Here is a 255904-nt window from a genome sequence, read left to right as displayed (position 1 = left end):
ATCTTAACAGCGCTCATCGATGAATCTCATTTCTGTGCTATGTAAGAACACCGATGACTCACTGACGCCTTCATTTCCCTTCTTCCTAATGTGGTATGCTTCGCAAATTTCCCTTGCTCTATTACCTCGGCAGCGGCTCAATATCTTCACATCTTTCAGCATCGGTTCGCACTTGCACTCAGAGCAGTGGGTGGGTAGGTGTCCGTTTGTATTGTTTTTGACTGACAATTCATGTTCACGTATGCGCACGTTCACACATCTTCCGGTCTGTCCTACATAACTTTTTCCACATGACAAGGGGATTTCATAGACAACGCCAACATTGCACTCTGCATATGAATTTGCGTGCTTTTTCCCGCATCCTTGTAACCGGCTATGGCGGTCGCCTATGCGCGCGTACACCCCTTTAAGCTTCTTAGGAGCCGAAAACACGACTTGAACTCCATGTCGCTTCCCAACCTTCTTTAGGTGGTGCGACGTTTTGTGCACATAGGGCACAACTACGCACCTCCTATCGACCTTCGTCCTTTGAGAAGGAACATCTGAGTTTTCAGCCTTGATTTTCTTCAGCACTGCCTCCGCTACTGCAGTTAACACATATTGCGGGAAACCAGCCTCTTGCAACCTAACCATCTGTGCTGCAAAGCTTTGCTGTACGGAGTGTATGCAAGACTTCTTCAAGACCGACACGACACACTGGGACGCTGGCCCGCTTCATTTCTGTGCCCGCTATGGCACAGAAATGAGATTCATCGATGAGCGCTGTTCAGATGACGTCTTATGGTTGATAGGATTTTTGTGATGACACCTTTCGGAAAAGCGCATGCTCGGTATTGAATTCTGCGAAGTGTACTTATAGGAGGAATGTGTGTAATAAAATTCAGTTGCAAGTCTGCGCCTGTGTGTGTCTATGGTTGTTTCGTGTGTGTCAGGTAGCGCAGTTATCCCTTTTGTATTAAGATGCACCAACTCGCCCACCAACAAGTTCTTCTAAACTCAAACAATGTTGTTCAACAAATCTCCACCTAATATACACCTTGAAGTGGGCATGAAATACATGCCAACTTTTTCCGACACCGCAGTCGTTTCTTCGCATAATGTCGAAGAGCAATAAAGTACCGGAAAACAGTGGAAAACGAAATTAATGCTTCGACTAGCACTAGGAGGGTGTTGAGGTGGGAAAAAGAAGTTCAAATGGTTCCGTACGTCATCTGAGCAGGCTGCTTTTTGTGCTTCTTCGCTAGCGCAAAATGTACATGCTTTATTTGATGGCGACTGGTCGTTTGGGTCATTTTCGGCGGAGGGCGCGTATGCTGCGGTTCGACTTTTGTTGCTGCTGGTCGTTTGGTCACCTTGTCGCTTCCTTTGCTCCAGGGTTTGGAAGTCCTTTTGCTAAGGTACGCGAAGTAATTCGGAAGGATCGTCGGAACAGCCTCTGCCGACAGCGTTGGTCTACCACGAGGAATGCTATCTCTTTGCCCTCAATTATATGAATGTAGTCCCTGATTACTTAATGCAGCTCAAAATGTAATTCGCACACTGCACACGTTTCATCAAGCTTCTTATCCTCGCGGTGCAGGTTCCTCACCGCTGTATTCTTTCTTATACCCCTGTCACACGGGCACCCGTGAACTCCGTTTAACTCCCTCGTCTTTTCCTCGAGGGAGATGGGGTTCATGTCACACGGTCACCATTTCGCTGAGGAAGTTAAATGGAGCTTTTGGTGGAGGAAGTTCGGTTATGCCCATTTCGGCTCGATGGAGTACTCTCGTTCCCAGCCAGCTACTGCTACGCTGAAAACCGCACTAGAAAAATCGTCATAATGAGCTCAATTATAATTTTAAAAACTATGCTCTCTTTTGCGTAGCATTTCACGCCCCGTAGTGTAAGTTTTAGTTGTATTTTTTCGGACATCAGCGCTTGTACTCTCCACACCAACGCCTCGCCAAGCCGCCGCTGTGAAGCGTCGCGCGATATTTGTACGTGTGAGGCTGCACGTGTGAGGCGCACGCACAAGCACTGTGACAGCAATGGTGATTCCGAGCACTTCACCAACACACAAAAACACGTTTTTGTTGCTTTAAAGGCGACTGCACAGGCAAAACATTGGACGTTTCGACGAGCGCAGCAGCGCTGTTTCTGCCCCATGCGGCAACCGTCGAAAGCTTGCACCGAGCCGTGTAGCACGGCCACAACTCCATTCTCGTAATGCTCCATCAGGGAGTTAAATGCCGAACGGAGTGAAATGGAGTTCGGTGGTGGCCGTGTGACTGAGGTATTAGCCTTGAGGGACGTTGAAAAGGGACGCCTTCGGCGCACCCTTAACACGGCTGTAACCAGTTTGGCACCCAGGCACGTTACAGTGATTGTGCCACTAGTAGGCATACTTGCTTAGCATACCTTAGCGTGAACACGTCAGCGGAAAACGAATACCGCGGTTGTTGTTGATGCAAACCACTGAACCTCTCAATAGCTCCAAAAATCAATCGACTTGCCGCCTCGTTTAGCACGTGTGCAGCAAAAGAGCGGCCGCGGCAGCAGGATAGGAGCGCGAGAAACTTCAAGAGGAAACTGCTGCAGCGCCCCTAGCGGCTCCCAGTACCGGCGACATGAGCGGCTTCAGAGCGCCACCTGCGTAGCATAGGGCAGAGAGCACACTACCCCCTTCTAGTACACTGTAGTAAACATACCAGGCAACGAATTGCCTTGGCTTTCGCGCCGACCGCAAGGTGACTTCGCCAATAGTTGCGAGCACCGGCCTAAACTACTGCCAAACATTGTCAAAACACTTGATGAAATAAGCTCGGGGACTGCAGGTGTGAACTGGAAGTATTTATTTCAAAGGGAATACATTTTATTTGCCAGTATATTTACGAAACGCAGCTAAATCTTTATATTTTATTCGTGAAGTTGAGTGTCACGTGACCTGCTTCACGGCCGAAAATCAACGACAGATTTTCCCGTGTAACAGGTGCCAACTGCAGCTGGCGGTAACTGTAGTTTACTGAGGTTAACTGAGGTTCGTCGTAACTTAGGTTAGCGTGCCCGTGTAACTAGGGTATAAGAAAGAAGTTTCGCAGACAGGAGTCGAAAACACGACCTCTCGGTCAGTGCCGACACGAATGCTTTAACCAATGCGCCACGGTCAGACATGGAGAGGCTTCACGATCGCGCATTTTGTCTCTCACACTTTCCTCTCACCGCTCTCGGTTCGGGGGGTGGTGTCGCCGTCTGGGAGCGGTACAGCAGGCGCGCGTGCATCGCCAAGAGCGGGGCGACGACCTTTAAAGCGTGCCTTTCGCGCTCTACGCACCACCTCGCTGGTGACAACGATAACACGCTGAAGTGCCACTGAGCTCTGAGTACTGCCAGCGGTAAATGGTGCATATAAATAGCTCGCCGTTAGTGTGATGAAGAACGTACGCTTTGTGGCCGAATCGTTTAGCGTCGCGCACTGTGGAGCGAGGGGTCGTGGGCTCGATTCCCAGCAGCTGAACTTTTTAAAGTTTTTTCTTTGTCATCAGTTAGTGTACATTTTACAACGTCATATCCGTGACGGAAATACGTCAGTGAAGTCTTCGCGGACGCCGGCATAAAACACTTTCGTGTTACAAAAGAGAGATGCGCGAGACTTGGCTGGTAAAGCCGAAAATGGGAAAAGACGCCAACCCTAATTTGCGGGTCTGCAGCAAGCACTTTCGTGACGAGGATTTCCAGTACGCCGCCGCAGCTAAGATGTTCGTAACAGGTGACGTATGCTAACGAGCACTCCCGGCAGCTTTATCACGGGCGTTTGGCGATGAATTTGTTGATGCTGGAGAACGACAGGCTTACTGTAAATTAAAATAAGTAAAAAGAAAAGCGCCCGCGTCTTAAATATCTCTCACGGCGAGGTCCTTACCAAACGTAAACATTTTGTCATGTTTAAGATCGCATAGAAGGCGCTGAAAACTAACATCGATACGTTGCCAACCAGTGTAAGCCGCCACAAAAAGTAAACGCATCAGAAGTAAAACAAAAAAACAAAACGGTTGTGATCGTGAATCAAATCGGATCACAACTAAAAAGAGCAGTGGAGGGCAAATCAGCCCTTCGTTTTGTAGATACCACCAGCACTTACCGCTAAGACTGTGTGGCGATGCACTCCACTCACCACTACCACGTGTTCGTTGGGTAACAGTAGTGCATGTGCACCTTTTCCTCGTTGTTGCAAGTTCACTCGTTCGTTTTATACAAGGTCTGAGAATTCTTAAGGTGAAAGTATTTCATAATGTATTAGCAGTTTAGCTTTCGCGACATCACTTGCATCGTACTCCATGGCGTCAGCTGTGCCCGCTTTAAGTCACGGTTGTAGCATGCTAATTAGAGATGCGGGTTTCACCGGCAGCACCGAGTCGTGGTTTGCGTGCCCGGATTATCAAGTCATACAAGCACAATCCGGAACCCTATGAGTAATGTCACAACGTAGGTGGCGCCTCGCTATGTCCTCGAGGCCAATAGACACTGGATCTTGGCCTGCAATGTAGTGGCGGTGGGAGATTTCTCTTGTGCGTAGTTGAACAGTGAAGATTCGCAGTGTGCACGCTAACTAAAAGCGGACTGCGGGTCTCTAGGTCTAATTTTTCTTCTGTCTCTCATTGCCCATTAACAATGAATTTGCTGTGGAAACACCGGCGCACACTGCATGCTTGGTCCCTCCACACGTTTCATGTTAGTGGAGCTGAAACACCCTTCCCTACATGCTTCACCTCTCCCCAATTTCTTTTCAGTGAAAACAGTTTTATACTAACCCCTCTGTTGGCAACTATACATCGGCACACGACGTTTCAAGTGAAGACACCCACGAAAGTGACGTCATGTGGATAGACATTCTATAAACTGCGTCACTGATTGCTGCCGCACGTCTCTGTGTGCAAGCCGAGATCTCTTGTGCTTTGCTTACGTACAGTGTTGTTTGGTCTTTCAGATATACGCCGCCTCCTATTAAACAGCTCAAGTTTTTGACACTTCAGGAGATGTCTAGGACCATCGCCGAAGCTGTGAAAGGCAGAAAAAAGGTGGATATTGTAGAGGAGTTCGACAGAGCAAGATCATCGACTTTCTTAAATAAATATTGGTTGTGCGAAGTAACTTGACTGCGTATTTTACTATTTTCGCGACAATGACATTCTCACGGGAACGGACACGAATTGCTTCTCTGGCGATTTCGTTACTGAGAGGTTCGACTGAATAATCGAGGTACCGAAGTACGGGCCACCTTACGCACAATGCGCCGCTTGCCGTATGCGGATAGTAGAACCGGTAACGGTGGACCCGGTATACGTTACGTAAATTGTGTCCACGCGGTAAACTTCACGAATGTAAACTCTTTAACCAGGACGGTATTACCGTACTTTCCGTGCGGTCAACCGGCTCTGCTAATATCGAGAAAGCACTCTAATATCGAGACAAAGGGTAATCACTAGATGGGAGTGTTTCGTGGCTGTCGTGGTATTCATATGGGGAATCGTGTACCGCCCACAACGCAACACCACTTGCCACCCATTGCCCGCCCGCCCACAGGGAACTGAAAGTTGCGCATCAAACCGACGAAGCGCTGACCAAACACACACTATCGATGCTTCTGCACAGCAGACGCAGTGGCACCTCGGTTCCGTCACTCCTGTCGCTTTACCAGAAATCACGTACGTAGCACACACAATGTTGTGAATAACTGTGCGAAGCCAAGGTGGGCGCTTTGAGGCCATGGATAAAATTCATTTGTAACTAATGTGCGAATCTCTCTATCCTTTATTTGGCATAAATGACGGAAACGTGCGAAGCAACGCACCCAGTGAGTTTTATTGAGATCCGCCAATCTCGAAAAATCGTCGGAGCTGGCCTTCAAACAGCTCCGCAAAAACGACTCCAAAGTGCTGCTGGTTAGCAGGCAGCGAAATACGGCGGGTATTCATAATCGGCAGAGCGCACCGCAACGCCAATGCAGGGGTCTATAGGAATCGGGCGCAAAGAGAAAGCTTCTGGTCAGGTACGGTGACAACCTCCCAAACAATCTGGCATAGTTCAGTCACTCGTATGGATTATTCTGATCGCATAGCAGCGACTGCCACGACACCATACAAGTTTGAGCCAGTAGGCTAACAACCACCTAGCTAAATGCGAGCACGGCGAAGAGCACGGTAGTTGGAATAGAGCCCGCCGGATCCGAGGACCTGACTGCAAGATTCACCCGCATTGGAAGCATCGCATGGTACGAATTCCCAGCTATTTACATCGAAGCTGCTTAAGCTATACGTATAACCATGCTCGTTGATCGAAAACCTCGCATAACTATGATGTCACCTGGCACAGCCCACGGCCAGTCTGGAGCACCTGTTGACCCTGTTTGGGCTTCACTTTTAGAAGCTCATTCCGAGCACTCCGCTGTTGTAGTACACTCTAGCAGTGTCAAGGCAGGTGGGCGGAGCTTGGCCAAGGTCACGAGCGATGCGCAGTTGGCCTTGTCGCCATGCCTTGTCGCCATGGCACGGCCAGTCTGACGGCGCGCGCTCGCTCCCTTCCGAGCGAGAGCGCGCCTCCAGACCGGCCGTGCATATCCATGGCGACCAGGCCAACTGCGCATCGCTCGTAACCTTCGCCAAGCTCCGCCCACCTGCCTTGACACTGCTAGAGTGTACTACAACAGCGGAGTGCTCGGAATGAGCTTCTAAAAGTGAAGCCCAAACAGGGTCAATCCGCTTGTGGCGCTACGATCAGTAGTCTGCGATTTGTCGTCGTTTAAAGGGCTCATGAACCAATTTTGCAAGTAATGATCTAATGACCTCAGTATCGGAGTTTACTGCCTCCCGAATCGATTGCCGCAAAAATTTCTCGAATCCGTCAAGAATCAGCGGAGTTACGGGAGTTTGGCGCACGCTCTCAGCGCTCTCTCTCTTTTCTCGTGCCGACGAGCGCACTGGAAGCTAGGCAGGGAGGGATGGCACGGGGGAAAGAAGTTACGTCAGCGCGCGTCATGAAACGCGATCGCTCTCCCGCTGTGATTCGCTTGCGCTAGTTCGGCTACCGTGTACTGAGGAGTGCGGCGCCGGCAAGTGGCGGCACCCCGCGGCAAGAAGCGCATCTGATCCGAACGCCGCTCTCGATTTACGGCGGCTATCGGCCAATAAGTATGCTATGTCTCTTGCGGCGTAAACTGGCAGATCCGCGACGTCAACGTGCAGACGCCCTGCCCACCGACGAGAGTGAGAACCGGCCTCTGTTTGAAAAGAGGGCGCCTGAGGAAACTGCAACTTCGCGCTCCGCTTGTGGCCTTTACGCCGCGCGCACGACTGTAATATTTGGCAGAGCAGTTCATAGCCGTGTCAGCTTTCCGCAGGATGTGTTTTTTCAACAAGCCCAAGGGGTGCTTAATGACCCCTTTAAGTGTTGGGTGCGGCTCCGCCGAAGTGGTGCAGGGGTAGAATGTCCGTTTTCTCACTCAAAAGGCCCGGGTTCGAATCGCAGCTGTAGATGATGGGTTTTTATTCTTAGTGTGACCTTTTGAAGCTGTATTGGTTTTCCTTTTTTTCTTAAAACTAACTTTAGTTCCTACGTGTTGCTTCAAAAAGTAACGCAAAATGTGAAGTTAATAAAATAAATTTGACAGTGAGCGTAGTTATTTGCAGCGCCACCGCCCGGGATTCAACGAAAACGTAAAGTATGGCCTCTGAGATTTTTGCGAATACAAGACTCGAAACAAGATTTCACAGTTTACATTAGAGCACTTCACGGGCCCGGGCCGAATTGAAAGCACGGGCCCGGCCGGCCCGCGGGCCGGGACGTCCGAAGCGTTTTCCGGCGGGCCCGGGCTGGGCTCGGTCTTGAAAGTGCGGGCCCGGGCTTGAGGATGTGGGCCGGGCCGAACTCGGGCCCGCTCATTAAAATGCCTAAGTCGGGCCTTCGAGCACACGCGAACGCTATGCATTGCATGGTCTAAGGCACTCTGTGCCAAGCTCAAGTGAGACGTGCCAAGAGATGGCTCTTAGTAAAGCTTAGCAAAGAAAATAGAAAAACAGTTGAAGTTCTATTTTTTTTTCTTTTCCACAAAAACGAACATGGCTTCCGCGTGAGGAAAAAATGAATTATAAAAAACTGCTCTAAAAGCAATTTCCCCGTTACCATTTTTGCGATTACACACGATACTATTGATGAAAACTGAAGAGGACGATGCGCGGCAGAGCGCGTGGGCACGGACGTGGACAGCGCCGCGAGAAGAAAAAAAAGAAGTGAAGTTCGATCAATAAACCGTAACCGAAGGGGACGTCAGTCTCTCTGTCTTCTATATAGTTTGGTGCCGTGAAACCCGGGAGAAGACTGACGTCCAGTTCCGAAGATGGACCGCCTGCGACGCACCAGAGGAGTAATTCGAGCCGCTGCTACGAAGCTCATCACGTCCGCTACCGAAGCTTTGCAAGCGGAGAATCCTTCTCCGACCGATCTGCAAGTCATCTTGGATGACCCCCAGGACAAAGACACGACGCTTGCAGATCTCAACCAAAAGATTGCTGATATCACGACCGACGGCGCCGAGTATGAGGAGGAAGTGACAATGGCTCTCGACTATCACGACAAGATCCGCAACACTATGAGCCGTGTCCGCTACCTTCTCAAGTCAGCTGCAAGTCCCGCGGACGGTGCTGTGCCTGGCGTCGCTACCGAAACCAGGCCCCAGGAAGTCTCCGCTCAAGCAAGTAACCGATCACAGCTACGAGTTGCCTTGCCGAAATTACAGGTACCCGTTTTCTCCGGGGAACTTCGCGAGTGGCAGGGCTTCTGGGAACATTTTGAGGCCACGATCCACAACAACTGCGAGCTGTCGGACATTGAGAAGTTTTCTTATTTGCGATCCTACGTAACCGGAGCTGCGAAACGTGCGATCGAGGGTGTGCGCCTGGAGCAAGCGAATTACGCGGTGGCAGTCAAGGTGCTCAAAGAAAGGTTCGGCCGTCATACCGCTCTTGTAGACGAACACATTGATAGCCTGCTTGCAATCGCTACTGTGGATCATTCGTCCAATCTATCGCAGCTGCGGGAACTATACGAAGTACGATTTCACACCAGCTGCCTGGATAGCCTCGGAGTTCAAGCATCGGAGTACGCTGTTATTCTTCAGAGAGTGCTTATGCGAGCTCTCCCCGAAGACATCGCCATTCTCTACCGGCAACGCATGAAGGAGACCGAAGCGAACGACGGGGCTACTCCAAGGTCACGGCAAGAAGAGGTGCGTGACGTGATGAAGTTTCTGCAGATACAGATCGAGAGCAGAGAAGAGAGCTCTCGTTCGAGGTGCCTACGAAAATCCAGCCCCGTGGCACAGGAGCGAAGACATCCTCGCTTACAACCGCCGGTACCGTCAGCATTAGCGCTGGCCGCAGGATCTGCAAACAACAGCCATGCCTGCTGCGTACTGTGTGGCCACCGTGACCACACTGTGAAGGACTGTCAGACTATCATGTCAGCCGACGAAATTCGGCGGCGACTAATCGAGAAGAACTGCTGCTTCAGATGTGCCAGAGAAGGACACGTCGCACGAAAGTGCCGCAACGCAGCGTGGCTCAAGTGCAAGCATTGCGCAAACCATCATCTTACCGCACTTTGCGCAATATGGAAACCGTACAACCACCCGAATGCCGACAGAAGTGACACAACGAAAACCGACAGCGTGCCAGTGACTACCAGTGCTCCCGCAAGCAGTTCTATGTCGCCATCGCCAGCTGTTCTCATGCAAACGGCCACGGTATGGGCATCGGGAAGGCACAGTTCCGTGCTGGTTCGTATACTGCTTGACACCGGCAGCCAAAGAACATTTATAAGACGCGACTTGTCCACCAGACTCGACCTACCTCCCGTCGGCACAGAAGACCTGTCTCTGCTAACATTTGGCAGCTCCAAACGTTCCCGAACTTACAGATACCGAACCGTGCAACTCAAGCTGCAGAGTCGTTTCGATACGCACGGCATCACGGTGGATGCTCTTGAAGTGCCAGAAGTCTGCATAGTGAGGACGCCAGCTATCGGACAAGATCTTCTGGTGCAGCTGCGCGAGCGCAACATGCTTGTTGCCGATGAACAGCAGCTAGGAGACCGACCGACCCAAACCATCAGTGTCATCATTGGATCGGACAACTATTGGCGTATAGTAACGGGAAGAATCGAACGCCTGAGTAGTGACCTATGCGCCGTTGAGACGATCTTTGGTTGGCTGGTGCAAGGCATTTATCAAGTCGAAACCGCTAAAGAATTGCATCATGGGAACTACAGCACATCGGCTCTATTCCTTGCGTGTGAGCGCCATAGCCAAGCTACACCTTGTATGGTTGGCCCGACCGAGATGTGGCGACTCGATGCGATAGGAATCACCGACCCTTCGGAAGATGTCGGCACTTTGGATCAAGCATCATTGAATCTGTTCACACAGTGCGTGCACAAAGAAGCCGGTCGGTATGTGGTTCCTCTCATGATAAAGCACCAGGGACGATTGACTAGCACAAACCGAAGTGTCGCGGAAACCCGACTTAGACGCCAACTTCAGCGCTTCGAAGGACAGCGGGAGCTGTTGGAGGAGTATGACCGCACCATCCGAGAGTACTTCACAGAAGGTCACGCCAAACGTGTCGACACCTCTTCAGAGCCAGGAGCGACCGTTTACTACCTTCCTCACCATGCCATCGTCCGTCGAGATGCTATCACTACAAAGATCCGGGTAGTGGTCGACGCATCTTCACACGAACGCGGCGAGTCATCGCGCAATGATATCTTAGACAAGGGAGTCAAACTTGGTGCCGAGCTCTTGCAACTCCTGGTACAGTTCAGAATGAACCCAATTATTTTGACTGCGGACATCCGGAAGGCTTTCCTGCAAATTTCCATCCGTCAAGAAGACCGCGACGCTCTCCGCTTTTTATGGGTCAACCGAATCACTGACGAAGGAGGGAAACCACCTTCCATCGTCGAATGGCGAATGACTCGAGTGCCCTTTGGAGCGTCATCAAGCCCTTTCCTTCTGGCTGCTACTTTGCAGCATCACTTCGACACGTGGAAAAAGACTGAGCCAGTACTAGCTACACGCCTACAGAAAGCATTCTACGTAGACGACCTCGTCATAGGAGCTTCCACCGACGAAGAAGCTCTCGAACTCTACTGTGCTGCACTGAATATTTTAGCAGACGCAAGTATGGAGCTGAGAAAGTGGTGCTCCAATTCACGCGTTCTTGGTCGTCAATTTCTCCAGGACAACACTTCTATCGACAGCATTGGAGAAACCAGAGAAACAACAAACTTGCTCGGCTTAGTATGGGACCGCAAGAATGACGACATCGTGATCAGCCCGCAGGCCGTTTCCGCGTACGTCTCTGCGCACTCAGCCACGAAACGCACCATTCTGCAGTCATTCGCTAGACTTTACGATCCGTTAGGCCTCATTGCTCCGTTCGTCATCACAGCGAAATTGTTGTTCCAACAGCTGTGGCGAATGAACTCACCGTGCGACGATCCTTTACCGAAAGACATTGACAGGCAGTGGGAGAGTTGGACCTCTGAAGTACCAACGCTCGCCTCGCTGCGCATTCCACGCTGCACTGTTTGTTCAACTCCTCGGCAGGTTCCACCATTCGAACTTCACCTGTTCTGTGATGCAAGCCCACTGGCATACGGTGTAGCTGTCTACACGCGTCACAAGACCAAAGGGGGAACGTTCAAGGTTCAACTGCTCATGAGCAAGAGCAGGGTCGCACCGCTCAAGACTACCTCGCTGCCACGTCTAGAGCTGCTTGCGTGCTTGCTGGCTGCCAGGCTGTGGAACTACTTACTAGGAATTGCGGAAACAGCCAACTGTCAAGGTTTCTTTTGGAGCGACTCGTCGATAGCCATACAATGGATTGCGGCTGACGCTAAAGGATGGGAGACTTTCGTCAGAAACCGCACGTGTTCTCGAAATACAACGTCTTACCTCAGGATATTCTTGGAGACACTGTGCCAGCAACGATAATCTGGCGGATTTGCTCACCCGTGGAATCGCAGCCGAGGCACTGACGCGCAAGGCACTGTGGTGGACCGGTCCTTCGTGGTTGTCGCAGCATCATTTGCAATGGCCGTCGAAGATTTCGTCGACTCTTTCACCAGATGCTATTCATAGCGAGACCATTGAAGTGACATCAGTTTGCCCCACCACAGTAGTCGTACCCTCTGCACCACCCTGTGAGCCTCTGCTTGAAGTTGCTAACTACGAACGCCTATCTCGATTACTCCGAGTTACTGCTTGGATCATGAGGTTCCGCCGGAACGCTTCGTCGAAGAAGCCATCTTCAGCAGGACCACTGACGGCTTCAGAGTTGAACGAGGCAGATATGTATTGGTTGAGATTGGTCCAACGTACCGCATTCGCAAGCGAAATTATAGCCCTGGAAGCAGGACAACAAGTTCCCAAGATATCCAGTGTGCTGACCTTACAACCGTTTCTCGACAGTGACAAAGTACTTCGCCTAGGAGGCAGGCTACAGCAGCTTGACGACCAAGAGAAGCTGAAGCATCCGATCTTGCTTCCTGCTGATCACCGATTCACCCATCTCTTGGTTGACGCAACGCACAAACGGCTCCTGCATGGTGGACTTCGGCTCATCCTCCTAGACCTTCGGGAGCGCTTTTGGATCATCAAGGGGCGCCGTACAGTGAAACGCGTTCTAAAAGCGTGCTTACCATGCCGACGACGCTGCCTACTTCCCGAAGCTGCCCCGGTAGCACCCCTGCCAAAGGAAAGAATTCATGAGGCAACTCCGTTTGAGGTGGTGGGAATTGATTTCTGTGGGCCACTCTATTGCCGTGATGAATTAGCCTCGACGGAAAAGGTGTACATCGTTGTCTTTTCTTGCGCTGTGACAAGAGCAGTACACCTGGAGCTGACAACAGATTTGACAGCGCGAGCATTTTTACTCGCTTTCAAGCGCTTTGCTGCAAGACGTGGAATACCTGCGATCGTGTACTCTGACAATGCGAAAGCATTCCGCTGCAGTGCCAAGCAGTTGTGCTCGCTCTTCGAAGACGACGTTCAGGACTATGCCAGCTCTCACAGAATCAAGTGGCGCTTCATAGTTGAATGCGCACCGTGGTGGGGCGGCTTTTGGGAACGCGTCATTCGCACTATTAAAGGGACCGACAACTGCCCAGAACATGAAATGAGATGACTGCACTGATAGAAAGATTGTCCGTCGCATTGACTCAAACCAACCCTGTTTATCTCGTGAGACGCGGATTTATATTTTTATTTCTTCATTGAAAGTCGCGAAAAATGACCTTTGGCGCCTCTGGCGGCAAAATCATACACGGTCCGATGAAGCCGGTCACGTGACCATTGATTGGTGTATGCGTTCGATGACTTTTCTGTTAGTACTGAAATATTCTTCATTTCTTTATATTAACAGATATTACTCCATAAAAATGCACATATAGGCCTGCGTTAGTTGTATGCAACCAAGTGGCGCTGCCTTCGCTTGGCGTAATGATCCCATGCCGCGAAAAGCCATCCATGACACAGGCGCAGGCAACCTTGGTCGCAGGCGCGCACAACGCTGTACAAATACCGAGAAGGTGTATAAAGCCACATCATCTCATTCTAACAGCTTGCTATTTTCAAAAATGGCTGGAAAGCTCAAAATAAAGGTGGTTAAGCATAGCTACAGTAACTCCTGCGAAAGCAGAAGAACGACAGCTTTCACAAGGACTAGCGGCATTGCTATCAATTCTCAGCGTCGCTGGAGCAAGCCTTCATGCGTGTTTGGAGCCTTCAGATCGAAAAATACTGCTTATAAAATAACTACGTGCTTTTAGGATAAACCACTGCAGCTACAAACGCTACGAAGGTAAGCTTCCTGTCGCGCCGTAAAAAACTGGATCGAGAGAAATCAGTTGTCGGTCCCTTTAAGGAAGCACTCAAGCGTTGCATCGGACGAAGCAGCTTGCGGTACAACGAGCTACTCACCGTGCTAGCGGAAGTCGAAGCGGCAGTTAACTGTGGTCCGCTCACGTACCTAATAATATCTAGGGTTTAACGTCCCAAAACCACGATATGATTATGAGAGACGCCGTAGTGGAGGGCTCCGGAAATTTCGACCACCTGGGGTTCTTTAACGTGCACCTAAATCTAAGTACACGGGCCTCAAACATTTTCGCCTCCATCGAAAATGCAGCCGCCGCGGCCGGGATTCGATCCCGCGACCTTCGGCCGCTCACGTACCTAGAGGATGACGTCACGTCCACAGACGTACTGACACCATCGCACTTCTTAGTTGGCAAGCGTCTAGTCACTCTGCCAACAGAACGAGAAAACCTTGCCCTCAATGCCGCTGCGCCCGACCTTCGACGAAGAGCGCGGCATCAGGAACATCTACTCCAGAACCTATGGAAGCGGTGGAAGAGGGAATATCTTCTGTTCCTCCGCGCTGCTCACCACAGCAAGCCTACGCCTTCCCCCAGCGTAAAACCTGACGATCTTGTCCTGGTAGAGGATATAAATACACCGCCTCTCACATGGAAGACGGGTCGTGTCATTAAGGCATTTCCGGGAAAAGACGGTATTGCGCGTTCCTTCCTGATACTGCTGTCGAACGGTCACCAAGTCCGACGTCCCGTGCAGCGGCTCTACCTCCTGGAGGCGCACTCAGGCAACGCGGCCGGGGGAGTGTGATGAAAACTGAAGAGGACGATGCGCGGCAGAGCGCGTGGGCACGGACGTGGACAGCGCCGCGAGAAGAAAAAAAAGGAAGTGAGGTTCGATCAATAAACCGTAACCGAAGGGGACGTCAGTCTCTCTGTCTTCTATACTATTACATTGTTATAACGCTAATGCTAAGGGTATATATCTACAATGGTGCGTTTATGGAATAGCATCAAGTATGGTGTGTAGCATCTTGATTATATAATTATATTGTACATGGCGATTACTTTTCCGTAGCGACGTTAGAATATGAACTATTTATATTTGATCTGTGGCGCTAACCACTACGCCACAAAACTCAGATCCTTCAGGTAGCTAACGGCGAGCGTTATATCCACCCTTTACCGCTGGCAGTACTCAGAGACGGCAGGCGCTTATAAGCGTTTCTTCATTACCAGCGAGATGGCGCGAGGAGCGCAAGGGGCGCATTTAAATGTCGTCAACCAGCTCGCTCGCTTCTAATATTTGCGCATGGAGAACCTTGCCCTTCCGCTATCTGCTCGCCCGGTAGTTGCTGCCGGGGGGTAGATGTTTCTGCAGCATAGCAGCGCATTCATCACGGGCCGCTTTTCTTGCTATCGCATTCATTGCATCGCCCTTGCGGCGAAACTGTGACTTTTTTATCTTGCTGCAACAAATTATTAACCAGGAGCCTCGTTTAAAAAATTGTGTAATTAATGTTTCCAACGCGAGTGCGGAAAAGAGCATTAAAGGGACCGACGACTGATTTTTCTTGACCCAGTTTTTTACGGCGCGACAGGAAGCTCACCTTCGTAGCATTTGTAGCTGCAGTTGTTTATCCGAAAAGCACGTAGTTATTTTATAAGCAGTATTTTTCGATCTGAAAGGCTCCAAACACGCATGCAGGGTTGCTCCAGCAACGCTGAGAATTGAGAGCGATGCCGCTAGCCCTTGATAAAGCTCTCGTTGTTCTGCTTTCGCAGGAGTTACTGTAACTATGCTTAACCACCTTTATTTTGAGCTTTCCAACCATTTTTGAAAATAGCAAGCTGTTACAATGAGATGTGTGGCTTTATACACCTTCCCGGTATTTGTACAGCGTTGTGTGCGCCTGCGCCCAAGGTTGCCTGCGCCTTTGTCATAGATGGCTTGTCCCGGCGTCGTTACTCTCTCGATACACGAGCCAAGCCAAGTAATCGAAAGCGTAACTGTGCATATGCACAGCCGCACCGAGTAGCAGCGCCCGTCATTTCTGAGACGAAGTGTAGGTAGCAAAACTATGTCGCTCCAAAATCTTAGCGAGCTGGAAACTGCGTGCACGGTTGCATGAGCACGCTGAAAAGTTGCTCAAGACGCGCTGACGAGCATGGGATCATTACGTCACGCGAAGGCAGCGCCACTTTAATGCATACTACTAACGCAGGCCTATATGTACATTATTATGGAGTAATACCTTTTAATATAAAGAAACGAACAGTATTTCAATATTAACAAAAAAAAAATCGTCGACCGCGTACTGCAATCAACGGTTACATGACCGTCTTCATCGGATCATTCATGTTTTTGCCGCCAGAGGCGCCACAGGTCATTTTTCGCGACTTTCAATTAAGAAATAAAAATATAAATCCATCTCTCACGAAAAAAACAGGGTTGGTTTGAGTAAGTGCAACGGACAATCTTTACATCAGTGGAGACAACTCATTTCATATTCTGGGCAGTTGTCGGTCCCTTTAAAGAAAATGTCCCAGGTTTGCTTCTATCCGCTTTTTCATGTTAGTTGTACACTTCTTTTAAATAAATTTTATTGCTGTTTTATTTTTACTATACAGTTATTGAAATGGCTCGCCATGTGCCACCATATAGGCAACATTTCATTTATATTCCTTGCTATTACGTTTCAAAACCGCGATATGATTACGAGGCACGCCGTAGTTGGGACCAGATTAATTTCGACCTCCTGGAGTTCTTTAACGTGCACCTAAAGATAAGTGCACGGGTGTTCTTGCATTTCGCCCCCATCAAAATGCGGCCGCCGTGGCCGCGGGAATGGCACCCGCGTCCTAGAGACTTAACAGCGAAACAGATTAACCGTTGAGCTACCACTGCGGGCAAAGCAACATTTCGATGCATGTACACCCCGAATTTTCCTACGATCGCCCGCTACAAAGCGCAAGGCATCATTAATACTCATCATCAACAACTAATATCCTCTAGCGGGCCCCGGCCGGGCCTGGTCATGAACACGCGCGCCCCGGATGAGTTTAGTAATGAACGCCGGGCCCGGGCTTAGAACCACGGGCCCGGGCCGGGCTCGGGCTACGTTCGGTAATGTACGCCCGGGCCCGGCCTGGGCTCCGGCTTCATAAAGCGGGCCCGGGCCGAAAAATCAGGCCCGTGCAGTGCTGTATTTTACATTACTTTTTGTAGCAATTCGTAGCAACAGAAGCTAGTTTTAAGAAACAAAGGAAAACCAATACAGCTACAAAAGGTGACACTAAGGATAAAAGCCCCCGCACCTCCCCGAAGGGGATCGTGAGGAAATGCGAATGCATTTGGGTGCACCCGATGAGTGTGCGATTAATTAATGAAGAGAGACGAGAGTGTACACGTAGAGGCGTAATGCTCGAGTTGCATTGTGTTACACTTCGTCCTAGTGGTATCGTTGCCGCGAGAGATTCGACTTCACCGACTTCCATTGCTATCAAGACACCAAAGCGCGCGCTCCCTGCATGATATATATAGGGAACCCAAGCTCAAGTTTGCGGCGCGACGACAGCGCCGCGCCAGCCGCGCTGCGGCTCTGTCGGAAAACTCTGAACCGTCGCGCGGCCGACTAAGCCCCTTTCACGGTAGCGGTAGCGCACGTGCGCTCGCGTTCTTCTCTCGGTGCGGGTAACTGTGGGGCCGTCAGCTCGGCACGTTGAACCGAGAGGCTTGCTGTGCGAAGCTGCGCATTTCCACGATGGCAGAAGCGACCCCACGGAAGCGCAAGCGTGGTCCGAAGTATTGCGGTTTAGTGGCCAGCCACAACAGTGCAGACAAGGCACACGATTCACGTGTTAAACTGTATCGGTTCCCGGGCGTGTCGCACGAGAAATAAAGGCGGCAAGCGTGGATAGCTGACAGCGCTGTCTCGCCTTCTATTTTGGCTGTCTGAGATCATCGCTTTCGTTCGTTACGACTACCTAAATCGGTAAGTAACGGGACGCATGCACGCATCGACTACAGTAATGATTACTCGCTGTCTTCTCGCATTGTTAAAGTCCAGTTACGGTTGTAGGTGAAGCAACTTTGTGTTTTGATTCCCCGTGCTCGTGAGACCTACCCGTCGTTGTTGAACGTTCACATTCGCGTTTACCGTTAGCGTTGCGCGGTTGGTTGAATTCAGCTGAACTCCGCACATTGTCAGAAGTTCGGCGCCTGCATTTCGCGCGTCGGGAAGGCTGCTTTATCACGCCGGAACGGACGTCTGTGCATTTTCAGCAAGCTTTGACATCGTTCTGCAGGTTTGCTTTGTTTTTGTCACTTTATTGGGGTGATATATATTTAGGCCGCTAAATATAACTGGCACTTCATACATGCTTTGCAATTGCAACCTTGAATTAACCACCTTCTGACTTTGTGCGATTTTCTAGCCGCGTTCACGCAACAGGTTTTATACGCCTGTCAAGTCGGTATCATAAAAAGAGACTGCAAGCATGACGCGAGAGCCGAAAAAACGAGGCGAGCAGTTCATCTTGCTTCACAGTGGTTGAAGCTCAGCTAGCTGCCTCGCGTCTTAATCGGCGGGTGATTCTCCAGCGGCACGGAGGACTTGACTCTAACCTTCTCAGGAAGCAGTGCCATGGCCGTATAATCTTTTTTTCGCACGCCGCAAACGTTTGTTCACGAAAGTACACGGCTGCTACTGTAAGCATGCCATATCAAAACAACAATCATATGATTCGTAGTCCACGCCGCAGAACATCGATAGCGTGTACGGCTTCATTTCGGAGTGCATGTGGACCATTATTCATCTTTAACGTGACAGAATGAGACTTACCTCGAGGTATACGTCCTACACGGTGTAATCGCGACTTGGGAAATGCATTTCGCTTTGAGTCGGGCGTGGTTGTCGTCGATCGTCTGCTCTTCACCGTTAACGTGATTGACGAGCCTTCCTCATTTTATCAAGTTCGCTTTGCGGAAGTGCCAGTCAAGCTTGAAGATCCTTTTGAAGCCGCACTGCACGCGGTACATTGTGAGACGCCGCAAGTGCACCGCGAGAGCTCTGCACGTGCACGGAAGCGAGCGGCAACGCGGTGGCGGGAAGGGAAAACGCTCGCTGATCACGCCCCAGTTTCTCTTTTTCTGCCAGAGATGGCGCTGCCTGTCAAGAGCAGCAGCGCCGCTAAGCGTTGCTTGGGAAGCCTATAGGTCCGAGCGCGGAGAGGAGGAGCGCCCGAGCTCTCTCTCCGCCGAGCGAGCTCCGCGATGCGAGCGCCCTCACCGGGTACACTCCTCCTATCCCTTACCCTCCGCTGGATGGATGGATGGATGCTATGAGCGTCCCCTATATAACGGGGCGGTGACAAGTGTGCCACCAGGCTCGACAAAAAAAAAAAGCTTTACTCTTTTTTTTCTTAGCGTTGGCCTAGTGTCTTTACTTCAATTAAAACTATTTTACTCCAGAAGAAAAAAAAAACTAAGTTTTCAGCTCCGTTCTCTGCCCTTTACGGCAGAATGTCCTTATTTTTTTTCCAATATTTATTTTTGTCCTTTCTCTCTAGTTTTCTGCCACCAATACTCTAACCGTCTCTTACTTATTTCAATCGCGGGTGTGTTCAGCTTTCCATTGTCTCTAAAACCCAAGGCGTCATGTAGGCTCGTGCCCAAACGTACACCTGGGTGGATGTCTCCACATTCAATCAGAACATGCTCCGCCGTTTCCTGATCTTCCCCGCAGCACGTGCACGGTTCTTCTTTACTGAATCTCGCTTTATAACTACCCGTTCTAAGGCAACCCGATCTCGCTTCAAACAGTAAAGTGCTTCCCATTGAATTGTCGTAAAATGCCTCCCTCCTTATTTCATTTTTGCCCTTTCAGTAGTAACTCAAAGCCGATTTTTTCTCCATAGCTGCCATCCAGTAAATCCTCTCCGCCTCTCTGACTTTTCGCTTAACGCTCTTTGTTGACATACTGCTTACACTACCAGCCGTATATTTACTAAAGAGCCTCCTAGTTCTTTTTCTCCACTGTGTGTCCACGCTCTTCCTATACAAATAACGGAACACCTTCTCTGCCCATCTACTCTGCTTCATATTCCTTAGCCTTTCTTCGAACCTTATTTTGCTCTGAGCCTCCCTCGCCTCAAAACCTGCCCATCCCATATCGCCCTTTACAGCCTCATTTGTCGTCTTCCCGTGAGCACCCAACACGAGGCGTCCCACAGTCCTCTGATTTATATCCATTCCCGATTGCACCTCTGCCCTCATGCACACCACTGAGTTCCCAAAAGTAAGCCCCGGAACCATTACACCTTTCCACAGACCTCGAAGCACCTCTTACCAATTGTATCCCCACAATGCTCTGTGCTTCATTATTGCAGCATTCCTCTTTCCTTTTGCTGCCGAGGCTTTTTCCTGTACCTCCATGTACCTGTCACCCTCATTTATCCATACTCCGAGGTACTTGTATTCGCTGACCCTCGGCATTTCTTGGCCCTGTATTGACACCGCCTGATCACAAGGGTCATTGATACCATCAATCCACATTTTCTTACACTAAATCCTAGTCATAGAGCTTCCCCTTCCCTTCCGCATATATCCGCCAGCTGCTGTATATCCTCTCGACTGTCAGCAAATAAGACAATATCGTCAGCATAAAATGATCCTGGAAGCTTCTGCTCAATCATCGCGCTGCCCTGTTTGTGTGACAGATTAAAACTAAAGTTGCTACCTTCTAGCGCTCTTTCCATATTCACCATGTATAGCATGAATAACAGCGAGGACAAAGGACATCCCTGTCTCAGCCCCTTGCTAATCTCAACGTTCTCTTTGCTACTCATTCCTTCCCATTTTATGCAAACTGTATTTTCTGGGTATATCTCCCTCAAAAGCTGTATACAGTCGTCGCCTATGCCCGTTCCTTTCAATATATCCCACAAAATTTCCTGATTAACGTTGTCGTACGCCCCAGTGATGTCTAGAAAAGCCATGTACAAGGGCCTATTTTCTATTTTAGATATTTCTATACACTGAGTGAGAACAAACAGGTTATCGTCTAACCGCCTGTCGACTCGAAATCCATTCTGGAGTTGTCCCAAAATATCGTTGTGTTCTGCCCCCTTTTCTATTTTCATTTTTACTGCTTGCATCGCCAACCTGTATAGCACCGATGTAATGGTTAGTGGTCTGTATACGAGCGAATGTTCATTCTACCTTTTCGTCAACTATCCGGTATTTGCCTGTCCTTTAAAGGGATACTGAACAAAATTTTCGCCGCCTAGATAAATGGCCCAACTGAAAGATTGGGTGCTGAAATTTGTTGAAACAACCTTCATTTCAGCCAGAGACTAGCAGAAAATAATGAATTTAATGCATTTTTCGCAAATTGGCGCGTCTAGCGGCCGCGCCGCGAACTAGAGAGGAAGTGACGCGAAACTCCGCGGATACTGACTCGCCAACCGTGCTCGCTGCAAAATCGCTTACCAATCGACATCGCAAGCCGCCACCTGCTGCCGCGCGTCTCTCTCAAAACGTGTTTTCACGGTCGGGAAGGTGTTCTTGGGTGTTCTCCGTGCGTGTTCTCAACCGGCAGCCAACGACACTATTGCCGCGCTCTCGGTCGTATATTTGTTTTCTCAAGCGGAGCTTGCGCCCGCGTCTACGAATTTGCCGTCTGTGTTGTGTGCTGCTACGTAATGTGAACGGTGAAGCACCTGACACAACGCAGTATGCCTCAACGCTGTTCTGCGCTGGGGTGCGCGAAAAGTAGCGTCGAGAGCGACGAGCCCTGTCATACCTTTCCGACAGAGCCGAAGCTTCGAAGGATATGGATTCGCACTGCGCGCCCATCGCAGCCAACATGGGTACCTTTAAAGCGTGACTTTTTGTGCTCCGAACACTTCGAGGATAGTGATTATGAGTCACTGTGTAAAATGCTGGCCCCGGTTGCCGACCCACGTTGCTCGTCTGGCTCGTCGTCCTCGCTGTCGCTTGGTACAGCTTGAGGGTCACACGCATATGGTTGGTATTTGGCGCATCCGTTTTGGAGGCCTGTCGAACTCGGAGTCGCAATGACCGCTCGTGGAACCACTGTCACTCGCACCTTGCATCTTTGCGCGCTCGCTACACGCTCGGTAGTCGTAGTGGTTTTTGAGGAAGAAGCGCTATTTTTTCTCCTGTGTGGGGAAAAGAGGTGGTGGGTGGTTGTGGTTGAAGGAAAGGAATAAGGCACTATTTTCTGCAACCCTCACGGGAGCACGGCTCAGCGCCTTTTGGGGGAGGGTAAGGAGGGAATAAAAGGAAAGTCGAAGAAAAAGAGAAGTGATCGGACAGAGACAGGGGCGTCGAAGAGAAGAGAAGACAGGACAGATGGAGATGGTCACAGGAGTTCGAGGGACGGGACCACGATGCAGCTAGAGGCACGGTACACGTCGGTGACGAGGCGGCGAAGGCCCCGCCGATGAGAGGCGCACGGCATAGCGGTCGAGGCAACCGTCACAGGGCGCCGACGGCGAGAGGCACGAGGACTAGTCCTAAGGCATCGCGGGCAGCACGTCTGTTCTCCACGAAATCCAGCGAGCAACTCCGGGAAAAGAGGACAAGGCTCAGCGCAACACCAGCCACCCTCGGTTCTTGAGAGGAGAGGTGGAGAAAGGGAAGTGGCAGGGCAGGAGAGAGCGTGCCGGTTGCCCCCCTCTTGCTCGAGCATTCGACGTCACGGCCGCCGACAAGAGCGCTGGCATGCAGCCGCCGCGCTCTCACAATCCACTAAAAATACGACCAACTGCTCCAAATTACGTGAAATAAACACTGTTTATGGGAACAGTCGTGTCGTCCGAGTCGAATGTAAGTGTTTTCGTAGCTTTTTCACCTAACCCATTGAGTTCAGGTTAAAAAAAAAAAAATTAGCGTAGCTTGCAGGAAGTCGCGCAAGGCTGGTTCACCGTAGAGCTGCTCGACTAGAAGCAGAAGAGGAAGAAGAGGACGCAGATGAAGAAGATAACGAAGAGAGCGAGTGCCTATTCATCGCCAGGCCTGCGCGGTACACGCAGCACAGTCACAGCGAATGCTCGAAGAGCGGCCTTTCTAAAGCGCATTGTAAACTCTCTTGGGGCAACTATAATAGACGTACACACTGCACAGGCAAGGTGCACACTACGCCATAAATCATCGCAATTTTCATGAAGCTAACAGCTTTCGCTGTAAAAATCCTGCTTTCAGCGGCGCGAGCCCAATTCGTACCAAAACTCGAGTGGGCCGTTACCGGAGGCTGTGCAACAACGCTTGCAGAATGCTTCAGGCTGAGGGTAGGACGAACGATACAGTTGACTAAGGACGTTAAAGCAGTTTAATGAATGTCTCTCCAGAGCATAGGCTACTCTGGTCTACTTAGCATCGGCTAAAGGGGTTAAATTTTATTCCAGCGTCGCCGACATAATGTGCACCCGCCGTGGGGGCAATTGGCTGATACAGTGTGGCGCTGCTGAGCGCGAGGTCGCGGCTTCTATTCCCTGCCACACTCTAAGAAAAAAAAAAGAGTATGCGTGACTCTTTTCGGAGAGTTCTGACTTGACACGTATAGGATTCTCTTTAAATAGTCACGGTGACTCTCTTGGTGGGTCAGGGTGCGCTAGCTCTAGGAGAGTCCCCTGACCCTCTAGGAAGAGTAGAAAGACTCTGATCCGAAGGATCACGTTACCACTTATAGGGAGTCAGACGACTCTTGCCGGTAACACTCCTACGGGGGTCAGGTGACCCACACCGAAGCGTCAAACGACTCCACAAGTATTTTAAGCTACTCATTTGACCCTTGCTCTACTTTTGCGCGAGTACTGTTGAAAATAGTGGAGTATTCATTTTAAGCATGTCCAATAATACTTGCCGTTCTGCCCAACGACTGCAAAAAAAGAATAGTTCAGTTTTAGCATTATTTTAATAAAACTCGTCAAAACAACACATATTTTCCAGCAAAGTTATATAGAAAGCGCGAAAAGATGGTCTTTGATTTCCAATTCGGAAGTTTGGGCATTCCTCATTTACATGCCTCTGTGAGTATAGCCAACTAAAATGTGTGACTGATGTGCATAGTGTCATGTAGTGCAAAATAAACTGCAGAAATGGGCATCATGTTTCAATCTTTATTCCTTGCGATTAAGAATAAATCAAAAAGTGGTGACGGCTGGAGGCATCAGACTTGTGGCTTGATAGGCTGTCGCTCCTGTTCAGCGTGAGCACCACGAAAAACGGTATTTGAAAAGCAGAACGTGATATTATGATGAGAAAATGAAATTGCAGTAAAGGTTTGCAAAACCTACCAAATAAGTGGTTCACATAGACGCAATGAAGGCTCACAACAAAAAAACAACAAACGAAATTTAAACAACAAATTTTTTTAAACAACAAACGAAATTGGTTTAGGCTCCTTTGCGTGGGTGCCACTCACCTCTTTTCCTACGCCGTCTTGTCCAACCAAAGGAAATGTAGGAGCGACTGCCTCGTTGGCAGGGCGAACGCCGCTGTTGATTTTCCCATCACGAGCGGTGAGGCGCCAGACCAGAGCGGCACCTTCGTTTCCCCGAGTGTGGTTGTCAACTGGAGTGAAGAGGCGGGAGAAGTGATCCGGGATTCTGGGAATAACCAAAACACACACATTATTTGTATTTAAAACCACCCTTTGTTCAGCACACCGTTACTGTACACACATCTGCCACGAGTGTTTAGTTCAAATTTCGCAACGAAAACAAATTTTCACGTAAAAGGCAGCGGGAACCTCGTCTCGCAATAGGCACTGGCAATGCACGAATGAAAACACTTATTTTCTGAGAAATCGCTTCAAAATTTGGTTTCAGAATAAAAACGGTTTTGCGCCGGCTTACCCCGACACCCAAGCACATCCTCCGGCAGTCAGGGGCACGCCGTGAGCGGTTACTGACCGCATGTTTTACTAACGTAACCCATCCTTAAATACTCAGCAAACACATGCGAGTACGAGGGCCCGAACGACACCCAGCGCGTGCGGACGCCGTCTCCGTCGAGATCAGACATGTCATATGCTAGAATTAGCACACATAATTCCCACAATCACGTACACTCACTTGATTCTGTTATAGTGTCATCGCAGATGTTGGCAAACCATGAAAACAGCAAACAGAAACGAAGGAAAAAAGTGAAAAAGTGCACGGCGGCGGCAGCAACAACGGGCGCTGTCGAAAGTCTGTAGCTTTTTCGCCTTACCGGCGAGGCGTGTCCAACTTGAATGACTACCACGTACGTTCTGGAAGCCACCGTACTATATCTGCACCTCAAACTACCGTCTTTAAGCCAACAAAAACCATTATATATAGTGCGTCTGAGCGTTCTGTACACAGGCGTTTTTTTTTTTTTTTTTTTTCACGTTCCCACGCGCGGAAGCACGCAGCACACTCAAGATCGATGGAAATGTTATGAAGTAGACTAAAGTGCATCTCAAACCGACATCTTGCACCTTCAGTAGTGCAGACACAACGTGTCATCAGCAAGAAATGACCCTTGATAATTGTTTGCGTCGCTCACTTTATGGGAGCTTGTACAGCAACGCGCATAGCGGTGGCAACTCGTTAACTGACAGCTTTAATTGGGCATCCGCAACAGCCCTGCGGACGCAGGCTGCTGTTGGAAATGGCTGGCAGATAACTTCCGCAGAGCTGCTGCAGACGCCCAGCTAAAGCTGTATAATTAGTACCTACGAAAGCAGTACACTCAACGTTAACTGGCGCCCGTTGTCGTCACTTCGTGCACGGAGCCGGCGTCAACACTACCGAAGACACGCATGAACATGAAACTGATGAAACTTCAAGCCACCATCTCTATGAAGCCACGTCAGAGAATATCTACCACTTTAGAGAACGGAAACTGTACCTTTGACTGTAGTACGGAAATAAGGGTAGCGGCGGCGTACTGAACTGCAATAGAGCGAGGCGAGATGGCGCTGCAAGTACTATCATCATCATTAGAAAAACGCGTTTTTGCGGTTGGTTCGCCCTGGTCGCGCTACTGCGCTTTTTGTTCCCTGTGGTATTTTGTTCTTTGTCGTTGCTAAATCGCTGCTCGCGTGTGTAATATTTATCGCCAGGTGACCAAACTGGCCTCGACTGGCAAAAACAACGTCAATCAAGTAAGGTTTGCATCGTTTATTGTGAGTGCCCAAGCTGGTACAAGCAATGTATACAGTCAGGTCCAAGCAAAACAAGTCACTCATACGCGTCGAAAGCTTTCAACCCGTACGTGTGTAATCAGTCTGAAAGCTGACAAATATGTGCATTAAACTGAACACCGAGATCGCTGAAAGAACGTTGCTCTCGTTGTGTAGCAGCGTCCGAGTTTTAACAGCATAGCTTTAGGACAGGGGTCTTATCCTTCCGTTATTTATGCGGCGCTTGCCAGGTTGTGTTGATCTTTGAGTGCATGGTGTGGAGTCGGAAACGAAACGTGCGCTACGCCGACAGATAGTTGGCGCAGTGAGAGCAATGTAGTTTTGATTAATCTTTTACGTAAACAATCGCGGATGCGTACAGTTCTGCATCCTTCTCGCTCTGCGATGTCACCTTGAATGCGTTACAAATAAAGAATATCGCGTTGTGTCTACAGGACAGGCACGAATTTCTCGGCTAAATTCTCGGCCGTGAAGCCATACCATAGGTATTACGTATTCAGGTAATAGGTGGAAGAAAATATTTCAGGCTCGTTTTGTTCCTCGATATAGTTCAGTTACACAGTTTCTACAGCTAGAATTTCTTGGCGCTAGTAGTAATCGGACTGCTGAGCATGCAGCATAGATGAATGCTAAAGAAACAGAGATATAAGGCGAGTGCTTCCAGATTCTAGAAGCACAATTCTAAGAAAATAAGCTTTAGGCATGCAGTGTACATCTTTGTTGGTGTTCGCACAGAACACTAAACAACTGCTCAGCCGTAAGCACAATCTCTGTATCACATAGGCATGTCGATAGAACTTGAGCACTCTATTGCAAGCAGACTCACGAAATCAAGCTGTGGGGCATGATGTGAACCTGTGCCAATGCTGGATAAATAAAGGTCATATATATATTGCATACTTGTTATTGTGTTATTTACTTTTTCAATATATTTGGGCTTGGGAGCTCAAGTATGTATTCTCCCTGCTACTTTTAGAAGCTCCGGCTTGAAATACTGCCACATGCGCACCTTTCTTTCTATGTTTTATGTTATTGGCCAATTGCACGTGTAGTATACTGCGTTGCGCAAACCGTGCCAGAATGTCTGGGAACATTCCAGATTATTTTAGGATCTTCTGTTAGGCTGGAGCGTGCAACTGCAAACAGCTCAGTTTATTGTCGAACTAACGCAGCCACCAGTGATAATGCTCGAATGTTCGATGCCGCAGGTATAAATGCCGACGCGCCTTGCCACAGATCAGTTTATCGACGGCCGACGCCTGTTCGCCGCTATCAGTGTGCAGTGTGTATTGCTGTAGTTTGACTTTTCGTTTCCCGGCCACAAGTTCGGCCGAATAAAAAGTTTCATCTTGGACACACCGACTGCTGCTTTTGTCGACGTCACGACCCCGTGACAATACGTAAAATCTTGTAGTGTGGCTGTGGATAAGTCCAAGTTCATGTATGTTTTGAATTACCTCTTCGATTTCCTAGGTTTTTTTCGTGACAGTAGTTCACAGACTTTCCCTTCATAGTGGTAGGTGCTACAACTGTGACATGTTAATTTAATCAAACAGCAGAAGTAGGTGTGTTCAAACAAATTTGGGACGTTTCTCTGATATGTAAAAAAGAAAACACTACCATACTCAATGAACACAATCTCACTCATCACGACAACCAACGTAAACGTGCTTGGTGAAGCTGTGCTGGAAGAAGTGCTCGTCACACTTATAATTTGTTTATTAGCTGTAAATAATTTGAAGGAGCCCATTGAACATATGTGCAAAGGCTAATGTAATTGAGCACAGCCTTCTAAAGCTTTGTCGTATCTTTTTGTAAACTACTATGATCTAAACACAGTTAATTAAGGCAAAACAGTTTTGAGCATAGTTTGTAAACTGTCTCATAATGCACAACTAACTGTTCCATTTATGTTGCTCGGTGGCTGCATTTTCGATGGAGGCGAAAATGTTTGAGGCCCGTGTACTTAGATCCCAGGTGGTCGAAATTTCCTGAGCCCTCCACTACGGCGTCCCTCATAATCATATCGTCGTTTTGGGACGTTAAACCCCAGATATTATTAGATGTTGGAAAGACTGTTAATTCCCCTCACTGCCGTGATGTTCGTTTTGTAATGTGATTTATAATTTTAAAAAAAACTGACCCTACGTTTCGAGACTCGTTTGGTCTCTTAGTTTTTTAAATTAAGAAGACTAATAATTAAATATGGCTGGAGAGTCTTTATATTCTTATCATCTTGCCCAGCCAGACAGACTTCTATATATTTACCCTTAAATTTATAATTTCTGATGATTCACATGCAAGCCATGATATGATTATGAGTCATACATTAGTGGGCAACTCTAGATTGATTCTAACTGACTGGAGTTTAACAAACGCAGTTGTAGCCTTGAAAAAGACAAGACTGCTTGTCGAAACATTTGCTCCAGCGACACCTCTTGTTCACAAATTTTTCGTCTCTTCAAGCTTCCGTCTTTCCCTGAACTTCAGACGCAGATCTAAGCACACGAGTGTCTTTGCATTTCGCCCCCAATGAAACGCGACCACCGTGGCTGGGTATAAAACCTGCGTCGTTGAGCTCAGCAGTGCCAGGTAACGTAACTAACGCACGGAGCTAGTGCTCAATTTCAACGCTATTGCGGTGTAGATTGCATGACACAGTAGACAGCTTATACTTGTAGACGATTGTAGGCACAGCTCCATGAGATGCCTGGTAAACCATTCACAAATACAGCATTGCAAGCGTGAGGTTCAAGATGACCTGTTGTAGCAGCAGACGTTCACATGTTTCGCCGCACTTGCAGAGTGGAAATTCGGGGGTAGTCACCCTGTCGTTGCCTGGCAATCCTGGAAAAACAAGTAATGACATCACCAGATATTGATAAGCATAATCAATAAAATATTAAATTTTGCAACAGTAAACATATGAACATAGTGAACAAAAACAGCGGTTTGTTATACATATATGTAAACGTACCTCATAATGCATGTTGTATCACTCGGGCTAGCTTCTTTACAAGGCGTGTCATGTAACAGGTGCCTTGCTCATTGCACACAGCTGTTTCCTTGTCAGGCCAGGAGGCTACAGCAGAAAAAAAGATATTTCTGATTACAGTGACAGCTCTTTATCACACTAAAGTGAAAGTACACTCATAATTATGTGAAGCTTTTGTTACACTAAATGTGTAGTAAAGGTAACCTAAACTAACAGCAGGAGAAATGAGACCTCTAAACCTGGCTTCTCAAGTGCGATCCGGCAAACTATAACTCATATGTTTTTTGCACTGATATACGGGCTAGTTACGAAGATACATGCGAGGCGTTGGTGACGCAATTGCCTCCCTTTATTTATTGCAGTGGCCTGGTTAATGTTAACCGAACGATAAAACTCAGCAACCCGCTCCCACGTGAAGCCACGCCGCAAGGAACGCACGTTTTCTCAACGACAGAGTATGACCTTGAAAGATTGAATATTGCAGTGCGTCGCCTCCGTGTGACACCCACACAAAGCCATTGGTTAAAAAAAAACTGAAGCCATGGGTTTTTACTCACCGGTCCGTGTATTGTCGGGCTTGAAACGAGTGTCATCCGGTGAAAGCTTCAACGGTCCCTTCGTTCCCCTGAAGTCAGCTGAATGCACTTCGCGAAGGGATTTTAACGAGTCAAAACGAACAGAACAAAAGCGAGTGTGTCGGCCGGCAGTGGCTCGAAACATTTACAGCGAAACGAAACAGCGCGAGACCCATCCCAATGCACCGCGAACCGTTACCTGTCGTTGCGCCGCGGTATATTTTGAAATGAAGATAATGATGCCGATAGGCTGCTGACAACTACGAGTTTGTTGGTGCAAAAACTATTACAAAAGATTGATGACGTGGTACCTGGCAAGGCAAGGCCACTTCGTATAAACAGCAATTTGTTTATTGAAGTGTAACAGTAAGCAAACAACTAAACTTCCTTATTTCAAGAATATTTTAATTTGAAGTTTGGGCCCGACGAGGGCGCCCCTACATAAAAAGTCAAATAGCGCGAATGGCGGCCACCACAACGTCGCCATGTTATCCTAACGCAGAGGTTAGTAGATCCACTCCCGGTGTTTGAAGCTGGAACTCGCCGCGGTCGATTTTTTCGCCCTCTGCGGCGATCGCTGGAACTTGAGACTTTCCGGGGCCTGGCCACGTAACCAACGTAACCCGCGCTGAGACGACTGAGAGAGGAGAGCGGCGCGCCACCCCGGCGCCAACCCCGTCTCCGTCGGCAAGCAAGGCGCCACAACGGCGCCAAAGGGCAAGCGCGTGATACGTATGGCGTGTACGGCGGCTCTTTCATGACGGAAGCCAATCGAAACGCGCTTCAGGAGCGTCCAGTGACTTCTTCCGAAATGCTAACTCTTTTTCTCTGCCTGTACCTTCTCTGCCTGTGCCTTCTAAAAGGGGTCAAATGGACGGCCGAAGAGAGTCACGGTTCCATGACCCTCTTTTGACTCTTTTTTTTTCTTAGAGTGCACGGCGGCCGTATTCCGGTGGGGACGAAATGCGAGAACACACGCTTACATAGGTCTGTTAATTAGAAGCACGTTCTAGAACCTCAAGTATTTAAACCTATTACAGAATCCCCCACAGCGGCTTGGCGATAATGACAATTGTGGTTATGGCACGTAAATCCCCTTAAATTACTATTATTTACGTAGGAAAGAAAATGGCCTTTAAGGGCTCGTTTTTCTTTGTTAGACACAATATGAATGAGAACTAACAGACAATAATGCCAAGGAAAGTATAGGAGATGTTATGTGTAATAATTGGAATATGAATGTGAAGAAAGTAAAGTGGACGAAAAGATAACTTGCCGCCGGCAGGGACCGAACCTGCGACCTTCGAATAACGCGTCCGATGCTCTACACCACTGAGCTACGGAGGCGGTCATCCCCCCGTCCACTTTATAGGGTATATATGTGCATTTAAACCTAGGAGTGTTAGTCAGCGCCGATCGCAGCCATGGCGGCGAGTGTGGAACACTCTTTTTTCTGCCTTTTTGGCGTCACGTAGCACGTGATCTTTTGACGGGCTGGCGGCTGACCAATAATCCCACGCATACTACCTGAAGGCATCAAGTCTGCCAGAACGAGACCCTTGCTATAAATGAAGGAAAGAAAATGGCTTTTAAGGGCTCGTTTTTCTTTGTTAGACACAATATGAATGAGAACTAACAGACAATAATGCCAAGGAAAGTATAGGAGATGTTATGTGTAATAATTGGAATATAAATGTGAAGAAAGTAAAGTGGACGAAAAGATAACTTGCCGCACAACAAAAAGGGCACACAACGTAGGGCACAACAAAAATAATACGTGAAAAACAACCCCGTACACACGCGTCATCATTAATGCGGGAGTGTCACGCACCGAGTTTCGCCTAAATTAATATTCTGTATGTTGTATCACTAGCATCTGCTTATCAAAAAATTGGGGTACGCTTAAGCTTGGCCTTTAAGAGTTGAACGCGATAGCGATATCCTGCTCCTATATAGTGCGTACTTCGACCACTTAGTACATACTTCTTATTGTATGTTTTTACTCCAGAAGTTCAGATTGTGCATTACTTCAATGTAATTGACAAAGTACAATGTGGTCGCATAGCCGCAACACGCCGAGCTGTGGTGTCTGCCTTCTCTGCCTCCGTCTTGCGTGGCCGCCTTCGTTGTCGTGCGGCACTTGACACTGATGCCCCACCAAAACTCCCCGCGATGAGGAAGACACCGCAGATCGGTTGGCGCTTGTAGACAACACAGTATCCATCACAAGCGTGTCAAGAGCCCGGGGGCGTGAGAGAATGCCTGTGCGCGTGACATATTTTTTTTTTTCGAAGTATCATTGCACCCACCACGTGTGTGTAACAAAATAAGCGCACTAAGGTGTGTGTCTTATGTAATTGGTATTATGCTTTAAACCAGGAGCAATTATGCGCGAGAAATATTTACGAAGTTGCGATGCACCCACTACGTGGTCTTAAGGGAATACGCGCAGTAATGTGTGTGCCTTTCATAATGGGTGGCTGGCTTTCAACCACGAAGTCGCTATGATATTCACGTGGTGTGACACCCGATGGCAATGTACGCTTGTTCCACGCAATATTACTGCGATATTACATCTCCTACCGTGACACCTGTATACAGGACGCGTATGTTTGTGAAGCATGAAGGTACTTTCAGTGCAGTTCCAAGCTGAATCAGTGCGGTTTTTGACAGTAAGATCCTCTAATGAGTATTTATTCTCTAGTTCAAGAAAAGATCTATATAGGTAATGCCATATTATTTCCTGCACCTTTGTACCGCTCACTATATGTTGGATGCCTGGACACGAGGTGCTCGTGCGTGTGAAGAAAATGCCTATTTCACCAATATCCAAGACATTCTCGAACAAAGTGCATACACAGACGCTGCCTGTGAAGACCTGGTTAAGCAGCAAGAACACCTTTGTATCTTCAGTTAATTGCCGCCTCTGTGAAGTTCCGGAAACTTTATCAGCTTATTAGCTTGCTTTATCAGCTGTAAAGACGCCCTTTTGGGACGTTCTACAAAGGACTTTTAAAAATAACTCGATTAAAATTCGTATAGCATACGTTATCTCGTGCCACCCAAAAGTCATTATATGCCTGTTGACATGCTCTTACTAATGGGTATGCACAGTTTATGGAAAACTCGCATGTTAGACAGGCATGCGCAACCCATGCTATCATCGCGGTTGTATTTCATTCCAATGGCTCTTCAGCTAAAAGACTTTTATCAACAATTAGAATTTCGACCGGACTGGTATCCACTCTCCATGAAATATACCTTTCAGGACTTCTATGTAGCGATTGTACGCTGGTAGAGACCGCCTCGAGTATTTTGTTCGCTATGTATGCTAATTATGCACGCTTGTAATAAAGACCATGAATGAGACAAACGAAGCAGAGGCGTGGCTGTGTGGTAAAACACCTGCTTGCCACGCAGACGGCCTGGGTTCGATTCTCACTCGGACTCAACATTTTCATTATTTATTTTATTTGCAGCTTTCTTAATTTTTCGGTCATGGACCAGGAGATGATTTTTCGCTCACAACAAACGACGACGACGCCGACGGCGGAATTTCTGCCAAACGAGCTCTTTAACGCTATCGCGTTAAAAATCCATATATAAAGGGAGAAGGCTATGATATCCCTCTAGTCTTGCTTGCTTTGTTCACTAGGCCGTCTTCTGGCGCACCTGAAAAGCTACGGCGCAGTGTCTGTATTTTCGCGGGGTACAAGTCAAGAAATGGCTCCTCCTGGTCTCTCTCTGTGTGTGTGTGTGTGTGTGTGTGTATATATATATGTGTATGTATATATATATATATATATATATATATATATATATATATATATATATATATATATATATATATATATATATATATATTGTGAGCATTGTTTATGCGCTTCATCTTCTCATATGTACATACTCATCATCACAGCTTGGGTTTGGGTTGTGGGGCTCATACTCGACACAATAAAGAAGTGTCTTGAGCGTCCTAAACGTTGTCTCACAAGTGGTGGAGAGTGCTGTCCGGTCCCTGGATCCTCTCACGCTAACCGACCATCTCCAGCTTTACCTAGAACACATCCCTGGAGCTCCGTTCGGGACGCCGCTTACACCACCTGAGTTCGACGATGTCGCAACACGAGCAGCCCAGCACGGCAGCAACCTCAACGCACGCCCCGGCGGCAACCCCTTCTTGGCTGGTCACGAGCCCTCAAAAAGATCCACCAATGTTCGCTGGGCTTCGTGGCGAAGACGTTGAAGACTGGCTGGAGGAGTATGACCGCGTGAGTGCAATCAACCACTGGGATGAGCCTGGCAAACTCACCCACGTTGCGTTTTACCTAACCGGCGTCGCAAAGACATGGTTCTTCAACCATGCGACAGATTTTCCGAATTGGACCTCTTTTACGCTTCAGCTACGCCAGATATTTGCCAACCCGTCTGTGCGCTCAGATATCGCGAAGAAGAGGCTTGCTGGGCGTGTTCAACACACGGGAGAGTCATACACTTCTTACATAGAAGACGTACTCGCCCTCTGCCGTCGCGTCGACAGCTCAATGGCGGAGAACGACCGTGTGCGCCACCTGCTCAAAGGTATAGGGACTGTGGCTTTCAATGCGCTCGTAGTGCAGAACCCCACGACCGTAGCCGATATTGTCGCTACCTGTCAGCGCCTCGATGAGCTTCAGACCGCACGCTTGCAACCTGACATGTCAGACCTGAGGCCAAGCAATGACATAGAGCTGCGTGCATTGATCCGCTCGATCATCCGAGAGGAACTTCATGCACAAGCTTCGCCGTGCCATCTTGAGGTTCGCACGACGCCACCTGGTGCCAGTCTACGTGAAGTCGTGAGGGAGGAACTGGCTTCCATGACCGGCACGCAAGTCCCGAGCCCGCATCCTGTGCCAACGCCAACATATGCTCAGATTGCTGCTATGACACCACCGCCCCAGCAGACACCACTAGAGGCGCCTGGAGTGCATGGTTCGCTCAACTCCCTCACCCCACGAGCGCCGGTCCAGCCTTACAACGCCTGGCGCACTCCTCGGCCGATCTGCTTCTATTGCGGCATCCGTGGCCATATTGCAAGGTTTTGCCGACGCCGTCAGCAAGACGAAAGACGAGGCTACGAGGACTTTGAACGGGATGAGTTTTACACCACTGGACCGCAATATCGTCGCCCATACCAGAACAGCCCACGTCGATCACAGTCTCCGCAGAACTTCGGCTCAGTTGGTAGTTCCCGATTCCCGCGTCGTCGCTCGCCTTCACCGATGCGGCGCTCCTCTTCCCCACTTCGGCCTGCTACTTCGACTCCTGATCATCGACTGGAAAACTAAATAGTGCAGCTTCGGGAGGGAAAGCTGCATCGTTCGCACTATATGAAACTCCTCCGCACCGCCCGTCAAATATATTGTTGGTGTACGTTGAAGGTGTACGGACTGAGGCACTGGTGGACACAGGCGCATCGCTTTCTGTCATTAGTGCAGACTTGTGTTCCCGCTTGAGAAAAGTGAAGACGCCGTACAATGGCCCTCCCCTTCGCTGCGCTGACGGAGTTCTTATTCGGCCTTCCTGTGTTTGTACAGTGCGGGTTTCCATTGATGGCATCCTTCATCATATTCAGTTTCTTGTGCTGCCCTCGTGCACTCACGCGCTCATCTTGGGTTGGGACTTCCTCTCTTCGGCATCAGCTTTCATATCTTGTCGTCAGCGAGTCATTCATATGACAGACACAGAGTTTTCCGCCGATGACGTTCCTCACAGCTTGCGTTTCGTCACAGCCGCTGATTGTTGTATTTCGCCGGGAGACGAGAATATTATTACGCTGGCTTCTGATACCTTTGTTAATGGTGACGTGTTCATTGCACCATCTGGTCGCTGCAAACCTACGGGGCTTACTATCGCACCTGGTCTTGTGCGGTTTAACGACGGTAAAGCGTTGGTCGCCGCGCTTAACCCAACTTCCTCGCCAGTAATGCTGCCCCAAGGCACTGCTGTGAGTTGCTTCGCTGACACCGAGCCTTTTTCGCTGGTTTCTCTTCGCGCAGAACCACCACCTTTGTCTGCCTCAATTGATTCTAAGGCTGCGAGCGCTGCTTTAAATGCTACCATCAATCCCCACCTTACTGCTGACCAAAAGAGAGACCTTTTAGCCATTCTTCAGAAGCACAGCGTTTCGTTTGACGTACATTCCAAGGTCCTCGGCCGCACTACCGTCGCAGAGCACCGCATTGAAACGGACGGCAGCTCCATCGTACGCCGCCGCCCATACCGTGTGTCTTCGGCGGAACGGCAAATCATCGAGGACAACGTCGCGGACATGCTCAAACGCGACGTCATCCGCCCTTCGTCCAGCTCTTGGTCATCTCCTGTGGTGTTGGTCCGGAAAAAGGACGGCTCTGTACGATTTTGTGTCGATTACAGAGCCCTTAATAAGATCACGAAAAAAGACGTCTATCCGTTGCCACGAATCGACGATGCCCTCGATTCCCTTCAAGGCGCAGAGTATTTCTCCAGTCTCGACCTCCGGTCCGGGTATTGGCAGATACCTATGCACGAAGCAGACAAAGACAAAACAGCCTTTGCAACGCCGGATGGGCTTTATGAGTTCAACGTAATGCCCTTCGGATTATGCAACGCTCCTGCAACATTCGAGCGCATGATAGACACCGTTTTACGAGGCCTAAAGTGGAGGACCTGTTTATGTTATCTGGATGACATCGTTATTTTTTCCTCCACTTTTCCTCAACACCTTGAGCGTTTGGACGAAGTTTTAACATGTATTTCGAACGCTGGACTTCAGTTCAATACAAAGAAGTGCCACTTCGCCAGCAAAAGCATTAAAGTACTGGGCCACCTTGTCAGTAAAGATGGCGTTCGACCGGACCCGGACAAGATTGCTGCCGTGATTCGTTTCCCTCGTCCAGAAAATCAGAAACATTTGCGAAGTTTCCTTGGCCTGGCGTCTTACTTCCGCCGTTTCATCAGTCACTTTGCTGCCATTGCGGGGCCATTACACAAACTTCTGACGTCAGGAACAGCCTTCGCTTGGACCGATGACTGCGAGTGTGCATTCCAAGCCCTCAAACGTGCATTAACATCAGACCCCGTCCTCCGTCACTTCGACGAGAGTGCGCCTACTTTTCTGCACACAGACGCAAGCGGCCATGGAATCGGTGCTGTCCTTCTACAGCGCGACGACACTTCACAAGAGCGAGTTGTCGCTTATGCCAGTCGTGCACTAACACCTGCCGAGCAGAACTACTCGATAACAGAGCAGGAATGTCTCGCTGTAGTTTGGGCCATACAAAAATTCCGACCGTACCTTTATGGACGCCACTTCACTGTGATTACCGACCATCACGCTTTATGCTGGTTGTCCTCACTCAAAAATTTGTCTGGGCGCCTCGGTCGCTGGATACTTCGCTTGCAAGAGTACACTTTTGACGTTGTGTACAAGTCGGGCAAACAGCATCAGGATGCCGACGCCCTCTCTCGCTGCCCTCTGCCACTTTCATCTCCGGCCACGCACCCTCCAGGTGCTCATGAGGCGTCATCGTCACCCACGTTATCGCCGCTGGCAGTTGCTGAGTCGTTATCTTCTAACCGCTGCGCTCAGTTTGCCTTGTGTCAACGTGACGACCCCTATTGTAACCGCGTCATCGGATACCTAAGTGGCACGTCTTCTCCACCTAATGCCAGACTACGTCGTCAGCTGAGGCGGTTCAAGCTGGAAGACAACGTGCTGCATCGCTATATTTACAATACCGATGGACATCGGTGGGTGCCAGTACTTCCCCGTTCACTGCGTGCACAAGTTCTCGAAGCACTGCACGATGACCCATCTGCTGGCCACTTGGGGTTTCAGAAGACATACGACCGCGTTAGGAGCCGTTTCTTCTGGCCTGGCCTTTCTACCTTTGTGGCCAAGTATGTCGCTTCTTGCGCACTTTGTCAACGCCGGAAACGACAAACTTCACCTCCTGCTGGCCTGTTACAATCTATCCCATGTCCCGAAACACCATTTGCCATAATCGGAATAAACCTAGTCGGGCCACTTCCCGTAACGCCAGCAGGTCATCGGTGGATTGTGACAGCGGTCGACCACCTCACACGGTACGCAGAGACCGCCCCTCTACGCACTAGTTCTGCGTCAGACGTGGCCGCCTTCTTTTTGGAAGCCATTGTGTTGCGTCATGGTGCACCTCGCGTGCTGCTTAGTGATCGCGGGAAGACCTTTTTGTCCACAATTCTTCAGGAAGTGCTTAAAACTTGTGGGACAGTTCATAAGACGACATCAGCCTACCATCCTCAAACAAATGGTTTAACAGAGCGATTCCATCGGACTCTAACAGACATGATATCAATGTACATCGGACCAAACCACGATAATTGGGACACAATCTTACCCTTCGTGACGTTTGCGCATAACACCTCTGTCCAACGGACTACCGGATATTCACCTTTCTACCTCGTCTATGGTCGCGCGCCGACATTCACCATCGACGCCTCTTTCTTCAATGTAACGACGAAAACCCCTTCAACTACACCGGAACATTTCGTCGTTAGGCTGGATGAATGTAGACAGCGGGCTCGCCTCAACACACAGGCCAGTCAACAAGACCGCAAGCAGCGCTATGACAGCTTTCATCGCGACGTCACCTTCCGTCCTGGAGATGAAGTACTACTTTGGACGCCCGTTCGTACTCCCGGATTGTGTGCCAAGTTTCAATCGCACTTTCTTGGACCATACGTTGTCCGTGAACAAACATCCCCAGTTAACTACCTTGTCACTCCCATCGAGGTTTCTTCGGACTATCGCTACCGTGCATCTGAGGTAGTTCACGTTTCGCGCCTCAAGCCCTTCGTTCGCCGTACCGTTCCCGTCTGAATCGCGGCCGGGCCGGCCGCTCGCGGGCGCGGGGAAATTTAGTGTGAGCATTGTTTATGCGCTTCATCTTCTCATATGTACATACTCATCATCACAGCTTGGGTTTGGGTTGTGGGGCTCATACTCGACACAATAAAGAAGTGTCTTGAGCGTCCTAAACGTTGTCTCACAATATATATATATATATATATATATATATATATATATATATATATTGCAGTCAGATTGCAAGTTGTGAAATCCACAACCCGACTAGACGCTTGAGACGATCGAGTGCGGTTTAACCGATGCACTGTGAAGAAAACAATAAACCAGGTGGAATATAAATGCTTCAGGCTTTCATTTTTGATAATAATAATAATACTACTACTACTAATAATAATTATAATAATAATAATAATAATAATAATAATAATAATAATAATAATAATAATAATAATAATAATAATAATAATTATTATTATTATTATTATTATTTTTATTTTTATTATTATTATTATTATTATTATTATTATTAGAGGCCGGAATTTTAGGCCCTAAAAAAGCTCGTTTTAGGCGCCAGAAATAGGCAGGCAAAACAAAGTTTTAGGCTTCCAAAATAGTAAATATAGGCACAATAAATTTTCCCATAAATGCAAATAATTTGAAACGAAGACGTGCGCGAGCTCAATATATCTACGAAAGGAAAACAAAACTGTTATTGCTTAAGATGGCACAAAGGCGTTAAACAGTTGAACATAGCCGTGCAATGTGCTTTGTCCCGCACGGTCTCTCCCGTGTTCTGCACTGTGAGTCAAGATTCCACTGTCGAATCAACACACTCCTGGGTGTCTTCTCGGCATGACTGAGAAGGGCAGAGTACGAGCAGATAGCCAGATCGCTAAAACACCAGAAGGGAGGGATTCCTCCTATTGTCCGGGTCGAGTCGCGTAGAGCCAATTTCTCCCCTGCCAGTGAATCACTGGCGTAACCAGGGGGGAGAGGAGGTTAACCCCCCCCCCCCGAAACTTTTCAGTTTTGCATGCATATATATGCACGCATGCATACAAGCGCACTCACGAACATACATAGAGTATGGTTGAGACCCCCTCCCGAAAAAAACTTCTGGCTACGCTGATGCACTGAACACCTTACAAGTTAACTTACAAAAACAAAAGCCGCGTGAACATCATATTATCCTCTCTTTTTTTGCCCTTCACTCTCCTTTCTGCTGACGGCTCTCCACGGTCTCGCATTCGCGAACCGCGCACGCCATGTCTCTGCGGCGGCGAATGTGCGTGTCCCACTTCACGGCTGCTAGCATTTGTTTCTGGGAGTTGGTTCCGAACAGTCAGTGCTGCGCGGTAGCATGAATAACGGTCTCGAACTGCTCCCGGGAGCGCAACTTGAGGCTAAATAGTGTTAATACAAGCGGCAATTTTGAAAATAGGCATTTATAGGCATTTGTGAGCATTTAGGCACAAACGTCAAAAATAGGCATTTATAGGCACTATAAAAACACTATAAAAGCCTTTCTTAACCTCTAATTCATGCTCATATATCAATTAAAGGGGCACGATAGGAGCGCAAGGAACAAAATAGGCATTTGCCTAAAATCCGGTCTCTAATTATTATTATTATTATTATTATTATTATTATTATTATTATTATTATTATTATTATTATTATTATTATTATTATTATTATTATTATTGGGGTTTAGCGTCCCAAAACCACGATATGATTATGAGGGAGGCCGTAGTGGAGTGCTCCAGAATTATTGACCGCTTAGGGTTCTTTAACGTGCACCTAAATTAATATTTCTTCCAGAATTTTTATATATGGTTCGTTGACGCCCTGATTCCGTAGTGTGTGCATGACTGCTGATATCTCGACCGAATCAAATGCCTTCTCGTAATCTATGAAGGCTATATATAGGGGTTGGTTATATTCCGCGCATTTCTCTATCACCTGATTGATAGTGTGAATGTGGTTTATTGTCGAGTAGCCTGTACAGAATCCTGCTTGGTCCTTTGGTTCATTGAATGGTAAGGTGGCCTTCATTACGTTAATTATATTTGTAAAGAGCGTGTACACAACGGACAGTACGCTGATCGGCCTGTAATGTTTAAAGTCCTTGACCTCCCCTTTCTTATGGATTAAGGTGATGTTAGCATTCTTCCAAGATTCTCGTACCCTCACCGTCAAAAGACACTGTGGCCAGTTTTTCTACACAATCTGTCCACCGTCTTTCAACAGATCTGATGTTACCTGATCCTCACCAGCGGCAGTTGCCTCTTTGAATTTCCTCTTTGACAAATCCTCAAAGGATTTCTTTACTTCCCATGTCGTTACTGGTGGGATGTCCGATTCATCTTGCCTACTAATGCTTCTTCCGTTATCGTCCTGGTTGTCCCGGCTACTGTACAGATATTTGTAAATCTCCTCAGGTATGTTAACTATTCTAGCCATATTGATAGTGACTTTGCCTTCCTTATCCCTAAGTGCATACATCCGGTTTTTTCCTGCGCGCAGTTTCCTCTTCACCCCTTTGAGGCTGCGTACGTTCTAAAGATGACTAATAAAAACATGGGACGAAGTCAGTCACGTGCGAGCCGGGCCGCGTGCTTGAGACTCCTGCCTTGTAGCAGCAATTAAATAAAACGATACAACTCGGCTTCCTCGATGAAGTCCAGGAGCGGTCTATGCAATTCGCGGATACATTTGGAATCCATCGACACTGTCGACGAGCGCAAGGCGAGGTTGTGATAGAGCATAGTCAGCGTTTACTAAAATAAGGTATACATTGATTAGACTGCGTGCGCGTCGCTCGCATCATATATATAACAAATAATAAGATTATGTCGCCCTTCGTTGATACTAACTGCAGTTGTTGCATTTTGGAAACGCTGCATGGTCGCGCTTTCACGTGCTGGCTCGCAGGTGCATGCATACCGTAGATATGTGTAGTCGTGCGCAAGATGAGTCTCGAAAACTGAAATTACCTTTCAAATACGCCATAGCGGCTAAACGCAGTGAGCAAGCGCAAAAGTGTTCATGGCACCAAACGCTGAGGCGGAAAATTGTCTATGACAATTCAGTACGGCACATTCGCGTAAGTACGTAAGTATTCATACACTAAACATGAATTCGGTGTTCCGCTCATATTATTGACAACAGAACGCCGTGACCGCATCGGCACGCGATAACGCACATACCGATTTACTGCTACGTCCGTTATACATACGCTCGGCAATACCTACACTGACTTCGTTATTCCTTTGACATTTGATGCGTAGAGATACATGCAGATGCGTTTGGATATGTGATGTGTTTTACGATGTAGGAATATTCAACAACCGGCGATGTGTACGTTCCTTTCGTTTCGTGCTCCCTCGGCGCGAACGACCAGCGGGCGACCGAATGGCCGTCTCGCTCGATGTACACACTTTTCCCGTAGTGCGTCACGCTCCCGCGGGCGTTCTGGGATTGCTTGAAAAGGTTTATTAGGAAGAATCTCCCAAAACATTCACCCTCTCTCTTCAGGCTATCCTATGATGCTTTGATATCCCTCAATTTATTTTTATCATATATCTGCACTTAATTATTCATTGCCTATAACGTAAGTACATTTATTTATTCCTTTCAATTGCAGAAGGGTGTCTTGAAGGGTCAGTTCGTACAGTGTTGTGCCAGAGCACCTGACCGAACGGGGAAGCAGGGATTAACCCCTGCATGCTTTTGTCTGCAATACCGGAAAACGGCGTCTTCGCCCAGCCGGCCCCGTCAACTGACGCCAGTCGTTCTTCCAAGCTACCCACCCAGCTATGGAAAGGCTGCTCAACTCCTGCGTTGTAAAGGAGGGTCAACACCTGCGTCCTAAAAGAGCGTCAACACCTGCGACCTAAAGGAGCGTCACCACCTGCGACCTAAAAGAGCGTCAACACCTGCCACCTAAAGGAGCGTCAACACCTGCGACCTAAAAGAGCGTCAACACCTGCGACCTAAAGGAGGGTCAACACCTGCGACCTATAGGAGGGTCAACACCTGCGGCCTAAAGGAGGGTCACAACGCCCCAGCCGACTTGGTCGAGCTGGCAGGCTCCGTACCGCTATAAACTGCGATAACCTGCTGTACCTGCTATAAACGTTGTTACTGTTTTATAAACGTCCAGCCTTCCGGCTTTCATCGTCACGCAACTACCTACTTCCTAACAGTGGTTGGCAGCGCTGGGACACGCTACCCTCATCTCATCATTGGACCAGCTGGGATACGCTACCTCAACGTTTGGCTGCACGGGGATATGCTACCCTGATCTCTACGGTTGGCAAGCCGGATCGGATCCCTGCAGGCCCGAGGAGCGAGGACGCTCACGACACCGCTCGACGGCAGCCACGAGTTCGACCGGAGTCAGCTACTTTGGTTGGGTGAGTGCCCAACGTTTACTGGTCATTTCGCCAGACCTCTCTAGCACAGGTAGATGTTAGGAGAGAGTCTTGTGTTCTTGTTTGATTCATTTTACTCACTTTAACCACGATATTAGTTTTAAAGTAAGAGTAAAGTTTGTAGAAAGGCATCACGAGGGACGAGATCGCGATGGAGAAGTACCTAGTACAGGACCTCCTTGAAATTTGTGAGGATTTGGGCATTTACGCCAGTTCCGCAAAAACAAAGCAAGCGATTCTTGAGGTGATGCGGGAGGAGAACGTGACCGTCGGGGCAGCTGACGAGACTTGGGAAGAGATTTGCGAGAAAAAGCGGAAGGCGGAGGAACGCGAAATGCGCGAAAAGCGGAAGGCAGAGGAACGCGAAAGGCGCGAAGCGAGGCAGGCTAAGAGGCGTCGCGCAGAGCACGAACATGCTCTTAAAATGAAAGAGCTTGATCGTAAGATTCAGGCGCTGAGGTGGCAGCGAGAACAAGGCCAACTCAGGATCTTCGAGATAGGCGATGATATTGTGTTTTTTCTCGTTAAGTTTGAAAAGGTCTGCGAGGAGGTTGGTGTTAGCCAAGACCTTTTGGTGGAGAGGCTTCTCGCGTTGCTCCCGTGCCGAGTCGCATCTGTTTTGGAGCGCTTATCCTCTGAGGAAGCGTAAGACTTTTATAAGGCCAAGGGTGCCTTGTTACGACACTTCGCAACTCCAGGTCCTGTTGACTGCGAAAGTCGAGAAAGTAAAGACAGCGCTGAAGCGCGTCGTAAAGCGCTAGAGGCTGAGGCCCATCGCGAAGCGCTGCAGGCTGAGGCGCGCCGCAGGGCGATAGAAGACGAAGCACTTCGTGATGCGCTCGAGGATGACGCGCGTTGTGGGGCACTAGAAGCTGAGACCAGCCGCGAAGCGCTAGAGGCCGAGGCCCGTCGCGAGGCGCGTGAGGACGAAGCGCGTCGAAAAGCGCAACAGGATGAGGCGCGTCGTAGAGACCAAGAGGTCGAGAAGCGTCGCCAAGGGCGAGAGGCTGAGGCACTTCGAAGGGCGAAAGCGGACGAGGCGCTTCGAAAAACGAAAGAGGCGCGACAACGAGATGCGCTTCGCGTGGCGCGAGAGGCTGAGGCGCTCCACAAAGAGAGTGAGGATGACTCGCGTCGCATGGCGCTAGAAGCTGAAACGCGTCACGAGACGCTAGAGGCCGAAGCCCGTCGTGAGGCGCTTGAGGACGCCGAGGCGTGTCGCAAGGCGCTAGAGGACAAGGCGACTCGCAAGGCGAAGGAGAAAGAGGCGGTTCTTAAAGCGTTTGAGGATGACGCGAGCCGCAAGGCACTAGAGATTGAGGCCCATCGCGCGGCGCTACAGGCCGAGGCGCGCCGCGAAGACCAAGAAGTCGAGAAACGTCGCGACGTGCTAGAGGCTGAAGCTCCTCGCGAGGCACAGGACGCCGAAGTGCATCATAGTGAAGAGGAGGCCGACTTCGAAGGCGAAAGAAAGGGTTGTTCCCGCGACATTAGTACACCGCCACGAATTGAGACGTCTCAAGGCGAGCCGGCTAGCTTAGAAACCGTAGGGACTATCGTTCTGCCAGAAGCGCAGACACCTAGCAGCAAGCCCGAGAATCAATTAGTTGAGCCGTCTCAAGCCTCGGCAAAGCAAATCGAATGCAGCGTACTTGCGAGTACGAGTGCCGATGCTGCGAGCATTCCGAGCAGTACCGAAAAGAAAAGGCGTCGGCGAAAACGCGTGAAGGCGAACGCGAGGGCGACGAGTGGCGTTAAGCGCACTAAAGTGGCTAGGCGCGATGACGTCATCTCTCGAGACGCCACGTTAAAGGCAAGGCCTCAGAAATCGAAAAGGCTCGTTAAGAAAAGATTGAAGTTTCGGCCGCTGCTGAGATCTAGATTAGGTGTGAAGCGCGTCGCGAAGACTCGAATTTCAAGTACATTCAAGCGCCGTAGTCAACGCCTAATCTCTTCTCATTCTATGCGGAGTAGCGCCAGGAGCGCAGTGAGGTGTCGCGTACACCTGAACAGCGACAAAGGAAGTCCCCCACCGTGGCGAAAGGGTAACGGCTTAGCCCAGAGGGGTACCATGGGCAGACAAAACCGCGGGTACGCCGGTTTGTCTGAAAGTTTGTCGGCGTTTGTGGTGTCCTCACTTCTTTCTTGTGTCCGTGTTTGCACGCCCTGTCTTTTTAGAATGAATACTTACCAACTAGCTCAGCTCTCTGTTATTCTAAGGTTTGTCTGAGCTCGGCGGCCACGGTACAAAGGTCGCCACTACTCAGTGTTTCGGACAGGTGTGTTCCCTGTCCCTTTGTCGAGGTCGGACCCCTCGAAAAGGGTGGAATGCGCGGTTCCCCAGAGCTCGTCTAAAAGGGTGCGTTTGTAGAGACCCTGGGATAACCGCTGCATAAAGATGGATTGACATCGTGAAAGAATTTAGTGTGTTAATGTGTACTAACGAATTGAGGAGTGAAATTTTGTAATTTGTCACTTTCCTCCTCATTGTAGCAGACATTGAGATGTTTGTTTGGTTATTTGTTTGTTTTAGTGTTTAGAAACATAACTGTCAGCACTCGAGTAGAGGAGAGCTGTTCGTAGTAGTTACAGAGACGAAGGCTAAATGATAAAAGCCTCTGTTTAACGTACTACTGATTTCTTTTGCGTTACGTGTTAGTATGCGCGTCAGTGTAATTTTGGTTTCTCCTTGTTTTGTGTTAAACGTGTGAGTTTGATTTTCAGTTTTACTACGTATTTAGTTTAAAGCGCTTTGTTTTCTTAGTGTAATACTCATTTGCCAAGTGCAATGAGCGAGAGCGTTTTAGCGAAAGGCTAGTGTTGTTTATCCTGAGAAGTTTTGTTGATAAGCATTCAGAACACTTGCGAGTGGTGCCAAGGCGCACGATTTAGGGAGCACTTAGTGAAGTGTTTGTAGTTTTGGGGCAAAATTGAGTCTTCCCCAGCTGCTTCGATCGTCCCCAATCTGCCGATGTCACCATTGAGAATCGCTCGCGAAGACATTCTGATTGATTTTAGCAGTGTCACGTAATGACCCTTAGCTGTAGAGGCACGTCCTCACTTTGGTATTCTTCCTGAGATACGTTGCTCGTGATGTTTTAATTTTAGTTTAGCGTAATCTCTAGGAAATGTTTTGTTCTTTTATGCTGGTCTGGAGATTTGATCAGCATTTGGAGGGCACTTGATTTGGCCCGAGTGGTTTGGCTTTGTGTTGAATCTTGGCAGTTCCAGTGGACCGCTGCTGTGCCGTCGAGGTCACTCCTCGAGGAAAGAGCGGTACGACCACAGTTGACAACGGTCAACCAGCATCGCATCATCCGAGCTGCGTTTGACAGCTCGAACTCTGGATGCATTGTCTTGTGGCGGGGGTGCTGTTGTGCCAGAGCACCTGACCGAACGGGGAAGCAGGGATTAACCCCTGCATGCTTTGTCCGCAATCCCGGAAAACGGCGTCTTCGCCCAGCCGGCCCCTTCAACTGAGGCCAGTCGTTCTTCCAAGCTACCCAGCTATGGAAAGGCTGCTCAACTCCTGCGGTGTAAAGGAGGGTCAACATCTGCGTCCTAAAAGAGCGTCAACACCTGCGACCTAAAGGAGCGTCAACACCTGCGACCTAAAAGAGCGTCAACAGCTGCGACCTAAAGGAGCGTCAACACCTGCGACCTAAAGGAGCGTCAACACCTGCGACCTAAAGGAGGGTCAACACCTGCGACCTAAAGGAGGGTCAACACCTGCGGCCTAAAGGAGGCTCGCATCACAATTGACCGGGACCTTATTTAAGACCGGCCTGGTCCGTTGTTGAGGGGAGACGCCCCAGCCGACTTGGTCGAGCTGGCAGGCTCTGTACCGCTATAAACTGCGATAACCTGCTATACCTGCTATAAACGTTGTTACTGTTTTATAAACGTTTTTCCTCCCTGCTCTGCTCCTCAGCGATAAGTCCGATTTTCGGCTACATCGGCTCGCCAGCCTTCCGGCTTTCATCGTCACGCAACTACCTACTTCCTAACAGGTTACCGCGTTGTAAACAGCGAAAAAACTAGACGATGGTTAAAAAAAATTCGGCAGATCCCACGTACCGTGGGAGTCGATGTTATGCGAAGCGTGCGGCGGGTAGGTGACTGTGGCGTAACTTTTTTTACTGAGCGACACGTTACAAAATGACGCTGAAGATTTGTATATATTTTATACGCACACATATATATGTTGAAGAGCTGCATATGTGTTATATAAGCAATTGTTTACGGTTGGGTAACGCTGCCATTGACAACGTGGGTATTACCAACACCAGAAGCGGTAAGCTGATATGTAGTGCTTATGCGTGTCCCGAGAACGCACGCGCGTTTCACGAACCCGTGTGCATGTGTGCAAGAAGTTTTTGACAGTTCTTGAACAAGGGCATCATCACCGTGATCAGTGAGCACCAGCAGCTGGTCATGACTTGTTATAGGCCTGACTGGCTGCCCAGGCGGCGCTGCGAAAACGGTGCTAAAAAGCGCCCCCTACGACAAGTTCTTTGGTTTCGAGTAGTCAGACAGGCGGCCGCATGCAGCACTAAGCTCAGATGCGCAATGGAGCCGCCGCTGTCGGTTGTGCTGCGCTTTGGATTTCGGCCAGTTTCTGGCGTGGCTGAGTTCTTCAGGCCTAGCAATCTGCGTAAACGCAAGAAGCTCGTCAACGTCAAGTATGTTTACGACGTGCAGGAGATTGAAGGAACCATTTCCGCGCGCTGCAACTCGCAAGTGCAGCGAATCTCATACGACGTTGAACTCGAGTTAAGTTTTACGAGGCATGCTCGCGCGATTAACGACAGTGCATAAACGAAAATATTGCTGTTAAGAAAGCCGACATGATTTGCATTACACGACGACATTACACGACGAAACGGAATCAAGAAAGGTCCAGTGACGAAGGCTAGCCGTCGGGGACCCGAATGAGCGCATTCGCGTCGTATGCCGTTTTCTGCCGCATTCAGTCGCAAACACACTTTTTCCCCATGCACGGTCGTAATTTTCAACATTTGCTTCTAGGGAATTCGTCAAATTCTGTCAGCGTGCGGTCGCGGTCGAGAAGCGACGGCGCGCAATGTTTACAGCCGGCCGCTGGAAGCAGCCGGCTGTAAGCTGCCGGAAAAATCGTAGGCACATACGCAGGGTGACTCATGTCATCGTTTTTCTCGTTTCGCACGAAATGCCGGCTGCATATCCTCGTGATCGCCGTCGGCAGCCACGGCGTGCCGTCTGGACTGCACACAGGGAATTATATACATATATAAACGCGTGCACGCGCGTACGAAAAGTAATCAGCACGTTACGTTGCAAACCACGTTTTGCTCGCGTACTCACTTCACGCGTCGGACGGCACGTATCCAGCGGTTCCGTCGCTCCACTTCGTACGGCTTTCAGGGGAACCAGTAAAACCGCACATTAGGATCCTTACCCCCATGTTCGAGGCAATTAACCACGCAACAATAACGGCGGCGACCGCGCTTGGGGCCGCGCGCTGCTCAGAACCGTCGCCGAGACCACCTGCTTTCGGCACGGTTTGTTGAAGCAGGGATCGCTCGTCAAACATGCCAGACTCTGCAGGCATAGCGGACAAGTTCCTGCGTACGTTTTAAGCCCTTTTTGAGCCTGAAAACTAGGCGCAAAATAAGTAAAACGCTTAAAGCAACTGAGAACTGCGTAACTCGCTGGTCGGCGTCCATTTTTGACTACCCAAGCAACTCCGGCGCACGCCACCAGGCTCCGCCACAGTACTCAAAACTCCAGCGCGTCAGCCCTATAGAAACCGGTCGTGACCGTGGTGAAGAGGGGTCCATATGTATTGAAGTATGTGGTATAGTATAGCTGTTGGAATTCGTGGATGCCTTGGTCATTTCGTCGACAAATTGTCTGTCGACAGAGCCAGCGACATGTCGGAACCTGAAGCCACCTTCCACGTTGGTGAGGCATAGGCCGTCGAGGCTGGTAGGCCTGGATAGTGCTACGTAGACTAACATCAGTGGATGGTGTTTTTCCTATTCGTACACTACCTGGGCGTATGTAGCCTACGTAGCCTAGTCTACAAATGGCTGTCAATCAATCTGACATCATCCTCGGTCAGCATGAGGCCATCGCCCAGCCTCTTAAGAAATGAAGAAGACACTTCGTCGTTCTGGTGGACGAAGTGCACTTTACGATGTAAGAATGGCAGATTGGGCTTGTTGGTTTAACATATTTGAAGTTTAAGTCGCGAATAAGGCGCTCCGTGTGTGCGTTCCTATTCTTCGTCCGTGTCTTATTCGCGCCTTAGACTTCAAATATGCACTTTACGATGCGGTGATGTGGATATCATGTAACTTTCGTTAATGTATTCCTCCGGGGTCGAGCAATGCTTCAATATAGCTTGCTGAATCATAGGAATACAAAGGTAATGTTTATTAGACTGCTATAAAAGCGGAGCCAACACTGTAACTACAGACGTCGATCTGATATGACGCCCGTATCGTAGGAGTATCATGTAGTGTTTATTGCTTTCTTGTAAAATTAGATAGCCAGCACCACAACCACAATTGACGTTGCACCGATATTACGCCTGCGTAGGCTGTTTTTCCAAACCAATTTATAGACCTGGCGTGGCTCAGTGGTAGAATACCTGATTGCCACGCAGAATTCTTGGGTTCGATTCCTGCTGGGATCCTAATTTTCATTATTTCCATTCGTTGTGTCAAGGCTGCCAATGTTGGTTTTACTTAACTCTCTAGCATTTAAGTTACCAATGTCTGTTCTCGCCGTTCCTGGGTAGACATAAACTGTCAATCACCTGTGGCGCATACCCGTACACCGCGGCCCGTGGTAAACGGGTATGTGCCGCACATGTCTAGTGGAAAGGGTTTGACGACGTACGCGACAGGATTTTAACGTTATTTATGTCATGACCCGGCAGTCATATTCGTCAAATCCTCTTACCCTCCCATGCAAATTTTGGTCTATACCAAGTTAAGGAGGCGATCATGAGAGCGCCCAGACGTAGGCGGCTAGATAGATAGATAGATAGATAGATACGTAGATAGAAACGCTCAAAGTGCCAGAGGTTCGCTAAGAAATGCTTCGCATTTAAAAACAAACAACAGAAGCGCTGTTCCTTAGCCTTCGTGCCGTTTCCGCGGTGCTTTCAAAGCAGTAACATGTAGCAACTGGCCCTTCAAGACACCCTTCTGCAATGTGTTTTCCTACATCAGGCTCTTTCGCACCCAGTGTATTGAATAACTCATCAATGTGCGAGCGTTGTGTTGTTTTATTGCGATATAGCAATTATATAGACAGTCTCGGCTGCTTTTTGTCCCTCCCCGTCGCCGCCGTCACCATCTTTTGACACGACATGGCCGAGAATGACTAGCTGCCGAGCTGCAAAGCGACACTTCTTCAAATTGAGCTGGAGGCCCGCGTTGACGATGCATGTCAGGACGCGTTCAAGTCGAAGTAGATGGGATTGAAAGTCCGGTGAAAGTATGACAATGTCGTCGAGATAACAAAGGCAGACCTGCCACTTGAGTCCGCGTAGAATGTTATCCATCATTCTTTCAAACGTTGCAGGCGCATTGCACAGACCGAAGGGCATGACGGTAAACTCATATAAACCGTCAGGGGTGACGAACGCAGTCTTCGGGCGGTCTGTCTCAGCCACCGGGACCTGCCAGTATCCGGACCGTAAGTCGATGGACGAGAAGAATTCGGAGCCTTGGAGGCAGTCTAGCGCGTCGTCAATACGTGGTAGAGGATAAACATCCTTACGGGTTATCTTGTTGAGTCGACGGTAGTCTACACAAAACCGAATGGTGCCATCCTTCTTCCTGACCAGCACTACAGGAGAGGCCCAGGGACTGTTCGAAGGTTGTATGACGCCGCGTTTGAGCATGTCGCCTACGTGCTCGTCGATGACACGGCGCTCCGTTGCTGACACACGATACGGCCGTTGGCGCAATGGCGCATGGTCTCCGGTGTCGATGTGGTGGACAACTGTGGAAGTGCGGCCTAAACGAGCTTGTTGTAGGTCGAATGATGTCCGAAAGCGGTTAAGGAGGGCCACAATCTGGGCGTGCTGACTCGTAGTGAGGTTGGGGTCAATGCACCGAGAAAACGTGACTTCACGAGACGGCTCCGCAGGAGTAGCGTCAACGCCGACGGCGTCAACCTCGACAGAAGCCGGGTTGTCAGGCACAGTATAAACAAAGCTTTGGTCAAGTTCGTCAGCATGACCGAGACACTCAGCGTGGTGGAAGGTAGCAGGACAAGAAAACATGTTCACAACATAAAGAGTGCTGACACCCTGTCGAACGGTAAGAAGGGCAAAAGGGAGCAAGAAAGGATGACGGCGAGTAGCAAGCTTCGACGGTGTGAAAAGAACTGTGGAGTCCGAAAATGCAGCGCAGGATACGGGTACAAGGGTGGAAGAGAAAGGAGGAACGTCGCTGGCGACTAACACTCGACAAGAGGCGCCGGAGGAATCTTCGAAAATGTTGCCGCCGAATGGAGACAGCGAAAGTTCAGCACGGGCGCAATCGATAACGGCATCATGAGATGACAGGAAGTTCCAGCCTAAAATCATGGCATGAGAGCAGCGAGGCAGAACGACAAACTCGATGTGGTACAGGGCATCGTCTATAGAAACCCGGACGGTGCACGCTCCCAATGGGTCAATCGGCTCGGCGCTTGCTGTACGTAGCGAAATCGCAGAAAACGGCGTCGTGACTTTTCTGAGCTTAAGACGAAGCTGGTCAGAAATAACTGACACCGCTGCTCCCGTATCGACAAGCGCATGAACGGCAATACCTTCGGCAAAAACGACAATTATATTGGTCGGGAATAAATGAGGACTTGCGCAGTTCGCTGATATCGCAGTTCTTGCCTCCGGAACTGCGTCATTCAGTTTTCCTCGTGGACAGCTTCAGGTCGGCGGATGAGGGGAGACAGAGAACGTCGACGAGGGGATGGAGACCGACGAGTACTGTAGCCTCGGGAAGAAGGCGCGGCGTCGAAGTGTGGACCGGCAGGAGCCGAACGGTAAGTGTAGTCCGGACCATTGCTTTGTGGTCGTGCAGAGTCGGAATACCAAGCACGGCGGCGGCAGAATCGTGCTACATGGCCAGCACATCCGCATGAGAAACAGATGGGCCGGTTATCTTGGGTGCGCCACGGATTGAAAACAGGGGCCGCAGATTCAGCGAGGTATTGCCGAGCCGGGTGAAGGGGCTGCGGTGGTGGACCGTAGTTTCTTGTCGGCGTATAGTTTGCGGTCGCGGGTAAAGGTGAAGAGAAGGTGGGCATAGGTGCGTATTGCACAGCCGCAGACGGCGGCCTCGGCTTGGCGGCGGCTGCAGCGTACGTAAGCGGAGCTGTCACTGGAGCCGGCTGATGAGCAAGTGGTACGATGCCTGCGACTTGTTCGTGTATGACCTGACGGATCTCGGGAGACAGGAGCGATTCAGACGCTTGGGCGGCTGGCAGAAGAGACAGCTGGCGCGCGACTTCTTCCCGAACAAATTGCTTGACCTGGTCGAGGAACGACGAGTCGGAAGCAACAGCACATGAACTGTTTGTTAAAGCCGAAAGCGTGCCGTCTGGTATTAGAGCTCGTCGTGTGGAAAGCCGTTGTTTGCGCAGTTCTTCGTAGCTCTCGCATAGAGTAATCACTTCGTTGACCGTCTGTGGGTTTTTCGCCAAGAGCATTTGAAAGGCGTCGTCCTCTATGCCTTTCAGGATATTCCTTATCTTCTCGTCTTCGGTCATGGACGGGTTAAAGCGCCGGCAAATGTCAACTACATCTTCTATGTAGCTGGTGAAGTTTTCACCTTTTTGTTGAGCACGACTGCGCAGCTGTTGCTCAGCCCGAAGCTTGCGGACGGCGGGGCGACCGAATACTTCTCGAAGTCTAGCTTTGAATGCTGTCCAGGTGGGAAACTCTGATTCGTGGTTGTGGAACCAAACGTTGGCGACTCCGGAGAGGTAGAAGCTGACGAAGCTGAGTTTATCCGCGTCATTCCATTTATTAGAGACGCTGACTTTGTCGTACAATGACAACCCATAGTCCACGTCTTGATCTTCAGCTCCACTGAAGATGGGAGGGTCTCGTTGGCGTGGCGTACCTGAACAGACGACTGCAGGTGACGCCTGGGGAATATTGCTCTGCCCAGCATCGTCAGGCATGGTTGGCACGGGAGGGATCGTCCGGTTTCGGAGTTCCAGGTCTGGAAGTACCCCGCACCTCCACCAAATGTCACGAGGCGTTCTGGGTGACCAAGCCCTCAGATGGTAGAGCCGAGCAGCGAGAGATGACAATCGGGACAACACCGAAACGTAGCTTTTATGAATAACCTCGTCGTCGTCTTCTCCTTCCAAGCCAGATCCCCACTACCCATTATTTCCAGTACAATATATATATAAAAGTCCCAAAGAAAAATAATTCAGAAAAATGCTTCCGAAGCGCGGAGTCGAACCAGGGACCTATCGCTCCGCAGCGAGTGGCGCTAACCACTACGCCACGAAACGCGGATTCTCCAGGTAGCTAACGGCGAGCGTTATATACACACCCTTTACCACTGGCCAGACTCAGAGACGGCAGGCGCTTATAAGCGTTTCTTCATTACCAGCAAGATGGCGCGAGGAGCGCAACGGGCGCACTTAAAAGTCGTCGGCCAGCTCGCTCGCTTCTAATATTTGCGCAGGGAGAGCCTTGCCCTTCCGCTGACTGCTCGCGCGGTAGTTGCTGCCGGGGGGCCGCTTTTCTTGCTATCGCATTCATTGCTTCGCTCTTGCGGCGAAACTGTGACTTTTTTCCTTAGCCTTCGTCCAATTTTCGCGCTGTTGTTTCCAACGCAGTACTCCTTTAAATCGTGATCTCTGGTAAACGTTTCTTGTGGCACTTGTAGTTGGTAGATGGTATCTATATTAAACGAACAATTATAATTGATTACGAATCAATGATATTTATTACTGCTAATAATGAATGATATTCTACTATTTCCCGCCATCGTACTCTAACACCATAGATTGAGACACTATCTATTTTACTTCTGTCCTACTCACAGCTTTAACCGCTAAATTGAAAATACGTTAAATTCAATGTCACCATTCATTAGTAATGCACTGTGTGCCAAGGTGCGAATGTAGATCAACATTAGTAAGTTATTATTACTGTGAACTCTGCTTGGCTGACCCAATTTTAAAAGCTTGCACTGAGTCGCGCAAACCTGGGCTACAGCAGAGCTGGCCGGCACTTGGCTGCTCCTGGCTTGACTAGACACACGTGCATTCTAACGCCGATGCACGAAGTGTTCACGGGATTACATTGTAAATCACGAGTATAGACTATAGTCTATACTCGTGATACTCTAAAAAGTAAAGGAGGAAATGGGGGGTCGAGGTTACTCCTTTAGGGGAGTAACTTACCTGCCACACCCATTACTCCTTTTTGGGGGTAACTGCGACGGGACGAACCGTTACTCCCCGTAGAAGTTGCTCCTTCAGGGAGTAACTGACTGGAGCAACGGATGCTCTTTGTGAAAACTCCCACGGGAGCAACGGTTACTCTTTCTCGATACTCCTCAAAGGAGGAACGGATAGTCCTTTTCGATACTCCCACGGGAGGGACGGTTACTCTTCTTCAATACCCCCAAGGGAGCGACAGTTACTCTTTTCGATTACTCCTCTAGAGAGCAGCCGTTGGTCCTTTCCTAAACTCCTAAAGGGAGGAACGGATGCTCTTGGTCAATACTCCTATGGGAGTGACACTTGCTCCTTACAAATACTCCCGAGGGAGGAAAAGATAGTCTTTTTCAATACTCCCAGGGGAGCGACGGTTTCTCTTTACAAGGAGGAATGGATGCTCTCTGTCAATACTCCCACGGGAGCAATGCTTGCTCTTTCTGAACACCTAAATGGAGTAACACTTACTCTTTCCTATTAGTCCCGCAGGGAGGAATGTATATTATCTCTCAATACCCCCATGGGAGCGACATTTACTCTTTCACAACATTCCTCATCGGAGCAGCATGCAGTTATAATCATCCTCAATGCCTCTCGATGGAGTAACGTTTGCTTGTATTGAGTGCTCCTCAAGAAACCAGCTCTCCAATCAGCTCTCAAGTCCAGCTCTCCAATCGGCAAATGAAAAAAAGTTTTGAGGAACATGATTTTCATCGGGTTGCGCCAAGTCTGACACAAATGCTCCAGGAGAGGGTAGAAATCCAGATCTATTTGTGAGAAAAATACTTTATTGAAATCAGTCTGGCTGTTCACTGGCTCAAGATGGTTAGAGCCACACGGACGAGTGACGTCGGCCGCAAGACGCTCTGAACTTTCAGAACTTGACACAGGAGATCGAAGGTCCGCTGAGCAATTCTTGCCGAAAACAATGTTCAGCGCCCAGTATAGCGCGATTTGTGTGGCAATGGCTGCCAAAAGGCCAGTCTCCTTAATATCAAGGCCCTCCAGGCGCATAGTAAATTCCCTTGAAGTCAACAAGCTTCCATTGTATGTCATTGTCGGCACATGATGCGTCTTGATGGGGTCCTACAAAAAAAAGGCACATTTTAACACAACGCTTGTTGCTTCATTATTACAGCAGCTGCTTCATGTAGCAACAGATAAAACCTAATGCTTTACTACACACTGACAAATAAATGAAATTGCAACTTATTTGCAAAACATGATTCGACACTGGAAGGAACATTCTTAACAAGTCAAAGCATTTGCAGTAAGGCTACAGGTTTATCCACAGGTTAGAGATTGGTCTCGTTTACACGGAAGCCAATTAATTGGTTCTGAAAAAGAAACAGAGGCCTTTGCTGTTTGCAGGCAGCACTCATGCTAGCATACTTTATAAAGTAGAACCCTGCTAATACATTTTTCAAGACCATGTGCAAAAAGAATGTAGGAGCCAGGAAATGGGAAAAAAAAGTAAAAGTGAGAGTCGTAGTGAAATGCACAATCATATCTCAGTGGTTATCGATGAAAAAAAAATGTGCAGCGTTGGCTCCTGTACCTTTTTTCCATCTGATCAGCACAATGCGAGCAAATTCATTGTGGTAGGTGGGAGTTGAGCTGTTAGAATCAATTATCGACTTGAGAGACTTACTTTCCTGCACTAATTATAGATACCCATTGTGCCACGTGGCTCCTGCCATGATAACTTGAGTGTACATTTTTTCCGAATAAACCCAGTGTCTGAGTGGCCAGCACCTAAAACGGTATCTTGAAGCGACCATCCGTCGTGATCCTTTCACATCCATAAACAAGATTATCGCTGGATGCACCGGCGATAATGCCACGAGCAATGACGATCTCAGCTGACCTGCTCAGTATTTTCGGCATAGTGCCAGGTTGGTGTGGCTTGTAAATGGCCGCATGTCTTGCAACAGTGAAAGACCAAAAACACAGCCCTTTTTCCCAAACTTCACCACCACTGCGCGCATTGGCACACTCGGCCATGATCTCATCAATCGACAGAATTGTGGTGTTAAGAACTGCATTATCGACGAAAACATTATTGTAAGTGATTCCATTGGAGGCATGAAAGAACCGAGCATGCCCAGCATGCTAGCATGACTACAGCAATGACCCGCAAGTAAACAGAGTGCGAAAAGACGATGCCGTCTCTGGTCTTCATGGCCTTAATTTTGCCAACACCTCGCACAAAACACATTTTAGAACTATGTGACCTTACAGATGGCTGTGAATTGCAAAGGATGATTGAATAATTGATGACTGAATAAATGTTTAGGGGGTAAAATAGACTTCAAATCTTCCCTAAAAAAATTGTGAAATTAGAGAAAATATGCGATTTGTCGCATGTTTGACCGTATTTTTCATACTGATGCGGTCTAAGTAAAAATCCTCCACATCCGGCGTTTGATAGAAGACTTCGTCGTTAAGTAATGAAGAAAGTCTAATCAAATACTTTTTTTTTTGTTTTAAGGAAGAAAATAATTTTTGAATTTGGCCCTCCGAACGCGCCCACATTTCATTTTGTTGCCACTTCGCCGCAAAGCACGTGGTCGCCCTTGCAGCTGAACCTCGTCACAGGCAGCGGCAAGATGCGAGATGTATGTCAGTGGCTCGTGAGTCTTCGAAAGTCTTGTCGCGTTGATGTCAGGGCGACGAGTAATGAATTCGCGTTACAATGTGAGCTTGCTTGGCGGGCCCAATGGGAAGTATGGACGCCCGAGAGCAGCCTATGGCGGCGTTGGCACAGTGTGCTACAGGGCCGTCTGCACAACTAGCATACACATATATACCGAAAGAAATAATGCACATTGTATACACTTTTTTGGGGGGTATACGTGTTGTGCAGACGGCCTCTAGCACATTGTGCCAACGACGCCATAGGCCAGGGGCGTAGCCAGAAATTTTTTTCGGGGGGGGTTCAACCATACTTTATGTATGTTCGTGCGTGCGTTTGTATGTGTGCGTGTACATATACGCAAGCAAAACTGAAAAATTTCGGGGGGGGTTTGAACCCCCCCAACCCCCCCCTTGGCTACGCCCCTGCCATAGGCTGCTCTCGAGCGTCCATACTTCCCACTGGGCCCGCCAAGCAAGCTCACATTGTAACGCGAATTGATTACTCGTCGCCCTGAGATCAACGCGACAAGACTTTCGAGCACTCACGAGCCACTGACATACATCTCGCATCTTGCCGCTGCCTGTGACGAGTTTCAGTTGCAAGGGCGACCACGTGCTTTGCGGCGAAGTGGCAACAAAAAGAAATGCCGGGCACTTACGGAGCGCCAAATTCAAAAATTATTTTCTTCCTTAAAACAAAAAATGATTTGATTAGACTTTCTTCATTACTTAACGACAAAGTCTTCTATCAAACGCCGCATGACGAGTATTTTTACTTGGACCGCATCAGTATGAAAAATACGGTCAAACATGCGACAAATCGCATAAGTTCACAATTTTTTTCGGGAAGCTTTGAAGTCTATTTTACCCCTAAACATTTTTGTACTATAATAAACTTTCCTGAAAATCATCCTAGTATTAAGATTGGTTAGGGGGAGTTGGAGATAGCACAAGAAAAAATCACGAACATTGAAGAGTTTTGTAGTTTTTGAAGATACGTAGCTGGTAGTGAAACACAAATATTTCGGAATTAATGAATAGGACAACTAAAGAGAACCTCTGCGATAGCGCCAGCGTGGTTTCAAAGCTGAACACACAAAAAAAAGATTTTATACACATTTTTCTATTAGGCACGGTTTAACAAATACAAGCGAACATAGAGGGGGCGCCATGATCGTCAAAATTTTTATCGAGCAAAAATGTTTTGCCACAATACTCTATGTGGCGGAGGAAAAAGGCACAAATTTTATCATCAAAATTTGCGACGTGCGAGCGCCACGTCTGGGACACTTGGCATGGTATGACCCAATAATATTATCTGGGTTTAACGTCCCAAAACCACGACATGATTATGAGAGACACCGTAGTGGAGGCTCCGGAAATTTCGACCACCTGGGGTTCTTTGACGTGCACCTAAATCTAAGTGCACGGGCCTCAAACATTTTTGCCTCCATCGAAAATGCAGCCGCTGCAGTCGGGATTCGATCCCGCGACCCGAAGGTCGCGAGATCGAATGACAGAGTCAGCAGTTGAGTGCCATAACCACTAGACCACCGTGGCGAGGCTTATCCATTGAAGGTGCAACTAGCAACTGAGCAAAGAGGCTTATCCATTTGAGAGGCCTGCTTTATAAAGAAACTAACTACGAGCAAGACTTCGATTTGGGCGAGTTGGTACATGCTTAGCTGGGGAAAAACAGCGCAAAAAAGGACGAGGACGCAGGAACACAGTACTCTGTACGAGCGCTGAACTTACAACTGACATCTTTATTGCACCAACCACTCGTTTTTACAGCGCATCAAGCCGAGCACGCCATTCCAATCACACCGCCAATCAAAATCATCAGGTATGCAAACTACATTGTCACTGAAAGCTATCACATGTACATGAATTTCACGTTCTGTTTTGCCGTTTGCCTTCTTTAAAAATTGTGTGTTCTCAAAACAGAATTTGAAATCGTGGAAGCGTTTTTTATCAGGGAAGCAGGAGACACTTGCATCATCAAGCCATCTATTTTGCTCACTCACGCTGAGATTCAATATCTCAAAGCTTTCATGTAAATCATTTCCTTTACTGTGTTTTTTGTTGGTCATCCTCTAATTTTCCATCGACTTACTCTCAATCATTGTTATCGCGGAAAGTGAGCCTGCGCCTCGAACATGGATTGTTTGTTGTTGTTTTTTGTGTGTTTTTTTGTTGCTTGTTCATCCTTGTTAGGAACTGGTTTGTTCATTTTATCTGAGTGTGAAAGATTCATGCGCACGGTGTCATTCATGTACACGTGATAGCTTTCAGTGACAATGTAGTTTGCATACCTGATGATTTTGACTGGCGGTTTGGTTGGAATGGCGTGCTCGGCTTGAGCGCTGTAAAAACGAGAGGTTGGTGCAATAAAGATGTCAGTTGTAAGTTCAGCGCTCGTCCAGTCTACTGTGTTCCTGCGTCCTCGTCTTTTTTTTTTTAGCTGTTTTTCCCCATCTAACTAAAGTTTTTCTCAAAGCGGTGTGCAACAAGCAGACTAAGTAGTAATTGATAACGATACTACTACTCACGGGACCTGGCTGGTCACTCGAGCATTTATTCTTGCTCTATTTTCGATCACGTCCACTTCTCTAATGTCTACAGACACTTGGAAGTCTTCGTCGAAACGCTATAAAAATAAGAATGCCAGAACTCAGAAGGGAACTACGTAACACACGGATGAAAAGTTCGGAAGTGTCGTGGTTGCAATGCTGGCCAACAAAGATTCACAGCCTACTGTTGCCACAAGCAGTCATACTATTTATATATCCCAAATTTCCGAAATAGCAAGTGACAAGCGCGACATTTTACTACATCTAAAATTAAAACACACCATAACGAGGTTCGACTACTGACAGTGTCGGCTACTCATACACGTGCAGCAGCGCTAGATGCCGAACACTACTGGAATTGACGCCTTGCGTGGCCTCGAAGAAGGATATCCTACTCAACAGAAATAACTTTCACGTTTTCTATGATGAAAGAAGTGAGGGCTCAATTCGGTGCAACAATGTTGTCATCAAGGCTTAGATGGGACCAAATTTGGCAATAACGTAAAATTTAGCGCTGCCGGATTTTTATATAAAATGGACGATGCTCAAAAATGTAACACAAAGCTGCAGTAATCGATGACAAACGCTGCTGCAACCGCTACAACATGACGATCAAGCACTCACCGTTAAGCAGATGGTGGAGACGTCAACTTCAGAGAACATGTCCAACTCCTTTATACGTTCCATTGAATCCCGCCCCATTCACGGCTCGTCGAAAGTGATGACGGCATTTCTGTCGCCGTATGTAACGAGGCACTTCGATGACATTGGGCGACAACGGTGCAAGACAAAGAACAGTTCTCAAGCCTGCCGCGGCACACGCACTCGCTCATACATACACGGTGTAGTGTCTCTACGACTCGATTGCTCTAGTCCTGAAACACCCAAAAGTGAAACAAAGCCGGTGATTAAAACAAAACGAACTTATTTACTGATACATCAAAATAGGAAACGTCCACGCAGCTCAAAAGGTTCGCTGGCGACTGATGTTTTCCCGGGGGGTACGCCGGATCGGATTCTCCTCCTTGCACCACAAACACACACACACACAAAAACAACCACCGACACTAGCATGGGCGTCCGCAGGATTTTGCCTTGGGGGGTGCAAACCCGTGTTACATCGCGTCTGGGGGAGGGGGGGAGAGAGAGAGCTGGCACAGCTTGGGGTGGGGGGGGGGGGCAAGTGCCGGTGTGGCTTGAGGGGAGCAAGTGCCCCGTTTTATGGCCCACTTCGGAGTGGAGAACAGGCGCGGTTTCAGTCAAGCGCGCTTTCTATGTTCCAAGGCCACGGACACGGGGGCCGTATGCTAGACGGCCTTCGCTACGCGTGGCTCTTGCACTGGAAACTCCAAAACAAACTGTCCGCGACACACGGCCCGTATCCACGTGCGGTCCTCGTTGCCATGACTGCTGATTTATCAGTAGCTCTACTGATGTTTGTAATTTCTTCTGACTCAGTGAAAAGGTGACGGAATCTACTGCTTTTTGGTCTTTTTACAAAAATGAAAGGAACCTCTACGTTTCTTTACTAAGTTTACATTAATGTGATATCACCAGACAAACAAGAAATTCCTTTCTTTGCGATGTTCTCAAACGCAGCACTACTTTTGACTGACGAGCCATAGACACTATAGACTTTCATACAGTAAGCATAACAGGAAGCTCTATGTCATGAGCAAATACCAGCAAGTCGTGAGACAGAAATGTGAATGCACAACGCGCCCCACAGCTACGAAACCACAAGCAATATACTATCTGGCTCTCGCGCCAGTGCCCCATACCCCGTGCGAAGAAGTATGGACCCTGGAATAAAGGAAGTATGGGCCACGATGCACCGGCCTGGACGTATACATACCGTCGGGCAAACAGGGCCCACCTCCACCGTTCAATAAAGGTCATCCTGTCATCTCTCTTAACAATTTTATTTTAGTTATTTATTCATCCACTTATTGCTTACAAGAAACGAACGAGCATCGTTACGGCCACTAATATACATTTTCCAGGCACTGACACTTCGTAATGCACTTAACGTAAAAATATGCTTAGTAGTGAAAGGAGATCTACCCGCTCACCCCCTCACCCCCCCGGCTCCCTCCCTCTCCTTCACGAGGCGTGCGGGAGTAAGTGTTGCCATTCGTCCTCCCTTTCCTCTCATTTTGACGAAGGACCAAGCAGTTACCCTCCGAACTTTGCGCACGGCACGCATGCTTCTGCAGTTCGTCCTTCGAGGGAGTAAAGCGCCCTTTTTCGGATGAACTGCGCAGTTACTCCCGAAAACTTTTTAGAGTGATACGTGTTGATCGGGTATCGCTTGGCAGTCACAACACCAAGCAGGTTAATGAGATTAATTTGGAATATTAGCGTAAAATGTCTAATTTGCACATTCGAGACTTGGTCTCGCTTAGCTTACTTCCCTAGTCAAGCTAGCCTTAATTATATAATAATTAGCTTAATCGCGCTAATGAGCTTAATTAGTATAATCTACACATTCGAGGCTTCTTTTCGACTAGCTTGCATCACAAGTCAAACTAGGCTATGAGCTAATTAACATAACACTAATTAGGCTCAGTCTTAGTAATAATTCGGTTTCGCTCGACATCTGTTGCCGAGCTCAGCATGACTACGCACACTAGAATCTCAACTCGGCTTAAGTAGGGCTAATTAGCCTTTGGCTGAGATATGCTTGGCTAATTAGGTTGCACCGTGCTCAACTAAGCTTAATTAGAATTGGCTATGATTAACATGACCTAAATAGGCGCAGCTATGCTGAGTGCGCCGGCAAAATGATGATTGTGTTTTGTCTACACCGCGAGTAGGACAAAGCGTGGGCATTACAACTCTGCTGTAAATATAAACATTAATTTTAATTACGCTGCAGAGCCCCTAATTGCGAATTCGCAAACATTCTAAATGTATTCAGCCCCTTCCTATATGCTTTAGTTTGATGCATTGCAACGTTATCGTCCTATTAATTTATTGACCATCTACCCACACTTCATAATTGCCTACAACGATCACTAATGAACTATAATCGTCATCTCTTGTATACCTTTTATTTAACGACTTTAATCGCTAGGTTACATAGGTTTTCTCCAAAATGATCATATATATATATATATATATATACACACACACATATATATATATATATACGGTATATCATGTACGTATCCTTCTATACTGAAAGATTTATATTATAATTTTAATATTGGTGAATTCATTATTTACGAGTGATAACTTATATGGTCGGGGTGCAAATGTTCATAATGTTGCTCAGTAAATCTGAGCCAGTGTGAATTACTGGGAGTCATTGTCATTTATTTTAATTTTCCACACTAATTAAGCTAAAATACCCCTAATCACTAATTAGCAACCTAAGATTCTTATATCTTTTATCCTCTTCGTCTCCAATTCCATGTGATACATTGCAGCCCAATCCTCGGATTAGTTTATTCTTATTTACCCCTTTCCTATTTAACTCTAAGTGTAAGCATTATTAATTCCAGGGTACAATTACCATATCTTTTATACCTTTGACTACTAATTAGCTATAACAGTATCAACTGCTAGTTACTTACATGCGACAGCCATCTAGTATTAATGGTGTACATTGCAATACTATCTATAAATATATATATTATCATCATCAGCCTGCCTACGCCCACTGCAGGGCAAAGGCCTCTCCCATGTTCCGCCAATCAACCCGGTCCTGTGCTTTCTGCTGCCACGTAATACCTGCAAACTTCTTAATCTCATCTACCCACCTAATTTTCTGTCTCCCCCTCACGCGTTTGCCATCTCTTGGAATCCAGTCAGTTACCCTTAATGACCACCGGTTATCCTGCCGACGTGCTACGTGCCCGGCCCATATCCATTTCTTCTTCTTGATTTCAACTATGATGTCCTTAACCCCCGTTTGTTCCCTGACCCACTCTGCTCTCTTCCTGTCTCTTAAGGTAACACCTATCATTTTCCTTTCCATCGCTCGCTGCGTCGTCCTCAATTTAAGTTGAACCCTCTTTGTAAGTCTCCAGGTTTCTGCTCCGTAGGTAAGTACCGGTAAGATGCAGCTGTTATATACCTTCCTCTTGAGGGATAGTGGTAGATTACCATTCATGATTTGGTAATGCTTGCCGAATGAGCCCCAACCCATCCTTATTCTTCTAGTTATTTCACTCTCATGGTTCGGCTCCGCGATTACTACCTGTCCTAAGTAGACGTACTCCTTTACAACTTCCAGTGTCTCGCCACCTATCGCAAAGCGCTGTTCTCTGCCAAGATTGTTCCACATTACTTTAGTTTTATGCATATTAATTTTCAGACCTACTCTTCTACTTTCCGCATCCAGTTCAGTAATCATGAGCTGCAATTCGTCTCCCGCGTTACTCATCAATGCAATGTCATCAGCGAATCGTAGGTTACTGAGATACTCTCCATTAACTCTTATCCCTAAGTCTTCCCAATCTAGGGCCCTGAAAACCTCCTGTAAACACGCGGTGAATAACATTGGAGAGGTCGTGTCTCCCCGCCGTACGCCCTTCTTTATTGGGATTCTGTTGCTTTCTTTATGGAGGACTATAGTGGCTGTGGATCCGCTGTAGATTTCTTCCATTATGTTTATATAGGCTTCGTCGATGCCTTGATTCCGCAGTGCCTGCATGACTGCTGATGTTTCCACCGAATCAAATGCCTTCTCGTAATCTATGAAGGCTATGTATAAGGGTTTGTTGTATTCCGCGCATTTCTCTATCACCTGATTGATAGTATGAATATGGTCTATTGTTGAGAATCCTGTACGAAATCCTGCCTGGTCCCTTGGTTGATTGAACTCTAATGTCGTATTAATTCTGTTAGCAATTACTTTTGTAAATAGCTTGTAGACAACGGACAGTAAGCTTATGGGCCTGTAATTTTTCAGGTCCTTGACGTCCCCTTTCTTATGGATCAAGATGATGTTGGCATTCTTCCAAGATTCTGGTATCCTCCCCGTCGAGAGGCACTTCGTGTACAGGGTGGCCAGTTTCTCCAACATAATCTCTCCACCGTCTTTCAATAGGTCTGATGTTACCTGATCCTCACCAGCTGCTTTGCCTCTTTGCATTCCCTTTAGGGCTTTCTTTACTTCTCCTGTCAATACTGGTGGGATGTCAGATTCCTCTGCGCTATTACTCCTTCTTACGTTATCATCCTGAATGCCTCGGCTGCTGTACAGATCTCTGTAGAACTCTTCCGCTACCTCAACTATTCTATCCATATTGTTTGTGACCTGGCCTTCCCTGTCCCTTAATGCATACATCTGATTTTTGCCTATGCACAGTTTTGTCTTCATAGCTTTGAGGCTTCTTCCGTTCTTTAGAGCATGCTCAATTCTCTCCATATTATACTTTCTTATGTCGGCTACTTTACGCCTATTGATTAACTTCGAAAGCTCCGCCAGCTCTATTTTGTCTGTTGCATTTGAGGCTTTCATAGCTTGACGTTTCTTAATGAGGTTTTTCGTCTCTTGGGATAGCTTACCAGTGTCCTGTCTAACGACTGTACCCCCGACTTCCACTGCACACTCCTTGATGATACTAGTCAGATTATCATTTATTGCGTCAACGCTAAGGTCGGTTTCCTCGGTTAAAGCCGCGTACCTATTCTGAAGTGAAACTCTGAATTCCTGAACTTTCCCTCTCAGAGCTAGTTCATTAATCGGCTTCTTGCGTATCAGTTTCTGCCGTTCCTTCCTCACGTCAAGTTGAATTCTAGATCTTACCATTCTATGGTCACTGCATCGGATCTTGTTAACTACTTCCACATCCTGTACAATGCCCGGGTGGCCGCACATTATGAAGTCTATTTCATTTTTAGTTTCGCCATTAGGACTCCTCCACGTCCACTTACGAGTAGCCCGTTTTCTGTAGAAGGTATTCAAGATGCGTAAATTGTTGCGTTCTGCAAACTCTACTAGTAACTCCCCTCTGGCGTTTCTAGAGCCGATGCCATATTCCCCAACTGCATGATCTCCAGCCTGCTTCTTGCCTACCTTTGCATTAAAGTCGCCCATCAGTACAGTATACTGTGTCTTTACCTTACTCATTGCTGATTCTTGGATGGGTAAGCACAAGAAAGAAAGCGAAAGTACTGCCACTACATACTACTCAGGTCAAGAGAAGTACTACATCGCGTTCGTATGAAATATGTGTGTGATGGCTTATTTTCTAAGAAATAATTCTCAGGTATCTATACCCAGAAGCCGCGGACCTTACTGGTCAATTCATGTGTTATATCTCCTAAATAACTACCTTCTCTTTGGTGTACTGTTTCAAATACTCTATGCGTGTTAAAATGCTTTTGCGCGCAAAGTAGAATAGATTCGTGAATTGAAGTGTTTCATAACTTTTATATGTTGCGTATATTTCAAGTCTATTCGTCTTATGTTCTATTGGTGCTAAATAAAGTGTTCTTCCGCAGCTAGAGAGTAGTCAGGTCATGACAACTGTTATATCGCTTTCGTATGAACTTTGGGGGATGGCTCATTTTCTAACACATATTGCTCAAGCAAGCGTACTAAGAAGTGACAGAACTCTCTGGTCATATAATGTGCAACATGTCGTACGTTGCTGTCGCGCGTTTCGCCTATTGTTTCTTATATTCTAAGTGTTCTTCAGTGTTTATGCGTGGAAGCTATATGTGCTCTATTGTGTATGCTCTGCCACTACGTACTACTCAGGTCAACACAAGTACTATATCTCTTTCGTATGAAATATGTGTGTGATGGCTTATTTTCTAAGACATAATTCTCAGGTATCTATACCCAGAAGCTGCGGACCTTACTGGTAAACTCACGTCTTATATCTTCTAAATAAGTACCTTCTGTTTGGTCTACTGTTTCTTATACTCTATGCGTGTTAAAGTGCGTTTGCGCCTAAAGTAGAATAGATTTGTGAATTGAAGTGTTTCATTGCTTTTCTATATAGCGTCTATTTCAAGTCTATTTGCCTTATGCTCAATTGGTGCTAAATAAGGTGTCTTCCGCAGCTACAGAGTAGTCAGTTCATGACAACTGTTATATCGCTTTCGTATGAACTTTGCGTGATGGCTCATTTTCTAACACAATTTTCAAGCAAGCATAATAAGAAGTGACAGACCTCTGTGTTCATGTAATGTGCAACATGTCGTACGTTGTTGTCGCGCGTTTCGTTTATTGTTTCTTATATTCTAAGTGTTTTCAGTTTTTATGCGTGGAAGCTATAGGTGCTATATTGTATATGCACTGCCCCTACGTACTACTCAGGTCTACACGAGTACTATATCGCTTTCGTATGAAATGTGTGTTGATGCCTTATTTTCTGAGACATAATCCGGAAGCATCTACGCTAAGAAGCTACGGACCTCACTTGTCAATTTGATGTGCTATATCCTCTAAAAGCAGTGCAGCGATGGCGTAGTGGTAGAGCATCAGCTTCGCATGCAAGAGGTCCGTGGTTCGAATCCCGGTGCCGGACAATTCCCAACCGGATTTAAAAAAAAAAAACGCGTGATGATGGAATTGTGTAAAAAAGGCCTGGGGTGCAGCCTCACTGGCGACCACAGCCAGCAATGCACTCCCTCACCAGAGCAGGATTGGCCACCCTGGTGTAGTACTTGGCCACTACCTCCCACATGAATACACCAATTAACCCTCGGCCCTCAGTCCCCAGCGGCTGCGAAGCAACTGACCAAGGCGGCGGTCAGACCTGCGACGCAGCAGAGGGTGCTAAGAATCTCTGGGTACGGACAGGCCGCCATTGGAATCTGAATTTGGCTACGTATAACGCTAGAACTTTATCTAGTGAGGCGAGTCTAGCTGTACTATTCGAGGAATTAGAGGGTGTTAAATGGGATGTAATAGGGCTCAGTGAGGTTAGGAGGCCACAGGAGGCTTATACAGTGCTGAAGAACGGACACGTCCTATGCTATCGTGGCTTAGCTGACAGAAGAGAACTAGGAGTGGGGTTCCTTATTCATAAAGATATAGCTGGCAATATAGAGGAATACTATAGCATTAATGAGAGGGTGATAGGTATCGTAATTAAGTTTAATAGGAGGTACAAGATGAAGGTGGTACAGGCCTACGCGCCTACATCCAGCCATGATGATCAAATGGTTGAACGCTTCTACGAAGACGTAGAATCAGAAAATATATATTATACATGTCATTATATACTAACCGCTTTCACCAATAAGTTTTAAATAGAGAGAGAGAAGGAATGTTGGAATAAATTGTTAAACTCATTAGTACCTTTGATTACTTACACCCAGTGGAGGAATATTCGTATGCGTATAAATTTATCTTGTCAATTCTTACTTTGAATTACGAGGAGCTATTCTCATTTTTGGCCATCTGCTCTTATTAACCTAGACTTCTCATTGCTAATTATCAACTTAAGACCTCCATACCCTCCATATCTTTAGCAGCTTCAAGAAAAACAAGCTTATATAAAAACACTGACATTTTCACGTGTTTTAGAGCAACCGTAAACACTATGAAGCGTCTGCACCCCTATAAGGTGGTTTCACTGCGATGCACCTTAGACAAAAGTTCCCGTTGAACCTCGGAAACTTCGCCGACATCAGCCAAACTTCACAGGTATGAATATTGAATCATCGAGATTGGGTCACTTCAGTGATTTAAGCAGGTGAGGGCGCATTGTTTTTATATATATATATTTTTTTAATTATCTCCTACGGAGTTTCACATAGCACATAAAAGTGGCTCTCGAACCGAGGAAATTTACGGGAATAAAGCAAAACTTCTCGCAATGTGAGATAATGACTCCCCGATTATACGGACGAAGTGATTTAAGCGTATACTGAAGCGTGGCACTACAATAAATGTTTAAACGTCTTTTCCCATTGAGTGACGCTGCCACTCAGCAGCCAACGCAACAGATGGCGCTAGTTGTCGATGTCCCGAATTCCTGGACTTGTAATTGAACAGAAACGATGCTCCCGGCGTAAAGCCCGATCTGTTCTTTCAGAGCGCTCACGTGGCTATGCCACCGCTGCCAACTGGGCCAATCAGGTGCTCGACTCGTCGCTGACGGATATAATAGCGTCAGGAAAGATCGATGACGAAGTCGATGGAAACTTTGTTTGTGAGCCTAACGGAATCATTGGCACAAGTAGTGAATACTCAATTGACACAGACGCGAGGCAGCCCTGGTGAGGCGTGCCCAAACTCACTCTTTGATGACACCCCACATTCAACACTACATACAAGGCAAGGACGGGTCTCCTGCCTGCGTGGCATGCGGTGGCTACCCGGATAACGCTCACGTTCTGTGGGATTGTCCGGGGGGCCGTGCAGCCATGGGCGAGAGCCTTAAACACATACCTATCAATCTAAGACCTGCGACCCTGGAGGAGTGGCTGGCGGACTCTTCCCCAGACATCATGAAGGCACTACTCGGACATTTAAAACTTTTAGGCTTGTCTGATGGCTAAGCCTTGCCTTTTTTTATTAGTGGACCCGGACTGGGGTTCGTTTATTCTTTAATAAAGTTGTTCTCTCTCTCTCAATTGACACAAATCTTGCAGGGCAGTAATCGATATGCTGAGAATCCTTTACTACTGTTACGATATTGGTTCGGGGAGCAGGTTTAGTGCATAGTGTCAGAGACGCTCGTGAGGGCCGCAAGGAAGAGGACGAGACTGGCACGGCACACAAACATATATTCCAAGATAAAAATACACAAACGACACAAATACAAAGCACAACAAAACAATCAAAACGCGAAGCGTCTTTAGGAAAAAGTTCAAGGAAACGCCGCGCTCACGCTACGGGCCTTGACTTGGCGGTCGTGGCTGCGTTGCGGGTCTTGTATGAGAAGGGCCAGGCGGAATGTCGCAGGTTCCTCTGCATCCGCTGGGCGCCAGGGCAGAAGACGTGTCGTTGCGAGGTCCCTCGGGCGTTGACGCTCGACCGGGTCCCTCCGACAGATGTTGGCCTCCCGAACGCTGACGTCCGACCAGGCCAACGCGTCTTCTCTGCTCCAGCTTCTGGCTCCGTCTGCCTGTTTGTTTGTTTGTTTGTTTGTTTGTTTGTTTTGCCTTCTGTTCTATGGCACGTACCCACTCTGGGGGATGGGCCAAGAATATGTCTTGTTCTTGTTCTTGTTCACCTGCAACTTTGGCTCACACCCACTGTGGGGGATTGGCCAAGACTTGAGTGGTTTTATAAATGTTATAATTCTTTAGAGGGGAGGTTACAGAATAGAAAAATTATAAATTTGATAGGAAATTTTGACACTTGATCAAATATGAAAAAAAAATAAAATAAAGAAATAACAGTAATAAAATAAAATAAATCAATGCCCGAATTTTTAAAATATATACGTGTGTTGACACGGAAGAATAATAATATGGATTATCTAGTTAACCGATTGGTTTCATTGAGGTAATCCCTCACAGCCACGCAAACCTTCGCATTGGAGAACCCAGAAATAGAGGCTCCAAAAGACAAAAGCACAGGCACAGATAAATTCATTCCAATAGCCCGTAAAGGTCTTTCCAAATGGGTTTTTCGCGCTGTAGTATATCGCCTGCAGGTCAGAAAGAAATGATCAATTGTTTCCAGCTCACCACAGAATGCGCACAGTGGAGAAGGTGCCTGAGCAGACCTGTGTTGGTAGAAATTTAGCCTCGGTACACGACATCGCAGCCTCGTAATTGACACTTCCAGTTTACGGGTTTGACAAAATGACCTCCGCCAGGGATATAATAAGTGCCGATATTCTGTGGAACTTGTGAGTGCTGTGTCTGCAAAAACTTCCATAATGCTACGCCTGCGAAATCGCGCAGCCGTCACATAAGCGGATGGTGGAAAAGAAGGCAAAATCGGTCCATTAATCGACGACTTCGCTAAGGAATCGGCAATTTCATTTAGGAGCAACCCTTTATGACCAGGAACCCAAACTAAGCGAACTTTTCTCAAATGCACGGGTACCAGCGCACGAAACGCCTTTATTACGTGGGAGTCAACCCCAGCAGAAAGTGCAGCACAGAGGGATAGAGAATCTGTGATTATAACGGCAGATGTAATTGTCGAGTGTAACTTGCGCAATGCGAGCACTGCTGCCAGAAATTCAGCCACAAAAACGGGTATGAAATCGGGTAGTCGAAGGGAATAAGACCAGTCCAAATTCGGGCTAAATATACCAACACCTGACTTTTCGTCACACTGTGATGCATCTGTAGCAATAATAATGTTAGTGCTAATGCTCTGCAGGTGTTCTTGTAATAAACCGTCTAAAGTATGATGGGGGAGTAATTTTGCATTATTAGGAAAAATATCATCAAATTGAATATCCACCGGGTACAAATTATCACGAGGCGGGGTTATATCGCAGATACGTACGTTCAAAGGGTCCAGTAAACGTTGTACAAATATAATTTGGGGTGTGTGAAATCGCGGCCATCTAGCCCCGAAAAATAATTCCGGATTGGAAATAAAAGCTGTTTCTGATTGCCGTAGTGGTGACTCGTAAATTCTTAAGAATGTCTGAACAGTCAGAAGGCGAAACCGGCACGAAAGAGAAGGAACCCTCGATTCTAGATACAGAACGCTGTTAGAAACAGTTTTAGGAAGGCCGAGGCATAAGCGCAGCGCTTCCCTTTCCAAAAGAATTAAAGGCCGTATCTTATAGGCTGGGGCACCAGAGAATAGTACGCAGCCAAATTCCAAGATAGGGCGAACGTACATGCGATAGATCATTAATAGTGTGTCTCTTCTCAAACCTGTGCGGTAGTTGCTTAGCCTACGCAACATGCCAACAGCACGCGCACCTTTTCCAGCTGTATATTCGATGTGGGGTCGCCAGTTAAGGGATTGATCATAAATTACCCCAAGGTACTTAATAGACTCCACCTGTGGTATGTCCTCATAATGGTAACTCAGTGAGATGTGCACAGGGCATTGCAGTGGAAAAACAAGAAGGGCACATTTACTCGGATTAAGCAAAAAGTGATTGTGATCGAGCCAGATCTCCAGGGTATTAAGGTAAGTCTGCATCCGTTCATATAATGTTTGGATATTATCTGCCGTTGCAAAGAACGCGATGTCGTCAGCATACACATAAGTTGTTATTTCCTCGTGTCGTGGAATGGTGCTCATTAGTATATTAAATAGCACCGGGGAAAGCACTGAGCCTTGCGGTACTCCTCTCGTTTGTGTCCTGCCAAAGTGGCCTCTTCTTTTTCTTTTAGGGGCGAAGCTCCTTAAGGCGGCACCCGTTCGTCCCTCGTAGTCATCGTAGTAGTCCGTAACAAGTCTTACGCTTTGACCTCCAAGGTGGTGCCGGTGGGAGATTTCTCCTGTGCGTTGTTGAACAATAAAAAATTCGCAGCGTGCGCGTTAACTAAAAGCCGAATTCTTCTGTCTCTCATTCCCCATTAGCAGCCATTGGCATGTTCCAGTAGGAAACGTTAGTAGAAGTAGAAGTGTAAGTGTTAGCTAAAAGCCGACTTATTCTGTCTCTCATTCCCATTAGCAGCCATTGTTTACCTCCAAGGTAGTGCCTGGTGAGATTTCTCCTGTGCGTGATTAAACAATAAAAATTTTGTTCAAAACGCCGTTGATTGATGAAATAAACCAACGAAAGACGCCAGATGTTTTGTAAAAGCAGAACGAAAGAACGCCAGATGTTTTTCTTAAAGTGTAGTAGTAGTAGTTGTATGTAGCCACCTCGCCCGATCGTCAACAGGCGAGGTGGACCGGCAACGGCGCGAGGACCCTGCCGTACGAGAGTTAAATCACACTAAAAGACATACTTTGCGGGCGATACACTCTAGTGAGCTTTCAACTTTTCGTCTTAATGTACATGATAAAGAAATTATTTCTACGAAAAACGCAAGGCACACCTTGAGCAATATATTTGGTTTTGGGACGCTAAATGGAACCATGAGGCGATGCGAAGCCGGAGCACTTGCACGATCGCGTTCCGTTGGCTTTCGTTGGGCATGCTACCGACCTCGCGTCGTGGAACGCGCGTCCTGTCTTCCCTCTAGCCTTGCCTTTAATTCGCACAGGGCGAGCGGGGAATGCGGTCGCTCTTGGCGCTCTTTCGCTCGGGAGCGGACTTCTTCCTTGCATTTCACCGATCACAAGTGATAATGAAGGGACCACGTAAACCAACAGTACAATAAAAGTTTGATGTTTAATATATACACGATGTTTCACACTCTTTATATTATGTACTGGGCGCATTTCACGGAAGAGTTTCACGGTTTACAGATGATTCCCTCCGTAGCTTCGCCCCACTCATCATCATTCACCCCGTGGATATGCTGTGATTTTTTTTCTTCTCGCGCCACCCGGCACGTGCAGGGAGGTATCCAAGATTGGCGAACCACTCTTATTTCAGTGCGCGTGCTTGCGCGTTTTCGGCGCCGCTTCGTCGTCTTCTCAGCGGCGTCAGGGCAAGTAATCACAACTACCTTCTCCAGTTGAGATTACTGAGGTTTCATCTGAACCAGGCCCTTCGAAACCAAAGCCAGGCACGTCGAACACAGGCCGTAAAATAATTGTACCTACTCAACAGGAGGTAGATTGGAGCTCCGACTCCGGATCCCATGACTCGATACGGAATTGACACCTTGACACAAGAAAAATTAAAAGACGTGCTTCCCCTGAGGCACAAGGGTCTCCTCAGAACCCCAAAGCAAAGAGTAAGAAGTACCAGAAGGAAAACTAATCAAAAAAGGATTTTTTGAAGGATATCATTTTGGAGAAAGCAGTGAGTGCTGCTGGTATTTCACGAAAATAGGCAGTTTGAAAGTATTACAGTGGAATTGCCGTTCTATTTTTTCAGCAACTACTGATTTATTCCATCTTTGTGATCATTATTCCCCCGATGTTACTGTTTTACAAGAAACTAGGCTTTCAGAGGAAAAGTGCTTTAAAATTAAAAATTAGCGCTCATTTAGATTAGACCGGCCCTCTCGGGGTGGCGGTTTGGCAATTTTTATATCCTCCAAAATTGCTCATAGAGCGAAAATTACATATCAGTGAATGACTTCAGATAGCGGGATTCTAGCATTAGACATTACTATTCCAGGATACCTCCCATTTTCGTTAATTCATATTTTCCAGCGGGTGTTCAAAATTCTGCCCTTCTAGATACCGCAGTTTCATATTGCCGCAAAGATATTATATTAGTGGGGGACTTCAATTCTCATCATATTTCGTGGGGTTTTAGAACTGATTTGAATGGGAAGCGTCTGTGGGATTGGGCTAATAAGAATAACTTTGTGTGTATCAACACCAGAACTCCCACGTTTGTGTATAATCAGTCTTATTCTTTGCTTGACCTGACTTTTACTAGTGTTAATTTGTCCATCTCAACATGGTCTACTATTAATTCTGGCACAAGTAGCGACCATATGCCTATATTTTTTGAGATGGTATGCCCAGTAACTTCCATGACTAGACGATCGGTTACGCATGTAAATGTCAGCACATTTGAAAAATTACTACGAGCGGCTTCATCTAATCGAGCAGATGATAGGGAACCAGACGCTATTAGGCGACATCCTAAAAGAATCGTTGAATAATTCCAAATTCACCATACGAAGCTCCAAAAACGCTTCGAGCAACCCTTGGTGGAATGCGGACTGTTCGCGGGCTTATGGGTTAAGAAAAGCTGCATGGAAAAAATTACTTTTCGACCAGTGCCCTCGCAACTGGAGTGACTATAAGTATGCCGCCGCAATTTTTAAGAGAACCGTTGCCATTGCGAAGGACAAATTTGACAGTGAACGATCTGAGTTTCTCTCAAAGACGGCAAACAGAAAAGCTCTACTTCACTTTCTGAGAACCAAGAAAGTTCTTCCAGTACTGAAAAACGTGGAATCTGTGGTATCAACACCAAGTGAACTGAAGTCTTTCCTCGAAGATATAGCTCAGGGCCTATAGAGAGTCGCTTTACGACTGTTCTATTATACCAAACCCAGACCTGTCATAGGGGTGAGGATTTTTAGGAGGTCACAGCTGCTGAGCTAGTAAATGTGGTAAGAACGCTGCCTAATTCCGCTCCAGGACCTGATGGTATGACGACGTCGGTAATAAAAGCAGTACATAAAATATACCCCCTTGGCCTACTCGAAATTGTTAATCACTCAATTAGAAATTCTTGGATCCCACCTGATTGGAGAGTTGCAAAAGTTATTCCATTATTAAAAAAGCAAGGCGCTGGGTTTACCTTAGATAGTATCAGGCCTATAGCACTCACATCGAATCTAGTAAAACTCGTCGAGAGAATTTTACATAGCCGGGTAGATCGCTGGATGTCAGAAAAAATAACACTGAGCCCATGTCAAATTGGTTTCAGGCGTGGTTGTTCCATTTGGTGTGCACATGTTGATCTAGAAAGTAGAATACAGCTTGCTCGATATCAGAAACACTATTCCGCTTTAGTAACCTTAGATATCACCAAAGCCTATGACAGTGTGGAGCATGTGAAACTGATAAATTCGCTTCAGAACTTAGGACTGACAGAATACTTTGTGGCATGGGTCTATACTTTCTTGAGTGATAGAGAATTTTATTGCTCGCAATATGGTGTCAGTTCTTCAAAATATAAGCAAACGAGAGGCCTCCCGCAGGAGTCAGTGTTATCATCCTTATTATTTAATGTTCTACTGTGTATTATTCCCATACAGCAGGACGTGCAGGTGTATGTGTATGCCGATGACATCGCATTTTTCGCTACGTCAGCAGACATTCACACACTTTACCAAATTCTGCAGACATATATGAATAGCCTGGAAATGTGGCTGGAGGGTATTAACTTATCGCTAAATATGAATAAAAGTGCAATTGTAGTTTTCGCACAGAATGTCCCAGTGCAAATTTCATTACTCTACTGACGAGCCGTGATACCTCAGGTCGAGTTGGTTAGGTATTTAGGGGTAACCTATACCGAACAACTTGACTGGAGTCCCCATATAGAAAACATGGCTACTAAGGGAGCACGCGCAGTAGGGATGCTGCGTAGGCTCAGCAATAAACGTGCCGTTTTGCGCAGAGACGTGCTCGTCATGATTTATTGCATGTACATTCGACCAATACTAGAATTCGGCTGCGTTTTGTTTTCTGGCGCTCCGGCTTATAAAGTTCGACCATTGGTTTTGTTAGAACGTGAATCATTACTATTATGTCTGGGGCTACCTAAATTTGTTGCAAACAATATTCTATACGAAGAATCACGCCTGCCGTCTCTTATCAAAAGATTTCATATTTTAACAGTACGTACATTCCTAAAAATCTATGCATTTCCACAGAGGAGGTCACAGTATGTTTTCATTAACCAGCAGACCTCATTTTTTAACCATCAGTGGTCTAGATTACGTTGCCCCCAAGTCATTTTTACACAGAGACTTTAGGACCCATTAAAAAAGTTCACCTCTGGGAAGTACATATACTCAGCACTGTAGAAACAATTAGGATTGAATTTGACAATATATATCCCAAGAACGCGAAAAATTTACCATATAAATATCTAAATTGCATTTTGGAAGCTCATTTGGCCAATTTAGAAACAAACACTGTGATAGCGACTGATGCTTCCGTTTGTGAAGAGAAGGCAGGTATGGGAATTGTATCATTCTCTCAAGACTGGTCATTCTCGATTCAGTTACCGGACTTTACCCCTATTTACCAGGCTGAATTGCTGGCAATAGTCCTAGCATTGAGTAAATTGCCCCAGTGTCTATCAGAGTGGTTGTTCTAACAGACTGCCTCTCTGTTCTGCATTAAGTGCACGTAATTTATCGAGTACCTTACAGACATTCTATTCGCTGATTCCCAGACATGTACGGCTGGTTCGATTAGTGTGGTTACCAGGCGATAGAGGTTTAGCACTCAATGAATATGCGGCTGCATTGGCAATATCATCCCATGATGGCCCTATTTTGTCTGTATTGACCACGTCAGCGTATGTCACAGCAGCGAGATTTGAAAAGCGTACCACGGCCAATAACTTCGATAAATCTCTTTTGTTTTTACCAGATTTCCCACAGCTAAAGTTTTCTTGGAAGAGCAAGAAATACTAACTACAAGGCTACACTGTTGAGTCCCCCCACTGAACTTTTACCTTCACAGGTCGGGTCTGGCTGTCACCGTTATGCCTTCACTGAAATGAGAGGGAATCTCTGGAGCACTTCTTTTTGACGTGCCGAAGATTTAAAACACAAAGAAAAAGACTACTAGAAGAACCCCTGCGGAAGTTGAGCTTGAATTTGTCACTTGCGGTGATTCTTTTATTTGGCGCAACCATATCTGGTTTTAGCCACAGGAGCGTTTTCAACGCTGTATCTAATTTTTTACGAGAATCTAAAAAAAAATTGTATGTTAAGTGTAGCTGAATTCAACTGTCTTAGATACAACTGTATATATTTGTTTGTATTATTGTTGTTGTTGCTTCCCTATAGGCGTTTTTTTTTTAATCTTGTGAGTTTATATTCCTAATCTGTAATGGCTAAACATTTCATTTTCAACTTCTTCCTTCAGTAAGTGAAGTAGTTTCCTAAGCAAGGCACCGTCCGATTCATGGCCTATCCCTTGGAGTGGGTTGCGCCACGGTACGGAGGAACCATCAGCAGCGCTGCTCGCTTAACCAGTTGTAAATACATCAGTTCCCATTCCTTCGAGTCTGTGTCTTTCCTGTAACATTTTTTGGTGGAGCGGTGCGATCCCTGTCCTCGCCACGGAACTCCGCAGCGGGCGTTCGCTCGCGGCCTTCGACATGACCTCTCAGGACTCGAATACACCCACTCCGGTCGTCACGCCTCCTGCCCTGCCTGCCAACCCACCGGCCGCAACAACTTTCGTGACGCTTAACGTCTTGAAAGACCCTGGCGTGTTCTCGGGCCTCGAGGGTTCCGACATCGACCAATGGCTGCTCCTCTACGAACGCGTCAGCGCCAGTTACAGGTGGGACCCCACGCTCATGCTCGCGAATGTCATCTTTTACCTCGACGGAACCCCTCGTGTCTGGTTTGACATCCACGAGCACGACATTACAAGCTGGGACAGCTTCAAGGAAAAGATCTGTGAGCTTTTTGGAAACCCTTTCGGTCGTCGCCAAGCTGCAAAGAATGAATTATCAACTCGCGCACAAACTTCCACTGAGTCCTACATCAGTTATATTCAGAGTGTCCAGCACTTTGCCGCAAAGCCGACGAAAACGTGTCCGAGCAAGAAAAAGTTGCGCACATCCTCAAGGGTATCGCCGACGACGCGTTTAACTTGCTGGTGTTTAGTAACGTTTGGTCTGTTGATGCGATAATTCAAGAATGTCGCCGCCTGGAACAGGCGAAAAGCAGACGCATCTCACACCAGTTCCAGCGCCTACCGAATACCGCAGCGACATCATCTTGCCTCGACACATATCATCCTCCAGACACCTGCGATAACTTAACACGACTCGTCCGGCGTGAACTTGAAGCAGCCGCTCCTGCTACAGTGCCACCACCGCCCCCTGACCCCTCTCCTACAATCCCCTTGCCCCTAATTCAAGCAGTCGTGCGACAGGAAATTGTATTTGCTCCATTTCGACGCCTCTCCGCACCGACTTCCAGCAACAATTCACGACTGCACGTCCATTCCCGTCTGGCTCTCCATCCACATTCCGCAATCCGTCCGCATGGTGAGCACATGATGACAAGCCCATTAGCTTCTCTTGTCCCCGTATTGAGCACGTTTCTCGCCATTGCAGAAGTCGCTGGGGTCCTACTGCACAAACTTTCCAGCGTTCTTTCAGTGGCCGTCCCGCTTATCATGTGACCAGCCCAGACCACTTTGCCCCTCAGGAACCTGTGAGTGATCCCTGCTACTCCCGCTCTCCATCGCCCCAACGTCGCCAGTCTCGTTCTCCCCAGCCCCGCCGACCACCTTCGCCCGCCTTCCCACGACGCTCCTCGACGGAAAACTAATGTTGCAGCCCCTGCAGGTGGCGCTGCACCAATGGGACTGACCCATTGATGGAGAAAAAACCGGCTTTGAGTAACTACCGAAAGGGCAAAAATGAAATAAGGAGGGAGGCATTTTACGACAATTCAATGGGAAGCGCTTTACTGTTTGAAGCGAGATCGGGTTGCCTTAGAACGGGTAGTTATAAAGCGAGATTCTCTAAAGAAGAACAATGCACGTGCTACGGGGAAGATCAGGAAACGGCGGAGCATGTTCTGATTGAATGTGGAGACATCCACCCAGGTGTACGTTTGGCGACGAGCCTACATGACGCCTTGGGTTTTAGAGACAATGGAAAGCTGAACACACCCGCGGTTGAAATAAGTAAGAGACGGTTAGAGTATTGGTGGCAGAAAACTAGAGAGAAAGGACAAAAATAAATATTGGGAAAAAAAAGGACATTCTGCCGTAAAGGGCACAGAACGGAGCTGAAAACTTAAGGTTTTTTTTTTCTTCTGGAGTAAAATAGTTTTAATTGAAGTAAAGACACTAGGCCAACGCTAAAAAAAAAGAGTAAAGGTTTTTTTTTTCGAGCATGGTGGCACACTTGTCACCGCCCCGTTATAAAGGGGACGCTCATAGCATCCATCCATCCATCCATGACCGAAAATCCTCTATTGACCATACAGACGAAACAGAACCTTATCGATGTACAAGTGCACTGTGTGCATGTGACTGCTCTTGTCGACGCTCGGGCTCAACTTTCCGTTATGACCACTGATTTTCGCCGAAAACTCAAGAAAGGTTGAAAAAACAGTAGGGGGCATTTCCCACCGCTGCCGCATCTAACGTCGGCTCCGCAAGTTTAAAGCACTCACGCTGGTTCTTTAGGCCCTATCCAGATAATTTTCTCACGAGTGGGTAGAGCAAATTGTCAGTATCATTTCGACACCAATATTGTCCCGATACTCTCCTGGGGCGGCCCAGGGAGCCTTCGGAAGTCTTGACATCACCGTGCGCCGACATAGGCGTACCCAAGCCTAGCTCGAGTGCGGCCTCCTGCTGCTTTATCGCCGCCCGTCTCCTGGCTGCCCACCACGATGGAGTGCGTTGAAGGACAGGAAGTGTCTCCCGAAGAACTATCGGACGGCTCCTGGCAGTCACCAGGCCTTCGCGCCCAAGAGAAACGCCGCGCCGCTGCCGCCAAAACTACGCCCACCACCATGCCAGCCTCGCCGCCATCGAAGCAGACCAGTGCTTCGCCATCTTGGCCCCGCCGTCGCGCGCCGATTCCTCGCCACCATTCACGTCGTCGGTCGTCCTAAAACTTCCGTCGACCTTAATAAGCTTCAGCCATGGCACTTATACTCCGCCTTACTGCAAGCAGCGAACTTGCAAGATCTCCTGCCCACATCCCGTGACACGGTACGGATCCACCCGTTTAACAATATTTTCACACTAAGCGTCGCCGACTCGGCTTGTGCGCAAGCCTACCTCCGCATCACATCGCTCATGGTGTCCGGCACTACTTTCACTGTGCACCTTTACGCTCCGCCACCGGACGACGCCCTGCGAGGCATTCTATACCATGCATTTGACGACTTCACGGACGAAGCCATCCTCGAAGATCTCCAGGCTAGTAACCTTACTCTTTCTATCGTGGGAGGCCGCCGTATGGGCAACACTCCTCACATTCTGGTCGCCCTCACCGAGCTAAAGGCCCCCCAGTGGATTCTCTACCATGGTGTCCACCTTCGCCTTCTTCCTTTCCACAACAAGGTAGAGGTTTGCCGCTCGACCGGCCACCGCACCGACGTGTGCCCCAAGCCACGACAGGATCGGTGCCACCGTTGCGGTGCTACACATCCCCCGCCTCCCGAGGGCTCACCACCCACATGCACACATTGCTGCATCGTGTGTAAGGGAATCACTCGACGCACAGCTCTAAATGCAAGCATCGCTATGCACAGTGCCCCAACGCCGGAAGACTCTCCCAGCGGCGAATGGCTCCTCGTCACAGCAACCAGGAGACGCTGCACCGACCCCTAAGAATGCAACTGCACGCGGCACTGCGCCGCCACCGAAGTTGCCCCTTCCTCCCGCCAAGACGACTTCAATTTTCCCATCCCTCGCCGTGACGGCGCCCAAAGCAGCTTCTCAGCCCACCCACTCAGCGCGGTCCTCCCCCGGCTAGAGTTACTGTATATGCTACCTTTAGGTAGCAGAGTTGCGCCACTGTTTTCCGGACGCCACTCGCTCTGCCTTCGATGATTCCAGCAACGCTATTCGCCGAACGCTGTCACGTGGTCATAGGTGGCTCCTTTGCGCTGCGGAGAAGCCAACACTGCCAACACTTCGCAGGCGACGCCGACACTCCGTAGATTCCGGCGGCTCAAGGGCGGTTGACATCGGCGCTGTTGTTATTAGACAGTTATTAGTTTAGCGTGTGGAGATAGGTTTGCACTAGGCTTACCTACGAGCGCGACCGTGTAGGGACGCGACGTTCTCCACTGCCGCTGCGTGCGACGACGCTGCGGCCGGGTTCGTCGTTTTCTCCGACACGGCGCAGAAACCACGCACGAGGCAGGGTAACAACAACGGGTTTATTAACCCAAGATGCAGCACAAAGCGACACTCACGGGCTTGCAGGCCGTATAGGGAACTCCGCAAGACCGAGCAAGTACGCTTGCCTACGGCGCGACGACTCACGCACGAGGGCCGAAGTCGAACGCACGAACGAGAAGCCGCCTGCTAGAGCAGCGCGTCAACCTCTCGTCAAGGCCTGAGAGCATCTGCCGCGGGCAAGCCCGCGCCAGACAGAAGCGAGCTCAAGGGGGAAGGGGGTTGTCACTGGCAGCCAATGAGGACAGGCGTTGCGCAGTGACGTAAGCTAGCTTGGTGGCGTGAGCATGTGAGCATGTCAAGGCATGCCCGGACGCGTGCCCGCGCGCCGGGAAGCCGACTCATGGCTCGCACCAGACAGAGGCCTGGCGCTGCCGATTAACGGCGGTCCCCGGCGCTCGAGCCGCGCGGCCGGGGCCAACACACGCGCTAGCTGGGTAACGAGGCGCCAAAGGGGAGGGCGCGCTCGATTCCCACATTCCCCCTCCTAAAGACCGAGGCCAGCCTGTGAAAGAGGCTGTCCGAGGCCAAGTGGCAAGGTCGGCTCAGCCGCAAGGGGGCTGGCCAACGGGGAAAAGTCCAACAGGGGGGTGTCGTCTTCCCGAAGGTACAAGTCCATAGGTCGGCCATGGCCACACAAAAGTTCCACCAAAAGTTCCACCAGAAGTTCCACCACAGGGGAGAGCCCACTGCCGAGAGAAAGTCCGCAGCCCAGGAGGAACGGGGGCAAGACTGCACAAGGGCGGGCAGCCAGCCCGCTTGAAGCTCACAGGACTGGAGAAGTTGGCAGCCGGGAACGTACGAGGCGTGGCTGCCAGTTGCGTGCGGCAGCCAACCGCCGAAAGTCGCTGGGACGGGGCCACACAGGAACAGCAGGCAGCCAGGAACGGAGGCCGGAGCGACCACGCTCGGACCTGGGCCAAAGCTTGAGTGGGCGGACCAGCCGCCGAGGGCGGCTGCTGAAGCTGCCAGGTGGGTTAGGCAGGGTGGAGGTGGCTGCAGGGCAGAAGGCAGGAACGAGACCACAGCAAGGAGGACCAGGGAACAGCAGGCCACTGGTCAGGAACGGGCTGGTGGCACGGTAGAGCCAGGCGCAGGGAGACGACTGGGCGACGCAGGAGTGCACAGTAGTGCCCCCGGCATATCCGGCTTGCCAAAAAGGGGTGCCTGTCTGACAGTGCTGCCCAACAAAGGGGGCGCTTGCCAGGTTATGGCTTGGACAACACGTCAGAGGGTTTGTTCGGCCAAGAGGGCCTTCTACCACTTCCAGACGTGTGCCGCCGCACCTTAGCGGTTATTCTCCATTCGCTCTCATGGTATGGAATAAAGTCCAGCTACCTGTCAGTGGGAGCAAGGTTGCTTAGGTGCGTTTCCGCAGATTGTACCGATGGCGTGGCTTGGAGCCAGCCTTCTCACGGTTTTCCTGCGGTTCGGTGACCGCCTCCCCCCCTCCCAAGTCGTTGCTGCGGGCAACGAAAGGTTTGAGGTCGGAGACGTTAGCTGGACCGCCGACTTGCCTCCCTTGGGAGTCAGCCAGCTTGTACACGAGAGGCGACACTTTGGTCTGCACTCGGTATGGGCCCAACCACTTGGCCGACAGGGAGGCAGAGATGCCTTTGGCGGCGTCACTCAAGACGTGATTACGCCTGAGGACGAGGTCGCCGACATCGTAGTGCACGTCCCGATGCGACCGGTCGTATTGAGCCTTCTGTCCAGCTCGCGCTTTTGCCAGGTTGGAACGCGCCAGGTCGAGGGCTGCGTCCATCCTTGAGCGCAGTTCCGCCGCGTAGCCAGATGGGCCGGCGTTCGTGGCGGAAGCCCCGCTACCGCCCCGCAGAACACGGTCCATGGGGTTAGGCAGCTCTCTCCCGAAGTTGAGGAAATCGGGCGTGTACCCGGTTGAACGGTTCACCATGGACCTCAAGGAGAAGCCTATCTCGTTAAGACAGGCATCCCAATCCCTGTGTTGCTGCGCAAAGGCTGTCAGCAAGGGCTTGAGATTTCGGTTTATCCGCTCAGTCGGGTTGGCCTGTGGGTGATACGTGGTTGTCTTGCGGTGCTTAATGGCAAAGGCAGCACACGCATCCACAAACACCTTGGCCGTGAAGTAGGACGCATTGTCCGTGATCAACTCCGCCGGAAAGCCAAACCGGGTAAAGACCTCGGTCAACTTGTCCCAGATTGCGCGTGCCGTTAGCTTCCGAAGGGGAAACAGCTCGACCCACTTCGTGAAGTGATCTGTGACAGCCAGGAGAAAAACATGGCCTCTCCGGCTTCTTGGGAAGGGTCCCATAATGTCACAGGCCGCGACTTGCCAGGGTTGTTGGCTGTCGATCGGCTGCATGAGCCCGGGAGGCTTGCCACCACGAGGCTTCACGCATTGGCACACGCGGCATGAGCGGGCGTAGTGAAGGGCATCACGCTTCATGCCAGGCCAGGTAGCAGAGCGGCACAACTTTTGGAAAGTCTTAAGGCCACTCGCATGTCCAGCCAACCGCGAGTCGTGGAAATAGCCGAGGGTGGCTTTCCTTAGACTGCGGGGTATCACCACCTTGAAAGACTCCTGGGGAGCTTCTTCAGATGGGACATAGCGCAGGAGAACGCCGTCAGCATCAAGCAGATACGAATCCAACGTGCCCGCAGCAATACCAGTCTGCGTCCGGCACTCGGCGCCGACAGCAATACCAGCTGCCCGTTTGCGCCCAGCGGATTGACCGCCACGCTCCTCTGGGGAGCTCAGCTCTTTGAGCCCGTCAGCAATTTGCTGACAAAACGGATCGTCCTGCTGTGCCTTAAGTAGGTCCTCTCTGCTGAAAACGATACCGGCGGACGTTACGGGGTCTACCAGGTATGCGTCCTCACCCGAGGCGGCCGACTCGAAAGCCACTGCGCCGTCGGGGTTCGCGCCTTTCGACCCATTGGAGCCAGGGGCCCCTGAGTCTACTCGGTGCGAGTGCTCTTGGGAGTGGCGGACACAAGTGTCCGACGCCAGAACGGGGGCACGCGACAAGGCGTCGGCCACGACGTTCGAACTCCCTTTCCGGTAGCGCACAACAAAGTTGTACCGCTGCAAGGTCAACGCCCAGCGCGCGAGGCGGCCCGAGGGCTCGCGCAAGCGCTTAAGCCAGGTGAGTGCCATGTGGTCCGTCTCCACCACGAATGGCACACCGTCGACGTAGCAGTCGAACTTCCGGAGAGCAAAGACTATAGCGAGACATTCCCGTTCAGTCACGCTGTAGTTGCGCTCGGCGGCGTTAAGTGACCGGCTCGCAAAGGCGACTGGCCAGAGGACGCCGTCGTGCTCCTGAAGCAGTACCGCCCTGAGACCCAGGTCGCTCGCATCCCCTTGGACAACGAACTCCCTGTTGAGGTCGGGCAGCTTCAGATCGGCTGTGGCCACTAGAGCTTGAGATAGAGCCTTGAAGGCTCGCTCTTGCTCTGGCCCCCAGCTCCACCGTGCCGACTTTTTCAACAGTGCGGTCAAGGGCGCTTGGAGGTCCGCGCAGTTTGGGATGAACTGTCGGTAGTAGTTCACCATGCCCAAAAAGCGCCTCAGGCCCTGAATGTTCGCCGGCGTCGGGTACTCCACAATGGCTCGTACCTTCTCCTCGCACGGCAGAACGCGACAGCTCTCGATGGTAAAGCCCAATAGCGAAATGCGAGTCTCAGCTATTTGAGCCTTCTTCGGGTTCAAGGTCAACCCGGCGGCACGCAACCTCTCGAGGACGTCCTCCAAGTGGCGGAGGTGCTCCTCGAACGTTCGAGAGAATATGACGATGTCGTCGGGGTATGCCATGGCGTGTTGCCATTTAGCGTCCCCGAGAACGCGGTCTATCAGTCTCTGGAACGTAGCTGCAGCTCCAGAACAGCCAAACGGCATGCGGGTAAACTCGTACAAACCTCTGTGGGAGGTGAACGCAGTTTTCTCCGCGTCAGCCGGCTCCATCTGAACCTGCAGGTAACCGCGGCTAGCATCCAAGGTGCTGAAGTAGCAGGCACCGCCTAGAGCAGCCACGATCGAGTCAACGTTAGGCATAGGATAAGCATCCTTCCTCGTGACCTCATTCAGCCGGCGGTAGTCCACACAGAGCCGGTGAGAGCCGTCTCTTTTGGGGACCATTACCACCGGTGAACCCCAGGGACTGTTTGAGCGTTGGACAACTCCGGTCTCAATCAACTCATCCAATGCCTGGTCAATTGCTTTCCTCTTTGCCGCACTGACGGGGCGAGGATTGCATTTCCACGGTTGTGCGTCGCCTGTGTCAATCCGGTGCCTCACCAGAGAGGTGCAACCCGGGCGTTCCGTGAACATGTCACTGAAACGTGTCAACAGCGACGACACGCGTGCCTTCTCATGTGTCGACAAGCTGTCCGGCAAAGGCGGCAGCGAGCGATCCGAGCTGCTGCTTACCGGGGTGGTCACCGGCGTAGCCGAGACCTCGTCCACCACGGTAGCGCTATGCTCGAGAGAAAGCGGTAGGCACGGACCGTTTTCCGCCGCGCCGGCCAAAGGGCCAGTCTTGGCGTCGGAGTGAGAGACACGGGCCGAAGGGGCCACGCTTTGTCTCCTCTCCTCCTGCTCTCTCGTGGCGCCCGGCGACTTACGGGCAGCCGAGACCACGGGAGGTGTAGCGAATGGTCGTAGGGCGCCGGAAGGGCCGTCCCTGTAGCCTCCGCTCGCGACGTCTATCACGATACCCGTGTGCGCGAGAAAGTCGCGACCAAGAATCACGGGCACGGAAAGACCCGGGAGATGCACGAAGCGCTGTCGGCGCGCGCGATTCTCCCAGCGCACGACCAACCGCGCAGCGCCGCACGAGGTGGCGGTACCGCTGGCGAGATGGAAGGCAGTGTCGCAAGCTCGAATGCGGACAGAGCGGTCGCGCAAATGAGCCATAACCTCTTCGCCGAACAGCGAGATCGAAGCCCCGCTATCCAGCAACGCCGCAAACTCTCGACCAGCGATCGTAAGGGCGATGAACGGCGCCGGCGTGGCTGGAAAGTCATATCCAGCGCGACACGCCATCGGTGCCAGAGGTTGGGTTACACCCCCATGCTCTCGTACTGCTGTAGCCGCCGGCGAGGGGGAGCTCACCGACGGCTCACCCCGTTTCCCGACGGGCGAGCAGGCCCTTGCGTCGGGTGGGGCGCGTTGCATGATCGCGCGGTGTGGCCACGCTCATGACAACGGTAGCAGACGACACCTTTTCCCCCATCAGTGAGGGATTTTGGCGACCCTTGAGAGCTAGGAGCCCTCCGTTCGCTAGCCGCAGGGGGGGCTCCGCGATTGGATCTCCCCTCGTGCATTGGGGCACGGGGGTTCCGTTCTCGTTCGCCCTGCAGTGCAAAGGGGCACGCCCGGGCGTACGAGTACGGGTCGAGCGCGCGGTCCGAAACGTCCGGCGCGTCTCGTTGCTCTCTCACGGCCGAGGCCACCTCGTGATTAGGGGGATTACGGGGTGACGAGTCACCGCCAGCCCACGCACAACGAGGCTCGAGAGAAGCGGACGGCGGTGGCGGCGGGCGGTAGGCTCTCGCCGCCAGTATGTCGCCCTGAATACGCTTCGCATCGGAGGCCAGCTCGTTTAGGTTACGATAACGGGCGCTCCGAAGGTAAGCGGCGAAGGTTGGATGAGCCCGGCGAATGGCTCGCTCTACCTTCTCAGCGTCTGATGCCGTAGGGTCGGCAAGGAGGTAGAGTTCCTGCAAAGCCCGGACGTACTCTAGAAGAGATTCGTCGGGATGCTGTGTTCGGAGCTCTAGCTCGCGACGCATGCGGCGCTCGTAGTCAGGAGGAAGGAATTCGCTACGGAAGAGCGCCCCAAACTCCTCCATCGAATGAGCTTGGTGGCCGACAAGTCGGTACCACCGCGCCGCTTGGGCTGTCAGCGATACAGGCAATACACTACCAAGCATAACGCTGTCGCTCAGCCCCATCGCCCGCTGATAGCGGTGCAGCGCCTCGAGGTACTCTGTGGCACTCATGCGGTCCGAATAACCGCTGTACTCAGGCAGAGGTACCCTTAGGCTACTCGGTGCGCCTGGCTGAGGGGACTCGAGGCCTCTCTTTACAGCACAAGGCTGCGAGCGCGCCGCTTCCAACAGGACGTTTAGGAGCTGCGCCGCAGTTGCGTGCAGCGGCGATTGCTCCGACGCAGGCGCGGCCGTAACAGGGTCGCGCGCCTGTTCTCCGGCATGCACGTCAGACCGAAAATGGCCAGTAAACGGCATGGAGGAGTGTAGGGTTGTTTCCGCTCCGACGGGCGCATGAGGCCTCACACGATAGGCAAGCGGATCGACCGCGGAGCACGGTGGCCCACGTCTGTCGAAAGTACGGCCTACGTGAGTCTGAGGCATGCAAGCGTCGGGAAACGCGGCGACGTTGTCGGCCAAGCGAGCTGGCTCGCGCACGACGTTGTCAACCCTTTGCGCTCCTGACCAAGATGGGTCAGTGAGAGCGTGCATGCCGACACCTAAGTGGCCTAGGTAGGAAGGCTCGGGTGCGGCGGTTTGGGCCATTAACTGCGCTGCTGACAAGGAAAGGCCAGCGAGCGGAGACTGCGCCGGGGACGGGCCCGTAAGTGCGTGAGTCTCGAACAGCTGATACAGCCCGTTACTGGCTTGGCTAGGACTGTGGTCCTCGTTCAAGCGGCTCGCGTCACTGTAGGGGGCCCCGAAAAAGGGATCTCTCCCGGTGAACGAAAACAGAGGGTCGCCGAGAGGGCCGTACCCCGTGCTGTCGCAGCCGTCCGCCTCGAACGAGATCAAGTCCGTCGCCACAGGATCGAACAGGAACGAGCGCCTCGAGGGGGTCTTCTCTGAAGCCATGCCGAAACCAAGTTGGGCGCCAGTTATGTGGAGATAGGTTTGCACTAGGCTTACCTACGAGCGCGACCGTGTAGGGACGCGACGTTCTCCACTGCCGCTGCGTGCGACGACGCTGCGGCCGGGTTCGTCGTTTTCTCCGACACGGCGCAGAAACCACGCACGAGGCAGGGTAACAACAACAACGGGTTTGTTAACCCAAGATGCAGCACAGAGCGACACTCACGGGCTTGCAGGCCGTATAGGGAACTCCGCAAGACCGAGCAAGTACGCTTGCCTACGGCGCGACGACTCACGCACGAGGGCCGAAGTCGAACGCACGAACGAGAAGCCGCCTGCTAGAGCAGCGCGTCAACCTCTCGTCAAGGCCTGAGAGCATCTGCCGCGGGCAAGCCCGCGCCAGACAGAAGCGAGCTCAAGGGGGAAGGGGGTTGTCACTGGCAGCCAATGAGGACAGGCGTTGCGCAGTGACGTAAGCTAGCTTGGTGGCGTGAGCATGTGAGCATGTCAAGGCATGCCCGGACGCGTGCCCGCGCGCCGGGAAGCCGACTCATGGCTCGCACCAGACAAAGAGGCCTGGCGCTGCCGATTAACGGCGGTCCCCGGCGCTCGAGCCGCGCGGCCGGGGCCAACACACGCGCTAGCTGGGGAACGAGGCGCCAAAGGGGAGGGCGCGCTCGATTCCCACAAGCGTTAGCGTGATAGCGGGGGTTAAGGGAATATCGTTACCGTGCCGCAAACGTTCGTTGTGGACATCGTGTTTTAGTTTAACGGAATAGCGCTTACGTGCCCAAGCTGGGACGGTGGCGCCACCTAGAGGAGGGTGAATGCGTTAAAAAAAGTGAACAGAAAAGACTGAGAATTCTCGCCTGTATACCCGCACGACGCAATATTACTACTTTTTTTGTATATTTGCTTGCGTTCACTGCTTTAGAATGTGACGAGTGCAATAAAAGCGCCATGAAGATCTGTTAAATCAACACTGTTATTCGTCGCGCGAGCGCGGCTCCTACGCGGGTGGTGAGTGGCTTTCCCGCAAGACTTCGGAGCCGAAGATGGCGTACCTTGGCGCAACTCTGCTACCTAAAGGTACGTAGCATATACAGTAACTCTACCCCCGGCGTTCCACCAGCGCTCCCCTCGCCGCGGGTCGCCGCACTGCAGCAGGAAAACGCCTCTCTACGACAACAACTCGCCGAATAAGGTTCGCTGCTAGAGGCACAGAAGACTGAAATCACGTCCCTCCAAGCCCAGCTGAGCACGCTTGAACAGAAGCTCGAGGCAGCCTTCGACCGCTCATCTACTATGCCAGAAACCAGCCAGCGGATTCCGGTTCTGACAGGAAATGACGTTATGTCACGTGGCCTAAAAACTGGCAACCAGAAAGTGGCTAGGCTGTTGGCCTTGCTGCGCGCTCGCAGGCTCCACAGGCGTCATGTGTGCGAGGATGAAAATGTCGAAGATCTCGTTGTGTGTCTGCTGATAAGCAGACTGCAACGAGAAGAACGGCATAGAGTTCCGCTGTATGTTGAGAACGTCGTGCCGCCGTATATGGACTTTGAATTTAAAAAGTCATTCCGGCTGCCTAGAATTACTTGTGCAGCCCTGGTAGAGGAACTTGAAGCTTCGGCATTTTATCCTCAAGGCCTCCGAGGACGACCGAAGATTTCGGCCGAAAAGACGCTTCTTGTCGCACTGGCCGAGAGCCGCCGAGGGTCCCGAGGCCTTTGCATTCCGTGGAGTCCACGCAAAGATGGTCGCGAGCGCTCATCGTCCTTTTTGGCGTCTGCTAGCCAGAAAACGGCCAGAGAGCCGCCAGACCAAAATCGTCCTGGCGAGTTCTGGCGACCCGCGGGTCGCCAGATGCAGCCAGAGGGCGAAAAACGAATGGCCACCGGAAGTGCGCGCGTGGTGGGCGGAGCAACCTGAGAAAAAACGAATGCGTTCTGGCTGTCTCTGGCAGCCCGCGGGTAGCCAGATATAGCCAGAACTGGAAAATCGAATAGGCCCATGGATACTCAACTCGCCGACGGGTGCGTTGGCAAGCGCAAGAAGCACACCATGCCTCTTAAGTCTCTACACCTTTCTGAGGAAATCCAAGCAGCCATCAAAACGGCCCAAGCGGACTTTGAGAGGCGGCTAGATAGCCGCTTCAACTCTGTTCACCAGCTTCTAACGACGCAGCACGAGGCTCTCAACTCCTTGCACACGGACCTTGCTGCTTTCCCCTCGATTACGTCCCTTCAATCACTTCAGGAGACGGTCAATACCCTGCACACTTTCATGCTCGATAGCGTCCGAGCAAAGCCACCCCTTCACACCCGCGCTTTTAACACCGCCCCGCTGCTCGACCGTCGCAATCGCAAGCCGAAGAGACGCCTTCTGCTAACGCTAATCATGGCTGACCGGTCTACTGTAATTATTTGGCAGCGGAACTGCCGTGGCTTCCGCACTCCAGACTTGCTGATCACATATGACCGAGAAACAAGAGCTCGTTGTACGCGAATCGGCACTTTCTGGCTTCAGGGTCAGTCCAGAGGTCTTGATTGCTTGAAGTACTGCCTCAAGCCGCCGGAGATGCTCGTCGAAGGTCGAGGAAAACACGACGACGTCGTCCAAATACACAAGGCACGTCTGCCACTTCCATCCGGCCAGTACGGTGTCCATGACGCGCTGGAACGTCGCAGGTGCCGAGCAAAGACCGAAAGGCATGACCTTCAACTCAAAGAGGCCGTCGGGTGTTATAAAAGCGGTCTTTTCTCGGTCTCTTTCGTCTACTTCGATCTGCCATAGCCGGTCTTGAGGTCCATCGACGAAAAGTACGTCGCGTTGTGAAGTCGATCCAGGGTGTCGTCTATCCGTGGGAGGGGGTACACGTCCTTCTTCGTGATTTTGTTCAGGCGCCGATAATCAACGCAGAAGCGTAGTGTCCCGTCCTTCTTCTTCTCTAACACCACGGGTGACGCCCACGGACTCTTGGATGGCTGGATGATGTTGTCGCGTAGCATCTCGTCGACTCGTTTCTTTATCGCGTCGCGCTCTCGAGTCGAAACTCAGTAGGGGCTCTGACGGAGTGGTCGAGAATTTTCTTCTGTTATAATGCGGTGCTTAGCAAGGGGCGTTTGTCGGCCCCGCAATGACAACGAGAAACAGTCCTTGTATTGCAGGAGCAGGGTTTTGAGTTGGTCTTGCTTGACCTTCGGAAGGCTTGGGTTGACATCAAAATCCGGTTCGGGACCTCGATTCGTCGAAGCAGGTTCGGCAGCATCGAAGAGAGCGAAAGCATTGCTGGCGACCACACATTCGTCGATGTAGGCAACCGTCGTACCAATGTTGAGGTGCTTGTATTCATGGCTGAAGTTTGTCAGCGCTACCTTTGCTTTACCGTCACGCAGCTCGGCTATACCTCGTGCGACGCAAATTTGACGGTTCAGGAGTAGATGCTGATCGCCCTCGATGATGCCTTCAAGGTTCACAGGTTTTTCGGTGCCGACGGAAATAATGACGCTGGAGCGCGGCGGAACGGTCACCTGCTCTTCTATCACATTCAATGCATGGTTCCCTCGCGTCGCGTGGGGCGGGAGCGCTTTGTCTGGGGTTAGTGTTATCGACTCAGACCTCAGGTCGATGACGGCGCCGTGGTCACTTAGGAAGTCCATTCCAAGTATCGCATCCCTGGAGCAGTTTTGTAGGATTACAAAGCTCGCAGGATAAGTCCGGTTATTGATGGTGACTCTCGCCGTGCAGACACCAATCGGCGTTATCAGATGGCCTCCAGCGGTCCGGATCTCGGGGCCTTCCCAAGCAGTCCTAACTTCAACTTTGCTGCGAACGGCCCACTGATGACGGAATAGTCGGCTCCAGTATCGACGAGAGCGGTGACGTTGTGGCCGTAGATCAGAACGTCGAGGTCGCTAGTCCGCCGTCTTGCGTTGCGGTTACGTCGCGGCGTCGGGTCACGGCTACGTCGGTTTGCACCGCTGTTTCCGCGTTGCGTCGTCAGGTCTGCTTTCGGTCGCAAAGTTTCGTCTTCAGGACGTCGTTCGACGTGCGGCGGGGGCTCGGAACTTCGTCGCGTCGTCGTCGTCGACGGCGGAGGATCTTCAGCATTTCATCGTTCAGCAACCGCACCTCCATCGGTTGCTGCCCTTAGTTTTCCGGATACGGGCTAGGCGACCGGCCCCGGTTTGGGCCAGTGTACTGCCGGCGGTGCGGTGACATGTAGCGGCCGGGCGACGGCGAGCGGGAAGGTCGTCGTTCTTGCCACTGTGTTCCGGTGAGGTAGTCGTCGATGTCGCGAGGCCGTTCGCCTGGCTCCGGGCGCGGCGCGTTGACGGCGAATCCTCGTAGCCCCATTTGTCGGTACTGGCAGCGGCGGTACGTGTGGCCGGCCTCCCCGCAGTGGTAGCAGAGCGGTCGGTTGTCAGGGGCACGCCAAACGTCGGTCTTTCGGGGGGCGCATCGTTGTCCTGTCGGCGGACGGTATGGCGTCGGTGGTGGTGGCGGCTGTGCCTGGCGGCGAAACTGCTGCGGCGGCGCGGCGTCTTGACGCGGGCGAGAAGGGGGGGGGGGGGGGGGCGTCGGACTGCAGCAGCATAGCTCATGGCTTCCGGCTGAGCCTGCGGTGCTTCGGGAATTCCAAGCGATTGCCGGACTTCCTCGCGGACAACGTTGGCGATTGAATCCACTTGATACTGCGGCGGGGGTAAAAGCTTTCGCAGTTCCTCCCGCACGATCACTCGAATCGTTTCACGCAGCTCGTCGGAGCAAAATGATTGAACTTCTGCGTAAGCTGGCGTCGAGCGGCGATTCAATTGTCGGGTGCGCATCTCCAGCGTCTTTTCAATCGTCGTCGCTTCGGAGATGAATTCCTGGACAGTACTCGGTGGGTTCCGCATCAGACCCGCGAACAGCTCCTGCTTTACTCCTCGCATGAGGAAGCGAACTTTCTTGTCTTCCGGCATTTCGGGGTCGGCGTGGCGGAAGAGTCTGGTCATCTCTTCTGTGAAGAGCACCACGTTTTCGTTTGGCAGCTGCGAACGGGTTTCAAGCAGAGCTTCGGCCCTCTTCTTGCGAATGACGCTCGTGAACGTAGCGAGGAACCTGGTGCGAAATGTGTCCCACGTTGTCAGGGTTCGCTCTTGGTTCTCGAACCAGGTGCGAGCGGCGTCTGGCAAGGCGAAGTAGACATGCCGTAGCTTGTCTTCGCTGGTCCAGGCATTGAAAACGGCGACTCGGTCGTGGGCTTCGAGCCAGCTTTCCGGGTCTTCGAATGACGATCCGCGGAAGGTTGGCGGCTCCTTGGGCGTCCGGAGAAGGATCGGTGCAGGCGGCACAGCGTCTGTCATCGTCGCTGTGGTCGAGGTCAGGGTCCTTGTTTGCCGGGTCTTTTCAGGTAGAGGCCCGTACTCTGGCGGTAGACCTTGTTGCCTGCGGCTTCCTCGCTGCTCGGCCTTGGCGTCAACGTCTTCTTTACGACTCGGGTTGGTTCACGGCTTGACGGGGGCGTCCGGAACATGGACGAACAGCACCTCCACCAGATGACACGTGGTCGTGACGTCGACGAAGACAGCAGTCAGCACGTCCGAGATGAAACTGTTTATTTGGCCGAACTTGTGGCCGGGAAACTGAAAGTCAAACTACAGCAATACACTGATAGCGGCGAACAGAGCGTCGACCGTCGATCAACTGACAAGCGGTCAAGCGCGTCGGCTTTTATACAGGCGCTATCGAACTTTCCAGCGATATCGCTGGTGGCGGCGTTATCTCTAGACAAAGCTGGAACATTCGCGTGCGGCGTGCAATCTTAACAAAACCATCTACTACAATCGCGAAGCTTCTCGAACACTGCTTCGCGGACAGTGTCGATCGTTGACAACCATCTTTGCTGGTCAAACCCGAATACATCAAAATAAAACAAGAAGTGGGCGTGGCAATATGCCAGCCGTCTCCTATCCGCCCCTGAACGCAATTACTCCATCACAGAGCGCGAGTGCTTGGCTCTCGTTTGGGCGGTCGCGAAATTCAGGCCTTACCTCAATGGACGCCCATTTTCGGTAGTTACCGACTACCACGCGCTCTGCTGGCTTAACTCTCTTAAAGATCCCTCAGGGCGCCTTGGTCGCTGGGCTTTGCGTCCGCAAGAATTTTCTTACTCGGTCGTGTACAAATCTGGCCGCCTGCACCAGGACGCCAATTGCCTCTCCCGGAACCCTTCCGATGATCCTGATGACACCGACGCGAACACGGTGCACTCCACCGTCTCCGCCTTCATTCACATTGGGGAAGAAGAGTAACGGGATCCACTGCTGCTTGACATCATCAGCCGCGCGGAATCTTCCCCAAACGACACCTCCGTCCGTCACTTCGTACTTCAAGAGGGCGTCCTATACCGTCGCAATTTCCGACCGGACGGGCCTGACCTCCTTGTCGTGCCTAAGCATTTACGGCGGAGTGTTCTCACTGAACTTCACGATGCGCCCACAGCTGGGCACCTTGGCGTATCTCGCACGTAGGAGCGCGTACGGCGCCGTTTCTTCTGGCCAGGCCTTGCGCGCTCGGTACGTGGTTACGTGTGAGTTATGTCAACGTCGCAAAACACTGTCGCTGCTACCTGCTGGCCATCTTCAATTACTTGAGATACCCACGGAACCGTTTCATTGCGTTGGGTTAGACCTGCTTGGTTCTTTTCCCGCATCAACATTGGGAAACAAGTGGATAGCCGTGGCTACTGATTACGCTACACGCTACGCGAGCTCTACCGACTAGTTGTGCAACCGACGTTGCTGACTTTCTGTTACGGGACGTTCTACTGGTTCACGGTGCCCCAAGACAGCTGCTCACAGACCGTGGCTGTACATTTCTCGCTCAAGTCATCGCCGACATCTTGCGTTCTTGTTCCACGCAGCACAAAGTGACCACTGCTTACCACCCTCAAACCAACGGCTTCACGAAACGCTTCAATTTAGCCGACGTTTTCCCGGCGTTTCGTACGCCGGCGTCCCTCGACGTCGACGCTACCGGTGACAGTGGCCGAAACGTCCACCTCTGGACGGCCCAGATATCACGGGCAGTCACGGGCGGCAGCGTCGACGCCGGAAGCAGTTCGATGGACGCAGAACCAATCAGCGTGCGGCTGGCAGCGACTTCCGCTACGTAACGGCGTCGTCGCTGCTGCCAAAATGGCTGCCGCCCGCCTCAGATCTAATAAGTCGTCGCCGTGCGCTGTGTGGCCCTTAAGTTCTCAACTGATGCTTGTATTTGACTTAGCTTGTTCCCTAGAAGCTTTGACAGCGAAGCGCTCGTGATATACGGCTCTTGAGATGAACTTGAGTACGGCTCTTTCCGAGAGCCGTACTCAAGTTCATCGATAGGCTTAGCAGGAATTAGTGTATTGGCCGAATACGTGGCCTCAAAGATGTGAGGCAGCTTCAAGCTCAGAGGCCATATATTACGAGTTTGTGGTTCTTCTTAATGCCAATAGCTGGCGCTACAGGTCAAATAAAAAAAAAAGACTTTTCGGCGGCACTGACTCGTTTTTTGCACCACAGAATTGCAAATGAGACATAAAAGCTATAATCAGGAATATATCTTGTTGGTCCATTGACGGAAACTGTACACTGCTTTGCGATGTGCAGGTTCATTCCCTCTGGTCACATTGTGCGACGCTCAGTTAACGCTCTTCATATGGTTTGCCGCCCTCTCTGACGGCGTTGATGCGACGACGCCGCGGGACGCAACGCCAGAAAACGCCGGCAAAAACGCTGTATATGTTTCGGCCTTTTAAGCCTGTTTCACATGACAGCGATTTTGCTCCAAGAGCGGAGCGGCTGCCGTCGCGTGAGGCCAAAAACAGGTTTTAAGAGCGACCAGTGGACGCTCGTAACGCCGGCGATAATTTGCTCCGTTAACTGCAAAAGAAGCCACAAAACGTCGAAAACGGAAAAGCAGAGCGGCAGAAAACAGAGACAGAGCGCAGAGACGTGGCTCTGTCTCTGTTTTCTGCCGCTCTGCTTTTCCGTTTTCGACGTTTTGTGGCTTCTTTTGCAGTTAACTAAGTATGTACCAACTTGCCCAACAAGCAACTCTCCTGAACGGATAATTCGCTCGCGGCAGAGCGCCTGCCCAAGGCCACCCAATGGGAGAGCAGTGATGAGGGGAGCACGTGATTGCAGGGGCGGAGTCGAGGAGCGGGCGCGTGCGCCTGGAGGAACTCGTTTCCTAGCAGACGACATTCGCTGTAACGAGCTGGCAGTGTAGAAACGCCGTTCTTTTCCTTTTGTTGTTCTCTACTGCGCTTGCATCAAAGCAGACAAATCGTTTGCACGTGTCATTTTGTTCTTTCGTATCTTTATCGAATCGTGGCACCAACACAGGTCCGTACAGGGGGACCCTACGGCACTGCGCACTTGTTGGTCGCAGGACATGTTTGTTTTTTTTTTACTACTCTGGCCGAGCACGTTCGAATAGTTTACTGTTTTTTTTTCTATGGTCACGTACCCAGAAGACGACAAATGCGAGCCCCCCAGACGACGACATGGGTTTGCAATGGTTGCCGGCCAGACGGCGCACCAACGCCTTGCGGCATTCGTGAGCAAAAGCCACCGAAAGCAATGTGAAAGCTTAAAAACACAAAAGCCAATTCTTTTGCTTTTCCATGGCCAAGTGTATGAGCGTGCAAGAAGACTTGCGTGGTAAAAAAAGAAAGCTGGAACAGAAATAAACTACTGAAGTTGTTTAATTGCACTCTGATACACTGCACATTTTCGTCATTCAAGGTTTAAGCGCGTGAAAATCGAGCACCGAAGTAGAAGTCTGGTGAAACTCGCAACCCAAGTGCACCAAAACAAGCGAACTCGGAGAAAGGAACCCCGCGGGTAACGGACGCTTTCCACAGCCATCACTGCGCATCGCAGAGGCGCGCGCCGCGCAAAAGCGGTGCATGTGAAACGAAGCCGCGTCCGAGCGTCCTGTCGCCGCTCAATCGCCGCGGGCTCCGCCGCTCAGTCGCTCGCATGTGAAACAGGCTTTACGGGTATGCTCGCTATGTATGTGTCACCGGACCACCGAGACTGGGATATTGCCCACCCTACGCAACTTTCGCGTACAACTCATCGCGTCACGACACAGCAGGCTTTTCACCCTTCTACCTATTGTACGGAAAAGAGCCGACTTTACCACTGGACACCATCATTTCGGCCAATACCTCGTCCACCAGCGAGTATGCTCGTGACGCTATCGCGAGAGCCGATCATGCCCGTCAGATTGCCCGCGCTCGCCTGACGGCGTCGCAGAGCAACCAACGACGTCGGTACGATGCCTCACATCGAGACGCCTATTTCGTTCCCGGTACCCTTGTGCTACTCTGGTCCCCTCATCGTCGAGTAGGCCTATCTGAAAAACTTTTGTCTCGTTACACGGGACCTTACCGTGTACTGCGTCAAGTGACACCTGTTACCTATGAGATTGGCCCCATCTGTCCATCGTCATCTGTTGTTCGGTCCAGTGATGTCGTTCACGTCTCATGGCTGAAGCCCTACAATACTGCTTCTGAAAACGACCTTTAAAGCTCCAGGACGACGCTTCCACCGCCGGGGGTCATGCTACGTACCAGTGGCATCGCGCTCAACAAGACGAAGAAAAAGACAACACGATAGACTGGCGCGAGCTGTTCCTATCAGCAGCGCTGCTCGCTTAACCAGTTCCCATTTCTTCGAGTCTGTGTCTTTCCTGTAACAATATTTTACCGATTCGAGCAAGCATAAAAAAGTTGTGACTAAATTAAGTTATTTAATTAATTAGTGCTTACTCATGAAAAAAATACAGGTTTTATGTACACACGACAACCACTAATATACAACAGGTAGAACTTTCCTAGAGCGCCTGGTTTTTTAAAAATCTTGGTGCAAGTTAGCTGGGACAGCCGGTATATTCTGGTGTCTCGGTCCTGCTTATTGACTCGGGCAAAAGTTCGTGTTAACAAACTTGTCAAACAACATACGAAGCCTTTCATTACGACAAATTTAATTAAACTGAGGGAATATTTCAGGCTCAAAGGACCAGTTAATTATTAAACCTAGTATTTGCTAACTGCTCACAAAACAGCAGCTCAATGTCTCTCTATGAAGAACAACATGATTTACTTCACCATATAACGTAGGCCTAGGTTGTACTGAAAGCATGAACGTCATCAGAATAGTTTCTTTCTATAGTAAAATAAAAAATTTTAAAAATTCGGCAGATCCCACGTACCGTGAAAATCGATGTTATGCGAAGCATGCGCGGGATGGTGACTGTGGCGCAATTTTTCACATTGAGCGAAACGTTACGGAATGACGCGATAGAAATGTGGAAGTGGCATGCGCACACTCATATGTTGAAGAGTCGCATATGTATTATAAAACCAGTTGTCTACATGCAGTTGCGTAACGATGCCAACAGCAGAATGGGTGTTACCAACACCAGGCACGGTAAGCTGATATGTAGTGTTTATATTCTTCAATACTGGATAGCGCGAATCCGAACAAGACAAAGAAGGAACACATATGCGCAGGACAGGCGTTACTCGCAACTAAGCTTCATTCAGGAAAGTTTCCCTATATATACACAGCCGAGCGGCACGTGCAGGCGCACTGCTCGTATGTTAGTCACAGTTGCAGTTGTTAGTTGTTATGCTTATACTTGTCCGTTGTGATGGAGAATGAACACACGCACGCACGAACCCGTGTGCATGTGTGGAAGGGGTTTTTGGCAGTTCTTGAACAAGGTCATCATGACCGTGATCAGTGAGCCCCAGCAGCTGGACTGGACTTGTTACGAATCCATTCATGATCGTGGCTACGAGGGCTCTAAGTGCAGTGAAGTGCGAGGTATAGTACAGCGGGTGGAAATCTTGGATACCTCTTACAATGAAATTATCCATGATGCCTCCTGTACTGGACGTGGCAGCGAGGTCTTTTAATGACCTGTCCACATCCAAGCCATCTTTCACGCAGTATAAGGACCAGACGTTGTTCGGTCTTGATAAAGCAATTTTGAAGGCACCGGTAATGATGAGAGACCTGGTTCTCTAGGCACATTTATTGTAGGAAGCATTGATCCCGGTTTTTGAGTAATCCACGTGGTCCACGTTGCGGACCACATGGACAAGTGGATGCTTAGTTGAGCGTCTTCCAGGGCTGTTCTGTCTTCAGCTTCCTCACTTTCCTTGCGTCCGCCGCGGTGGCATAGCGGTTACGGTGCTCGGCTGCTGACCCAAAGGTCGTGGGTTCGATCCCGGCCGCGGCGGTCGAATTTCAATGGAGGGAAAATGCTAGATGCCCATGTACTGTGCGATCTCGGTACAAGTTAAAGATGGTCAAAATTTCCAGAGCCCTTCGCTACGGCGTCTCTCATAATGATATCGTGGTTTTAGGACATAAAAACCCAACAATTATTATTATTACTTTCCTTGCGTGTCAATGTGTGTGTGTTCGCGGTTACTGTGTTGGTTGAGACTCTGTATCACCTGTGGCACATACCCGCAAAACATGAACGCTGTTATGCGGGTATGTGCCACACGTGACTGAGAGAAAGGGTTTCATGACATACGCGACCAGTATTTTGCATTATTCATGTCATGACCAGTGGACCGTGTTCGTCATGCACTGATCCCCTGCTATGCGAATTTTGGTATACTATCATTTATGGAGGCGACCTGGAGAGTGCCTAGGCGGATGGATGGATCGATGGACAGACAGACAGATAGATAGAAACGGCCAAAGTGCCTGAGGTTCGCTAAGAAATGCTTCGCATTTAAAATGCGTGTAATATTTACGCAGCTTGCACTTCCATGCAGTATCTAAATTATTGGAGAAAGCCTCATTTAATTGCAAATATGAACTGTACTGCGGACAAATGTGAGGTGACCGAAAGTCACGAGACTGAAGAAACTAGGGTTGGGCACAAGCAAACGAAGAGCAGTAAGTTAATTTCATCTTCTGGAATTTTATAAATAAACATGCATTCATACATCCATTTCATTACACATGGTACAACTGCTCTATGTTAGAGACATAAATAGTTGCATTAAAAAATGTGGGACTGCTAAATGCTCCAAAATACTCATATGATGTTCCAAAGCAGGGTTTTATCTGCTCCAGAAGCTGTGCCAAAATGGCTTCCATCAATCACATCACTGTACTCTACACAGGAATGGTTCTCAAATGGGGGTCCGCACCTGTGTCCCCGAGAAACACTACGGTGAGTATCGCTGTCATCCCAAAACCTAATGAGATTATCCATTTGTTGTTTCTGGGTGACCTTGTCCAGTGACTCGTTGAACAGAAGGAGGTGAGGCACATACACAAAGCTCAAAGCAATGTATTGAGAAAGTATGATGCAGTGCCATCACAAATAGTGTATAGTGGCAACCATTGTCCTTGCCCAACTGAAGTTTTGCAGACACCTCAAAAGTTCAAAAGAGTGAAAAGGCCTATGCATCATTACAGACTTGAGCATGAAGCAGCACTGTTACAAACAACAGGTCAAGGCTAGCAAACATGTGAGAATGCTTTCCACACACATTTTAGCTGACACTGAGCACTGCAGCACGATTTCCTTCACGTCAGCATATGTACTACTGCAAAATCACTGCATGTTATGTTTTCTTGGGTCAGCCATTCTTTTTCCAATGTCCCCTAAAACAGATCAACGGTGTATTAGTGTACATAAGCTGCAGCATTACCTGCTGCTGAATACACTTCTGTACTGGTACCAAAATGTTCCTCAATTGACGAGTCTCTCTATGCACACTCAAAAAGGAGAATGGATGGAGGGGCCCATCATTTATTAGCCAAAACTATACAATTATTCAACAGGTACTACTAACAAAACCAAAGAAAGTATCAGGAGTTATTTTTAGCGGAAATGTAGCAGGTAATAATCAAATACACGAAAATGAGAGTGAATGAAAAAGTGGCTTCTCACCACTGGGGACCGAACCATTTATGAGCTGCCAGCTTGTTCTGATCGCACGCTACATGATGCCATTTGAATGAAAAAACATTGTTCCACATTCATTGTCATGACTATGAGGGACTCCAGGTAACATTCCCAGGGTTATAAGTACAAAAAATATGCAAGAACCAAGGCAAGGGACCGACCACTGCCATAGCACAGTTGTTAGCATTGCGTGCATAATGCAAAGGTTGTAGGTTCAGTCCCCACTGGTGGCAAGCTGTTTTTTCGTGCACTTCTGTTTCCCATTATGTCATGATTACTGCACTTCAATTAAGGAATTAAAAGCTTCAAATAAAGCCTCCTATGCTTTCCTAAACTTTGTTGTGAGTAGAAGCGATTATAGCGCAGATAGAGCAACCTAGGCTCTAAAACAAAAAATAAATAGCGGTTGTGTGTCTGCGTGATAGAGAAGTCACCCTAGTTTTGCGGAATATGCCGTTTTCGGTCTCCAAAAAGGATATAAAATGAGTATGGGTTCAGGCCAAGGGAGTGTGGCCCAGTGAGCGTTGGCCTTTTGTCTTTCGTACGTGGTCGGGAACAATGTCTTGGCCATTCCCGACTGCATGTCGCGCCCAGGACACCGGCCATACTCGTCATGCGTGTTTAAGCACTGGGCCAATGTTGCGGCACAGCTCTGACCACTCACGTTACTTGCTCCCCTCATTCGCCTTTTTGCTCATCCATCTCTCTGTAGTTTTTTTCGAAATGGTGATGGCGACTCTCTCCGTCATTTCAGGTGTGAGGCCTCAGGTTATACAACACACCTTTACGGCTTCCATAATAGAAGTGTTTGGACACACAGATGTAACATGACAGATACATATTATCTAGGCATTTAGCCCAGTCATTGTCACCGTTCTTTAAGGTGGATAAATGCTCAGTCTCCAATGTGTTCTCTAGCAAAGTCTCGCAGGAGTGCTCGCTGCCATTCCTCCCAGCTGTCGAGTTGCTATGTGGACGATGCGTCCCATAATACGGCACTGTGAATGCTAGGTTCAATGCTCTTTCCACAAGGTTCCAATTGAGCACCGTAGAGGATTGTTTATATGTACTAATCTAGTCCAATACTCTTGTCTGCCTGAACCCTCATGATCAACGAGGGGGGAGGGGGGTGGGACCCATAGGTCAGCAAACTCACTCATGAGTCGACTCACTCCGACTCAGATCGAGCCGCGAGTCTTGAGTCTGAGTGAGTCCGAGTGAGTAATATTTAGGCGAGTTTGAGTCCGAGTAAGTCCGGATGAACAGAATTTTAGTTAAGTCTGAGCCCGAGTGAGTCCAGTTGAAGAAAATTTTGCTGACTCTGAGTCCGAGTGAGCCCTAAGGCAAAATATATTCCATGAGTGAGTCTGAGTGAGCTCCACATTTTTTGCCGACCTATGGTGGTACCAAACAACAGGGGCGTCGCCAGAAAATTTTTTGAGGGGGGAGGGGGTTCAACCATACTTTATACAGTGAAACCTCATTAATACGTACCTGCCGGGAACGCGGCATAACTACGCACTAAACGGTAGTACGCATTAAACACCCAATACAATTTTGCATCTCCTAGCGTACGCCATCGCCGCCAGCAAATAGAGTGCCACAGCAAATATTGCCTAAAGTACCCACCGCAAAGCCTTTTCTTTCTTTTTGCCAAAGTGAAGAAAAGATCCTGGCACACTCGCACGACCGCCCGATAACGCGTAGTGGCGACGCCGAAGAGCATTTCGAAACTATTGCAGGGTCCGGGATACGCGGTCAACGGAGTGACCGACATAGCGACAGAACGGACAGTGTCTGATTTCCGCGGTATACGTGTGTGCGTCTAACCGCGATCTGCCACTAAACGAAAACTGACACAGTTCCAGTGAAACGCGGTACGGCCGCGTGGAGCCGATCGTCTCCCGGCTAGTTGCGTGCAGCGCGTCGCCTACTCGGCTCACGCCATCACTACCGGGCCGCTTGCCGTGCCGCACGCGCGCATTTATCGTGGGAATGTTGTTCGTACCCACTTCGCTCCAGATCGTGCACAGATGCGGCGAGTAGCTTGTTCGGTTAACGCAGCGATAACGAGCTTCATGCAAGCGATGCGCACTCCGCGATGCTCTAGCGGTCCTGGCAGCGGACGGAGGCGCGTTGGGTGGTCGCCTAAAGGCCCGAACACACGCATGCGTTGCAGCGCGTCAACGCGTGACTTTTTGATGCGGCGTCACGCCCTCTCCCGATAGAGAGGGAGGGCGCGCAGCTTCGCGTAGCCGCGCGCCCTCTCTCCCCATAGGGAGAGGGCGTGACGCCGCGTCAAAATGTCACGCGCTGACGCGCTGCAACGCGTACGTGTGTTCGGGCCTTAATAAAAAGCGTGCAGTATGGTTACAACCGCGCTACGCTTGCTGTATCGTACACGTGCGTTAGTGTGATAGCGTCAATGCAGCGAGGTTTCTCGGCGCCCGCGACCCGCAACGCTAACTACGCAATAGCGATCTGCTTTCGCTTCTACAAAGCGGTGCGCGCCTGATGACGGCTTAGTAGCGTTTGCTGTCGGGCTAGTTGGTACATGGCTGAAATTCTTCGACCCTGCCCGAGCATTTGTGCCATTAATTCAACTTCAGCCTTGAAGACGGCCGCGCACAACGAAGCGGCAGCGATCGGCGGCCCAGCGCGTTCAGGTTGTCGCCTAATAAAAGCGTGTAGTAGGCTTAAAAAGTAGCGCTGCGCCGCACGCGTGCCCGAGCAGATAGCTGAAGATACTTCGTAGTAGAACAGCGCCGGCGAAAACAACAGACCAGACGAGGAGGACACGTAACACAAGGCGCACTAACAACTGAAAGTTTATTCGGTATCTGCAGAGAATAAATACTGCCTTCACATGAATAAACAGAAGAAAGAAGGTTACAAAAGCCATGACACTGTATCACGTGGTCACTCCTACTGTGCGTGCAAAACGGTTCCTGAAAGAAATCTGACATCCTTCTCTGAAAGCAAAACAGAAGGCATGCTGACACAAGATTCCCCGAGCTTTTTAATCTCTAGGGCTTCAACAACCTCCCTTGTCAACCTGTCAGCTGACTTGTACATGACGCCAGTGCTTTCAAATCGAGGTGCGCAACCGCAGTCTCTGCAATGGATACCTAGATGCCCCGATACCACTTTCGTTGTGTTGTACTTGTGCTCTTTTAATCTATCATTTAGGCATCTTCCTGTTTGGCCTATGTATGACGCACCGCAAGACAAGCTGGCAAAAATGTGTCGGGCGGTTAACGCAGAAAGTAAGACACCTGTGTGCACTAAGAAGCATCGCGACAAGTTTGTACAGTGCACCGATAATGTGGTTTACACAATCCCATTGTCTTGCGGTGCGTCATACATAGGCCAAACAGGAAGATGCCTAAATGATAGATTAAAAGAGCACAAGTACAACACAACGAAAGTGGTATCGGGGCATCTAGGTATCCATTGCAGAGACTGCGGTTGCGCACCTCGATTTGAAAGCACTGGCGTCATGTACAAGTCAGCTGACAGGTTGACAAGGGAGGTTGTTGAAGCCCTAGAGATTAAAAAGCTCGGGGAATCTTGTGTCAGCATGCCTTCTGTTTTGCTTTCAGAGAAGGATGTCAGATTTCTTTCAGGAACCGTTTTGCACGCACAGTAGGAGTGACCACGTGATACAGTGTCATGGCTTTTGTAACCTTCTTTCTTCTGTTTATTCATGTGAAGGCAGTATTTATTCTCTGCAGATACCGAATAAACTTTCAGTTGTTAGTGCGCCTTGTGTTACGTGTCCTCCTCGTCTGGTCTGTTGTTTTCGCCGGCGCTGTTCTACTACGATTATGAACCAACTAGCCCAAAAGTACATTTTGAAGATACTTATTGTGATAAGGTTGTCGGCGATAAGTCATGTCGGCGCGTTCGTCGGTGGCCGCCACCTCGCCTTCGTTCTTTCCCGATGCTTACCCGCAAAGGCGTCGCCGCAATCGCGCGGAAGTCGGAATCGGGGATCGACTGATCTGCGCACTTCTAAAAAAGGCGGAAGATCTTTGGCGGCACATTCTGGCGTCGGGAAGTTGAGCGGCGCAGTAAAATTTTATGGCACAGAAAGTTATCGCGGTACGCAGGGTACGCACTAACCGGTAGGCATAGGGCGAACCACTACGGCTTAAGCGGTCAGCGAATGCATTGGGCTCTATGGGACTCGGTCGGGGATTCGTCGCAACTACGTTTTAACCGTTAGTACGTTTAAAGCGGGTACGTATTAACGAGGTTTGACTGTATATGCTCATGCGTGTGTTTGTGTGCGTGCGTGTATATACACTTAAACCTTATTATAACAAACTCACATTTGACAAGAAAATAACTTTGCTATATCCAAAAATTTGTTATAAGCGTATATTCGAACCACTGTATCTATTACCGAGGCTATTCTTCATTTAATTCTTTATATCCGTGTTCGTTATATCAAGGTTTAGGTGTATACAAAAGCAAAATTGAACCTTTTTGGGGGTCGGGGCTTTGAACCCCCCCCTTCCTGGCTATGCCCCTGTCACACAACCTCATTATTGGCTGTGTTGTCTACCTCATTTTTATGGCGATTTTAATTACCCGGTTCCCTAGTACACAATTTTCATCAATGCTCATTGATGCTTCCTATTTTCCTTTGCTGCCAATTAGAAGAGGTATTTGAATAGCTCATTTAATTAAGCTCTGTGGTTCATCTTCAGATTCTTTGCTGCACCACTTACTCTTGGGATCGATGGGTGTTTCCCTGACATGTGCCTTAACCTGAACACAATGGGCATTGCTATGACTGCCTTTGCGACAGCTTCTCGCTCCCCATGTTTACCCCTCACCTCCACCACTTTGCTGCGAGTAGAAGCTGTTGTGCTCGCATGCTCGAAGATGAGGGGAAAACAACAAAGATAAATGAGCAACAAGGCAGAGTGCGTCTCCTTAAAGGGGAGGTGCCATTTCAGTGACAACACCAAGAGGCGAGCAAGCAACGTGAGTGGTCAGAGATGTGCCAAGACACAGCTGCCTGCGTACACATGTGCAGCGAGTATGGCTAGTGGCCCGGGCATAACACATCATTGGAAACGGTTAGGGACGTGCCAGGACCCTGTTCCTGACCATGTGTGAAAGAGGAAAGGCCAGAGTCACACCAGGATTCATTCACTCCTGTACAGCAGACTTCTTCGCCTGCACCCAGGCTTCTTTCATACCCTGCTCGGAGCTCGAAAATGGCGTCTTCAAACAAATTACGGTGGTCCCTGCATCGCGCTTCTATGCAATCACTGTTTATTTCTTGCTTTAGAACCTAAGTGGCACATGGTGTGCCATGCCGTCGTGCGTCACTGCTCCCAGTAGTTTTCCATTAACATGCCTAGGTGGCGCTAGCGACACTACATACACCCTCACGACCCCACCTCTTCCCTACACTCCCACACACACGCATACCCAACATCTTGTTGGTAAACATTACGAATCCATACGACTTCCACCAATTGCCCCAAGACCAAATTGGTGCTGTTTGGGAAGCAACAATCACCAGTTTCTGCAGGTAGATAGTAAAGATGAGCGAGATGAAGCTCATCTGCAAGGTTAATCACTCTGCGACGTTCCCAATCTGGCTGTCTTCAACCTTCTTGAAGGCAGGGTAGTAAACCTTGAAGCCATAGTCTGTCTTTGGAAATGAACCCTGCAATAAAAAGAGGGTGGGGCTTATCCATCAGTACGAACAAAAAGATATTTTACAAGGCATTCTTTTATAATTTTTTAATGTGATCATAACTGCAATGTGCCACTGTATATTAATTTTGAACGCAGATGTCAGGTGTAATTAATCACCATCATCATCAGTCTATACAGTAAGCCCTTGTTAAGACGAATTCTTGCTTATGCCGAGCAACGCTGGAACGTTTATTTGGTTTCCCATAGACTCAATGCAAAAAATGTCCGCTCAAGACAAACTGCCTCACAGGTACTCTTTAAGTGGAAGTGAAATGTTTTCCATTTTGAATGACGTGTATTCGAAATCTTGGCCATCCACTCAATAAGATACGTTGATTTGTTTCATCACTCGGGTTGATTTAATAGCTATAAAAGCACTATTTCAATTTCCCAGAGCGCGTTCCCCTCAATTCTACAGCTCATGTCATCTTAATCAGCCAATAAAAAAAAAACACGGTTGATCCCTCCGTCATAGGAATCGGTATACCACGAAAGTGAAACATGTCCTCGCAAAAGTAGTTGAATGTCTATTATACATTGGTAGACAAGAGCTTGCACAATGCCTGTTGGTGTTTGGCGGTTATAGGCACCGGGCGGCTGTTGCAAGGTGCCAGCTGCGCGCCTCTCCCCAAAAGCGCCCCAAGCGGTGGCAGGGACAGCACTGGCATGTGAAGCAGACGACGCGGAGAAGGCTCTGCAACTTTCGGCCCGTATTCGAAGAGAAGCGCGGCGTTTCTTTGAACAATTCGAAGCTGTATGCTGTTGCGTTTGTCGCCCAGAGGCAAAGACAAGCGGCAGCAACGCTGTTCTTTTGAACAATGCACGAAGCGTTCGACTTTCAGACATGCGTTCAGACAACGGGGCCCGTCGTCGGGCTTTAAGGAGACTCCCGTGCAGTCGTTTGCGGTCATGGATGCATTTAATGACCGCCAAGTGATCTAGACAAATGACATGTTTTTCTTTCATGGCCACACCGATGAGCGCCGTCACAACATCAAATGAGTCAGCTTCTTTGCGTGGTGCTGTGCGTGTAGGCGTTTGTTTTCGTTCGGAGGCGGACCAGAGGGGGCACGATACCTTCTCCCTTTCGGAACTGCAAGTAAAACAGGCCCGATTGGTGACAGACTGTAAAATAAGCGTCTTTGCATTTTAACTGCCGAACTCGCTGTTGTCAGGAGGGCTCTCGGCGGGAGGGCGAGTCCTGACAGCGCAAGTGCACCCATTGCGCTGCCAGTTATCTTGCGCTGCAGTTTCAAAGGCTTGACCAGCTGGCGTACGCGTTTTCGTGCGTCTGCTCTAGAGAAGGGTCGCCGCTTGCATGAAGAAGGTCATGTGCACAACATCATAGAATATAAAGGCGACAACGAGTCCAAATAGCGTTGCAAGTGCGCACCGCAGACGAAGCTTAACGCGATAAGCTACGATGTGGAGCTAGATGTGAGTAGCACCATTTCTATTTTTTTTTAAATGCGAAGCATTTCTTAGCAAACCCTAGGCACTTTGAGCGGTTCTATCTACGTATCTGTTTATCTAGCCGCCTACGTCTGGGTGCTCTCATGATTGCCTCTTCAACTTGGTGTAGACCAGAATTGGCATAGGAGGGCAAGAGGATTTGACGAATATGACTGTCGGGTCATGACATCAGTGACGTGACAATCCTGTCACGTACATCATCAAACCCTTTCCTCCAGACACGTGTGGCACATACCCGTTTACCACGAGCCGCGGTGTACGGGTAGGCGCCACAGGTGATTGACAGCTTATATCTACCCAGGAACAGCAAGAACAGACATTGGTAATTTAAATGCGAGAGCGTTAAGAAAAACCACCACCATCAGCATTGACCCGACGAATGCAGAGAATAAAGATTAGGATCCCAGCAGGAATCGAACCCAATGGTTCTGCGTGGCAGTCAGGTATTCAGAGCCACACCATGTCTAGAACCTGCTTTGGAAAAACACCCTATGCAAGCATAATGTCGGTGCAACGTCAATTGTGGTTGTGGTGCTGGCTATCTAATTTTATAACAGATCAATAAACACTACATATGTGCTCCTATGATACAGGCGTCATGTCAGGTTAACGTCTGTGGTTCCAGTGTTTGCTCTGCTTTTATAGCTTTGTAATAAACATTACATTTGTATTCCTATATGATTCAGCAAGCTATATTCAAGCGTTTCCCGTCCCCAGAGGAATACGCTAACGAAAGTTACGTATGATGTTCACATCATATTGCACCGTAAAGTGCACTTCACTGCGATAATACTGACGCATGTGCTGTAATGTGAGTGCTGATGTTATGTCACACCATAAGTTACCCTTTGAACGCCAGCGTAGTCGATGTGCCTGGTAAGACCACGATGTGTACCCAACTACTCCACTTACAAAAACACGTCGATCCACCTCGTAACGCTTGGCTCAAAGCAGAAAAAAAAAATGCAGCATAGAACTTTAACAAAGTGCTTGATTGGGCTGGTAGGTGCTGCATGGTAGACGAAGAACGAAAACAGCACTAAACAAAGGACGAGGAGAGGACACAAACATGGCGCTGAACTAACAACCAATGTTTATTGCAAAAACAGTGCAATATATAGGACACAGGTATCTGTGCAGAAACACAAAACATAAGCCAAAGTCACATACATGTGATAAAGGCCAAATGGCGAACATTATCAAGAACCTGTCATATCAGTGGACCCCAGATATCTAATTTCACAGCCATGAAGCGAAATTGAGGGTACGCTAACACAAGAGACATCGTGCTGTTCAATGTGAAAGGCTTCGCTTATCTCGCGTTCACGCTGGTCTTTATAGCGCCCCATGACCACACACTTATCAAGAATCGGCTGACAACCACAATTTTTACAGTGGTCAGCCAGGTGGCTGGGGACAGCCTTTCAGAGAGTAAGCGTGCTCCCTCAGCCAATCAGTTATGCATCGGCCTGTTTGGCCGATGTAACAGCGCCCACAAGTGAATGGTATTTTATACACAACTGCTGAAACACATTCAACAAAGCGCGTAGTGTGTTTCTTAGTGCATGCATGTTTCTTAGATCCATCACTATATTAACCCTGCGGCACAGCCTGGCCAGCTTGCCGCGTGCGCAGAAAACAACTCTTACACCTATTTTGCCTGCAACTTTCTTTAGCCTGTGCGAAACCTCATGTACGTAGGGAATAACAGCGGTGCTATAGTGAGGCGTGATATGTTGGCTGTCTCTTTGTCTGTGACTGGGCGTCCTTAGCGACGTTAGGAGAGTTTCGGCAATGGAAGTTAGCAGGGGCATAGGGAAGCCTGCTTGTTGAAGACGTTGCACTTGGTGCGTAAAACTGCTATCGACCTGGTGGTGACAAGAGCAAGTCAAGGCTGCCTTTAGGCCGATTGCACATGTTGCTTGGCCGATTGCACATGATGCTTGGCCGATTGCACATGATGCTTGGCCAATTGCACATGTTGTTCCTTCGCTGTACTTCTTGCACACTCCTGTTCCCGTTTTGCTTTTCTTTTATTTTCGATGCTTCGCCGATTTCAACAGCTATCTTCAGTCTGTGTATTTCATGTAGCTTGACGCAACGAGGGCCGTTGTTGGCGGCCGTTGCAGCAAAGGCCGTCGGCTACGGCGATTGCAGACGGGAACCGATGGAACTGGATGTACTCCCCAGTTTTATCTATGTTTGCATAGCTGTTTGTGCAGCCTACAGTGCAGCCTGTCTGCTCGGGCTTGGTTCCCCGAGGCATTTCGGCAGCGCAGGACAAAAGCGAGGAGAGCACAATGAAGCGCAGCCAACATCCAGCACCGCGTCCCCGCAGCAAGCGCCTGCTTCTTTCCGGTACCAACATGCCATTAGTTTCGCGCTTCCACCAAAAGAGGCGCTACCAGTTCAAACTCGCCCTGCGCCCTGGTGCCTACAGCACCGCTTGATGCGGACACAGCCATGTTGACGCCTAGTGTCACATCTACATCCCGACGACTAACGTCCATGAACATGATTACACCTTTGTGGTAGCTGTAGTAGTTTACATACTTTTACATTTTTATCACGTTTACATACACCTGGACACAGTATATGGTGAATCTCGCAAAAAGATTGCTTCAACATGCACATAATAAACACTAACTCGACATGCACTCTTTCAAAGCATCGTCATTTGAGGAGAGATATGGCAAGGTGTGCACTCCCTAGTAGTTGGTGCCAGTGCACTCGATGCAGTAGGCGGCGGAGAAACACCGTTAGTCCATTTGGAAGCGGCTCTATGCTGGCGAGGAGGCGTCGCACGCTGACGCAAAAGGCTCGCAGACTACCAAAATGCTTGCAGATGGTACTCGTTAGTGTCATGATGCATTAATTGTGACGTCCTAGATTGGCTCCGGCAATGCGCCATTGCTAGTGTTGCTCAGGCCGTACCATTTGCACGGGGACAGCGTAATCAGAGAAAGCAGTGTGACAGCCTGAAGAGCATCAGTTATTGGACGCTGAGCTTCTTTACTGAGCTTTAGCGTGCCTCGTAGCGGGCGAGAAAGCGTGCACCTACTGAGCTTGGGCTAAGGTCGCTACCCCGCATTTATTAAAGGGTTAATAGAAAGATCACACCACGGCCGGGCTATAAAAGTGACAGGAAACACAACGTACGTCGTATCTCCCCTCTAAGCTGGCTGTGATTTCTCACGGGTCGAGCAGGGAATGCGATGTGGTAGCTAGGAGAGCGTCGCGGATCCATGGATGCTATGAGCGAGGCTTGGGCTAAATCCGCCACCTTGCGGTGTGAGGCAAGGTGACACTTCTTTTGGAAATGCACCAAAAGGGACGGCCGTAGCAACGGTGCAAAGGCACGGTGCTGCAGCTAACCACGGAGGCCGTGTGCTCGTTTGTACCTTCTTTCTGTGTCCCTGTCTATTGTGCGTGCTACAAAAAGGTTTAAACATGAATTCATATCAATTTCCCGGCTATCAGTTTTACTGCCGTGCATTACTTCACTCTACCACTCCCACACGACGAAACCACACCGCAAACCAAGACCACTGTGAGAGGAAATGTGAGAGATAATGGTGCGTTCGTGAAGCCTCCTGGATGTGTGACCGTGGCACAATGGTTAGAGCCAACGTTTATAGATTTGGTTAGAGCATCCGGCACATACTGTCGCGGACTGAGAGGTTGTGGGTTCCCGTTTATGGAACTTTTTTCTTCTAGTTTTTTTCTTTGCCATTTGATCGTGTGCAAAATGCACACGATCATGCATTTACGTCATGGGAGTCTTGGTGGACCCCAGAATAAAACACTTTCGTGTTAAAATTTCCGTGTTCAACAAAACTTGGCGCCACTGTGAGGCATTTTGAGCCATAGTTGACCGAGGTTTGAAGCATCATACCGCTTCGACTGTGGCACTGTAATGATGTCACGGACGCAAACCATGCAATTCCAAAATGGCCGGCCTTCCCGAGCTGCAGCTGCATGTTAGAACCACGGTTAGAGTGTACTAGAAGCGTTTTGAGTGGGCCAAACGAGGGGGTTTAAGGTGAGGCGATGGCCGTGGACAGAACAGAAGGCGCAGTAATCGGGGGGGACAGGCTGGGTGCACGCGCACCGCACCTTGTCTATTGAGGAACGTGGGACTCCACGGTAGCTGCGAGTGCACCTCAACGGACGCTCATCGGCGTCCCTGCTATACACGGTCCGCATCTCGCAAGAACACTGGCGAGAAGCGCATGCCTCACATACCACACAACGCAACCCTATCCACTTTGACCGTAGCCCCACAGCTCACCTCCAAGCAGGCGTGGAACCGGTCGTTCGGCCCACTCAAAACGCTTCTAGTACACTCCGCCACGGTGGACGAATATGAGAGGTCTCCCAATGGTGGTGCTTTGCCACGCTGAGAATGCGTTGACTACTTTCATGCCTTTTGGCCACCCTTCAAGGGGTGGCACTGTATGTTTGACGGCCATCGTTCGCGTGAGTTGCATGCAGCTGCTAATACTTCTGTGCTTTGTGTTGCTTTAGCCTGGTTTCTTGCTGCATGAAACGTTTTGTGAACCTGTGAAAAAATGCCAGGCCTGTGCAGAAAGCGCAGCACAGTCACAGTGAAAGCTGGAAGAGCGGCATTTCCAGAGCCTGTTGTAAACTCTCTTGGGGCTACTAATACAAGTACACTAGCAAGGTACCCACTACGCCATAAATCATAGTTTTTGTGAAGTTGGGAAGCACCTACTACTCCATTATTCGTCATTCTGCGGAGAAGCGAGGTACCAGCTACACACCTGTAAGGCATTAGGTGCATTTTGTTGATATGACGAGTGATGATGATGATGAATTATGGCTGAGCCCTTTGTATTGGGTTGGAAGCTTTAAATATCCTACTAGTTACGTAATTCGGACTGTGTGATGCCCGGTCGCTATTTCACGCTTCCGCCACGCTACATAACATACGTTAACGTGTGTAAGAGAGAGAGGGGGGAAAGAACTTTATTGAGACCATCAGGAAATGGATCGTGGGAGCCTTATGGGCTTCCCAGGCAACCAATACAAGTGCACTTGCGAGAACCCAATACGCTATGAATCATGATTTTTGTAAAGCAGTGTGTTGGAATGGAACGAAAAGCAAAAACGAAAAAAAAAACGATATTTTTTACCGGAACGAAAACGTAACCGAAACTTTATATATTATTTCGTTCCGGAGTGAAGCCGAAATTTTTTCAATCGTTTTTCGGTTCACGAGAAAACTTCGTAATCTGGAACAACTGAGCTCGTGCAATGCGAGCATATCTCAGGGTACAGTATTAGCGCGTACCTCAGGCAGGAATTCCAAAGCAAATATATGTTGAAATTTTGCGAAAAACGAAAACAGTGGCCGCCAGAGATGTTTATATTAACGCAAGTGGACTTCTGCGCGTCTGTCACGCAGGGCAAAGTGGAGAGGGCATTGTCGGCACTGAAGTTTATCACTGCCGCTGCACTAAGAGAAGTGCCCTATCTATGGCCCAAGGGCGGATTCAGGTACATATTGGGAGGGGGGGGGGGGGTACAAAGGCTGAAGCCACCGCTCAGCAGTGCATTTTGGTGGGTCACGCATATTTACAACAGCCCAGAGGGGATTATGGCGGTGCCCAAGAAGCCTTCGTTGTAAATGTGCATGGGGAAGCAGGAAAGGGTAGAGCGATGGGAGAGGTAGAGAGTAGGGACAAGATTATCTTTACCCCTTTTGGGCAGTGGCAGGCAAAGCAACCTGACAAAGGGGGCAAACTCAACAGGCAGCCTAACAAACGAGTTGGACAACAGGCACCGAAGGGAGGGGCGGAGGCTGGCTTAAGGGGGGGGGGGCGATCGCCGCTACCGCCCCCCCCCCCCTTGGGATCCGCCACTGCTATGGCTTCAACTGAAGTTTTGCAATTAGAGCACAACACATACAAAGGTATGAGCCGTCTGCTGATCCCCACTAAAGATACCGCGGCGCACGCGACCACGCCAGCCGGTACAAGGAACCCTTTTTTTGTGCGCAAAACGTTTGAGGAAAAAACTGGAGATAGGACAGAGCGCAGTGCGCTCTGTCCTATCTCCAGTTTTTTCCTCAAACGTTTTGCGCACAAAAAAAGGGTTCCTTTAAAGAATGCAGTACCAACCAGCCCAAGCAGCTACCCTGTTGCAGCCGGTACAAAGTACGCACTTCCTGTCGGACTCACGCAGCCCCCCCCCCGCCTTCCCAACGTGCCGGCTCCTATCTCCATGTGGGTGCGCAACGGAGCACCCTCGAGCAAGCCCTTCACGACGGAGAAATGGCCATCCTACTCCTCCTTGACATAAAGTCGGCGTTCGACTCGCTCCCCCACTCGTCTATCCTCAGTGCTGTGCGCGCGCTAGGTGTTGAGGGCAAACTCGTGAACTACGTTCAGGCCTTCCTCACTGACCGAACGTTTACTGTGCGCGTGGGCGGGGCGACAAGTGCGCCGCGATCTGTCAGCTGTGGCGTCCCACAGGGCAGCGTCCTCAGCCCGTTTTTGTTTAATCTGGTGCTCGCGCCGCTCGTCAAGTACCTACCAGAAACGGCTGTGTTCCCTGTTCGCGCAGTGGTGTACGCTGATGACGTCGCATTGTATGTGCGTGGACCGACCCGAAAGTGCTCGGTGGTGCGCGCCTGCATGCAGGAGGCCCTCCAATGTGTGGCCGCCTTCGTGAGAAACATCGGCCTCACGATCTCGGCGCCGAAAACCGAGGCCCTCGTAGTCCACCCCCGTGCTGAAGCCCGACGACGTCTTCCGTGCCTTCAGCTGGATGGTGCACCAATAGTTTGGAGTAGCCACGTCCGCTACCTCGGCCTGACGATAGACAATCGCCTCCGATGGTTCCCGGCGGTGCGACGTGTACGCCAGACGACGCGTCGCGTGGAATCGGCCGTGCGCCAACTACTCGCAGGCGGCAACGGCTGCCCCGCTGCCTTCGCCTGCACCATCTACGAGGCGATGGCTCTGTCTGCCATCCACTACGCACTGCCGATCTGCAAACTCCAGGCGCCACAGTGGCGACTGATCGACCAGGACCACCGCCGAGTCATCCGCATGTGTCACGGAATGCCTCGTGGCTCTCGTGTGGCCGAGACCCTCGCGGAGGCTCGTGCGTGGCCTGCGTCGCTCACGGCGGACCTGCGCGCATTGTGCCACTTGCAGCGTCTCCACCGAGCGCCTGATGCAGGTCCCCTCCTCTCGCGGTTACGTGCTGTGCCAAACTCACGTGTCGGCCAACTTATCGACGTGTACGACGGTGTTGTGGCTGACGATCCCGCACGCCTTTCGCGCTGGCCACCCCCTCACCGTCGAGTGCCCCTTCGAGTGAACTTGCACCTGCCGGGCATTCGATCCAAACGCCACACCCCCCTCAGTGCCATTGCTCAGGAGGCCGCGGCGCGGATGTATGAGGACCTGGCCGGGAGGACGCAGGTGTTCACCGATGGGTCCGTCCTGCAGGATCGCTCAGCCGCGGCCGCCTGCATAGCCCCTCAGCTCAGCTCGGAACGACAGTGCCGCTTGCGATACTGTGCATCCTCAACAACAGCTGAGCTAGTCGGGCTCCAGCTGGCTGCAGACCTCCTGCGCAACTCGCCGGCCGTCTCTAGCGCAGCAATCTTCTGCGACTCGAAACCTGCCCTGCGCCAGCTCGCGAGGGAGGAACGAGGCCCCCTTCTTGCTCAGCGCGCCGCTCTCAGCCTGCTGGCCTTCCAGGAACGAGGCTGTGACGTGGTCCTTCAGTGGCTCCCTTCACACGTCGGCATCGCGGGCAACGAGGCTGCAGACGAGCTCGCAAAACGAGCACACTCCGCCGAGACTTCGCTGACAGATTACGCCAGCTCGTTCGACTCTGCACGCAACAACCTTCGCCGGGAGCTGGTGCGCGAGCATCCGGACGCACGGGTCGCCGCCGGACACCCCCCTCCTCCCATCCCAGCCACTGGTTTCACTCGCCGCGAGCGCGCGCTTCTTCTTGCCCTGAGGACCGGTTCTGTGTGGCCCGCGGAACGCAGGCATCGTCTTCGCGGCGCCGCCGCACCGAACTGCACCGATTGCGGCGCGATCGAAACCCTGTGCCACCTATTGTTTGACTGCCCTTCTCTCAACACTGCGCGGAAGCGGCTCGTCATTAAGTACCGACTCGTCGGACTGCCGTGTGCGACCTACAGGACTTGCTCCATCCCGCCGGCCACGTGCACCGTCGCCGATCAGCCCTTGCGGCCCTACTCGCTTTTCTCGAGGATGCCGGCCTTGTCGAACGAATTTTCTAGCCGCTCACCACGGTGACTCGGACGCCCGTTCTCCTGCCCCCCCCCCCCCCCTCACCTTTTTTTTTTCTTTTTCCACTCATACCTTTCTTTTTCTTCTTTTACCATTCTCTTTTCACTCTCACTGTCCCTTCAATCCCCAGTCCCCCGTGATTGTATCGGTTGAGGTGTCCTCACTTGAGAGACAGTTATCGTGCACTCTACACCCAATTTTCATTTCCTTCTTCCTTTTAAGAATCACCCCCCCCCCCCCCCCCCCATGTGCCCATCGCGCGAATGAGACGGTCGGCTCGTTTCATCTCGCCCTGTTCGTCGGCAGCGTCCGCGCACTTTCACTCGCACATGGAGCATACGACGCGCGGGGTGATGTAATCGCGATTTGGACTTGATAAGGAAGATCATGGCGAAGGCAAAAAATTCGCGTCGGAGTGTCTATATAGGGCTGACGCGCTGGAGTTTTGAGTACTGTGGCGGAGCCTGGTGGCGTGCGCCGAAGTTGCTTGGGTAGACAAAAATGGACGCCGACCGGCGAGTTACGCAGTTCTCAGTTGCTTTGAGCGTTTTACTTAATTTTGCGCCGAGTTTTCTGGCTCAGAAAGTGCTTAAAACGTACGCAGGAACTTGTCCGCTATGTCTGCAGAGTCTGACATGTTTGACGAGCGATCCCTGCTTCAACAAACCGTGCCGAAAGCAGGTGGCCCGGGCGACGGCTCTGAGCAGCGCGCGGTCCCGAAGCGCGGTCGCCGCCGTTATTGTTGCGTGGTTAATTGCCTCGAAATGGGGGTAAGGATCCTAATGTGCGGTTTTACTGGTTCCCCTGAAAGCCGTACGAAGTGGAGCGACGGAACCGCTGGATACGTGCCGTCCAACGCGTGAAGTGAGTACGCGAGCAAAACGTGGTTTGCAACGTAACGTGCTGATTACTTTTCGTACGCGCGTGCACGCGTTTATATTTCTGCAGCCCAGACGGCACGCCGTGGCTGCCGACGGCGATCACGAGGATATGCAGCCGGCATTTCGTGGGAAACGAGAAAAACGATGCCATGAGTCACCCTGCGTATGTGCCTGCGATTTTTCCGGCAGCTTACAGCCGGCTGTAAACATTGCGCGCCGTCGCTTCTCGACCGCCACCGCACGCTGACAGAATATGACGAATTCCCTAGAAGCAAATGTTGAAAATTACGACCGTGCATGGGGAAAAAGTGTGTTTGCGACTGAATGCGGCAGAAAACGGCACACGGCGCGAATGCGCTCACTCGGGCCGCCGACGGCTAGCCTTCGTCACTGGACCTTTCTTGATTCCGTTTCGTCGTGTAATGCAAATCATTTCGGCTTTCTTAACAGCAATCTTTTCGTTTATGCACTGTCGTTAATCGCGCGAGCATGCCTCGTAAAACTTAACTCGAGTTCAAGGTCGTATGAGATTCGCTGCACTTGCGAGTTGCAGCACGCCGAAATGGTTCCTTCAATCTCCTGCACGTCGTAAACATACTTGACGTTGACGAGCTTCTTGCGTTTACACAGATTGCTTGGCCTGAAGAACTCAGCCACGCCATAAATTGGCCGAGATCCAAAGCGCAGCACAACCGACAGCGGCGGCTCCATTGCGCATCTGAGCTTAGTGCTGCATGCGGCCGCCAGTCTGACTACTCGAAACCAAAGAACTTATCGTAGGGGGCGCCTCTGGGTTTTGGGCACAGTAGGTGGAAAGAAAACGTGGCTAGGGGTTGCCTACTTGTGGACGGGAAATAACTGCAGAGAAAAGAATCAGGAGATAGTGGATTGCATGAGTGAGGATATTAAGGAATTTGGTAATGGGGCCGAAATCATCCTTCTAGGGGACATGAATGCCCACATACACGACCTTGACGGATATTCAGACACCAATGGGAAGTTATTACTAGATCTCTGCGAGCAACATAGTCTGGAGATAGTTAACACGGGGCCTAAATGTGACGGCCAGATCACGTGGGAAGTCGGAAACAAACAGTCAAGTAGTGATTATTGTCTCATGTCTGAAGGAATTTATCACAAACTGAGAGAAATGAGAATAGACGAGGAAGGGATTAAAAGCTTGGGTAGTGATCATAAACGAATAACATTACAAATGGGATATAAAACTGGAAATGAGAGCATAGAATCAAAGTCTGGCACCTCGTATTTAAATGACAAACAAATAATAAATATAGCCACAAGAGTCGAGGAAGAAGTAGGCAAAATACCAGGCAAGGACTGGGAGTACAGTGAGCTATTAGATCTAATGACGAAAGAGATAGGGAGAGAGAAGAAAACTATTTGCTGGAAAGGAAAGAGGAAGCCAAAAAGTTGGTGGAACAAGGAAATCCGGGAAGCGATCGAGAAGCGGCGTGAAGCATCACGGAATCATAGAAGGGCAAAAAAGGACAAGCGACCGCAGGACGAAGTCAACGAAATATGGGAAATATATCTAGAGAAAAAATCCATTGTACAGAAATTGGTCGAGGCAAAAATTAAAGGTGAAAGCGAACGCTGGGTGACAGAGATTCACGAAAAAAAGGAGGCCGCACCTAGGATATTTCGGAGCCACATAAAGGCACTAGGTAGGAAGCCTGTCACAACGCAACAACATATTCTCGATGAAGGAGGAAGGGTACGAAGCGCTAGGTTACATTCGAAAGGTAACAGCCGATTCGTTAAAAAAGAGCGTCCAGGGGATTTCCCCGGTGAGTAAAAGTGTGGCGGAGAGAGCAACCGAGGAAGAGCTAGTGCTGGAGAATTTCAATTGGAAAAAGGCTGAAGGAAAAATTCCAAAGCGCACTGCCGCGGGTTTAGATGGGATTCCCGTTAGCCTCATTAACGAACTAGGAAATAGCACTAAAGAAGCACTGCTGAAAGCTGTAGAAAAATGCTTAAAGGACAGGCAAATACCGGATAGTTGGCGAAAAGGTAGAATGAACTTGATCTATAAAGGCAAGGGAGAAAAGGATAACATTCGCTCGTATAGACCACTAACCATTACATCGGTACTATACAGGTTGGCGATGCAAGCAGTAAAAATGATAATAGAAAAGTGGGCAGAACACAACGATATTTTGGGACAACTCCAGAATGGATTTCGAGTCGACAGGCGGTTAGACGATAACCTGTTTGTTCTCACTCAGTGTATAGAAATATCTAAAATAGAAAATAGGCCCTTGTACATGGCTTTTCTAGACATCACTGGGGCGTACGACAACGTTAATCAGGAAATTTTGTGGGATATATTGAAAGGAATGGGCATAGGCGACGACTGTATACAGCTTTTGAGGGAGATATACCGAGAAAATACAGTTTGCATAGAATGGGAAGGAATGAGTAGCAAAGAGAACGTTGAGATTAGCAAGGGGCTGAGACAGGGATGTCCTTTGTCCCCGCTGTTATTCATGCTGTACATGGTGAATATGGAAAAAGCGCTAGAAGGTAGCAACTTTGGTTTTAATCTGTCACACAAACAGGGCGACGTGATGATTGAGCAGAAGCTTCCAGGACTATTTTATGCTGACGATATTGTCTTATTTGCTGACAGTCGAGAGGATATACAGCAGCTGGCGGATATATGCGGAAGGGAAGGGGAAGCTCTAGGACTAGGATTTAGTGTAACAAAATGTGGATTGATGGTATTCAATGACACTTGTGATCAGGCGGTGTCAATACAGGGCCAAGAAATACCGAGGGTGAGCGAATACAAGTACCTCGGAGTATGGATAAATGAGGGTGACAGGTACATGGAGGTACAGGAAAAAGCCTCAGCAGCAAAAGGAAAGAGGAATGCTGCAATAATGAAGCACAGAGCATTGTGGGGATACAATAGGTACGAGGTGCTTCGAGGTCTGTGGAAAGGTGTAATTGTTCCGGGGCTTACTTTTGGGAACTCAGTGGTGTGCATGAGGGCAGAGGTGCAATCGGGAATGGATATAAATCAAAGGACTGTGGGACGCCTCGCGTTGGGTGCTCACGGGAAGACGACAAATGAGGCCGTAAAGGGCGATATGGGATGGGCAGGTTTTGAGGCGAGGGAGGCTCAGAGCAAAATAAGGTTCGAAGAAAGGCTAAGGAATATGAAGCAGAGTAGATGGGCAGAGAAGGTGTTCCGTTACTTGTATAGGAAGAGCGTGGACACACAGTGGAGAAAAAGAACTAGGAGGCTCACTAGTAAATATACGGCTGGTAGTGTAAGCAGTATGTCAACAAAGAGCGTTAAGCGAAAAGTCAGAGAGGCGGAGAGGATTTACTGGATGGCAGCTATGGAGAAAAAACCGGCTTTGAATAACTACCGAAAGGGCAAAAATGAAATAAGGAGGGAGGCATTTTACGACAATTCAATGGGAAGCGCTTTACCGTTTGAAACGAGATCGGGTTGCCTTAGAACGGGTAGTTATAAAGCGAGATTCAGTAAAGAAGAAGAACAATGCACGTGCTGCGGGGAAGATCAGGAAACGGCGGAGCATGTTCTGATTGAATGTGGAGACATCCACCCAGGTGTACGTTTGGGCACGAGCCTACATGACGCCTTGGGTTTTGGAGACAATGGAAAGCTGAACACACCCGCGATTGAAATAAGTAGGAGACGGTTAGAGTATTGGTGGCAGAAAACTAGAGAGAAAGGACAAAAATAAATAATGGGAAAAAAATAAGGACATTCTGCCGTAAAGGGCACAGAACGGAGCTGAAAACTTAAGGTTTTTTTTTTTCTTCTGGAGTAAAATAGTTTTAATTGAAGTAAAGACACTAGGCCAACGCTAAAAAAAAAAGAGTAAAGGTTTTTTTTTCGAGCCTGGTGGCACACTTGTCACCGCCCCGTTATAAAGGGGACGCTCATAGCATCCATCCATCCATCCTTTCGCAGCGCCGCCTGGGCAGCCAGTCAGGCCTATAATTGCTATCACAAAAAAAAAAAAAAAGCAATATAGCTGCGGGCTAAGATCGCATGAAAGCACGACATCAGCCTGAATTACGGCACATCCGATTATGGTGGAAACGTTACAGTTTTCCGACATCGCGCGCCGAATCGAGCAAGTGGGACCCGTGCCGGTGTCGCGAATTTCGGTCGCCGCTATGCCTTGGCTCTGAAAAGTTTTGTAATTCGGCTTTGTAGGAAACATCCACGTGGTGTGGCTGGTAACTGCAAGCTGCAGCTCCAAAAAATATCAGTCGACTGCTAAAACTTGTTTCAGCAGTGCCTTCATCGGGAAAAAAAGAAAGAAAAAAGCTTTCACCTGCTATGAATGGGCCCGTTTGTTACGCTAGCTCTCGCCTGGAAATTTATTCTATTCTTCACGGAGTCCTAAATAGCATCTTTGAAGCTCGGGATCAGAGCGAGTGAGCTTTTCGATAACAGCCAACAAGCTTCGTCTTTTTTCTCACCGACCGGGATGGCTTGCCAGATACCAGCCTTGTCGAAGACATCCGCTTCCTGAACGATCGCGATCGCTTGCAAGATAACTCAAGCTCGTTACATCTACTGCTACTGCTTCTACAACTAATCATGCTTGTTACTTGACACGCGGCGATAACAAAAACACCATATCGGGCGCTAACGCACAGCACGCGCAAGAAAGATTACAGAACTACACCGCGTAGTCACAGAACACCCTCACAACATTGCGCGGTACGATGTGTCGTGGTTCGCGGTTCCCGCATGCCACGCATTAGCCGGATTCTCTCCCACTTCACTGCTCCGAAGGCGATGACAGCATCGAGGAATCGAGGTGCGCCACTTCCCCGCAGCCGCAGCGACCGTTTGATTTGAAAAATGCGTTCACAAAATATCGAGCCAGCGCTACCGCGGCTTTCGTCGCCTTTCAATAAAGTTACTGTGGATTTTCCCTGATGGGAGCACAACTTCCCTGAGTTTTCCCTGAGAATTTCCAGACTACCCAAAATCCCTGAGAATTCCCGGTTTTCCCGGTTTTCCCGGTCGGTAGACACCCTGGGTCTCGGACAACAGAGAGTACACTCAATGACGTGCTGCTTCCGAGATCGTGCTCACTCCCTTGACAAAAAGCACTGAGCCCACTAAAAAAAAAAACGTATTTGTCTTTTGAGAAAATAAATACCATGACTTTAACATTAATACTGGTTTGGGCTAGTTGGTAGGAATTCGTGGTACAGTTAGTTCCGCTCCTCTCAAGAATGTGTTTTACCCTTGTCCCACTTGCCTAAGAGGAGGGCAAGTAACTACATTAACTCGAAATTTTTGCATAAAAAGAACCGTTACAAACTGTTACGGAGCATTTTTTTTCGTTCCGGAACAGAAACGGAACGGAACTTTTTGCGGTGGAACGAAACGAAAATCGAAACGAAAAAAGTTTCGTTCTGACACCCTGTTGTGAAGTAGGGAAGCAGCCGCCATGCCATTTTTCATTATTCTGCGGAGAACTGTGGTACCCACTAAACACCTTTAAGGCATTATGTGCACTTTGTTGATGCTGTGCCTGATGACGATGAAGAATTATGGCAGTGCGCTTTGCGATGGGTTGGAAGCATTCAACAACCCACTCGTTGCGCAATTTGCGTAGTGTGACTCCTGGTTACAGAATTCGCATTGTGCAACCACCTGGGTGTTATATTACTCTTCTAGCACGCTATATTAGATATGTTAATGTGAAGAAAAGAATATGACTTTTAAGGGCTTGTTTTTGAGTTATACAAAATATATATAGTTCTCATTAATATATGTTAATGTGGTTCCTTCCCCACATGAAGCCTGTATAGGTTCTTTTTGCATAGCAGTTTCAAGCACCGGCATGGCTCTGAGGTAGAATACTGGGCTCCGTCCCACGCAGAGGGCCCAGGTTCAAACCCCGTTCCATCTTGGATATTTTTTTTTCTTATTTTGCACGATAGTGGGTACGGGCACCAGCGGCAGTGGCGGCGGACAACTACAGCACCAAAAACGGCTATTGAAATGATCTCACAACAGCTTTCACTGTAAAAATGCTCTGTCGTGCGCTGCATGACTAGGTACAAGTCGTGTCAGGAGAAGTAATTTTCTGTCCCGAAAGACAACGAAAGACCAGGTACACGACACGCTAATATATGCAAAGATGATTTTACTGCTATAATAAACGAGCTTTCACTGTGTTCGGCCCCATGTATCACACTGAACTGATGATGATGATGATGATTAACTGTGGCTTTCCCTTTCCATCGGGTGGTCGCAAAAAAATTTTGCATCCTTGCCTTCAATTACAATTGAAAAGAAATAAAAGGAACAGGCAAAAAAGAAAAATACAAGAAGGAAAACACTCAGAGAAGAAGAGAGGTAGGGACCCGTTTCTAGTCCGGATCACTGGGTGCCTGTGTGACAGTCACAATGCGGTCCACACTCTCGTCTCTAACATCTCTAGCGGTTCCGTGTCCGGGCTGTCGGGTCAGCCATCACCATTGGCGTAGCCTCTCCTTCGTTGTCGCCACCACCTTGTGAAGCACCACCCTGTCATAGGTCTCAAAGCCCAGCGCTTGTGGTAGGTTAGTGTCCTCTCGGTGGGCTGGCGACACTCCGACACATTGAGTGATTACATGAATTGCACTTTCTCGAGCTTCCTCACATGCTTGACAAACGGCGCTTTTCACAGTTGGGGATGCGTCAAAGCACTGTCTGTGTAGAAGGGCTCAGAGTGCACCCGTGCACGCATAGGAGCCCACTTCCTGCGTCGTTGTCATAGAAGTTCTCCATAGACGGGGCTGACGTGTGTGTGGTAGAGCTCCAGAGTAGACTTGTCGAGCATGACAGAGTGCCACTCTTCAGATTACATCTCTCGTATGCTCTGTTGCACTACGTTGCTCAGCTTTTGGGTGCCTGACGTATGTATCGGCTGAGCCAGGAAGCCGAATTTGCGGCTCAGCATGTGCACCCGAGACATCCACACAGAGTCTGTGTGCCCTTGAAGCTCATGTAACGGAAAACGCGGCGTGCCCAACGTTGGTCTTCCATTCGTCGAAGACGGCCCTCATAGGCTACCTTGCTGCTCGCTTCTCGCGCCTCAAATGATGACCACCCCAAATCACCTCGTATGGCCTCAACAGCCACGCGTCTGTGGCAGCCGTATGCGCCCCAGTTCACACTGCCCGCGCTCCAGCCATGCTGGGGTGCCAGCTGAGATGCAGACCACTGTGTTTGCAAAGGTTAGCGCTGGGCATGGACAACCTTCCGAAGTTTGTGAACGAGTATATACCGGTTGCACTCCCACAATGAACGCCGGCGCAGCACTGCACTGGCTCTCCGGCATGCTTGACCCAGATGTTCTTCCTGATTTCCCAGGAGGTCCAGAGTCGTAGAGCGAGTAACTCTAAGGTAGCGAAACTCAGTAGCCTATGGTATAGAGCCATTGTCTGGTAGGCACACTGCGTTCATTTCTGGTTGTACGGAGAACTGAAGAACTGCGGATTTCTTGGGGTTGAAGGAGCGGCCGAGGTGGGCAAGATGGGTTGTGCTTACGAAAACTAAAAGCAGCGCAAGAAAAAAAAAAGCGATGACCAACAGGAACACACACAAGAGCCCTGTTATGTGTGTTCCTTTTTGTCGTTTTTTTTCGTGCTGCTTCTAGTTTTCGCATTATGAACCGACCCACCCAAACCTACAAGTGGTTGTGCTTACTGTGACGAGTTTTTGGTGGTCAGTGATGGTTTCCGCTAATAGTACCAAATCGTCCGCGCAGCCCAGTCCAGGCAGTACCCAGGTGTGAGGCAGTCCCTCGCTGAGGAACTAGAACGGGAAGCTCAGCCTCCATTCCTCCAGCCTTCGCTCCAGCCCCAAGATGTATAACATGTATAGGAGCGGGGAGAGCGGGCACCCTTGCTTCAGGCCTCAGCGTACAGGCAGTGGTAGCGATTGAGCACCACCAAGAAAAGCAACGGCTGTGTTGTTCTGATACAGCCTCTGCAGGATGTCTACCAGCGTTGCTGGCATTTTCAGTGCACACATTCGGATCAGCATCACCTCAGCTGTCATGCGCCTTCACTACATCGAGGAAACAGGCGACCGGACCTCGCAATTGCTTCCGGGCCAGCTCAGTGGTCTGGCTCAAGGTAAGGAGATTGTCTTCCAGGCAACAATTTGGTCTGAAGCCGTTCTAAAGCTCTGTCAGGGCTCCCGAGCACTCCGCCCATCCTCTCAGCCATCTCTGGATCACAAGAGTGAAGAGCCGGTACAACATAGTGATGGGTCGGTAGTCTTGCAACAGACCCGCGTCCCCTCCTTTCTTGCGGACAAGACACACCTGACCGCCCTGCCAGTCGATAAGAACTGACTCCCCGGTTAGGATCTCAGTGAAAATGTGAGCCAAGGTGTCATGTGCTACATCTCTCAAGTTTTTCACCAAGCCTGCCGGTGTCTTGTCCAGTCCCTGGGCAATGCGTGAGTCAATCTTAGCAAGCATGGGGTCCAGTGCAAGTCTGGACCCCTTCCAATCGCACTCATATATAACGGGGTCGCCGCTTTCTGGAGGGTGCAAGTCATCTTCGGTTGCCGTGGGTGGCACACAGTCGTACAGCTTAGCCATGTGACAGGTGAGATATTCTGAGACAAGTGTGACGGTTAACCTGTTGTTGCCTCTCTGAGTTCTGGTGGGGCAGGTTTCTGGTCAAGGGGTTGACACATACGCCCAGTACTTTCGTTTTCCTTGACTTCCAGCCGTTGTCAAGGATTTAAGCTGTGTGTGGTGGTGTGCCACGATTTTGCGTTGTCCCACACGTTGCTTGGCGCATTTGTAGGCCAGGTATTGGTCCCATAAGTAGTGGCACTTGTCGGCGGGATGCGCTGCTGTCACAGCGGCGCGGCACTGGTGATTGGCCATGTGATGTGCGTCCAGTGCCACCCTCACATCTCCGTCCCACCAGCCTTTGTGCCGTATACCGCCTCGCGAATTGGAGCAAATCTCGTGGGTATGCATGATGCACCACAGTTCCCCAACGTGCTGTTCGTAGTTCGTTGGTGGCACATCCTGTAGACACAGCTGAAAGTTCCATGCAACGGTCTCGTACGCTGTGGCGGGGAGAGACCGTTGGGATTGGAAGGTGACCTTGATGCGATTCTGGTCGCTGCTGACGCTTAACTTTCCCGCTTCGTCAATGTGGACATGCTGAACCCGTAGCAACAGCTTGTGAGACACCAATGCGTAATCGATGCAGCTGCACCACGTGAACTCGTCTTCGCAGTCTGGTCTGAGGTTGAGCACCTCCATTGACAGCTCCTGGACTGTGTAAAGTAAGAGGTCACTGTTGGGATTCTGGAAGCCATCCAGAGGCTGGATGTGTCCGTTGAAGTCACCCACTAGCAGCACCTCTTTTTCTGTTGTCCATCGTCTTGCATCATCCTTGATGCAGCACCTGATGTGTACATTGCCCTCATTGTGTCCAAGGTCAACCGCATGGTAGACGACCCGCAGCAGGACGGGGATGCCCAAAATGTCGCCACTCACCCACACGTGTTCGCTGCACGTGCACTCGAGCATGGTCCATGAGGTACCAGCCCTCCACAGGACACCGATACCGCCACCTTTGCGGCCGCTTAGACTTCGGTTGTTGCCTGTCCAGTGCCGTTCGGGGTGGATTGGTGATTCTTCCTCACCGAAGAGGTGCATCTCGGCGACGACGTACACAGTAATGTCTTCCACCTCTAGCATCTGGTACAGCTCAGCCCATTTCCCAGGTTTATGCGCATGTAGGTTGAGGAAGCCGACGTTTTGCATGGTTTTCTGCGTGTGGAGTGGCCGACGCTGTCAATTTCGGCATCTGGGTGGTGGCAACCTACGGTCTACACAGGCGTTCGGTTCACCCCTAGGCACTACTGGGTATCCGGTTGGCAAGTAGGGTTTTTGACGGATCATTTCTCCCACTGGGTTGTAGGAGCATGGGAGAGCTAGATGTGGCCCCCACGGGAAGAACGGTGTCATTCCCCATGGTGTGGGTGCATGCATTGGTATTGAGCCCTGTAGGAGATCTTGCTGGGGTTGGAATGGCTCGGGTGCTGGCTCTCTGTTTCCACTGTCTGTCTGTGCCACACTGTCCCGGCAGTGATGTTGGCCTTGAGTCTGGCACTGGTTTGGGGGTGGCTGGGGAGAAGTTGGCCACTTCTGTAGTTCCCTGAGGCACTGGCCTAAAAAATTCTAAATTCCCTGAGTTTTCCAGGTTTTCTTTGAGTGATTTTGCTAAAATTCCCTGAGTGAGACATAACTTTGTTTTATGTCAAGACAGGCTGACACATGTCGCCTGATGATGTTATGCACATTGAAAAATAAAAATGACTTAATCCCATTTGAATAGTACACCTCGCTATAGTGAAGTCAGTAAAATCAGCAATAGCCTCAGATAAGCGGACCACCTGTTGGAGACTGCTAGAAGCGCACGCTATACTGGCATGCTGGGGCAGGTGCCGTTTAGACACTTCTCACATCTCTCCACTGTAGTTAGAACAGGGTCTGCTCTTAACGCGATAGTATTAGAGCTCGTTTCGCAGAATCCGGTGTCAGTGTTGCTGGTTATGAGCGAAAAATCAGCGTTGTCCGTGAGCGAAAATTCGAGATAATAATAAAGAAACTTCAGTTCGAGTGGGAATCTGCGTGTCTACCAAGTTGTCATTTGAAATGTCAACTTGGTAGGCACGCAGTTTCTAAATTCCCTGAGTGAAACAGAACATTGTTTTACGTCAAGACAGGCTGATACATGTCGCCTGATGATGTCACTCTCTAGTATGCACATTAAAAAATACGAATGACTTAATCCTATTTGAATAGTACAGAGTACGGTTAAACCTCAATATAGCGAAGCCGGTAAAATCGGCAATTTGCTTCGTTATATCGAAACTTTGTTAAACTGAAGTTCGACCTTTAATACAAGGTATAGTTATCGAAGGATTCATTTTTACACTGAAAATGCCACAGGAATGCTCGACTATTAAAAAGTGAATTTTTTCATGTGAAAAAAATAAATTTTGTTGAGCCTGAGGTCCAGCAATCACTATTTGATGCCTTGCCAGTGTGTCACGTGTAAAGACGAAATAAATGCAGGTTTAACATACTGTGCAATTGCGCTTATTCTGCTGCTGCAGCTTGTCATCAAAACCTCATGTGTTGCCCAGAGCAGTGCAATGCCGATGCTATCATGTTACCCAGCCGAACCATTTGCTCTCCACGAACGCGCAACATCGAAAACCATAGCGTGTAGCAAGCCAAGTGGCCAAAAGGGGCAAAGGCTTCTCTGTTGCCTAGGCAACCGCTCCCCCCACCCCCTTTTTTTCTTTTCTCGCTCCCCTCTTCGTTCGTTCGCTCCGCATCCCCTCCTCCTTCAAAACGCCGTTGTTGCTCTCTCCCCAGCTGGCGCACCTCTGCGGAGAGCATAGGTCGGCAAAAAAATTGGAGCTCACTCAGCCTCATTCAAGAAATATATTTTGCTCTGAGGGCTCACTCAGACTCAGACTCGCCAAAATATTACTTATCCGGACTCCCTCAGACACAGACTCACGTTCCGATCTTAGCCTGAGTTAGCCTGGGTGAGTTTGCCGACCTATGGCTGAGAGGCGTGCTCGCTACCCCACTTCTCTGGGAATTTTCCAGCTGCCACGTTATAACCAGCCTTTAATCTTGAGGTCCTGCACACTAAACGGTATGTCTACACATGGAGTTTTGTAGAAAGGAAAATGAAAGTCGGAAGAGGCCACATTATAGCCAGTCCTGCACCATTAGCAATTACATTATAAGTGGTATGAGCTGTACATACAAAAAAGAGACATACAGCATTTGTATGACTGTTCGTCCCTTGTTTATGGGTTGATCCAGACAACCATGCATTACACAGTGTTAACGTTGACAGCTCCAGGTCCAGCATTCCCAGAGCACCTTTGACGCCAACGTGAAATATCTTGCAATAGACCGATCTCCCCAGATGATCTGCGCATGTGCGAGTTTCCAACAGCGACACTGCTGCCATCTTAGTTGGAGTACTCTCAGTGCTGCTGGTGCGGCTGCTTGCTGCGTGCTTCAGGCACATTGGTGTTTGGCACGAATCCTCGGCACATAAGACGATTGAACGCGGTGGAAAATTGTGCCTGGACCTCTAATGCATATTATTTTATTTCAGGTTACACTGCATATCCTAGCGTCATGAAAAAAAGAACAGGTGACAGTTCTTACATGTGGCCAGGTCGTCTCGATGTGTTAATGCGCTTGCATCAATTTGCTGAATACATATTAGTAATTAAAAAAAAAAAGAGAAATCACGTTTCTGTTGTCGTGAAATCAAATATCTTCTTTAGAGAACATCAGCACGCGAGCTACACAAGTTACAGTACCCGAAAAATAACTTGCCCAAACTGCGTAGAGCTCTCTGCGACTACGAAGATGGAAAAAAAACAAACCGATGAGACGAAAAAAAAAAAGTATGGCAGCTTCACTACTGTGAAACGCGAGGAAGTGCGCAGCACGGGCACCCAGCGATTCCTGTTTGTAGAGTTCCCACTGCTCCGTTTACCAAAGCGTCAATGACGTTGTGATGCAGGTTCTTTTTCTGTTTACGACAGCTCTCTATGACTGAGCGTCAGAGAGCTTTATTAAAGACAAAGCCGTTGGTTTATCAAACAACACACACAACTTTTAATTAAACACTGAAGGATAAATTACTATACATAGGTAAACACTTAATAAAAAGGTTCACGGCACACAGTAAAGCATTCTTAACTACAAAAAAAAAAACGCAAGTTCAAGGACCTAAAATAGACAGTCTAGTTCTGACGTGGCTGAGCGGCGGAGCGGGGAATGATATAAGTTCGGTCTCACCAAATCGCTTAGGGCTGTCTGATGCAAAATGCAACCGGAACGTGGCGGCTCAAGCTTGTCGAGTTGACCTGGGCTGGCTGGTGACGAATAGGAAACGGTGGCTGCTGGCCGACGAAGGAACGATGGTTGCTCGGCGACACGATGAGAAGCCAAGGGTAACCTGGCCAGGCAGCTGGACGCACAGCTCGGGCCCGTAGCCCAACTGCTGCTGCTACATTGCCTGCCGGCACCGGAGTCCGCAGGCCTTGAGGTGGAGTTCTGGCACCATGTCTATGGCCTCTCACAGGAACTCGATGGCAGGAGGCCACGGCCGGTTGAAGTCTTGGTGGCTCGGGTACGCAACCCGACGGCCCATCTTCAGCGCCCGGTCCGTTGCCAACCTTCCGCTTGTCTCGTTCCCTTCGAACTCCTCGGCTCTTCCTCGACCCAGGCTTTTCCTCGGTCTCGGCTCCACTTGTCCCGTCCTGATTGGCGATGCTGAAGTTTCGTGGTGCCCAACTATTGGCCCCTGAAATCTCCGTGGTGACTTCCTATTGGGCCACTTGCACGTCGAACCTTTGCGCCTCGTGCCCTCGTAAAGGCTTTCGTCGTCGTCGTTTTCTTTTCGGCGCTGTGCTCATCTCCGCGCGCGCACGCCTTGTCGTCTCTCTCTTTACGACGCACACTTTTCAAAGGCGCACAACTCAAACGTGCACTCAACTCATCACAGACATCAACGTTTGAGGTAAGCATGCTGGATTTCCCCAGCACGAGTAGAATCTTGTTAGGGAGATTCGCAAACTTGGTGTGCAACAGTGCGCTACCTTTTGCTGCACTTTATTGACTTCCTGCTTGTTACGGCAGTTGAGATACGCGTCGTCTGCAGCGAGCTCCGTCAGGTTGTTTCGCCCATCAGACATAGCGACGCAGCACTGGCAAAGCGTAGGGCGAGGGGCATTCGCTGGCTCAGTAAGGCGGTGATGCCCTCCATTGCACGGTCCCAGAGTCAGCCGCAGGATTCCAAAAGGCTTTTAGCAATTTTTAGTTAATTATATTATTTTAGACTGTTCGTTCGTTTTAACCAGGTTTTGAGCAATGCTAGCCTTGTTATGGCCTGTATTGAGCGCTTTACAGTGAGCGTGATCATGCCACATGAGATGCATGGATGGACAAGCCGGGCCTCTAAAGTGCTCCGCACGTAAAGAAGCTTTTTGTGCTTATTTTTTGCCCAAGCAACACTTTCCATGTACAGTGTGTTGTCAACGCAGGAGTTCGATCACAGTGATGTGTTGGATGTGAATGAATATGAAACGGTTGCCGTGATGCAGGTTAGAAGCGCCTCCATAGGACGGCGACTGGCCGCATGCCATTTCCAAAAGTTTAATGTCGTAGAAATCTTGTGAATGGCAAAATATTTCCTGCTGCAGAAGGGTTGGATGAGTCCAGTAAGAGGTTTTGGCAACACACACAATGCGACGGATGACCAGTCTACCGCAGATGGCTGGGCACCGATATTGTCGCTAGGCCTACTGGGCCAACAGCTTTAAAACTGCAGTGTACGGTACGTTAAAAGCCACCTACATTCATATAAGAAGCTAAGCCTGCTACCGCTGTTGCTGATTTACATTGTGTTTGTGTTATCACATATTGAAAGGAATGGGAAAAACCTGGCGGCGCCATTGGCTGCAATGCTGGCACGGCTGAAGGTTCGCCATGCACTCCATGGCACGAGCTGTGCACTGTACAGCATGCAGTTATAAGCTCGGTTTGTATCACAGGTCTCGTTCGAGCAATACACTTGACAGTCGTCATCACCCGTGGTGAGAGCTCGGTTTCGGTACTGCTATATATTTAAGCGATCTCTGTTTTGCCCGGAAAACACGTTGTATCCAATCTGCCGCACCTGGCAGCAATCGCCCCGGCAAGGGGATTGGAGCACACGTTGCATGAAGTTTGCTGTCGCTGATCGGCCCATCGGTCACACAAAAAGCTTATGATGCAATAGGGCACTGCCAAACTACCATGTATTAAACACACTGAATTCACAAACACGTTGAACAACATGTCGAAATGCGCTGTAGTTGCCGCTCTGTCCGACTTGGTTGACTGTCGCACACATTCCTGTCGGAGCTTGACATCCTTTCAAAACACGTCAATTCCGAGTCCTTTTGCTTCGGGCTGCTGTTGTAGCATCCCAGCACGTAGCACGTGAACCCAACCATTGCGATTCATCGAAATACGACCGCTAAAGCTCGTTAATGCAGCTAGAAGCGCAACTGCACTTCTATCTCTCTATCAGAGAACATACTGTCATGTGGTGGTGACCAGGGGCGTAGAAACGAATTTTTTTCTGAGGGGGGGAACTGGGGGTCGGCCAGCAGGCAGATGTAGTCGAGTGTCATCGTATAATCATTGTCAAAACAGTGATTATACATGTAACGGACCAGTTACATAACAATAGCAAAAGAAGCTACAGTGGCATTGCCCCCCATCGAAAAAAGCATTGTCCCGATGCTTGTGACAGAACATGGAAGCGCGAAACAAGTGCATACACAAAAAATAAATTACAGTAATAAACTAAAATGTACAGTCCTCAAGTTCGCTAATGAGCATAAAATGGCTTAAGGCGCACGACATGGAAGACTTCAGGTCGTGTGCGGTGCAGCTGAGAGTTCGTAAAGCTGTCTGGGACGACCTCATAGTCTAGAGCGCCGAGACGTCGAAGCACCTTGTGTGGCCCGAAGTATCCCCGAAGAAATTTTTCACTAAGTCCACGTTGGATCGTCGGTGTCTAGACCCAAACACGGTCGCCAAGCTGGTATTCCACGAAGCATCGTCGAAGATTTTAACGGCGGCTGTCGATCGTTTGCTGATTCCTAATGCATAGGCGTGCGAGTTGTCGGGCCTCTTCGGCGCGCTGAAGGTAGACAGTGACGTTAAGGTTTTCTTCATCGGTGGTGTTGGGTAGCACGGCGTCGAGCGTCATTGCCAGGTTCCTTCCATAGACCAACTTGTATGGCATTATCTGCGTTGTACGTAAGGATGGCGTCTCACGTTTTGTGTTCTGACGTCGACATACATGGCCAGCATGTCGGCGATGCTCTTATTTAGATGCTCGGTGAGGCAATTGGTCTGTGGGTGGTAGGCGGTGTTCCGGTGGTGGCTTGTCTGGCTGTATCCCAAGATCACCTGAGTTAGCTCATCAGTAAAGGCCGTACCTCTGTCGATGATAACTGCTGGGGTGCCATGATGAAGGAGGATGTTCCAAATGAAGAACTTGGCTACCTCGGCAGCACTACCTTTGGGCAGGGCTCTTGTTTCGGCGTAGCGGGTGAGGTAGTCGGTAGCTACGACGATCCATTTGTTTCCGGAAGTCGACGTCGGAAACAGCCCCAGTAAGTCCATCCCGATTTGCTGGAACGGCCGTTGAGGTGGCTCGATAGGCTGCAGAAATCCGGCTGGCCGAGTCGGCGGTGTCTTGCGTTGCTGACAGTCCCGGCAGGTCTTTACGTAGCGAGTGACGTCGGCGGCAAGGCGCGGCCAGTAGTACATTTCCTGTATTCTTGCGAGCGTTTGGGAAACACTGAGGTATCCAGCCATCGGGTTGTCGTGTAGGGCCTGTAGGACTTCCAGTCGCAATGCTCGAAGTGGCGAGAAGGTCTTTATGAGAACGGCGTTTCGCAAGCAAAACGACATCAGTCCTCGCTTGAATGCCTTCGGAACAACGGTGGTCCTGCCTTCGAGGTATTCAACAAGGCCCTTGAGTTCCGGGTGGGCTTGCTGTGGTTCAGCGAAGTCGTCAACACTTATGCATACCTGCCAACCTCACAGCATGAAAATTCGGGAGACCGCAGCGGGGGGAGGGGGGAGGGGTAGTTTTCTTTTTGCTTAGCGGAAATTACTGAGACTGGAGATTGACATCAGAAAAGGGTAAGGATGTTTGTTTTGAGCTGCTTGAAACAAACTTCTTTACTTGTGAACGCATCTGGCAGTTCACAGGCGCACGTGGTACAGAATCCGTATACTTGTCACCTTTCCGCGAAGTCACAAAGCACGGAAACTCAGCTGTGTATGAGTCCAGAAACACTTGCAAGCACTTCTTTGATTTTGACACCGTCATCGACCTTCTAACTGAACTCTGGAAACACGCAACCCCCACGGCAGGCGGCGTAGCGTACAAAATGCGGGGGCCAAGAAGGAGACGCAAAAGTTCTGGCTAGGCTCAACGGAAACGATTGCCGCAAATGAACTGAACGGTGGCCAGAGCGGCAAGATTGTGACACGCAGCGCTGTTTCTCCCAAGCACGCCGATATCGAGAGTGCAAAGCACAATGGGGGCCGCTTACTTACCGCCAATCTGCCGGCCACCCCTCCTTTGGAAAATGAATGTGCTCGACGGTCTTGCCGTCTCGTTATCGGAGCGCTCGTGCAGCGCCGCGGCTCCGGCCACCGTTAACATTTGGCAATCTTTTTCCGTTGAGACTGTACCTTTTACCTCGCCTTCTTTCGGTACGGTGGTGAGCGCTTCTCGCGGCCAGCCTTCGCCCAGATGCGCAGTGCCTAGAATGTACTCAGCGGTACTCTGCGATACGGTCACAATGAAATAGAAGTGTGGTGGCGAGTGCTCTTCCGCAGCCCCGCCACAGCAGGAAAGGCTGACGTACGCGCATAATTTAAAAAAAAGAGAAAAAAAAAAACCCGCCTCTGCTGTGGTGGTCACTTTTCGGGAGATTCGAGATGACATTCGTACAACCGGGAGATCACGTCCAAATTCGGGAGCCTCCCGGACAATTCAGAAGAGTTGGCAGGTATGCTTATGGTTCCCGAGAAGCAGTACTCATCCTGGTCGTCCTATGGCGCCGGGTCGACGGTGGCGCAAGACAAACAGTTGGCATCAGAGTGCTTTCGTCCGGCCTTGCAAAGGACAGTAATGTCGAATTTATGAAGTCTCAGACACCATCTTGCGAGACGACCTGAAGGGTCCTTCAAGTTAGCTAACCAACATAAGGCATGGTGGTCACTCACAACTTTGAAGGGCCTGCCGTAGAGGTAGGGTTGAAACAATGACGTAGCCCAGATGATGGCAAGGCACTCCTTTTTTGTTGTGGAACAGTTGGCTTCTGCCGTGGATAGTGACCATCAAGCATAACTGATAACCCTTTCCAGTTTGTCAGTCCTCTGCACAAGGACAGTGCCAAGTCCTACGTTGCTCGCGTCGGTGTGAATTTCCGTATCGACGCATTCGTAGAAATGTGCAAATATCGGAGGCGTCTGCAGGCGTCGTTTCAGTTCTTGAAATGCTTCGACTTGCACTTCTTGGCTTTCGACTTGACTTTCTTGTCGATGGGTGGGGGGAAGGCATCGATTGCAGCTGTTTTCCGCGGGTCTGGGCATACTCCAGACTACCTGATCGCGTGACCCAAAAACAAGAGATCCTCATATGCGAAGCGGCACTTTGAGGCTTCAAGGTAAGGTCGCAGGTCTTGACTGCTTGAAGTACAGCATCAAGGAGGCGGAGGTGTTCATCAAAGTTTGAGGCAAACACAATGACATCGTCCAAGTACACGATGCACGTCTGCCACTTCAAGCCAGCCAGTACTGTATCCATAGTGCATTGGAAAGTTGGACGTGCCAAGCAAAGACCAAAGGGCATGAGCTTGAACTCGAACAGGCTGTCTGGTATTATAAAGGCAGTCTTTTCTCAGTCGGTTTTGAGGCCCACTGACGAAAAGTACCCCGCATTTTGGAGTCGATCCAGGGTGTCGTCTATCCGTGGGAGAGGGTTTCTTCATGATTTTGTTCAGGCAGTGATAATCGATGCAGAGGGGTTATGTCCTTCTTCTTCACTAACACCACGGGTGTCACCCACAGACTCTTGGAAGGCTAGATGATGTCGTCGTGCAGCATTTCATCGACATGGTTCTTTATGGCCTTGCGTTCTTGCATCAAAACTGTGCGGGCTCTGACGGAGGGGTCTGGCACTTCCCTCTGTTATGTTGCGATGTTTTGCTACTGGGGTCTGCCAAATTCTGGACGACGATGAGATCCTTGTATTGCCGGAGCAGGCTTTTGAGCTATTCGTGCTTATGCTTCGGAAGTCTCGGATTGACGTTGAAAGCCAGTTGAGGAGCTTGGTTCGTCGGAGTTGGTTCACTAGAATTGGTGAGGGTGAAAGCATTGGTGGCTTCCACAATTTCTTCGATGTAGGCAACCATCGTGCCTTTGTTCACATGCTTGTACTCGTTGCTAAAATTCGTGAGCATCATTGTTGCTTTCCCTCCACGCAGCTCGGCTATTCCTCTTGCAGTTGATCGAAAGGTGCTGGTCGCATTCAACGACGCCTTCCATGTCTGCTGATTTTTGAGTGCCGAAGGAAATGATGACGCTGGAGCGAGGGGGAAGGGTGACGTGGTCTTCCAGCACATTCAAGGTGAGCTTTTCTGGCAGCGTGTGTGGCGGTAGTGCTTTTTCTGTGGATAGTGTTATCGACTCGGATCTCAGGTTGATAACTGCTCCATGTAGTCTTAAAAAGTCCATACCAAGGATGACATCTCTCGAGAAATGCTGTAGGACTACGAAGCTCGCAGGATAAATCCAGTTGTTAATGGTGACTCTCGCTGTGCAGATTTCCACCAGCGTTACTAGGCGACTTCCAGCTGTCCCGATTTCAGGGCCTTCCCAGGTGGTCTTGACTTTCATCAACTTCGTGGCGAACAGTCCACTGATGACGTTGTGGCCGTCCATAAGCACGTCGAGGTTGGTAGTTTGTCGCCTTGCGTTGCGGTTAAGTCGGGGCATCGGGTCACGGCTGCGACGGTTCGTTCCACTGCTGCTATGCGGCATTATCAGGTCTTTTTCGGGCCGCAAAGTTTCGTTGTCAGCACTCCATTCTGCTTGTGGCGTGTTCAGAAGACTTCGTTGCGGAGTCGACGTCGGCGGTGGAGGATCTTCGATGTTTCGTTGTACAGCAACTGCACCTCCATCGGTTGCTGCCCTTAGTTTTCCGGATAAGAGCTGGTAGATCGGCCCCGAGCTGGACCAGTGTACTGCTGACGTTGCGGCAAGATGTAGCAGCCGGATTACAGTGAATGGGAGGGTCGTCGTTGTCACGGCCACTGTGCTCCGGCAATGTCACGAGGTCGTTCACCTGGATGTGGACGCGGTGCGTTTACGGCGAAACCACGCAGTCCCATGTCACGGTGCTGGCAGCAACGGTACGTGTGGCCGGCTTCTCCACAGTGGTAGCAGAGTGGGCAGTGGTTGGGGCGCGCCAAGCGTCCGTCTTTCTCGGTGGGTAACGCTGGCCGAGCGAGGTGGGGCTGGCTGAGCCTGTGGTGCTTCGGGAATTTCAAGCGATTGCTGGACTTAATTCATCGGGGACAATGTTGGCGATCAATTCCACTTGAGGCTGAGGCGAAGGTAACAGCTTGCGCAGCTCCTCCTGCACAACCGCTCTGATGGTCTCGCGCAAGTTGTCGGTGGCCAGCGAGTGCACTTCGGAATAGGTTGCAGGCAGTGAAGAACGGCTGTATTGCTTCATCCGCATGCCAAGTGTCTTCTCATATGTTGGAGCCTCGGTGAAGAATTCGGCGATTGTCGTGGGCATGTCGGAGAGGTCCGGCAGACAGTTCTTGAAGAAACGAAAAAACCAGCTTACGGACACAAGAAGAGAAGACGACAGACACTCGCTGGAGTGTCTGTCGTCTTCTCTTCTTGTGTACGCGTCCGTAAGCTGGTTTTTTTTGTTTCTTCAAGTATGCACCAACTGGCCCAGCAACAAATTCTCCTGCAAATAGTTCTTGTTTAACACGCCGCATAAGCAGGTGAACTTTTCTATCTTCGGGCATCACAGCGTCGGCCCAGTGGAATAGTCAGGTCATCTCTTCCGTGAAGATAGTGACATTTTCGTTTGGTAGCTGCACCCTTGTATCTAGTAAAGAAGCGGCCCTTTCCTTGCGGACGACGCTTGTGAACAAGTCCAGGAATGCGAAGTGGAAGAGATCCCAGGTTTGAAGTGAGGACTCCTGATTCTCAAACCAGCTTTTGCCACATCTTCCAGGTAGAAGTAGCCGTGACGAAGCTTGTCTTCGGTGTTCCAGTTGTTAGAGGCGGCGACACTGTCGTATGTTTTAAGCCAGGTTTCCGGGTCTTCGAGTGATGAACCGCGGAAAATTGGTGGCTCTCTGGGCTGCTGGAGCAGAATTGGTGCATGTGGCACAGGGGCGCATCGTCGCTATGGTCAAGGTCAAGACGTTGATTTGCCTGGTGTTTTCCGGTAGAAGCCCGTGCTCTGGCTGTAGTCCCTACTGCCTGCGGCTAGTTCGATGATCAGGGCTGTCCTTAGCATCGGCTTCTTCGCAGGGGCATGATCATTGATTACGCATGCAAGACGGTGAGGATCGGCGCAATGTTCCTCCCTGATGTGACGAGCAGTCATTACTTGCTATCGCCAGCCGGTAGCAATAGGGTAATTGTTATTATCTTTGCCTATGCCTTCAACCTGTTGTCAGATTTAACGCCGCACAGAACTGCCGCGGCACATCGGGCCAGTGCTCACTGTCCCGCATGCGTAATCATGGAAACCGCAATGAAACTTTGCAGCAGGATATCTCGGGGAACAGACATGCTAGAAGAATCCTTCCGAGTGGAACTGCGTAGAAACGCGACTGCCTCCAACTTTTCAATACAAACATGCCCGCTTGCTGCACTCATTAAAAAGGTCGTTATTTAATCTTAGTTAACTGTGCGGCTGACAGCGATAATGTCTCACTTTGTGTCCCCCTGGATACATAACTTATCTGCAAAGGTGGTTTTTACATATCTCCCAGTGCTGAATTTTAAGAAAACCATAAAGCTTAATTTTGAACACCCTGCATATACCACTTTAGAGAACGGACACTGTACCTGTGACTGTAGTACAAAAATAAGGGTAGCGGTGACGTACTGAACTGCAATAGCCCGAGGCAAGATGGCACTGCAAGTACTATCATCATCATTATAAAACACATTTTTTGCTGCTGGTTCTCACTGTGGTCTGTGGTATTTTGTTTTTGTCGTTGCTAAATCGCAGTTCGTGTGTGTATTAGTTATCACCAGGTGACCAAACTGGCCTCGACTGGCAAAGACAACGTCAATCAAGTAAGGTTTGCATCGTTTATTGTGAGTGCCCAAGCTGGTACAAACAATGTATACAGTCAGGTCCAAGCAAAACAAGTCACCCATACACGTCGAAAGCTTTCAACCCGTGCGTGTGTAATGAGTGAAAGCTGACAAATATGTGCATATAACTGAACACCGAGATCGTTGAACGAACGTTGCTCTCATTGTGTGGCGGCATCCTAGTTTAATGGCGTAGCTTTAGGACAAGGGTCTTATCCTGCCATTAGCAATGCGGTGCTTACCAGGTTGTATTAATCTTGAAGTGAGTGCATGGTGAGGAATCGGAAACGAAAGGTACGCTGCGCCGACAGATAGTTGGCGCAGTGGGAGCAATGTAGTTTTGCTAAATTTGTTATGTAAACAATCGCGGATGCGCACAGTTATGCATCTTTCTCGCTCTGTGGTGTCCCCTTGAATGTGTTACAAATAAGCAATATTGCGTTGTGTCTACAGGGTAGGCACGAATTTCTCAGCGAAATTCTCGGCCGTGAGGCCATACCATAGGTATTATGTATTCAGGTAATAGGTGGAAGAAAATATTTCGGGCTGGTTTTGTTCCTTGTTATAGTTCAGTTACATAGTTTCTACAGCTAGAATTTCTTGGCGTAAGTAGTAATCTGACTGCTGAGTATGCAGCGAAGATGAATGTTAAAGGAACAGAGAGAGATATAAGGTGCGTGCTTACAGATTCAAGAAGCACAATTTTAATAAAATAAGTAGGGGTGTGCAAATATTCGAAATTTCAAATATTTTTCAAATAGTGTTTGCTATTCGATTCGATTCGCACTCGAATTTTACTATTCGAACTATTCGAACTTCCCAAAGACAAATACAGTCAATTTCCAATTGAAAGTGACCCCTTCAGATTTTCGATATGCTTCACTTCATAACACCCGGTCGATTCCACGAATGATAAAAAAATGGTGTATACTTGATGTTTCCGATTTTCCGGATAATTTTGTATGTTGTGAATATATGACTGCACAGCACAAAATCACAGTTCATTTTCAAATAAAAAATTTTTTCAACACAGGAAAATTCTGCAAGCATCGCCGGTTGACGACGACCATTTTACAAAGAGTGCATTTTCATAAATTCGCAACCACGCTGGCAGCTACTGAAGCTATATATTACAAATATCTTTCGTTTTAGCGGAAGTAGAAGTAAAGAGGAAATAGCTCTTATCATTTCATGGAATTCTGAGCAAATTGCAGTAGAACCTCGCTGTTACGTTCCTCACTGCCGCGTTTTCCCGGCTGTTACGTCATTTTCAGCCGGTCCCAGCATAGCTCCCATAGGATAGAATGTATTGGAAAACCAGCTGTTACGTCGTAACTGTCGGACCGTTCCCGTATGAAATGTCACGAAGTGCGCTCGGAGCCGACCGAGTGACTACCGAAGAGAGCAGTCATTGGTGCGTTTTCACGCAGCTTGGCCTGGTTTGACCTTAACATTAGCCGCATGAGAGGTGCAAGCAACAGGATTTTTCGATTGATGCAAACAATAGCATCGCCTTCGAGATTCGTATTGCAAAGATGGCGTCTATGACGTAATTGCCCGCGAAAGCAAGACCTTCGAGACTGGCATTTACTATTGACAAAAGCATAGCCTTTGAGATTTGTATTGCACAAACATGGTATCTATGACGTAATTGCTTGCGAAAGCAAGGCCTTCGAGATTGGCATTCACTTTCGCCATCGCGTTGGCGTAGACTCATCATCGTCGTTATTTGTCAGGGGACGTAGGTCAGTGGCTCGTATGGTCGTGCGCGCGGTTCGCGGTCGGACTCGCTGCGCTGGTTATGATTGCGTGTGCTTAGTACTTTCATGCCTACAGCTGTTGGTGTTAAAAAAAATCACATACGTTGATTACATTTCTGTGGATGAGGCCGTCCCCAGCTCCACGTTTCTATCCGTCGACTAGATCGTGGCTGAGCGCGGCAATTTTCGTGCTGCTCTAAGCATTGAAATAAAATTCTGTACCACTAAATATTTTGTCGTTTTTCCTGTTTTTCGACTCTTGCGTTTCCCGTCTCTTACATTTATTTCCTACGGTCCCTTCAAAAACGTATCAGCGGGGTTCTACTGTATGTATTTTTAAAAATTCACGAAATACGCTGCGTTTTTGAAAATCAGTCAAATTTGGGACGCTATGGCTACTTATGTGAACATCTTAGCTTGTTCATATTTGCAGTATGAACAGGCCTTTATGTGAATAATGAACCTCTGCATTTGTATTTCTCTAATAATTTTCAAAGTAGTAAATGTTCATGCTCGAAACACCAAAAAGACAAAAGTGCTCCCCTCGATTAAAACATCTATAATAAAAAAACCCCAATTTGAATTTTGTTCAAAGTCCCCGAAAATGTTCTCAATGGAGTGCAGAATGATATTATGAAAAAACATGTTGCATCATTTTTATTAGAACAAAAGCAGAAAATGTCAAACATTGTGTTTCCAGAGCGTGGTGGCTACTGCGTAAAGGACATCTCTAGTAACAATAAAATACAGTAACACGTCTTTTTTCTTCTCTGAGCTTCGCTAAACAACAGTAATGATCTATTGTCGGAAAGTGGGAACTGTTTTGTAAAGAAAAAGATCATTCCAATTAAATCCATTTGCGACACCACTTATATTCCTCGTCGAGGGGCAGCACGGACATTTTCATTCCTCTGGATAATTTTTTTTTTAGTAAATGCGCTTATAAAACCAACGAAGCTAAACTCGAAATTTGTGTAGCTGAGTCGATCATGCATTGTAAGAATGTGAGAAATCGCAAATGGCGACAGTGGTGAACGGCGAGTACCGTAGTGCAACCTATATGTACAACAGCCGCACATGGTTTTCCAGGCTTTGTCGCTCTGAACGAGAAAATGCTGGGGTGTGGATTGCGTTGGTTACACGATACGTTTTACACCGCTCGTCGCTCCAGCTTCCTACAGCTGCTGTGCCAGCCATGCAGCAGAAGTACGAAAAAGTACCGGACTACTGCGACGTTTTTACGTCCTTTCGGCGAGGGGCCCTGCGTCTCTACCATGACTGCGCGCCCGGGAGCAACAAACGACAGTCCCAGCTTTTCCATCTGGTGGCGCTGCCTGTTCGGTTCAAAGCTGCAGAGCACTAGGCCTATAAGCAAACGAAGTTCTGTATTTGTCCCTCAGAAAACTTCTCTAAATAGTGTGGCACACGCAAAAACAGTGTTTCCTTGAGATAAAATAAGAACTGAGCAACGTCCAAGCCCGGCCCGACCCGAGCCCGCCACCTGAAACCCGGGCCCGGAGCTTCAGGCCCGAGCTCGGCCTGGGCCCACCTCTAAAACTACTTTACCTGGCCCGACCCGGGTTTTCGGATAGGCCTGAGCCCGTGCAGTGCTCTAGCTTCACCTCCTCACACCCTCGTATTGCGGCAAAGCTGCCTTTGAAGCTCCGCTATGGTCGCAAATGTATTAACGCAAGAAAAGGCTGGTTCCAACATGGAGATGAAAGATGCAGCAGAGGTGGGGGCTCAATTAATGCTGTTTTGGACCTGAAATTTGGGCAGGAAGTCCGAAAAATCAGACGCCAAAGCTTTTTAGCATCCAAAATTTCAGATGTTCTTATATATCGACATCTACGAGGCAGATTTGGAGCTCCGGACTTGAAGGGAGCACACCCTTGTTCGCCACATCAGTTGGGTTTCCACAGAAGTTGAAAGAGGAGGAGAGGCTGAGGAAATGGCATCTTTGCCTATTTGTCTTTGCCTTTGTGTAAAGCCTTGTCGGCAACACTTTGGTTGCACTAAATCATGTACATAAATAGAATTCGGCCTCTACATTGCCTCATTCTTGATAAGACAACTATGAAACACCACCCCACCAGTGCTTCATCAACCTAGCGAAAAGAAACACTTTCATGTGGCTATCTCATAAGAATATGCTTAGGAATCCTCTCTAACTTTTTTTTCTGCAATTTCACTTCGAAGTATTCGAGGAACATTCTAGAAATATTCAAGAAATATTCGAAAAATATTCGATTCGATTCGCACTCACACTTCAATATTGGAATTTGCTTCGCACCCAAAATTTTGCTATTCACACAGCTCTAAAAATAAGCTTTTAGGCATGCGTGTACATCTTTGTTGGTTCTCGCACAGAACGCTAAACAACTGCTCTGTATCGCATAGACATGTCGATGGAACGTGAATGTTGCAAGCCAACACTCACAAAGTCAACTGGTAGGGATGATGTGAACTTGTGCCAATGCTGGATAAATAAAGGTAATATATATTGCATACTTGTTATTGTGTTATTTACTTTTTCAATATATTTGCGCTTGGAAGCTGCAGTATGTGTTCTCAATGTGAAACAAATGGGCGATAAGAAACGAGGACATAAACAAGAGGCACGCAGGACCGGCATTCAGCTTTCCACCGAGGTTCATTGAAAAAACATGAAAGTTTATAATGGCAACCAGCAAGGGCGATAACATATCTTTCTATCGCCTTTGGATGCTAGGCAGCTGAGTCTGCATTGGTGTATGGCCATGATGTGGTGTTTATGCCGAGGTCTTGACACTTTTGTTATCGAGTGCATGCATTACCAATGTTATCTTATCACCATTGCTGGTTGCCAGTATAAACTTTCATGTTTTTTCAGTAAACCTCAGTTGAAGCGCCAGTCCTATGTGCCTCTAGTTTATGTCCCCATTTCTTTACATTCGTTCGTTTCACATTAAGTATGAACCAACTTGCCCAAACACATGTCTTGCTATGTTTTCTCCCTGACACTTTTAGAGGTTCCGGCTTGAAATACGTAAAATCTTGTAGTGTGGCTGTGGATAAGTCAAGTTCATGTATGTTTTAAATACCTCTTTGATTTCCTAGGTTTGTGGTAGGCACTATAACTGTGACATGTTAATTTAATCAAACAGCAGAAGTAGGTGTGCTCAAACAAATTTGGGACGTTTCTCGGCTATAAGAAAAAACAAAAAAACACTACCACATCCAAAGAAAACAGTCTCACTCATCACGAGAACATAAACATGCTTGGTGAAACTGTGCTGCAAGAAGTACACGTCACATTTACAATTTGTTTATTAGCTGTGAATAATTTGAAGGATCCAATTAAACATATGTGCAAAGGCTAATGTAATTGAGCACAGCCTTGTAAAGCTTTGGCGTATCTTTTTGTAAACTTCTAAAATATGCATTGGCACTGTTTCAACGAGCCAGGTACTCACGGGGTTGAAGAAGACACATCCTGCATGTTCGACGGTGAATGCATCACAGGCGTCAAAGCAGACCGCTGCGTCTGGCAGTGGGTGCAGCCAGAGAGCAAAGTCCCACTCCCAGTAGATGGGCGTTACTGCAGGCGACACTGGGCTCAGGTGTGCATTGGCGGCCAGGCTCCGTGTGTACTGCACACGCGAGGCACCTCTCATGCTCAAACAGTGCTCCACTGGATGCTATTCCATGCTCAGAATCAAATCACTGTTCATCTTGTGATGACTCCAGGCTTCTTTGATGAATTTTTGCAATTTGCATTTCTACACACAAACACAGCTAATTGCACGACATATGCCTATGATACAAGCATCAATGCAGAGGCCAGTGCAATAGAAAGAAATACAACAAAGCAGTGCTTAGAATGCCAAGCAGAAATATTTGCTCAATAGTAAATCGAATAGCAACACTGGGCACATAGTACGTGATTTCAATATTTTCATTTCATTATGTCAAAGTCAGCAGAACAGTTCTGTGCAACAGCCAAACATGGTTATAACAAATGCAGGCAGTGAACTATGAATATGCAGAACATGAAAATCTTAAGCGGCAATTTTGATGCTGACTAAACCCCTTCCAAAATAAATTAGACACTGGATGTGTCAAATACTGAGTGAATACATAGCATTGACAACCTGCACCAAAGAACTATCTGCAACAGAATCTTTAGTTTCTTTACAGCGAAAGCTGTTATGAGATCACAACAAGGGCCGTTTTTGGCACCTTAAATGTCCGCCGCCGCCGGTGTCCATAACCACTATCGCGCGAAATAAAAAAAAAAAAAACTAAAGAAAAAATATTCGGGATGGAATGAGGTTCGAACATGGGTCTTCTGCGTGGGAGCCCAGTATTCTACCTCAGACCCATGCTGGTGCTTGAAACTGCTTTGCAAAAGGACCCTATACAGGCTTGATGTCGGGAAGGAACCACATTAGCATATGTAATGTAGTGTGGTAGAAGAGCAAAATAACAGCCAGGCGTCACACAAGGGGAATTTTGTAACCAGGCGTCAAACAATGTGAATTGCGCAATGAGTGGGTTGTTGAATGCTTCCAACCCATTACAAAGGGCTCTGCCCTAATTCTTCATCGTCACCAGCCGCAGCATCAACAAAGTGCACATAATGCCTTTCAGGTGTTTAGCGGGTACCACGGTTCTCCGCAGAATGACGAAAAATTGCATAGTGGCTGCTTCCCTACTTCACAAAAAATATGATGATTTATAGCATAGTGGGTTCCTCGCAAGTGCCCTTCTACAGTATAGACCGCTTATAACGTAAGTCGCCGGAGTCGCGAATATCCGCACTATAAGCGGTACCGCACTATAACCAAAACAACCTTTTCAAAGGCTGCACTTGCGCAAAACGTGTTGAGCATGTAGCCTCGCGTGTCCGATAATCGACATATGCGATTTGGGGCGCTTACAACCACTTAAATCTCCGAATGCATGCTCAAAAATTAACCTCCAAAGACCCGCATTGCCAACGAAATGAACACGGGGGAAAAAGCAAACAAAACAAAGTGCCATCGCGGAAATTCGCCGACTACGTTTCAGGCCACCTCGAGGTATGCGCATTACACAGAAACCATGTCGAATCACGACCGAAATTTGACGTGCTGAGCGCGGTACCGATCGTTCGATTTCGTGGGCGCGCACGCGATGTCCAAGACATTGCAATCGAATCCGGAACCACCATTCGAGAGTCGCTTGTGCCAACCATGCCCTCGTTTTCATTAACGATATGATTTCCTTCCCTTCAAGTGCAGCCATCGCAAAAAGTTTTGTTGATTCCGCACCAAACCGCAACTTTTATCGCCCGCGACCGCTACCGAAAAGCAACCAACGCTGATTAGGCCTAGCCTGCGGTTCAGCATGTTGTCGCGGGAAGTTTGTCCAAGACAACATGAAGGTCGGACGTCGAAAAGATCGCACTCAAGCACTAACCCAAGAACAGCGCGCGTGATACGAAGTTTGTGTTCGCGGCCGGGAGACCAACGGCGACAAAAGCCCGCCAAGCTCGTTTAAGTCCGCGCACTGGCAGAAAAGGCGAAAGCTCGCGTCATGAAGCCGCAAAGCTTTTCAATTTGCGGACGAGGTAGCAAACGCGATATCTGTAGCAAGTGTGATAACAACGACGCTTTTCCCGACAGGAAACTTACTTTAAAGCGCACTTGATGAGGACGCGATCGTACGTTCCACGCATTCCACGCGGAACGCGCTGCCGGCAAGCTGCCGCGGAGCCTTGCCGCCGCCGGTGCAAAGGCTACTCCGTCGCCTAGGCAACCGCCATCCTTTCCCACTCGGCGAGCCCGCACAGCGCTGCCGCGGTCTTTTTCCTCCCTCCGCCCCTCGTTCGTTCACTGTGCGTGCCCTCGCCCTTCGTAACGACCTCGTCGCTCCCTCCCCAGCGGCGTACCTCCTTTGAGAACCGCACCCGCTGCCGCGTTTGTCAGGAATATTTTCCCGCAACCGCATTATAAACGGTATTTCATCTTGGGGGACTGCACAATAAGCGGTATGCGTATACATGCGGTTCTATGGGAGGGTAAACGGGAGTCGAAAAAGACCGCATTATAACCGGTCCTGCACTATATGCGGTTACGTTATAAGTGGTCTGCACTGTATTTGGTTGCCAAGGAAGCCCACGTGGCTCTCACGATCCATTTCCTCAGGGTCTCAATAAAGTTAATTCCCCCCCTCTCTCTCTCTCTTTCTCACGTTAACGTATATTATATAGAGTGGTGGGACAGTGAAGCAATGACCGGGCATCACACAATGCAAATTACGCAACTAGTGGGTCATTTAAAGCTTCCAACCCAATACAAAAGGCTCAGCCATAACTCCATCGTCATCAACTGTCGCATCAACAAAGTGCATATGATGCCTTACAAAGGGTACCTCGCTTCTCGGCAGAATGACGAATACTGTCGTGGTGGGTGCTTCCCAACTTCACAAAAATTGATTTGTGGCGTAGTGGGTACATTGCTAGTGTACTTGTATTAGTAGCCGCAGGAGAGTTTATAACAGGCTCTAGAAATGCCGCTCTTCCAGCTTTCGCTGTGACTGTGCTGCGCTTTCCGCGCAGGCCTGGCGTTTTTTTTTATTTCTGTGTGTTACATACACACTTGTACTTTTCAAAAATTTTGCAGGAGGCAACCAGGCAGTGTTTTAACGGTACATAACCCGACAGAGAGCAACAAACGATGCTACACATGCTGCTCTAAAAATCAGGTCAACATGGGAAGTTTCAGCACCGTCACAAGTAGCAGGGGCGCAGCTAGAAATATTTTCTGGGAAGGGTCCGTTCCTCTAATGCTGCTCGTACGTGTTTGCATGTGCGCGCATATATTTTGTAATGGTGGCAAGGAATGCCGCAGATTGAGGAAGAGGAGGACGAGGAGCTAGAAGATGGAGTGAGGGCTGCTGATCGTAGTTGTTCAAGTGTTTAGAAGTCAGTGCTATTCTCTCTGTTACAATTGGTGGCACCGGTCTTGTTAACACGTCACAAGACGTCCCCTGATGCGGCGTCTTCGATCAAATCGGTGCCACAATCTTTGCTGGCACCATCACCGAATCAACTAGACCACGCCCTCTCTGGAATCGGCACCACCATTTAGTCACCGCTGCCGCCACCTTAGGCTCCAGTTCCTCGTATGACACCTTCAGCCATTCACTCTACCGATGCAGATTCCGCTCGACGTTATCCTGCACCTCACTTAGCGACTCTCATCAATGCTTTTGAAGCATGCCTTGACCAGCGAATGTCCTCTATTGAGAACTCTTTAGTCCAGCACATGTCCTCTGCGAAACTTCGCGTCACCGACCTCACGACATGTGTTTCCGACTTCATGACTGCTTCAACTGCTGAAGTTCCATCTGTCTCTCACGACAACGCTCCACCTCTTTTCTCAAACAGCGTCTCACAGCAATACCAGGGTCCCTTCTCAAGCCCACCTACCTTTGACGGCACACCGTCGCGGTCTGCTTTTCGCATTCAGTTTGAGTGTGTCTCTTCCCTCCACTCCTGGTCACCGTACCACAAAGCCTAAATCCTCACGGGCCAGTTTCGGTCGGCTGCTGCCAAAGTTCTGCCTGCCTCCAATCATTCAAACTACAAATGTCTAGTCTTGGCACTCGAGTCCCATTATGGTGACGCCCATCTTCAGCACGTAATCTGATCGAATTACAGCACGTGCTACAAGGCAACTAAAACCTGCAAGGCCTTGCTACTCACGTCAAGTGCCTGTCATGGAAAGGCCTCGCCATTTGTTGGGAACTCCACTGCTGACTTCATTGCTACAAAAGCCTTGATAGATGCCATCACCTGCGTACCTGTGGCCATGGAACCGTCAATACTGTCACATGGCCGTGACGTTGACAAAGGCAGCAGTCAGCATGTTCAAGAGTAAACTTTTTATTTGGGCGAACTTGTGCCCAGAAAACGAAAATACAATGTGCAAGCGATTCACACTCGAAACTGATAGCAGCGTGAACAGTCGTGGGCCATTGAGTAATCTGATCATCAGTGGAGCACGTCGTCTTTTATAAAACAGTCATCGAACCTTCTAGCGTTTAGTTGCTGGTGCTCACATAAGCTCTCGAGTAAACTTGGCTATTATTGTCCTGCGCGTAAGCAATGTGGCGCAGTCTGCACCAAGCATTGCTAAGTTAGTTTTTGTGGCTGAAACCCAAATACATGAAAACAAACTTTACAAACGTGCGTGGCAATGCCCCCCCCCCCCCCCTTGAAGAAGCATCACCTCGATGCTTAAACCAGAACATGGAAGTGAAAAAAAAATGCATGCAATACGAAAGAACAATAATAAAGTAAACAAAAACTAGAGTCCTCAGGTTCCTTAATACGCACAGAACAATTTAAGGCGCACCACATGCGCAACCTCGAGGCATGCCTGGCGCCGCTGAGAGTTCGTGATCATGTCGGGGACAACCTCGTAGTCGAATGCATTGAGACATCGAAGTACGTATGGTCCGAAGTATCGTCGCAGAAGCTTCTCGCTAAGTCCTCGTCAGCGTATTGGCGTCCAGACCAAAACACGATCGCCAGGTTGGTATTCCATATGGCGTCATTGAAGACTGTAGTGACGTCTGTCATTCTTTTGCTGGTTCTTGATGCGCAGAAAGCAAGCTGTATGGCTTCTTCAGCGCGCTGAAGGTAGACGGTGACGTCGAGGTTTTCTTTGTCGGTGATGTTGGGTAGCATGGCGTCGAGCGTCATTGCTGGGTTCTTTCTGTAGACCAACTTGTAAGGCGTCATGTGCGCCGTTTCCTGCACCGCCGTGTTGTGTGCAGAAATTATGTGCATCCCACGTCTTGTGTTCAACGTCGACGTACATGGCTAGCACGTCGGATATGGTCTTATTTAGACGCTCGTTGAGGCCATAAGTTTGTGGGTGGTAGACGATGGTCCGGCAGTGGCTTGTCTGGCTGTATCCCAAGATCGCCCGAGTCAGGTAAACGCTAAAGGCTGTACCTCTGTCGGTGATGAGGACCTCTCGAGCGCCATGACGAAGGACGATATTCTCAACAAAGAACTTGGCTACCTGGGCGGCACTGCATTTGGGCAGGGCTCTTGTTCCAGCATAAGGGGTGAGGCAGTCGGTAACTACAACAATCCATTTATTTTGCAAGTCGACGTTGGGAACAACCCCAGTAGGTCCATTCCGATTTGCTGAAACAGTCACCAAGGTGTCTCGATCGGCTGAAGAAAGCCTGCTGGTCTTGTTGGCGGTGTCTTGCATCATTGCCAGTCTCGGCATGTCCTTACGTAGTGAGCAATGTCGGCGGCAAGGCGTGGCCAGGTAGTAGTTTTCCTGTATTCTCGCGAGCGTGCGGGAAACACCGAGGTGTCCTGCTGTCAGGTCGTTGTGCAGGGCCTGGAGGACTTCTGGTCGCAAAGCTGAAGGCACCACAAGAAGGCACTTGGCTCGAAGTGGCTCGAAGTTCTTGTGGAGAACGCCATTTCGCATGAAAAACAATGCCAGTGCTCGCTTGAATACTTTCAGAACAACGCGGTCCTGCCCTCAAGCTAATCCACAAGGCCCCTGAGTTCCGGGTCAGCTTGCTGTCGTTCAGCGAAGTTGTTGGCACTTATGGTTCCCAAGAAGCAGTCATCATCGTGGTCGTCCTGCAGTGGTGGGTTGACGGGGGCACAAGACAGGCAGTCAGCGTCGGAGTGTTTTCTTTCAGACTTGTAAACAATAGTAATGTCGAATTCTTGAAGTCTCAGGCTCTACCGTGCGAGGTGACCTGAAGGGTCCTTCAAGCTGGCTAGCCAACACAGGGTATGGTGGTCGCTCACAACTATGAGGGGCCTGTCATAGAGGTAGGGACGAAACATGGATGTAGCCCAGATGATGGCAAGGCACTCCTTTTGTTGTGGAATAGTTGGCTTCCGCCTTGGATAGAGACCACCTGGATAGTCCACGTACACGAGGCACGTCTGCCACTTCAAGTCAGCCAGTACTGTATCCATAACGCGTTGAAGAGTCGCATGTGCCAAGCAAAGACCAAAGGGCATGACCTTGAACTCGAACAGGCCGTCTGGTATCATAAAGGCAGTCTTTTCTCAGTCTCTCTCGTCGAATTCGATTTGCCAGCAGCCGGTTTTGAGGTCCATCAACGAAAAGTACTTCACATTATGGACTCGATCCAGGGCATCATCTATCTGTGGGAGAGGGCATATGTCCTACTTCGTGATTTTGTTCAGGTGACGATAATCGACTCAGAAACGTAGGGTCCCATCCTTCTCCTTCACTAACACCATGGAAGACACCCACAGACCCTTGGGCAATGTCGTCACATAGCATTTCGCCGACTTGTTTTTCACTGTCTCGTGTTCTCACGTCAACACTCGGTACGGGCTCAGACGGAGCGGACGGGCATAATCTTCAGTTATAATGTGGTGTTTGGCAACCAGACTTTGTTGAATTCATGATGACCAGAAGCAGTCCTTGTATTGTAGGAGCAGGACTCTGATCTGTTCTTACCTGTGCTGGGGAAGACTCGGGTTGACGTCAAAGACGGCTTCTGGCCTTTGAGTCGTTGCAGAAGGTTCGGTAAAATCTGGGAGCGCGAAAACATTGCTGGCTTCCACAATTTGCTCAATAAAGGCCGAGCCCCATATAGAGCGTTTTTGCCGGCGTTTTCCCGGCGTTTCGTACGCCGGCGTCCCTCGACGTCGACGCTACCGGTGACGGTGGCCGAAACGTCCACCTCTGGACGGTCCAGACATCACGGGCGGCAGCGTTGACGCCGGAAGCAGTTCGATGGACGCAGAACCAATCAGCGTGCGGCTGGCAGCGACTTCCGCTACGTAACGGCGTCGTCGCTGCTGCCAAAATGGCTGCCGTCCGCCTCGAATCTAATAAGTCGTCGCAGCGCACTGTGTGGCCCTTAAGTTCTCAACTGATGCTTGTATTTGACTTTGTTCCCTAGAAGCTTCGACAGCAAAGCGCTAGTGATATCCTTGAACTCCTTCCGAGAGCCGTACTCAAGTTCATCGGTAGGCTTAGCAGGAATGAGTGTATTGGCCGAATATGGGGCCTCAAAGATGTGCGGCAGCTTCAAGCTCAGAGGCCATATATTACGAGTTTGTGGTTCTTCTTAATGCCAATAGCTTGCGCTACAAGTCAAATAAAGAAATAGACTTTTCGGCAGCACTGTGACTCGTTTTTTACACCACAGAACTGCAAATGAGACATAAAAGCTATAATCAGGAATATATCTTGTTGGTCCATTGACGGAAACTGTACACTGCTTTACAAGGTGCCAGGTTCATTCCCTCTGGTCACACTGTGCGGCGCTGAGTTAACGCTCCTCATATGGTTTGCCGCCCTCTCTGACGGCGTTGATGCGACGATGCCGAGGGATGCAACGTTAGAAAACGCCGGCCAAAACGCTCTATATGGTTCGGCCTTAAAGGCGACCATCGTGCCTTTGTTGACGTGCTTGCATTCGTGGCTGAAGTTTGTAAGCATCACCGCTGCTTTACCTTCACAACGCTTGGCTATTCCTCATGTGACGCAAATGTCGTGATTGACCAACAGGTGCTGGTTGCCCTCCATGACACCTTCTAAGTCTAGTTTCTTCGGTGGCAACGGAAATGATGAGGCTGGAGAGAGGCGGAACAGTGACCTGCTCGTGAAGCACATTCAATATGTGGTTCCCTGGCATCATGTGGGGTAGCAGCGCTTCTTCTGAGGTTAGTGTTACCGACGATAACACTAACCTCATATAGGTCAATGACGGCACCGTAGTGACTTAAAGGCCCCCAAACAACCCAGAGGTCGAAATTTAGTTGTGGTGCGGAAGTTGTGCACGAGTCTACAACGAACACATAGCCGTGAAAATTTTTCGAAATGGTGCCGTAATAGCGGAGTTAGACGCGTTTAATGACCGAAATGCGGCTACCGATCCTTTCGCTCTTTCCTTCGCTACCCTCCGCTCGTGGGTTCGTCTCCTCTCCCCAAGCCGCTTTGCCCTCCTCGCCGAACGCCCCTTCCAATTTCACATGACATACTGTCATCGCTGACGCGCTCTTTGAAACAGCATGCACTTCCAGTCGGTCGCCGCGACCACGACTCCGTCAACTCTGTGCTTCTCGGCTAACCGCTGTTGTTGCCGTGCCTGCCTGTGCTCCTACACATCGTGCCTATGGACCCTGTGTTGCGCACGTGCCTTCAAAGGTTTGCCAACATGGTAGAAAACCGAAGCCAAACTCCTACAGCAGGCATGGTTCTAGCAGTCAATGGAACATTTTAGTCTGTCTGGTATTAAAAAAAGTGTCGCGTAAAACCAAATAACGTGCCCCCAGCTGGCGCCAGGTCAGGTGGCGCCAGCTATGGAGGATTAGAAACAACTAACAAACGCGTAATCCATGTCCTCCGAGCATTCGGAAGTGCCCATCTCGACTTGCTAAGCCTACAGCATCGATTATTTGAGTATGGCTCTCAAAAACGGGGCTCAATCGGCACGAATACTTTGCTGTCGAAGCCTAAGGACATGAATCTAGAGCAAATGGAAGCATCAGTTCGGAGCTTACAAGCTACAGAGCACATGGCAGCCACTTGATAGATTGGAGGCGGACAACAACCACTTTTGGCAGTTATTGAAAATCAGTTCTGCGGAACCCCGGACCAGGACGAATTTTTCGGCGATTAAGAGGCTTTATTTCTGAGAAATCCGTATAGATTTCCTTGTGGCTTCATGCTACAAATGGGTGGTTGTCTGTTTTCCCTTTCGCCTTTGGCAGTGCGGCCATGTTTTTCAGAGGCGCGAATGCCTTGCCGTGCACGTTGGAGAGCTCTCGCGCGTGCAGCGACGGCCGACGTTCAGCAGCACCGCGCCGTTGCAGCAGACTTGCCGCTAGCGTGAGCGGGCCATCATTACGGGCCACAGTTGCCAATTCGCAAGTGCACACAAGCGGGCAACACGACGAAGGAACAGCAAAGCGCGGGCAGCTGCTTGCAAACTAACCGGAAGTCGTAGGTTCTTGTTACACCAATGACAGCATTGCCTGCATAGCACATAACAGATTGAATGCACGACGTCACACACATCACTAGGCAGAGCGGAAGGGCTCGGAGAGGAGAAAAAATTGTTTCTTGGAATTTGTAGCGCACCCGAGGCTTGTAGCGCTGCCACGTGTGGCATCGTTGATCGTGACGGCAGTCTGCATACAATGCGCGTTTACTTGAAATGTTTGAAAAAATATTGGAGGTGGTTTAAGGGCCCTTTAAGGAAGTCCATCCAAAGTATCACATACCTGGAGCAATGTTGTAATAATACAAAGCTCGCAGGATAAGTCCGGTTATTGATGGTGACTACTGCTGTGCAGACTCCAGCCGGCATTATCAGATGGCCTCCAGCGGTCCGGATTTCGGGGCCTTGCCAAGCTATCTGAAGTTTCTTCAACTCCGTGGCAAACGGTCCACTGACGATGAAATAGTTGGTTCCAGTGTCAACGAGAGCGGAGATTTTGTGGCTGTCGAATAGTACATTGAGGTCACTAGTCCATCGTCTTGCAGTGCAGTTAAGTTGCGACGTCGAGTCATGGCTAAGTCGGCTTGTCCCACTGCTTCTATGTCACTGCATCAGATCTCCTTCAGGCCGCAAGGTTTTGTTGTCAGGGCTGTTTTGTTTGCGGCATGTTCTTAAGGTTTTGTCACAGCGACAGCGGCGCGGCGGAGGATCTTCGGTAATTCGTACAGCAACCGCACAACCGCACCTCCATTGGTTACTGCTCTTAGTTTTCCAGGGTGTCTACCGAGTTGACATTTCTAAATTCCCTGAGTTTTCCAGGTTTTCCCGGAGTGAAACAGAACTTTGTTTTATGTCAAGATGGGTAGACACCATGTTGCTCGATGCTGTCACTCTATAGCACGCATGCTAAAAAATAAAAATGACTTAATCCCATTTGAATATTACAGAGAACAATTAAACCTCAATATAACGAAGTTGGTAAAAGTGGCAATTTGCTTCGTCATATTGAAACTTCGTTAAACTGAAGTTCGACCTTTCATACAAGGTATAGTTATCGAAGGATTCATTTTTACACTGAAAATGCCACAGGAATGCTCGACTATAACAGCAACATGAAATTTCTTTTTTTTTTTTTGCGTGAAAAAAATTCTATTTTGTTGAGCCTGATGTGCAGCAATTACAGTTAGATGCCTTGCCAGACTGTCATGTGTAAAGACGAAAAAAATGCAGGTGTAGTGCACTGTTGAATTGCTCTTATTCTGCTGCTGCGAGTTGTCATCAAAACCTTGCACGTTGCCCAGAGCAGTGCGACGCCTTTGCTATCATGTTGCCCAGACGAACCATTTGCTCTCCACGAATGCGCAACATCGAAAACCGTCGCACGTTAGCAAAAGAGAGTCATAGTTTCACTGCGAGAGTGAAATAGTGAACTTTGTAGCAACAAATAGGAATTTTATACGAATATAGGCTAGCAGCTCACTCCTTCAGGAAACGCTGCTGCTGCAGTAAGAGAAGTGACCTATCTATGGCTCAGAGGCAGATCCAGGCGCCTACCTTGGGGATGGGGGGGGAATACAAAGGTTGAAGCCACTGCCTCAGCAGTGCATTTTGGCGAGTCATGCACATTTGCAACAGCCCAGAGGGGATTATGGCGGCACCTAAGAAGCCTTCAATGGAAATATGCATAGGGAAGCAGGAAAGGGTAGAGCGATGAGGAGAGAAGTAGAGAGCAGGGACGAGATTCTCCTGACCCCTTTTGGGCAGTGATCGGCAAAGCAACCTGACAAAGGGGGAAAACTCAACAGGCAGACTGACAAAGGAGGTGGACGACAAGCACTGGGAGGGGGCGATCGCCGCTACCGCCCCCCCACCCCCTGGATCCGCTAGTGCTATGGCTTCAATGGAAGTTTTGCAATTAGAGCACAACACCTACAAAGGTATGAGCTGTCTGCTGATCCCCACTAAAGATACCGCGGCACATGCAACCACACCCATGGCACAAAGTACACACTTCCTGTCGGACTCACGCAGCCCCCCCCCCCCCGTCCCAACCCTCCAGATCCTATCTACATGTGCCCATCGTGCGAAGGAGATGGTCAGGTCATTTCATGTCTGCTTAAGTCCCGTTCGTCGGCAGCGCTCGTGCACTTTCACTTGCACATTGAGTATACGACGCAGGGGATGATGAAATCGTGATTTGGACTTGATAAGGAAGATCATGGCGAAGGCAAAAAATTCGTCTGGAGTGTCTATGTAACTGCTATTGCAAAAAAAGAAAGGCAAGATAGTCACGGGCTAAAAGCACGGCAACAGCCTGAATTAGGGCACATCCGATTATGGTGGCCACATTACTGTTTTCCAACATCGTGCACTGAATCGAGCAAATGGGACCTGTGCCCATGTCGCGAATTCCGGTCGCCACTATGCTTTGGCTCTAAAAGTTTTGTAATTCAGCTTTGTAGCAAAACATTTGTGAGCTGCAGCCCCAATAAATATCGGTCAACTGCCTAAAACTTGTTTCAGCAGTGCCCTCACTGGCAAAAAAAAGAAAAAGAAAGAAGCTTTCACTTGTTGTAAATGGGCCTGCTAGTACGCTTGCTCTCGCCTGGAAACTTATTCTATTCTTCACAGAGTCCTAAACAGCACCTTTGAAGCTCGGGATCAGAGCGAGTGAACTCTCTGAGAGCTGCCAACGAGCGTCGTCGTCTTTCTTCTCGCCGATCGGGATGGCTTGCAAGATACCAGCCTTGTTGACAACATCCGCTTCCTGATAGCCTCCCTGTCTTTCCGTTTTTCTTCTCCTCCTCCGCTTCCTGAACGATCGGGATCGCTTGCAAGGTAACTCAAGCTCGTTACATCTACTGCTACCGCTTCTACAACTAATGCTTGTTACTTGACAAGCGACGATAACAGCAGCACCATATCGAGCGCTAACGCACAGCACGCGTGACAAAGAATACAGAACTACACGCGTAGTCACTGAACCACTAACACCCTGAACACATTGCACGATACGATGTGCCGTGGTTCATGGTTCCCGCATGCCACGCATTAGCCGGATTCTCTCCCACTCCACCGCTCCGAAGGTGAGGAGAGCATCGAGGTGCGCCCCTTTCCCGCAGCCGCAGCGGCCGTTCGATTTGAAAAATGTGTTCACAAAATCTCGAGCCAGCGTTACCGCGACTTTCGTTGCCTTTCAATAAAATTACTGCAGATTTTCCCTGATGGGAGCACAATTTCCAGGAGTTTTCCCTGAGTATTTCTAGACTATCCAAAATCCTGGAGAATTCCCAGTTTTCTCAGTTTTCCCGGTCGGTAGACACCCTGTAATCCAGGTAGGGCTAACGTACTGCAGGCGCTGCTCAGGGCACAGGTAGCATCCTGGATAGACGAATGCGACGGACATCGCGGTGTCCATTCAGTGTTGGCCATGTAGTTGGCGATGTCACGTGGCCACTCACCAGGCAATGGATGGTGTGTCGACAGCGAAGCCGCGTAGTCCCATCTGGTGGTACTGGCAGCGGCGGTAGGTATGGCCAGCTTCCCTGCAAGGGTAGCTGGGCGGGCGGTTATCAGGGGCACGCCAAACACTGGTTTTCCTTAGTGCGTAGTGCTGGCCAAACAGGCGGACGTTATGGCATCGGTGGCGGTGGCAGTGTCTGGCAACGGTACTGCGGCTGTGCAGCATCTTGGCGTGGGCATGAAGAGGGAGCGGTACGGCGGACTGCGGCAGCGTAGCTCATCGCTTGTGGCTCAGGCAGTGCTGGTTCAGGTGTTTCTAAAAATTGCTAGCTTTCCTGGCGTACGACGTTGGCAATCGGGTCCACTTGAGGCGGCGAGGATGGCAACAATATCCACAGCTCCTCCCGCACGGTGGCTCTGATGGTACTGCGCAAGTCGTCGGATTGCGGTGCCTGAACCTCTGCGCAAGTCATCGTGGGAATCCTAATAATATAATAACATCTGGGGTTTTACATCCCAAAACCACGATATAATTACAGGGCACGCCGAAGTGGAGGGCTCTGAAAAATTCAACCATCTGGTGTTCTTTAACGTGCACTGACATCGCACAGTACACAGGCCTCTAGCATTTCACCTTCATCGAAATACCACTGCCGTGGCCGAGATCATCATGGGAATGTGCAGGTTGTACTGCCTGGTACGCATTTCAAGTGCCTTTTCTATCATCGTGGCCTCTGAGATGAATTCCATGACTGTCTTAGGTGGGTTGCGTACAAGGCCAGCAAACAGTTCCTGCTTAACTCCCCGCATCAGGAAGCGAATCTTCTCCTCGCACATAGTGGGGTCAGCATGGCGAAACAGGCAGCTAGTTTGTTCAGTGTACATGCCAATGTTCTTGTTCGGCAGCTGTACACGGGTCTCAGTAGGGTCTCAGTAGGCTCGTGAAGGTGTCCAGGAATGCAGCGCGAAAAAGGTCCCAGGTCGTTGTCACAATGTAATGGCTAACATGCAGTGCCCTCGCGCGGCTCTGTTGCTTTGTGTGTTGTGGCATCACGCCTGAGGTCTGAAAGATGGGGACGCGGGGAAATAAAGGGTCAGTTTTTGTTTGGGCTCTCGTAGTGCTATGTCTTATTTTTGCTATCTAGTCTCCGGCTATCTCCCGGCCATCTGCACTTGTATCAACTGGCGACGAAGATAAAAAAGAATGTTCTCGTGAGTTCCTGCCGCTGCACCATCCGTCCAAATGCCAAATTTCGGCAATCTTGAGCCTTTCGAGGGAGGAGGCGATGACTGGCCCTGCTACGTGGACCGGCTGAAGGCATTCTTCACGGCGAATGATACCGCTGAAGACAAGCAAACAGCCGTCTTCATCAGCTGCTGCGGGCAGAAAACGTATGCGTTGCTTCGCAATTTGGTCAAGCCTGACCAGCCAAGTGACAAGACGTTGGACGAGATTCTGTTGGTGCTAGGAAACCACTACTGCCCGAAGCCTTCTGCTGTTGTGCAGCGGTTCCGTTTCAACTCGCGCGTTCACGCTGAAGGAGAGTCCGTCAGCAACTTCATTGCAGCGCTGAAGAGCCTTTCCGAGCACTGCAACTTCGGTAAAGAGCTTGAAAACATGCTCCGCGACTGCGTCGTGTGTGGCATCAACAACGCAGACGTCCAAACAAGATTGCTGGAAAAAGCGGACCTGACTTTCGAAGACGCAGTGCAGACCGCCCTAGCAATGGAAGCAGCAAAGAAGGATGCAGGGGAGATAGCGCAAGCTCACGCTAGCACCTTCTTTTCCACCCTCCGCGTCTCGGCAGCGCCGGTGGGCGTGTCCTGTTATCGCTGCGGGGATGCACACCTGGCGTCCGCTTGCCGGCATGTGAAGACCGTCTGCAGTTATTGCCACAAACGCGGCCACTTGGCGAAAGTTTGCAATACAAAACGAAAAGACGAGCAATCACAGAGTGACGGGTCTCCCAGGCCGCGTTCGTTCGCGGGCCGAAGTTCACTGTCGGCGAGCAACCGTCATCGCGTAAATACTGTCCAGGATGAAGCCTCCGCTACAGCTTCGCCCGCCGAAGTTTTCGACATGTGGTTAGTTGACTACACCAAGGCGCCTCCACCTTTCACCGTCAGTGTTGAAGTTTGCGGCAAGCCGCTCCGCATGGAAGTGGACACGGGGGCGAGCGTCTCAGTCATTGCCAAGTCGCGTTTGCTACAGCTTCTACCTTCAATTCCGGTGCAGCCGTCTCAAGTATTTCTGCGAAGCTATTCCGGGGATTTAAAGAAGGTACAAAGCAAAGCTGATGTCCATGTAAAGTTTCATGGCAAGGAGGCTCACCTACCGATTTTTCTGGCCGGAAACGAATCACCCACTCTGCTCGGACGCAACTGGATGCAGGAATTGGGCATCGGCATCTCCGACGTTGAAGTGAACATTCATGCACTTGCTGATGTGAAACACGTAGTGCAAGATTACACTGAAGTGTTTGAAGAAGGTTTGGGTACGTTCAAGGGTGCGACAGCTTCACTACATGTACCTTCAGATGCTCCACCACGGTTCTTCAAGCCACACCCACTGCCGTATGCTTTGACAGACGGAGTCACGCAAGAAATTCAGCGATTAATAAGAGATTCCATCATTGTTCCGGTGAAGACAGCTATGCGGGCTTCCCCAATTGTTCCCGTGACAAAAAGGGATGGGCGCATCAGAATCTGTGGGGACTTTGGTGTCACCATTAACCCAGTCGCGACGGTGGAACGGTACCCTATTCCAAGGATTGAGGACTTGTGGACTGTGCTGGCTGGAGGTGAGAAATTTACAAAGTTGGACTTGCGTGACGCATACCAGCAAGTCGTCCTGGATGAGGCCTCTAGAGAGTACGTCACGATTTCGACGCACATGGGGTTGTTTCAATACACCCGCTTACCTTTTGGGGTCTCATCTGCTCCAGCTATTTTTCAACGCGAGATGGAGAACTTGCTCAGGGGTCTGCCACATGTAGTGGTCTATTTTGACGACATTCTCATAACTGGTGCAAATGATGCCGAGCACTGTCGCAACCTCCGTGCGGTACTAGGCAAACTTCAAGAATCTGGCCTCAAGTTGAAACTCGAGAAGTGCCACTTCTTCATACCCCAAGTTGAGTATCTCGGGCACATTATCAGTAAGGAAGGCCTTTCTCCGAACATGGACAAGGTGTCTGCCATTCTGCACGCTCCTGTGCCACAAGATGTCAAGGAACTTCAAAGCTTCTTGGGACTCGTCAACTTCTATCGGCGTTTCTTGCCCAACCTTTCTGCAATTCTCCGTCCGTTGCACTTGCTTCTTGGTAATGGAAAGAACTGGCAGTGGGGAAAGGACCAGCAAGATGCTTTCACTGCCTGCAAGCATCTGGTGACTTCAGCTCCAGTTCTTGTACATTTCCGCCCAGACAGGCCTGTATGTCTCAGCTGTGATGCATCACCTTACGGTATAGGTGCAGTTTTGGTGCACAAAGATGCTGATGGCCGAGAACGTCCAATTGCTTTTGCTTCTAGAAGTTTATCAAAAGCAGAGCAAAACTATAGTCAACTTGACAAGGAAGCACTGGCCTTGGTGTTTGGCGTGGATCGGTTCCACCAGTACTTGTGGAGTATACCGTTTGAAGCACACCGTTTGAAGCACACACTGACCACCAGCCACTTCTTGGACTTCTGGGTGCCAACAAGCCTGTTCCTGTGCAGGCTTCGCCAAGAGTGGTCAGATGGGCCCTGAAGCTCTCCGCGTACAATTACAAACTTGTCTACAAACCTGGCAAAGAGCTCGGGCATGCCGATGCGCTTAGTAGACTGCCGCTGCCCAACGATTGCACTGCATTTCCTTGCCCTGCTGAGATCTTCACGCTGGAGGAGGCATATCCACAACTCCTCTCACCAGCTGTGGTAGCACGAGCCACAAGAGACGATCCGGTATTGAGCCATGTTGTCCTATCTGTATTGAAAGGAGAAAGCCTCCCAGCGGGACCAGAGTGGAAACCCTTCAGTGCCAGAAGTGCGGAACTCAGTCTCCGTGAAGGCTGTCTACTATGGGGATCAAGAGTCGTGATTCCAAAAAAATTGCTGGCCCAGGTACTTGGTGTGCTCCATGCCAGCCACCCGGGTATTGAGAAGAGCAAGATGATCGCCAGGAGCCATGTCTGGTGGCCAGGCATTGACAATGACATCGCAAACAGTGTGAAGAGCTGCGCTACGTGCCAGGCTCAACATAGAGCTGCCCAGCCAGTGCAGCAGACACCCTGGCCTTTTCCACAGCGACCCTGGTCTAGGCTTCACATTGATTTCGGGGGACCATTTCTAGGGCATACCTTCTTGGTTATAGTGGACGCCTTCTCGAAATGGACAGAAGTCTTCCCCGTGTTTTCCACATCAGCAGAAGCTACCATTTCCGCCTTGAGCCTTGAGAATGGCATTCGCCCAGCACGGCCTCCCCGACATCATAGTTTCGGACAATGGTCCTGCTTTTACCAGTGCACAGTACCTGGACTTCTTGACTCGAAATGGAATACGTCACATGCTGGTACCACCGTATCACCTTGCGTCCAACGGTGCCGCAGAGCGAGCAGTACAGACTGTCAAAAACAAACTCAAGAAATCTGGGTCGGGCAACTTCCAAACACAACTGTCCCGGTTCTTATTCCACTACAGGACTACACCTCACGAAGTAACGGGTCGGCCACCGTGCGAACTCCTGACAGGGAGAGCCTTCAAGACACCGTTGGATGTCTTGTGGCCAAGCCTGCAGACGTCGGTACTTGTAAGGCAACTTAAGCAGAAGTTGTATGCCGACAGAGGATCCCGGCCAGCTCCTTCATTGCAACCAGGAGACAGCGTGTATGTGCGAAACTTTCGACAGGGAGCACCATGGGTGCGGGCCAGTGTTGTCGACGTCACCCCGCCGTCGGCCCGCGTCATTCTCGACGATAGGTCTATATGGCACCGACACGGTGACCACTTGCGTCTTGCCCAGACCGGGCCACCGGGTACATCTGAAACGGATGCACTTCACCATGCTAGTGCTGCGGCCATACCACAATGGGAACAGCCTCCTCTCCTTGAATCAACTGTTCCGGACATGCCGGAGCATGAGGCTGTCGAGCCGTCTACAAGTTCGCCTGAGAGGGGCTGTGCCATAAACACTGACATTACTGCAAGCAACAGTGGTGTTCATGTGGGGAGTGACTCTTCTATGGCTGCGCCTTGCACACCAGTGTTGCGACGCAGCAACAGGTCGAGGAAACCAGTGCTTAGGTACTCCCCGTAGTTATTCTTCTTAAGAGGGGAGGAGTGTCACAATGTAATGGCTAACATGCAGTGCCATCGCGCGGCTCTGTTGCTTTGTGTGTTGTGGCGTCACGCCTGAGGTCTGAAAGATGGGGACGCGGGGAAATAAAGGGTCAGTTTTTGTTTGGGCTCTCGTAGCGCTATGTCTTATTTTTGCTATCTAGTCTCCGGCTATCTCCCGGCCATCTGCACTTGTATCAGTCGTGAGCATGGCCTTTCAGTTCTCAAACCATATCCGAGCGGCATCTTCCAAGGCGAAATAAACATGCTGTAGCTCGTCTTCATCGGCCCAATTGTTGAAAAAGGTGACGCGGTGGTACCTTTCAAGCCAGCTTTCCGGGTCTTCAAAGGACGACCCGCAGAAGGTTGGTGGCTCCCTGGGTTGATGTAGCCGGATCAATGTAGGGGCCACTGGGGCAGTCATCATCGCTGTCGATGTCGCAGTCATGGGCTGCCTGGTGATTTCTGGAAGCAGCCCATACTCTGGCTGTAGTCCCTTCTGCCTGCAGCTAGTTCGACGATCCAGGTTGTCAGCGTCGGCTTCTTCACGGCTTCGGCTTGGGTCAGCGTATCATGAGGATGTCTGGATCATGAACGAAGCAGCACCTCCCCCAGATGTCACGTGGTCATGATGTTGACCAAGGCAGCAGTCGGCATGTTGAAGATTAAACTTGTTATCTGGGCGAACTTGTGCCCAGAAAATGAAAATATATCGGCTCACATGTGCATTTTCGGCAGTGGGATGAAAGATGGGCCCCGTCAACATTCTTTAAAGATAGGTGTGTATGTTCATATGTTGCCTCACTGCCAAATTAAATGAAAGGGTTGTAGGCTAGTCGAGCTGTCCGAGGACAGCTTTTTTTCTGCAATCCCACCATCTGTACTTTGTAAAGATGGCAAATAAACAATTTCAGTTTCAATTGTCTGCATGCTCCCTTAATCGGTCATTAAGGCAGCGGCGGTTACCAGCCGGCCTGTTTGCCCTATGTACAACTTTCTGCAAGACAGCGATATGTCGTACACCACTCCTTGCACACACTGCACAAAAGGCGAGGTATGCCACTTTGAGCATCCTTTCTTCTCGCTTCCCACCTTTATTAGGAGCCAGGTTCTTAAAGGGACACTAAAGGCAAATATTTATGTCAGAGTGAAAGCTCAATGTATGACAACGTCTAAAACGGCATTATTATCAACAGCAGTGCCCTACTTACCGAGAAATTAAGTTAAACGTAAACAGTGGGCTTGGCGGCATCGTTCAGCGCACGATGTTAAAATTCGTGCTCTTCTTTGTCCAGGTCTTCGTGGAAGTACGCAGTTCAAGCAATGGCCTCTTGCCCTTGCTCTTGCATCACCAAAGTTCGACAACCGACTATCAACCTGTGCTGCCTCGCCCGACAGTCAAGCTAATGCCCCTGCTGACGCCTCCGCGTCACAGGGATACCCTGCGAGCAACCTTCCGCCTGGACCCGCCCCCTGGATATCCAGCGTCATCGGTAACATCGTGGGAAACGGTTAAAAGCGGAGCATTATGGCACGGACAGAACAGTGGGCTTGGCGGCATCGTTCAGCGCACGATGTTAAAATTCGTGCTCTTCTTTGTCCAGGTTAGTGACAAATGGTGTTTTGCCAATTGCGTAAAGAGTAATTACGTAGGCCTTATTGTGCTGCCAAGCCCACAGTGTCTGCTATCTTGTTGCTACGAATCGTTTTCTGTTGTCCTGATGCTTTTACAACTTAGTGGTGATGTCGAGGAGAATCCCGGTCCGGATAAGCTGGACCAAATTCTCGCCATGGTGACTTCAATTAAGTCTTCACAGGCTACTCTAGAAAGTGGACTCGAGAGTGTACAGCAAAGGCTAACGCAAGTAGAAACGGCAGTGACTAGTTTAAAGCAATACCATGAAAGAGTTGATGAGTGCGTAGAAACTGTCACAGCAATGCGCATAGATGTCAGCCAAATGAGCAAGAAAATTTGTGACTTGGAAAACCGCAGCCGAAGAAATAATATCGTTGTCTACAGCTTGAAGGAAAGCGCACGGGAGGACAACGCAACACTTGAACGAAAAATTGTAAAAGACGTTATCAGGGGTACACTAGGCATTGAAGTATGTTCTTTGGAACGTATTCATCGAGTTGGCTCCAAAAAAGATAATAGAGAGCGTCTTGTGATCTTACGCTTTTATGACTTCACAGAAACGCTGACAATCTTGCGCAATGCTTTCAAGCTGAAAGACAGTTCGATATCTATATCTGAAGATTTCTCTGCCGAGGTTCGCAAAAGACGCAGAAAACTATGGCAGTCAGCCAAAGAAAATCGTGTAAACGGTGAAAAAGTAGCCCTTGTATTTGACAAACTTAAAGTGGGCAACCAACTGTTCGTGTGGAACGATCGAGAAAATAAGCGAGTCCAAATAGGCCAGGCTAAGCGGGACATGGCGAAGGTGAATAGCGGCACGACCGCCTGACGAAACGGAAATTCTGCCTCGCTTTCCTTGCTTTGTTTCAATGCCCGCAGCATTGTTAACAAAATTGATAAATTGGAAGAAATATTACTGCTGTACTCTCCAGACGTCATCATCATTACAGAAACCTGGCTTCATCCGGAAATCCATGACTCAGAAGTAGTCCCCTCCTCATATACATTGTTACGCACCGATCGTACCGGACGGGGAGGTGGAGTGGCCATTGCGATAAAGAATCACCTATCTTTCCAACGAGAAATAGGTATAGTAAATCACGAGAGCACGTGGTGTACGGTTAAGTTTAATGACACTTCACTCCTAATAGGAGCTATTTATAGATGTTCAGGAGCGCCAGATGAATACCTAGCACAGGTACATGACTATTTACAAAACATGACAAACTCTCGCACTAAAATAATTTTAACAGGTGACTTCAACTTACCAGACATAAATTGGGACGAATTAACTGTGGGCACAAAAGAAAAACAGTGTAGTGAGCAACTTTTAGATATATTGTTCAGTTTTTCTTTATCGCAAATTGTCAAAGAACCGACACGTGTGCAGGGAAATACCTCATCGGTGCTAGACTTAGCTCTCGTGTCAGGATCGTTGCCAACAAATATTAGCATAGATGATGGTATCTCAGATCATAAGATTTTAGTGTTGACAGTGCGCACCTCAGATATGGGCACTAGTAATCGCATTAAACCTTCGCGTATTGAAATTAGAGATTACAGCCGAGCTGCCGACGAGAGCGTAATAGATTATTTGGAGGAAGAACTCGACAATTTTTCAATTGAGTCACGTGGAAGTGTTAACGAATTGTGGCTGAAATTAAAGGAAGCCATCATGCATTGTGAAAGGAGTTTTATACCCATAAAACGCAAGAGGATCAGGAATATGTCTCCTTGGATAACACGACACATTATCCACCTTAAACGGAAACTCAAAAGAATGAGGAATAAAAAGAATGCCTGTAAAGACATACCTCAGCTATCACGGGCTTTAAAGTCGGAGGTCAGAACTGCAAGAAATAACTTCTTTTCAAATACGTTAGTGAATTTTATGAAGAACCAACCTCAAAAGTTTTGGAGGTATCTATCTAAACCAGAGGATCGTGCAAGTAAATTAGAAATTGGTGGCTCAGTGGTAACAAATGAAAGTATCATAGCAAATACGTTTAATAATTATTTTCAATCCGTATTCACTCGTTCACCCAGGATAAGCACGCCTTTGGCTGAGCCTACTATTGTTATGCCAGAAATTCTAATAACAGAGTCGGGTATTTTGAACCTACTTTTAAAAATTGATACCAAGAAAGCGCCCGGTCCCGATAACATATCCAATATGTTTCTGAGACGATATGCGCAGCAGCTAACGCCCTACCTCCACATCATATTTACTGAGTCGCTTAGTACAGCAACGTTACCCACGGACTGGTTATGCGCAAAGGTTACCCCCATTCACAAAGATGGGAAAAAGACGCTGGTAGATAAGTACCGGCCGATATCACTAACAAGTTGCTGTTGTAAGTTGCTTGAGCACATAATTAACAAAGAAATTATTACCCACTAAGAACAAAATAATCTCTTGAGCCCAATGCAACATGGCTTTAGAAAAGGATTGTCTACTGTAACGCAGCTTTTAGAGATCACTAAAGACTTCGCATCAGCAATTAACGATAGGTCCCAAATCGACGCTATATTCATTGATTTTTCAAAAGCATATGACCGCGTAGTGCATTTTAAATTAATTGAGAAACTAAGGTCTGTTGGTATTGAATCAAAATTATTAGACTGGATTACTGCCTATCTGTGCAATCGTACACAGTATGTCACTGTTAATAATATTAACTCTGATTTACTTGAGGTGTACTCGGGGGTACCTCAAGGGTCAGTGTTAGGACCGCTATTGTTTCTTATTTATATTAATGACGTTGTTGTGTTGAAGAAGGCGTGAAAGTGCGTTTATTTGCCGATGATTTGGTTGTGTACACGTGTGTGCGCGGTACTGACGATCAGAAGCTTCTAGATGCTTCTCTAGATAAAATTGCTCAATGGTGCGTAACCTGGGGTATGGAAATAAACGTCAGCAAAACAAAGTGTATGACTATTAGCCATAAGAAATCACCTGTTACATTCAATTATAAAATGGCGGGCTCTGATATAACACGAACAGACTCTATAGAATATTTGGGTGTAACTATCACAAGTAATCTAAAATGGAACGCTCATATTGAAAACACATGCACAAAAGCATTTAAAACACTCGGGTTTCTGCGGCTCCTGCATCCGTTAAGTTAGCTGCCTATAAAACTCTAGTGCGCCCCATCCTTGAATATGGCAGTATAGTTTGGAACCCCCACCAGGTAGATTGGAAAGAATCCAAAACAAGGCACTACGCTTTATTTTTTCAAAGTATTCCCGTTATGTCACTGCTCTTCGAAATGCCGCAGGAATGCCTACACTAGCCTGTTGGCGGCGGGTGGCAGCGGTGAAATTTCTTTTCTTGCTCTATAACGATCACCTAAACATAGATAAACACGAGCACTTGAAACCACCGCATCGTCACTCCCGTAGAATGTGCCATGATAAGCACATCAGGCAATACGCCACACGCTGTGACACATTCAAATTTTCATTCTTTCCGGCTTCCATTGAAATATGGAACGCGTTGCCCCAGAAAATTATTGGCATGAATAGCGTAGACAGCTTTGTGGAAAGGGTAGAAGAATATTTTTGTACACTATAGCATAGCGGTATTTTTTGTACAATCTTTTTCTTCTCCTGATTACGAGGTTTATGCATTGTTTGTTGTTTTGGTTGTCGTTATTAATGTCTTCTTTGATTTATTGTGCATTGTACTTCTATGTGTACCTTTCGACCCACTCCCTGTAATGGCCTGGGAAAGGCTGACAGTATTTGACAAATAAATAAAATAAATAAACATGATGAGTACCACGAGTGGGAGATTTTGGAAGTGATCCCGATGACGTGGGAGAGTCTGAATACAATTAATCACTAGTAATCAAACTAGCTGCAATAAAAAAAGAACTTTCCACGCATCAAGATACGTAATAAAATGCTGCTTGTTCGTTTCTGTTTGATTCATGAAAAAAAGAACCTCTTTGGCGTTGCCATGGGGAACAGCGCACGTGGTTCAAAAGTTCCGTTTTCGCCGAACTGCGCTTCGCCCAGCGCCCTGCTTCGCTCACGCGGTCGCATCTCAGTGATAGTTTCGGTATCACGTACACTCAGATCTCATTATAACAAAGTCACATCTGCCACAAAAGTAACTTCTTTATTCCGAATATTTGTTACAAACGTTTATTTGTAACATTGTATCTATTCTTCATTTACTTCGTTATAGCCGATAATTCGTTATATCGAGGTTTGAGTGTTGTGTTTTGCACGCTCGTGATAGTCGCTCTGATAGAAAGTTGGACAAAATACCGCATGTATGTAACGTTGCCGGATGCCCGAATGGTGCATGCCGCCGCGCAGTAAAGGCGGGCAACGTTGGGCACGGCAACAGTGACGTGCGAAATACCGCTTTCAGGTGGGTGATTTGAAGTGCGCTAACGCGATGCGGACCACTAAAACATGATTTTATTTCAAAATAAGCACTTCCTTGGCACAGAAGTAGCACTACGAGGCTTCTGGACCGTTATTTCAACAATCAACGTCGACTTAACATTTGCCTTTAGTGTCCGCTGGGGCAATGTCCCGCGTGATAGGCGTAAGCTTAGTTCCAGAGGCGACTGCTTGCGCGAAAGAGAAGTCTTCTTCCTCTTCTTCTTCGAGCGCCTTGATGATGATGATATTAACGAATAGCATAGCCAGCTCTAGCATGCACACGCTCGCGCGAAAGAAAAGTGTTCTTCCTCTTGCTCCTCGAGCGCCTTGATGATGACATTAACGCAGACCACGGTGCAAGACTTTTAGGTGAGCGAACGACGTGGAGAGAGCGCTTTGTGGGGAGAGACGGATTGTGTACTCCTTCTTCTCAGTGCCGAGAGGTGGTGCGCCAAACTCAAGCCCGTACCGGTTCGCCCGCCGCCGCAGAAAACTCTTTCGCGCCGCATGGGCACTGTGGAGCACGTACGTTTGCTGCTCTGCCGGTGCTGTGTTTTTTCGTGCTGGTCCTGCTTCTGGTGTTCGTGTGAAGTGGCATAATGGGCAAGTGTTTTGTGCCCTTTTGCAACAGCGGCTACAAATCCTGCAATGAGAAGTACGCTCTTTTCACGCCGCCAGCGAACGAAGAAAGACTTCAGGCGTGGAGGCGTGCGATACCTCGGAAAGACCGCGTGCTGCAAAGGACCGACCGTGTGTGTGAAAGGCACTTCGCTCCCCATTTCGTGCTGAAGACGTGGTCCTCAGAATTTAACGGACATGTTTTAATGTCCGGGAAGAGGAGAGCCGGGCTCACCAAGGATGCTGTGCCGTCTATTTTCAATGGTGCTCCTGGCTACCTGTCAAAAAAGATTAAGAGCCCTCGAAAGAAGACAATACGGCAGACATGTGGCGAGCTGACCCGCACTTTTACCCGCGCTAAACGCTGTGAAGAGACCGCGGAGCAAGAGACCCACCCTCGTTCGCTCGCAGAAAATGCAGTGCCGAAGCAAAGTGCTTGTGCAAACGAAGTGGCGACGCCACTGAAGCCGCAATTGTGCATTCTACCCACGTTTCTACCCTGTCTGTGTTTGATCGACTGTTCGCGTCAGCTGCAAGCATATGCCTTCCCTCGTCATCGTGGGCTGTCCATCGAATTGACAGCGACGATGACAGTCCTGTTCAATGACGCTTCCGTGCCTCGCAACAGCAGTGACGGACTTGGTGTGCCATTTAACAGAAAGTCTGTGCACATCAAAAGCGACATGACTGTACAATTGTTTATATTTGGCAAGCCTATTCAACCCAGTGATGTTGGCATAAGTTCACTTGCTACATCGGTGTTTGAAGTTGAAGAGATGGTACGAGCTGTGGCAAATTTAGACGTTTGCTCTGGAGGGCCAAGCTTGAAAGATTTTCCGAATGTCTCTCCGCAATGCGCGTACATAGATTGCGAAAGGAAATGGCGGCACAACAAATGTCCACTTGTGTCACCCGGTCATGCCATTTGTCGGTCATGCAGAGCCTTAGTTGACACTTTGAGAATACATAATGACCGGCGGATTGCAAGAGCTCGACAGAGGCAACCACATAAGCACATCAGGATCTCTGTACTGCCTGATCAGAAGGAGAAGCTGGACGCTTTACGGAAAGCGAAGTCTGCATTGCGACGATCACGCGCACGACTGGTGAAGCGCAACCAACTGCTTGCGAGGCAGCTTCAGAACACCAGACAAGAATTAATGAAGTTGCAGGATGAAGAAATCAGAGAGAAGCAATGCAGCTTGTTCTCCTGGAAGAGTGTATCTCTGCTGCTAGAGCAACAAGCTCGAAGAACAGAAGGTACTCCGACGACTGGCTGCTGCTGTGCCTTTTGATGCATATTAGAAGCCCTGCGTCCTTTCTTCGAAAACCTTTGCCATGTGTCTCCACGATCAGAAAATACATAAACATGGTGGGACTGAAGTGTGGCTTTGATGATGAGTTTTTCGAAGCCAGTAAGGCAGCCTTCCAGCGCAGAGGAATGCTCATCCTTGATGAAATTCAAGTCAGGAAAGAAATGTGTGTAAACTCAAAAACCATGACTTATGCTGGCCTTGTCGATCATGGTGAGGGTATCGGCCAGAAAGACGAGTTGGCTGATCATGGGTTGGTGTTCGCATTTGCACCATTTGGTGAGCACTACTTGCAGCCAATAGCTGTGTTCGCTTCCAAAGGACCGACGAAAGGGACACTTTTAGCCCAGTTATTGCTTCAGTGCATTGTACGTTTGGAGCAGGCTGGCATTATTATTGATGGCGTTGTTTGCGATGGTGCATCCACAAATAGGGCGATGTGGAAGACATTAGGTGTCAGTGGTGCCAAAGGGCGTGTGGTAAATTCATTTGAGCATCCATCAAATCCATCAAGAAGAGTATATGTGGTCGCAGATGTGCCCCACCTTTTCAAGTGCATTCGGAATCGTTTGCACGACAAGAAAATCCTAAAGAGGAAGGGCAAACTGATAAAATGGTCCTGCTCTGTTTGTAGCAGACTCGAAAAATGCTGGAGAGCTTCGAGTGTGCCCAAAAATTTCATACAATCATGTGAATCCCTCAAATATGCTGCACATGAGAGTTAAGCTGGCTACTCAAATTTTCAGCAGGACTGTTGCGAAGGGGCTGCAGTATTACGCACGTCGAGGAGCACCGCGACTGTATGATGTGGAACCCACCGTGGAATTTACATTGCTGATGTGTTTGGTGCCCTCAACAGACGCTTTCCTGCTGAAGGATTAACACCAGGGTGCAAAGATTTTGACGTCCTCATCAAGGCTTCTCAGTGGCTTGATGATTGGGAGGAAGAAGTGTTGCGGGGTGACATTCACAAAGACCTCTTTCTTACGCAGTCTACAGCCGATGGATTATGGGTTACGTTAAAATCAGTAAGGGAATTGTCACTGTACCTTCTGGAGCACTGTGACTTTAAGTATGTGCTTACAGGTAAAATGAACCAGGACCCTTTGGAGTGCTTCTTCGGCATCATCAGACAAGCGGGTGGCCAAAATGAGCATCCCACTTTCTCTACTTTCTTGCAACTCTACCGCATGCTGTTGCTCTATTCGCTGCTAAAACCACCACGGTTTGGAAACTGTGTTGCACCAGAAAAGGGGCAGTCTGCCTTTATTACTCTTGCCGATTTTAGGGAAATATTTAAGTCTTCCTCAGCACAGCGCACTGGAAAGCTTGAAGAGCTGAAGCAGAAGCTTGATGGTTTAGTAAGCACCGGAAAGTGTGACGACGTATTCGAGCATGATTATTCAAATGCCACTGTTGTTGAGTGCATCGTCTATTATGTGTCACACGGAAGCTGAGCAAGGAAGCATCCTGTGCTACTTGCAAACAAGCTCTCCAAGGGAAAACTGGCATTGGTGGTGCTCCTGAGGCAGACCTTGTGAACTGCAAGACAAGAGGTAACCTGAAGCACCCAAACATCCACCTTTATCATCTCTTCAAGGAAGCTGAGGAACATTTCTCCAAGTATGCCAGCGAGAGAGATGTTTATGACAAAACGACAGACGCTGTTCTGGAAAACTTTAATTTCACGTTTCCGTGTGCTCTCCACAGAGAGGATATGCTAGTCAAGCTGCTACATTATTACACATGTCTCCGTATGCGGCAGTATTGCCGACAACTCAAGAATAACCAAGCCAAGAAAAGCCAGGATTTGCGGAAGATGTCGAAGCTTGTGTGAGAGCTTTGTGACCCAATGAACATTTGAAATCGTAACTTTTGTTCAATTTGTGTTATTCATTACATAACTATGCTTTCTGCACCTCGCTATTTGTGTTTGGAAATTTCAGTGCCTTTTTGAACGCTTGTTCTCTATAATAAATTTTCGTGAGGTCACTAAGTTGTCGGGTACTTGTTTACTTATAACAATTTATCAGGCAGTGATGTATCGCCCACCATCCGCATGAATCTGTAATCTAGTTAGTGCAATCTTCGCCGCACACATCGAAAAAATTCAGAGATTTATTCTCTCTGGTATAAACAAGCACTGTGTGGAACCGATATGCTTGATGTGAAACCAGTACCTACGCGCAGTGGGCATATTTAAATTACGAGGTTTAAGGTAATAAAATTCCGAATTTGTAGGTGTCTTACTGTGGGTTTCTGAATTGATTTCAGTCACTTGTGATCCTTACAAAGGTAAGACTTCGAAAGAAACAGTCGTTTCAGTATGCCGCTTCTTTCGGACGCTGCACATGCGAGCGCCTGACAAGGGGATGTCCTTTGCTTCAGTGATCGTACTAAGTGGCTAAACGTGATAACAGCGTGCTACGTCTTGTGCGAAATAGTCAAGGCACGGTTGCATTTAAAGTATTATCCATGTGCATACTTATGAGCGAGCAGAGTTTCAAGTGAACTCCAGGCCGCGATGCTTCCGCCCACCTACCGAAGCGACCAGGGCCTCGTTGACCGGGCGGTAGTTGGTAGCGCCATCTGTGGGGGCTATTGAGAAAGAGAACTATACGGGGACGGGGAAAGCGGCGCTGTTCTCTCACCTAAGTATTCTTGCACCGTGACGCAGACAAAACCACATTTCCTCGATTTCCTCAACCACACATTCGGCCACAGCTGCAAGGTCTGCAACAGCTTGTGGTTCGACAACAACCTGACCACAATCGCTACTATAAAAACGTGTGACGTCTTTATATGACAGTAGAGGAATTGTATGGAACATTCAAGGTTTACCCGATTACCTCCGAGCCAGCTCCTCAATCATCATTCACTTTGTGGATATGGCGTGATTTTGTGGAAGGACAAAGCTGTGCGAGCTTGCTTGGCGCCAAAAGAACAAGCGGGACTCTATGCCTATTGGCAACCTTTTTCAGGTTACGAGAAACCTTGTGTACATATGGTACAACTTCAGGTTTTCTCCTGTGTTCCCACATCCACTGTTTTCCGATTGGCGTTGCCGTTCACTTTTTGAAGTAGGGCTTCAGCCACAGCCGTTATCACAATTCTAGGGAATCCCGCGGAAAACAGTCTTTACACTTGTTTCGCAAATGCCTCTTCTACTACATGCGTACACGACTTTCGCAGGGCCGATTCTAGGCAGGATCCTGCAGCGATACCCCTCTTAACAAGCTTTGAGTGAGCACAGTCATACGGTACAGGTTCCTTTCGTGCCCTAGGGGAACACATCGAACAGGTGTGACCCTTTGAAAACCACAAATTGTGATCTAAAAACTGTAACACATTACCTTCGGGCAGCTCACATGTGAACAATAAGCCCTTTCCATGCTGTTTAAAAAGGTTCACCACCAGGTCCACCCTATTCCGGTTAGCCACTGTCCTATTCTCGCATAAAATAATAAAAAAAATCATCCATGTATCTGAAAGTGTTTATAACTTCGTTGCTTAAAACCCGCTTAAGGCATTGGTCAATGTTAGCAAGAAAAATGTTGCATAAATTTGGTGCAATGCACGACCCAATGCAGATTCCCTTATCTTGCAAAAGTTGTCGCTCGTTAAAGGTGCCATGACACAGTCACCCAACAATTTGTGGTTTTCAGCGAAAACTAGAAGTAGAGGGCCTATTATGCCTATACAGACGTGAAAAGTGGGCCGTAGAAGAATATTTCAGAGCAAAAAAAGCGTCAGAAGTCGCCGGCTGTAAACCCCGCCCACCGCCGGCAACCACCATTTTGCCATGGCGCGTGTGACGTCATGTGTAGCAAGGAGCGGAGACGTTGTCTTCTACCAAAGTTTCAGTCGCTGCAAATCGTTCAATTTCAGTGCCAAGCTGAAGAAAGCTAAAATATCTAGATTTCACACGCAGCTGACCACAGAACAATATCGTTTGCCGGAATGTAGACACTTACACAGCTAGCTGCTTGTTACATCACGGCTCGCGAGTGCGCCAGTGTTGTATGACCCTCAGGCTGCTCGCGTGTTTACAAAAAACATTCAGTTACAGTAGAGTCTCGTTATACGAACATCAGATTAATGAAATTTAAAGATTAACGAATTTTTTTTAAATCCCCGCCAAAATGCCTATATTGCCAATGTAAAAAACTTTCAGTACTACGAGTTTCAGAATACCGAATATTTCTGATTAACGTACGTAATTTAACCCCGAAATCAACAAGATGCTTCTTTATTACGAAGTTCCGTGAATGTTTCGGTACGGAAATCACTGAAGCTTACACCTATCATCATCTGCAACAGATATGAGCCGGGAAACCCGCTTCAACGGGTGCAGCCCCATCAACGTCGACATCAACGCGAGCGTCACCAACCGGTCAAACTGGTCAAACCAAATCAAACGTCGTAGGCTTAGTCCCGCTGTTGCCACTGTTCTCACCACGTTTCCAGTTGCTGTCGTTTGGAGCTGCAAAGTTGAGATCGTGTTGTGCGGTCGCTTTTCTGGCAATGAGTTCTCCTGGCCCCAGCGTTAAAAAGAAGCGACGACAGTTTTCGCTCAAGGGAAAAGTGGACATTCTGACGGAGCTGAATGCTGGAAAAAAGCAAGTGGACACGTACAGGGAGTGTGATATCGCGCTGTCAACAGTGGCAACGATACTGAAGGATCGGGAGAAGATTGTGAAATTACATCGAGAATCACAGCTGGCTCCCTCAAGAAAACACTTGCGGCTGGGCAAGTACCAAACCGTCGACGACGACGTCCTCACATGGTTTAAGGATGCCAGACAACACGGTGTGCCCTTGTCAGGCGCTGTTATTCAAGAAAAGGCGCGACAGTTCGCAGTCACTTTGGGCACCTCCGGCTTCGACGCAAGTGCCGGATGGCTCTATCGGTTCCGGCAAAGGAATGGCATCATGTGGCAAGTCGCGTGCGGGGAAGAAAAGGCGGCCGATGCCGAAAGTGCGATTGCCTGGCGGAACGAGCGCTTTCAGGAAATCGTCGAGTCGTTCACTCCAGACGACGTTTTCAACGCCGACGAAACTGCGTACTTTTATCAGCTGTTACCTGATGAGACAATGAACTTTAAAGGTGAAAAATGCAAGGGCGGAAACGCCACAGGCACGGAAAAACTCAAGCCTCTTGTTATTGGCAAGTCCGCCGAGCCTCGCTGCTTGAAAAACGTTGTCTCGTTGCCTTGCAACTATCGGGCAAATAAGAAAGCGTGGATGACGCGGGAACTTTCACGCAGTGGCTGCTGCAGTTCGACAACACAATGAAGAAGAAACAAAAGAAGATTCTTCTAATCGTTGATAACTGCTCGCCACATATGGTGAACGTGCGTTTGAGCAACGTGCAGCTTGAATTTCTGCCCCCGAATTGTACATCTTTGCTCCAACCTTTAGACCAGGGCATAATAAGATGTGTGAAGGCCGAATTTCGGAAGCGACTTGTGCAGCACCTTCTCATTAACGTAAGACTGAAGCTGCCCACGGAAGTCAACATCCGTCAAGCCGCAGAAATGCTGAGAAGGTCGTGGTGGAACGTCAAGGCAAGCACCATTAGCAACTGCTGGCGAAAGGCAGGTCTTCTCGAGACTTCACTTACGCCGCATGGCTGCAAGCCTAGGCCACGAGACTGCGATGACGAAGCGGAGCTCGACCCAGAGCTTTGGAATGAGCTAACCGAGAAGCTCCCGGTAGACGCTGCGGTAACCTTCGAGGATTACGTCGACAGTCACTGTGCAGCGGCTACGTCCGCAGAGCTCACCTGCGAAGAAATCGTGAGTCAAGTGCGGGAACAAGATTGCTGTAGCAGTGACGAAGACGACGCTGGAGATGCAGAGTCTGGGACAACGGAAGAGGCTATTTCCAGCTCGGATGTTCTGGTGTTCCTTGAGAAGACCCGATCGTACCTCGGGTTCTGCAAGGATGTACCCGAAGACATCCTTAGGAAGGTTGCGGACGTGGAGGCATACATGCACCAGCGCCTGCTTTCCACTCGCCAGAAGAAGGTCACCGACTTTTTTAAGCAGTAAATTGTTTCCACTCTGTGCCCAGTGTTTTCGTTCATTGTTTATGCCCCAACACGTGCACCTCCTGCAAAGGTACTTTATTTTCACTGTTGTGTTACATTACCGACATCATTTTTCAGTACTACGATATTTCAGAATAACGAATTAAATTCGGCGGTCCCGCGAAGTTCGTTGTAACGAGATTCTTGTCATGAGTAAAGGGGCACGGGGCGCGTGCCGGAAGGCGGAATGCGTCGATGGTGTGCGGGGAATGGAAAGGTACCCGATGGTGTGCACCCCCGCCACGTCCACGCACGCCATTGGCCGGAGAAAGGCGCGTGCCACGCGACCCGAGCTGAGGTGAGAGACCCTGGAAGAAGAAGCAGTCATTGTTCGATGGAGTTGGCCAAGAGGAAGGTGGTGCAAGCCAGCGTAGCGCCTGCAACGAGAGCAGCAGGGCCGAGTTCTGGAGGCAGCGTTGCGCGAGTCCCGGGAGGGTGGCCGTCGACCTTGGTGTCTACCAAGCGAGGCGTCCCGGGCTTGCGGCCTCATCACGCAGTTCTCATGGCCTCTGCGGCACTACCCCAGCTCGACGAGACGGCAACCCACCGACAATCACGGAGCCACGTCGGAAGCTGGATCCCGTGGCACTGAGGAGAGGCTGACAGTTAGGCCTAGCTGGGAGGGACCGGTTTTCTCGATGGAGAACGAGGCATCGGCGATGAAGAGGATCAGTGAGGCGTCTGATCGACGACGGCCCAGAGACGTCGACAGGAGCTTCGACGACGGGACTGGGCTTCGACTTGGGCAACGTACAGAGTCAGCGGACTCCACGAACAAAGTAAGAACGTTCGATTCGTAGCGCGACTGACTGAGAGGCCACAGTGGCCAAACTCTCAAGCCAAGAGGAGCTAAGCGTAGCTTGAATGTTGTGCAATGTTAGTGAGTGCGCATTAACTTTGCATTTCTGCACGTGTTGAATTTTTATTGTAAATTTTGGCAGGGTGTGAGTTTTGTTTGTCGTGATGTGTGCGATAAAGTTTGGTTTGCGGTGCCACCACGGTGTCTCCCGAGTCTCTCTTTTCTCTCTCTCCCAACTCCACTCCGCGTTGCAAGCGCTCCCAAGATACGTGACAATTCTACTGTATAAACTAACTGTTCGACCAAATGCGCTAAAATTTTGACAGCTTATTTGTGAATGCACAACGAATACCCTCATGACAAAAATTATGATAGAAAACTGGGTGTCATGGCCCCTTCAAAAGAGATAAAAGCGTTGTTAAGGTAAACGTCTAAAAGAGAAAATTATCTACCGTGAGTCCTGTGGAATTTTGAAAGGAAATTACACCATTTCCTTCTAGGGCATCGGACACGTTATTCGAAGGTTGCAGGTTCGGTCCCTGCCGGTGGCAAGTTATCACTTCATCCGCTTTAATTTCTCTGCATTTATATCACAAGTACTACAAATAACATCCCCTATAATTTCCTTGGCTTGCGTGTCTGTAAGTTCCCATTAATATTCAATAATACACAGTATAACCTCGTTACAACGGATCTGCTTACAACAGACATTAGGATACTACAGACCAATTTGCGGGGTTATGCCAACCTCCCCATCTGTTTTATTAATTGAACTTCGTTTACAACGAATTCTGGTACAACGGACATTCGGATATACAGCTCAGACCCCTTATAACGTAACCGCTTACAGTGCAGTACCGGCTATAATGCGGTTTTTTCTAACTCCCATTTACTCTCCCATAGAACTCCATGTATACGCATACCGCTTATTGTGCAGACCCCCGAGATGAAAGACCGGTTATAATGCGGCTGCCGAAACATTCTCAGAGATGTGAGGGTGCGAGCGTGCTTCTCAGCGGAGATGCGCCGGCGGGGGAGAGAGCGGCGACAGCGTTACAAAGGAGGAGGGGACGCGGAACGAACGAACAAGGAGCGGGGAGAGAAAGAAAAAGGGATGGCTGTGGGGGACAGCAGCCCGGCGCAGATGCGTGGTGTGAGGAGGGGGAGCGGTTGCGCGGCCGACGGAGAAGCCTTTGCCCCCTTCGGCCGCTTGACATGCACGCTTCGTCGTTGCTTCGTCGTAGAGTGCAGATATCGCGCGTGCAACCTCGATTCCCCCGCAAGTAACAATGCTTTGAGACGCGATTGAGCTTTCGCCTTTGCCACCAACAGGCGGACTTACAAGCTTGAAAGACTTTCAGGATAGTTGCCGCGGCTGTTCTCCCGATCGCGAACCGAAACTTCGTTTCACGCGTGATGCCCTCCATTTGCCTCACGAGTGCGATCTCTTCTACGCCCGATCTTCCTGTTATCTAGGGCAAGCTTCTCACAACGGCATGCCAAGTTGCAACGCGCACGCTAGGCCTAACAGCGCTAGCTGCCATGTCGGCGGCCGCGGACTACAGAAGTTGCGGTTTAGTGCCGAGTCAATGAAACATTTTGCAATTGTTGCATTTAGAAGGGGTGACTAACACCTTTTACGAAAACGCGGGCGTGCGCGTGAAACACTCGAGTGGTGGTTTGTGGTCGCCACCGTTTTCGACATCGTGCACGCGCAGTGTGTTACCGCGGCGACTTCCCATGACGGCACATTTTTTCCGCGTTCGTTATGTCGGCAGCGCAGGTCCGCGGACGCTAACAGTTCAACATTTTCAAATGTAAGCAGATGCAAACTTACGCCCCAGTCGCATGCGCGATAGTCAGAATCGCGCGCCTGCCTGTTGGTCATGTTTTGTACACGTGCAACCTTTCAAAAAAGTTGTTTTGGTTATAGTGCGGTACCGCTTATAGTGCGGATATTCGCGACTCCGGCTACTTACGTTATAAGCGGTCTATGCTGTAATTGACTAAAATGTGAGACCAGCAAGGTGGTCAGGACCCTCATTTTTACGTATGGTGTAGTAGCGCAAATTCGATGGGGACAAAGAGGACAAGAAGAAACACGACACTCGCAACTAATTTTATTTCAGAAGCAGCACTTCATATATAACCCAAATCCCTAGCGACACAGAAATGAACTACGAACACTGAATCATTGCCAAAAGAACCTTTTGCGCACACTCAAGCGATAGTACACGGCAGTTATGCTTAGACACTTTAAGATGACATAACAAATAACAGCGCTGGGTAACATCAATGCAAAATACATTGGCGGGAATTCACACGTGCTTGAAACAGAATTGAAACAACATGAAGGAAAGTATTACACATGCAAACACTAACTTCAATTAAAGTCCTTCGAGGAAGCTGGCTTCTCGGTTGCTTAACGAAACTGATGATTGACTAATGCAGCCATCTTTTCTTTTGTTAATGTGAAAGGCTTCGACAATTTCTCTGGTTAGTTGGTTCCCATGACGGAAGACTATGGTTGTGTCACTGAACAGTGGCGAGCAGCCACACTGAGAACAGTGTCCCCTTATGTGAGAATGAATGTTAGTTCCCAATGACCGCTTATGTTCTAAAAGTCGGGTGTTCAAACAACGACCCGTCTGGACGATGTATACCTTTCCACACGATAGCGGCAAGCAATACACGACTGATAAGCTACACTTAACAAAGTTTGTTGTGCGATTTATCGTACAACTACCGGCATTAGTTTTTTGCTGCTATGGAAACTTTACGGTCTAGTTTGGAACATATTTTATTAAGCTTGTTGGGTGCCGAAAAAACTAATTCTATGCCATAGCAATTACCTACGTTTTTTAAGTTATGGGCAATCTTGTGCGCATATGGAACTGACACTATCTTCTTTCTGTTTTCATTACTTGTCATTTTTTTCTGAAAGTTGTCGCGTGCGTGACTAATCAGCTTGTTGGCTGATCTACACAGCACGTGCTTTTCGTACCCAGCATTTTTTAGCCTGATAATTTGTTGGTTGAAGCTTTCGCTAATTTTTTCTGGACATGACTTTGTTAGGGCTGCTCTCAAACATGAAAATGCTATGCCACTCTTTACGACTTTAGAATGTGCCGAACGGTAGCTAAGTAAGGGTTTTTCCGTTCGCGGATTGTATGACCAGCATACATGTTCTGCTGCGGCATCTAACTCAACATCCAAAAACTGCAGTTTGTCATTGTCTGGTAATTCAAAAGTAAAATCAAGCCCCTGGCTCCTGAAGACTTTCAAAACTTCTGCGACTATTTCATCTCGACCATGCGATTCAATAAAAACCAAAAAATCATCTACAAACCGAAACACTTTCAGTGCAAGCCCATTAAGGTTTAAATCTATTGCCTTGTCCATGTTTGGTAAATAAATTGTGCTTAAAACCGGGGCTACTTTCGAGCCTATTGTGATACCGGATTTCTGTCGGTACATAGCCTTGTTCCACATAACAAATGTCGACCTAAGGTAAAAGGTTAACAATTCAAGAAAAGCATCCACCGATACAGCACACTTATTCACAAACTCTAACTCATCGTTTTCTTCTGTTATACATTGCTTTACACTTGACAATAGCGGACCATGCGGAATGTTGTAATACATATCTTGTATGTCTATGCTGAAGAAACTGCATCTTCCTGGGTTACGCGTGCTTAAATACGAAACTAACGCCTCAGAGTTTGGCAGACTGAAAGGATCCGAGACCTTCAATGTCTTAAGGTGACACTGAAGATACGAAGACAAGCATAGCTGCCACGAGTCCCTTTCGGATACTATGGCTCGGAATGGAACACCAGTTTTATGAGTCTTTGCCGCAAAAAATAACTCAAGATGCAAGCTACCTGCGCGTTTGACTGCTGATGCAAGGCGTTCAAAATTACTGTTCTCCAGTAAAGTGAGAGCCTTTTGCTTAACCTTATTTGCTTTTATGTCTACACGGACAAAATTTTTTTCGACGGCTGCCAACACCTTTTTTTGAAAGAGACCTTCCGGTATGACGTAGGTACTACACCGTAGAACCTTTTACCTTAGGTCGACATTTGTTATGTGGAACAAGGCTATGTACCGACAGAAATCCGGTATCACAATAGGCTCGAAAGTAGCCCCGGTTTTAAGCACAATTTATTTACCAAACATGGACAAGGCAATAGATTTAAACCTTAATGGGCTTGCACTGAAAGTGTTTCGGTTTGTAGATGATTTTTTGGTTTTTATTGAATCGCATGGTCGAGATGAAATAGTCGCAGAAGTTTTGAAAGTCTTCAGGAGCCAGGGGCTTGATTTTACTTTTGAATTACCAGACAATGACAAACTGCAGTTTTTGGATGTTGAGTTAGATGCCGCAGCAGAACATGTATGCTGGTCATACAATCCGCGAACGGAAAAACCCTTACTTAGCTACCGTTCGGCACATTCTAAAGTCGTAAAGAGTGGCATAGCATTTTCATGTTTGAGAGCAGCCCTAACAAAGTCATGTCCAGAAAAAATTAGCGAAAGCTTCAACCAACAAATTATCAGGCTAAAAAATGCTGGGTACGAAAAGCACGTGCTGTGTAGATCAGCCAACAAGCTGATTAGTCACGCACGCGACAACTTTCAGAAAAAAATGACAAGTAATGAAAACAGAAAGAAGATAGTGTCAGTTCCATATGCGCACAAGATTGCCCATAACTTAAAAAACGTAGGTAATTGCTATGGCATAGAATTAGTTTTTTCGGCACCCAACAAGCTTAATAAAATATGTTCCAAACTAGACCGTAAAGTTTCCATAGCAGCAAAAAACTAATGCCGGTAGTTGTACGATAAATCGCACAACAAACTTTGTTAAGTGTAGCTTATCAGTCGTGTATTGCTTGCCGCTATCGTGTGGAAAGGTATACATCGTCCAGACGGGTCGTTGTTTGAACACCCGACTTTTAGAACATAAGCGGTCATTGGGAACTAACATTCATTCTCACATAAGGGGACACTGTTCTCAGTGTGGCTGCTCGCCACTGTTCAGTGACACAACCATAGTCTTCCGTCATGGGAACCAACTAACCAGAGAAATTGTCGAAGCCTTTCACATTAACAAAAGAAAAGATGGCTGCATTAGTCAATCATCAGTTTCGTTAAGCAACCGAGAAGCCAGCTTCCTCGAAGGACTTTAATTGAAGTTAGTGTTTGCATGTGTAATACTTTCCTTCATGTTGTTTCAATTCTGTTTCAAGCACGTGTGAATTCCCGCCAATGTATTTTGCATTGATGTTACCCAGCGCTGTTATTTGTTATGTCATCTTAAAGTGTCTAAGCATAACTGCCGTGTACTATCGCTTGAGTGTGCGCAAAAGGTTCTTTTGGCAATGATTCAGTGTTCGTAGTTCATTTCTGTGTCGCTAGGGATTTGGGTTATATATGAAGTGCTGCTTCTGAAATAAAAATTAGTTGCGAGTGTAGCGAGGTTTTGCTTCTTGTCCTCTTTGTCCCCGTCGAATTTGCGCTACTACACCATACGTAAAAATGATATCTCACCAACTAGCCCAGCTCTCAACCCTACTGGTCAGGACCCATTTACAACGGACTTTTCTACCACGGACATTCCAAATACAATAACTTCGGACTTCAAACAACACTTAGCATACTTTCGGGACAGCAACAGCGCGCCAGATTGACGTACCGATTATAGAACAAAGGCCGCCGATCTCCGGTCTGTCAATGATCACTTATGCCTAGCCGCGGCGGCAAAAGATCGGCGTGCAGCGTGCTTGGTTTTGCATTTTGGAGCGCTGACGCGCGAAATTGCTAGCCGCTGCTACTGCTGCTCCGAGCAGTCGCTGTACGGTGAGATTGGCTGGTGGGTACGCTGCCGAAGCGTAAATTGTCCATCCGCGGTTCTGAGGAGCCAGCGGGCGATGCGATTCGTTGCTTGCGACGGAGCACATTATGGCTTCTTCGCTTTCGCATGTCCCCTAACGTGATGTTCTTGCCCGCAAAGTTAAGATTCGTCTCGTACGTGGGCACCGTGTGCGTAGTTACATTACTAAATGAACTTGCCAGAGATGGTACGGACGTAGCTTTAATGACTTTGAATGAGTTACGCAATATGTATGTACAACTGTGATTGTTTCTTTTTGTCCAATGTACTACATATGTTTGTTACCTTGATTTGAAATTTAGCGAATTTTCAGTAGTTTTGATATGTACCAATTAAATATATCAATTACTAAGAATTGTTATATAGAAAAGTTGTTGTAGTTCTGATGCGTATGTATGGTTTTCACTTTATTGATGCCTTTACGTACTTCCTTTGTGCTTTTTTTTTCCTTTACGTGTTGCTTTCTACCTCTATTGTTGTTGTAATTTCACACCACTGTATGCCATAGTCACGGATCTAGGCTTTTTGTCCGTGCACCAAACATCTGTCAGATGTTGAATAAAAATTCGAGCAGAAAGCTCGGCTGCGATGTGTGGGGCCGCGGTGCCCGATGTTTCAAAGTATGTAATGCTCGATCGCAAGTCCAAAGAGTTGTCCCCGGATGGTCTTCGTCACGAGCTCCTCAGTGCTGATGCGCAGAACCTGTAACCGCGGGTCCGACGAATCAACGCTATACAGTCGGTCCGAGACGCGCGCTTGCAATGTTCGTGACGAGTGCGGCGCGATATCGTAATCTGACAACTGAGCTTCCGCTTGAAGTGGCCAAAGTAAAGTGCAATTATATCCTTAATGATCGCCAAACCGTGAACACACAACGCGTCACTAGGTGGCACGATTTTCGACAGCTCTGACCTCGCGACGCACAAGCAGCAGACGACACTCTCCCAGAGCGAGCATCGGTCCAATGGCGAGACGTGCTGGAGCAACATGGTAGAAGCAGCCAATCGGAGGCCTCGAAACGAACGTCAAACGTTTGCTTTTTGTACGTTTGTTTCTGAAAGGAGGAGCTAGCTGAAGCAGGGAATTCGAATACGGAAAAATGGTCTTTCCGATGAGCCCAGAATGGTGACGCCCGGTTGCTGCGTTGCGGAGCTATAACTTTTTGAAAAACGCTGGGGTTTTTTTTGTTTTTTTGCGATTTCTGCATTAATTTTCGCCACCTTGGCAGGTGCAACAAATTTTTTTACAGCACTTCTATGTAGTTTCAGTGAAGATATTTTAGAATCAGATAGAAAAAGGGCTATAGAAACTGAAAATGTTACTTTCAGAAATTTTTTTTTGTTATTTTCTGCGATAAGAAAGCCGCGTCCCCCAATTGCACGACCGAGCCCCAGCTACGGATAGCTTAAACAGCTTCACTGTAAAAAGAATGAAGAGCCGGTTCCTGATGATGATAGTTCTTTATGACGGAGCACAAGTTACTGACAGCTTACATAGCTTCACTGTTAAAATGTAGAGCTGTGCGAATAGCAATATTTTGGGTGCGAAGCGAATTCGAATATTGAAGTGTGAGTCCGAATCGAATCGAATATTTTTCGAATATTTTCCGAATACTTCGAAGCGAAATTGCAGAAAAAAAAGTTAGAGAGGATTCCTAAGCATATTCTTATGAGATAGCAACATGAAAGTGTTTCTTTTCGCTAGGTTGATGAAGCACTGGCGGGGTGGTGTTTCATAGTTGTCTTATCAAGAATGAGGCAATGCGGAGGCTGTATTGTATTCATGTACGTGATTTGGTGCAACCAAAGTGTTGCCGACAACGCTTTACACGTGATAGGCAGAGATGTCATTTCCTCAGCCTCTCCTCCTCTTTCAACTTCTGTGGAAACCCAACTGATGTGGCGAGCAAGGGTGTGCTCCCTTCAAGTCCGGAGCTCCAAATCTGCCTCGTAGACGTCGATATATAAGAACATCTGAAATTTTGGATGCTAAAAAGCTTCGGCTTCCAATTTTTCGGACTTCCTGCCCAAATTTCAGGTCCAAAACAGCATTAATTGAGCCCCCAACTCTGCCACATCTTTCATCTCCATGTTGGAACCAGCGTTTTCTTGAGTTAGTACATTTGCGTCCGTAGTGGACCTTGAAAGGCAGCTTTGCTGCAATAACGGGGTGTGATGAGGTGAACCATATTGAAAATCTACGGACCTCTTCCAATTGGACGTTGACTGTGTCTCGGCAAAGTTCGATCATAACGGAGCTTGAAAGGCAGCTTTGCCGCAATACGAGACTGTAGTGAGGTGAAGCATATTGAAAATCTGAAGGGGTCACTTTCAATCGGACGTTGACTGTATTTGTTTTTGGGAAGTTCGAATAGTTCGAATAGAAAAATTCCAGTGCAAATCGAATCGAATAGCAAACACTATTCGAAAAATATTCAAAATTTCGAATATTCGCACACCCCTATTACAATATTCTTCGTTCTTTGCAACTTACTTTTTAAGGTGTTCACCGACGGGATAAACTAACCCTACGCGATTATACCCGGCCAATATGAGGCATCGCTCCCTTCTGGTCATTTAGTGGTCTGGCTATGTGTCCCCGTGTTGCCGTTCTATCAACAGAACGGAGCCGGAGACCGTTCTATCACCGTTCTTGCCTGTTCTCAAGTCTTGATGAGTCAAACTAGCCTCCACCAATCGCGTGCGGCCCGATAGAACAGACCGCGTCCGTTGTGTGACGGAACGCTTACAAAATAGCCCCCCATATGTAGTCCATTTGTATTTTTGTGACTCTGGTGGGTGAGTACAAGTGAGCCTGTTTGGTTAGAATTTCGGTCAAGTTGAGTCAAAAGCAAAAATGTATTTTTTAAATGACTGTGAATGAGTTGCGCTTATTTTGCCAACCTATGGCACGCTATCAGTTCATGTTCACTTTACTTGCCAATTATTTTGAAGCGTGATGCCAATGTGTCATTGCCAACATTGTGTTGCTTGCACTATGTACGTCAGTTGCCTTTCCTTTTGTAAAGGCAGTTTCTTAGCGCTGTAGTGGACGAGGACACATAGGAAGAGACACATGAGCGCCCACGTGTCTCTTCCTATGTCCACACCAGCGCTAAGAAACTGCCTGTCCATTATGCACCAACAAGCCCACATCGCTACGCTAGTTTCCTTTTGTTCTCATATTAAACTTGTTTTTGTCCTGACGACATTTTTGCTGGCAAGCGACCACTGTTTACTAGTCATGATGATAGTTTCCGCAAATGTAATTAAGCTGATCATTAAACGATGGAATTTGTACGAGTGCAGCCTCACCACTTGAGCGAGGTCGAGGCCCGTCTTGTCCCAGGGTCGATGCACGGCGTTGCGGCAGGCCTTGGCGAGGCCATCCTGTCGCCACAGCACCACCTGGCGTCCACAGTACAGCAGCCTGCACGGGTTGCTCGCCCAGTGACACCGCTCGGCCAGTGCACTCTCGGCTTCGTTACCACCGCGAGAGCGCAGAGGCTCCGTCACCTGGTGGGGCAGGCCTGGCCTGCAATGTGCATCGCAAATGACTTAAGCTGTACTATGGCGAATTCTTCTCACTGTTTCAAAGGTGCTGCTTGAAGTGTGGATTCTGCTTGCATTTTTGTAACATTGTAATACAGTCGAACAAGGATATATCGAACGCATATATATCGAATTTTCGGCTATATCGAACTCGTAAATTATCCCCTTGGAAATCCTCTGTAAAAGTATAGAAATTCGCACGTTTATATCGAACGGTATTTTTACCCGCCATCGGATATATCGAACACCACGCGAGCTGGAAGGCGCGCGTCGGCCCTCGCTGCACCCCGCGACCTTCGTGGCACTGCGCCTCCGCCGACACTCGATACGCTCGAAAAACGTGAGGGCGAGAGGGCTCAGACTGTACTCCTGTTGGGCGCATTCTCAACTTGCGGAACGGCTTTTTTTTTTTGCTTTTTTTTCTCTCTCTCTCTTTGTCATGCTTTCTCCGCGTTACCGTTGGCTCGGAGAACGGGAACGAAGTAGCCGGCGGCCTCCTCCTTTCGCCTTTTCTTTTTATTGTTGGTGTTTTGTGAGTTTTGATCAGCCAACCACAGCCCGTGCCTGTCGTATTTGCTCAGCCAACCACAGCTCACTCCTTTCGTACGTCACTGCTGCCCTCGCAGGTAGCCCGGGCGCCCGGGTAGCCCTCGCCGCCATCGCGACAGATCGCGAGCGCTTTGTTGGCGGAGCCCACTTCCGTAGTTGTCACATACCACTGCATTCCTCTTTTGCGTGTGTGCTGTGCAAGCTGTACAAAGGCGCTGCGGACTGCTTGAATTTTTGACTTCTCGTGTAGCAATGGCCAGCGTCAAGAAGCGCAAGAACCTTGACTTTGTGACAAAGTTGAAAGCCATACAGCGTGTTAAGGCGGGCGAAAAAAGTTCGGCGGTGGCGGACGACATCAGGATACCACGGAGCATGCTGAGCACCTTGTTGAAGAACAAGGCAGATATCAAGGCAAAGGCAGCAGAGCAGTGAACGTCAGGAGCCTGTCGTGTGTGCGCTCCTGCCCACGGGAAAGTAGAACAGGCACTGTGCCTGGTTCTTGAACAGGCACTCTATGCATGGGCACCGAGCTGAAGGTTGACCTGCTTGGTGCCATTCAAATTAAGACGGGCGCCTGGCAAGACGTGAAGACGGACACTGTGGCCAACTGCTTCCGGAAGGCAGGCTTCGTTACGGCGGAACTTGCGGAAACCGGTGAAGACTGCGACGACGAGCTCATAGACGACGCGTTTCGTGAGTTGTCGTCATACCACCCGAAGTGTCTGCGGACGATTTCGTGGAAGCAGACTGCAATGTTCAGGCTGTTGCGAGCCTCGCAGGGACCCAGGATGCCCAGGCCGACAGCTCAAGTAGCGACGAAGATCGTCCGGACGACGCAGCGGCTGCACGTGCGTACTCCGCCGCTGAAGTGGTGGCAGCGTTCGGCTTGATTCGCCGTTGTTGCGGCGACATGGAGGGAACCGGGCTGTCACACCTGGACAGCCTCGATAAGATCGAGGCCAGCGCCTTCAATTTCATTTCGAAGATAAAGAAGCAGGCCAAGATAAGCAATTTTTTTCATGCAAATAAAACATTCTGTTGCATTGTGTGTGCGGAATTAGTTGTCATTCTTGAATGCACCGATTTTAGGTGATCGTCCGCCACTGGTAAGGTCTCGGGACCTGTATTTCTTTATATCGAATTTTTCATATAACAAACTAATTCGCGATCCCCTTCGAGTTCGATATATCCGTGTTCGACTGTATGTGGCAATCTACAGGCTGGATCAGACTTAAATTACAGACAGGTGGAGCCTTGAACGCGTAGTGGGCACTTAACAACTGTACTTGCAGTAAGCATTCTAGATGCTTTGAAACGGAAATGTTACGTGCACAGTCGTTCATTTCCTTACGTAGCGGTTGAGACATGCACTGAGAACCGAAGGCAGGCTAGCAGTTGAGACAGCGATGCGCACGGGGCCCGATTAAGCTATCGCGTTCTACTCTTGAAGGCAAAGCTCAAGCGTCCTCCAAGTTTTTCTCACTTTATTTTTTCATGTCTATCGGTTATGCCACCGACGGCAACAGTGACGCCACTCAACGCAGGAACAGGCGCCTAAGAGCTGCACTCTAAAAAAATCCCAGGGGATCGTTTACAGTGTCGTGATCCGAGTGCCCCGCCAGCCACCATGCCCCAATGAAAACAAGATCTTTCACAACAAAATCTGCAAGCACAAGAACAACCTGCAGATACTGGGAACACATTATAGCACACTAGCCAAGCACAGTGAGAAGCATGACCAAGAGATCGGTTTCAAAGATGCTTTTGTCAGAGACATCGAGACAAACTCCTCGAGCCGTGGTACATTCAGAACAACCCCAGCAACATTAAACGCCCGTTGGAGACATTGCTCACTGTATGCACAGCTCTCACAACTCAATGGAAAGCAGGAACCAAAGTGAGAGAGCACAAAACGGCACTTCCATGACTGATGCACTCAAACCCAGAGGAAGGGATAGAACAGGTCTTAAACTATGGCTGGTGCCAGCTCAGCATCAAACTGCAACCAGTCAACTGTTATGAAACAGAAACATGCAACATTTTATTGATGCAAGTTATTCGCTAAAAATTTCTCCCAATAACGAAGCAGTTAATTTTGGTGTCAAAGATACGGTGGTTGGGACTGAACGAGAGGAAAGCACATAAGACTGCGAAATCATTTGAACAAAATCCTGAAAAATCATTTAATGACAAATGTCGCCAAAGCCAACATTTTGACAAGTGGACATCGTGGCAGCAGCACCATATCCAGAATCATGGCAACAACGACACTAAAAGGAGTTGCTGCCAAGACAAGTGATGTTGTCGAAATGTTTGCTGCAGCATTCAACGATTCAATGTTCAACGATTTTTCATCGCTTCAAGGGTAAGAACGGGCGAGAACGGCAGTGCTGTTAACAGCATGGCAACAAGTACTGCCAAGCATAAAGCGCAGTGCACACGGGAACAAAAGAAACTTCTCTTTTGTTCTTGTGCGCGCTGCACTTTACGCTTGAAGAAAATGTGTCAACTCACTCAAGTTGCTATATCACTGAAGTATTGCCAGCTTGGTCAACTTGAACAATGTAAAGAAAACCTTTGTCAAGTTGCTTCCCTGCTTAGAATGTTGGCATCAGCTGCGAGTCTTTGCTCTTTCTCTTACTGCTGACCACCGTAAGTGGTAAAGTGTGAGATGATGTAAAGGGCACAGCAACACCACAGCTTTTGCTGTCTGTGACCGACCTGGGCAGCACGTTAGAGAGGCCCGGGTCCCTGGGTCCTGGGACGAAGATGAACCGGGAGTGCTTGACTAGGAGTGGAAACTCGTTGAGCATTTCAGCCAGTGCCTTGAATCCCTCTGTGACAACAGAGAATGTGGCTGGCATTAAATACGTACAGTGGAACCTCATTAATTTGAATAAAACAGAGAAGTTTGAACAAAAGAGAGCTCCTTTAAATACAGCATATCAGTGGTTAGTTGGTTTTTCACTTTAGTTGAGGTGGCGCCCTGCAAAGCAAAGAAGCACAAGGGACACTTCTTCCGATGCACCTGGCAAACGTTTACGATGACTGCCAGTTGGGCATGTTGGTAAAGGTTCATGATGAAACAACAAGATTTTCGTGCATATTGTGTCCTTTCTAAGTCTTTGTGCATATTGTGCTTGTTTCATCATGGCAAACGTGGTCGCTTTATCTCAAAGTTTTGGAAATACCATGGTGCAAGAGGCAATGTGATGAGAGTTTATTTTAGAGCGCAGCTCTAAGGCGCTTGCTCCTGCGTTGAGCAGCGTCGCTGTCGGTGGCGTAACCAATAGACATGAAAAAATAAAAAGAGAAAAAAGTACCCAGGATCAAACGGGATTTGAACCCGGGCCCTGTGCATGGCAGTCGAGTATTCTACCACAGAGCCACGCTGGTGCTTGCAACTCATTTGCAAAAAACCCTATACAGGCGTCATGTCGGGCAAGGAACCTATCTAATAATATATCAGGGCAGAAGAGTAAGACAACAACCAGTCAGCACCGGATTGTAGGCAATGCCTATTTTGTTCCTATCGCCCCATTTTGATATGTGAGAGTGCAGTAGATCTTAAGAAGGGCTTTTGCAGTGTTTTTATAGTGCCTATAAATGCTTATTTTTAATATTGGCGCTCTTATGAACACTATTTGATCCCACATTTCGCTTTCGAGGGTAGTTTGAGACAGTTATTCCTGCTACCGGGCAACACGGACTGAAAAGGACTAGGCGTTCAGCCCAGTTAATTAGTTCAACCAACTTCCGGAAAACAGCCGCTATCAGCAGTGAAATGGGATGCACCATACGCCGCCACGCTGACATGGCGCGAGCGGTTGGCAAATGCGAAACCGTGGAGAGCCATCAGGGGAAAGGAGCGGAGCTTGGTAGACTTTCTTTTTACTTCCTTCCTTTTCATCTCTCCCTGTCTGGTTCTATCTCTCTCTTTTCATGTCTTTATTTCACTCTATTTTTCTCTTTTCACGTGTTCGCTATCGTTTGACACTCGCACCTGCTGTACATGGCAGTGGGGCAATTCCTGTGGCCCACCTGAGGAGTTTTGCACGACGGAGCCTTTTTTACGAAGAAGCACAAGTTACCGACAGCCTAAACAGCTTCGCTCTTAAAATGTGATGTGCGTGCGGCTTTTGTTTTCTTTGCAACTTACTTTTTAAGGTGCTCACGGACAGGGGATAAACTGACCCTACGCGATTATACCCGGCCAATATGAGGCATCCCTCCCTTCTGGTCATTCGGCGGTCTGGCTCTGTGCCCCTGTGCTCCCTTCTCAGCCATCCAGGAGTGTGTTGAATCGACAGCGGGCACTGGACTCACCATGCTACAGAATAAAAGGAGAGATCGTATTTTGCAAACTCTGTGGGAAAAATGACAATTGCACGGCTACGTTCAACTACTGGTGCCTTTGTGCCATCATAAACAAAAACATTTTTTGCTCTCCTGTCATAGATACAGGTCGCGGACATCTTTGTTTTGAAATTATTTGCAGTTATATAAAAATTCATTGTGCCTACAGTTATGACATTGGAGACCTAAAACGTGTTTTGCCTGCCTATTTGTGGCACCTAAAACACGCTTTTTTAATACCTAAAAATCCGGCCTCTAGTCATCACACAATGCTAATTGCACAATGAGTGTGTGGTTTAATGCTTCCGACCCACTGCAAAGTGCTCAGCCATAATGCTTCATCGTCATCAGCCACATGCAGCATTAACAAAGTGCACGTAATACCTTACTGATGTGTAGCAGGTACCTCGCTTATCCACAGAAAGACAAATAATGGCAGAGTGGGTGCTGTCCTACTTCACAAGAATTATGACTTATGGCGTGGTCGATACCTTGCGGAAAGCCAAAACTTCAAACACAGTTGGCCTTGCCCCAAACGCAAAGCTGCACACAGAATTCGCACTAGGAAGTATCGTAATCGTCAGTGAATTTTTTTCGAAAGACGATCGATAGTGGAGCCCGAATTATAACACAATGCACTTTATTTTATTGGAAATATTGATTTCCATATTCATTAAGTCTAAGAGGTCGGTGATGGTGTCACGAAGCTGTTCTAATAATCTGGCATGTCTAAATTATTGGCACCTGGATACCAGTCCGTGACTGTAGGGTTGTACATTCTTTAATGTAGCTAGCACATGAGATCACTGGAACATACGGTGAGAGAAACAATGGATGCACTAAACGTATGTGATTAGAATTGACATGTGCTACTACCATTGCGATGCGAGTATAGTATTTGGGCGCAAAGACATACCGTGGCGCTGCCAGGCGTAGGCATCCCTGTGACGTGCAAGGTTGGATTGCTCTGCCAGCCCACTCCCGCTCGGCCCGCAGCCGCTTTCACGTCTTCTTTTTTATTATTATTATTGTACTTCACTTTGACGAAGTCAGTAAAGTACTGCTGTGGCTTCATCAATGACTGTACGAAATGTGAAATAACCACTCTGAAAAAGTAATACGTTCTTCAAATTGACATAGACACCACCTTGACTGCCGGCATCGTCTGCTACGGCCACCAATATGGAAGCCACGGGGGCCGAGCACCCTACTTTTGTAAAAGGTAAAGAACACATTTTAGCTGCAAGAAATGTGTGCAACGTGTCATTCACTTAGATTTGCATCTAAACATGGGTTGTGGCTGACACGAGAATGAAATGGCATGAGCAAATTCACATTCCTCTTTAGTACGCACAGCCTTATAAAGCACGATGCAAGTGGTTTCTCTGCTGTGGGAAGCAGACTGCTAAGAGCTGGATGCAGCCGCAACTTTCCCAAATTATTGGAGGCAAACGCACACGAGCTATATGCACATACGCACCTCATTCAGAGTTATAGTTAGATAACATTTTACATGAGCACAAGTTTGTCTGCGGCACGATTTTAATATTTATCGGTTGGTCCTTATTGCACCAATTTCCTATGGTTGTCACACGGTGCATTTACGATCACCATCGAACCACATCCAGATGAAAATTTTCGACGATTTACTTCTTTCTGCAGTTAGCACAAAGGGGCCAATCGCGATAGAAAAATATGGTCCCAATAGGGCCCGATTGTGACAGTAAATGCACCGTGTGCCAGCCAGCCGTATTACCTTGTGCATTTGAATGCACTAGCATGCTGCAAGGGGTGGCTTACTATGGTCTAGATGGCAATTTGATGCTTATGAAGTGCGAAAAACGCGGGGACGAAGCTGAGATACTCACAGGACAAGCGTTTGTCTTGTATGTATGTCTGCTTCGTCCCCGCGTTTTTTTGGGGTTTTTTTCGCGCTTCATAAGCAAATACCGATTCCAACTAGGCCAGATAGCTGTGTTGGCAATTTTATGTTTCAGTGAAAATACCAGTGTCCAGTATTTACAAATTCATTGATAAGTAGTATGACACTTCGCAGCTGCTGTTGGACGGTGAATCATTGCTTGAGGCTCGTGTACTTAGATTTAGGTGCTCGTTAAAGAACCCCATGGACGTGGTCAAAATTTCCGAAGCCTTCCACTACGGCGTGCCTCATAATCATATTGTTACGGGGAAGAAACTACAGTAGAAGCTCGTTATAACGAAGCGGGATATAACGAACTAATGGATATAACGAAGCAATCGTAATTCCCCTTGAAATTCCCGTAGACGCCCGTGTATTTAAAACCTCGTTTTAACGAAGCTAAAATTTCCTCGCAATGGATATAACGAACCTTTTTTTTTTCCCTATCGAGCATTTACTGACCATTCTGGTAGCCGGCAAGTCAATGTCTTATAGCGCGCGACGGTTTACGTCCCATCACGGATGCGGTAATTCAAAACTCGCGCCTCGCGCTCCCGAGAGCCGCCTGCCAACACGCGCGAGGGTGCGCGTCTGCCTGCCTCCCCTTCCACTGAAACTCGTGGACCCACCCGCGCACGTCACCCGGCCTCCCCTCTCCCGCGGAACTCGTGGACCCGCCCGCTCTCCTGTTGCGCGCGTGGGCGGCGGGACCAGGGACGGCGACGCGGCGACCGCGCGGCGTGGGCGCGGGCCTTGTTGCTTGTCGTTCGCTGCGTGTGCATCAGAACAGCGTCTCTCTCGGTTCCCGCCGCTAGACAGGAGATGGACGACGGCAACGGCAAACGAAAGCGCAAAACGATTACAATCGTGCAGAAGGCGGCTATGTTGAAAGCCGTTGAGTCCGGCGTCAAGAAGAAAAAGTTGCCGAAGATTTCGGCGTAGCGTTGAGCACGGTACCGCAAGCGTGTAATCGAAGCGCGAGACTACAATCGACCTCTACATGGCGATCGAGATGCTACAGGCTGCTTGGATGTCTGAACAGCAAGCACGATCGCCAACTGCTTCCGGCATGCCTCATTTGGCGTCAACAGCGGCGGTGACAGCGAAGATATCGGTGCTGCCGCCACTGAGGCTGCCGCGGGTGACCAAGACCTGGCGTCGTGGGACGCTCTCCTTGACGCCGGAGTTGTGCCCGACTGCGACACCTTCTGCACGTACGTCGGTGCCGATGCTGACGCGGTGACAACCGAAGAGCTGACAGAGGCTGAAATTGTGCGCGCGATTACAGGGGTGGTGAATGACGACAGTGACGAATGTGTCGACGACAGCCCGGAGTTGGTGAACCCGATGTTCCGACGTCCGCGCAAGCGCTGGATGCGGCAGACCTGCTGCGCCGCTTCTTCGGCGCTCACGATGACGGCGAGGACGGACTCGACATAGCGGCAGCGGCCGAAAAAGCCATCATCCGTCTGAGGAAGACACGGCAGAAGTCTATTGAGGACTATTTTTCTGCTAAGTGAGCCGCCAGCTGGTGTGCCGAGTTTGGCGTGAATAAAGTAGCAGTTCTTTGCTGTTCTCTCTTTTTTCTTTCTTTTGATAGTTTTTCTCCGTGCGACGGCCGTTTTTCGTTTGCGTGGCGGGCTGCTGTGGGATTTGGTGGTCAGTACATCCTCTCTTGCGTGCTAATTGTCGGTAGAAATGGATATTGGCTATAACGAACTAATGGTTATAACGAAGTAATTACGACTCCCCCTTCAACTTCATTATAACGAGGTTTTACTGTATATACACAGGGTATATTTAACAGCAAAAGCGTACAGCGCTGTCGCAGTCCAAGCGCGTTCCGCCCAGGACTTCGTCGTCGTCATTCGCTGCCTTTCTCCGCCCGTGACATTACCCGCCGGCGGCAGAAGCACCGTCCCTGGTGCGATCAGTTCTCGGGGCGAGAGTGGTACGGTTTAAGTCGCGAGACATGGACGATATCGCTCGTGGCTGAACCTGTCGCTGACATAGGATTGAGTGGAGCGATCTCATAGGTCACGCTAGTGACCTTTCGTATGACGCGGTAAGGGCCAACATAACGGGACATCAGTTTTTCGCATAGACCAACACGTCGTGATGGTAACCACAGCAAGACCAGCGACCCCGGAGAGTACTGCACGTCGCGGTGTCGGCGATCGTAACCACACTTTTGGTTAACCTGCGAGGCACATAAACGATCCCGGGCGACCTGGCGGGCGATGTCAGCACGGGCCAGTGCATCACGAGCATAGGCAGTCGATGAGGCGGCGTCAGAATGCAACATGGTGTCCATGGGTAAAGGCGGGTCGTAGCCAAACAACAGGTAAAAAGGTGAAAGTCCAGCCGTGTCGTGACGTGAAGAGTTGTATGCGAATGTTACAAAAGGTAGGTTGATGTCCCAATCGCGGTGGTCCTCAGAGACGTACATTGCAAGCATGTCTGTCAGGGTACGGTTCAGGCGTTCGGTGAGGCCGTTCGTTTGTGGGTGGTACGCTGTAGTGAACTTGTGGTGGGTCGAGCAGGATCGCAGGAGGTCGTCGACTACTTTAGATAGGAAACAGCGGCCGCGGTCAGTGATCAACTGACGAGGAGCACCATGACGCAGAATGATGTCATGAAGAATGAAATCGGCTACATCAGTAGCGCAGCTGGTGGGAAGTGCGCGTGTGACGGCATACCGCGTTGCGTAGTCGGTAGCGACGGCAATCCACCTGTTACCGGTGGCCGACACGGGAAAAGGTCCGAGAAGGTCGAGGCCGACTCGGAAAAATGGCTCATCTGGGACTGCAATGGGCTGAAGACCACCAGCGGGCAATAGCGCAGGTGTCTTGCGCCTCTGACAGAGGTCGCACGCCGCAACGTACTGTCGCACAGAACGGTAGAGGCCAGGCCAAAAGAATCGCCGTCGAATGCGGTCATACGTGCGTGACACCCCTAGATGGCCGGCGGTGGGTGCATCATGAAGCTGTGCCAAAACATCCGAGCGGAGATGCGCAGGAACAACGAGCAAAAGCTCAGCACCGTCAGGGCGGGCGTTGTAACGGTGCAAGATGTCGTTGCAAAGGACGAACATCTGTAGGGAACGGTCAGGCTGTAGAGATTGCAGGCCGTCTATAATAGCAGTGATGCTACTGGCTTAGGCCACTTTGGAGCAGCTTTTGGAGCAGGCAAAATTGCGTTTTGGAGCAGCAAAACTAGCTTTCGGAGCAGGTGCTCTGCCTTCAACAATTCATTCTGAGCCGAAGAATTCTTAAAAAAGTAATCAACATCGACCACAGCAGCGTCGACATCCGAGCCAACAGCACTCAAGCCGCGGGCAAATGAGTTGTGCACTTTGTGCAAGCAGCACTCTCCTACATCTATGATGCCAGGGTATGCTTCCTGCATCTTTTTTCTGAAGCTTTTCATTGCATTAGGGCCATCCGTAGAAAAGCAAATGACGTTTTTCTGCGGCATGTCCATCATTGCTCTCCGCACTTCACTAGCCAAAATTTCCGGGGGGGGGGGGGGGGGGGGAGGAGTGATTAGTATAAAATTGGGATATGAAGATAAAAATGCACCCCGTCGCAGAGCCCAGCCGGAAAGACTGTAGGTGTTCCACAGCTCGCTGCATTTTGTTGGAGAAATTCCTAACTACAACATCAAGTTGTTGGCACCTCTGTTCAGGAAGAGGGGTCTCGTCAATGCTGACAGATAAAACCACACCCGGCTTGTTCAGCTCATCAAGCACAAGTTTCTTGAAATACGGCCCGAGGCCATCACTAACTATGTAGGATGCCTTGAACCTTTTACAACTAAACCGCTTCGCCGTTTCGGAATCTCGAATAACTTGGTAAACAAGGCAGTTGCTGTGTCGGCCCACGAGTATGGGATGCCCTTGAGAGTCATGCCAAGCGCAAACAGAGTTTCTGTGTTTGTCACGCGGTCACACTGCAAAACGTTCCATCGACTGCCGAATTCCAAAGTCGGCTGGATCGTTTTCGGCCGCTGCAGCCCACCTGAAGCGTCTCAATGACGACTGGTAGCATCAATGTGCCGTTTCATGGCTGCATGACGCTTGACTGCTGCTACGCCATGTTGCCTACAGTTGATGCTTTGATTACAAAAAAAAACACAAAACGCAGTTCCTTCGTTCGCTTGACAACACCATATTGATACTATTTTGTCTCCATTTTCATCACTCTCATGGAGAACGTCCGCGTACGTCCGCGTACAGCGCGATGTCGCTCTCAGTGAGCTCTCATGAGGGGAACCTCATGTAGTTAGTTTCATTTCTGAAAGTCGGAGTACACCCCTTTGGCGCAGGCTTGGCGCAGAATCGCCAAATTTTGAGGAAATGTAGCAGGTTGTAGCAGCCAGGGCACTTTGGCGCAGTCTGGCGCAATTGGCGCAGCGGTAGCATCACTGTAATAGGCCGCAGAGATGAGTCGCGGCGTTGTTCAGCAGCTATGTTGACGAAGTCGCTAATGGAGAGAACGAGTGGTGTTTGTTCATCTTCCGTTGTTTCAGGCGGATCAACTGGGTGCCGAGACAAGCAGTCGGCATCCCTGTGAAGTTGCCCAGACTTATAGGATACCGAAAATGTGTACTCTTGTAAGCGCAGCACCCAGCGACCGAGGCGTCCTGTGGGGTCCTTGAGCGAGGAGAGCCAGCAAAGCGCATGATGGTCTGTAATAACCAAGAAGTGTCTGCCATACAGGTACGGTCGGAATTTCGCGATGGCCCAGACGGGCCCAGACGAGAGCTAAGCACTCGCGTTCTGTGATCGAGTAATTTTGTTCCGATGGCGACAAGAGGCGGCTTGCGTACGCGACGACGCAGTGTATACCCTGTTGCCGTTGTGCAAGCACTGCGCCTATGCCGTGGCCACTGGCATCGGAACGGACCTCCGTAGCGGCAGACGGGTCGAAGTGTGCCAGAACTGGCGGATTGGTGAGGATGGCAACGAGTGATGAGAAGGCGTTTGCTTGTTGTTGGCCCCAGGTGAATGCGACGTCCCTTTTCAGCAGGCAGGTCAGGGGACGGGCTACTTCGGCGAAGTTCTGGACAAAACGACGGAAGTAGGAGCACAGTCCAAGAAAAGTGCGGACGTCCTTAACAGAGCCGGGTGTGGGGAAATCTCGAACTGCACGGACTTTTCCAGGGTCTGGTTGTACGCCGGCAGCGTCTACGAGATGGCCGAGTACACAGATTTGGCGTTGTCCAAAGCGACATTTCGAGGAGTTAAGTTGGAGGTGAGCGCGTCGGAAAACATCAAGCACGGTGGACAGGCGAGTGAGATGGTTTTCAAAAGTAGTGGAAAAAACGATAACATCGTCTAGATAGCAAAGACAGATGGACCACTTCATGCCTCGAAGGAGAGAGTCCATCATGCGCTCGAAAGTCGCGGGAGCATTACATAAGCCAAAAGGCATCACCTTAAACTGATAAAGTCCATCAGGGGTCACGAATGCAGTCTTCTCTCTGTCTTGGTCGTCCACAGCGATCTGCCAGTACCCTGAGCGCAGGTCTATTGAAGAGAAATACCTGGCACCGTGCAAGCAGTCGAGCGCGTCGTCTATACGCGGGAGGGGATACACATCTTTCTTGGTAATGTGATTGAGATGGCGGTAGTCAACGCAGAATCGCCAGCTATTGTCTTTCTTTTTAACAAGCACAACGGGAGAGGACCAGGGACTGGAAGAGGGTTCGATTATGCCCTTATGGAGCATTTTATCCACCTCCCGTTGTATAATAGCACGCTCTGGAGCTGACACACGGTAGGGCCGTTTGTGAATGGGTCGGGCATCACCGGTATCGATGCGATGGGTTACCACGGATGTCTGTCCCAAATTACGGTCGCCGAAGTCAAAGATGTCCTCGTAGGAAACGAGGAGGCGGCGGAGAGCAGAGACTTGTTCAGAAGTGAGCTCGTCGGATATCATTGGCGTGAAGTGGTCGCACAAGGATGGTGAGTCCAGGGTCAAATCGGGTGGCGATTCTAGGGTCAAGGCGGAAACTGTATGGTCGGCCAGTGGTGTCAGATGTGCAAGTGACATCCCACGAGGAAGAACTTGCGCCGAGAAGCCAAAATTGAGGATGGGAAACGAAGTTCGATTGTCTGTAACTGTCACCACCATGTTGGGGAGCGCGTTCGGAGCGGGAACCCCAATTGTTGAAGCTTGGGCGAGGTGATGAGGTCCAACGGCTGCGGCAATGGCGGGCTATGTGTCCTATCTGATGGCATGTGAAACATATGGGCCGATCATCAGGTGTACGCCATTCGGCCGGGTTTCGTCGGGGCGAGAAGGTGGCGTTCGGAGTAGCGGCCGCAACGACTGGAGAAGCCGAGACAGGAGTAGAACTAGCATTTTGGAAAGTCGGTGAAATGCCCATATTCGCAATCTCTTGGCGGACCACGGCCTGGATTAATGAAACAGGAGCGAAGTTGTTTCCTGAAGTGCTGTCGCCAGGGGTAACGGGTGCCATAGCCTCGAGTTCCCAACGGACAATCCTGGTGACGTTTTCCGGAGCTGGTGGCTGACGTAGCGTGGGTAGATCTTCACAGGAGGACGTAGCTGCCGTGTTGGGAAGGCGGTCAAACCGGTGAATGATGCGCCTACTTTTCGCCTGTTCAAAGCGACGACATTCTGCTATGACCGACTCCACCGTCGAGCAGTCCTTGCACAACAGGAAATTGAAAGCATCATCGGCAATTCCCTTCACTATGTGCCCGACTTTGTCCTCTTCAGCCATGTCCTTGTCTACCTTGCGGCACAAAGCCAACACGTCCTGGATATAAGCGATGTATGGCTCTGTGGCCGTCTGGGCACGAGTTGCGAGCTCTTTCTTTGCGGCCACTTGACGTCCAATAGGTTTCCCGAATAAATCGCGCAATTTCTGCTTGCAGACATCCCAACTTGTCAACTCTTCTTCATGCGTCTCGTACCAGAGTTTTGCAGTGCCACGCAAGTAGAAGAGGATGTTTGCCAGCATCAGCGTTGGGTCCCAGTGGTTGCTGCTGCTGACGCGCTCATATAGAGCCAGCCAGTCGTCGACGTCCACGCCGCTTGTGCCGTTGAATGTGCCAGGATCACGGGGCTGCACCACAACGATCGGCTGTGGGCCTGACGGATCTTCTTCACACTGGGTCGCTTGGTCCGTCATAGTGGCAGCTGCAACGCGCCGTCCGCTGCGAAGATCCAGTTCCTGGTGCTGTATAGCGAGTCGTACCCCGCACCTCCACCAAAGATGTTACGGGGAAGAAACTATATACACAGGGTATATTTAACAGCAAAAGCGTACAGCGCTGCCGCAGTCCAAGTGCGTTCCGCCCAGGACTTCGTCGTCGTCATTCGCTGCCTTTCTCCGCCCGTGACATTATTGTGGTTGTGGGACGTGAAATCCCGACAATTATAGAAGGTGAATCAGTATTTGAAGCTGGCCACGTTGTCGCCTGTAGCGCAACATAAGCAACAAGTCACACTGGATGGGCACATTCTACAGACATCCTCTATAAGCAAGGAACGCCATGAGCTGGAAATAACAATAAAGGAATGTCATGTGGCAGCGGTATTATGACCTTGCAAAGCAGGAAAATGGTGAAAGTGAAAGCTCACAGGCTTGCACTGTGGCACAGATCAGTATAAACTAACCATGCGGCCAATAACTTTGACTGCACTTTCCCAGACTGTGTAGTCTCCAGGAGTCCACACACATGAAGTGTGAGCAAAACAAAGGAAAAAAAAAAACGCCAGAAATCGCGGTTTAAAGCAATGCATTCGACCGTCCGCTTCCCTTCGCCGGAGCAACGTGAGATCACGTGATCCAACCCTGCACGTCACAATGATCGCAGTGCCGTCTCCAGTGGTGGGCCTTATGCCCAATATAGTATTTTTCATATACAGTAGAACCCCGCTGTTACGTTCCTCACTGCTGCGTTTTCCCGGCTGTTACGTCGTTTTCCGCCGGTCCCGGCATAGCTCCCATAGGATACAATGTATTGGAAACCCCGCTGTTACGTCGTAACTGTCGGACCGTTCCCGTATGATACGTCGCGAAGTGCGCTCGGAGCCGACCGAGTGACTACCAAAGAGAGCGGCCATGGTGCATTTTCACGCAGCTTGGCCTCGTTTGACCGTAATATTAGCCGCATGAGAGGCGCAAGCAACAGAATCTTTCAATTGATGCAAACAAAAGCGTGGCCTTCGAGATTCAAATTGCAAAGATGGCGTCTATGACGTAACTGCTCGCGAAAGCAAGGCCTTCGAGATTGGCATTTACTATTGACAAAAGCATAGCCTTTGAGACTTGTATTGCACAAACATGGCGTGTATGACGTAATTGCTTGCGAAAGCAAGGCCTTCGAGATTGGCATTCACTTCTGCCATCGCGTTGGCGTAGACTCATCATCATCGTTATTTGTCGGAGAAAGTATGGTACCTTGAATACTGGCTAGTCTACCGTCCGCATGGCGCACCGTATGGGGAGGGATTGACGCTTTCTAAATGACCCCGCAGGGGGCGCTGTGCGCTTTCGGAATGTCACCCGCTCATTGCTCTCGCCTGCTTGTTCGTTGTGTTGTGTTGTGGTGCTGCGGATTGTCCGTTGTGTCACTACGAGCACAACTGCAACGGCGTGTTTGCAGGACTACGTGGACCTCACCTGGTCAATCTGGGGCCGGGAACGGATGACAATCCAACTGCAGCAGAATTTTTAGTGATAGTTCGCTAGCATTTTATAACATATGCAAAACCACATAAATCAGGAAATTGTGCCCCCGAAGTTATCACTGCTCTGGCTTCTCTTCCTGAGGTACAAACGGAAAGCAAGATTGCTGTACTGGATAATTTGATTGATGGAGGAATGTTTGGTGATGCTCAACATGCACTGCAAGCGCTTATTTGCGCAATATCAGTTCGTCGGACCACGCGTCTTCTGTGATGGCAAAAAGCCATGAAATGCTTATTTATGATGTGGCAGGGTACACAGTGAGAAAGATCCTGAGGAAGACTTCCTGTAATGAGTGTACATTGCTGCTCTCTGTGGAAAAGCGCGGCTCTGTGGATCATGCTTCTGAATCCACACCAAATTTCCACAATTGAGGTTTGATGTACCCTTCGGGCTCTCTTAAGGATATTATAACCGTCCTTGAGAACAGCTTCACGACATTTTTCAGCGTAAATAAGCTACACGAGCAAAGAAGATGACTCTTAAGGGCTCGTTTTTGTTTTGTTTTTTGTGAAACACACTATTTAATGAGAATTCTAACAGACAATAATGCCGGGGAAACTATACGGGATGTTATTTGTAGTAATTAGGATATAAATGTGAAGAAAGTAAAGTGGACGAAAAGATAACTTGCCGCCGGCAGGGACTTTTCTTCACATTTATATCCTAATTACTACAAATAACATCCCATATAGTTTCCCCGGCATTATTGTCTGTTAGTTCTCATTAAATAGTGTGCTACACGAGCAAAACATTCGAGACTTTGCCGATTTCATTACGTGGGTACAGCTGCCTGCACTAACATGCACAGAGCATGCACAGCAAATTACTTGCCAAATAGTGAAGTTTTACATTCTTCTACAGCTGCGCTTTTTTGTGAAGGCCCACTAACAATGAGAGAACAACAAAAAAAGAGCAGCTGAAGCATTTGAAAATGAGAAGAGGTAAATAATTTCCCTACCTGCGCAACTCTTCATATTTTTTTGCTTTCATAACCACTTTCGTTTCCCTGTTTTACTTTTTTTTTTGATGCTCATGCCAATAAAATATTTGAAAAAAAAGTAAACTGGTTCTTTCAATGTCACTTGGTGCCGTTCCACCTGAGAAACAGCCTACACACGTACTACCATGCATTCCTTTGATACATGTGCCTCGGCAAAGCAAGCCTTTGCGCACGAAAGCACGTGAGAACTTGTTAATCGAACCAGTTAGTATTTGCCATGGGCACAATTACGCTGCAGCAAAAAAAAATATTGCAAGAAATGGTCTAGCTGAACTATGCTGAACGTGCGCCCGCGCTTCGGCGACACGCAGCTGGTCGGCGGAGCGCCGCTCCCCAGCATGAGGACTGCTCGAAGCGCCACCACCCGCATCATTCGGTAAGTGTGCTCGCTCTCCTCCGCGGACGGCAGACTAGCCAATATTCTAGGGACCCTAGAGAAAGGGAGGAGTTCGAGCTGGCTGGAGCTCGCATGGTCGTGCGGTCGTGCGTGCGGTTCAAGGTCGGACTCGCCGCGCCGGTCGCGATTGTGTGTGCTTAGTTCTTTCATACCTACAGCTGTTGGTGTTAAAAAAAATCACATACGTTGATTACATTTCTGTGGATGAGGCCGTCCTAAGCTCCGCGTTTCTATCCATCGACTAGATCGCGGCCACGGTGTAAGATATATACTCTTTAGGTGAGGACACTCGCGATCGACCAGATAAAGTAACAACGCCGAGAGGCCGTCGGACCGCTGACGGCAGCGGATACCTACCGGCAGGATGATGCAACTTCAACACAAAAACGCGTTCCCGAAGCAACTGGCGCTTCGCGGGAAATCTGAATACGCGGCTACGGCACGCCAGCAACTCAAGTTAGAAACGCATACCGCGTTTTTCACGAGCGAAAAACAAGACATGCAGCGGACGCCGGCGTTGCCACCGACTGCGTCGGTTGCTATAGCAACGGTGCAGAAAGCATTTTCTCTATTTAAGTTGCGTCTTCCCGCCGCTAGATACCCGCTGTGGTCACCGGACCAACAGACGCGCGCCGTTGTTACTTTATCTGGTCGAACGCGCTCTGCATGCAAGCCGAGAAGTGTCCACACCTAAACAGTATATATCTTACACCGTGATCGCGGCTGAGCGCGCCAATTTTTGTGCTGCTCGTAAGAATTGAAATAAAATTCTGTACCACTAAATATTTCGCCGTTTTTCCTGTTTTTCGGCTCTTACGTTTCCCGTCTCTTACGTTTATTTCCTACGGTCCCTTCAAAAACGTATCAGCGGGGTTCTACTGTACCTGGGCATAAGTTTGCTCAACATAGCTTCTTATCTCACACTCTTGGCAGGGTTTCGTTAAGTATGATAGTTTTGTATAAAGTTTTGCATTAATTATGAGAGTTTTGATAGCACGAATGAAGCGCACATTTTAAATGTTGATTTTGAATTGTGTGAACGTATTGGTCGACCTGGACATTTAAATTTCTCGCTGCCTGAATTGTATAAAGTTTACCACTAACTATTACATAAGCTCCATGGCCATAATGCTGAATTCATGTATGACGAGATTCTTGCTCCTTTTCATTGCGTAACCCCCCTCACGCAATAATCCACTTCGGAGCCTGTGAGGTCCTTGAATAAGTCGATAAATAAATCACTGCAATGCACCAACACTGCACTCACAAGTCACACACTGACCTTTGAGCAGCGCCCGATCTTTCTGGAGGCCCGTGGAACGTGACAGGAAGTTTCCTGCCAGCACAAAGCAGGCGGGGGCACCCTGTGCGAAGCCGGTGAACAGCACACGCAGGTGTGACAGAACCTGCACATCCACAGTGTACATCCGATGAATCTCTGCACCACTCTGTATAGCACGCTGGAGAGGCTGGGGACAGTGCTTTACTGAGACGCTCAGGCCGCCCACTTCAGTCGTAATTTGCCCATTTTATTCATTGTCTGTCACAACAGCAAAATATAAATGGTAAGTTCGGTTGTCACATTGTCTCACCTAACACTCGGAACACTGTATTGACTATTATTAAAATCAGTTGCTTGTTGTGATGCTGCTAGGCCTAGAGAGATAGCAAGCAGGCTGTGTTGTCTTCAACTTTGCAGATTGCGCTGTTCCTACCTATTCCTACCTACTATAAAATCACTTTTGTCCATGCCATAAAACAAAGCCCAGGAAATACGAGAGGAATCAGTGTGACTGCACACCGTGACCACGGTGCTCTCAGCTGTTGCACGTGAGGACAAAGAGCACACTTGAGGGTCCATCTGAAGCACTTCACGCCCGAGAAATTCGCATATTTTGCTACCCGAGTTCAGTGGGGCTGCCCAGCGTGACACCAGAAAGGAATGGCGAGGTGCCAACAGGGTGCACGCCTTACTTTTGTCTGCTTAGTGTATGCCATCCACGCAACTTTCAGAGGTGGCAAACTGCACACATAGATGGTTTGTGAGGTACAAACACACCCCACGTCGCACAGAAACAATCGACACGCGTAAGTGTGGTGCAAATAGTGCCTACACCTAGATGCTGTGCCATGTTCTGCACTGCTAGTACACATGTGCACACCTGCACCAAGCCATCAGCAAACAGGGTGCAAGAAAATCGTGAACCAGCACTGCACCTTTCCTGAACCTTTTAAAATGAACAGTGCAGTTCAGGGGATGCCATTTCTGCGTCACTGAAACAAATGGCAAGGTGCAGCACCTCATGAATTGGTTCAGGTGGTGCAGTCAAATGAAACAGGCCTTTTGGCAGCTGCAGTACCGACAAAAAAAGTGGCAAGGCAGTGAGGATTTTTAGATTTGCTTATGAGCATCACAAACGACCATGTCTATTTATTGCATCGTACTGTAGTGCACAAAAATGTTTTCAAACCTAGCACAAGGTTAACAGGCCACCCTGTGTACTATTAAAAAGCTTCTACAGCAGAACCTTTCTAACACGTTTTTCAGGGGACTGCAAAAAAGAAAAAAACTGCAGTAGCCGAGAAACATACAAATGAGAACATGCAGTTAAAATGGGAAAGAAGTGCTGCTAAACGATAAAACAGACACATTTCAAACACTTCTACAGCAAGAACTTTTCACTAGGCTAGTTGGTGCATGTTAAGGAAGAAACAAGGTGCCAACAAGACGAACACAAGAAGTTCCACCTCAGGAGAACTTCTTTGTCAGTTTATGGCTTAAAGAAGTCCTTGATGAGCTCTGGTTCTCAACTTTATACTTTTCTCTGAGGCCTTGAGGGTTCCCGTCATGAGTGCAAACTCGAACAATGACAACCCCAAGCAACAGCAGCAGAAGCAAATCTCAAAGGAGATTGCTTTGTAGATTTTGTAGATTTCATGTGATTTCATGTGCTTGATGCTTTTGCAGATTTCATGTGCCAGGGTTTCGGCCAGGGTTTGTCTATATTTTTCATATGAATGCTATTCTATGCTGCGAGTTTGCATTGTAAAGGTACAAACAATGCAGGAACGATGCGAGAAAAGAGGTTTCTGATACAGTCAATGTCCGATTTTTCAGACCCCCTGGTGACCACTATATCGTCTCAAAAAATGGTCAGTTCGAAAAAACGAATTCAGGCTTTTTTACTTCCCTCAAGCGGTCAAATCGCCCCAGCCACATCCAAAATAGCTCTCAAGGCCTGTTAGTACACTTATCAGGCATTTTAGTACTCACACAAGATCTTGCGAATACGTTTGGTACCTGCCAGGCACCCCGCTTAACCAACCGGCATGACGAGCGCCGCCCATACCAGTAAAGTGCGAAAAAAATTGAATCTATCTCGCATGAAACAATGACGAGCACAAGGGCTGTGGCAGGAGAGTGGGCCGGCTTTCCCCATGTAGTATCTGTGCAGGTAAACCATGTGCTCATGCGGGAGAACCCCATTGATCCATTTGCAATGAGAAAAAATGAGAAATTATTTCAAACCTTTCGCTTCAAGAAATCGTGCAGCGTCGCCTGGTGCAATTTCTCACGACCGATCAGTACGAGACGCCTCTCTAAAACACATGCAGTGACATGTGGCTTTCGGCACCAGCACTGCGCGCAAATCTCCGCAACAAATCCAGCGCCGTTACAGCCAACGAAGCCATTGGCTCTGCAAACAGGATGACTATGGGGAACAAAAGCTAATCTCGAAATCCTTACTTTTGTTGAATGCATCAAAACCAATTTTTAGCACCCAAGCACATCATAGACGCCATGTTTAGATGAAAAATACAGATCTCGGAGATTGCGTTTCTGGTGGCGGGACTTAAAAATGCATCATAGATGTCGTCCTCCCCGCTTCTGGCGGCCAATTCGATTGTCAAGCCATCAAGCGGACCAAGCCATGCCACGTGAACATGGCCGCCAGGGCAGTCTCAGAGGGCCGGTTCGCAACGTACAATGCAGGAATGGTCCCACAGTTGCGACATAACAGCGGGGTTCCCAATGCATGAGATCCAGTGGGAGCTATGCCGGGGGCCAGCCAATAACAATATAACAGCCAGAAAAATGCAGCACCCGGGAACGTAACAGTTGTCTACTGTATACGGAAATCTGCACCGCTTCATTGAAATACAGGATTTGCTGCTGCATGGACCCAATCGTTCCTAGTTGTGTGCAACATGTCACCTACTCATTTTGGTGAATTACTACATGAGGGACAAGAGGGGCGCACTAAGCACTAGCAAGCTCCCAATGCCTCTGCTGGGGCATTTGCTGTACCATACGCACGTGTTAACCATGAGTGCTAGTTGTGCCCACTTTGTTCCTGAAAGCAATGCCTGCTGTGTGGCACAGTGAGCGGTCTCAAACAAAAAGACACCATAGAACGGCGGCGTGGCTTGCTTGGGTTGTCGCTGATTAAAAGCGTGCACTATGCTAACAACTGCGCTAGGCCGCATACACTACCGAGAAGTTAACAGAAGATGCTTATCATAATATTGTTGTAAGCGATTAAATCATATTGGTGCACTTTTCGCCCGCTGCCATCACCTCCATGCATTTCTGGTGCTTATCGCTGCACTGCACCGTGACAGGGGCCCCTTCAGATTCTCGGCATGCTGCACCCCATAATACCTTAGAATTGTGGCAAAGCTAACTAGTGGAATCCACTGCGGACATAAACGGGTCAACTAATGGATGTAGAGGTCGCTGCCAGTGTGCCTTGAAGCGTGTGGCCACAAGGAGGTGCTACAGTCCACCGAGCGTATACAGTCAACGTCCGATTTTTCGGACTCCCTAGGGACCGCGAAATCGTCCGAAAAATCGGGCAGTCCGGAAAAACGAATTCACGCTTTTTTATTCCGCTCAAGCGATCAAATCGCCACAGCCACGTCAGAAATAGTTTTAATGCCCCCCAGCACGCTTATCAGGCATTTTGGTGCGCGCCCAGGCTCTCGCAAATACATTCGGTAACTGCCGCGAAGCCCCCTTAACTACGTGCCAACCGCCACCTGCAAATTTGCGTCTCATGATGAGCGCCGCTGATACCAGCAAAGCGCAGATTAGATTACGGCTCTCTCGCATGGAGCGTCTGGAAACGCACTGATGCGGAACACAAAGAATGTGGCGGAAGAGCGGTCGACTCGTCCGACTTTCCCCGATGCGTGTGCGCACGTAAACGATTCGCACACACATCGCCGAATCTCCGCCGATATGCAGCATTTGCTGCAGTGTGAAGCCGATCGTCTCTAGTTGTGCGCAGCACATCACCAACTAAAATTGACGCCGTCACTGTACTGTTGCTGTACCGTACACACGCATTGGTCATGAAAGGGTTCGTGATGCCTACTCCGTTCCTCGGACCGCACACTGGCGCGGCAATGGCGAGCTGGTTTCGTTCGTGAAGACAACGCATCTGTGCGGTGCACTTAGCGGTCTCGCTCAAAGAGGCAGCATGAATGGTGGCGCGGCGCGTTTGGGTTCTCGCTTATTAAATGCGTGCACTACGCATGCAACTGCGCTACGCCACATGCACTACCGAGCAGTTAACTGATGATGCTTATCGTAAGGGTTGTCAGCGATTGAGCCGTACTGGTGCGTTTGCCAGCTGCCGCCATCACGCCTCCATGCATTTCCGCTGCTTATCCGTAAAGACATCGCCGCACAACGCCGTGATAGCGGCCCCTTTGAATTTCTAGTCTGCTTCACCCCGTAACACTTCCGCGATGCGGCAAAGCTGACTTTCGCAGACTCTGATACTGTCGCAAACAGATTGACTCGCGAAAGCGCTGGTTCGAACCTACGAGATGATAGACACGGCAGAGGTGGGGGCTTCAATTAATGCCTTTCGCACGCGTAATTTGGGCAAAAAGTCCGAAAAATCAGACGGCGAAGAGTTTCAGCGTCCGAAATTTCGGACGTTCTCATACATTGACGTCTATGGGGCTGGTGACAGTGCCGCGAAAGCATCCGAATTTTCGAGCATGTCCGGAAAATCGGGCGTCCGAAAAATCGGCAGTTGACTGTATAAAGGGAGCTGGGGAGAGGGAATAAAGTTTATTGGTTTCCGCTTGCCAGCAATCCGCCTCGTTCCTCGGCACCTGGCCTGAACATGGTGTCAGAAGTGGGATTCCGCCGTTAACGCGACATGCCCAACGGCGTGGTATCCACACCCGCCGAAGCCAAAGCGAACAACGTTCACGCGGGCATATCTGGTCCGCGTCCACCAGCAAACTTCACATTTTCCAATCCGGAAGAATGGCCAACGTGGAATTTAACATTCGTGGCCAGCCTGCACAATGGCAGCGACGAGGCCCAGGTATGGGCACTTCTTTACTGTATGGGACCGTAATCCAGAACCATTCCTTCTTCCTTGGGAGTCTCGGCACCGGAGGCGCTTTCTTTCACGTCTGTCAAAGAAGAATTGGATTCGCATTTCGTGCATCCAGTAAATGAGATATACGAAAGTCGTCGTTTTCACCGCCGCACTCAGCCGCCAGGCGAATCTGTGGATGACTTTTTTACGGCATTACGCAGCCTGGTAAAGCAGTGCAGCTACAACAGCCCGCTGAAGAAGCACTGTGACAAGCTCGCATACACGAGGACACAGAGAAAGAGCAGTTATCACATGAAAGATCAACTGTGGATAACGCCCTTGCCGAAACACTAAACATCGATTAAGCTTGACGAAACGATACGCTCACACCTTCGTCCCGTTCCCGTTGTCAGTCTGAACACCCAGCTGCACTATCGTGTGGCTTTTGCGGGAGTCAGCGGCACCCTCGAAAAGAATGTCCGGCCAGAAAATCGGTCTGCCACTACTGTAGAAAACTAGGGCATTTTGCCGAAGTTTGTATGAAGTACAGAAACGACCTGCTCGGTTCCATCGAACTTCACAACGTGGATTCAAGCCGGGCAAGGTACATGAAAATACTTGTGAACAGGCACCCGGCCGACTTTAAGATAGACGCAGAAGTATCTGGCGCAGAACTATATGTAGTCTCGCCATCTTTCCCAGGCTGACCGCGGGCCCCAGATGCTGTTAAAGGGAAGGTCCTAGGCCCTGGCGAACAGTCTTCACGTTCTCAGTACGTTCAAAGGAACTTTACAGTGGCATGACAGGGCCACAGTGCAGACCTCTGTATGTGGTTGACCGTCAACGTACACCTACTTGGGTTGCCTGCAATTGATGCCCCTGGGTTCGTTCAGTTCGTGGATTCTGCCGAGTGCGTTCATTCCCCTAAAGCGAAAATTTTCCAAGGACTGCGAAAATTTTGGCAAGCCAAATACCGCATACACCTCAAACCCGGTGCTCGTCTATTTTCCTTGCTTCAGTGCCCCAAGGCAGATTCCAATTCCGTTAAACTATGTTGTCAAGAGAGAGCTGGATGAATTGGAGTCGCAGGACGTCATAAGGAAGGTGGAGACTCCAACAGAGTGTTGCTTCAGACTCGTAGTCATGCCCAAGTCATCCGGTGGCTACAGGATCTGCGTCGACTTGACGAAGCTGAAGTAATTGAAAGGGAGCGCTTTATATTGCCAATGGTGGAACAGATTAATGGCCAGTTGGGTGGAACACGGGTATTCTCCAAGTTGGATGCACGGTCTAGCTTCCATCAGGTGAAGCTGAGTGCCGACAGCCAGGAACTCACGACTTTTATCACGCCGATCGGTTGGTATTGTTATAAGATACTCCCTCTTGGTATTGCCACGGCACCAGAGTACTTCCGGTAGTTAATGTCAAGGATCCTTGATCGCTTGCCTGGAGTCGGGAACATGACTGACGACATTCTAATCTTCGGAAAAGACTGTCGGGAGCACAACGAGTGCCTGAATGCCGTCCTGGCCCGCCTGGAAGAGGAGGGTGTCACCCTCAACGAAAAGAAGTGCACGTTTCGGGTCAACTCAGTGAAGTTCCTTGGTGTAGCGGTTAGAGCGGGCGGGATTTCACCAGACCCAGACAAGGTTAAGGCTGTCAGGCACCTGCTGCCGCCGACCGACGTCAGTGAAGTACGACGGTTACTTGGAATGACCAACCACATCGCACGCTTCATACCTCACTTATCTGAAGTTACAGAGCCCATTCGTTCCTTTCTGAACAAGAACGGCACCTGCACTTGGGGTCCCAGTCAAGAAACTGCCTTCTCACGACAAGTTGCTGCTGAGCTCCGAAACGTGCATGGCAAAATACGATTCCTGCTACCATACAGTAGTACCTGCGGATGCCAGTTCCTATGGTCTGGGAGTGGTACTCCTACAGGACCAGCCTGTAGCGTACGCTTCAAGGGCGCTCACTCTGACAGAAGCACACTATAGTCAGACAGAGGAGTGTCTCGCAGTGACTTGGGCCATTTCACGATACGATCAGTTCCTTTGCGGCCTCACCTTCGAAATAGAGACAGACCATCTTCCTCTGGTCACCCTTTTGGGTAACAAAGACCTAGAACTCGTGCACCTCGCATACAACAAATGTGAATAAAACTGATGCATAATCAGTATGTGGTGAAATATGTGCCTGGGAAGCACTTGGCTATGGCAGACGCTTTGTCACGGGCTCCCTCTGAATTGCCAGCTACCCACGTGGCAGACACGTTGGAGCTTTTCATCAGTGAAGTGTTAAGGAATTACCGCCTCTGGTAGCAAGGCGCCTAGAGGATGTGCGCATGCATCAAGCCCAAGATGGAGTTTGCTCTGCGGTCATGACCTACTGCACGAAAGGATGGCCAGACAAAAACAAGGTGACTCTGCAGGTCACTCCGTTTTGGAAGGAGAGGGACAGGTTGAGCATATACGACGGCATCCTTCAGCTGGACCACCGACTTGTCATTCCTTTAGCCTTGCACCAGGACATTCTCGCCTCCTTACACGAAATGCATCAGGGAGTGCACCGCTGCCAAGAACGGGCCAGGGAGTCTGTTTGGTGGCCTAACTATAATGTGCATGTTGAGCATATGGTGGCACAGTGTGCAGTATGCACCGAGACTCGAGCTCGGCGGTGCGAGCCTACGTTGCCAAGGGTTACACCTGACAGGCCGTGGCAGCACCTTGGCATCGACCTGCTCCAACTTAAAGGGCGCAATTACGTCCCGATTGTTGAATATTACTGCAGGTTCCCCGAAGTAGTCCCCGTGGGGTCTGCCATGCAGGGTGTCTACCGAGTTGACATTTCTAAATTCCCTGAGTTTTCCAGGTTTTCCCTGAGTGTTTTTGCTGAAATTCCCTGAGTGAAACAGAACTTTGTTTTATGTCAAGATGGGTAGAGACCATATCGCTCGGTGATGTCACTCTCTAATACGCATTTTAGAAAATGAAAACGACTTAATCCCATTTGAATAGTACATGGAACAGATAAACCTCAATATAGCAAAGTTGGTAAAAGCGGCAACTCACTTCGCTATATCGAAACTTCGTTAAACTGAAATTCGACCTTTCATGCAAGGCATAGTTACTGAAGGATTAATTAACTAAAAAGGCCACAAGAATGCTTGACTAATATGGCAACATGAAAAAACTTTTTTTTATTTTTTGCACGAAAAAAAATCAATTTTGTTGAGCCTGAGATGCAGCAATCACAGTTAGATGCCTTGCCAGAGTGTCACATGTAAAGACGAAACAAATCCGGGTTTAATGCACTGTGGAATTGCACTTGTTCTGCTGCTGCGGGTTGTTGTCAAATCCTCGCGCGTTGCCCAGAGCAATGCAACGCCTTTGCTATCATGTTGCCCAACCAAATTATCTGCTCTCCACGAACGCACAACATCGAAAACCATCCCACGTTAGAAAAAAAGAGTCAGTTTCACCACGAGAGCAAAATAGTAAATCCGATAGCAACAAAGAGGAATTTTATATGAATATAGGCTAGCAGCTCGCTCCTTCAGGAAACGCAGCCGCTGCACTAAGAGAAGTGCCCTATCTATGATCTATGGCTCAGGGGCGGATTCAGGTACATAATGGGGGGGGGGGAGTTACAAAGGCTGAAGCCAACGCTCAGCAGTGCATTTTGGTGGGTCACGCATATTTACAACAGCCCAGAGGGGATTATGGCGGTGCCTAAGAAGCCTTCGTTGGAAATGTGCATAGGGAAGCAGGAAAGGGTAGAGCAATGAGAGGTAGAGAGCAGGGACAAGATTCTCTTTACCCCTTTTGGGCAGTGGCAGGCAAAGCAACCTGAAAAAGGGGGCAAACTCGACAAGCAAGCCTGACAAAGGAGTTAACTACAAAAGAAGCCACAAAACGTCGAAAATCGTAAAACAGCAGAGCGGCAGAAAACAGAGACAGAGCGCAGAGACGTGGCACTAACAACTGGCGTTTATTTCGGAAAAAACCTTCCCCCCTGACCGTACGACGCATGCGCAGATGACAAACAAAACCAAACACCCCAAAAATCACACACAGCTAATCTAAGCAGATCACCTCTGTGCTAGAAACAAAAATTCTTTCCTGGTAAGATAAACGGAAGCCGCACTAACGCATTTGTCTGGACCAAGTTTCCAAATATGGAATGCCTCAATAATCTCCCGGTATTTTGTGGAAAATGACCTTCGCTTAGTCCAAGCTGACAAAGAAGGTGGTTTTGTTGTAATTGCTTATGACTCCTTTCACCAAAAAGCAAGAGAAGCACTGGACAAGAACTTCAGGGGGGTTGCCCTAAAACCGTCAAAGGTCAAGAAGGATGCTCTTAAACTCATGGAACAGCTTCACCTTGAGGCCCTAGTGAAGTCGGCGAAGAAGAGCAAAGGTGATGTGCTATCTGTGTTTTTCACGCTTAAGACGCATAACCGGAGTGCCCTATGAGAACCATTGTTACAGAGGAAGGTTCGTGGCAGAAACTTGTGGGTAGGTTTCTGCAAGGATCCCTAAAAGGTCTCGTTCCCGATGATCCGTGTGGTATTGACAGCTCGAGTGTGCTGGTTGAGGCTTTGAGGGCCGAAGAGCTGGTAGCGAACACAGCCTTTTCGGTGGACATTGAAGAGCTGTATTATTCTGTACCCCATAATGAACTGTTTGCAGTTCTTCGTGAGGCCATTGAATTGCATGGCGAGACCTCTTTTCAAGGTGCGTGTAGCCTTGCAACTGAGAACTTCATTGAACTTTTAAACTTTTATCTATCGGCAACTTTTGTCACCTTTGATGGCAAATTGTTTTTACAGAAAAACGGTATATGCATAGGGTCTTGTGTCGCTCCGGTGCTTTGCAGTATTTTCCTAGCCAATTTTGACAGACGCCTGTGCCAAAGCCTTGTCGATCACCGGGTAGTCCGCATTTTTAGACATGTTGATGATTTTATTGTGTTTCTTAGTATTGGGGGGAGTGAATGTATTTTAGATGTCATTGGTAACATCATTTCAGCATTTCAAGCATGCTGCTCACATTTTCGTTTCACACATGAAGTTCCCTACGAAAATTCCATTAGGTTCCTAGACCTCACTCTCACGTTTCATCCTCATGGTCACGTGTGATGGAAGTATAGTCCAAGGACTAAAAAGAATCTTTTGCCTTATGATTCCTCCCACTCCAAGCTGGTCAAAAGAGGTATCGCCAATCTATGTCTGACAAATGCAGTTACTAAGAGTTGCATTCATAATATGCAAGAGAGCATGGCTGAGCAGCAAAATAGACTTCTGTCGGCTGGCTACCCGAAGTCGTTAATAACCTCTGTTGCCGAATATGGGTTTCAACGCCTCAATGTAAAACACAAGAGTGATGGTGGTTTTGGAGAACACAGAAGCGAAGGAGGTGATCGAGAAAAGAGGGCCCTTGTAGTCATGCCGTATATACATGGCATTTCTCATGGACTGAAAAAGGTTGCGGCCAGGAGCGATGTAAAAGTGGTCTGTTCTGCACCGTGCAAACTCGCGGGTCTTTGTAAGAAGGTTGTGCAGCGTGGCACGATGAGCAGAATTTGTGACATAAAACATGTCAAAAAATACTGTGCGTGTAGCACATGTGTAGTGTATTGCATCCCTTTAAGTTGTGACAAGTTTTTCGTTGGACAGTCGGGTCGATGTGTCAATGTTAGGTTGAGGGAGCATGAAAATCTTCTACCCACGGGCACCGGTGGTAACTTGCCGCTGCACTGCAAGTTGTGTGGTTGTTCGCCTCTGTTTGCTAAAGTGACAATTTTAGGTAAGGCTAAGACGCACCAAGAACGGGAGATTATTGAGGCATTCCATATTTGGAAACTTGGTCCAGACAAATGCGTTAGTGCGGCTTCCGTTTATCTTACCAGGAAAGAATTTTTGTTTCTAGCACAGAGGTGATCTGCTTAGATTAGCTGTGTGTGCTTTTTGGGGTGTTTGGTTTTGTTTGTCATCTGCGCATGCGTCGTACGGTCAGGGGGGAAGGTTTTTTCCGAAATAAACGCCAGCTGTTAGTGCCACGTCTCTGCGCTCTGTCTCTGTTTTCTGCCGCTCTGCTGTTTTACGATTTTCGACGTTTTGTGGCTTCTTTTGTAGTTAACTAAGTATGTACCAACTTGCCCAACAAGCAACTCTCCTGACAAAGGAGGTGGACGACAGGCACTGAAGGGAGGGGGCGGGGGCTGGCTTGGGGGGATCGCCGCTACCGCCCCCCCCCCCCCCCCCAGGATCTGCCACTGCTATGGCTTCCACGGAAGTTTTGCAATTAGAGCACAACACCTACAAAGGTATGAGCCGTATGCTGATCCCCACTAAAGATACCGCGGTGCACGCGACCACGCCCGCTGGTACAAAGTACGCACTTCCTGTCGGACTCACGCAGCCAGCACCCCCCCCCCTTCCCAGCGTGCCGGCTCCTATCCATGTGCCCATCGCACGAATGAGACGGTCGGCTCGTTTCATCTCCGTTCGTCGGCAGCGCTCGCGCACTTTCACTCGCACATGAGCATGCGACGCGCGGGGTGATGTAATCGCGATTTGGACTTGATAGGGAAGATCATGGCGAAGGCAAAAAATTCGCGTCGGAGTGTCTATATAATTGCTATCGCAAAAAAAAAAAAGCAATATAGCTGCGGGCTAAGATCGCATGAAAACACGGCAACAGCCTGAATTACGGCACATCCGATTATGGTGGAAACGTTACAGTTTTCCGACATCGCGCGCCGAATCGAGCAAGTGGGACCCGTGCCGGTGTCGCGAATTTCGGTCGCCGCTATGCCTTGGCTCTGAAAAGTTTTGTAATTCGGCTTTGTAGGAAACATCCGCGTGGTGTGGCTGGTAATTGCCAGCTGCAGCCCCAAAAAATTTCAGTCGACTGCCTAAAGCTTGTTTCAGAAGTGCCCTCATCAGGAAAAAAAGAAATAAAAAAGCTTTCACTTGCAGTGAATGGGCTCGTTAGTTACGCTAGCTCTCGCCTGGAAATTTATTATATTCTTCACGGAGTCCTAAATAGCATCTTTGAAGCTCGGGATCAGGGCGAGTGAGCTCTCCGATAACAGCCAACAAGCGTCTTTTTTCTCGCCGATCGGGATGGCTCGCCAGATATGAGCCTTGTTGAAGACATCCGCTTCCTTCGCGATCGCGATCGCTTGCAAGATAACTCAAGCTCGTTACATCTACTGCTACTGCTTCTACAACTAATCATGGTTGTTACTTGACACGCGGCGATAACAAAAACACCATATCGATCGCTAATGCACAGCATGCGCGAGAAAGATTACAGAACTACACCGCGTACTCCCAGAACATCCTGACAACATTGCGCGATACGATGTGTCGTGGTTCGCGGTTCCTGCATGCCACGCATTAGCCGGATTCTCTCCCACTTCACCGCTCCGAAGGCGATGACAGCATCAAGGTGCGCCACTTCCCCGCAGCCGCAGCGGCCGTTTGATTTGAAAAATGCGTTCACAAAATATCGAGCAAGCGCTCCCGCGACTTTCATCGCCTTTCAATAAGATACTGTGGATTTTCCCTGATGGGAGCACAATTTTCCTGAGTTTTCCCTGAGAATTTCCAGACCACCCAAAATCCCTCAGAATTCCCGGTTTTCCCGGTTTTGCCGGTCCGTAGACACCCTGGCCATGGCACCAGCAGTCATTTCGGCAATCAAGAGCTGCACTGCCCATTTTGGCATACCAGACGTCGTCCCGACCGACAACGGACTGCAGTTCGTGTCTTACGAGTTTGCAGAGTTTGCACAGTCATATGGCTTCCGCCACGAGACCACCAGGTACCCCTAGAGCAATGGAGAGGCGGAGCGCATGGTGCGCACGGTGAAAGACTTGCTCTCCAAAAGCCCTGACCCTTACCTGGCTTTACTGTCATACCGTGACACGCCCGGTCCGAACGGCATTTCTCCGGCCCAAGCCCTGATGGGAAGGAAATTGCAAACACATCTCCCACAACGACCGGAACAACTGGTGCCGTCATTACCATGCCACACGAGTTTCAGGAAAAAGGATATGGGCTACAGGGCAGAGCAAGCGAAGAACTACAATCGCCGTCGGGCTTCAAGCCAGCTAACCCTTCTAAGTCCTGGAGACTGTGCATGGGTCACTGACATGTGCTGCAGTGGTGAAGTGCTCTCACAGGCCCAACGTCCGCGGTCCTACCTTCTTCAGAGCCCCAGAGGCACACTGCAGTGTAATCATCAACACCTGATGCCTCATTGGACAGAAACAAGTCCAGCTCAACTAGCAGCACCTCCCTCCCGGGAACTTGCAACCTGCAGCGCCGCAAGAACCCGTGCAGCCAGAAGTAACGCCACAGGAAACTGTGACACGGACACGCAGTGGTCGTATAGTGAGGCCACCCCAACGTTTGGACTTGTGAGGAGCTGCCCCATAGAATGTGAAAAGGAGGGAGGCCTTGAAGCGCGTGGCCACAAGGAGTCCACCGAGCGTATATGAGGGGAGTTGGAGAGAGGGAATAAAGTTTATTGGTTTCCGCTTGCTGAAGAATTCCAGTGTCCGAAATTTCAGATGTCCTTATCCGTTGGCTCTATGGTGTTTGTGGCGGGGCCACGGAAGCGTTTGAATTTTCAGGCATGCCCCAAAATTGGCCGTTGACTGTACATAGGTATCTGTGGATTCTTTGCTCGGACTAAACACCAGAAACGTTACATGCAGGAGATAAGTGAGGAACGTACAAGCGAGGTTCTACTGTATACACCACAAAAGAAAACGGTGAGGTCACCGACCTTAGGTTGGTCTAGCCAAACATCGGAGAGGAGCACAAACAGGGCATTGTCCGGCACATCACTCAACTCCAGTTGAGTCCGTAACTTCTCGGGAAACATGTCAAACATGCTGGCTCCGCCCATGTACTTCCTGCAGTGACAAAAATGAACACACACAGTCTCGCCTTCGCTGCAAATACATGTGCACTTCATGGCCATTTTTTTTGTTTTCGCCTGCCAAGAGTAGAGTAGCCAAAATAGCTGTGGATTCCAGCTTAGGAAAAAGATTGCCAATGCTTGCTGCACGTGATGGGAGCGTGTGGGTTGGCCACTACAATCAATGACATATAAGTAGGCCAAGTCATGCGTCCAAATGTCACATCGTGTAAATGAGAAGACAAAATCCACAATCATCAGGAGGGGCTGCATTGCTATTACAGTAAAAGCAGCTCTGCCACGCATCTCTTCTCTCATGCAACCAAGTTATAACAATGAAATTTTCATCTAGCATATTTTTAAAGAGGTTTCAACTGTAGTACGAAAAGGACAGCAACGCCACCTGTTGTGTTAGAGTGAAGATGTTTTATCTTTTTAATTTTCAGACATAATTTTGTCAGCGCCCAAAGTGGAGTTGCCAACAAAACACCTGCACTTTTCTTGGCTTCACTCTCAGTTGGCTTTGTGTGATTTTGTATACCTCGGATCCTATTCTTCACACAGCTCGGCTAGAATACGATAAGCAAGAATAATAAGCTAGCATAGGGCTAGCACACAAAGAGGTGATGCACGAGTTATGTCGGAATGAAGGCGGTGCGACTGCAATGTCCTCCACAACGAAAACCAGAGCGGTGTGGGACCTATGAAGACCATCAAGACACCTCGTGTGCTGCGGTGAAAACACTCGCCAATGACACTGCCAATATTCTAGCCTGCTGTAATTCTTCACTGCACACACTCACAGCGTCTCTGAAGCTGGCTCGATGGGAGGCAGGCCCATGGCATCAACATGGAAGGCCATGTCTTCGTAGCAGCCCTCGGCCAGAACAAAGCTGTTCTCCACAAACAGGTCGGCTGTGAACTTCTGCAGTGCGTGCATGTGAAGGAAATCGATCCCCAGAAAAATGTGCACTATTGCAAAACCTTCGTGCAGGTTGGCACAAGAAGATGTGCAAAATTAGCTTTTCTGTTATTTCAGAGCTTAGAATGCCCTGTTGAAACATTCATGAGCTGCATGCTTTGAAGGTCCCTTTAACCTTTTGAGGGTCAATTATGTACATGAATGCCACCGAAAACAAGTCCCATGCAGTCAATGCCAAACATGTAGTTGCGTCCAATACGAGTTGCAACATGCTGCCCATGATCAAAGCGGCACCAACACTGCACAGTGGCGATGACATAGAAAACAATCAGTGACGTAAGCACTCTTTCAACTAATGGTGTTTACAAAATCAAGGTCGTGTATGCCGGCATAACAGTGCAGGCTTGGGACCTCTGCAACCCTGGTCACCATGTTGCAACTCATACGGTACGCCACTGTACAGCATCGTCTGTATGTTTGAAAATGCACTAATTTTTCAGTCCTTTTTTGCCCAGAATGTGTTGTCACGCTGCGAGAATGCAGGGAACTTTTTTCTTGTGCCACTGACCTTTGGTTTTCATTCCAAAGTTTGCTACCGCTGACACATCCATGCATGTGCACAGTGGTAAGTTTGTTTTCGTCTCACGAGTGGTTTTAGTTTGTTGCACTCACAAAGACTGATGTCTATCTGATTTCTAATCTCAAAGTGTAACCACTTGATACTAGCTCATTTATTGCCCACAGGAGTGCAATTTCAACTGCTCACAGGCAGGCGCTGGTAAGTACTACAGTCAAACCCGGATATATCAAACTTGCAAAAAAACGCCTGTGAGTTCGATATAGGACATAATTCGATATAAGCCTGTTAAAGAATTGGACACCGAAAATTCACATACCATTCATAAAAGCACTTCATTGACGAAGCTAGCTTAGTTGCGCTTGAAATAGTCTTCCATTTTCCATAACAGAGCGGTTTCATCGGCGTTGAAGATATCCCGGGGTTCATATTGCCACGTGCGTTTCTTTATCACTTTTGCTGTATTCGGTTTTCGGCCACAAAGACTGTCAGCAACGCTCAGCGCGAACCACGCCTCGTTGTTCGAGAACCTTCGCGATCATTGTAGATTGTTTTGTTAAGATTGCGCGCAAGACGCGCACACTCGAGCTTATTCTAGAATTTGCACGACAGCCAGCGATAACGCTGGAATATTCGACGCCGACGCGCTTCACCGCTGGTCAGTTGATCGACGGACGACGCCCTGTTCGCCGCTATCATTGTACAGCGTGCATTGCTGTAGTTCTAGTTCTCATTTTCCGGCCACAAGTTCGGTCAAATAAACAGTTTCATCCTACAAACGCCGACTGCTGTGTTCGTCCACGTCACGACCACGTGACAATATCTTGCCGTAACATCAGGCCAGTTTTCTTGCATCCATTTGTTCACACTGTCGAAGTCCACAGCTCGGCTTTCACCAGTAACCGCTTTGCCGACAATCTCGTGCCTTTCTTTGAACCGCTGTAGCCAACCAGAGCCACCTTGAAAATCCTCCCTGCCAAGAAGAAAAGTCATGTCCTTTGCTTTTTGTTCGATCAAGGGGCCGGACACGGGGACGTTGCGCGACCGAACGTCGACGAACCACTTGTACATGGCTGCCTCGACGTCTTCATACACGGCCGTGCGTACGTGTCGGGTGCCACGAGCACCGGGTTTTTTGTCCGCTTTATTCCTAAACTCCGCCTTATTCTTCAAGATCGTGCTCAGAGTGCTCCTCGGAATCTCGTATGCTGCCGCGACGTCCGACTTGTTCTCACCACGATCGACTCAATTTATAATTTCGAGCTTCATGGCGAAAGGCAAATTCTACCGCTTCACACTAGCCACGGTGCGAAGCAAAACGAACGAGAAATGCAGGGAAATAACTCGCACGACGAGAGTACAAGAAGCCCTGATTGGCTGTCTCAGCAAGCGCTGCGGACAGATCAGGAGCATTTTCTGCAAGGGGGCTCGACTGACGCGGCGCGGTCGAGGTAGGGAGAGCGGGTCATGCGCCGCCGGGTTAAACCACTTTTGGAGTGAGCGGTGGGGGAAAGCGACAGTTTCCCCGCCACTACGAGGGAAAGCCAACTTCCGGGGGCACTTTTGCCCTGCTTGACGTTCGATATATCGGGAGTCGCTACTATTCTTGTTTGATGTAACCGTAATTTTCGCTATATATTCTCACTGTAACCATACCGTGCTCAGAAGGTGTTCGATATACAGGATGATTCAATGTAAATGGGTTCGATATAGTCGGGTTCGACTGTACAAACGAACAAACGATGCCACCGTATACGAACGATGCTACCATGCTTGCGCTGGTAGCATAAACTGGGTTACTGCAGCCATAGAGTTTCCTAAAATTAACTAGAGGGGACTCTGGCGCTGCGATCGTTCAGCCACCATGGGAATCATGGGTAGTACATGAATTTGCCTAGTCTTCGTACTTGCAGGCTTCGAACGCACTTGTGGCTTTGTTTATTGCTGTTTTGGTTTTCTTTCTGATAAAAGAATGGATCGTTGTGAACTCCGTGACCAGATTTGAATTGGTGAGCCTAAAAAAGGTTAAAGTGGTGAAGTGGAACTGCTGGCTTTTGCTGAACTTTGTTTTGCGACAAAGCGGCTGCAGGCGACGCGAAGCCAAACGGAGCCGAAAGAACAAAGTTTAGACAAATCTGTGTACCACCCATCATTCCCATGCTGGCTGAAGCGCCATGCGTTGTAGCTCCCATAGACACTAGCGCCAGAGTTCCCTCTGGTAAGTATTGTAGGAAACTCTATGGCTGCAGCAATCCAGGTTATGATCTACATGCACAGTTCCCACGACCCGACTTGCTATCTCACCTAGGCATCCACTTGTATTCCACTGAGCAAAAGGATACAGTACCAGAAGTGTCAATCTTTACAGAGCCAGTTGTGTCCTCAAGAAAGTAGTTGCCCTATTGAAGGTGAAATAAAGGCAGCACGATAAGATTGGCAGAGGGCAACTGCAAGGACAACTGTGAGAGCACAGCATGGCTTTAAAAGGGCTGCTCGCCAGATTTTGGCACTGCAAACAAACAAGCTTAGAGAGACAGCTGGGCTAGTTGACGGGCAATGGTCATCCGAGAATGTACGGTGTGCAAGCACAACACAAACACCGACCGTCAACTGATCAGTCGACAGTGGGCATGCATTGGTGTTGTCTTGCTCTCTTCTCTTGTGCCTGTGTTTGCACGCCTTACCTTCTGTTACGATGCAAGCAGACGAGTCTGGTGGGTAATCAACTCATGCTGATCGTGCCCAAGAATGACCAAAATTTAAAGGAAAACACAAGGCTCTGTTCTTAGGGAGACATACTAGGAGAGAGCGAGTGCCTGCATAATCTTTGGAACCAAAGGTCCCTACAGGTGGCAAGTGGTCTTTCTTCACATTTATATCGTAATTATTACAATAAAGCACCTTCCTTGGCTTTGCTTTCAGTTGGTTTTCACTAACATTGTTACACATGGTGGATTACAATGTACTATTCGGTTCTTCTTTCAATATTGAGCTCACAATGCTACTGCCACAAAGCAAAATAGAAAGGCTCATCACGCGAACGTGACAAGAAGTTTAATGCCTTCCAACTTGTACAACTGAAATGAACACAACTGAAAAGTGCTTCTAAGCGAAACCCTCCTTTGATGGTGCCTTTCAAGTTTCTACACGTAATCAAAATTTGCAATGGGCACAGGTGAGGATTGCCAGGTGAGGCATTAAGTCTGCCAGAACGAGACTCTCGTTCGCAGGTTCGGTCCCTGCCGGCGGCAAGTTATCTTTTTGTCCATTCGACTTTCTTCCCATTTATGTCCTAATTACTACAAATAACATCCCCTATAACTCTTCTCAGCGAGGGGTCTAACGCCCCCCTTGCCCCCCCCCCCCCCCCTCCAGTAGTTACACTGGCGGCTTGGCTGCTTAAAACTTGTTGTAGCAGTGCCGTTAACACAAACAGCCTTGATTTGCGGTAATGCCCCCATTAGTTCCGACTCCTTTTGCTGGTAAATAATTCTACTCTTCAGATACCTGGACAGCTTCTTTTGAGTTCAGGAACACATACAGTAAGCTCTGCGATATCCCCAAGTGAGCAGCGGCATCTTTTCCCACGCCAATCGGGATCGCTTGCCAGATACCAGCCTTGTCAGCAATATCTGTTTCCAGAACAATCATGATCATTTGCAGGATAATTGAGAGCCCGTTACATGCCCTTCTCCTTCAATCTTGTACAATCTCGGAGTGGTTCATTGATCTTCTCTTGTCATTACTGCTTATTTAGAAGTTTGCCGCTATCGCCCCTTCTAAATGGGAAAATATGCGAGCTATACCACTCACTGAGTGACTGATATCGCCAAAGAAAATGGAAAAAGGGTGGCTGGTCGAAAGTTTGAGGTTACCTGATTTGAAAAATATTCTTTGGGTAAAACCAATGTGTGAGCCTGGTGAGAGGCACTTCTTGGTGAACGAGAAGAAGCGTACCTCTTCGAGCTGGCACAGCATGCCGAGCACGACTACGCGCTCGCCCGTGGTGCCCAGGAGGTGCTCGATGGGGCGCAGGTCGAAGCCCGAGGCAGCGGGCAGGCGTGACCTCGACGAAAAGCAGTGGTGGCGTGCAGTCTTCTGCAGCACCAGCTGATAACGCTCGCGGAAGAAAAACGCCTTGGCCCCCGCATCACCAAACAGCCGCGGAGGCCCACTGTGGCCTGCCAACTCGCGAGGCACGAACTTGCGCCGCTCCTGACTGAACAGAGGGCAAAGAAACGCTCACACAGCTGCAAAATTTTCATGCAAATAAATGTGAAACTACAAAGAGCTGGACTCGTGGTACCAAATCACAACTAACAGCTAGGTAGTAACTCTCGTATCTTAACCGCAAACAAAAAACGATGTGCCTGTTTTCAATACTCTTAGCATTAAGTTTGTTCTTTTGTCTCCTTTTTGTTTTTAGTAGCACTTGATTTGCCTCATTCACAAAACTCTTTTCAGAGAATGCATTTATCAAATTTTTATTTAATTTCTTATTTGTCTTTTACTCGTTTACAAACTTGTTTGATGACACACTTTTAAAGAAGCCTTGTTAAGGTCAAGGTGTATGTCGCGAGAGCGGACAAGCGCGAAAAATGTGCAAATTTGAAGCTAATGCAAAACAAGCAAAATAGCTCAGTGTAAATGATAATTAATATGCGGTATTATAAAAAACAAATGCAAAAAAAATGCGACATACTTCACTGAGAACAATGACATCAGAGTACGGTGCATAGTTCTAAACCTAAAACAGAAAATCTACCATGCATGCCTTTCCTTCCTATAATGCCATGCAACCAGTACTTTCAGGCCACAAATGGCATGCAAGCTATCAGCATGATACTACAGCATTCTTGACAGGAATTGCTGAGCTTTCAAGAAAGGAAGCACAAGCAAGCCAGATGATTGCTCAATAATAATCACTTGGTAGTCCCGCACCAGTAATACTGGTGTGGGACAAAAAGACTACCCAAAAGCTGCTTTTGGAGCGTAGATCTCTTAGGAAGTTCGACAATGATAACAACACAGTTGGGTCAACTAAAAGTGTCTGTGCATGAAGAAAACTGGCTAAGTATGCAGATGCATAGGAGAAAAAGGCTCGATGCTGAAAGTGTGCCAACGTCGTGCAATGCACTGCACAGAAAAAGCAACAGGCGCCCTGAAACACTTTTTGAACCTCGTCAGATGTCAAGGCCTGTGTGAACATGTGAGCCTAATATTACAAACACTGCATGCAGCAGGGAATTTGCAATTTTGTTTCAAAGACAACCAAATATTTGTCGCTCCCCTCTCGGCAAACTATGCAGTCCAACCACAAAGTTGAGGGAGCCAATATGACCGCTGGCCAATTTTGCAATCATGAAAACATGCCCATGGTAATTCTTTTGTTAGCTTGGCATTCAAATGCGCGTCTCTGTTCAAAAACACTGGAAAAGTATCTCATGTTTGCGCTTCCATTCAACAGTCATCTGCTTTTCCCTGACGTTTGTGCAAGGAGACATCAGACATATTACACTGGTGCTATTTCATACACTCAGTCAGTCACTTTGGTATCTCGTACTGAGAGCCCTCTACGAGAGTAGCTACTGACACACATCGTCGTTTTAGAACCACTAGTACATTTGCCAGTGCGTGCTTGCTCTCACTTAAGTGCCTCATGACTTGGCAAACATTGCTTGTTGTTTAGCCAATTGAAACCACTTCAATACACGCTATCTGGATTTGTCAGTCGGCCAAGCTGATGCAAGATAAAGCCGATGAGAACCAAATTCTCATGGAACTTGTCCAGACACAACAGTTGCGCTTCTTGTGATGCACGGCGTGCCACTAGTCTGAAATTCTCAAGGCCATTACGCGTGCCAACATAGCCTTGTCCCTCTTGTCCCTGTGTAGCTTTCATCGGGACGAAATGAGAGAGGAAGCATGTGTGGAATCGTGTGGAATCCCAGACTACACTCACACTTGAAGGATACAAAAAATTTTTGCAGCAAGAGATTCGTGGAGCAACAAACTCCTAGAGTTTAGAGTGCCTCGATGCACGCTTAGAGTGGTGTCAGCTTTTGAAAGGGCAGGTGCCGCCTCCTCGGCCTTGGCGGCAGCGTGGCTGCCATTTTGAATCCCCCGCCGAGTCACTTGTGCGTGCCGTGCTTTGTGTTGTAAGGTCGGTGCTCGTTTCCCTCCAGTTTTATGTGCTCGCTACCATCACCATGGCCGGGTGTTGCGTGCCACAGTGCACCAATCATTCCAGGAACGCTGAGCGCTGTATCGTTTTCGAAGACACGAGGTTTCTTTGAACAGTAAAAATCAAACGTGACAAGCGGCATCCGAAGAACACATTATGCACTTGCAGCGTAAGTTTCCGGCTGGTATTTCGAATGGACATGCAAGGATAACTTCTGCCGGTGTCAACCTTGCGCAATAAATAGACACACTGATATCAGCTACATGCTTAAAATATTTTGGTTCACGTGTGCATGAATGCTGCATTTTACTTCGCAAACATTCTTTACTGCACTTGGTTGGTCCTGTATCTGCCTTTGATTTTTGCTTTTGGTTTTTTTTTGTGATGTGAAATGTATCATGGAATATATTATGCGTGTTTGTCTGCAGATCAGATCCTTCTTTTTTCCTAATAATAATTATTTGTGAGAATTTACGTCCCAAAAACCACAATATGATTATGAGAGGCGCCATATATTGTGGAAGGCTCCCAAAATTTTGACCATCTGTTGTTCTTCAACGTACACCTAAATCCAAGAACTCTGTCATTTCACCACCATCGAAATGGTGCCGCTGCGGCCGGGATTCGATCCCGCAACCTTCGGGTCACCAGTCGAGCACCATAACTAAAACCACGGCAGGTTCTTGTTTTCTATATTACTTTTCGTGTTTCAAGTACGCCTTCTGTGCTGGTCTGACGCCCATGTATGTATGTGTGCAGTTAAATGATTTTTATCCTTCCCCGTTTCTGTGTTTCAAGGTTACATTTTAGCCCTATCTTAAATCATTACGCAGTTCCTGTTGTTTTAATCATTTACAATCACTGCGAGGCGACTAGAGGCAGTTGTGTTTGATTGTGTAATTTGCGTGTTATTTGTATAATTGCGTCTGTCAGTGCAGCATTATTCGCACAAATAAATGGCCTGTACACAGGATATAAACGCATGCATGCACGCACACACACACACACACACGCACACACAATCAGTATTTTATTTCTTTAAGCAAGCATAATTTATTTATTTATTGATAATGTAAGCCATGAAGGCTCATACAGGAATGCGCATACAAACAGTTCTCGCGAAGCCTCTATACAAAGAAGACGCATGAAAACAACAAGAAGATGGGGAAGCATTGTGTACACGCTATGTCAGTAAAAAAATACAAGAAACAAAGTCAAGTTGCACAATGAGTACGTCATGGAAAACCAATTAATTAAATAAAAAGGACGTCTGCCTCGTTGGTATAGTGGTTACGGTGCTCGGCTGCTGACCCGAAAGTCGCGGGTTCGATTCTAGTCGCGGCGGTCGCATTTCGGTGGAGGCGAAATGTTAGAGGCCCGTGTAGTGTGCGATGCCAGTGGACGAATCCTAGATGGTCAAAATTTCCGGAGCCCTCCACTATGGCGTGCGTCGTAATCATATTATTGTTTTGGACCGTAAAACCGCAGATAATATTTTTAATAAAAAAAAGAGAAATAAACAATGCAGTGGATATGCAGCACAAAATGCAGAACAGTATTGGAAACACTCAATAACATGGGCATGCAATCGGGCATCCCCCCCCCCCCCAAAAAAAGAAAGAAAACTGCAGATACAAAAGGAAAAACACACAGATACTGCGCGTGTATGCGAAGTCTTGTGGCATAGTAAACACGTATTCATCATTCTGATTAGGACTCAAGGTGCAACTCGAGTGCCGATACAAAGGCAGCCCCAGATTGTCAGCAATAATAATCATAAAGAAGCTATCGTTTCATCTTAGCAGGATATTAGCACCATACTGTCCCTCAGCCCTTTATCCTGTGTACAATATATATGATGCCATTTATAATAAACGAGTAAATTGTTTGTAAACTTAGCAAAATAAGCCACCTTAATTGTGCTTAAGTAGCTTCACATCACTAAAGTACGTATGTTGGTATATATATACTGCTGTTGCTGCTGACATGCATTAAAAAATCCACAGCATATCCACAGGGTGAATGATGATGAGTGGGGCGAAGCTCCGGAGGGAATCATCGGTAAACCGTGAATACTCCGAGCGAAAGCGCACCAACAGCGAGCGGATTTTATTACAACGGTCCCCCTAGCGTACATCGCCGCAATAAATCGAACGATTGCCTTCCACCAATGACACGCGCCATATGTGAATCTTCCGTGAATTCTGCCCAGTACATCATCAACGACGTGAGATCAGGCGCTTTTATACTAAAGGGCCGATGAGAGTCATGGCGACTTGCAGCTCCCTTTAATTTTACATGTACGCTGTGAATTTTTATTGTTTAATCACGCACAGGAGAAATCTCACACAGGCGCTACCTTGGAGGTCAAAATCCAGTGCCTATATATACGGGGTGGTCAGTGAACGGTTGTGCTATGGTCCCTTGAATACTGGCTAGTCTACCGTCCGCATGGGCCACCGTATGGGAAGGGGTTGACGCTTTCTAAATGACCCCGCAGGTGGCGCTGCGCGCTTTCGGAATGTCACCCGCTCATTGCTCTCGCCTGCTGGTTCATTGTGTTGTGTTGTGGTGCTGCGGATCGTCCGTTGTGTTACTACGACCACAACTGCGACGGCGTGTTTGCTGGACTACGTGGACCTCACCTCATCAGTCTGCGGGAACGAATGACCATCCAACTGCAGCACAATGTTTAGTGATAATTAGTTGACTAGCATTTTATAACATTGCAAAACCACATAAATCAGGAAATTGTGCCCCAGAAGTTATCACTGCTCTGGCTTCTCTTCCTGAGGTACATACGGAAAGAAAGATTGCTGTACTGGATAATTTGATTGATGGAGGAATGTTTGGTGATGCTGAAAATGCACTGCAAGGTTTCGCTTTGCGCAATATCAGTTCGTCGGACCACGCGTCTTCTGTGACGGCAAAAAGCCATGAAATGCTTATTTAGGATGTCGCAGGGTACACAGTAAGAAAGATCCTGAGAAAGACTTCCTGTAATGAGTGTACATTGCTGCTCTCTGTGGAAAAGCGCGGTGCTGTGGATGATGCTTCTGAATCCACATCAAATTTTGACAATGGAGGTTTTATGTGCCCTTCGGGCCCTCTTAAGGATATTACAACCGTCCTTGAGAACAGCTTCACTACATTTTTCAGCGGAAGTAAGCTACACGAGCAAAGAAGATGACTCTTAAGGGCTCGTTTTTTGTTTGTTTGTGAAACACACTATTTAATGAAAGCTAACAGACAATAATGCCAGGGAAAGTATACGGCATGTTATTTGTAGTAATTAGGCTATAAATGTGAAGAAAGTAAAGTGGACGAAAAGATAACTTGCCGCCAGCAGGGACTTTACTTTCTTCACATTTATATCCTAATTACTACAAATAACATCCCGTATACTTTCCCTGGCATTATTGTCTGTTAGTTCTTATTAAATAGTGTGGTACACGAGCAAAGCATTCTCGACTTTGCCGATTTCATTACGTGGGTACAGCTGCCTGCACTAACATAAACAGAGCATGCACAGCAAATTACTTGCCAAATAGTGAAGTTTTACATTCTTCTACGGCTGCGCATTTTGTGAAGGCCCATTAACAATGAGAGAACAGCAAAAAAAAAAAAAGAGCAGCTGAAGCATTTGAAAATGAGGAGATGTAAATAATTTTCCTACCTGTGCAATTCTTCATATTTATTTGCTTTCATAACCACTTTCGTTTCCCCGTTTTAGTTTTTTCTTTTTTTTAATGCTCATGCCAATAAATTTTTTGAAAAAAAAGGTAAACTGGTTCTTTCAATGTCAGTTGGTGCCGCGCCACCTGAGAAACAACCTACACACAGTACTACCATGCATTCCTTTGATAATGTGCCTCGGCAAAGCAAAAGCCTTTGCGAACGAGAGCACGTGATAACGTGTTAATCGAACCGGTTAGTATTTGCCATGGGCACAATTGCGCTGCAGTGAAAAAATATTGCAAGAATTGGTCAAGCTGAACTATGCTGAACGTGCGCCCGCGCTTCGGCGACACGCAGGTGGTCGGCGGAGCGTCGCTCCCCAGCATGAGGACTGCTCGAAGCGCCACCACCCGCATCATTCGGTAAGCGTGCTCGCTCTCCTCGGCGGACGGCAGACTAGCCAATATTCTAGGGACCCTAGTTGTGCAGCGCGAGCAGTCGGTTTTTTCAATCAAGAAACTCGCTAGCAGACGCTGCCTGCGTCGGCCTCGCGAGGCGAGAGAGGTGGGCGGGGGGGGGGGGGGGAAACTAGAGCACGCATCTGCAACGCAGCGAGCGCCTAAGCGCCATCTAGGGATCTTTCTGAGAACTAGAGCTGGCTACAACAGCGCCATCTAGTGAACACTCCAAGAACTAGACGTGGCTACCTACTACTACTACTACTACATACCACAGAGGAGGGACAGACCCACACCCAAAGGAGCTTCGCCCCTAATACTTTAAAAGATTCTTTGTGTATTTGGAATGCAGAGTTTACGAGGAAATTAAGTAAGGCTTTAGACTTAACTCTGTCATTTCCGACGTAAGGAAGAGCATTTGTTTTCAACATAACAAAGTCTACACCTACCTCTAGTGCATAACACATGCACAGGCCATCAGCTTACATGAATTATACGCTCCCTTAATAAGCACTTACGTAAGAGCAGCACTAAAAGCTGTCCAAGCTTCAAAAAAGAAAACAAAAAAGCTCACTAGCGTGCACTTATTTCCAGACGCATCTGTGCACCGCAAGCCCATTGTGTAGCGCGTTTCACGTGCTGCCTAGCTGCGGCAGGAGGCGCAATGGCAGCCGTCGTAGCAGACGACGCGGCTGTCCTCACCCTCAGCGGAGCGCGTGGGCATCAAGGCACCCTACTAGAGTGTAGTCATTTGATTACTAGTACTTGGAAACGTGTTGCAGGGCCCGTTAAAAAAATATCTGCAATACCAATAATGAATTGATAAAGCAACATTAATAACTATAGTGACTCATCCTTCTGCTACACTAAATGTGACTGCAGTTCGGTTTACAGATAGCTGTTGAGGGTGACATATCACGATGATACTCACAAGAGATCAAGCAAATGTTATTTTTCGTACAACCGTATCAATTCCACATCACTTATGAAGATTCCTGATGAAAGAACCCCAGTCTAGCATGAGTGAGATTTGTTGTTTCTTTGTTACCATTTTCTGGTGCTTTTGTTAACATTTGATGCAGCAACCTCACTCTTTTAACGTGTCAGAAGACATATTTATGGTGCTTACGCCATGACATACATTAGGAGTGAAAACTAACACACAGTGGCCACACTCGTGAGAGAAAGACCCTGATAACAGTAATCGGACAGTACTTTGTTTCATTAGCAGTCACATCTATGACGAGCAACAAAATTTGTTTACAAGTTGTATGAGTGATCTGACATTACGTTTTTCCTTCAGCTATCATTAACACGCAATAAATCCCAGGAAAAGCAGCTACAGTGCAGGTGGACAACACATGCACCGGCAATACCTTGAGATCTTCTAAAGCAAGAGCACTTGAATCTACGGTTGCACTGATCCACACAATACTGACACCAAGGTCCTCTTCCTTGATTCTTGTCCATTCACAGTTTGAATATGTGCTGATAATCTGGACCTCTGCTAGTTTCTTAAGCGATAAAAGACGATTCAGAAAAAGTATGCCACATAATTACTCCATGTAATTTTCATAAGTAACAAGCTTGGTATAACTAGTTTAACTTGGGCATAAAACCACTTTTAGGTTTTGACATGTGTGTAAAATTGTAGTCATGTCTTTTTTTCTTTTTAGCTTATGCCATGAAAGCTTAGATAATACCTTGCTCACTAGTCGAGACAATTATTGTGCTTTGATCACAAAGATGCAACTGGTGCAATACCTCAAACAAAAAAAAAGATTGTTTCTAGTGTGTTAATTCTGTACACACGCAACAATTGAAGCCCCCTTCCCTGTACTCTTGCCATAAATAAGAAGGCTTTCGTCTTTAATTGTGCCATTTATGATTTAATAGCCTAGCAAAATAATCCTGCCACATTTTTCGTGTCATCTCTTCTGTATTCTGCTTTTCTTTAACTCTCAACCACTGTCATCTATTTAATATTCTGCCATGAGGGTAGCAGCAAATACAACGAATGAGAAGTCGCACACATACCAGTAAGTGAGCGGTGCAAGGCTGAATGCGTCAGCCACCAGAAGACGGACATCGGTGCCATCGTTGTCGGACCGTTCAAACTCGCGGATGCAGCCAAGAACATCGTCCTTGGTGAGGAACGGCCCGTTGATGCGTTGTGCCTGAAGCGAGTCTAGCAGACGTTTCAACCACAAATCTTGGCGATCCTCGTCCAACGGCGTCAAGGCTTCTAACAGGAACTTGCTAGCCTCACTGAGTGACATCATGTTGGGGCAGATGGTGCAAGTGTTAGTTCACCTTGCAAAGTTTACTTTACGATCTGCAGGCATACTAGACATTGGGGCTATCAAATAGCTCATTAGATGACAAACAGACATCAAGTGGGACATCACAACAAGCACAACAGCATACTCATCTGACTGAAATCAAATAAAACACGTACCATCGAGAAAGAACTTGAGACAGAACTGAAAAGGGCGTCACTCGCAACTAACTTTATTCTCAGAACATCAGACATACATAGCCGTAGCAACCATGAGCACGCACATTGCCTCACATGCTCGTCAAAATACACCCGAAAGAATGACAAAAGCGACCGAACCGAAAAAAGATTCGAAGAAACTAAATTCACCACCACGCAGAACAACGGATGTGTTACTTACACACATATCTCTCTCTTTTTTAATGTAGTATGCTTCCATGATTTCACGCGCAAAGGTATCATTACTCTTTCGAAGAAAGGATACACTGGAAAACCCAGGCTCACACTTGCAGGAACCGCAATGCACAGGCAAATGTGCTCAAAGTTTGTTTTTCACGGAAAGTTCATGCTCCCTAATTCTGTCATTCATGCACCGGCCTGTTTGGCCGATATAAACCCTACCGCAACTAAGCGGGATCTCGTACACCACGCCAACCGCGCAGGAGACATGCAACCTTGCATGCCTCTTCCCGTTCTTAACGTTCTTAAGGTTGTGAGCAACCTTGTGCACGTATGGCATAACCATGGGCCTTTTTTCCATCGGCTGCCTGTTTCTTCTCAATCCCTTCAGTTTTTGAAGAAGAGTTTCTGAGACTGCAACGATGACAGAACTAGGGTAGCCAGCTGAACACAGCTGCGTGACCTGATTGTTGAAACTTTCCTGCATTCTATGAGGACAAGATTTCACCAGTGCTCCTTCAAGGCACATGGAAGCAATGGCCCTGTTGACAAGTTTGGAATGCGAAGCATCAAAAGGTAGAAGCACCTTATGTGAACGCAGACAATATGCCCAACATATGTGCGTCTCTGAGGAAGTGAGACTCAGGTCTACAAATTGCAACTCGCCGCCAACAGGAAGTCCATGTGTGAAAAAAAAGTCCCTTGGCATTTTGTCTGAAGAGAGCTAAAACCTCATCCACTGAGTTAGTGGTTGTCAAAGAAGGGTGAGCTTTAAAAATGACTGAAAAGTCGTCAACATACGTAAATATCTTCACCATCGCATCGTCGATAACCTGAGCCACCTCTCTGTCAAAATCTGCTAAAAATATGTTACATAAAACAGGTGCCATGCATGAACCTATGCAGATCTCTGCATAGGTTCATAAGGTCTACATGCGATTCAGGTGTATTGTTAGCGAACGAGAATCGTGGCAATAAAATGTAAGCAAATATTTACTGAATCATCTCTTCGCTGATGATCCTTTCTTTGTTTAAGAAGTCAGATGATGTTACGCAGTTCTTAAACGACGGTGGCACTGCATTTTCTATTGACATTGACGATTCATTTTACCCCACACAGAGCTGTTTTTAGTTGTTAGAAACTGTATTGAGCAGAATGGTGTTCTCACCTTTGGGCATGCCACCGGCATTTCCCTGACAACTTTACGACGTTGCTCGAATTTTATCTGTGCTCAACATTCGTATGTCATGATAATCAGTTTTATATTCAGCAAAAAGAGATCTGCATAGGTTCATGCGTGACGCCTGTTTTATGTAACATATTTTTAGCAGATTTTGACACACAAGTGGCTCAGGTTATTGACGATGCAATGGTGAAGATTTTTAGGTATGTTGACTTTTTAGTCATTTTTAAAGCTCACCCTTCTTTGACAGTGGATAAGGACTCAGTGGATAAGGTTTTAGCTCTTTTCAGACAACATGCCAAGGGACTTTTTAACACGGAAGTGTTTTATGCCGGGGTCCACCACGGCTCCACTGACGTATTTCCGTCACGGATATGACGTTGTAAAATATAAAGACTAACAGTGGGCAAAGAAAAAAACCAGAAGAAAAAGTTCCGTCCCCGGGAATCGAACTTACGACCCCTCGCTCCACAGCGCGAAAGGATTCGGCCACGGATGGCACCTTCTCCGCAATGCTAACGGCGAGCTACTTATATACACCATTTGCTGGTGGCGGTATTCAGAGATCGGTGTTACAGCGTGTTTTCGTTATCACTAGCGAGATGGCGCGAAGAGCTCGAAGAGCGCGCTTTAAAGGTCGGCGCCGTTGCGACGAGCACCCGCCTCTACAGGGAGTGGTCACTCGTGCGTGCGTGCGTGCGTGCGTGATCGCGGTGGTTTGTACGTCGAGAGCACACAGGTCACTTGGCCCACTGCAGCGGCCGCTTTTGCTAAAGGAGCGCGGTTCTCACGCAGAAATAAGTTACAAATGTGACAGTTCGCTCTCATCCTGTGTATGTTCGTTCCGTGCGTCCTTTCTGTTTGAGCAGTGCATTGCAAGTTTCGAGCTGCTTGCCATTCTTCGCGTGACATTACAGTTTGTTGCTGTAGCATTCATTCCTTCGCCCTTGGGGTGCAAGAATGCACAACAAATGCTCAACTACGTCTGTGAAGACACGTTTCACTTTCATGTTATACCGATTCCTATGACAGAGGGATCAGCCGTGTTTTTTTTTCACACAAGCTTCCTGTTGGTGGCTAGTTGCAATTTTTAGACCCAAGTCTCACTTCCTCAGAGACGCACATATGTTGGGCATATTGTCCGCGTTCACATAAGGTGCTTCTACCTTTTGATGCTTCGCATTCCAAACTTGTCAAGAGGGCCATTGCTTCCATGTGCCTTGAAGGAGTACTGGTGAAATCTTGTCCTCATAGAATGCAGGAAAGTTTCAACAATCAGGTCACGCAGCTGTGTTCAGCTGGCTACCCTAGTTCTGTCGTCGTCGCAGTCTCAGAAACCCTTCTTCAAAAGCTGAAGGGATCGAGAAGAAACAGGCAGCCGATGGAAAAAGGCCCATGGCTATGCCATACGTGCACAAGGTTGCTCACAGCCTGAAGAACGTGGCTAACAGGTACAAGGTACCTTTGGTGTTCTTGGCCCCCCGCAAGTTGGCTAGCCTGTGCCCACGAATTTCTACTGCACCGAGGCCCTCCCCATGTGGGAAGAGGCACGCAAAGTCGTATGTCGCCTGCTCGATTGGCGTGGTGTACGAGATCCCGCTTAGTTGCTGTAGGGTTTATATCGGCCAGACAAGCCGTGCATGAACGACAGAATTAGGGAGCATGAACTTTCCATGAAAAACAAACTTTGAGCACATTTGCCCGAGCATTGTGGTTCCTGCAAGTGTGAGCCTGGATTTTCCAGTGCATCCGTTCTTCGAAAGAGTAATGATACCTTTGCGCATGAAATCATGGAAGCATACTACATTAAAAAGGAGAGATATGTGCATAAGTGACACATCTGTTGTTCTGCGTGGTGGTGAATTTAGTTTCTTTGAATCTTTTTTCGGTTCGGTCACTTTTGTCATTCTTTCGCGTGCATTTTGACGAGCATGTGAGGCGATGTGTGCGCGCATGGGTTGCTACGGCTATATATGTCGTTGATGTTCTGAGAATAAAGTTAGTTGCGAGTGAAGCCCTTTTCCGTTCTGTCTTATGTTCTTCCTCGATGGTACGCATCTTTTTTTGTATTTCAGTAAGCATGTACCAACTAGCCCAACAACAAGTTTTACTACACTCATGTGAGCTTGGGCTCCCACTTCCAGTCTAGCCATTACATAGCATTACATAAAGTTTAACACCAGTGTTTGAATCAACTTTTGGTTCAACGATACTAAATGCTCTTGAGATGCTAAAACCATGAGCTGATATGGGTGCACCCCAATGGGGTATGAATTCTGACCTCCCAGGGGTTCTGTATTATGCACCCTGAGTATGATATGGCCATCGCGATAGAAATGTGGCCAGGATCAAAGCTGGTGCTCAGCAATGCTATACCATTGAGCTGCCACAACCTTCAAATTCATGTGCATTCCAGTAATTGTGTTCCTGGAGTCCTCCAATACATGTTCTTGGAATTCTCAGTGATTCACAGATGACATCAGCGTGCTGCATTCGTCATTGTGCCTGCTACGTGCCAGTCTCAGGCGCTGCAAATGATTTCACCGATGCAAGCACGGGAGATCATGAGCACCAGGATATTGCATCAGAAACCAACAGTAATAACTTTGGTAGCAATACAATACACAAAGAAAACATATGCTCGATTGAAACTAGTTTCATCTTGCAGGGACAAATCAGCTTGACTTAGGTAATGACATTGACAGTTGGCCAAATGAGTTCTTTTATTTAGTCTGAATGCCATGCAGCAGTTGTTTCTGGTTTAGCCAATCAACCTTGAAATAATGTTGACGCACCAGGATGCACTTTGAAAGTGCAGCGATAATAAAAAGAAAACACCAGTTGTGCAGAAAGTGCAGCACAGTCACAGCAAAGGCTGGAAGAGCGACATTTATAGAGCCCATTGTGAATTCTCTTGCGGCTGCTAATACAAGTACACTTGCAAGGTACCCACTTCGCCATAAACCATAATTTTTGTGAAGTTGGGAAGCACCCACTACGCCATTATTCGTCATTCTGCAGAGAAGCGAGGTACCCACTACACATCTGTAAGGCCACTTTGTTGATGCGGTGGCCGATGACGAAGAATTTGGCCGAGTCCTTTGTAATCGGTTGGAAGCATTCGACAACCCACTCATTGCGCAATTCGCATTGTGTGATGCCTGGTTGTTATTTTACTCTTCTACCACGCTATATTACATATGTTCATGTGGTTCCCTCCCGATATGAAGTCTGTATAGGGTCTTTGTTCAAAGGAGTTTCCAGCACCGGCATGGGTACAATACAGGGCTGCCAGCCAGACGGGTCAGCTTCGAACCCCGCTCCATCCTGGATATTTTTTCTCATTTCGTGCAACAGCGGTTACGGACACCGGCGGCAGCGCACAACTACCACACCAAAAACGAGCGTTGTTGTGGTCTCATAACAGCTTTCGATGTAAAATTATTGTTGGGGCTTTACATGCCAAAACTATTGTACGATTATGGGGTGTGCCATAGTGGAGGACACTGTATTAATATTGACCAGCTGGGGTTCTTTAACGTGCACCTCAATCTAAGTGAACGGGCGTTTCTCCCTCATCAAAATGCGGCCGCCATGGCTTGGAATCACACTCCCTATCTAGAGCTACCACAGTGGGTTGTGAAAGCTTGGCCAGCCGGCTGTTTTTGAGGAGACCAAAGCACCTCAAACCGAGCTCCAATTTCAATGCTAGCCACGGCTGTGATGATCGCACAAATGTTGCAGATTACTGAAAAAGTTTATTAACAATGTCCTTGTCATTAACACTGACTTTTTCACCCAGTGCATATATGCTGTCCTTGAACTTGTCAGTGTCTCAAGCATCAATTTGCAGTGTGTCTGCAATGCCAACAGGTGCACTCAGTACAGCTCGATTTAATTATTCACTCAGCAGAAAGCCACACCAGAAGTGGGAAGAGATCACCAACAGCCTATCTTATGTCCAATGCACCCTGCGCGAGTTGATGAACCGCTCGAATGAATCCTCTGTGAGCTGCGTTTCCCATCACTCTCGCTGACCATCTATACTTTGCTTTCCAGGTTATCAGCTGTGCCCATTGGTCCTCTGTCTCTCTTCATATCACACTCACTTTCCATAGCACGCTGCAAAGTTCTAACTTTCCTTCTTATTCGCCAAATTTCTGCCCAGATATTGTTACTGCAATGGATACTTTAGAAACAGCGTCAAGTTGACGTCTGCCACATTTGCTGCACCCCATTTTTATTCCCTGGTGGATTTCCTCTGCACAAGAATGCCGTCCGGTTGGTAACTGACCTAAATAGACGTATTCTAGGGTCCGGTAGCCAATCATCAACTCTTGTTCTCTAACATGGCCACTGAGCATGAGTTACACTAACAAACCGTGACACTCGTCAAGGGAAAGGAAATTGTGGCAGCATCAAAATGACAAAAAGACATATATCAGTGTCATTCCTTGACATTTTATACAGTACAAAAAAAAATATTGACATTGAAAGCACAAATAACAGCAATACTTTTAATATGTCTTCCAGTTGACCAGATGTTTTTGTCAGTGCTTGAACATTTTTATAGCACAGAAGCAGACTGATGCTTGCATACAAGTTCGAAAAGTGTTTTTTTTTGTAACCTTTTAGCCTATGCTAATACATCTAAGACACGTCTTTCATCTTTGCACTTATTGTAGTGTCTGCATACAAGCGTTGTGTTGTAATACGAATTGTGAGAGAAGTAACTTGCAACAGAAAATTGAGGTGACTTCTCTCACAAGAAGAAAACTGCAATTTACGTGATATCACAATACCACGGCAAATTTTTGCTACACAACAATTAGTGCAGCATGCCTATAGTTGGTTACAACCTATGAGAAAAAAAATATAAGCTCCTGCCACCGCCGTTCGACACCAAAGTAATTTGCATAGATGCAGAACCGATGAACGATTTAGAGTACAACGTGTGTAATCTACTATGGGAGATTCTCAGAGTAGATGCTTCGTTCGATTACATTCGTTTTGTGACATCAAGCACTTTCGCGTGTATGAGACAGTCCGCACAGGTAGACGTTTAGAGAGAACCTGACCGTCCCAACAAATGTTCACAAAAGTTCTGACAAAAGTACTCAGCCAAAAAAAAAGAGGAAACTTATTTTCTGACACACCTAGAGTTACATATGCAGGGAGAAAGTAGTCGAACGAAAACTAGTTGGTACGACTCTCTCAAAAAGATGAAGGTTATTTAGGAGGATTATCCTCAGGTTGTAACGGGCCTGCAGATGGTGCAGCATCTCCACCACTCTAACGTTGTTTTGCGCACAAGTTGCACCTGTGCTGTGCATGGGCGCTGAAATTTCTCGGCAGGTTTAGCCTTGAATTTATGAGACCTCGCAGTGCAAACTCCAGCGAAAATTCCGAGAACATCAACAACCACTGAGTGCGTACAACTCGCCTGCTACGCGGTACAATGCAGCACAGGCTGCAGCGCCTCATATGGTTGCAACGATCACAGCAACGATCGCCGCATCAAGTGAAAACTCGTGCGAAGTACGGGTAGCATACATGGAAGACTGCATCTGATACTGACCTGCGAAGCGTGAACCCTCTAATTTGGAAGCTTTTGATTATCTTGCTGCGCGCTTTCACCGACATCTTCAGCTCTCGACGATAAAATCCGACGCATACACGCACGTTTCGCAAGTAGACAGCGCGCAGACGCCGCCCGCGCCTTCTTAACAAGAATTAGTGAATATCAACTGCCGACGAAAGGAATAAGACATTTTTTTCTGCCTCCCGCGCTTTTCGGCGGCCGCCTTTGCGACAAGCGTCGCCGCCTGTCCTGCCGGCGAAACTTGGAAGTAGAGTGACCTGTACTCTGCTTGCTCGCCGTAGCTGGCGCTACCTGTAACCTGTTCGTCTGCTACTCTGCGACCGTTTAGACGGCGCTGGAGTAAGAACGCCTGCATTCTGTGACGAACTGCCGGCATAATGTGACTGTTTCTGCAAACTTAGGCGGAGAGTCAAGTAAGCTATACAGTGTGGTTAAGTATTTACTGCACACTGGTTGACTAACGTGAGAAGCCGTAGTCTTGCATAGTGTAGAACGGCTGTGTCCTTTTAAATGGAAACAAAAAATTATAAATCACTTTCCGTATTTTATTTCCAAAGTATTTTGCATTTATGCATAATAATTACACGATATGAGCGCTCTGCGCTTGCGAAACATCACCACGAGCGTTAAAGCTGACGTCAGAGAACAGGTGCTGACTAGCGCCACAACGATCGTAGGTTACATCCCTAGCGGCAGGAGGTATGAACTAGAACGTGGGCGCTGGCAACGTTTCAACTACTACTCGGCTCTGTTGCGCGGCTCCGCTACACTCTAGCTCCGCCACGAGCGGAGGCGGCGAGTGGCGCTGTAGTCGCGTCAGGTCAGCGAGGTCGCCGGTGCGGCCGCTGCTACGGCCACGGCGGGCAGTGTCTCGTACGCCCAGGGCGCACGAGACAAAATGTGGCAAAAGCGTTCGGCGCACCCATATAGCCGCTTAAAACTGGCTTGACTTGGCTTGAAGCGTATAAGTAGGTGGCGGCAAAGTAGCTCGGCTGGAAATTTTTTTAGGCGGCTTAGGTAGTGTGGTTACCGTAGAGTTTCTCACTAACTTGTGAAAACTCTATGGTGGCTTGTTCTCCGTGGTGGATGTTGCTCTGCCCGTGGGGACGTGGTCGACGTGGTCGCGTTGTGTAAGAGTAGAAGGTGATTCATATGCAAGTCGTTGTGCTTTTGTTACTTCCTGCGATGTCGTCGTGTTCAGTAGACGCTTTTATGAGCGGAGGGACCTTCTCCGCGGTGCTTATATTAGGTAACGCCCAACGTTACTTGTTGGTAACGTCAATATCCCGAAGTGTTGGCCGATTGATAATGAGCTGTGCGAACATGAAATAAAAGCCATGTGTTATGCGATTTTGCGTGGATGTATGGTAAGTGCGTGTGTTGCGTGATCGAGGATCGATCGCTATCAGTTGGACTGTCATTTGGGCGAATTTGTCTTGCGTAACTGCGCGCGACCGATATGGAATGCGCAAGTTGGCAGCGACGGGATATGAACAGGCGTTCGCCCGACGTTATTGACCGAGTGGCTGTTTAACGATGCTGTCGCCGATGATGACAACCGTTTTTCTAAGCAGTGTCTGTTTAGCTAGTTGTGTACAAATGAAAAGGGAAATAAAATAGATATTTTATTGCAAGGAGCATTGTCTAGCTTACATTCACAACACCTAAACTTCTTTCTAAATGTCAACATTGCCGCAACACAGTTGTGTCATGCGGTGAAGTGCACGGAATGTATTGCAGTGAAGCATACATAGTACGCGCGCGCGTGTGTGTGCCTTAATTGTACACGCGCCGTCCTCTGTCTCATTAATTAGTGCTGATGCGGTGGCCAGCATCACCACCAACTCCAGCCTCTGTAACGAGCCCATATCAATTTACTTTTTTAAAAATGTGGCAAGCGATTCGCAAGGCAGTAATTCTGCTAACTTATTGCAGGATTAATTCAAAATTGTTGCATCGCACCCTTAAAGAAGTGCGAAATTCCTATGACAGACCCCAGTGGTACTTCAGATTTCGTGCCTTCACATATATATGCTCCAAAATAAAAATGATTATTAAGGAAGTATATACTCAGGCTAGGTATAGGAGATGATCATCAATATTTCATTAATTTTCTCTGAAAAGTAGTAGCTTATGGTTCACATTATTGCGTTCTTTCGAGTAATCAAGAAAAATAGATATTGAAGCATGGTCAAAAATTATGGGAGCAGTTGGTCAAGGAAGCAAGTTGAGCTTTGCAAGAAAATGATTTATGAAAACTATGCTGTGCCAGAACTAACAGCAAGGTGGTATCAGGAAACTTATGGTGACCTGCGATTATAGCATGCGTTGAAGCATCTTACGGGGGCTGCTTCTTGGAAATAAGGGGTGGTAATTAGGCAAGTGCCTGTTATCAGATAGGGAGATGCATCATCAAATCTTCAAAAAATAGCTATCAAGGGGATGCTAAAAATTTCTTGAAGGAATTAACACAACGCAGTACTTATTAAAGCCTCCAATTTAATGAGGTTAGCACTGGGGCTAGCAGGTATCTTAAATGAGCTGGCCACTTTAATAATACCCCTCGTAGGTCAATAATTATTGGATTCACAGCATGGTATGGATGAGATAGGATTATGCAAATGGGACAATTAGAAGTAATGAAATTATTGAATATACTTTGTTAATATTGCCTGGACAGTCTTAATGCAGAATGAGGTTTCTATCAGGGTGAATTTACTTTTGCTAATGCTTCTGGTGGCATCATTGCAGTTTATATTCACTGGCTTCATGCACTGTATATCAAGCACCACTGATGACACTCTGGTTTTTGCAAAGTTATTGTACTGTTTAAAAAAAATAACATCAAGAAACTACATGCTTTCTTACACTTTAATCAGGCATATGATTTGGGACTCTTTAGTGAATTGTATAGGGGAGGTCTGTGTACAGAATATCCATGGTAATCATTTAACGCTCTGTTTGTTTGCGTAATGTTTGAAGCCTCTTTTTCTATTCAAAATTGCTACGGAGCAAGAAAAATCCAACACCAGAATTGGTACTTGGGTAAAGCAGGTAGTAAGAGCAAGCTCAATCACAAGCCGTTCAGGAGCACCACTGAAGAAACTAATACCTAGAGGGCAAAACTTCCAGTGCACCAAGAAGGGGATGGGAGGAGGGTGCAGGTTAACGTTTCAAGAGGGCATCTCCTCACCATCATCCTTCCCCAGCCACGAACTTGTACTGTCTACGTTTATCAGACTCCTGCTTACACAAGACAGACTAGGTATAAAAGTTGCTTCTTTATTGCAAGATGGCACATCAGACCTTTTCAGAATTCCCTCACCGCAAGCCGTTAAGATTGCCTAAAAGCCTTTCCTTGTGCAGTGTCCCTTTTTTGTTCCCACACAGTTATCGCAAGCAAAAGTATGCAGCTTGTCACAGGCTAGCTGGTGCCACACAGGGATGGCTCCAGCCATCGTGATGTGTATTCCACTGTAGCTGTCAGACACTGTACATTCATGGTCTGGTGTGCTTGTTTAGGACTTTAAAGATGTAAACAGTGACCACTTCTGTTTTGTCCCTTGCACACTTGCACAAGAATTTGACACAGACGTTAGTTCTGGCAATACTGCCACAGGTGGTAAGAGGTACCTTGAAGTTGTAAATAGTGACTGCTTGTGTCACACACCTGCACAAGATTTTGACAGAGACGTTAGTTCTCGCAATCCTGCCACGGTGGTAAGAAGGTGTACAACCACAGGAACACCATGGCAAAGCAAGCTGAGGTTCATATTGAATACAATATTCCACTTGCAATACAATGGTAATTAAGTACTCTTGCATTCATTTGCAGTGTCAGGCATCACATCATTCTGCCTAACCCTGATCTCTTTTACTTATCGTCTACATAGTTTTCCAGGTTGGTGACAGTACAAAAAGAAAAAAATCTTTGTGGGAGCACCACATTTTAATCTCACAAGACTCCTCTGAAGCACTTACAACATATGCGAACAGTGATATCCTAAATGTGAGCGCTTTTTGTCCTAACAAAGGTAAGCTGCTTGTTACCTTCGGCCTGTGATCTTACAGGAGCTTTAGCATATGCCCTGTTGTCATCTTGTGTCAACGATGCCACATACAATAAATAGTTCAACAAAGCTTATAACTCGGCAAGATGTACGTGCATATCTTCAGGGAGGTAATAAAATGCAGAAGTGACCACTCACGACAAGAAACACAGGATATGTGTTAACTTCCATCAATCTTTATTTGTGGCTTTGCCAGCAAATATGTAAGGGAGCAGACTAGGGGTGTGCGAATATTCGAAATTTCGAATATTTTTCCAATAGTGTTTGCTATTCGATTCGATTCGCACTGGAATTTTACTATTCGAACCTATTCGAACTTCCCAAAAACAAATACAATCAGCGTCCGATTGAAAGTGACCCCTTTAGATTTTAATATGCTTCACCTCAATACACTCTCGTTATGCGGCAAAGCTGCCTTTCAAGCTCCGTTACGGTCGAACGTTGCCAAGAGACAGTCAACGCCCGAATGAAGTGGTCCCAAGATTTTGAATATTCTTCACCTCATCACACACCGGTATTGCGGCAAAGCTGTTTTTCAAGTTTCGTTACAATCGAACTTTGTCAAGACACAATTAGTCAACGTCCGATTTGAAGTGGTCGCTAGATTTTCAACATGCTTCACCTCAATACATTCTCGTACTGCGGCAAAGCTTCCTTTCAAGCTCCGTTACGGTCGCAAATGTATTAACTCAAGAAAACGCTGGTTCCAACATGGAGATGAAAGATCTGGCAAAGTTGGAGGCTCAACAATTGCTGTTTTGGGCCTGAAATTTGGGCAGGAAGTCCGAAAAATCGGACGCCGAAGCTTTTTAGCATCCAAAATTTCAGATGTTCTTATATATCGACGTCTACAAGGCAGATTTGGAACTCCAGACTTGAAAGGAGCACGCCCTTGTCCGCCACATCAGTTGGGCTTCCACAGGTGTTGAAAGAGGAGGAGAGGTTGAGGAAATGACATCTTTGTCTATCACGTGTAAAGTGTTGTCGGCAACACTTTGAATGCACCAAATCATGTACATAAATAGAATTCGGCCTCTACATTGCCTCATCCTTCATAAGACAACTATGAAACACCATCCGACCAGTCCTTCATCAGCCTAGCAAAAAGAAACACTTTCATGTTGATATCTCGTAAGAATATGCTTACGAATCCTCTCTAACCTTTTTTCTGCGATTTCAGTTCGAAGCATTCGAAAAATATTCCAGAAATATTCGAGAAATATTCGAAAAATATTCAATTCGATTCGATTCGCACTCACACTTTAATATTCGAATTCGCTTCCCACCCAAAATTTTGCTATTCACACAGCTCTTGAACAGACACATGCGCAGTAGGGCAAGGTGCAACGTCACAGCCATTTAACATTAACAACCATCACAAGAGAATGCTCAAGAAACTTTTCTGCCTTTCCGAGTTTCAACAGATGGGTCACTAATACACACATCACTCCTTCCCCATCATGAAATGCTTCCAACAGTTCACATGCCATTCTCTCACCACCCGTGCCTCGAATCCTTACCTCATATTTATTCTCAACTGACATGCTCTGCCACTCATGCAACAATAAGACAGATTTGCCTGTCCACTCTTAACAGCCTGTAAGTACACTCCTAAGAACTCCCCCCCCCCCCCTCTTCCACCCTCCCATTGGTCATAGGCCAGATGGGTCATTATATTATTCACCTAGCTACACAACTGTGCTTGTCGAACATGAATATATGTGAACCATACAGTTGCTTTGCAATAAGCAAATGTAGTACAACACTCTCTATGAAGGCTTGGTTAAAATAGTTTTGTGATCATGGCACAGAAGCGTGAACTGTTGGGCTAGTTGGTGAAACATGTTTTGAAATAAAAGAGTGAAAGCTTGTCAATGTGAGTGAAAACAGCTAGCCTAGAAAACTTGTCGATGTAGCACATCAACAAGTTTTCGCTCTTCTATTCCAAAACATGGCACAAAAGCTTTCTCTAGGAAACACGTAAAGCCAATATGGAGAATTATATGCACCAGGAAAATTCCGACACTGCAAATATTCTATGGGTGTGCAAATATTCAGTGATATAACACATCGAATTGAATACTGTCGTATTCGGTTCAGTATCCATTATGCGTAAAACTGAATATTTTGTTAATAGCTTACGAATGTTTCAAAATGTTAAGTGCACCAAAATAAACAGAAAGCTTGTGTAAAAGTATGACAAATTTCATCCCTGCTGGTAGATTATATGCACTCAACATGAGAGCTTATGTAGTGCAGCTGGCTACTTCACTCTAGGAAAGTGATTTTACCAGCTATACAATGGCCACTTACCCTTTCTTAAGAGTTCTGTGGATTCGAAGGGCCTAATTACTTCCTAGAGATGCTGTATTTCTGTTTTTAAAATTTCTAGGAGTTCTTATCTATACCTTAAATAGACAGGCAACCAAATTTTAACGTACCTGTTTATTTTATTGCAATGGAAAGCTTACAATTCAGCTTACAATTCAGAGTGTCTAATCATGCAATGGCAACAGGGAAAAGGCGATGAAATATTTTTTATCATATTTGTTGCCGATGGAGTCTTATACACAACACATGTTGCAAACAGTGGCCGACAGCTTCTGGTGTTATTTGCGCCAGGTTCTGCCATGACAGAGTGCATGTCTGAAATGCCTTTTAAACGTGGTGCATGCACCACTTCTCAGCATCAATTCCTTTTACTGCGTAATAAGCAAAGAATTCCTGTGGATGCGTTTTACCTAGGAATTCCAACATAATAGCGAATGTAATTTGGCATAGGCTGTAAAAGTTAACATTCAATCAGTCATACATTCTTACCTTTCTAGGCCAATTTTTGTTCATACCAAGTGAACAAGAAATGAGTTAGGAGCGACGGCGCATCATACGACACGTCGCCAGCCCCGACTCTCCCCATTTGGTTGGGCACCTTGTGTTCTCAGACACGGCTTTGGTTGCAGCAGTGCTGCTTCAGGACATTTTACGTTTGCGAGTTTTTTTTTTTTTTCTAGTACCATTATTTTCTGTATCTGTGCCATATTTTTGTACCGTGTTTTTTGCCACCATTTTGTTGGTGCAGCCTCCGCATGAGACATAAAGGCTTGCACCTTAAAAAAGCAGATGAACGCACATATTTTTACTTTCCCTTTATGCCAATATTAAAGTGATAGCTAGCAGTACACGCAAACCAGTGAGCACAACATATAACATACCCCTATGGCTCAGTGTAGACTGCACTGCTAATTCATCACAACTATATGTGCTTTTTAACCTTAAGTATGAGGGCGACCTTTTTTTTTCAAAGCCCACTTGGTCGCAAAATTTCAACCAAAATGAAATTCAAAACTGTTTTATTTGGAACACTTAGACATACTTTCCACGTACCTCTAAACTGTCGTCACTCCAACTGAAACATTTATCACAGTGTGGCATAAACTTTACTCACAGTAAAGTTTATGCTGTGCAGACACTTTACTAAGCAGATAGCTATGTTACTTTAGGTACTTTACTATGCATATAGGTTATACTAGATACTTTACTATGCAGATAGGTCAAGGAAATACTTTACTACGCCCTCGTCTTTGGCTAGGGCATAGTAAAGTATCTGCTTGAAAGCTATTTTTCTTTTACAGCAGAGTAGAGTTACCATAGAGGTGTTATGCTTGAGGTTTATCATAGAAAATTATCATCATGAACCAGCACACGCTCTCTTCGTCGTCTTCTTCCCCTTCTGCTTCGCTCCCAGAACAGGCGCGCCGATTTCTCCAGCACAGGGTGCCATAACTCGGATGGGCGAGAGAACGAGTATAGAGAGAAAGAAAGAGACAAACAGAGAGAAAGAAAGAAAAAGAGAGAAATTCTCGGCAAAAATATTTCTTGGCGAGGCGAGACTCAAATCCGCGGACCAACGAATAGAAGGAAAGCGTTGTCACCACTCGGCTATCCAGTCACGTTAGCAGAGCATAACATAGCCTTGTATAGTATATAGTATAGCAAGGGGGTGGGAAAGGGAAAGTGAGGATGAGGAGTAGAGATGTGAGTGTAAGGAGAAAGGAAAGGAGGAGGGGAGAACGAGGACAGAGAGTGATGGGAATAGAAAGAAATAGGAAGAAGAGAAAGAGATTGAGAGAAAGGGAAGAGAAAAAAGGATAGAAGGTGAGGGGATGACTGCACAGAGCAAGCAAGAAAGGAAAAAAAGAGAGAAAACGATAGAAAGACAAAGAAAGAAATAAACAGAGAGAGAGCAAGAGATACAAAGTCACAAAGAAAGAAGATAGAAAAAGAGAGAACAGCGAAAGGGCTGGGGAAAGAGAGAGCTTAGAGGATAAAAGCTCACCAACTCTGCAGTGACCCTGCCTTGCACGTGAGAGCGGCGCTCATTTTTTTTTCTCCTTTTTTTTTTTGAGGTCCTATCAGTTTTTTAATCGATTAAAGCCATAGTGAAAGTCTGACGTTGTGTGCAGACGTGTTGCACAGCACCTCTCGTATGTCCTCCGATCTTGCGAGGTAGCAGTTGTGAATTCCGAGCACACACTGGGCACACAACCATGCCTCGAACAATTAAGTCTCCCACTATGTGTGAAGTGCGTGGTGTCATTTGATTTCTGCATGCAGCAATACAGCCAAAATTCATCGTTGAATGAGTATTGTGTGTGGTAAAGCCTTCATGAGTGACAGCAAAGTGTAGCAACAGTGCAGGAACATTGAAGCAGAATGTGTAGACAACAGTGAGCGGCATACAGAATTGGCTGAAAGGTGGCTGTCTTCAATGTGGGGGCCATAAAGAACGCTGGCACAACGCCACAATAAATGCCTCAGTTGCAGTGGCGACTATGAACAGGGGCAACTGGAAAGTGTTTCTACATGTTCCAAACATAAGCGTCTTTAATTTCGCTGTGGTTTTCACCTTGAACGAATTAGAACTTGAAAACAAACATAGCCCTCGTATGTTTAAAACAATTGCGGCAAGGCTGGTGATAGGTCAGCAACAAGCTTAGCCACGCCTTCATTGTCGTCCATTATGTGCGCACAATATAGGTAGTTTGGGGAGGCACAACTATTTGACTTACTATACTGGGAAGCTAACTGGCAACCCTGGGCCAGTGTGGCTTTGGAAGATGGGCCCCACCCAGGGGCGGATTATCCAGGGTTCAAAGGGTTCAAATGAACCGGGCCCTCCGGTTTTAGGGGGCCCCCCAAGGGCCAGAAAAAATGGCCGACTTCGTTGTTTTGTTCGTAAAAGTTTAACCCTCCTGCTGGATTCCCCGGATAGAAACAGATTGTCTATTTCAATAATCAATATACATGCTTCTAAGAGGCTGTTCGTTGCATAACGTGCATAATCTTGAAGTCAGCTCACAGTTCTGCAGTCTGTGGTAAAAACCTTTTACTCGCCCAAGGACCATGCATCGTGTAGAGGGAAGGAGCTGATCCAGCGGATGGACACATAGAGCAGCCGGACGAGGATTTTAGCAGCTACGGCCCAACACGCAATGCGAAGGCGCATAGAGAGTGGTTCCTGTTTGAAATATCGTCTAATGCGCTGAATGAAAATAACCGGTATGAAGCTGACGCATAGGTATGCTATAGTATGCTTTCATTATAGTGTAAACAACGTACCATGAAATATTTGTATGGTACGGAACTTCCTGATTATGCCAGGACTCCGTAGGAGTAATGGTTCGATTCTTCGCTTCTGGCATTGCCGTTCTGTCTTAATTCCTGCTTGGTGGTTATATAGGGAAACTTAAGAGACCATCACTTCGTAAAGGTTGTGCGCAGGAAATATCTACAACATATATCCACTATCTGGCCGCCAGCAGACCCTCACCGCAATTGCTTGAGCGTTGTGGTGGGGGTCTTCAACTGACCATCACTTTTGAACTTCTTTTAACACTTTTGAACTTCTAATTCGTGAAAAGCTTGAAGGTTCTTTCCCTGATGTCCATGTGGCTCTTAGAATTTTTTTTTTGCTTAATGGTCACAAATTGCACTGGTGAACGATCATTCAGCAAACTGAAATTGATCAAAAACAGGCTTCGATTAACTTTAAAAGGACTGAGTGTTGGGCGAGTTCGATTCGATTAACGATGACCGATAGCCGCCTCAGTGATTTGTCACTGCTGAGCGTAGAGACGGAGGTTCTTAGGAAGGTAAATGTTGAAGAGCTGATCAACAAACTGTCTCAGCAAAAGACACGAAAACGCTTGTAGAAACGTACATACCTTCTTTCTCTAGTTAAAAGAATAATGAAAACAGAGAACATGTTAATAGGTATACACGCCCCATTTCAAGGTTGCATTTCTGCGAAATAGTTCACCAATTTTGTACACTGTGTTTAAGAAGAAATATTTCGTAAAAATATCAAGATATTCCGCAGTTTAACCGCAGAAAAGATGTGTGCAATGAATGTGTTTCCTTCTCCTATAGCCCTATGAAAGTGAATATTGCCTGCAAAAATGTAACCCTATTACATGTTTAAAAGCACCGATTTGTGCATAAATGAAAATATGTGTGGTCGTTTTTCGAGTCTTATTAAAAACGTTTTTGTGGAAGTTCTACACGGATCTCATTTTTATAGGTGCCACCTTTTCCGAAAGATTTGGCCCACCCCCTTCCCATATTGAAGATATTTTAATTTTAAACCATCTGTATTACTTGTTGTGATCAGTAGGCATATACAATATGCATAATAGCACTATATTGAAATGCTGCCTTAGAAGAGCTTAAATGTGTGTTGTTGTATGAAATCAAAAGTAGCTAGACGATTGGTGGCGTATTTACTGTAAGTACGTGCGAACAGTTTCTGAAAAAGGCCCACCTGTCAACTTCGGCAGTGCTCGCATGCAGGCAACCAAAGCGTGCGCTACCGAATCAGTGAAGCTGAAGCAGATAGAGGAAGCTATTTTTCACAAAGGCGCTCCCTGATTTTCGAGGGAAGATGTCCTCTCTTGAAATAAGGGTAAACAACGCTATAGGTTAAGACGAATGGAAGAAACACACACGGCGCTTGGACTGCACTTCTGTCGTATGCATTCCTTCTTTTCGTCTTAACTTCTCGCAGAGTTTAGTCTTCTTTCAGTATGATACAAGGAACCAGACAAATCTTAATGCTGTCCATGTGTCTTCGTCTGCTGATATAGCTAATTATTACGATGACAATCTCTCCACGTGCTCCGCAAGAAAGAAAACGCCCAGGTGATATTACACACTCCGGAGAGGCTTAGAATAAATATGGCTTGTGTTCTTTGCAGCTAAATCTAAAAAGCGTCAAGTCTCAAGAATGACCAAATGATAAAGCGGGAAAGAAAGGGGGGGGGGGGGGAGGGGCCCCCCTTATTTTTTTGAACCGGGCCCTCCGCACATTTAATCCGGCCCTGGCCCCACCTACGACGAACCACCCTTTTACAGCACAGCTGTTAAAGTCGAGGTTGGCCGTGTGCCGTAGATAGAAAATGATCATCATCATGAACCAGCACGTGCCATCTTCGTCGTCGCCGTCACCTTCTTCCTCTTCTGCTTTTTTACCAGAAGACGCGTGCCGATTTGTCCGGCAAACGATGCAATAACTTCATGAGCGAGAGAACCATAGCACAGAGAGAGAGAGAGGAAATAAACAGAAAAAAATAGAAGGAAAGAGAACAAAAAATTCTTGTCGAAAAAAGAAATTTTGTCGAGGCGCGATTCGAACCAGTGAACTAACTATTTGAAGGCGAGCACCATAACCACTCGGCTATCCAGGCCCGCTTGCAGAGGAGAGCATAGCCTTGAATAGTATATGCAGCTCAGCAAGGTTATTAGAAAGGGAAGTGAGGGTGAGAAGGAGAGAGGCATGAGGGTTACCAGGAAGAAAATGAAGATGGGAGAACGAGTACAGAGGGAGAGAAAAAATAGAAACAGACAAATAGACAGAAAAGGAAGAGACAGAGAAAAAAGTTAGAAGGCGAGAAAGCGACTACACATTGAGAGAGAGAGAACATAGAAACTGAGAAATAGACAGAAAGAAAAGCAACAGAGAAAAAAAAAAGATAGAAGGCGACAAAACCAACTGCACAGAGAGAGTGAGACAACAAAAGACATAGAAAAAAAAAGATAAAGAGAAAAAAAAATAGAGATAAGCAAGGGAATAGAGAGAGAGAGAAAAACACAGAAATGCACCGAAAGAAACAGACGGAGAAAGAGTTTCAAAGCAACAGAGAAACAGGTATTAGGCGAGAGACCGACAACAGAGAGAGAGGGGGGGGGGGAGTGAAAGAAGTAACAGATAGAAGAAATAGGTGAAAACATAGAAGGTGAGAGACCGACTACACTGAGACATATAGAGAAACCAAGACACAGCAAGACAGCTAAAGAGAAAAAAAAAATAGGAAAGAAAAGGGAGAAAAAGGCAAAGAAAGAAATAGCGGTTGAAATAATTACCCATTCCCTTTCTGGGATGTGTGCAGCGTGTCTCTATGACATCCGATATTCTATTTGATGCAATTTACATTGATTTTATCAGGATGGCACTGTGAATATACCGTTTAGCACACCATGGTGCACGGGGTGGAATCACTGCCGCACTAATCCTGTTCAGCAATTGTATATTTCTTTGCATATTTTAGAGTACTATTTATTACTTCAGCTTGTTTTTAGTATCCCTAACTACAAAATAAGTGTATAGTGTGTGATTTATACAGTTTATTCGCGCAAACTTAAATGGAGCTGAATGTCTGTAATGCAGGTTAGCTGGTTTGATTGAGGCAGGGCCTCAGACCAGGAAAGGAGGAGGCAGTTTTTCACACAGAAAACTAGGAACATTTAGAACAAAAGAATGAAGAAAAAAGTAAGGAAAACAACCACAGTGAAATCACACATGTTACCAAACTACTAAGACAAGCAAGGCTTGGTAATTAAATGAAGTTCCATTGAACGTTCGAAACAAAAACAGTCTTTGTTAGTTTTGATGCTGGCATCAACCACAGCAGCGGACTCACTCTTGGCAGGTGGATTTGTCGGTGGTGGGTGACACTTGTGAAGCAGACATGAAGCCAAGTCCACCCAGAAGTCATGGACAGAGGTGCCTTCTGTCATGCTAGCGGGTAGGCGACCTTCAAATGTGAGCCGAGAGATCTGCACATATGCACCATGGTGGCTGGCAGTAGGCCCTTAATTGTTATGGTCTCGTGGCTGGTGGCTAGTAGCATAGCATGAACCCGCTTGCAAACCTCAACAGCTAAGTCAGCCTCCCATGGGTGGTTTAGGAACAGGACTTGGTGGCTGGCGGCAGGCCCTTGTTAGGTTCTCATGGCTCGTGGACAGCACCATGAACACCGCACTGATGTCACTCACTCATCACAATGTCATTAAGTACGAGCAATGACTTAAATTCAGGTGATGTGTATAAAGCAATGACTGCAAACAGCAGCAAAAATATGGTTATTACTACTATGAACCATGATTATATGCCTGTTGGTCCGCGGGCATAAATGTACGTACCATAAAATGAAGCAGCTTTAGGCAACCTCACATCATGAAACGTTTCTCAATCCGCCATCTGAGAACGCGTTCTCTAGCGGTCATGCTCCGTCGACAGACTTGAGCAGTATGAAACTAATACAGGCCATGCTAAACAGCTGCTGCATCAAACTGTAGCCGGGCTAGTGGAATTGAACGCTGTCATAGCAAACATTAGGACTTTTACTGGGAATGAAGTTGATCTTTAGGAAATGTGCTGAATATTAATGTGTTTACTGTGATGTTTGTATAAAAAGAGTGATACATTTAGAAAACCTAACATGGTAATTATGAAACTTATTTACAGCTGGGAAAAGCAATGTAAGTTATGGTCAGCTGCCTGCATTACCTTTAATTTTACTTAAGTATGTGCGTCTACGTAGTACAACTTAGCAAATGAACTCGGGCACTCAGTCTCAAAGAAACAGAACTTTTTTTTCTTAAAGAGATACTAAAGGCCAACAACGTTTTTTGTTCGAATGATGGCTGAAAGTTTACGAATGCCTAAACGTCAGTATTATCTGCACCAGGGCTTTGTTCACCAAGAAATTAAGTAAATGTACGACAAGGCTTGCACCACCAGCGGGATATTCTACTAACTCTGTGTGCGGCGACATAGTCGAGTCCCAGAAAAAGTCACTGATACTCAAACTGCCAATAGTAAAAAGATCACTTCAATGCATTAAAACCTGGAATAAAATGCTGCTTGCTTCCTTCTGTTTCATTCTTTGAAGTAAGAACCGATGAGATCCATGGCTATAGCTTCAATCACCGCAAAAAGTGTCGGTCAGTGACCGGCTCCCTCAACTCAACTCTACCAACCGTGCCATAGAAGTTTCTCCACAGCTGCTGACAGTGGTGTCTGCTCACAACAATAGCTAAACCCTCCTTCTCCCTCACCTGCTTCTGCCTTTCACGCCACCAGCGGGACTGTCTGCCAAAGGGAGAAAATGTCAACAGGACCTAGTTGGCATGGTGGTTTGAATATTTGTAGTGTCATGCTGACCACTAAATATAATTTTTGTTCGAACTAGACATTTTCTTAGCCCGAAACAAACACTGCACTATTTCTTGAATGGTATGTTATAGTATGTTCACGTTGACTTAACGTTTGCCTTTAGGTTCTTTTAAGTGCTTTAACAATTTTTTATGCCTAGAACATCTAAGTTGTGACATGTTTAATTGGATGTTTTTGTCACAAAATACCACAACAATAATAATTTCTGGTCTGCATTATTTACACAGTTCACTGGGCCAGTAGGCATCAAAACTGGTTCAATTTTTCTGCAACCACTTAGTTTTCATAAGCAAGGTGCATGCATTTAGTATAGTGGTTTAGATTATTTTCTGAATAAGTAGCCTGCAGAAAGTTATCTTGCTGAATAACACAGACCAAGAATGTAATTTTAAATTTTTGTGGGGCAGAAGCACATGAGAATGCAAAAATATTTTTTTCATTTTAAAACACAAAATAAGTTACTGTACATCACTGCAAATGTCAACTGCAGCATCAGTGCACCTCATGACTTTTCATGGGTAAGCTGTCAAT

General features: G+C 48.4%; 2 protein-coding genes across 3 annotated transcripts; one reads left to right on the top strand and one right to left on the bottom strand.

Annotated features, from left to right (window-relative positions):
• The first annotated feature begins 8371 nt into the window (after positions 1-8371).
• On the top strand, positions 8372-12025 carry LOC119397118 (uncharacterized). The gene has a single exon (XM_037664559.1). It carries the CDS (start codon positions 8372-8374, stop codon positions 12023-12025), a length of 3654 nt encoding a protein of 1217 aa, XP_037520487.1.
• Positions 12026-100414: 88389 nt separating this feature from the next.
• Positions 100415-241015, bottom strand: LOC119395639 (DNA polymerase epsilon subunit 2). Of its 2 annotated transcripts, XR_005184276.2 has the most exons (12): positions 240767-241015; positions 233365-233595; positions 224965-225226; positions 223350-223406; positions 220312-220433; positions 219374-219503; positions 205508-205631; positions 190540-190654; positions 187033-187252; positions 144646-144822; positions 106558-106707; positions 100415-100714 (listed from the first exon to the last, which is right to left on the bottom strand). XR_005184276.2 is itself a non-coding variant. In XM_037662621.2 (11 exons), exons 1-11 carry the CDS (start codon positions 240829-240831, stop codon positions 106615-106617), a joined length of 1596 nt encoding a protein of 531 aa, XP_037518549.1. In that variant the 5' UTR covers positions 240832-241015; the 3' UTR covers positions 104881-106614. The 2 variants fall into 2 exon arrangements, 1 of the variants encoding a protein (XP_037518549.1); XM_037662621.2 differs by lacking the exon at positions 100415-100714 and having other exon boundaries at positions 104881-106707.
• Between the last annotated feature and the right edge of the window lie 14889 nt (positions 241016-255904).

Source organism: Rhipicephalus sanguineus, chromosome 6, assembly GCF_013339695.2.
Source record: "Rhipicephalus sanguineus isolate Rsan-2018 chromosome 6, BIME_Rsan_1.4, whole genome shotgun sequence".
In the NCBI taxonomy this organism is placed as follows: Eukaryota; Metazoa; Arthropoda; class Arachnida; order Ixodida; family Ixodidae; genus Rhipicephalus; species Rhipicephalus sanguineus.
This window is presented reverse-complemented; position numbering and strand designations above follow the sequence as displayed.

Excerpts from the sequence above, each read along its gene's own strand:
- LOC119397118 (XM_037664559.1), top strand. The coding sequence starts at position 8,372 with ATGGACCGCCTGCGACGCACCAGAGGAGTAATTCGAGCCGCTGCTACG.
- LOC119395639 (XM_037662621.2), bottom strand. The coding sequence starts at position 240,831 with ATGTCGGTGAAAGCGCGCAGCAAGATAATCAAAAGCTTCCAAATTAGA. Across the intron at positions 233,596-240,766 it reads AGAGGGTTCACGCTTCGCAG|TGAGGCTAGCAAGTTCCTGT; the intron begins GTCAGTATCAGA and ends GATGTCACTCAG. Across the intron at positions 144,823-187,032 it reads GCCTCGACCTCGCTCAAGTG|TACACACGGAGCCTGGCCGC; the intron begins GTGAGGCTGCAC and ends TCGCGTGTGCAG.